The sequence below is a fragment of the Rhea pennata genome, chromosome 1 (assembly GCF_028389875.1).
Source record: "Rhea pennata isolate bPtePen1 chromosome 1, bPtePen1.pri, whole genome shotgun sequence".
Lineage (NCBI taxonomy): Eukaryota > Metazoa > Chordata > Aves > Rheiformes > Rheidae > Rhea > Rhea pennata.
In genome coordinates this window covers 140,041,862-140,330,219 of record NC_084663.1, presented here as the reverse complement: position 1 = coordinate 140,330,219, position 288,358 = coordinate 140,041,862, and the positions used below count along the sequence as shown (strand labels likewise).

General features: G+C 35.9%; 2 protein-coding genes across 10 annotated transcripts; one reads left to right on the top strand and one right to left on the bottom strand.

The window, feature by feature from the left end:
• Positions 1–85,288: 85,288 nt before the first annotated feature.
• On the bottom strand, positions 85,289–161,147 carry PUDP (pseudouridine 5'-phosphatase). The gene is made up of 4 exons (XM_062601408.1): positions 160,996–161,147; positions 133,698–133,916; positions 117,303–117,532; positions 85,289–87,095 (listed from the first exon to the last, which is right to left on the bottom strand). Exons 1-4 carry the CDS (start codon positions 161,081–161,083, stop codon positions 86,919–86,921), a joined length of 714 nt encoding a protein of 237 aa, XP_062457392.1. The 5' UTR covers positions 161,084–161,147; the 3' UTR covers positions 85,289–86,918.
• On the top strand, positions 160,904–269,132 carry STS (steroid sulfatase). 9 transcript variants are annotated; one of them, XM_062601368.1, is made up of 14 exons: positions 160,904–161,026; positions 161,828–161,919; positions 165,331–165,489; positions 171,296–171,391; positions 172,086–172,173; positions 184,179–184,331; positions 186,263–186,384; positions 189,074–189,196; positions 194,399–194,822; positions 203,607–203,743; positions 226,733–226,870; positions 238,003–238,162; positions 241,386–241,507; positions 266,195–269,132. In XM_062601368.1, the coding sequence occupies exons 6-14, from the start codon at positions 184,186–184,188 to the stop codon at positions 266,575–266,577; spliced, it is 1,755 nt and encodes a 584-aa protein (XP_062457352.1). In that variant the 5' UTR covers positions 160,904–161,026; positions 161,828–161,919; positions 165,331–165,489; positions 171,296–171,391; positions 172,086–172,173; positions 184,179–184,185; the 3' UTR covers positions 266,578–269,132. The 9 variants fall into 9 exon arrangements, with proteins under 9 accessions (XP_062457352.1, XP_062457345.1, XP_062457358.1 ...); XM_062601361.1 differs by lacking the exon at positions 172,086–172,173; XM_062601374.1 differs by lacking the exons at positions 161,828–161,919; positions 172,086–172,173.
• The last annotated feature ends 19,226 nt before the right edge of the window (positions 269,133–288,358 follow it).

Here is a 288,358-nt window from a genome sequence, read left to right as displayed (position 1 = left end):
ATCATAACAATTAATTCAAACACAACAGTTGACAAATGCCAGCTCATTCACCGCAATAAACCAACATCGTTTAATGGTTGCTATTGCAACTGCTACTGCTAGAAATATTCTCAGTGATTTTACAATATGTCCATCATGTTTCTGTTTCCCTGAAAGGAATCAGCATTAAAAGAAAACTTTGATATTGAATGCCATTAAGTTTATTTTTAGATAACGGTTCTATGGTTTGTAACTTCATTGTTTATACAGGTATATTTAGGAGGCCATACTAAAACCAGATCACTAACACAACAGAATACAAACAGGTTTTGGTAAGGAAGAGAAATTAAGCACAACTTCTGAAGCTAATTTTGTAACTAGAAGCAGAGTACCAGGAAAAAAAAAAAAAAAAAAAAAAAAAAAGGTTACTTGCTTAAGGTTAGTTTAATTGATAGTACTTCTGAAAGATAGTGATAGCCAGCCCAGTTTAAACAGAGAACCTGTACTCTTTATCTTGATTTCAATGAAAGCGATAAGATTGTACAGGCCTGATGCAAACTGATCTGATAGACTAATGTTTTTTCTTTATCTTTTCAAAAATTTTTAAACATTACACACTTGGTACTCTCTTAATATTCACAGTGTAAAGTGCCTAGCACAAAAACTGTCAAAACATAAAGCATTCAACAGAAACAAACGGCTAAACTAGTTGTACCCATGTAAAAATAAAAGACTATATACAGCCATTCACAAACAGTGTAATTATCAGGGTAATTTTCTTTATCCGTCATACATGATAGGTCATGATTCATGGTCTCAATAATACCATTTTTTCCTGTGCTGTTAGATATGCAAGTATGTGTATTTTGGAAAAATATATATATACACATATATTTTTTGAAATGTTGAAATAAGTATACCCTTCTGGCTATATTTCATGTGCTGACATTGCTGTGGAATTTTGACGTCTTTCTCTGTACCTGCACATGTCAGATCCACTACCATCCTCAGTCCCATTTGTAACGATCTCTAATATCCTCATGCTCTTTCATGTCATAACCATACCACTTCACGTTCTTGAAAATACCCTCTTGAGGAGAAACAAAAATTATATACAGTTGCTTGTGTTGCTCTTATTTGCCCTCATAACACAGGCCAGAATGTCAGTTCCTTCTTTCTGCTAGACCATTCCAAAATTCCCAGTCATAGAGAATATACTATGACCTTTGTTAAATTGTTCCTTTTATTATCTTCTCTGTTAAGGTGAGAAGAAAGGATTCTATTCTGAAACTGCCTAGCTTTAGGCAGTTTCTTCACATACCTGATTTTTTTGTTCCTACCTAACAGATCAACAGCTCCTGCCCTTACCTCCATTTATTTTTCTGTCCAAAGATATCAAAATTCTAAACTGCTGAATATAGCATTTTATCTCTTCTGAACATAGGCAACCTTTGCCTACAGCAAATGCTGTTCTCACTCTGATTGACTTAATTCAGTTCAAGGGTTGCAAGATGCTTTAGGCTCACTTCACAAGTCTTTGGTCACCAGAATAGGCAGCATGTAATCATGTATTTAGAATTCAAGTCTCAAGCACGTGTCACTTCCTATTGCTTCTTTAATCGATGTATTACCATTAATTAAGATGTCTACATGATATCTCATGGGTAACATTTCACAACAAAACATGGGTATTGTATTTCTTATGCAAAGTATATAACTTGTGCTTGATAGATTGTTTTACTAATTAATTGTAGAGAATACTTGAACTTTGTAGTCAAGCCCAAATCCTGTGTCTATAAATTCAGACTATCATGCCGTAACGTACCCTGAAGAAGTAGCTTATTCTGAGTAAAATGGTTTACTCTGATCAGAATATATCGTTTTACAAAAACGGCCAAAATCTCTCCTTACAGAAAGGAACCTATCCAAGAAAAAGAAATACACTTTTTCTCTTCTTAAGCATAAATAAGAGTAGTCACTAGATACAAATTTATGGGCCTAGATTTAAAGCTGTTAATATACAATGCTATTGAATAGGTAATGTTGCATGATTTGTGGTTGAAATTTGCGAAACAAGTCACTGTTCTAAAGAAAAATAGGAAAAAAAAGCAGTAATGGCAGATGAATATCACACTGCTGGTATAAAAGATGGAAATCTAGAGTATACCAGCCTTTTTATTTCAAGAACACTTAAACTGGCATTAAAGATTTTAAAAAATATACATCAAGAACAAAAATGCTATTCATCTTAGAATGCTATTAATGTCAAATGCACAATATCATGGAGAAAGTCTTGTCAAACATACTTGGCATTCTTATTTGAGGAGAGTGTAAATTTGATTGACAATGGGATTTATCATCCAAGACTTGTTATCTTTCATAGGTGTGACACATTTTGTTTCAGAGTAAGTAAGCTATGCTGTTAAAGAGGTCAACCTAAAGTATCAGAAAGATGTTTAAAAATAGTTTTATAATCTTGAAAGAGTGTATAAATTCCACATTTAGTCAATTCAGTTCCACTTTTGCTAATCTATTTACATTTCGTTTGCTTTTTTTAATCTTTATAGTTGGTGGATAAAAACTTCAACAATCCTGCTCTTAGACCTATCCTTAAACCATCACTCTATGTTCTTCAATACTGTTTTTCTCAAAGCTGTTACTACCTTAAATTCTTCATAGATTTATAAAACTTAAATAACTGTATAAATAGATACCAGTATGAAATTTCCATTGAATTTTATCTGTGCAAAACTGAAAATATGCCTAATAAAGGTTTCTTTATCATACAGATCCTTTATTGGGTGCTATTTCACTACTAGGTGCCTGCACTACAGATGCCTTCATACAATATAGTGATGTACTTGGAATAGAAACTTCGATTATGCATAACACGGCAAACATTTTGAGAAAAACGGGAAAAAATATTTTAGGAATATTTATTTGTTATTTTGGAAAATGCAGGCATTTTTCAGTCTCATGTGTGATCATTATTGCACATCTCCAGTCTATTATAGGAAAAAAAAAACAAACATAAAATATAAAGACCAACAACTTCATCAGTATGGGAACTAAAACTCCTGTGTTAAATCCAAGGACAGATGAGCTATAGTGGTTTAGAATAACTAATTTGGTCTAGTGTTTTAGCTACCTTATTTCTCTGAAGTACACCAAACAAGAACAGCGTAATCTACTCATTTTGTACTCTTGATATGTACTAGATACTTGGAAGAGGTGACGGGTGGTTGTAGTGGGTGATTCCATGCTGAGGGGGATGGAGGCAACTATCTGCCAACCGGACCTGACCCCTCCTCTAGAGAGGTTTGCTGCCTACTGGGGGCGAGGATACGAGATATGTCTGAAAGGCTACCAAGGCTTGTCCGCTCATCAGCCTACACTTTGCTGCTCTTTCACGTGGCTGCTAACTATACAGAGAACAAACTAGAGACAATCAGGGAAGACTTCAAGGCCTTGGGCATGGTGGTCAAGGGTCTGGGAGCCCAGGTGGTCTTCTCATCAGTCCTGCTGATTAGGGAGAGGCATGGGAGGAGGAATAGGAAGATTTTCCAAATCAACAACTGGCTACGCCGTTGGTGTAAGCAACAGGGTTTTAGATTCTATGACCATGGAACATGGTTTGCCAATCAACAACTGGTGGGGAGAGATGGGATTCACCTCACCAAGCAGGGCACATCTGCCTTTGCAAACAGGTTGGCCAGCCTAGTAAAGAGGGCTTTAAACTAGGTAGGAGGGGAAATGGGGGTGTCATACAGACAGGGTAGACAACAAAACACAAGTTGGGTTGGAGGGCCTCCAATGGGTGCATGCAGCTGGGGATATGCGTTTGTGGGGATGTGCGTTTGGGACAAGGCTATGGGCGACCCCCGTACACCCTTCCTGGGATACCTGAAGGTATGACCACTTCTTTGAAATGCCTGTACACCAATGCACACAGCATGGGGAACAAACAGGAGGAGCTGGAGATCTCTGTGCGATTGCAGGGCCATGATCTCATTGCAGTCACGGAGACATGGTGGGATAGCTCACATGACTGAACACTGCCAGGGATGGCTATGTGCTTTTTAGGAAAGACAGGCCAGGAAGACAAGTCAGGGTGGAGGTGCTCTTTACCTGAGAGAGCAACTGGAATGCATCGAGCTCTGCCTAGGGGGTAGAAGGAGGAGGCAGTTAAGAGCTTATGGGTATCAAAGGGTAGGCTAGCATGGGGGACACTGTTGTGGGTGTCTACTATAGGACACCTGACCAGGAAGAGAAAGTTGATGAGACCTTCTACAGACAGCTGGAGGTAGCCTCATGATCACAGGCCCTGGTTCTCATGGGGGACTTCAACCACTCTGACATCTGCCGGAGAGACTACGCAGCAAGGCAAGAAGCTCCTGCAATGCATTAATGATAACTTCTTGTCACAAATGGTGGAGGAGCCTACGAGGAAGGGTGTCCTGCCGGACCTTGTCCTTACCAACAGAGAGGGACTGGTTAGAGATGTAAAGATTGGGGGCAGCCTTGGCTGCAGTGACCACAAGATGGTGGAGTTCAGGATCCTGCAGGAAAGAAGTAAGGCAACAAGCAAGATTGCAACCCTGGACTTCAGAAGAGCAGACTTTGGGCTCTTCTGAGACCTAATTGGTGGAATCTCATGGATAAGGCCCTAGAAGGAAGGAGGGTCTGTGAGAGCTAGCTAATATTCAAACATCACTTCCTCCAAGTTCAAGAGCGATGCATCTCTATGAGTAAGAAGTGCAGCAAAAGGGGCAGGAGACCTGTATGGGTGAGCAAGGAGCTGTTGACCAAATTCAGACGGAAGAAGAAAATACACAGAATTTGGAAGAGGGGACAGGTGACTTGGGAGAATTATAGGAATGAAGTCAGAGTATGTAGAGATGCGGCGAGGAAGGCTAAGGCCCAGCTGGAACTGAGTCTTTCAAGGGATCTTAAGGACAACAGGAAGGGCTTCTTCAAATACATCAGCAGCAAGAGGAGGACTAGGGAAAATGTGGGCCTGCTACTGAATAGAGCGGGGGCCCTGGTGACAAGGGATACAGAGAAGGCAGAATTACTGAAGGCCTTCTTTGCTTCACTCTTCAAAGCTATGGACAGCCCCCAGGAATCCAGAAGCCTGGATGTGAGGGAGAAAGTCTGGAGAAGGGAAGACTTTCCTTTGGTTGAGGAGGATAGGATTAGAGACCTTCTGGGCAGGCTAGACAAACCCATGGGCCCGGATGGGATGCACCCACGGGTACTGAGGGAGCTGGCGAATGGTTGTTGCCAGGCTGCTCTCCATCATCTTTGAAAAGTCCTGGAGAACTGGAGAGGTGCCTGAGGACTGGAAGAAAGCCAGTGTCACTCTAGTCTTCAAGAAGGGCAAGAAGGAGGACCCAGGCAACTCTAGGCCAGTCAGCCTCACCTCTATCCCTGGTAAGGTGATGGAACAGCTCCTTCTGTATGTCATCTCCAGACATATGGAGGAAAAGAAGGTGATCAGGAGTAGCCAGCCTGGGTTCAGCAAGGGGAAATTCTGCTTAACCAATCTGAGAGCCTTCTGTGATGGAGTGACTGGCTGGGTAGACGAGGGGAGAGCAGTGGACGTTGTGTACCTTGACTTCAGCAAGGCTTTTGACACTGTCTCCCATAACATCCTCCTAGAAAAGCTAAGGAAGTGTGGGTTAGACAAGTGGACAGTGAGATGGATTGAGAACTGGCTGAAAGGCAGAGCTCAGAGGGTTGTCATCAGCAGCGTGGAGTCCGGTTGGAGGCCTGTGGGTAGATACGTCCCCCAGGCCTCAGTGCTGGGTCCCATCCTGTTCAACTTCTTCATCAATGACCTGGATGAGGGGACAGAGTGCCTCCTCAGCAAGTTTGCTGATGATCCCAAGCTGGGAGGAGTGGCTGACACACCTGAGGGCTGTGCTGCCACTCAGAGAGACCTGGACAGGCTGGAGAGCTGGGCAGAGAGGAACCTCCTGAGGTTCAACAAAGGCAAGTGCAGAGTCCTGCACCGAGGAAAAAATAACCCTAGGCACCAGAACAAGCTGGGGGCTGACCTTGTGGAAAGCATCTCTGCAGAGAAGGACCTGGGAGTGCTGGTGGATGACAAGTTGACCATGAGTCACCAATGTGCCCTGTGGCACACAAGAAGGCCAATGGTATCCTGGGGTGCATTAGGAAGAGTGTTGCCAGCAGGTCGAGGGAGGTGATCCTGCCCCTCTACTCAGCCCTGGGGAGGCCTCATCTTGAGTCCTGTATCCAGTTCTGGGCTCCCCAGGACAAGAGAAACATGGAGCTACTGGAGAGGGTCCAGCGCACGGCTACAAAGATAATCACTGGAGCACCTGCCTGGTGAGGAACAGCTGCGAGAGCTGGGCCTGTTCAGCCTGGGGAAGAGAAGACTGAGGGGGGATCTGATCAATGTGTATAAATACCTGAAGGGAGGGTGTCAAGGGGCTGAGGACAAACTCTTTTCATTTGTCCCATGTGATAGGACAAGAGGCAATGGGCAGAAACTGAACCACAGGAAGTTCCTCCTGACCGTGAGGGGGAATTTCTTCCCTGTGAGAGTGACGGAGCACTGGGCCAGGTTGCCCAGAGAGGTTGTGGAGTCTCCTTCTCTGGAGATCTTCCAGGCCCGCCTGGATGCAACCCTGTCTACCATGCTCTAGGTGACCCTGCTGAGCAGGGAGGTTGGACTAGATGATCTCCAGAGGTCCCTTCCAACCTTACTGATTCTATGATTCTATGAAATATTAGCAGTGAAACTAAGATTTGCAGTAGAAACTAGTCACATGTCATACATCAAAAGCTGAGGACAGTATGGTCAGAATGAGAAGATAAGATCCTTGTAGTAAATACTACCACTAAAACAATCTGAAATGATCTATAGGTCCTCAAACATCTGTAAGGTCCCCTTACATCACTAAACATCTCTAGGTCCCCTAAGATTCTTGGTAACAACCTCTGCTGACATTACTGAAACATGGTTGTGAGTGTTAGCCATCATATTAACAGAAGGGCTGGGTGACGGAAGACCTTTTGCAGAAGAACTGTAGCTTGTATAATACGTCTAAACTGTCAAAATTCCTTTAAAAAATAAGTGTTCACGTATTTTTGTATGCCTACTCAATGACGATAAAAAGACCTACTGAAAGACAGGCATGTGTCCATTATCTGAAAGAGATTAACTGGAAATGTATCTACAACAAAATATTAGATACAAAGTACTATTCAGTCTTAGAGCTGAGTAGAAGATGAACTGGTACAATATCTAAATTTTCTTTCCAAGCCCTGTTTATCTAACAATAAATTGATACAAATCATAATCCCTTATAAAAATCTTTGAATTAAAAAAGATTCCTGTATTTCTCTTTGGGATTAAAGATCACAGTAATGTGACTTGCATGCACCTCTAATTGCAGGTTTAAATGTCTAAAAAGGATACTTTTGCATTATTTTAAGTTTTTACTGCAACCTTTCACCCTAATTATGTAAAGCTCCTAGTTTCTTGCCTTTCTATTAAGGAAAAAAAATGTATTTGAGTATTAGCGCTTGATATATTCCAACTCGTAATGCACTGTAGCATGCTGTACTGCACAAACTGTGATAAGACTGACCTTTTGCATTAATGCGTAATGGTTTCTAATGGGATAATATCCAAAGGGTTCCATTTGCTGCAATCTAAAGACAGAATCACTGTGCAAATCTGATGTTGCACAGCTTCAGAAATACAGCAGCTTGAAAAAACCTGCTGCTCATTCTTAGCAACCAGTTCAAAAAGTATGTATTTTTTTAACATTGTGTACAAAAAAGGCTCTTTAGATTCAAAGTTGTTAAAATATATAAAAATGGAATGAATATATTACGTAGGGCAGGTGACACAATAGAAGTGAATAAGCTTCAATTACCTCTTTCTAAATGAAGCTGATATGTGGAGTTAACAGCTTTTGACTTTGAGATTTAATATAGCTGCTACCCAGTACAATAACTAGGACTTCTCCTCCAGCACAATCTTTTAGTGGTTGTCTAACAATAAAAATTCTGAATACTGCTTGGGTGTTAAAACTGAGTGGCCACTGAGGTTCAGCATTGCAACTTTTAGATGCTCCCCAGTAGTGGAATCTCAAACTTCAAATTAGGTAACCATGTTATAAACCAAACTAAAATTCACAGTGAGAGAGCTGGGAAACTTCACTTCGTCTACATGGACTCATGCAGGTATATCACACTACTTCGGCCAATGTTGTCCTGCCTCATTACCGATAAGGCGGCCTCATCTCAGAAGTGATTAACAGGATGAGATGGGGGTCTCTGTTACTGGAGCTAACTATGATCTGCTCCTCAATACATTTGAAGCTACAGCATGATATAGCCTCAAATACAACTGTTTAAACAGTCAGTTCACATATCAGGGCAGAGGTAAAACACAGGTCTGTCCATACCAGTTCATCCACAAATTACATAAGCATCAGATCCAGAAAAATCAGTGCATTCTGTGAAGCCCATTGAACTGGCTGGATGACTTCAAGAGAAAATACCAAGACCTTAGGCCTCACCCTTATGAAGAAATAAAGAACATAATTCCAAATTTAGCACAAACATTTCTGCTAAACTAGTGTTAGTTTGATAACTATATAGCTTAGTCTTCAATTAGTTTGATGGAATTTGTAATCATCCTGCCTAAGTGATTAATTACGTCGTAGTTCATTCCTGTTTATTTTAATTCATAACATTTGTAAAAAACACATTTAAGTAATCTTTTCTGTCAGTAATGAATTGGGGCCAGGCTCAGGGAGAGCACCCAAGAGAATCAGCAGTTCCACCTCAGAGTCTCTAGGCATTGCTTCTTATTCAGCCCTCTGGTTCTCATATTCATCAGCCTGTATCACTGTCAGCCATTAAAATTTGCATTTCCAGTATTAGCTAATGGAGGAAATGGAAGCAAAACAAAAAGTACAAAAGACTGTAGACCTCAAAAGGCACTCGCCCTGTGGTATGGATATAATCTTGTATTAATGACTGTTAGCTTCTTAATATGCTAGATAATATGAACTTCTTGAATTGATGCATGGGTCCTACACTTAATACTAACAGGCGTTCTCAGGGTGGCATCTACAACACACCATCCATGCAACTGGCAAAAGAAGGAATTTACACAACGATTAATATATTCTAAGCAAGCATTTATAAAATATGACAATATCTTTTATTTTATTTTGATACTTTAGGGAACATTAAAAAGCTCCTGTTTTTCAGCAAGAATTTCCTTACTTTTATATATATATATATATACACACACACACACACATATACATATTAGGCTATTGGGAAAATTTGGATTTTGAAAAGCTCAAAGCAAACTGAAGTTCAAATCGCTATAATTTTAAGTCTCGGGTGTTTTGAGAGGGAAGGTATTAATAATCCTTTTCTAATTGTACAAAGAACTTGTTATGATTGCCTATAGAAGCTATCCAGCGTTCCATAGGATCTTCTCTTTTTTTGAAACACATCCGTTGTCAAGCAATGGCAAATGAATGGCAATATTAATATTCTTGACATGCTCCAATAGTGTGATGATGAATGCCATAAAGGAGCCTATAAATAAAAAAAGAATGAAGCAATAACATAAATGGAGGTCATGGGTGTTCTTTCCCCCTCCTTCACCGTTATTAGGAAAGCACTTAAGCATGTCCTTAGCTTTACATATGTGAATACTCTCATCAAAGTTAATAGTACTATTCACATGTTTAAAATTAAACATTTGCATAAGTGCTTTGCAGACTTAAAGGCTTTAAGTGAATTGTTTTAACAAAACTGAATCCATCTTGGTTTTAAGAACAGGAACATGACATGAAAATAAGTTTCCAGGCCCTATGTCATTAACCACCCTAATCTGTCATCTAGAAAAGCACTGATGAGAGGTGGAACAATCAGTCAGAGGTCACATTGGAAGTCTGTTGCTATAACCACAGGACGGCTTTTTTTCTTATCCTCTTGAGAAACCAACTGACTATAGAAAGTTTCCTTATCAAGAAAGAGTCACAAGAAGCAGGAACTGCAGATTTGCAGACTTTTTTATTTTAGCATGGTTAAGAGTAGTTTTCACTTTTCATAGTGCAAGATCTGAAATGCCTCAGTTCAAGAAGTAGCCACAGAGGAAGCCAGATTTGGGCCTGTTTGGTGCCTTGCTGACAACTTCCCTTAGTCCCCCTTAGAATCAACATTATATTAAGAATTTCTATTTTCTTGGCAGAATTTACTATCCTGATGCTATTATTTATTGAAGCAAGAGGGACAGATACCTGCTAGAGGATTATACATGAATATACATGTATTGCTTATCTGAGTGACTGATCATCTGAGTTAAGCATGGGGTCTATGGAAATTAGAGCTTAATGAGCAGAGATCAAGAGAACCACCACTTTCCTCCTTTGTGTACCTTTTCTGATATCAATTTTTCCGTAAGTTGCTTTAGTTCTTGAAGAGCTGATTGAAAAATAACTTCTTTTGTTTCTGGTGGTATTTCAGAAACTTGTTTTCTGACCTAACACATCAAGAATGGTTTAAGTTTTGATGGAATCTAAATGCTTCTATATGACACACATCCTCTGTACAATCCTTTGAGTAAGGTATTATTCTTCAAATGGAAGTATCACATTTGAGCTCTATACCAAGCATATTTACCAAGCAGAGGTGAAAATAAGTTAATATTAAATTGTGAAATATTAGTATTAAATTAAATATTAAGACACAAAATTAGTCATATTTACAAGCATTACTTTCACTATTGCCATACACTGACTGTTTGAAAGGACTTAATGACTTCATGTGTTCCTCAGCCAGGAATGCCAGACCATTATCTGCCTGTGCTTATCCTATTGAACCACTCTAGGTAAAACAGCTTTTCAAAAAACAGCCAGATGTTCTTTGCAGATCTGATTAACCACTGGGTTAATAATTGTAGTAATATGAAGGTGCTGATCATCAGATCTTTAGTGGGTGATGACTTACATAGTTCTTATGTATGCAGTTGCTGTTTATAGCGTGACTCAGTTTAATACACAAGAAAATTACATAGATATTATTTATCTTCTAAAATATTCTGAATATAGGTATTTTTAAAAAATGAACCTGGTTAGATTTACTTAATAAATTTATAGCAAGCAAAAATATGCATCTGGAAATAAATAATTAGGACCAATTCTAGTTTCTGTTTTCCCAATCAGAAGACTGCATGACACTGGAAGAAAGAGAGATCGCTTGAGTTGTATATTCTATTTCACTTCTAAGTCATTTTCTTGGGGGGCTGCCATATTACAAATCAGACTGCAGCTCTCTAATTTTTCGTTTTCGTCTTATCCTAGCCACCTTTAAGTAGAAAACTCTTCTGCCTCTCATTATATAGAGATACTTTAGCCAGTATGGCTTGCTATTTCATGTCTCACATCCCACCCCATGTTCTATATAGAACATACTACAGTTTTAGATTTTATCATAAGACTCCTATCTCACGGGCTCCAAGAAAAAGGCAATATTCACACATTGTAAGAACAGCTGGCAGCTGACTAGTATTTTAAGTTGATGATGAATTTCCCCTGTCCCGAGTATCTCTGTGAATTAGTTAAATTTCCAACTACAGTGATGGCTAATAAAAATATTAAAATGGAGCAGGTTCCCTAGGAGTCAGTTAAGTCATCAAAGCCCACTGAGGTAACTGATTTGAACTAGTTTTGAGGCTTATACTATATTTAGTCTGAAGGTATAAGCTTTGCAGGCTACAGTGAATATTTACTATATTATATAGATATAGCTAACTCAAAGAAAAGGTACCATGAGAAAATGGTCTTACTTCTTAAGGAAATGTTATGTGTTGTTAATTAGCACTTTGCAATCACAGTCCTTTACAGGAGTTTAAATTTCTTGTTGTGCCTTTCTACCTAGGGAGGAGGAAGAAAGGAACAGACAGTATGATTCTTATTTCCTTTCTACTACTATGAGTACTTTGGAGATTAATAACTAGGAAGAACTACTGAATCATCAACATTTCTGAACAGTTTTAAAAAAATGGGATTGGGGATGTTTTACTAAACCCCAAACTGCCTGTAGTTTACCATACTATAACACTGCCAAACTACTACTGATGCACAATAGAAAAGAAGAATTAGCAGAGTAATATCACTTTTCTAATTCTTCTGCTTTAACTAACTGGTATTCCACTATCCTTATTTTAATTCAGTTTATGGTTTTAAACAAGGCAATGGTTGTAGGAGGAAAAAAAAAAGGAAACAGGAATGGAAAGAGAGCAATATATCCAAGCAACCAACATCATGGCACCTAAAGGAAACATAGTGAGAACCTATGAACTAAGCAATGAACTAAGTAGTTCAATGTAGTAGCAATGAACTAAGACAGAGGCACTACAACATGGTCTGTTGCTATAGAATAATATTAGTCTTCAGTTATTCTTCTCTCACATATATGATCAATCAGGCAAATTACACAAGTTTAAAAAACTTAACATCTTAAATTAAGCTCTAAAAAACAGGTAACATTAAAATGGAGTCTACAAAAAAGAGCCATGGCTGCCACACATAATAGTCCTATCACTTATCTCTGCTATCCTTATCTCCACCCAACAAGGTGAACAAAAACGTCATGAAGTCTATTCATAAATGCTAGAATTTAACAAATTATGTGTGAGGAAAAATGTAACGTGTGGGAAACTCTAGTATTGGAAAGAAAAGAAAAAAAAACTAATTGTGTACATATATGCATATAGTTTTTCCAAAGTATTCTTTCCATTTTTTTATTTTCATATTTTTCTTTATTTGATTAACAAAATGTTTTGCTTTGCTTTTTCTTTTTTTTTTCCTGGCTGTTCTCACAATGTTCCTTGGATATATCCTAAATTGAAAGAAAATATATACTCTATTGAATATATGGTTTCACTGTCTTGTCAAGCTGTAATTTTTAAATCTCATTTAAAATTGTCGTTCAATCATTCACGGTATTTTATACATGTGAGGAGTAGGTCAAGAGAGAACAAAAATCAAATTGACAATATTTTCACTGAAATGCACTTACTCACAGTTATGTGACTAGGTTCACTAGAAATAAAAGAAAATCATCCTAGTAGGTCCTAAAAATGTCCTTGAGGATACCCTTTACTGAGGTTTTAATAAAGCTATCAAAAAATAAAAAAGGAGGAAAGTTAGATTTAAAATGTTTTTCCTTCTAGTTTGAATTTCAACCTGTCCGACAGCTTGGAAATAAAGAGAAGAAAGCATGTCTCTTGATTTTCATCAGTACATCAGTCTTAATCTGGTTACTAGTTCTCTTTTTTTAATTTCTATTTTTAAGGCGTTGACATTGATGTTCTCCAGATGGTTTTAATGAAGAATTCAGCACACCAAGGTTTCATCTTTTTCTTCGCAGGAATTCATACTGCCTGAAATGAAAGTGAAAATACATTTTCCTATAAATCCTCCCATCTCCAAACCTGATGTATAGATGAACGATATCCATATTCAGGGTTCTTTGATCATATAACTAACCCAAACGGAAAAGGGAAAACACAGATGCGACTGACTGACTTTAAGAGGGGCTCTGTCATAAAGTATTTTTCATAATCATTCTAAGGAGGTATAGCCTGACTAAAACCATCATATATTGGACACAACTGAAAATATAACACGCACTTGTTTGCCATCCAAGTGGACCAGCAATTAAAGTGGGTTCTCTGAAGAGAGATTTAGTCAGTATTTCCATTAATGAGTTTGATGATGGGGAGTTGGATATAATTACAAAGTGTGTATGCCACTGTAACTGGTTAATAAATCACAAGTTCTGTTTGAGGGCACAATTGTGATTCTATTTCAGAAAATGACAAATCTCTTAGAAAAGAAACAAAATGTAGTTATATCATCCAATAATGGAGTCTCAAAGGAAACACTCTATCTGGTTTTGGGCATCACATTTCAAGATTTTGGGTAACCTGGGCAGCTTGCATAGTAGTAGACAACAAAAATACTTGACAGAAGTTGAAGGAATGGACCTTTAAAGTTTAAATATAAGATTAAAGGATGGAGACATGATAACAGTTTCCCAGTATCTAAGTAATTTGCATGAAGATAACAGTGAAACATTTTTTTTCCATTTCTGTAGGGGGTTGGACCAGAAGAAATCTATCTAGTTTTTTTTTTTTCAGTTAAAAAAAAAAAAAATCAGAGTGCGCACTAGAAAAAGAATAAGACTTTTTAGACATTTGTTGTTAATGGGAGAGGTTATAACCTTCATAAAAGGTTATAAAAAAAGGAGGATAAATATCTGCCAGAAAAGTCTAAATGTACTTGGTACTACTTCAGTGCACAAACACACCTAAATTATATGTAATAGTCTCTTCTTGCTCTGATTTTCCTGACCTTACAACCCAATAATTATTTAAATTATCAGAAAAATGTTCATTAAGGGAAAGGGATACTAAACAGTATCCACACACACACACGAAAAGGTTAGTAACATGATCAGGGATACTAACGATGCCGATTTTTAACGTCATATGGCCTTTTTCCTCATCTCTAACCGATGGCCTTTTGAACGGTTAGGATTCATGATGTTTCAAAAGAAAACGGTGCCATTTCGAGATGAAGGCTAGGAGTTTTCCTCCATTCCAAAATTATTATTACAGTGGTTTCTTTTTCCTGTTCTGACAGGTTTGGAAAAACTTTTTTTTTTTTTTTTTTTTTTTTCTCCCCCGTGGAGGAGGCGGGTGTGGGGAAGAGAGAAAAAACAAGCCGGTACACGCTGAGGTAAGGGAGCCCGCTGTGAACACTGAGCACCTCGCCACAGCTCGCTGCTGTTCGCCGGCCGCGCCCGACCTCCCGACGCGCCTCAGGCCGTTTCCCGCCGCGCCTTCTCCTCCTCCGCGGCGCCGCTGCGAACTGTGGCGTCCCGCCAGCCCGGCCGCAGCGGCCAGCACCAGGCCGGGGCCCGGCGCTGCTCCGGGGAAGGCGGCCGGGTGCGGGCGGGCGGGAGAGGCGAGATGGTGGCGCGGAGAGCGGCTGGGCGGCCACAGGCCTCCGCGCCCTCCCCCTCCTCCACCCCCCCCCCCCCCTTCGCGCCGCAGGGGCTCTCGCTGCTGTTCGTGGATTTAACCCGAATTCCAATATCTTATTTTCTTTGTTTTGTGTTCCTTTTGGGGGCCACTTGTTATAAGGGGAGCTTACAGGTTGTGCGAAACTCGACTTTTCCAAGTCTTCTTCTGAGGTGGTATTTGCAGGTAGACACGGGGCTGAGGATGGGGGGAGGCCGAGCGCAGAGCAGAGCGTGAGGGGCAGGCAGCCCTTGGTGATCCCCATGGCTCCTCTGGGTGAGTCCCCACGATGTGCGCACCCCTCACGCTTCGTATATGTATCCGCGGCGGATATATTTTTAGAGGACTGAAAAAATACCATGCCCGCATTATTTGCTCCCGAGTTCTAACAGAGGCAGAGCAAATGAAAATATTCAGAAAGAGATTGTTTTTGCAAAATTCCCAGATCAGCTGAGCAGACAAAATATTTCTTGGACTTCTGTAACAAGGGACTAGCACAAATTTAGAATTCATTTCCATAATTTGTGTTACCGGATGTATTTCTGTTTCATTCCGCTAAATTTTGCCAAGAAGCTGATCCCACACATACAATTTATCTTTTGTTTCACAATTTGAATTGCCCTATTTATTTTCCTTTTCAGAATCTCTCTCTCTAAAGAAAAAAAAATAATAATATATCAAGTAGCATGTTGACTTCAAAATGACAAGTAGCTCAGAGCTGAAGAAAAGTGGTGACAAGCATTGAGAACATGAAGCTAACAGGCTGAAGTTAAAATATTTTACCTTATTAGCAAAATCTCAAAGGATATGAGTTGGTCTCAAAATCAATATGAAATTCACATATTTCACCACTTCTGTAATTTTTATACAGCTATCTTATAAAATTCAGCTTCATTTAGAGGCAGTTGATAGTAAGCATGGACGAAATGCAGTAGATTGAAAATTATCTGTATTGAAACAAAAAATTCCCTTCATACCACCCCAAATCTATTTTTCAGTCACCTTTAATTAAAGATTCAGGGGAATACCACTCATTAACGTAAAGCAATAAATCCAAACTCAAATAATATTTTAGGATACAATTCCTCAAATGCTTTTGATATCTTTAGTGTACCTGTTATAATGCAATGAATCAAACATACTAGAGAAATATTAAGAGTATTAAGAAGTTATTAAAACATCTATGGTAGTTTTCCAGGTAAAGCAACCTTTGTTTTGTGAGATTAGTATTTAAAATGACAAATCTTCTCATATGCAGTAATTAAACTGATAGCTTTGCATTTATAAGTGTTTAAGGATTAAAACTAGTTATTGAAGTAAACCTTGTTTTCCACCTTCCATTAATTAATTAATTAATTTGTTCTCTTTTACTTGGCTGTTCAAGATTTTAGATTATTTAAGTGTAAGGTCCCTGTGAGGTTCTGGGTCTGAGTATCTTAGTACTTGTATTCAGTCAGAGAAATCTTTTCAGTCACGTGCAGTAGTTTAGTATCAAGCCTTTAATGCATACTTGGCCTCTTTGCTGTTAAGCAATGTTTCTCTGTCAGATGAATTTGCTTGCCATTTTTTCCTTTCTTCTCACAATGGCAACCAAAGAAAAAGGCATTTTTTTGTCAAAAGTTCAATAGGAAATTAGCTAATAATAAAAAGGAAGCTTTTTCTACTGAGATCATACAAACTGAATTTTAAAAGTGGAAATAAAGATACAGTAACATCTAAAGAGCAGCTAAAGTGTTGGGAGGCTGCAAAAAGGTCATGACATTTGTGCAAATATGTAAGAAAGTAACTAGAATGAGTTGACATTAAAATACTTCCCTAAAATATTCTGCAAATGCTAAAGTGCTTTTTCTTTTGTAGCCCTGATGGAGAACTCATGTCCATCTTCCCACCTCACTCCTCTTTGGAGCAAGGACATTAGAAAGTACTCAGTCATTACCCTTACCTTATTCCAAATCTCCTGCTGATGGAAATAGACCTCAAACGTCCTTACTTTATTTCATTTCCCTTTAAATTACTAAAGAGTTCTCACTTTTGTCAAAGAAGTGGACTTCAAAATTGTATCTGCTGAGTTGATACTAACTAAAGAGTAAACATCCTTTTAGTGATTATCACTTGCCTAGAACTCGCTTACGTTTGATCTTGGTCTCACAAGATAAACACATCTTCTGCTAGTAGTTATTTATGAAACTGAGGTTGTCATACCTGATTCGTTGACTATTGCAGGATAATAGAATTTCAATTAAAAGTTTTTCACATGCAGACATAGCTCAGCTTCATAGCTGTTTGGATCTAAACTCAAATGTTATGGCTTAGGACACAGGCAACTGATCAAAAATTCACATCCAGTTGGTCTGCCTCCTGGTTTCTCCATTGTTGTTTGAATGATGTTCTTTATTTCTTTCTGGAAGCTATGTTATATTTTTAGACTTTAATCATATTTTGACAATTATTACACATATACCTCCTGAATCACTCTCTTAATATTTTTTTCTTTTTTGGAGGGGGAGGAAGGGAGTATTTAATAAATTGAATTTCCTATTTTGACATCTCTAATATTTTGTAGTTCTTACAGAAAACTATTTTTAGCTATTTGTTTTTATTTTAATGATTAATCCTTATCACTCCTGCTTTTTCTTTTAGATTATTTTTAGAAATTTATAAAGAGAAGTTTGTGCTACTCTTCATGATGTATATTTGCTCTCAATATGTAGATACTAATTAACTGCTTAGAATGGGTTAAAACTCCTGACAACCCTTGGCTATGTCTATACCTGTAAACTAAATATGAGCAGGTCACAGTTCCAAATACTGTCACATAGACATCCATATTATTAATTTTTTAGCACTCTTCTTGGTTCAGTTTTGGTCTGGACTATCTAACACTCTCTTGGGTAGTGCTTGGGCGTGGACAGTGCTTGGGGTTGGAGGATAACATGGGAAAGGAATCATATCCAGAAAGTTTGGATATAGTCTCCTTGTTCTGGGGAGTAGAAGCGTGTAGCTGTGCCATGGCAGTTGGCCTAAGGCATAGCCCGTTTCATTGACTTGTATAGATGTTGCCCATAAATCCCTGTGGTATCAGAAATAGGTAGATTTACCAGAGTCAGTGGGGAAGGTTGTTTCTGATGCAAGACAAAAAGATGTCAGACTGACAGGTATAGTAGTAGATATAGGTATATACAAATGTGTATATTTGTGTGGGTGTGCATGTGCAAAAATAGCTGTACAAGCTTCCCACCCCTTCATTTTCTCATTACTATTAAAGTTACCTGTAGTTCTTTTGCCACCAATATATTATCACTAAAATCATCTTGCATTAGTAGATAAAAGTTCATAAAGAATTTGTGTTCCTTGTTTTGGGGGCTACAAGTGACCTATGTATATACAAATATATAAATATATATATATTTATGCATATATATGTCAAGAGAAGTTGTCAAACCAATTGAATCAGATCAACATGTAGTAGAACATGACTCCATCATACTGGAGCTGTTTGTATAGTCCAGGACCAAGGGAAGAAAATAGAAAGATTGGAAGAATTGTCCTTTGGGGCTACAAATGCTTCATCTAGATTACAGACTCCTGTTTCATCAGCCATAGGAAGCCTATCCTGTGACTTTCCACCTTGAGACACAGCTCTTTGCCCTGTGGAACATGGAAGTTCATTTGTGTCATCTCCTGAAACCTGGTAATCCTTCCCTCACAGTGAAAATTTGCCACTGTCTTGCATCCAGTGACAATTCCATACAAGATGCTGGTACATGATCTGTTCCTGATTATGTGGGAGTTCTCATTCTTACAAATTTTTCAGTATTAACAAAATACATGCTAATACTCTGTTTGAGGTTTTAAATTAGCAAAAGGAGAAAAATGCTTTTATATCTAGATAGAGGTAACTATCTCAGTGTGTCCCATTTTGAATTTCAGCAGCAACCATTTACATATATATATATATATCAATGCTTTGCAATAACCTATGTTGATCCTAACAGTGATCTTTCCAAAAACTGGAAAAAAACCTGATCTCTCCAAAAAGTGGACATGTACCTTCATATTGTGGTGTCAGGATGAATTTATATAGATTATTGAGAACCGAAGAAAGTCACGTGTTTTTTCAGATAACAAGTGTAATTTTGTCACATTTTCACTCACTAAGGAAAATATGTGGGATGAGCCTTAGTTCATATGCCACAATCATCCTCCACTCTCAGAAAATATTTGTTTTTTTAATTTGTTTTTAAAATACTGCAGTGGCTAAATAATAATGTTCTCCTGCTGTTATATTTTAATCAGCATTCTCAGCTGTTGTATTTGGAGGTAGATAGATGTTTTTATGATAATTCATAAATTTCAGTGGGGGAAATTTAAGGATATAAAATGAGCATAGATCGCAGCAAATATGATTTAAGAAAAACACTTTCTTGTATGCTAGGCAACATTAAGGGGAGTTAAAATAAAAACTATCATGCATACAGGTTATAAATAGCATGTAACTGCATGTTAGATTAAAAAAAATAAAATAGCATGTAACTGCATGTTAGATTAAAGAAAAATAAACAAGCACATCACATTCAAGTTTTCTATGATTTCGCCTTGAATTATTTTTCCAAACTGTTATCAATGCAATAGTAAATTATTGGATTAACTGAGAAACTGGGATAAACTCAGGTCAGCTACTCAGACCTGGCTTTAGTGGTCAAATGATTTAATGCTATCTTCTGCCTCCAACCTGCTTATTTCCTAATTTTCCATAAGTTGTTTTTCTGCCTTTCCCTTTGTTCCCTCACTTACCCACTTCTGGAAGAAGTGGTGGGGCATATCTTTTAGAATCACAGAATCATGGAATAAAGTAGGTTGGAAGGGACTTAGTCCAGTTTCCTGCTCAGAGCAAAGCTGGTTTCAGTGTTAGATCAGTTTGCTCACAGCCATGACCCCTCAAGTTTTGAAAACCTCAAAGGGTGGAGATTCCACAGGCAATCCTGCCAACCCACTCCTGTCCTCAGCACTTCTCACAGTGAAGATTTTTTTTCCCCCTTATGTCCAGCTGGAATTTCTCTTCTTGTGAATTGTGACTGTTGCTTCTTCTGCTTTAACTGTGCATCTACTAGAAGAATTTGGTTCTGTCTTCTTTATAATATCCTTTTAGATAATGGAAGACTGTAGTAAGATCCCTCCTTAGTCATCTTTTCTGTATGTTAAACAGCACTAGAGCCCTTAGTTCTCCTTATACATCATATGCTAGAGCTCCCTAACTGTACTACTGCTTAGACGCCTGGACTCATACCAGATTCTCAATCTCTTGCTCATATTGGAGGTCCAAAACAGGACACAGCATTGCACGAGTAATCTCACCATGAGATTTATCAAAATTTAATGGTCATTCAAGGATAGTCTGGCAGATAAAGAGTCTGTCCTAATTCTGTTTACAATCAGTAAAAATCATATATAAATTATAGGATCATAGGATAATTCAGTTTGAAGTGACCTAAGGAGATTATTTAGTCCCACTTTCTGCTCAAAGCAGGATCAGCTATCAGGTCAGACCACATTACTTAGGTAACTTAAATAAGAATTGTGTTGGACTTCTTTTTTAAATTCTATTCCCCTCCTTCTCCAGAAACCTTTTAAATGAATTTGAAGAAAGTAGTTAATTTTCCATTTATTGATAGTAGTATTAGAACTTTTTAAAGATAAATGAATCTGAATATTTTAACCTGATACTGCTCCTGTTTTAACCTAAAATAAAGTAGCATTTGTAACACAAAATTGAATTCCAACTACAAGGAACATTTCTCCGTAATGCTGCATTTTCTAAAAACAGATTAATTTATTTCTCATTAATTTCTGTCTTTGCTGAAGAGTGCCAGTATTAATATACTGAAAATGTTTTTGTGAGTACTTATTTTAAGGTTCACTTTTCTATCAGCCATTTGCTGTTTATAAATTGCTTAAGATATATTTTAATTGTCCTGTCTTTTTCTTAGGAGTATTTTCACCTAAAAAAAAAAAAAGAAAAGAAAAAAATAAAAAAGAAAGAAATGTGCTAACTAAAGATATTTCAGAGAGGAAAAGAGATCTGGAGGACGTGAAGTTCTCCACCTACTATGGTACTTGGTGCTCATAGTTAAAAGAAGTGAAGGACAGCGAATGTACAGTGCAAGGCTAACTTTGAGTATCTCCTGACTTACATGAAAATATTGCCAGAATCCTCCCACAGGCATGTGGCTCCATCCTCTAAAGGCAGTGTATGTTGCTGTCAAGGACAAGCAGACACACTGTATTTCTTGCAAATATGTATTTGTAATGTGAAAAAAGTACTTTAGTCAAGAAACTCTGATTCACAGAAGACCTTTTGATATTACATATAATATTAATGAGGATAGAGTTTTAATTTGTTTTACTGTTCTTTTAACTATGTAAAGAGTGAAATATAATTTTATATATACTTTTGGTATTCTTGCACGTCTATTTATATTGACCACACAATAGTAATGAATTATACAAACAGTAATTTTATAGCAGATAAGAGTATTACTTTTTTAGTATCTTTCAGCAAGTATAGTGGACATTTTCTTGCATCATGCCATGATTAATACTGTCATAGAAATGAATTACTATTAAGCAAACTTATCAGTTCTTTTAAAATGAATTTATTCAAAGCAGAAAAAGATTTTCCAAAGATGAAGATGCACTGCAGAATAGTTGTTTCTCAGATTCTGTCTCAGAGAGGCATCCAGACTTATCAGTATAGTACTTGCATCCAATAATTTTGCAGAACTACAGAGTCAAATTAGTTAAAGTGGAATTTACCAGAGCAAAAGAATACTTTGAAACAAATACTTAATGAAATCTGAACTCTGTTCTGCTCTATAGGTGACAAAAAATAACATGACTTTCTGACTCAAAAACTTTGGTTTATCAGTAAATAATAAATGATTGCCTGTTTTAGAGAAATCGTGTTGTCCTGTCAAAGTTTTCTACAAAAAGCTTAGTCCGAATGCAAGTAGATTTAGGTAGACCTAATGGAGCCACTGAGTCAAACCAGGACGCTGAGATTTTCAGCCTCAGTCACCAGCACTGTCTTTCCAGCTCTCTGGCTGGAAGAGATTCAAGAACGCTGTGTGGAATCCAGAAGCAAGTATAAAATTTGTTTTGGAGTAAACCCTTGAAAGTAAAAATTAAGAAAATACTTATCTTTATAGTCTTCTACTGGCCTTAGCAAAAAAAAAAAAAAAAAAAAAAAAAAAAAAAAAACTTATTGGCTGACTATAAATGCAAGCATTTTAACACAAGACATCATGTACGAATTGTCTGAGCTCTCTGTGAGTAATAGGAACCTATTCAACAGTATCATGACTCTCTATATATCACAGATGCAGAATATTCTTGAAATGTAAGAAGATTCAGGAACAGCAAAATAATGAAACAGATAATAGGTACAAAAGTACTTGATGATCTCAGTAGTTACAACGATTATTTAAAATCAGTAACATTCTTCAGTGTAATAATACTCAATTTGACATGGAATAATATTAATTTGAATAATAATTGTCATAGGAAGGAAAAATATCATAATAGTATTGAATTTACCTTTAAGTAAACTGAGGCAAAAGAAGGCTAAGTAATTTGCCCCAGATCACACTGCAAGTTACAGACTGAATGAAGAATCACAAATCTAAGCTATGACTTCAGCTGTATTATAGTCGATTGGCGTAACATAAAAGGAATGTTTTTAAGGTTGACAAGGGAAATAGGTCATTTTCTCTTTTCTCTGGAGAAAACATACACATACAAACACTCCTATGTCCTTTCTCACCCTTAAGTTCTGATACAAAACCTACAAAAAGCACCAGAACCCTGTGCTCAGTGGGCAGCCACAAATTACCTCCAAGAAGACAAAGTCAGTTGAGGAAGAAACCAAATCAAGCAATGACCACTCTTTTCCAACTTCTTTTTTCCTTTGTGCTCTCCCAGTCCTCTTACAGTGCCATCACTCTGTCTGTAATATACAAAGTGATACTGTGCGGTTAACTCTGGATGATATGGAAGCCTAAGCAAGATTAAATTCCATATATGAACTCCTTACACCATCTCCAGAGAAGGCTAGAGCCTAATCAGTACCATTTGTTTGCCTTAATAATCAGTGAAGCAATCTGTTGTCTTCTTGCCATAAAGAAGGACAGAATCTGTCTTGATTTATGATCATGCAAGATAGAATTTAACCAGTAATAACTCTATCATCAACCCTGTTTAAAGCAGAATTTTTCTAGCACTGTCATATTAACCATTGTCCTTGGTGTTATTTACTATTTCATATTTAAAAATCCTACATCAAATCATTCTTCTGGCAAATTCACAATTTTCCCCATCAGGTCACTTTCAGTCAACCTCAACTATCCACCAGCAAAGTTCACCATGAGAGGATCATCTGCCTATCAATCCACCTGCAAGAATAGACTTGCCAATCTCTAATCAGCTCTTTACTCAAGGAAAATAATTGATTCAATTATCTTTCACTGATAGTACTCTTCAAAGTACAAACTTTCTCCTGTTATATTCCATATTTCTCTACTCACTACAGCTAAAACACATCCAAAAGGAAAACAGAATGCTCTTAAGATTCATGGTCAGTAAAAAAGAACTTAAGGTGCATTTTGATACAGACACAAGCAAATATTGATTTACCTTATAGATTATCCCTGTATTGCCACTGGAAGCTGCACGGGACTATTGACATTTGTAGAACTTGTGGCTCAAGCCAATTATATCCACATTATAGACGTTAATTACCTAATCCTCACTCATGCCATTTTTGTACACCCTGTATATCAGCAGACATGAACTTTTGTTCATCAGCTATCTTGCAGTTCCTTCTGCATCAGAAATTTCTACTTCACAAGTATTTACATGCTTAACCACCACATGAATATTTACATGATTAACCACCATTTTACATACTTCTTCAGGTCTTCTTTATAAAGCACACTCCTGCCTCAGAAACCACAATGAAATTACTCTGATTGTTGCTATTGCTGGCACCAGGTAATGGCCTGAAACAAGACTTGTTAATGCCTTTTCTCCATAATAGGTTTAGACAGCAATAGAGCAATAGGAATTATGGGGAAGATTTGGGCATAGGACAAACCATTGCCTAGAGAAGGTAACAGTGGGGTGAAGAGGCACACAGATCCGTTTTAGAAACAGCTCAGTCATTGCATCATCAGGACTAGCCTTGTTATATAAATGTCATGCTAATGATATTTCCTGCTGTGCTTCCATTCTGTGAGTGTTATGTTGGTTGGTCAGCACAGATGTACACCTGTGGCACAATGAAACATTAGCCACACTAAGTTCAAGAGTCTCTTACAAAAGATGGGAAAGATGTAATTTCTTTGGGATACATGCAGCCTCACTAATCAGAATGGGTTTCCCCCCACTCATATCCTTAGCCTAGAACTACTGCTTCTTATAACATATCATAAGTGCTGATGACACTGTTTGCGGAGGAGGTATAAATGTCATGAACAATCTGTCTTAATCATTCTTACATCGTAGAGGCTGTGTCTCACAAACTGGTCAATATCTCATAAAGCATTTCTCCTACCAAGAGCTGAAACATCTTTATCTATCCCTCTACAAATGTCAGAATGATTATGTACAGCAATGTGTCTGTGTGGGCCAAGAGAGAAGCAAACGTGGTCTTGAAGGATGTCCTGAGGAATTGATTCTGAAACCTTAGCCTTCTGAAAGCTTGTTTTTCTGGGACCTCAGGCTGGGTAAAAGGCTCTTTTTTTTTTTTTTTTTTTTTTCATTCTTTGAATTCTAGGAATCCCATTCACTGAGGATTTATCTGGAACTTGTTCTGGAGCTTAGTTAAAGTTGCCTAAGATCTGAGATGTCTCAGTTGTAGATTCCCTGCCATACACTTTTTGTAGGTCATCACAGTACAACGTGGCAGAAAATGAATCTTCTTGAACTGCAAATAAAATTCTATATGGCTTCCCTGTCAGTTTAGACATAAGATCCTAGAAGATCCTAGGAGATAGCTTTCATTTATGGCCGCAGAATTTCATCCCAGTAATGCTGTGCTCTCAGCTACAGGCTCATTCAAAGTAGAAATGAGGAGCTTGGTTTTCTCTGTGATAGAAATTGTCATCCTCCTTATATAAGACAGGCTAGGGAGAGACCTTCCCCAGAAAGGAAAAGATTGCCCTGCAGCCCATCATGTATGGAATTCTGCAGAAAGAAGCCCAAGTCAAGGCAAGCATGGACAATTTGGCGAGACTTCAGGGTATAGGAAGCCAGGAGAGGAGCACTGTGAATTGGCTTTAAGTAGTATAGTTCTGGTCATCATACATAGGGTCTGCTGTGACAAGATTTGAATGCAATCCCTAGTTTCCCTGCCAGCTGGCTCACTAAAGAGTTGAAGCTGAATGTCAGTTGACATAATCAGAGTACGGATGACTGCAGTTTGGGACCTGAAGAAAAAATGGAGGCCACAGTGGTATAAATGTATAGCTGCTGCTCATCCAGCTATAGAGTAGGTTAAAACCACCATAAATTTGTAATTGTGTATATTTTTGCAGTCAAATAATTTTGACTATGAATTTCTTCTTCCTCCTTCACATACTGAAAGACGGAAAGGTCTGAAGAATATTCAAAAATGCAAACTCTCAAAACAACTGCACAAACTGAAAGACAGGCTTCACTGGTTAGAAAATGAAAATAATTTGCATATGACTAGAGCTTTCAAGATAAATTGCAGAGATGTTCTTTGTGGCAGACAAAGATAAAAGAAAATTATTGAAATAAAATTAATAATTCTAACCCATTCACAAAAATTCATGAATTGGAGACACTGGGTGTAAATACCACAGAAGAAATCTCTTGTACTTTAAAGGAAGAAGTTCAACAGGATTTTGGAAACTCGCCAGGAAATTATTCTATCACAGTCAAAAAATACATTCAAAAGGTAGCATCAGAAAAACATTTTCCTGCCATTCCTCTCTCCACAAGTTCTGAGAGCAACTTTCATCACATTGTATCCCTAGGAGTACCAATTCACTCTCAACATACCACTTATCCTCAAAAGATTAGAAATCTTTTTTTAAGTTTCACCAATCTTACAGCTAGCAAATGGGTCACTCTTATCTAGAAAATCTTATTTATGAATTAAGATACTATTTTTTAAAAAAGCTAGACTGAATGATTTCATGAAAACTACAATACTGTGACAGACATTCTTATCTTGGCTGGAATATGGGATGGGTAGCTCAGTAGTGCTTATAAATATTTTGACTGACTATTCTTCACTGCTGCTGATGCAGTGAAATGTTGCAAATTTGAATAGGATTTCTGAATGAATTTGAAAAAATAAAATACAGGGGAAAATACACACACAAACTCTATTAATATAGTTTATTAATTATAGAATCGTAGAATCAGTAAGGTTGGAAGGGACCTCTGCAGATCGTCTAGTCCAACTCCCCTGCCCAGCAGGGTCACCTAGAGCAGATTAGACAGGATTGTGTCCTTGAAGATCTCCAGAGAAGGAGACTCCACAACCTCTCTGGGCAACCTGGCCCAGTGCTCTGTCACTCTCACAGGGAAGAAATTCCCCCTCATGTTTAGGAGAAACTTCCTGTGCTTCAGTTTCTGCCCATTGCCTCATGTCCTGTCACACGGGACAACTGAAAAGAGTTTGCCCCAGTTCCCTTGACACCCTTGATACCCTTCTTGTACTTATATACATTGATAAGATACCCCCTTGATGTTGATGGCTCAGTTTGAATTGTTACTAGTTGGAGAGTTTCCCCGATTAAGTTGACATATTCTAGAGGAATGTCCATTCAGATGCTAAAGGAACAAATGGAAAAGATTTGCAATGGGATGCTCTTCCAAGGCAACTCTGTAAACTCTGTGAGCTGTAAGCCAAATAATAATTTAACACTACCTGGTAAGAGTGGCTCTTAGCACCTAACTCCAAATATATTATTTGTCAGATGAAGTGTTTGTAACCTAACCTCTCTCCTCTGCATTATTTTTTGATACTGATGCCTAATCCTCCACCTCTAATAAAAGATCCATCTCCAAACAAAGCACAAGTGATGACTAAGCCTAGTATTACTGCCAGTGACAGTGGATCATCTCCAAAATTGGATCCAGAAACAGAAAAGGACAGTAGGGGTCTTTAAAACTCAAAGAAATAGGATTGTGTTGGAGCAGGAGGGAGTGACTGAAGAAGTGACTGTACTCTCTGACATCATTACCAGCTCTTGCAGGGAAGCACTGTGACACTACTGACACAGGAGCTATTTTTTTTTTTTTCCCGCCACACCTTTTAGCTTACCACCTCTTTGTTGAGCAGGATATACTGATCTTATTTGGGATATCTAAGTGATGATTGTAACAAGAAAATATATATATTACTAATAGATGAAAATAAATTAGTTCCTAATTTAGCAAGTTAGGGAGTAAAAATGAAGTATCTGGGTTAATATTGATCTCATATTCTCAGATACGAAATCCAACACTGTTTTTAATGAAAATGAAATGCTTATGATGTTCATTGACAATAACTTCACTGTAATACACTTTTTATTTTGTCTTCCAGTACTTTGGCCACTAGACTGTTAAAATTGCACCAAAGTTGAGAGTAAACTTTTGTAAAACACACAGGGAAGCTGTTTCTGTTCCACGATGATGGGATTCCCTTAATCTTCTTGAGAAGGATCTGATGCTGGCTGTATTTGCAAGTGATGCACTGTATTAGACAGACTTTCTGACCAAATATGACAATTACTGCATGTTTCATTCCAGCAGGGTTACTGGGGCTACTGGATAAGAAGCAATTCACTGAAATGAAGTAATGACCCCTTATAAAATAATTTAACGTTGTTAAAAATAGTGACATCTTTCACTAACGGATTAAAAATTACTATTTCTAGATTTCCTTTTTTTGTTCCTATTGTTGGAAAATAGCACCTTTAGATGTTCTTATTTTGATTTGCTAGAAGACTGTTTACTACCAGCTGATGTTTCAGTAACTATGCTACATTTGTCAAACCCAACCTAGATCTCTTTTTCATTAGCTATTCCAGAACATTGTCATATGTCTTGCAATGGATTCATGAAAATCTGATCTGTGACACTGAGAATTAATGTGAAGCAAGTGAGTATAAGCTCACTTCAAATACATTACCTGTATTGAACAATAAGAGAAAATAAGTAATTTACAGGTGGTTAGCATGTCAATTTATAGTAAATGAAGAGCCAAACAGAGAAGTAACACTGTTAAACTCAAATTTTTGTGAATACTTTCAAATTTTATCTGCAAAGGGATTGATGATGAACAATACACAACTTTTTAGCATAGGCTTAAGCAGACTTTTTGAGTTCACTGTCTTTATGCAGTTGCATTGATATGTGTACTGTACATGTCAAGATACTGTTAGAGGAATACTGTGAGAAAAACCTTTCAAATAGTTAACAAGACTCAAGGACAAGGGAGAGAGAAAAACAGTGCTGCAAAGGATAACCAGCTCCGGCTAAATAACCTTGATGAAACCACAGCGCTTTGAAGAATGTGAGGGGTAGGTAAGACAAAAACAGCAGAATAACCCAGAAGTGACCTTAGGTTCATTAAGGCTTATTAACATATTCAACGACACACTAAATGAATAATGAGATGGAAATGACATGATAATGATGTTACCGCCTCTTCTTCGCTTCCTATGCTAATTAACAAGAATGTGAAAGCGCAAGCGCAGAGCAATTACCTGAGGTAATGAAACTGTAACCAGTAGAAAGATTTGTATAAAGTACTCCCTGAAAAGTGTGTATAAATCAAGAATGAGAGGGGGAGGAGGTGTGCTAGCTTTGTGGATTTACCACCTAGCACCCATCTCTGCGCAGAAATGAAATAAACAAATATCTCGACCCTGTGTGTCTATTGGTTGCTTGCACACCAGGTAACAGAACCCAGATTTTGGACAACAATATGACACTCTACTGTCTAGTTCAAAAGATATTCATGTTTTTCTTGTTGTAGCTCTAAAGCCCAAGAATATGCTTTGCTATTAAAATCCTTTCAGTCTCACTGACTGCTGTGAGCTAGAAAACAACATACTTTGTCCTTAGAGAAGACCCTGACTATAATGTTATATATTGCACAGTGCGGAAAACATTGTTGGCAATAAATGCTCATAATAAAGGCATTTGAATTCTAAATGGGTAAAAGACTGACTCCAATGGGAAAAGGAGAATGTACAATTTCCAAAATGTGCTAGTTGTGATGTGTGTTAAGCTTTCTGGCTATGTAGGTTGAGTGGATTGCAGATCTCATGCAGACTTGTTCCAAAAGGCAGTGATGAATGAGAGTTTCGGAGCATGCTTGAGGGAGAAAGAATGAAGCATTTCCAAAAATATTCCAGATGACTGAGGATCTGCATGACTAGTCCTGCTGAAAGTCATAGTAATCAGCTGAAATCCCCACAAACCTCTTACTTCTAGAGACATAGATACGTGTGAATATATACATATTCACTTCTCATCCTGGGTGTTATTGACCATTGTTGTTCTCACTGTGAAGTGGGTTTCTCTTAGTGTTGTCCATATTAATGTTTTGAGACACAGTTATAGTCCAGAGCCAAGAGCAAAGAGTACAGAGTTAGAGATGAAAAGATCCTGGGGAAAAGCTCCTGAAGGAAAAAAAAAAAAAAAAAAAAAAAAAGCTACAAAAATCTGGAGGGCAGATTGCATGGTCTGACCCAATTTACATGTACCTTTCTGAAGAACCTTCAAGCTCTAGGTAGAACAATGCTTGATGCCACATCTTTCCTCCTAGAGTTACGCTCAGAAGAAATTTTAAAGAAATATTTAAAAAATAAAGCAACTGAACAACAACAACTCTGAAAAGCTTTTGCTTTGAAAAGTGGAAAGAAACCTTTGAAAATCACTAAGGAGTTATTATTGTTATCATTATTATTATTGATTTTTTATGAAAGGTACTCAGGCCTAGTAAAAATGGAAATTAGAGGCGAATTTCAGCTACTTAAGAATCCAGAAGCTAGATGTCTGAGTCTGAGCTAGCAACTCTTTAATTTCCTTAATCAGAAGCAATGATTAGACAAGTAGAATTATTTGTCCCTTCTTAAATTAAAATGAATGTCATCCTGAGTGGCAAGTTATTTTTTGTTATTGTTGATAAAGAGAGGCTGAGGGAACAACTGAGACTTACGTAAACTTAGAGAACCCAAACTAAGATAGATGAATCTCACCTCACAGCTGTAAATTTATGTAAAGAACAAGACCTCAGTTACAGCAGTAGTGGTTGACAAAAAAACCAAAGGCTATGAAAACATGAGTTAAGAGGCAAAACTCAAGGCATAAACCTGGAAAAGGATACACAGTAAGAAGAGCATATAAACAAGAATTCAATGCACTTGGAAAAAGGGACAGTTGAAATATGACAGATTTAGTCTGGATTTGTTCTGAGTTAAATTTGTTGCTTTTGAGATAAGGCTTTTAATTGTTACTGTGTGTGTTTGTTTTCATTTGAGACGATATGATTTGTTGTGTGTTAACCTAATTCATTTGTCCATTTGCAAAACTAGAGAAGTTCTTTTCTGAGTGTATAAATTGCCCTAGTTTTCTTAACATCAACAGATTCCCACACAGTTCTGCTGAGGATCTATCTACAATATTAAAATAGGAGGAATGAACATAAGGAAGCAAAAAAAGGCAAAATTCAAATGCAAGATTAAGGGTAAAAAAAAACATTCAGTCATACCTCATAAGAAAGAGATGTTATGGATTTATTGTAAAGAAATTATTGTAGAAAATTAAAAGAAGATGGAATTGAGGAGAAGGGTCTATTTACAAGAAAATTCAAATTTTGTTTTTGTTTGGTACACAACTTTTCATGGAAGGCCTACTTTTCAAAAGTGAATCAGAATCGAATAATTCTTACCAACTCTGAAGAATCTTCATATGCTACAGAAATGCCTATGAAGGTGCACAATGGAAAAGTGGTGGAAACTTTGAGTAGCCAGCAAAGAAGTCTACCTTTGTTATCAGAGCAGAGGCAAGAGCCTATAGCGGACACACGTTTGGGAGTGTTTGTGTGACTGTTTGAAAGGAAAGCACAATCTAACACTGGATATGCCCTACTAAATCACTTATTAACTCTCCCAAGAAGCAACAACTTTAATGTTTCACATGAGCAGATACCTCTTCAGACTCATGCAGGGAAACAGGCTCTCCTGCATCTCCTCATCTATCACAATCTGTGTCTATCAGATGATAGATTGCTCTCACCGAAAGGGCCTCTGCTGTTGATTGAATGTGTGATGTGCATGTTTCAGCAGTTCATAGTATTTAAAGGTGAAGTTTTGTAAATATTTTGTGCTTTTTCCCTTCACTTTCTTTGGAAATAATGAATATATTCTTGAAGTGATGTTTTTTGCCTTCGTTTTGAATTTTGAAAGACATTGTGCCACTTTCTTTAGCCATTTACATTATAATATCAAACTGAAGTTGCTGTCATAGTGCACAGAGAACAGAAATCTAGTGAAGAGTAGGAAGCTATCTTTCAAAAGTCAAAAGGTTCCATGATTTATACCAATATAAGATGTGCCCTTATGGAAACAAACTTTGCTTTTCAGGTGTCTTTTTCTAATAAGATGAGGCTAAAAAGCATAAAGGTGAAAGGGAGTTAAAAATGAATTCTTTATGCAAATGTCACATTTTACTTTCAAATTCCTAAGTACAATTATCCATCATGTTCCAGAAAAACTGTGATAACTAAAAAAGCAGGTAATGGATAAGTACTATAGCACACCAATTATAGCGAATGCTAAAAATTACTTCTTTACAAACTCATTCTCATCTCCTTCTGTTCTTTTGATTTATGAGTCACATGACTTTTTAAGCTCTAGATTTTATCCCCTTTTTGAGATATCCCCACTAAGCCGCTTATATTTAAGGGAGAATGGGAAATAGAATTGGCTTCCTTTCTGTACAACGCAGATTTTATCTTCCCCAAAGACTTTTTTATGGTAGTTCTTTTCAGAAGATATTGCTTTTGTTCTGTGGATACCTGCAGTGTTTGCCCAAATTACACTTGACGTTATACAAGAGGATTCTCATTAAAGATATAGACAATAGCTTTTGTTTGCTTTCTCCTCTAAAGACGATGTCAACAACACTACAAATCAAAACATTCTAGCAAAATTGTGATGACTGTGTGAAAGGAAGAGGAGACAAGGGGATGAAGAAAAATTTCTATTTGAAAGAATGGTAGCTCTTTAAACTTGCTAGAATAAACAAATATCTTAACCTATTTTAGTACAGAGCTTACAGAACTGTATCACACTATCACTGTGTACCAAGATCCAAAACTGAGGTCAAAAGCATGTGCTACCATCAAGTTTAAAAAAGCTGACCATACAAAACAAGACTCTGCATACCTTTGCAAATATTTCTTTCCACAGTATTTATTAATGCATATTACAAAGTTCTAGAGAATTTTTTTTTTTTTTTAGATATGTAACAAAAATGTAGAATTAGCTCTTAAAGACATAGGTATTTGATCTGATTCCGATTAAAAAATGAGAAAAATATTCCCAGGCAATTAATTGGATTTGGATTATGTCCTATATATTTTACCAAGCTGTTTTCTCATATAACCCAACAGATAATAGGAAGAGTGTTTTCATTCAGATTTCCAATTTAGCTTCTAGCATTAATAAGAATAACCTTGCATGTCTGTACTTTATGACTACCTATAACACTTCCCAAAGCTATAGTATTAAAACAAGATTGCAGAAAAGAGGTCAGGCTTCAGATTAGGGCCTTCTGGGTCTATCATCAATATGTTACAAATGTAGGCAGGTACTTGTCATTCCTATGACATGTCCTAACTGCTACATCAGCACTTATTACTGAAGCAGCCATTACAACTTTTCTAATATAGTCATGAAACCAATAGATCAATTATGTGAGGATTCACCAAGAGGTAAAACATTTCAAATGAAAACAGAATAGAAAAATATCACTGTTTTCTGTGACATTATCTATTTATTTTCTTTATGATCACCAGCAATGGCTGATATATGGAAACTCTGTGAAAAAAAAACCCAAACCTTATAGTTTCACAAAAATTATTTTAATTGAGCAGACAATTCTGTAATGTTCTTTCCGTTCCTTAATGGAGTTATAAGCATAAAACTCAAAACATTTCCATTAAGAAGAGTGCAAGCAGTAAATTTCAGTGATTCTAGTTCATCTGAGACCTGAAACAGCTACAGTTTGCACTGATCAAAAACTAAGATGAATACTTACTAGCAAAATTGAATTCTTCAAAAAAAAAAAAAAAAAAAGAAAAAAGAAAAAGAAAAATGACAAAACAAAAATTACACCTCTTACTAAACCCTGATGAACTGAAGGGATTAAATCATAATTAAGCAGTGATGGTGAACTCTGTAACGTTCTACTGGCAACTTTCTAATTATCCACAAGAGAGGGTATTAACTTGGTCAGAGCCAAATCATGCAAGTTGCCTGATGGCACTACGATATTTGACCTTTCTATCTCAATATTCTTTGCCCAGTTCTTGGAATGAATCTGGAGTTTTCTGTTCTTTCATTTTGCAACTTTTTATTTTCTAGAAATATCATTTGGGTACACGCAGCAACAGATTTAGAAAAACTCATATAATAGTTGCTATATACTGTGAAGGGAAGATTTCAAAGCCAGAAAAAACAAACACAAAAAAGTCCAGGACAGAAAAGTTGTAGTGAGAGAGAAAAAAACCTATGTAGTCATTTGGTGTAACATTGTGCATACACAGTGCAGTATTTGCTCTATTTTTAGTGCTGAAAAAATTTATCCGAATTGCAAAAGCTCCTCCTCCATATAGCGTAAGATCTTAATATATATTGGAAAAACTCAGTGCAAAGAAACTAATTTTCTTATGTCTAAAATATTTTGAGTACTGTATAGTTGCAACATGAGACAGGTTATATTTGTATTATGACTGTTTTCTGCTTTTTATGAATTATTTTGATTAGTAACAAATTTTTGCTTAATATTTAAACAGCTTGGGAAAAACAACAAAAAATGCATGCAACTTTTTAACATTAACAGAAATGTTTTTGTTTTACATTATCTAAAAAATTGATTTGCAATCTGTACATTCAGTATTTTGTATCCTTTTGCTTTTTCTCCATCTTATTACTGAAAATATGCAAGTAGTGAGAAAGAAAAAGAGGAAGTAAAAATTAAAACCAATAAAACAAAAATGAATACATGATTCTTTAACACTTCTATTTCTTACTGAGATAAGATTTCAGAATTAAGACCAAGTCCTTCAATTATTTGTTTAATTTAATGTCTTCTACCCAGTCTGTCAATTATCTAGCCTTATATCTAACCTATATCTATATCTAGCCTTATATAACTTTTCAAAGATATAAATACAGCAGGTCCTTTGGTCAAGAAGCTCACAATCAGGCATATATTAAATGTACAGTGGCAGTTCTGGCTACCCAAGAATCCAGTAACCAGGGAGACCTAAGCATTAGACTGCATTAGACTGATGGGAGAAGGCAGAATAATCCTTGGCATTTGACTGAGTTAGAGATTCTGTTAAAATGTTGCCACTGGGAGCCAGACCAACCACATTAAGCCAAGGCTTCAAAACCTACGCCTGGATCAATCTGATGTGCACAAGGAGAGTATCTGTGAAACCCTAGGGGCTCTGCTCAGTCCAGCGGTTTCCTTGGAAGAGCCATCAGGGCTCAATTAAGCTGAAATCTGACATAGGCACAGGGGATATAATGAAAACATAGGTGAATTAATTTCAGGTTTTTTTTCCATTTTGCTTTTGCTCCTAACAGTTTTGTTTCAGAAGGCTTTCAGGTAACATCATCTTGTATATACAATATTTAAACAGTATGAAGGAAAGGAAAAAATGAAGAAGTAGCTCATGACCTTTTCACAGCACTTAAAGCTGCTGCAAATGAAAAAAAAGATGAACTAGTTCCAGATAGAAAGAAAAATGCTTTCTACTGTTCCCTCACACAAAAGCGCTATTTTTTTTTACAATGAAACAGCTGAGAACTAACCTTTTTTTTTTTTCCTCCTCAGACAAATAGCAGAAGCCTTCTAGTAAAAGGGCACTGTGGGGAGAATGGATCACCTCTGTTAATCATTATTTGAATAGGGTCATTGAGTTAAACTGTTACCTTGCCTTGCTAATGGTTGATAAGTCAGTTCTGTGATACTCAGAAGAGAAATCAAAAATGAGATAATTCACTTCTGACTCCACCCCCTTATCTAAATTCTTGAAAAGAAAGCTGAGTTTTAAAGGTAACATTACTTGTTTGTTCTTTTGTGGGATACAGTAGAAAAGGAGAGAGAGAGACAAGAAAGCATACAAAAATCTAGATAAAGGGGAGTTGTCATTATCAAATTGTGATAGAAATGGCCTGCTGTGTTTGAGCCTAGGATTAATCTCTCCAACAATTCTTAATCCATGTTAAACCATCAGCATGTTTGCAATATAAATTATGCTCTGATATTATTAGGAAGCCTCAGCATTACTGCTATTTAAGCCAAAGACTTTTACTATTTTCCACTTAGACTCTCTGCTGAAGTGATAGATCTGTTTATAACAGTGGACTTTATGAGAGTTTTTCAAGTTATTTGCATGTCATCAACTCTGTTTTTTCCTTCCATTTTTGTAAGTCAAGTTAGTCCTAGACATACTAATTTACAAAGCTGAGATCTGAGAACTGGGCCTGCTAGTCTTAAATGATCTGAACTCCTTTTCCAGTCAAACAATAGTGCTCAACTTCAGGTCCCAGTGCCTTTTTCTACCAGCAGCTCAAGCACATTTATACAAACAAACATTTTAAAATAATATGGAAAGATACAGTACTGAACCTTTGTACTGTGGGCCTTATGCAACAGAGCATGGTACAGAAACTCCTTAAGCAAAATGCTTATTAACTCAGTTCATCTACCGAAGGCTACCTGGAGAATAATCATCTGGATCCTTCCAGCAAAACAGTTTTACTGCCTCTCTGTTCCTAGGCTAGAGCTATCTGCCTTACAGTGCTGATGAGGAACACTCCCCTTCCACTTTCCCTTCTTACTGGTAAAATCTGCTTCTTAAGTAGGACAAACATTAATATGCTTCTCTGAAAATTGATAACGCTTCCCAATTAGCACTTATCAGTACAGATGGAAGTGCAGGGTGAGGGAAAGGTTGTACATCTTGGAGACCACATTTTCATTTTGAAGATAACAGTGATAAATACTTAGCAAAAAATTGGTTCTGAGTAAAAGCCTACTGGTTTTATTTTCTGTTATACAAATGATTTCATAGAAATGAGTGGGAATCTGTATTGGTGAATGGATGTACCGTATCCATCAAATTGAAAGATCAGGATTTCCCATATAAGCAAAAAACAAAAGAAAAAAAAAGTCAAGAGCAAATGAGAGTTGATGGGGAGCAACATTTTTTGTTTAGTCTTTTCTGGTTTTAACACCATGAATCATTTATTCTTTGAAACAGAGGAGTCTGAATTTATGGCTTCATAAACACAATGAATACTACAAAATATTTGAAATACTTTAATAACTTTAGCTTTCACGATGAGTAGAATCTTCTGCATTAACCTTTCCCCATCAGCTGCTTGAAAAGCTCTCTAAACTAGGCCAGGGCAAGAAGTATAGAGCTTGGCAGTGTTCGAATCTCTGGTGAACTATTTCAGGGAGTGCTAATTACAATGCAATAGTGAGAGCAGGAGCTGCTCCTTGCTGCTGAAGCACAAGTCAGCATTTGTAAATGGTTCGTGCTGACAGCTGCCTGCTATCTGCACTCCAAAGATCTCTCATTTAATGTGCTAAAGCCTGTTTGAGTGCAAATCCTTTTCCCATTCCCCACATTAACTGTTAAATGCGAGTAGGCTTCTTTGTTTTGTCCGCACAGCTAGCTGAAGACATGGTTCTTATACTTCTCATCATAGTTGCATGCATACTTACCTAATTCATCAGTGTGCAAGAGAAACCCCAAAACAAAAGCTTCTGCAGATATCAAGAAATACACTATCCCTACAGCTTCACTAACCATATCATTAGACTGGTCCAGATTTCTGTTTCCTTTCCTTGAATTTCCCCTGATTTTATGCCTCTCATATATATACTTGATTCATATTAAAAGACAAATTAAAATCCTTTCTTTTATACACGGTTTGCTCCAAAGAAAGTATCCTTCGGGGTTTTTTTTAAGCTAGCTGAAAAGATAACAGTTAGTTAAAAGGGCAACTAATTACTGATGATTTTGCAGTTAATGGGGAAAATAAGAAAAGCGTCATCTTAGAGGAGCTGCAAGAGGAAAAAAGTTTCTAATCTTTAAGCAGTAGCACTCAATAGCTTAGTGGTGTTTGGTATTCAGTAAATGGAGAGGTAACTCATAACTGTTAACTGATGAATTATTAAATATATATTGAAATGTTAGATTAAATTTGAGATGTTTGGGAAAACTTTTAACCAGAGGCAAGTCAAATCACTAGAAAGTAAATTGAATGATCTCGAGGAGCCGGTAGGGGAGTGTCCAGAATTACTTTTATGGTCATTATTCAGATTTCTTTAATCTCTTTGTTCTTGTTTTTGTTTTGAATACCTTATTTTTTTCTGACAAAATCTCACGTATTAAATAACAGATCATCCTGTCATTGTAAAATATTGTGAAAACGAAGGAGGAATGCAAAATTTATTCCATTGCTGCTTTCGTTAACTACCAGGCAGAAATGAACAGTTTCGGTCATCGTCTTGAAAATCATTGGTCACCACAGATGCAGAGACAAGCTTTGTGTGTTTCTTTTATGTGTGTCCCAAGTCACCAGGCAAACATATGGAGTTTTTTATAAAGAGGAACAACTGCAGAGTTTTGATTGTCATGGTTATTAGGTTCTCCATACAACTTTCTCCTGGGAAATGGCAGAAGAGGCCCCTAGATGTGTTTGTCATACTTCAGTATAGGTTTACAGCATGTAGCATAACATAATGTTGAAGAAGCCAAAAAAAAAAATTAAATAATGGGGAAGGAGAGCTAGTGTACTAGATGACAGAAAGAAAAAGGAGTTTAAAAGTATATATGCCTTAAAAGTGAGAAGAAAAAAAAAAGAATAAAATTGAGATTTGAGGAGTTCCTGTTTTTGACCTAACTCTATTCCATCAAATCCTGTGCTGGGAACAGAATTAGACCAGTAGTGAGTACTTAGACTATAGGGTGATGAGTGGCATGGAGAAAAGAGTAAGCAGACAACAAAGATCTTCTAGTCAAAGATCCAGGGGCATTAATTTAAACTGTTGGATTGCAGGTTCTAAACATAAAAAATGTATTATTTCTTCACACAAATAATATTTAAGATGCATTTTTCTACAGGATGTTGTGGAAGCAAAATGTTTATTACTCAAATGTTTAGGTCAACTCAAGGCAGAAAATCCATCAGAACTACTAAACACAAAGACAGTACTTCTCCCTTTGAACACTCTCATCTCTGTTGCAAATTGCTGGAGTCTGGGAGAATATTTTGACAAGATATTATCATTTGATTGCCCTGATCTTATATTGCTATTTATTACATTGTTCTTTGAGAATTTACTTTTTTAGTCACTGTTGGTGACCTTCAGCCTGATTTATGCAACTGTTCATCATAAGCTTCTGAAAACCTTCTCCAAGAAATTTGACTACCTTAATTGCCTTTCTCAGATGATAAAATATCCCATTAAAAGCAATTAGACATTTAGGAAGGAATGCATCTTAGAAACTTCTATTGTGTTGTTTCAGTGTGTTTTGCTACATCATGGTAATTAGAAATACTTCCAGTCATATTTTTAGTGATAGTGAACTTGGTATGAGACTCAAAGACAGACTGAATTCTCAAAGTCAGATACATGAAGGAACAGTCGCTTCATATGCACATAATATAGCAGGTTGCTCAAAGAATTAGGAAGAAAAGAAAAAAAAACAAAACAAAACAACAAAAAATAACATGACCTTATCCTATTCACTTCAGGATAATGTGTTCTGAATTGCAGTAGATTTCTGTGGCCTGAAAGATCAGGCTTTCCATTTAAGCTTTAAGGGTGTTATCATTTACAAAGTAACTCTGTTTCAGACATATAATAATAATGTAATTAAAATGGTTAGTGCCCTTGTAATACACATCAGACAATTTGCATGTTTTCACTTTTTGATCAAAATCCTTATCTGATGTAAACTGGCAAAGAGAATAGAACTTCACTGTGAAAATGAATATTATTACCAGAAAAATCATTGGACTTGCAACAAGAAGAATGGCTTAGATGTGCTCTTGCTAAGAGACATAAAAGAAGCCTGGGGCACAGATGTATTACATAAAGTGATACATATTTTGAGAAGCTACACCATGATGGTGTAACTATGGGTAAACAACTATTCACTGTACAATTTTAGATTTCACTGAAATTTTTCAATTATTACGAAGTCAAAGAGAAAGTATAAAAGTTCAGCTGGTTTAGATCTTCTGATGATTTTTTTTTATTTAAAATATTTCATCAAAATAATATCAGTTTTGAAAACCTTCTGATGGAGCACAGGTGAATTGCTTCAAAGGTGTTCCTGTGCTGCAGACAGCCCTGCTGCTGCCTGGCTGGGTAACCTGAGATCTCCCCTGTGGGGAGCTGGGGCAGAAAGTCTGTGGAGATGCTTCACCAGGGAACTGTCCCCAGGTGGGCTCAGGAGCTGCATCTGACCCTGCAGGCATGCCCAGCCTTGTAGTTTGCTGACCCTGCTCCTGACCCACTTTGACCTTGGACCAGCCTGCTCACCATAGACCTATCCAACAATCGCTGAACTGTGGTTTTCATGGCCCTTGTTGCTAGGGCCACTGCCCTGGCTGCCTTGCTGTCACCTTCAGCTCCCCACTCACTTTTTCCTGCTGAGCAGTAGCCCCTGATGCTCTCTGACAGAGGTCCCCAGAGGAAACCCTCACAGAGCTGCAACTGGTAATTGTACTAATGAGAGCCATTTGAAGCAGGCCATAACAGAAACAGGAAATAAATTAACAACTGAGTAGTGTGGGTAATATGCATTCATAGAATCATAGAATGGTAGGGTTGGAAGGGACCTCTGGAGGTCATCTAGTACAACCCTTAGCATAGCCCATATGGGGATTGAACCCACTACCTTGGCATTGGCAGCACCACACTCTAACCAACTGAGCTAAACCTGCCCCCCATTCCTGTAATCAAGCTCATTCCCTGGCCCTCTTTTGTACAGTAAGCCTTCATGCTGTGTGACTCTGCCTTGCTTCACGGCAGAGAGCCTTCTGAGGGCTCCATTGGGAGCTCCACAGCACGGTCAGGACTGGCAGCTGGAAACTCCTGGCTGTGCTGACTCTAGCCACAGCAATTTCCGTCTCCACAGCAGATAACCTAGAAATGCTGGACTTGTATCTTGAACACACACAAGAGAGGTGTCACCTCAGATCTTGTCTCCAGTCCATTGGAGCTGAGACCTGGCCTGAATAAGGCAGCTCCTTTCTGGACCAGATTTTCTGAGAAAAACAGAGTACAGGAATAAAGGAGTGACCAGTGTAGATTAAATCTCACCTTGACATGAGGCTAGGATGCAGCTAGTCCTGGCTATTTCTGGCATTTTCAAGGTATCAGTTCCTGGATGTACAGCAAGAAACCTAGAAGCCATGAGAACCTAGATCTGAATTAGGGCTATCAGGGCTTCTAATTTTTATCACTAAATTGGAGACTTGTGTGCATAGATTTCCAGGGGTTTAAGGTTTTCCAAGTGATTTTGGATCCCAGAACTATTCATCTCCAAGCACTCCTTCATTTTGCTAGTGCTGACACTGAGATAGGAGTCTAGAAGGTTGTGAATGAAGTGAAATCTAGTTTGAGAGCTTCCCTGGTACACAGTAAATGCTTCCTTGTAATACAGAAGAAGGCTTGTACACAGAAAAATGCTGGACGCATGCCACTCATGAGGTTATGCTATCATCATACATAATTGCTAGATGGGTAAAATTGAGTTTGACTGTTCAGGGCTGTAGATGATCTTGGAATAAATGCATAATACAACATGCCAATTTGTTTCTTAAATAAAAAGTGATGAATTCTTTGAAAAAATATTTGGAAAACTTTATTCCTGCATTTCTAGATGAAGCTATAGAGATTTTTAAGTGAACTATTTCTTTCTTTTTGGCTAATGAGCATTTTTTATTCAGATGAGAATAATTGTGGTTTGAAAATCAAATTAAAAAAGCATGTGATGAAGATGGATAGGAAGAGTTTAGCAGTTCACAGGGTCTCAAATTAAAATATACTTTAAAGTTGAAATCGAAAATCTGTTTTTGTTTCCCTAATAATAGAGTAAGAGAAAACAATCCATAACACACCTTTGAGGACTTTTGCATTATTTAATGTTTAGTTTACAGAATTTGTAGAAATGTTTAGTATTTTATTTCTGTTTTTGAGTATGGTTGCTTTTGCATCCTAAAATTCCTAATTGTCACATTATAACCTTTCCTAATTAGTCTGTAAGTAAGACTACAGTAAATTATTAATAATAGTAATTTAATTTAAAATGACATTTTCAAACAGTCAGCAAAAGGCACCCCATCATTCAAAGAAACATTTTAAAAGCTTATATAATTCCAGCTGTAGTAAAGAAGGAATTGGCTAATGAGCTAATACTAGCAACCTTCACGGTGAATAGTCTTGAATGTCCTGAATATATGCTGAAATAATATGCTGAGCAAAGATATCTGCAGTTTAACCAGGTAACTGAACTCACTGAATGTTTCTGGGTTTGATACTAGCATGATTATGGGTGGAATCTCATGATAATGAAGGCTTACTTAATCTTGATTTTTTTATCAGTCAAAAAGAATACTGAAGATCAAAAGGTAAGGAACAGAATTCACTTACAAGTTCAATTATCGATGAAGTTTATGCAAGAATTTTGGTGATGCTGATGACAACTTTTAGTGGAGTTGATTGGTGGGCATCAGAGTTATCAGGAGTTTGACCGATAGTGTTTTTAAGAGCTTTCCAGGATGCTTCAGTCAGAACACTCCATGATCCTTGTTATATGGAGGTCTATATATGTTTCATTTTATTTACAATACACATGAAAGCAAAGCTTTACAAGGCATTAGGCCCATTACCCCTCTGAACTCAGAATATAGCATCTCTATTTCCATTTTTAGGCAACAAAGTGAAAAATAGTGGTGGAAATAACAGGAAATTTTTACCTCCCAGACACCTTAGAACTGTTAAAAGCCATACGATGATGGATAATATTTAGTTTGTGAAAAGCACTTGAAATTTAACAAGAGGAAAATGAAAGTATCAGGTTACATCTTTTTGTAGAATGAACCTACTGTGCTTAGCACTATTTTCATTCAATATTTTATTCCCCTGCACTTCATTAGCTAGCTGTAGATGTTGTATGCTGAGATAAACCTCTAGAAAATGTATGGAGGGGAATAGATGATTCTCAACTCTGGAGGCCAAAGCAGGCTTCATTATTTCACTGTATATCTTTGATTTCTTTTCCTGTGAATCATGCATGACAGCAAAGGATATCTGTTTAAAAAACAACTGACCAGATGGCATAAAGACTTTTGCCCTATCCATGAACATTTTTGCACACATGGCTAATATCACAGCACTAGTGGAAAGGCCAGGAAGTGGGGGGAAGGAAGGTTAACACAAAATTTTTTATTTATAGCTGAAGCAACATTTCTTTATCATTTAAGAAAAGACCTTTATAGCTGGAAACTTCAGGGCCTTCTGTGTCCTACCAAAGAATTATGAAAAACTCTTTGGAGGTTATAGATATTTATGGCTAGCATCACATCAGCATCACTTCAGTAGCTTAACTGAAACAGGGAAAATATTTGGTTACTGCCATATTTAATTGATGAAGTAGAAGAGATGGACCATGATATTGGCAATTAGTATGAGGTTAATTAACCAAATATGTTTTTCTGTTATTTCTTTGCCTTTAAGTAGCATATTTGTCTCCTGTCTTTCAAAAATTACTATTTAGATTAACAAGGCAACTTTTTTTGATGGCCCGAGGCAATAAATATAACTTAGTACAGAAAGTGGTAGTCTCCTTGTCAGTTAAAGAGGGAGGTTTGCAGATACAAGACATTAAATTTTTCTTCTGGAGTGCCTAGTTTTTGTTTTCTTGTTTTACATTTTCACAGGAAGAGGAATAAAATTCCCTTTGTTAGGAATTACAGAAGAATTCACAAGGAAAGAAATGGAGGAAATAATGTGAAAAAAAAAAAATTTTTGCTTCTATTCCTGTCTTTTCAGAACCCCTACTAAAAATAACGAATTGTCCAGAAAATTGCCCAGATTTGTGATCCTCAAACTAAGATTTCCCTTTGTCAACACAAAGAAAAGGGATGGTAAATATATAGAAAGGAGGAGGTTAGAGAGAGGAAGTGTATTTGAATGTTTCCATATGTATGTATGTGCAAATATCCCTGTCTTCCCCAGTAATAAGTGAAATCATAGCTCTTTCAGATTAAATTGGAAAAAAGTAAGAAATCTCAGAGGTATTAATTTCCTTTCAATTTCATTAAAATAGAGAAAGGGTAAAAGATCTGGCAGCACTGATGGAAAGGCTCCAAGAAAAGCATAATAATTTCCAGGTACAAGAGAATCTTTTTGCTTTGGGCAACACCTCAAATACAAATCCACATGAAATCAGGTGTCTTAGTTCTGCTGCTTACAGACCATTTTAATGAATGAAACCTTTTTTTTTTTTTTTTTTTTTTTTTTTTTTACATAGTACTAAGCCAGAAATGATTTGACAAGTATGATCTACATATAAATAAGGAACAATAGATTGTAAGATTATATAATGAATGAACTATTATTCCCTCATCAAATAAAGATACTTCAGTGCAATTTGTCGTCCGGTTGCAAAAGATCCATGTGTCCACCTTGGCAAAGACAAGAGCTTAGTTTCTCTTCTGTTAGCCAAAAGGATCACCAATGGAATGAAAGACCCTATCAGTATTTGAGAAGGGAAGCAGAAGACTGCGACACTATACTTGGTGTGCCATGGAAAACTTCCAAGATGGGAGGACTGAAAGTATATAGATGCTTTTGAAGTGCAACATTTCATATCTATCTGGTCTAAATTTAGGTCTGGTTAACTGTGGATTGTATGTGTCAGTTGGTTAAAATCCCTAAAGCAGAGAGAGGATGTTATAGAGGTGATTTACTTCACAAAAAGGTCTGTATAGACACCATAAATGCTGACACCCTGAACACTGACAGCCTTAAGTAATTAGTGGCAGAGAGCAGCAAAAACATAATACTTGCAACTGAACAAATCTAGATAGACTTGCAATTTTCCATATGATGGTGCAAGTATGAATTTATATGTTAATTATACCAACAAACCACTTAGGAAATTGGACAATATGTCAGGCAATCTAAAGCAAGTAGCTTGAGAAAGAGGCGAACCTGGGTTTATCGTCTACAGGCTTCCAAGTGCTCACAGCCATGTCTCACACATTGCTGTCTACTCAGCCAGACAGAAAAAAAGGCAACTCAAGTGACAATTCTGGTACCAAATCAAGTTCACAGCTAGTGATCCTTGGGTCAGTGTCCTCTCTGGTGCATGAGGCAAACTTGCAAGAAGAGAAATGAGACAGGAAATAAAGAGAAGCAAAACAACACTCAAAAGCAAAAAAGTCACTGTGTACATAATGTGAAGACTACTGAAATATACAGTTACATATATTGGTCTGGTTCCCCCTAAATGAGGTAGTCATAATATACTAAAACATGCCACCTCAAATTAAGGTTTAACTTTGAAGGGGCTAATTTCTCAGAAAGTGATGGGCATATACAATAGGATTTATCTTTACCATGTGATATATAAACTTTTCTAGTGTCCTCAAAACTGACACATTCAAAGTAGTTTGTCTCTTGGTTAAAGGTTTCAGATAGAGAGCATGTAAAAATGCAGTACAAGGAACTTCCGTACTGCTGTTCATACTGGTAATTAAACATAGTTTCAAGATCCATGGACAGTTTTCTAACCTTATTGATTTCTGATTGATTTCTCCCCTTCAGTGAAAATGTAAACAATTTCACAACTTTTACATGTGGACTGCATCACATTTATGAATTTGCTTTTCTCAATCACCCTTCATGGAATCCTTTGAAAGAGTCTGTACAAACTAGATTTAAAACTACCAAAAATTAAGCCAATGTTCACTGAAGGCAACAGTAATGTACTCAATAAACATATCTTTTTACAGATTTTGCTATTATCCTAGAATGTGAGCTTTCATATAAAAATAAATTCTCACACCCTCTTGTTGTTGAAATAGCCTTCAGTCCCTAAATCAATAGATTACTGTCTTGTTCACTCTGCAGTCAAGACAGACCAAACAACGTAACACCTGGACGGGTGTGAATGTCTGTCATCCAAACGGGATTTTAACTTCAAAGTCAGTCTTTGGCTCTTTAAATGCATAGGGCTTTGTTTCAAACATGGAGACAGCTTGTGACTAAGTCACAGTTTAGTTTCCAGCAGCAGCAAACCTAGTTGCTTCCCACTGTACTTGTAGGGGACCCCAGGTTACATGTAGCCTTTGCTGTCTGGCCACCTCGATAAGCAGCGGCCCCAAGGAGCAGCTTTCTACATAGCTGCTGCTGCACCTTCAGTATGGATAGCCTGCCAGTGGGAAGAGCAGGGTGTTCCCACCTCTTTGCTCTTCAAACCTATAGAAGGTTTTACAGTCTTGCCCCGAGGTACGCAAGGCATTTTAACAAATACGGCCATTCTGCAAACCTGCACTTTTTCACATGATATCTAACACATACGTGGGATATTCTGCAATCTCACTTGGGGGAACAAATGGCAGAATGTTTTTTGTTGCTTAACATAGGTAAGTAAATGAAAATCAGACCAAACTGAACTGCATGCAGACAAGTTTTGTCCATTGTTATGTGAAGTCCTTAAGTCCCAGACATAATTACAAACATTTTTATAATGTTAAGAACTCACTGATATCTCATGGAAAATATTGACAAACATTTAATACTGGAAACAATCTGCCCCTCATGAATTGTAATGGCAGGCAATCTCTACTCTACCCTCATGAAAATACTGATCAAAATAATTTTGCTTATGTTTCACACTTAGGAAAAAAATCATTTGTATGGATTTTCTTGTAAAAGAAGAGAGGTTGTATTGACAGACACATGAGTGTATCTAATTATTGAAAGATCTTGAAAGCAGATTAGGCACTTAAAATTTTGAATGTAAAAAACATTTGAGAGAAAACTACATGTAGTACTAAAACCATAAGGAAACTTTCTGAAAACATTACAAAAGGAAATAAAGGTGAGGTTATCTTTTGGATCCCAAGTGATTCAGGTTAAATATCTCAAGTATGATTCAACACCCCAAAATTTAGCATACGACAGTATATTAGTTCTTAGACCTCACTTATTCCTTTTCCATTGCTCATGTCTTGTGCACCTAAGTTCTTTGAATACCTCCCATTTAATCTGAAAATATCCTGAACTAATCCAGGCAAACTCAGATGAGCACTCATGCTCTGAGGAGACAGGCATGTCTCCTTTTTACAGTGCTCATATGGATCAGTTTTGCTGAAGTCTCTGAGAGATGTCTGAGAGGTTAGAGGCAGTGATACTTACACACAGGATACGAGCAGTCTGAGCACTAGATTTTGCTCTGCCTGAGGAGGACTGAACATGTATTTCCAAAGGACCACTAGGCTATGGATTATTCTTGGCAAAGATGACAACAGTGACTTTTTGGTCAAGATAGGCATTGCTATGCCTGCCTATCATTTCACTGCATTGTGAAATGTTATTTGACTTTTTCACCCCTTATACAACAAAAGCTGTATATGAGGAATGTAAGACCCCATAAAGTAGGACTGAAACACTTTAAAAATATATCTAACTTAAGTAAACACACATATTTAACATATCATATTTTTGAGTGGCTTCCAAAAACTACTTCTTAAACATCACTGGAAGCCTTACAAAGTCCTCAAAAAGATAACATCTATTAACCTAATTCACTAGTTTGGTCAAGTATGATTAGCAACTATTTCATGCAAGTCTCCATATCAGACAGTACATACAGAACAATGTATGAAAACAGCCTGGTACTCAAAGAGTATCAGCTTAAACCTACATCAAGATATGAATACTCCTAAATGTTATGCCTGTGATTTGATCACTCTGGTTAAAATAGTGCTCTTCTAATTAGCAATCTGAATATCTTGAGGATTTTATATATAAAAATTCATATAAAATGATGTGTTCCATAATACTAATAGAATTAATCTTCACAGAAGATGATACTTTCAACTAAATGAAGGTATTTTTGTTTCAAAAATTTCATAGCAGGTGTGTGGTTTTCTGAAAATCTGACTTTGTTACAAAAAAAATCTGGCACCTCCTTCCCAAATATATAATATACTTTTCAACTAAAATTTTCACTTATTCAGTTAAAAAAAAAACAACAAGAAAGAAGTGAGTTGTTTCTATGTTACAATGAAACTTTCCTCCCCCTTTCTGTTTTATTGCTCACAAGATTGCTGTTTTATTTCTCCATTTGCCAAAAAGGCAGATGTTTTCCTGTCTCTGATTAAAAGGAGCATAAAATCATAGCTTTAAAAATCTATGAGTTCTAATTGTATTCTGCAACTGTTTCTAGTTAACTCACTGGCTAAAGAGGTGAGGTGTATATAAAAAAGAGATACGACCTTCTTGTCATTGTTTTTTTTAATTAGAGGTCAGAAATCTTTGGAATAGAAACAAATCAGAACCTGATGCACAGGACTTACACTCAAGATGTACAAAGCATAAAAGTCTTAGCCATTGGATCTTATGGTGTCAAAAATGTACATGAATTTAGAAAAATTAATTCATAGAAGAAAAGGCTATTAGAGGCTATTAGAAACCAGGATGCTGTTTCTGGTTCTATCAGCAGATAACACAATTCTATTAGCACATAACTCCTTTTCTCTAAGTACAAGAACAAATAAAAGCTTAAGACAGAACAGAATGGAAGAGTACTTTCCCTTTCTCTCCCTTGACAAGCAATCTACTCTGCTCCAGAGTAGATTAACTATGGTGCTGATTTGTTTATTCCTCTGACACTTGTAACTCCAAAAGTGACCCATCTTTGTTACTCCATAACTCTGGGACACACTGTGTTGCTATTTGAATAATTAATACAACTTATCTCTGTAGAAAATGATTCAATACATAACTCTGTTCTCAAGAACTGGAAGAAGGAAGAGCATTATAGAAGAAATAGAAATATAGGGACTGGTAGAGAAAGAGATTAAAAATGACAGGCACATGTAAGAAAAAAATCACCCTTCTGTCTTTTCCTGTGCCTGATGGTGCATTTCAGATTGCAGTGTAGGTGAAGACCTACAGCAGTTGACCTTGAACACCTAAAGAAAAGTCATATCAGTTTTCCCTTCAACCGTGTGTCAGATAGGGTCAGTTCTTAGGGCTAGAGAAAGTGATGAAGTTTTTTTAGCTACACATGTAGCGAGTTATTTGGGAAGAAATAGTGGGTTTTTTGTTTTGTTTTGTTTTGGTTTTTTAGAGTGTCTGGAAGACTGTATAAAGGGGCCCTACTCTATTGCTGTAGCCCCTTCAGTAATAATGCAGGTAACTAATAGCAATCTATTATATCATTTATACTGTATAAAATTTAACTTTTCTTTCAGGAGCCAGATGCACTGTTCAGTAATTACTCAGCAAAAGGGTTTTACACTTTTAAACGTCAATGCCTAAGTTCTGGCTGATCAGCATTGTATGACTTCAACATCTGTGCACTCCAACTGGCTTTAAATGCATCATGTAAAAGCCTTTTCAAAAAGGTTGGGTTTTTTAACTGTGTTTATTTGATTGGACTTGTTGAGGCAATTTAGCAGCAACATTATGCTGCTATTTTTAGTCCCACTTTAGATTAAAACTAACCTCTTTGCTCATTCAAGCAAAACTACATCACTAGATTGATTATAAATTGGATTGCTGACAGTAACCACTGTTTTACTGGCAATGCTGAATAACTAGGAAGGCACAAAGGGTAAGATTTACAAAGTGGACTTGGACATGTAGTTGTCTTGTTAGGTGCCACTGGCAATTACAAAATCCAACTTATCTGTCACCTGCAATCCTAAATTTCTGTTCACACAGTGAATAACACTAAACAAATTTCATGCTTAGCTTACAGCTAAGTTTGAAAGTGATTTACAAAACCATCCTTATTTCACTTACAGACTTAACCTAATTCAGTAGGTACACTCAGAGTTTCTGACTCTGCATAAATAATGACAAGAAAATACTTCTTGATAAGTAATTAGGATTTGAATCTGAAATCTGGAAGATCAGATGAAATTCCTTTCAACCATCTGGAGTAGTAATTCATATTTTGATTTCTTACTTGCAGAGAATTCCCCTTCCTTGTAGCTGGGGCAGCAGAGGCAGCAGGTCCTTATTTCTTCCTATTATTCCATTTTGCTTTATGCATGCTAAAATACCTGCTTTATCAGAAAATTACAATGACTTTGTAGACATATGATTAGGACAATCACTAGGCTCCAGTTCCTTGCTAACATCCTTCTTACTGCAGATAAGTTTAATAAGAAAGACTCACCCACATTGTAATATACCTCAAAGAGATGTCTAGAGTCAAATCAAGCATAAAAACATGTTTTGCACAGCTGAAGTAAGGGTTAAATTAACAGATTATGGGAAACAACATTTTTATTTAGGAGAAAGATCTGGCTTGGCAGTCTAGCTTCAGGGGCAGGAATATCATTATGCTATCAGAAAGACTTCTGTCTAAAAGTTATTTGACTCTGTCTCTGATATTTCTTAATTGTTAGCTTAGATGATTTCCTAGTAAGCACACTGGTTTACTTGAGCCTCATATTAGGTGTCTACTTCCTCCAATGCTCATGAAGCATATATACCTATACACTTAGGGACCTTTTACGTACATCCTTATAAATATACATCAAGGCCCCAATGGCACTGATAGGCCTTACTGTCCCTGCCCACCTCCTTGGTTGGGGGGCCTGGGCCCAGCCCTGGCCCCATCTTAGCCCAGCCTGGGGCCGCCAGTTCCTGCCCCAGTCATGAACTGAAAGAAAAAAAAAACTTGGTATCCCAAGAGGATTGTTTGCATACATATTTATAAAAGGCAGGAAGGTCTAGGCTGTTTTCAGAATATATAGGAACTTATCCATTGTATTTTCTCATTTCTTAGATACATGAGTGTTTTAAAGCTATCACTGACATCCTCAAATTGCCTCTTGCCCACACTTTTCTGACTGAAAGGAGCATTTAGGGGGAAAATCTTCACATGTGAACATTAGTCTTCAGCTGTTTTGGGGATGTGTAGTCAACTAGCAGTAGCTGGGGCACAGGAGTCCTTCATGCTGTGTTCACCTGAAGAATAACTGTGGGCTTCTTCATCTTTGGATAGCTGTTGCTGAAGCCTGCCTGCCAACTCTGAAAATATTTTGTTTTATATTATCCCAGGAGTTGATAGTCAATCATATACTTCAAACATTTTTATTTTTATATAAGAACCATTAAAATGGTTCTTTTGGCATAATAACTTAGATTGACCATTCTGGTTTTCTAAGCATGTATTTCATGAAAGGAGCATTCTTCTACAGTAAAGGCAGTAGAACTGGCTGTTAAATAAGCAGTCATTTCCACTGTAAAGTATTTGGTTGTCCCCTGAATAAATGACTTAAATCAACATATTCACTGAGTAAGACAACAAAGTCCCTTACAAACTCTGTAGTAATATTACTCAAGTCCCTAGAAGTAACAAAACCCACCAAATTAGAGAAAATATCCCCCATGGGCTAAAATTTCAGAAGTACTCAGATACATGCCCATCAGCGTAAGTATCAAGCTTCCACTATGATACCTAAAATCCATGCCTCTTACTTCTACCCGAAGTTTCACGTTTCTGCTGCTGGACATATGGAGAACTAGTGCTCCTTTCAAGTCAATAAAGCTGCTCAGAGCCCTGCTCCAACCTGAGGCTGAATCAGTAGCATTCAATACCCTTAAGGATAGAATCTGTCTGGACATCTGTTTACCTTATCCCAGAAAAGTTATATTGTTTAAAACTGTCTAAATATTTTGCAGGGAACCTTCGACTGTAATTGTAAAACACAAGGGCAGAGGAAGGCTTCTTTCTAAGCTGACCTAGACATGTGAGACTGTTCTTTCCCCTGCCATTGAACCCTGACTTGCCTAAGGCAGTTCGCTCTTGAGTTGCATTCTGAAAAAGCATTGCTAAAGCATACACCTCATGGCAGCAAGACACCTAGGAACTGAGCATTACAAAACCAAAATGCTTTTAAGAACTTGGACCTATGAGATTATTTCTTTAGATTTCTTGTCTTCTTTAGATATGCATTTCAGTGTCTCCCAATGGATTTCTGAGCTCCAGCTGGAGCACACAGAATTTCCATACTCAGTGACTTTTTGGACATACCTTTGATCCAATATGCACCACAAGGTTTTTCATAAATACTTTCTATGCTCTCCATTGGTCATAAATTGCACTCTGACTGATAAATGGAATAGCTACTTATTCAAAACATTTTAAAAGTGTCTACTTGTTTTGCAATTTGAGCAGGCCTGTAGATCTATCTTTTGTTTCAGAGCTACTTTCCTCCTCAAATATAAAACTTGATAAGTATTTTATGATGCTAAAGTATATTGTAGGTTAATATGCCACTTCAATAAAGAGAAGTCCTTTTTTCACATCACTGACTATTTCTTTGAAAGTCTTCTGGCATTTTACAGGCAATAAAGAGAGCAATGAAGCTTCTTTTCTGACAGATCTGCAGTTTTAGAGGCTTTGTTTGTTTAAAACAAAGGTTTGTCCTTTGAAAAAGAAATTATAATCATACTCCTCTTCTACTCTGTTCTGGCTGTTGAATCTAATATATACAGAGAAGAATTTAGACCCTTGGCAGAATCTTGCAAGCTACTAAAATTTTTCTTTATCATTAAACCTTGCTTTTTAATAGATCTCTCCTTGATGTAACTCAGGAACTGCTGGCCAATTCCTAAATCCATCATAAGAAGCATCACTGTAGAAAACAGGACAAGTTTTAGAAAATGCTATACACTATTACGGGGCAAGTTTCCAAATGAGATCTGAACCAGAAAACCAGAACCAGGAAAAAAAAATGCTGCTTTCCAAGTAGATGTTAAAATAGTCTTAACTTTTCTTTCAGATGTCCTCCAAGACTCCTGGATATTTAAAACTCCTTTAGAAACAAAGGTTTGTTCAACAGGGAACTGATTACATTAAAGCATATAAAGCTCTTGATTTGCTAACAATCTGATGATCATACCTCATCTGATTACCCATGGTTGTTTCTACGTTCTGACACCCATCTTCAGTGTATAATATGGTCAGAGAATTCCCTCCTTTAAAAATTATTTGGAAAACTGACCACCACAAATTGGAAAATACTTTGCCTCAAAACTGAAAAAAAAAAAGATTTACTTAAAAAGACAGAGTATATCAAAAGAGGGAGTGGAAGAGTGACAAATTTGACCAGGCACAGTTCAGTTTTGATGCTGTGTTAAACAGAGCTCTCAGCTATTAAATTCTGGCAACCAAAGTATCTACATTTAAGTCAATTGTGATCTTTAGTATTAGCAATTATAAAATTGCTAATTGTATAAGGTTGACAAGGTTGAAGTTCAGAAGTAGATCATCACTATTTACATAGAGCCAGCAGAAAATGGCACCAATAAATTTTATACTTCAGTTGACCTAGCATGATGGCTTTCTCTGTGTCAGAATGAAATGAGCTATGTGCACTGCTTGGGTTTTAAGGTATCTGAACGTAAGCTTTTTTCTCCTGCTGTTGTTTTGTCCTAAGAAAGGAGTTTTATTGTGTGTGCGAGTACGAATTTAGTCAGCCAGAAAGAACAAGCCAGTGACTTTGAAACAGCAGCAGCCTCTCTTGAAAAGCCAGGACCTGGGAACATATAGGTTTCTAAAGACACAGAGTCATCCGTAAGCACTGCAGAGAATTCTTTAATGGTTGTTCACTGCAGTTATATACTTGATATGATTACTCAAAAGAATGGGTTGGTGAATGGAAGAATAGACTCACTCACTAGAATGATAACATCAAAAAATCATAAGAAGTTCCAAGGCAGCTAGAGAGTTATTTGGCATGCTTTCTAGTACCATTCACTCATGTTGGTTATTAAAGAAATTAAAACAGAGAGCAAAATTCATAAAATAGATTGTGAGTTAAAAAAATCACAGAGTGATTGTGGAATCAATGTAAACAATTTCAACACAAGAATGCCCCAAACCTTTCAAACTCAGGCTCTTTTGTGCCCAGAGCACTCAGTGAGATTTTCCTCTCCCAATAACTTGGAATGTTATCAGAGCTGCACTAATTATGTGCATGCTTTCACTTGCATGTGATTATACTCTTACAAGCAAAATAGCAAAAACAGCACTTTGCTGTGTTAAGATAATAATGTGTTGCACTCCAGTTCAGTTTTTCTTCTTCCATTTTTTTTTTAATGGGGAAAACTATAGGAATCTTTGTTAATGTGAATAGGCAGCTGAGAGACTTAAAATGAGCGTGTACCCTACAGATATGTGTTAAAGATCAAGCTCATGCATTTTTTACCCTGGAGGAGATGTTAAGTTTGTGGGTCACTGATTCAGGGAGACTGAGCTAGAAGCTGGTGACCTCAACACTGACTCTTGCAATAGCTGGAGAGATAGGTTAAAGGCAAGCTGGTTAACCTTTATAATACTAACTACTATATACAAGTTGCTTTAAAAAAACTCTGTTTCCTGTTGTTCGGGAAACTCAGTGTTTCCTGAAGCACTGAGTGCTTCTCCCATCCTAGGGCCTTCTCCCTCCCTGAAAAGCTGGTATTTTGGTCTCTAGCAATGGCTCAGACCTATTTCTTTTTTCCCTGCCTGAAGTCTGGTTGAAAGGGCTAACAAGAGGGAACAACTGCCACAGCAGCCAAGAATATTAATTGACTTCTTAAGTCTTCAGCAAGCAGTGGAACCTTCATGTCCCAGACACCTTCCCACACCTATCCAATCATCCTAGGGTTTTGTTCACAAATGTTTCCAGGGATTCTTCAGATTCCAGTGAGAATAAAGTTCTTATTGTCTCCTTTTAAGTTAAGTTGCCTTTCCACTTAGGAAATTGGCATTTCTGTCCCTTTCCATTAACTTCTTCAGGTTTCTGAAAAGTTGCTGGTGGAAATATAAACATAAGTTCTCATCCCATTCCCTTATGGTCTCATGTGATATGTAAGAAATATGGTTGGTCTTGTGAGATATTCCTTCCTTAAAAATTCTACTTTTGGGACAGGCAGCCAAGAAAGAAAATTCAAAGCTATCTATAGTGCTGTACGTTCCTGGAGCTTCTAAATCAAAATATGTAATGATCTGGACAGTGCTTTTTAAATAAACTAAAAATTGGCTACTTACTCATTATGATCTTTGTTTTTTCAAAGGGGAAAAATGTCAGGAAAATGAAGCAAAATCTTGTTATCATTTTCTGATCTTGTTATCGTACCTTTTGGGGTGGTAATTTACCACTTCTGTAGTAAAAAATAGTGGAGGCAGCATTTCAGATCTTATTCTCAAAGGTATTGAAAATCTCTTTGAAGAATCAATACGACTGAGAATCAGAAGCTCTTAAGAACAGTGATCAGCAACTTGTTGGCAGGGTTTATACTGGGAAAGATGAAACTTGGCTATTTATGAAGAATTGAAGGAGTAGTTCTGGACAACTGTAAGATGAAAGGGAAAAAATGAAATATTTGAACAGTTTGTTAGGGTGGTTCCAAAACACAAAGTTCATTCATGTAGGAGTTAAATGATGCTGGTAAACAGAAATATTCCTAGAAAATCTAATTAGGCAATCTAGTCTCATTTACCCAACTTGCCTAAATCAAAACATGCCTTCTGACCAAGTTTTCTCACTGTATCACTGACTTCTTTTAATATTAGGCTGTAAATAATTTTATATGAAGTAAAACAATTTCAACATAAGATATGGCAAATGACGCAATATCTCTAATAGCCCTGCTGGTATTTGCTGTAGGGAAGGAGGAGGCTTCAGAGATTGTGTCAGAAATGTAAGATTTGTACCAGATTTCCCATATCCCATTCTAATAGTGTAACCACTTGGTTGAAGGTGGAAAAGGAGATCAGCTGGTATTTTGAAATATTGTGGAAGTATACAGCATGAAAACTTAACCATGGGGTTCTAATCTTTTTCCTTTGCTATGAATGCCTGAATAAGAAATGTGTAGCAAAACACTGATTTTAAAATGAGATGATAATTAAGAAACAGTTTGGAGTGAACTTTAATTGACCTTTTTTTTCCTTTCATTCTCTTCGGGATGTTTTGAAAATTTTTTACCACAAGAGTAATTTGTATCACCAATAGTCTCCATTCTGGTTTTCCAGAGGGAAAGTTTGCAGAATTTTCCTTTAGAAAATTAACATATTTTAAAACTGATATTTTTATATTGCTTTTATATAAGCACTGATACACCGTGAATTTGTTCCACTGTAGACAAACTCAGAGCATTGGGCTTTGCATTTGGACTAGAAAATGATGAACCTTATGGTCTTTCTCAGTTCTTTCAAGCAGTGAATTCTGTTATCTCATTCTAAGCTCCAAAAATGTGATGTCTCACTGCCTTTATCATGGTGACAGGTAGTTACATTCTGAAGGTCGTAGTAATCCAGGCCCTGCTCAATCAGTGGCTGGAAAATAATAAGTGAAGCATTAAATGTGACTCAGTGTGCTGTAAGGAGCTAGTGCAGATAGCAGAACAGTGGGTATCGGTATTTACTATATTCAGGCATCAGTAAGCTTCATCATGATAATTAATTCATGAGGTAAGGAAGGTATATATGATTAAGGTCATTTCATCACCAAACAGTGAGAAGTCTTTTAGCCCTGATGTTCTTGCATAGGTTGCTATTTTTACGTCCAGGTTCAGAAAGGAGTCTAGAAACTATAGGCTGTTCTGATGATTTGTGTAACATGCCTTCAAATGAAGAGGAGAATATGATGGAAAACTCCCAGGGGTTTTCTTCTGCCTGCAGGCATAACCTCTGTCTTACATAGATTCAGTTTCAATTAACTCCTCATCAGCTATGTGCTGATCTCAGTCAGACACCAGACCAGTCAGCAACACTGATAACTTGTGACAAATAAGCAAGACTTGTATACAATCTGCAAAATGTTCCTGAGTCCATCATATCTTAGCCTTTCTTGGATGTTTATTAGCTAACTGTAGCATCCTGATTCATCATTACTCTGCATTTTTCCAGAGTTTTTTATACTCCCACACAGTGGCTGTAAAAAGCTACCTTTTCTGATATCTTTTTTTTTTTTTTTTTTTTTTTTTTTTGTAGTGGCAATGAATGGATCTCTAGACATTTTGTTTATATGTGTTTATAGCCTATGTTGGCTTTTTTCTTACCTCTCTTTATATTTGCCAAGTAACATCTAAATCAATTTATCCTCAAGATACGTAAATCAGTTATTACCTGTATAGTCAGCAACTACATCTATAGTTATTATTGTAAAAAGGCTTGACTCATATGAGTAATTTAAACATTACTCCTCCCCAAAAATGTTTATCCAGAACAAGCTACATCTTAGAATGTATTTGAAAACTGCATGCAAGCTGACCTGACAAAAGGAACTTCTTTAAATGTTACTTTTGATCATGAACTGCTATTAAAATAGACTTTATTTACTACCACTTGTAAGCCAGCTTCTGCTTTACTTTCATAGGGTTGTTTGGTATGTCAGAATTTGTGATAAAAAAATACTGCCTCCTTACAAGCTGTCTGACAAAAAAAATTCAGTATCTTATTCAAAAGGAACATGATAAATCTAAACAAAGTAAGGCCAACATGCTAATCAGGTGGCACCAGATTGTTCCAGCTACTTAATGAAGTAGGAATCTAGAGAGAGATTCGTAGTAGAGGAAAGAATCTGAAATCGTTTCAGAAGTCCTTGAATATTCCTAGCATATTGTCCATTCATAAGTAAGTGTTGCATAATTTCTCATAATCTAGGAGAAATCATTACAGAATCCCTAAGTAAATGTAGGCTTATTTTTCTTTTACTGCGTAACACCTGGGAAAATCATAAGGAAACTAAGTGGTGACCAGTTTCTGCTTATGTACAGAATATGATGCAGGGAAGCTGCTGAGATAGTTGCAGAGACTTATCATACAAGAACAACAGTTCTGAGGAAAATCAGAATGGGCAATAAGAATGACATCTCTCCACCCATATTTTGATTAGTAGTTTAAGATAACTCTTTCCTTCAATTAGTACATCTTTCTTGCTATACACATTACAGAAGTTAGTATCAACCTAGCAATGTAATATTGCTAGCAATCTCTGTATAAGAAAATCATTAAGTGTAGCATTCTGCAAGGGGTATTTTGCACCAGTAGGTTTTACAGACAAATGTAAAAGAGTGAGGGCTGAGTTCTTTAGCTTGTGGCTAGCATAGCACTGAGGATATAGCCTGATGAAATGTGGTTTAGGAAGTACATAAAGCAAGCCCTGAATGTTTTGGCTTCTTTTGGGAAATCCATACAGATGAGGCAACACCCCTGATGCCTGGAGAAAGCTCCAAGCCTAAAAAGGAGGATTCCCCATTGACAGTCCCAGGCAAGGATTAAATGGTCAATTTCTAAGCACTGCGCCTCAATTTAATTCACTTTTGTGACAAGTCAAGGGGAAGAAGAAATAAAAGCTACAGATCGTACCTTTTCATCGTCGTTGTTGTTGTTTCCATTATAGTACTCTCCTAAGCAAAGGGCAAAATATTTAGGTGAAATTAACTAAAAACAAACACAGTATCTACTAAAATGGTAGATATCATTAGCCAACGGGCACAGAAGAATCTAGCAACTGCACGACTATGGCTATACTTTCTTTGCTAGGTGTGGTAATGTTTAGTATTTCTATTAATAAGCAGAATAGTGGAATAAAATGATAAGAAATCTTAAAAATAACATCAACCGGGAAGAGAAATCAGGCCATTTGGAAGACAGAGTAAAAATTCAAAATGATCCTTGCAATTTGCCATGATTATCATTTGCAGTTGGATAAATGGCAGATGCAAAGTCTTGATATTAATGATGATACGAAAAAGGACAAAATTTGCTGGGTAGCCAAGCAAATGAAAAGAGAATAAGGTTGCATTAAGAAGTAGCTCATGAGCACAAGAGGCAATAGAAAGGCCTCTGCTGAGTACTATACACAGATTTCACAATAGCACTTAAGAAAATTTCAGACTAGTTAGAAAAAATCAAAATGAGACCATCAGAATAGCTAAAAATTTCAGAAAACTTGAATGTGAAGACAGAATAAAGGAATTTGCCTCTGATTAGTTTAGAAAAGATGGAGATTGAATATAATAATCTTCGAATGTATAAAAAGTTGCTATTAATGAGTGTGATCATTGTTCTTTATGTCCCCAGAGTGAGGCACATTAAGTATTCAGCTTAACTTACTGCAAGGAAAATTTAGGATAGATCAGAAAATATACTTCTAACTGTAAGGATAGTTAAATTTGGAACAGATTTTTTAGAACCACCATAATTCCAAACTTTAAAATAAGTCATACAACTTCTGTTAAGGTCTGGATGTAATTGAATTGTCTCAAAACACAGAAATAAATGTGTGTGTGTGTTTTTTTTTTTCCAACTTTCTATTTCTATGCCTCTCTTATTTAAGTAGGTTTGTACATAACAGATAAAATTTACTTTTCTGTTTAAGGTTGTTTTTCTCATGAATCTATAATGATTTTTATGTTCAAAACACATCTGGTTTTCAAGCAATCTGGGAGCTAATAAGCTTACAGAAAATTCTTCATATCTTGCTTAACTGTTCTTGACACAGAAGTAATCATAATTCATGAATACGTTAAACCAGGTTGCTGCTAGATTAGCTACTGTTAATCACTAATACATAGAAAAATTCTAAATAAAAATAGTAAAATAGGCTAGTCAGATGATAAAGAGAAATAAATTGCAGAAGACAGCAATTACCTGTTACAACAATTATCAATCAGAGCTACAGGTAAAGCTAAAAAGGATGAATGGATAAAGTAGGATTTTACATTCTTAGAAGAATTAAAGTAAGTCAATGTAAAGATAATGTAGGATTAAGTGCAAAAAAAGATAGAAAACTATTTTAAAAAACCTATAACAACTACAGAGTGAAAGATGTCAGCCTTTGAGAAACTACTTGAGAAGGAGTTATGATGTAGCCAGAAAATCACATAGCCAGGACATATGCAAGAAGGAACTAAATAAGTTTTAGAACTGCATGCAATTCTTACTTGAATGATGAGTCATGCCAAAACTAGCAGGGACACAGGAAGAAGATGCAGAGAGGGAAGAAAATATTCTTGAGTCTTGAGTTCAGCAGAAGACAAATGACTTAGAAAGAAGCCCTGAGATAAATCATAAGAGCAGCACTGCACAGAAAAATAACATATGATATCCATCTGCAAATATTGAAAATTGTTTATTAATATGTTTCTTACATTGAGCTAAGCAGTAGGTGAGCAATAAAAGCCATTTGCTTCAGCTTGATCACATAGTAAGATAGCTTAGATCATCTTTTTAGTTCATATGAAGTCATTCACATTGTCCCAGAAAATTTTGCTGATACTTGTTTTTTAATTTTCTGCCTATCAAAAAAGAGCATAATTTGATTAGTTACTTTGCTAATACTTATCAAATACTTTCTATAACAATCTGAATGTTGCTTTACAGATTCCAAAATTTTAAATGCAAGGATAATGAAAAAGTTTGCATTCTACTATTCTGATTTCTGTACCATTGAATTTATTCCAGAAGTATAGTGCAACTAGTAGTTTATTTATTGCATAAAATTAGATTGCTGAATAAAAAGATAGGTGGAATGACCATCAAAAGCTAAGAGATGAAAAGATACTATCATAAACTCAAGAGAAAAAAAAAATTAGAAAATCTGAGTAGTAGATGTCTGTCCCAAGAATTATGCAGTAGTGAGGTTAGAATCATCTAGTATTTTGACCTCGGTTATTTCAGATAGTAATGTTTATTCAGATTACAAGAAAGGAGGACTCATCAACATAACCAAAAAAAGAGGCAATATTCAGATGACATCACTAAGTATGAGACATGGAATTTATCATTATAATAATTGCAAGTTAAAAACATCACAAGTAAACACACATTCTCTCAAATCTGAGAGGATCAACAGAAAATCACAAATCTAGAGAAGAATGTTAATGTGTTCCAGTGGTATATGAACTACAATATTTTCTACAATCTATTCGAACCACGGAAAATCATATGAAGTATTCACTTATACAATGGATAAAATTGAAGACAGTGGCACTTCTCCCCTCTCCTCTTACAAAAGACTATTAGGAGACATTGCTGAAAACAACCATATTTGGAGAACTGAAATGCTGGAAATAGGCAAGCCCAAGTATTTCGAGTTCAACAGAACTCTGAATTCCAGAGAGTGTAGACAGACAGGTGTTATTATAGCTATGATAATTTATAAGACCACTTTAAACATTTAACCTTATCACATTGGCAAGTAGAATTATAAGGAAATAGATTGTCCATGCCATAATCCACCTATGAATAAATAATTTCTTTTAAAATCACAGTTTTGACTCATTGGATAAAAATGTTTTAAATCTATTTTGAATTTGCTTCCCATGTGCATACTGCTCACTATTCATATTTTGGAATAAAAACACCCTAAAACAATTAAAACTGAAATGATATGCTTCTGTCTCTGATTTACTTAACTATATTTTGTTGAAATATAATTTGTGTGACATTTTCTCCTCTGATGAGGAACTTGTTTAAGTTCACAGACACAACTTTTCTTTTATTGTATCAAAAATATTATATTTACTATATTTAATAAACTATAGAGAGAGTTTAAATTTTCAGGTGGGCAGAAAGAACTAATTAGTACAAACTCAATAAAGAAACAAGATCCTCTGAGACAATTGCTGCAAACTGCAGACAAGAAGGAAATTAAGAAAAAAAACCTGTCAGTTAATTTTGGTTATCCAAACTGAGAAAACTGCAGTATGTTGCTAATAAGAAAAGTGCTTGGCACTTTCTGGAACATCCTTTAAAATGTCTTCAGTTTACTATCAAAAAATACTAATCACTTTTGAGTTTTCAAATAAAAACTTACATTTCTCCCTATCACATTTAAACGTGTTTTGTAAGAGGTCTTTACAGGAGATCATATACAGCAACACAGTTACAAGTTCATTAGTTTAGCTTGATTTCAGAAGAGCCTCATCAAATTACACCAGCTCAGATCCGAACAATAATTTAAATATACTTAAAATGAATAACCCAAAATCTTGCATTTTTTACATTCTACTTTCAAATCTATCTTTTTAAAAAAAAAAAAAAAAAAAAAAAATCTGCCTAGTACTAAGACTAGATCAGCACTGTTACTCCCCTGACAAGCTATACCAGTATAAACTGGAAATGTTTAATAGCAAATCAAAACCATTGTTGCTTTTTCATACAGGTATTCTGTCAATATGTATTGCAGTCTTTCCGTGTCCTCAATCTTGTCATTTCATTGCTTAATATCACTGAAATTCAATATGTAAATGAAAGGTTTTAGCCAGAGGAGAGAAGATGAAATCAGCCAAAGATGGGCTTAGAGCTTCAGGGAAAGAACCAGATAAAAAATGCACTTCATGCATCTATAGGGCCTTGCATGTTCAAAGTGCTGTATGAACATTCATTAGCGAAAAATGTCTCCTTTCATCCTTCCATGCTAATTACTGATAGAAGTAGCAAAATGTTAGCAGTGTTAATGTGCACATGCCCTGCACAATGTAGTACTCTACCATGTATTAATTAGCATGAGAGAAAGAAAGGAAACTTTTAGTGGATATATTCCAGGAAAGCAGTAGCAGCAGGAGAGGAAAAACTGTTCCAAAGTCTTTGAAGGTAACAAGATATAAAAGGCAAAGAAAATAAATAAATCTGAAGAAAATAACTAACTATGATGGGTTCTTTTTATTGTCACAGTAAAAAAGGAAGTATTTTGTTTAATAATGAATCTCCATCCATTCTCAGTCAACTTGCTGCTTGTAGTCAGAGAAAAGAGTAACTATCTGCTGACTGAACTTCAATTAAATATTATTAGTAAGTCATTTTCCAGTATATCCCTGTTTGTTCCCCATAGTGAGCTTGTAAATCGTACAAGTTGAGCTCTGTGCAGGGTGAGGACTGTGATCTCTGAAACATTTTGGGGGATTTTTCTCTTCTCCTCAGCAGTCCCTAACTGGAATGCTAATGTGGTATTCCACTGGTTGGTTTATGTTAGAATAAAATCTGTGATAACTTTTCGTTTTCATTTAAATCATTTTTTTTCACACTAATTTTCTTTTTTTCAGTGAGAAATGCAAAACTTTTTAATACTTTTAAGAATAACATCAGTTCATTCTCATGGGGAAAATCTTATTTTCTCTATTATTTTCTTATTTCCATTGGTCACTTGAGAGTAAGAAAAATGGAACTATCTTCTGGGAGGGGAAGGGAATAAGTATGATTTTTGTCTTATAGATACCACTTTAAAAATTATATAATTGTTTCAAATTCTACTAGAAAATTTGTATTTCAATGCTTCTGTAAAAAATAAAACTATGACTGTTCAAAGAAAATAATGTAATTACTGCCAAATATTTTGCTTAAAAACAAACATTTTCATTAAAAAAATCCATTTCTGTTCATCAGCCTTATGTCCTTCAAAGACACATACAAAAGACACAGCTAAATTTTTCAATAAATTCGTACTCAGGCCAGTAGGGGGTGGCTTTTCCCCCATCACCTGCTTTGAGGTTTGAAATCCGCATGGTATGGTATACTATTATCACAAGTGGCTTCTGATTTTTTTACTCACATGAAGAAATAAAGAATATCCTAGCAAAAGTCAGACTTGATTAAGATAAGAATGCAGCCATATGAAAAAATTTTATTCCCACGTGTGATTTAAAAACATAGATGAGAACTTAATAAAATGATCTGATAATTTGATGTTTGGTCGACTACAGGCGCAAGGGTATGCCTAACATTACAAACTGACTGTTTACATTCAGTGAACTGATATACCATAGACATTAGTAATACACATTTCTTCTTACTGATTTGTCAGAATGCTTCCTCCCTGACAAATAAACCAAATAAACTCTTTTTTCCCCTTTTTTCTTTTTCTTCTTCTTCTTCTTCTTCTTCTTCTTCTTTTTTTTTTTTTTTTTTTTTTTTTTTTTTTTTTCCCCAGAAGAACAATTCCACTTCAGCCTTCCTCATGTCTTTGCTAGAAAAAGGGTTATTTGCTGCAAAATGGTCTGGTGTATTTTTTCCGTAACTACTTCATGCTCATTCTCTTATGGGCTATCCCAACATCGCAGATATATGATATATATTTGCTACCTCAAGAGGTGACAAGCACATTTAGTTCTCTCTAAAGCACCACGCATCTATGATATTATATAGACAACTGATAAAAAAGAAAGTAGCACTAATAAACAGTGCTGACTCCTAATCAATATTTCAATGGGTTTCAAGTGGCTGCATTTATGATGAAGGACTCTGTTCTGTAATGAATCTCCAGGGCATGGAGATAGCTATGGTCGTTTCACTGTTTGTTTTCCTTGCCAATTATCTGTCTTTCCTGAGGGAACTAAAAATTCATTACCATTATGTAAAAATATCAGATTAAATAGCAAATAATATCATGAATTTATAATTTAAGCTCTCCATCACATAAGTCCATACATATTTTGCCTTCACTAATTGGAAAAACTTCCATTAAGCGTAATTCTAGTATTGCAGGTGGCAAATACTGAATTATATTTGAATGCAGAACAAAATATCTCAATCAAAAAAACTCAGTTATGTGTCTTTGCAAGTCATTTTTTTCCATATAAGTACTTGAAATTATGATTCAGAATCTTTCTGCATTTTACTCTGAGAGATTAAAAAATAATTATAACCTTCTAAAATCTCCAGTTTGTAATCTCATATTTTCTGCTTGCTAAATGCACTGGCATACTGCACTGAGCTCTCCTACTGTAACAGAGTCGTGTTTTGCATACTAGTGAAATTATTTATTTACAACATTTCAGTCATTTTGTCAACAGTGAACGTAATTAAGAGTTGGGAAGTCAGCAAAAGAAACAAATAAATAGAAATATTTACAGATAAAATCTTCTGGCTTTATATTATATATCACATACTCACTTGCATCTTATCTATGCTGCTAGTATGACCAAGCCCCAAATCATTTTCTTGCCTGGAAGAGGACATTAAAATGTGTCAGTCATAAATTTGGGAAACACTAAGGATTTCTTTCTTGTTCATGATATATTCAAATAAGAAGACTACACAGTGCAATTCATCTAAAACAACAAATCTGTTCTTTTTTGAAACAAAACCTGTAGTAGATTTTTTTGTTTTCTTTTTTACTACAAGAACATTATTGCAAAATAATACTGATGGAATAGTAAAATAGGCAGATATCTTTTCTTCTTTGGCATTTTCGGAGAGGTTTATTTAAAAATACATATATACTGTGAGAATACGGATGCTATTTTAAAAAGAAAATTCAAAAGGCACATTTAGGACCTTATGCTACTATCAGTCTTACTGCCCTAAGTATTAAACATAAGATACTTTTAGCTTTTGAAGGTGATTTTAGTTTTATCATTTCCACACTGAACTTCTTGGACTATAGCACTTACTTATTATATACCGAGGAGTCTCCAAAATACCATGGTTTTAACAAAATATATGAAGCATGGATAAACTAATACACCAGATGCCACCTAAAACAGACATCATCCCTAGGAAATTGTGTGACAAGATATGTATTGTAAACTCATATTATAAAAATCTACAAAAATTACAACACAAAGCCATTGAGGTCTTATGTGCATCATTGGGATCCAAGCATTTGGAACAAAGACAGTGAAAAAAGCCACAGACTCAAACATCATTGTTGTGTTTTTTATTGCTGGAGACCTTAGCTAGCTGTAACTTTGCTAGCTATAGTTCTGTGCTGTGCCTGGTGCCAGAGTTTCTTCGCTCTGTTTATCAAGCTGGCTACACATGCAGTGTTAACTGTAGCATTGCCATTCTGTTTTCAGTCAGAGTTTGGTTGTTCCCTTCCAAAAAGCAAAAGTGTGAAAGTGGCAGCACACTGATTATCTCTCAAAAACTCTCCATCTAAACTTCCACAAGAAATGTAACAGAGGAAGGGGACTTTTCAGCTAATAGCCAGGCCTGTGAATGCACCATCAAACCTGACAACCTGACATCAAACCTGGTTCAGTTTAGCTCTCATCATCACCTTTTAATCTGGGTCAAATGTGATGAGGTGACTAGGAAGCAGTGGCAATGGGAAGCAGCCATGCAGTGGAGAGGTGGGACCTCAAAACAGCAGTGAGGCTGGTGTGTTAGAAACAAAACCCTCCGTATCTTTATATAATGCAGCTGTGTAGAGGACTAATGCATTGCTCAGAATCCACTCATTTCACTACAGGCAGGAGCAGTAGCTTATTTAATTTGCAGAAAACATGAAAAAAATATGTTAGAAGGTTATCAGGCCCATTTCCTGGCCTGGAGGTAAGAGAAAGGATTCAGCAGGTCTTATCAAAAGCTGATGCTGGCAATACTGAGGTGTAGTCAGCCCAACATGTCAATATCTGTTTTGATAGGAAGAACTGAGACATCAAGGCCCAATCAACCCCAAAAAAAAAAAAAAAAAAAAAAAAAAAGTTCCTGATTTTCCTATGAGCTGCTCGTTCTCCAGAGTGTTTACTGCTTGACCCTATTTTTATGGCATGACCTGGATTTTGCATTCATATCCCAAATCCTTGGTGCATTCTGAATTGTGTCACAGCACTGTACAACCAGCTCAAGTTAGCTTGACTGCACGAATTACATGCCAAAAAGGCACAATACCACAACATGAATACCACAACATTCCCAAAATTGCTTGAGACAATTAGAGGCAAGTATAGAAATGTGCTTATTTCTTTTTCAGCAATTGCTCAAGGAGCTTGTGCATTACATTTAGTTGTGCAATGACTAAATTTTGCAACTATTACTAACCATTTCTATTCTGTTCTCAGCAGTTCTATACCATGCTTGAAAATTTCTTTTGAAGTCTGCCAAAGGCTCTCAGAATACTTCACAATGTTGACTTCTTCCCACTCTATAATCACATGAACCATCCCACTGTCAATTTGCAATTACATAACATTACTATGGCAACCACAGCAACTGCTTACATGGAAAATTAATATTAAGAGAGTAACATATTTTTAGCCATCTTTTAATATATTTTCACAGCTGGAAACCTCAGGGGAATGGCATTACTATGAGGTAGCGCAGCTCCTGGTGGAGTATCAAGGAGTGCTCCTTGAAGTGCTGTTTTAAGTGGCCACTTGGAGCCTGATTAACATTTTGACTTAATCTTGTTCTCCTAATATCAAAGCCCAGTCAGATTTGTGTTTCAATGCACTAGTTCCAAAACAATATATCTAAATGAAATATTCCTTGGCCATCTTCCAACAAGCTGCTAACTGCTAGGTAGCCTCAAAACATCGAAGTCAGCAAAAGGCCATTCTCAATGGAGAACACACACACACACTCTAATAAAGCATAACCTATGCTCTGTGAGTACGTCATCTCTACTCATCTTCATTCATCTATCTGCCTTCCTTTATCAGATCATTTGCAAATGTTCTAAATCACTGCAGAAGGACTAGACATAGCTGAAGAATCCCAGTAATGTTAACTGAAAAAACACACTATTTTTTTTTCAGTGATTTCAAGACTTTAGGCCTTACAAAATGTGCTGTCAGAGCAAAACATTAGATTGTCTTGGTGCAGATTGAGTTGTGTTATGCCATGTTACACCAACTGACATTTGGTACATTATCTTTTGTAAACCTTAGTTGCAAAGTTTTCGGTGAAATTTAGCCCTACTTTTAATTAGGCAAATATATGGTCCATATGACAAAAATGTTGTCTGCCTGCTTTTTTTCTTTCTTATCTATCGGGTTGGTAGGTCAAAAACTGAAGCATCCACTCTATCATTTCAGAAAAGTTCTGAATTTACTACAGTCCCTAGAGGATTTGGGGTCTTCTAAACTAATTAAGGATTTTATGAGACATAAATACTATATCATGTCTCTGACAAATGACTTTTTTTCACTATAAATAGTTCCTCTGGCCAGTCTAAGCACTGAAGAATTCTGTGGATGAAAAACAGATGTTCCCTGAAGGAGTTACACCAGAGAGAGAAACGAAATCTTCTCCATAGGTGGTCATACAAATGTAAAATGTACATTCATTTAAATATAATGCATCTGATTGTGATGGTTTATTTGTTTGGAGTATTATTTAGATTTTAATGAATATTACAGCATTTTATATTTCAATAACTTTCTGTTAATTGTGCAGAATTCTATGTTGTGCAGAACATGTAAGGAAACAGTTAAGAGCATAAGTAAATAAAAGAAAGTAGAGTTCCATTGGCATGAACAGAATTGCCATGGTTTATATAAACTGAGAATCTAGAATCTACCACAAAACTGAGACCTGGCTTACGGTTGTGGTGAGCACTTCTTTTTGTAAATTATGGAAGATAAAAATGAAGCATTTTTGGGAGCAATATTGTAAGAGACAGCTTATGCATAGATGACATTAATAGCATAAGACTTTAAGCTCTAGATTATTGCTTTTCTTTGTTTCTGTGCCACTGTGTTTTTTTTATATTTAACTGATATCTCAGATGAGTATCTGTTCTTTCCTCTCCATTATTTATGTAAGACATTTTCTCCTTTTTCTCTTTTCCACATTTTATTTGTTTGCCTTGATATTTTTAGGGTCTGTGCATTTATTCTGGGAACAGCTTTTGTTTGTCAGGATGAGTCATGCCCACCCTCTTTTCCTCATACATACAAACACACAAGCAGACACTGAAATATCCCTCATTTCTTCAGAGTAGGAAGCCATTCTCTTGATAGCAGGTAATTTGTTTCGTCTAATAGACCTCTTATCACAGGTATACAACAAGCAAGAACTACTTTTGTCTCCCTTACGGGTGGATTTTTTTTTAATCCCTTTGGAGATTGCATTGCTATATTCACATTTCTTCTATGACCTGTGGGCCAATGCAAAAGCAGTAAAGCAGTGGAATCTTTACTGTTTAGTAAAAATAAATAAGTACATCTTTTACTGTTTAGTAAATACAATATTACATAATTTTTCCTCATTACCCAGACTGACTGAGGTTAATATTTATTAACGTATGGTTCATGACCATACATTGCTTTATAGACAGTGTGTCATATGTGGGGAGTTTATCTAAGTATTTCAGTAATACCATAGAAGTTTTTAGTACTATTGAGCAATTTGTGGATGCAAGTAATATTCTTTTCAATTTTATCTCTTTGTATAAGAATTTGAACTGAAATGTATGCCTGAGTGCTAGCAGATACCATAACTGTAACCCCTCATGTACTTTACGACAATGATGCTTTTGCTTGACACATACACATGCATAGGATTCAAACAAGTAAGTGGACAGAAAAGTGGCAATGCCTAAAAACAATGTATTGCCTATGAATCTTATTTTACAAGTACATGCAACTGTCTCAGTATTTTCGCTTTTCTTATACATACACTTCAGGTTAAAACTGTAGCTATTGACTAGAAATGGAAAGTAAGTTTCTTAATTAAATCAGCTAGCCACAGTAAGCATAACTTACTATATTTTTCTATTTCAGTCCTGGTCACAATATGTAAGATAACCTTTTTGTTCCACTTTCAACTCCCATGCTTCACTCAATTTTTCTTCTTAAATTGGATTAGAATCTCCTGAGTGGAAGCAATTACCTTGATTCCTTAAATTCTCTGTCAAAGAAAGGAGGTCTCTGAAACAGAGTAAAAAGAACCATTTTCAGGTATCTGTCCTTTGTAGTGAAATCTGCCAATCATTTTCCACAGAGGACATGAAAGAAAAGAGGAGGAGAAGATGAAGAGGGAAACAAAAAACATGTTAGAGAAAGTACATACATTTTTATCTGTATTTTACTTTTTAACTTCCTAGTCACAAGACGAAAACTATAATTATTTTAAATTGGTGGAATTTGCAATCTTTTAGTCCGTGCAGTTTGTCTGCAGTGCTTTTTGAGAGAGAGACTCCAAAGGACATATCTTCAGCTAGTGCAAATTATTGCAGCCCCACTGTGGATCTATGGAGTTTGAAATCCACTGTATTTTTAAACCTTCAGAGTCACAGGTATATGCTGAAATCACAGGCATACACTGAAATGTAACCTCCAGCCTTCCTATAGTCTCCAGACTTGTCAATTGATTCTAACTGAACTTGAAAGACTAAGCTTGCATAAATTACATGTGGAAGGATCAAGAGAGAGAAATGTAGAAGGAAAAGCAAATGTATAATGCATATGCATCAGTTCAATGCACAAAAGTGATCTGATGAATACTTTATAAGTGTACTTTATAAGAGTATCCTGACTGCTTTAGTGCATATTGTTTAAATTCAAAGTTTGTATATCCTCTATGGCATATTCAGATTGCATCAACACTTCTGAATGATTTCTCTCATTCCAGCCCTCAAATGTTTTTCTTGTATACTTTTTGTGAAGTAAAACAGCCCAGATGCTAAAGTATACAAAAAGAAGTTTGTTTCTATGATCTTGCAAAGCGTGTTGGCTCATTTCCTTCAATTCTTCTTCTCATTGTTTAAAAGCCTAATATATACAAAAATTTTTTTTAGCTTAGTTACAATTTTACTTTTAATCACTTAATGAAAAGAGAAAGTTGCAGATCACATGCACAGCTGAGGTAGGTTAAGAGAGACCAGCTTAGTTACGAGAATTATATCCGTGGATCTACTACAATTAACAGCTCTGTTGCCTCCTTGAATCGATGTTCCTTGAAAAGTAAACAGAAGTATAGAGCTGAGTTATATATTCTGAGCCATTCTTACGAGTCTATGGAATTGGGCATATGTTTGCCCAATTTCTGATTTTAGCTCTAGGCATATGGTGAAGGGAAAAAGAATCATAAAAATGAAGAGACTATCATTAAAGATATGTAGTATATATGCAAAAACATGTATCGTGATATGTATCATTAATGAAACAAATCTACCAACAGAAGTTACCTTTTTTTTTTTTTTCTGTTAAAAAATATGTTTCTTTCCCAAATCTTTTTCAAATCTAATACACTCTTAAAAATTATTTTGGATTTATATTTTTCTTTCTTCTCTCAGCTTGGATATATTGAAAAACTAATTTCATTTAAGTTTCTAGTCAAATTATTTTAACAAGTTTTCATCCCTTAGCATTGTTAAGTTTTTGCAGAAAATTTTGTGAGGATATTTTTATCTTAAGAAAACCCCAAACCCCAGTTTATTTTTTTAAAGCTGTTAAAATAAATTTTACAGCATTTTTTTTCCTTTTCCCTAGCAATATCTAAGTTTGCAATGAAATTTGGTTTTACAGTCTCTTCTTTAAGGAGGCATTGAACAATGCAATGCTTAATGGGCAGAGTACTGCAAAGAATTATGTAAAATCAACCTCATATAATTACAATAAGGTATATTTGATTGTAAATCTGTATTGCATCTGTATCATCAGGAAGCACCTGGATAATTGTCCAGAACAAAATAATTAGAATGAGGCTGCTAACATTCATGAATCATTTGAAGAGTATAAAATTATGATAGCTGTACCAGCTGCTGTATTTTATAAACATAATATTGCTCTTCTATGGCCATTTCTTGCTTTTTCAAAAAGTATAGGAATATGTGATTGTTTAGGAAATGTGACATGAGGATCTCATACGATTATTTGTATTACAGAAACTCTGTCTAACTGCTGGAGATTTAACTAAAGATTTAATTAAATTAGAAGTATCAGGATCTACATCCTTCAGCAAAGGTGAACTTACTTAGTGGCAGTGTAACGATGGTGCTTTAAAACTACAAGCAAAATAATGCTTGTAGGGAAAAAGAGTAACAAACAAGAAACAAATGTAAAGAAATTTGCTACCAAATTAGCACACTCTATTTAGAAAGAGATTTGATGATACACTTTGGACATTTTTGTGTAGTAGGGAGAAAGAAATAAATCCAGAGCACCAAGTCTGGCAAAACTCATACCCAGTAAAGGTGTTGTGGTGTTGTGTGGATACTTGTGTGTGTGTAGGGTAGCTTTGATGAGTGGCAGCCTCAAGCTTCAGATCTCTCCTCTGTATTTCTCAGCTTAGGGACTTGCCAGTAATGAAGACCCTGTAATTATTTTGGATCTATGAAAATTCAAAGTAAGTATATGTTCAAGCATTTAAAAAGATTGTTCTTGTAGCTCTTAGAGCATGCACTACAGAAGATTATATTTCCATCTTATACTATTAAGGTGAGAAACAATGCTTTCTATTCTATGAACAGCAAAATCTCTCGGTAGACTCTTTGAGAGTTCTTAGCCTTTTGGAGGAGAATGACTGTTTCTGTAGAATAACCCTGCTACAGTATTAGCAGAACATACAGATTAGAATACACAACGAAGGTACATATTCAAGGATGCATAATGCATAATGGAATAAAAGAGAAATGTCACTGCAGCACAAAGGAGTTAGTAGAGGTGATTCTCATAAAATCTGTCAAATCTGGGGGTGGGGAAGAAGGCTTCTTTAATATCAAAAGGTCAATTCGGTCTAGCAGTCTACGGCTACTCTGCTAGGCAACCTCTTTTGTCCTCTATATTTCTTCCATTCTTTCAAGTCAATGTCTTTAGCACTCAAAACCAGGTAGAAAGTAATTTTTATTTTGTAATGTTAATGGAATGCATTTTCATTTTTTTCTAACAAAAAAAGTAAAAATAGATATATTATTAACATCTGGATATATGGATATAGCGTTTTTCATATCATAATACGAACTTGTTAAAATGATGATATATTAATTTGATTAATTTGAATATGACATGGTGAGCTTGAGAAAGTTTAGAAATGGCAGTCCATTCATCACACTTCTATAATAGTCACATACAAGCTAGACAAAATATTTTCCCCTACTTATAAACTGTAGTATGAGTACAGAATGGATTTTTTTAAACTATACATAATTTAATAAAGAAAAAGAGGGTGTCTTTTTAAAAATAAAAAAGAAAAATATCTCTTGAATCTTTGGGCTTTTTTCCCCCTTCTAAATCACACTTTATTATTATTATTCTATTAAAAGCAACTGCGAAAGGATTAACATTTTAATGGAGCTTTTACATCAGTGCTTCTGTAAGATCACTATGAGGATGACCCTTTGATTTACCTTACAATTTCCTTCTTCAAACTGAAAAAAGTATAGTTTGGTTTTATTGAAGAAATCAAAGTTGATGGCTATATTGCTACCACTACTCTCAGCATTCTTGTGAGCAGAGGCATTTCTGAAATTCCTATTAGGTCAAAAAAAGAAGGAAAAAACCATTAGCAAATCTTTCTGGAGGCGTCTCCTGAGATACTGCATTCTACATGTTATACTTTTCTACCTTAAGAGTTTTAAAGCTGAATCTCATTTGTAAAATGGAGATCTTTTATTTTAAATAGAAAAGTTCACAATACAGTCAAATGTCTGCAACATTCATAAAGAACCATGGCTGTGTAGCTAGCTATACACATTCTTTTTTTTTTAATTTCTGAATTGCTCTTGAGATTAATTGGAATATCTGATACTAAATACGCATGAAAGAATATGTCTATCTGTTTTTTGTTCACGTAGCAGATTGCCATGAGTAAAAAGGATGTTTCAACTCAATGTTTCAATGGGTTGAAAGACTAGGTACAATTTTCATCAAGGAATAAGTAGCTCTTAAAATCCATTTTCACAGTTTATAAGGCAGAGTAAAATTTTTGTGATCTTCAGATCTGACCTTCTGCTTCACAGAGAATGAAAAATTTCCTTGAACTAGTTCTTGCATGAATTACAACATATATTTTAGGGAAAATAAATCTATTTATTTCTAATTTCAACATTTCAGAAAATAGTAGATCCAATACATCCAATATACTATTCCAAACATGCCTCATTTATAATCTTTATTTGTCTAGCTTCTAGATTTTTTTCTTAAAAAAAACCTGCCTAACTGAAGAGCCTCTCAAAGGTTCCTTTCTCATTTTTGCATTTTCTGACTATGGTAAGGTATTGATTTTAACCATCTGCTTACTAAAGTGAGAAAGTTCTTTTAAACTTTTACTGAAAGACATATTTTCCAGTACCTTTATGAGCTCCTTCATTTGTCAGCTATGCTCCTTGGACTGCAGGCATCAGTTGCAGTTGCACCAGTACCAAATCCAGACACTATTCTGTACTCTCTGCTCTTGCTTGGTATTTCTCTGTGCGTACAAGGCTGGTATAATCTTCCTTTTCACAGTGGCTCTGCCTCTTGCACAAGGCAGAAGTGCATAGGGGTACACCTGGCAGTACGGGTGCCTTTCTGGAGGGCAGGAGAGGGCTTGGCAACCCTGAGCGCTGCATTATCTGTGCCAAGGATGCCTTTCTATGGAAGTGAGGGCATATGCCCAACATTGCACTGGCAACTCGCTGCTGACCCAGCCAACGTGTTCCCAGGCCTTTTCAGAGCCCTGGCTTACCAGACGAGCAGTCTCCATCCTGTGGGAATGAACTGCATCCATAAATACTTTGTAGAGAGACCTAAATAGTAACTTGTGGAGATTTTTCTCAACTATCTATTATTATTCTGCTTTCCTTCCTTCTGCAATTTATATATTATTTGAAGATTATATCAGTAATTATTTTTCCTAAGTCATTCATAAACACGTTAAATAGCTTACAGCCAAAAAATGATCCCCGTGAATCAACCTCCATAGCCACATAACAATGAGTCCTTCTTATAATTACACTGAGCGATGATTTAGGTAACTTTTAATTGACTTTATGTATGCCATATTCCAGGTTATTTATCAAGATGATGTGCAGTACCAGGACAGTACAGAAATCCAAGAATATTACAACAACAATACCATTATAAGTCAAATCTGTCACATTAAGAAAACACCCCAGTTACGTTGACAAGACCTCTTTTCCAAAAAAAGTGTTGATTTGCATTACTCTTTAATCCTTATTAAATGAGTCCCATATTAAATGTTTCGCTATTTTTCCTTAGACTGATTTCCAAGATGATAGGCTTATAATTAAATGGATTATTCTATTTATTCTTTTTTAAATATTGGCACAACATTCATTTTTCTTCCAGGTGTTTCTTAAATGTCTTTCATGTTGTAAGACTTTTGAAAATCAATCCTGACAGTTTATAGAACTCCTCTGACACTTCCCATGTAACTCTTTGATGCAAACTACACTGACTTACTGATAGTATATACAAGTGAGTGGGAAAAGGAGCTGATTCTTCACATCCTGCAGAATAACTTTTGTAATGGAAATTTTGTTATCATCAACTATGATGGGACTATATGTTGTTCGTTTTTTGTTTTGTTGTTTTTTCCCCAGAAGAGAATAGAAATATCGGAGGACCATTTTTACTTTGTCCAATGATAATTATTGTGAATTCATTATTATTAATTTTGTTCAATGTTTGAGGCTCTCCCATAAGAGAATTGGCCACATTTTTTTTTGTTGTTGTTTGGCTAACCTGAAAAATATCCACAGTGTGCAAAGACAGCTCAACTGTTTTGATTACAGTTACTCTGTCTTTATGTAGGCAAAGTAATACTTTTTATTATTCTGAGATGCTAACTTCTTACTGTGTTGATCACAGCAAGTACAGATAATGATACAGGGTGATTAAACTCTATATTTGAATGGATGCCTTTGCAAAATGAATGGGCAGCTAGGGATTTATGCATATTCCAGATTTAAGAATCTTTTCTTTGCTAGCTGCTAATCTTCATCAGCAGCTAGGGATTTATGCATATTCCAGATTTAAGAATCTTTTCTTTGCTAGCTGCTAATCTTCATCAGAATTTTGTAATATTTACAGCTATAATTGAAAGATGACACTATTTTGAATTTAGGTGAAGTCCAGCATTTGTGTAAATCTAACATTTTCCTTTCAAAAGTCATTAAGTTATGAAGCTACAGTTACAATATACCTGAGAATATTGAGTATATATATGTATTATAATAAACTAATTAAAAACTGTTTACAAAAATAGTGTATAATATTCAAGCAAACTTCCTCTCAAAAAACCCACAATTTTCCCAATATTTCAAACACTTGTTTGCATTCTTGTTTATAAGCATTTAACTTTTATGAATGCAGAATTATATATTTCTTAATTTTGTGGTTAGTTTTATCTGCAAAGCTCATATTTGTTGATTATAATCAGTTATGCAGTCAGACAACTAAAGGAGATGTATAACTCAAGAGTTTATATGCACATCCAAAAAATTGCAAGTACAAGAAGAAGAAAGAGATCATGATAAGCAAATTATTACCGAAGAGTTCACAGTTGTGCTTTAGACTTACTGTTTGAGATGGGAAGAGATAAATCTGTAATGGCAACAACTTTTACTTCTATTATTTTGTATACTAAAACATTTTTGCTCTTCTAGGTCATGGAGCTCTATGCCCTGCCAGTGGCTACTGATACCACAGAGGATTCAGAGAGGCCTGAATTGCCATCTGGTCATGATGCTGAATGTTTGATCACAGATTGTATGAACATTTTGCTCATAGTTGATGATACTTTTTTCCTGTTTTTCCTTTAAGAGAATATGGTGATGACAGGTTTTTTTGTATCATGTAGAAGTTCCTCTATGATGTGATAGTCCAGTTATTCACATTGGCTGCATATGGTATGTGTGGTCCATGCAATGGCTTGCTTTGTATTTCCAGCAGTCCAAGTGTACTAGTTTTAATCTCCAAAATCAAAAGTGATTTGGGTTCAGATCCTAGGAATAACTGTGTCACCATGCTGTACTGTAAACAGAAAAAATTGATGATGAGATGCACTAAAAAACAAAGAACTATATGGTATTTCCCAGAAAGACACTGTGATGCAGTGATGGATTTTACGCTTTGATTAATGAAGCTCAGGTTCTTTTCATTTTAACTAATAGAATGCATTTTTTCCCTTTTCATATTTGAAATGACTTATGTCCTTCATGACTATTTTAAAATCAGAACTTGATACCAAAGACAAGATTTCTGTCTAATGCATACTTGCAAACAACTGTGGTTACTTTGAGTACTTTAAATTTTGAATAGGTTGTCCAAAGTTCTATCAGATATTACTTTGGACATTTCACACACCAAATGAACACAACAGATAAAGACAATAAATTTTTACTTTTTGTATTGGTACAAACTTCAAATATAAAAATAATTTAATTTGGCAAGGGCTAATCAAAGTTTTCTAAAAATTATGAAGGCATGTAGGATATTTAATTAGATGGACATCCACATAGCTGAAGACAGTACTTATCTTATACCTCTTATTTAATCCTAACAGAACTGAAAAATTCTGTACCAAGAATGATACTTCAGTTGTGGAACCTGCAAGGGAAGATCACAAAATCACAAAATGGTTGAGGTTGGAAGGGGCCTCTGGAGATCATCTAGTCCAACCTGCCTGCTCAAGCAGGGTCACCCAGAGCACATTGCACAGGATTGTGTCAAGGCAGATTTTGAGTGTCTCCAGAGAAGGAGACTCCATAGCCTCTCTGGGCAACCTGGTCCAGTGCTGTCACATGATGATATTTAAACACTTGTGTAAGAGTCATGTATATATTGACATTTTCTTTGCTGCTAATGAAGAACTCATATGGATCATAGTGTTCAATCAAGTCAAAAACACTGATCTACTGTTAGGAATTTAAAGCTTATATTTTAAACACTGCATTTAGCTTTTAGCACTTTAAAAACATATATGTATATGGCAAGGGGAGGGTAAGAAGAAGGTAAAGGGATAGAGAGAGGAATGGGCTAGAAAGGAAAATGCCTGCATATACTTTTTTGATATATAACCCACTTAATAGAGGATTTTATGACCTGCAATTACTTGTACTTCTCATGAGAGATATTTTTCTTTCATTCTAGCCATCACAGTCAAACAAGATATGTGGCACCCTTTTAGTCTTATTACTACCATTGAATCAGGTAGGAAGATGGTATCACGATTTGTCATAATTCATCATAGTCTTAAGTACTCTTTTTGCATTTTCTGTAAGATTGCATGAATAATGATACATTACATGTTAATTTACATCAATTAAATGCTGATGAAATTTACACCTGCCTTCACGGCATGAGGTGGACTGGACATTTAGCTTTGGAAAAAATTCAATGCAAGCAACATCAGAAGTCCTTCTAGTATGACCTAATGTGGCTGGAGCATGGAGAAGCTTCTTAGTCTCTACTGATCATTTACTCCTAGCCAGACCTTAGAAAGAATTTATCTCAGCCAATACATTGACATTTCTCTGAAGCTACTACTTTGTTCTGCAACTACTTAGCTTTTACCAAAAAAAAAAGAAAAAAAAAGAAAAAAAAAGCTATTGCTATTACTGTGAAAAAGAAATTTGTCATAAAAACCAACATGGCCAATATTGGGGTAGTAACCACAGATGGGTTAATGGAAGGATGGAAGGAAGGTTATAAGCAGAAAAGATTTGTAACCTAATGAACTAAGAATGCAAAGAATTTTATAAAAGGTCATAGATAGTCCAGAACAAATATCTCTCTCTGGTAGTCTTAATAATATTTTACTTTTTCATTTTTGTGTCCTACAAGTACCAGGCAAAATTAGAGTTACAGAAAACACAAAGCAACACATTTTTTGTAGCTCCAGGATCTCAGTGATTAGCAGGTGAGGTTACAAAACCACTGCCACCTCCCTTTGTGGAAGACCTCTATAGCAGCTAGCATCACTGTTGCCCTTGGAATCGATTGTATAAACAGGCATAATTCTTCCCTCACCTCTCCAGTTCTCTGGAACAGGTACAGTCTTAGCACATTTTGAAAATTAAAGTGATCACTAAGTTCTCCTTAGCTAAAGACCTTGTAATATAGTGCTAAAACATGCTTAAGAAACATGGCAGTTACTCATCCACATGAGCTTTAGTGGACAGGACACATGCTAGGGTCCTGGATACAACTTTATTCATGCAGTTATGTTTAGCAGTGGATACAGCTAGATACTTCAATGAATAGAAGTAAAATATAGCTGCAATGACAGGGAACCATATATGGGTTTCCTTGTCACTTGAATGCATCAGAAGGGATATCTTACCTCCATGTCAGAAAGCTCAACACTGGGGATGAATTCAGCTCAAGCCTATTGCTTTGAACATCTTGGGAAAAGTAGTCATTATAGTCTCCCCACTGATAAACACAATTTCTAGGAGCAAGAAGTCAGAGCCAATATCCCAAGTGACACAATATCTACTCAGTCTTTAGAGAGACTAAAATGAGGTCTACAATCCGCTTTCTTTCAGACATAGATCATAATAGATGAAGGTAGTAAGCAAAAAGCAACTTCATGAGACTGACATATTGACAGAATACATTATTAAAAACCTGCAATGTTTCATTATTTTAATTAACAGAATAGTACTGAATTCAGAGGGAACGAGACAGGATACTGAGCTTTTTAAACCTGTGCAGTTAAGGTGATGGAAGTGGGTGCTGTTTGTCTCAGAGCCACTAGTTTTGGCTGTTCAGTTTTCTCCAGCAAGATTTCATACAAGTGCAAACTTCAAGACAGGTAAAACACTCTCTTCTGAGTTTGTAGGAGGAGTATTTCACATCAAATACAGCAATGGTTTTAAGAAGTGCACAGAGACAACTTTTAAGAAGGGCTTGTAAGCTGTTCTTAATACTGTTAACTCTTCACTAGAAAATCAGAACTGAAAGGACTTATGCTACATACAGTTTTGCAAATCATCTCCCTTCAACCACACCCACAAAAGAGTATCAATAACTAGATAAGATAGCCATAGATTGTTCAGTATCTTATAGATAAATAAATGCAGTTCCTGTCACAAATTTCAAAGTTATCATATAGGTCCTATAATTTTGTAAAATAACTATTAGCAAAAGTTACATAGGCCAAGATGAAATTATATGATTAACAAATTTCCTTTAAGTTAAATATGATTCAGAGATAGGAAAAAAAAAACCCACAATATTTTCCTGCCTCATATTGCATTGAAAAAATAAAGTTACTTTCCCAATGTGTTCGCCATGAAGAAAGTAAATGTCATGGGTTTTACAATGTTTAGGATGCAGCCATCAATAAGAACAATGTTGAGGGCCATAATCGATAACTTTACAAACCTGCAGTCATAGGCCACCATGAAATCCATTTTGATTTAATCAGCTTTCCTATTTTTCAAATAAAATACAGCACTTCTGGATTATATCCAAGCAGTAAAGATACAGCAATAAAATGGTTCAATACAGCTTGCACAGTCTTCACAATTTTTAAATCAAGATAGCATTCTAGTAAAGATTAACATTTAGTTTTCTTTTTCCCCCATCTTGTGTATCCCTCTTGTCCTTTTTTTTTTTCTTTCATTTTTTTTTATTTTTGGTACTGCAGTGAAAACTGCTCTTGCTAATTTTGAAATTCATGACTATATAGCCAGTCTGCAGTAGGTTAAATGTGAAATATTCCTACCTGCTAAAACTACTTAACTACTTTTTGCTGAATTTACATTCTGCTACAGCAGAAAAACAATTCACAAGGTACAACAAAGTTCTAAATTGACTCTCTTTAGCATTTTCTGAAAAGGAGAAACATTTTTTTTTTCATTTTTTTCCCCTATTATAGCAGTTACCCTCTCTTTCTTGAACTTAACAACTATGGTCCAATGTTTGAGGTGCTGAATGTCTTAACTGGGTAATTTAAGAGCATGAGAAGCTGCAATTGGGGCAACCACCTAGAATTGGAATCAGGCTTTTGTATGTTTTGCTAGGTACATCAAACAGATGCTTGTTTGTATTTCTGGCAATGTATAAAGAGAGTTCTCTGCAAGTGAAGCCTAACTATATTTGACATATTTTTGTTTACCTTTAAAGTCTGCATGCAATAGATAAAGCTGTGAGAATAGAGATAAAATTTGTGTATCTGAAATACTTGGGAAATTTGTTCTGCCAAAGCCATACTTTGGCCCATAGCTAGAATAACTCTTCCTTTCCTTCGCTTGATCTCTTGCACCTCCTCCTGGAGAGTCAAAGGAGGCTCAGCATGACAGATCCATGCCTCTTCCTCCTGCCTGTCCACATTCCTGCCCTGCTTTGGAAAAAGTCATTAGGATTATAACAATTCTGTGAAACTACCATATTACATTGTTTGAATTCTTACATTAAATCTTTGTATGAGGATCCTATGGTGAGTATATTTTTAAGACAAGCAACTGTAGGACTACATGATTCCCTACTAAACACTTTGTAATAGAAGGATCATAGTTCACAGAAGGATAAATTGCACTATGAACTACTAGTTTGAACTTCCTAAATCTTTAAATTTATACTATTTGAGTGTAATTTACCAATTTTATCTACCTGCAGTCATTCATTGTTTTAGATTGGATAATGCTACTGTTTAAACACCATTGCTTACTCTCTAGGTACATAAGCTGGTGAAAACAATTAAATGACTTACAAGATGTCGAAATAATACAGTGAAAACTGCTGTGTATGAATCTACAAGGATCCAATTAAATTTGTATTCTTCAATGTCCAAAGTTCTCTAAACACAGGAGAGTTGCTGGCTATATAGCAACACTTCTGTCTGAGAAATGAAGAGTAAGAGACAATGCCACAATATGCTTTTCAAAGCAGCTATGATAATATGATGGAAGATAGTTAAAAGTGCTTTTCTAATATCCTCTTCTATGAGAAAACTTCTCTAGTTGCCATAGGGATGTTGTTAAATTCAAAGAAATGAAGATTTCACTCCATCAATAGGCAGTTTGACCTAAAAATGATGAAGAAAGCTGCCATGCAGCATTGTCTTTCAGATGCCTTCAAGCTGATGACATATTCTTCCATTTTGTACTTGCACAACCAATTCAAAATTTCAAAGTCAAAACTGAAATGATTTCTCACAGTCTACCTGCATCAGAAATGACACATCTACTGTTATATTCTATATTTATTTGTGCTTTGATGCTTTTCAAAGCTGATTTATACATCTTTACTTCTAGATTTCAACTGTTTCATCTGCTCTTGAGTTTGGTTCGAAGGAACATACTTCAGAAAGTTGCTTCTTATCTCTATAAATCACAAGGTCTCCTATCACAATGCCTTTGAATATATATTTTTGCTAAAGGACAAATGGAAGGCTTGACTATTCTATGTTCTTTTCCTTTACTTCATTGAAGTCTTTGGTTCTGCATGATTTAAATCATAGATTACTTTTTTCCCTGTGAGAAGTCCCTAGCTCCTTCCTTCTGCAATTTTATTCTTCTCCATTAAACAATGCTTTATCTGCCTTTTTTTTTTTTTTTTTTTTTTGAATTTAAAGAACCCCATTTATTCACAATGATCTCCTCTTTTAATATTTGGGGATATTCTGCAGATATTCTGGGGAAAGGACAGTGAAGAGAGGCGGGAGAGTTGAAATGTTTTCTCCAGGCTGAGGTACTCTGCGTGGTTTAACCACATGAGAGAGAACCAATTGCTAACACTTTAGATATGATGGCTTAAAATCTGAAAGTTAAAGAACTGATGAACAGACGAGACTAACAGCCTTTTATCAGAATATGTTAATAATTATTGTTAATAACCCTCCCCTTTAAAAGCAATTTTTATGTTGCGCTGAACTATCTGGTATGGACACAGACACTAACATACTTGATGAGCACCTGCTGTTTGTGTAGGCTCCTCAGCCCTTGGAAGTTCTTGTAACAGCTTCACTGCGATTCTTCTCTCCACTGCTGTTCTCCAAAAGGATCTCTCCCTTCACTTTAGTAAAGAAAGATTAAACCTACAATTTATGAAAGATCTGCCAAAGGGAAAGTTAACATAATGTGAGGATGACAGTCATATTTTCCTTGGAAACGAGGAATGTTCTGAGAGAGCTCCTTTTCCTCCACTCCAGTATTTCTATTTATTGCTACTAATTTGGCACAAACCTGTTGTATCCTCTCAAAGTCAAAATATAAGAAGTTCACTGAAATTTCAAAGTGATAAATTAGGAAAAAAAATAAAATTAATTATTTAATTATAATTAATATAATTTGTTTTCATATAGCTTATGGAAATTTGGAATATACTGCCCAGGGTACACTCTTGGTGTCCAAATTTATCAAAATTAAAAAAAAAAAAAAAGAACTTCTATATAGATAACCAATATCTGGAGCTCATAATAAAGCAATACATCTTAAGACAATCTCTGATTTGAGATAAATCTTAACATAGTGGAAATTAGTTCATGTCTTTTTAATAAGAAGTTTCATTTTGCATAATAAGAAGTTGCATTTTTTTCTGATTTATCTAGCTTAGTTTCTGCCGAAGACAATTTTTTGAATATTTGGCATGTAAGCTTGACGCTGGGCAGAAGTTTCTATGGTTTAACTACAGCATTTTTTAGAAAAACATCTAATCTAAGTGAGAAAGAACATCTAAAGCATTTTCTGTGCAAATGAATGACTTCACGGAAGTCAGATTATGTTTTGAAATTATTCTTGTTCCAATGCTATGTATTTTCTTCTAAACACAATCAATGAAGCTCCAGTTTAAACCTGTCTTGCAACCTAGAATGACAGTCCTGAAAATTTTACCATGATGAATCCCAGTAGAGTTTCAGAAAATGGAAAACCTAATTCACTTGTGAGGCAGGAGAAAGTTTAAGTTCAGGTAGAACACTTCACTTATCACTGACCTGCTTTTTTAATTACGTGTCTGGATTTGGCTCCATCTTGTTGCACATATCCTATTTTCTGTACTTCAGTGACACAAACTTGGCCACAAAGTTTTGCCTTTTGTCTGTGGAGGCTGGAATTATTTAAGTTTACAAGGGTTACAACTGTTTTGTTTAAACCAAACAGATGTGTAATGTTCAATTAGCACAATATAGGAGATACCTGACAATGGTAAAGAAACACAGAGCATCACTAAGATCAAATAGTGATCTGTGTGATGGCTACCATTTACTTCTCATACTTCAACTCTTGTTTGTTTGATTGATAAAGAAGCAGAATTGTTCTAAACCCATAATCTGAGAATATGGCTTTCTGGCCATAGCATTAAATTCTATATTCTAGAGAACTTTTTCAGAACATGACTGAAGCACATGCTTTATTTTAGATCAAATAAAATTAAATGTATCCTTAAAATTAAGCATGTGCTTATATATGCTTAACAAAAAAAGACTTAATCATGTGCTCAAGTACTCTTCTGGATTGAAGCCTGCTTGCTGAGTTAGAGAATATAGATTTTTTTAGATTACTTTTTGGATTACAGTCCTCTTCACAGAAATGCAGATGGAGCATTCAAATGTCCTGATTGCTCAGATGTCCTGACGATCTGTAGCCAGGATCTGGTAATGGATTTTTTTAGTCCAGTCAAAACAGGACTTCATCTGCAGGGTAGCAGATGGAAGGGAAAGGATCCAAGTTTTTGATCTTTTTTTGTCCAAACAGATGTTGTTGAGATGACTGAGCTACAGAGCCACGAATTCGACCCCAAAAAAGGGATAAAGAAATATATACTAACATATGCTGGTATTTGGTATATAATTAATCAGGCAGACTACAGTGACCTAAGGCTGCCATGAATATCCACCTCTCATTCGGGTGGAGATGACAAGATTTTTCAGATTATTATAACTGAGCAATTTTATTTTGCTTAATTTTTTGACTTCTCATTCAGTCAAGAGAAGAGTTACTTACTTTAGTAAGAGACAGTTGAGACATGACCAGGAAGTAGGCAACAATAAGCAGTAAAATAGTGGAATGGAATTTTACTAAAAGGAAGTGAAGAATACATCATATGGTTCTGTTTGATAGATTTCAGTTTGGGGCAGTAATCTCACTGAAAATTGTTAGTTGGGATATTAAATGCAGGAAAGCATACACAGGACAGGATTGACTGTGGAGTTAAATGAAAGTTTTCTGACTCTTAGCAAAATTCTTAGCAAAAGATGAGATTATTAAATTGAATGGAAGGGTACACTGATCATATGACTGTCATGATAAAAGATCTCTGATATTGTCAGTGATATTTGATATTTATTAGTGTCTCCTCGTATTTAAAAAGCAAATGCAAGACTTTCATGGTGACTCCTTGGAAGTACACTGTAAATGAGACATGTACTTCATTTTTATTTTCTTGTAAAATTCCCAAATTAAATTAAATATATGCAGAACTTTGAAAAAGTTACCAATTACAACTTATTAGAGCTTGTTCACCTAGTAAACTCCTGGAATTCAGTAATTACAAATGAAGGGGATCCGAACAGGCACCTGTTTTACACTTGAAAGCTTAAATTTATTGCTCTACAGTAATACTTTGTATTATGTAACATAAGGAAGGAATTACATAGTGACATATCTTAACTTGAAAAAAGAGAAATGGAATTTATAGTAGATGGGATGGTTTTTTACCAGTGAGTAATACTGCGACTACAACCTCCATGGGCTTAAGGAAATTATATAAGACACAAAATAAATTTACCCTTTTGAAAAAAATGCGGCCAGATTTTCTGATGAAAAGCATTAAACTGCAAACTATTTCACTGTACATGTTAAAAATCTTCTGATACCATATAGATCATATTTGGCTGACAGGAAGGAATAAAATTTTCTTCATTTTTGAGACAGAAATAGACCACAGTAACAGGAAACAGTAAGTCTACTTGTGAATGAAAAAGATGAAAAAGTAATTGTTTCTATTTTTTACTGTTGGAGGAAAAAAATACTACAAAGTAACTCATCCAGAATATTGAGGTATTGAAGATTCATTTATTTTTGTTCTTGATCAAAACAACCTTCCATCCAAAACAGTAAACACCAGAAATGCCTGAGAAAGATTTTATCCAGAAAATAAAGAATTAATGGAGTTATGTGATATGTTACAGGAGCTCAATCTTAAAAAGTATGGGTACCAGCCACTTGACCCTTCTCATACATAATTTATCTTTTGTGAGAATGACCACAGATAAACACACAATATTAAAAACATACAATGAGTTTAAAGAAGTCTTTTTATAATAAATAGAAAATCCCTTATTTGACATAATATCATACTCATTATGGAGGTAAATATTTTAATGCAATTTTGGTGTAACTTGTAGCCACTCACTTAGAAATTTAGTTTTTAAATGCCATTAATTTCATAAAACTGTCATGAACTCTGCACAGTATAGCTTTTATAGAGCTAAGGATTGAGGTGAAATAGTCAAGGATATCCAAGTGACAAAAAAAAAAAAAAAAAAAATTTCCACCATACAGTACATATACATATATATATATATATACATATATATGTGGATTCCACCGAAACTTATCAACACGTCTAGTATTTCCGAAAAAGACCCTCATCCTTGTCCTGATGAGCTGCCAGAAACAGACAGAAGTGAGAAGGAAATGACACAAGATAAAATTTTTGTGAAAATTATGGTAACTGGGCAAAATAAATTTAAGGCACTTAAATAAACTACTTTTGCTAAAAACAGACAGCAAAACCATCTACAGGGAACTCTGCACAAAAAAAGGCTTGAGAAAGTGTTAAGAATGGAATATTAGGGATGATCCAGAAAAGGAACTTGAATGTCAGGAAGTTAAAGCTTTACCAGAAGCTTCATCAGAATGAAAACAGGGAGACAAGATGGATTCATTTCACAGGAATAAAAGGCAACATGGCAAAATGGAAAAAAAGAATATAAAGAGAGCAAAGAATGCAAAACACTTTGGTTAAAGTGCAGGATCGCATAATTTTGTATAGTTCCTTGCAGGCATTCACCATGTCAGAAAAGATAACGACAGAATTACAGAATAATGTAGGTTTTAAGGGGTCTCTGGAAGTCATCTCATTCAACTCCCAACAAGAAAATGAAACAAGAAAACACAGGAAGTACAACAACAACAAATTGCAAAAAAAGTGTCTAAGGGCAAGAGGGCAAGTATAGTAAAAGGAAAAGGATAAACATGTTGATAGCAATAACTGGATCAAAAACTATGTAATGGGACAACAGCCAACTCAGAACAGATTTCTGGTTAAGAGCTAAACAAGTCATTCAAGTAGAAACAGAACAGGAAGTTTCAAGTGCAGTTTTAATAAGTTGTTTAAATAGTTTCATAGCATTCCCAGAAAACATTATGACATGCATAGAACAAAGTTGGATTCACTTCACAAGTCAAAATGTTGCTTTAATTTAGCATTCATCATGGAGGACAAATGATAAATGTTCCAATCAACTTTAACAGTCGTGCGGAAGACTCAGTGTTAATAGGATTTCTGTTATCTAGTTTTGAGGACTGGCAGGATAGGTGCAAAACAATAATAAAATCTTAACAAGATTTCATTCCATTTTCCTAATTTCCAGTCATTGCATGTTCATAGACTTTAGGTATTAATCATACGCTGGTAAACCAAACAGTTCTGGTTTGAAGTCCTCCATGGAGTTCAGCAAGAGAGTTGCTTCCTTTTTAAGATCTGGATTTAAATTTTCATCCGGAATCATAACCACTTGCATTCCTGCTGCCAGTGCTCCTTTGACTCCAAGTGGTGAATCTTCAAACACAAGACACTGGGAAACAAGGAGGTGAGGGAAATGAAGAGAAAGAAGAATACTGTTACTAGAAACTTTTTATTGTTTGTTTTACTAAAGAGAGAATGACCCTGCATACAACTTAGCAGGAGAGCTAAATCAATTCCTTAGAAATCCCTAATTAGAACAAGCATAAACTTCTCATTTGGAACATCTGCATGGTAATTAACCTTAAATTCATTTCACTTCAAAAAAGCTTCTACACATATACTTAAATACAAGCAACTGATTATCCAGATGCTCCTAAGTGATTTGTTTTATCTGGATGGGTTTAAGCACAAGCTTAAAACAAACTTAAGCATGTGCTTAAATACTTTGATAGGAAGGCAGTTTAACCTTTCCAGGTCAATTTTACAATGTGTAAAATGAATACATGAAATACTTGTAAAAAGAATAGATGTATACATTTATAACAAATACACAAAGGCTGGAAAACCTTTGACAAAAATAATCAAAGCTATACTTAGGTATCCTTTAAGGCTACAAATTCCACATATTTATGGGAAAAAACTATTTATGGATGCTTTAGGGAAACAATCATGAGCTCAGTCAACTACTTAATAAATTTCAGCCGACGCAATAGGAAACATTTATTATACCAAAGGTAACCTATACCAAAGGTATGGTTACAATCCTACCTTTAGTACATGTTTGGTTGGCATAATTCCTGGTGAGCTTAGAAAATGTGAAAGCTACTTTTAACACATGTCTTGCAGTTACATTTGATCCACACTGCTTCTTTATCCTGCCCACCACTGGAATATTCTATAGTGTATCCAAGTATTCAGATTTTAAAAATATAAACAGATATGAACAACTAAAATGTTGAGGAAGTTTGCCTGTTTATCATCTCTCACCTTTTACGTACGTATCTGCATAACATTTGGGTTTGTGCAATTGGGCTGTGTACCATTTTAGAGAACTTAACTTTTCTGTTTTTTTCTAGCTAAGGTATATTTCAGTAAAATACAAACATTTTTGAAGTATTAAGTAGATTAATTTTATTGCACTGTAGAATAACATCCTAAGAATGCTTCCAAGGCTATTACGCATTTCCAGGGGAATACACTTCAGCAAACTGCAAAGTACAGGTAGGTTTGCCAATGGTATTTGAAATTAAGTTAACGCTTTCAAAACTGATGATGAACTCTTTCAAAAATGACGATGATTATTATTAAATGTTGGTAGCTAAAGCAAAAAAATCAAAAAATGAAATGACTTATTTAGTACCTTGGTACTTTTACAAAGATGTGACTGATGTAAGTGTTCTCTGTAAGGAGAAAGATAAAGAAATATAATGGGATTTCTAATTTACATATTTCAGATTGTGTTACAGTGCTAGAGTGAACTTTTTTTTAAAAAAAAATGGTCAGTAATGTTGAAGATAAAATTTTGCTTTTCATCATAAAGAGTAAGAAAGACATCATCAAACAGGCATGGTAAGAAAATATAAGAGTTTTGAAGCAGCACAAGTGAGGATCAAAGTAAATAAATGAAATAAGCCAAACAACTGAAGACAGCCACACACTGAAAACACAAGTTCCTAGAATTTTTACAAACATACACAAATTTCAACTGGACTTTCAGTATCTTATACTGAAATATAATCAGCAATAATCAAGCAGATCATCTAGTCTGATCCTTTATATAATATGAGATGAATCTTCTGGAATTCATTCTTATATAAAATAAAGCATCTCTTCTTGACATTACACAGTCTGAAGTTTAACTTTTTGGTCATGGATAATCCAGAGCAACCTTTGGCACTGCCAAACATTGAAAAATTCTGATTCACACTAAGTGGTTTCAAACTCCTCTGCAGTTTAGACTGCAGTTATTATAATTTTACTAGCTATACTACTAAGACTAATATTAAAATTATTAACACAAGTGATTTTGATAATTCAAAACTGGTTTGGGGATGGTTTGTACAATTTTCCCCACACACTTCAGACAGTGCACCTTGGCTCTGCTTTATCACATACCTTTCTCTCATGCATTAGGCCCTTTGCTACAGTCATTACCGAGGTGTCAAATCCCTTCCTACACACACAAGATGAGTTTTCTTGTCCTTTTCTTCATAACACAATAGACATGACAAATAATAGCCATGAGGGTAACAGCAATGTATTGCTAAACTTTGTTTAACTTTTAACTAAATGCAGATGTGAAACAGTGGGAGAATATACAGCAGAACACTGCATATTTTAGGTTTCCTAACACACAACTCTCTCAGCAGGAAAGATCAATGGTGCACAAAGTTTATCTGTTTTGGCTGTAGTCTAAAAGAACCATGTTGCAACCTGTCAAAACTTTATTTCACTCAAAGAAAACATTTTTGTAAGACACATTTAACGGCTGTACTATGTACATATATTTATATTGCAGACTGTAAAACAGAAAGAAAGAATGTATCCTTTCTTCCTGTTTTGTTTTCTTTTTAAAATGTCCATCAAGATCTCAACCTGGAGTCAGACAAGGGGAAGTAAGAAGTGCTTTCTAGCTTGCATTTACTAAAGTAAACCTTAATTAGTGATTTTTAGAGAGCAATGGAAGAAACTAATCTCTCTTGTGCTAATTTCCTTTATTCAGTCACTAAATTCCATTCCCCACCCAACTCCAGTTTGAACACTGACTTTTTCAATCTGTTGGTTATTATCCCCACTACTAACTACAAGTACGTATCCGGCTGATCCTGCAAAGCTTGGAACAACTGCTACCTGAATTGAAGCACGATCCTGCCTATTGGTTTTGCTCTTAACAACATATTGCTTTCTGATCTAAATCCCTAATCTTTAAGCTCTCTGTGCATTTCCAAACAGTAAATGAAACCCTGACACGCTCTGCCTTTTAAACAGTAAGCTTAAATGTTGCACAAACAGCATTATCACGGCTTTTCAAAAACTTTTTCTAATCCAGCCTGTACAAAGAAACGTACTTCACCGTTCTGCCTTGCAAGACCTGACTGACTTCCGTGATGTCACCAGGCTTGCAGCAGGAGAGAAGCCGATGATTATGGAAGGCAATATGCATAATGAAAAGCTTAACTAATTCCCTGGAACTAGAAGCAATTAAAACTCTTAATTACCAAAGAAGCCAGGCAAATGACCCATAATTATAATTGCTTTAATGTTACAGGAAATAAATGTACTAGGTCTTCCTTCAGTCTTTCTCGCTACTGACACTTATTGTCAACAGAACAGCAACATTTTTAATGGATGACGAAAGGTTTACAAAGGTCATATACAAAACAGATTTATTAACTTGGCTGCACAGAGATGTTAGAAACTGTCCACTGCCCTGTCCCACCCACGTACTAAATTTAGAGATATGAAAGCAGCCAAGTACTTCCCTGTTTTGCATAAATACTGCAACATCAGCATCACTCCAATTGAGAGAGACAGATGAGATTTATACAGACTTTAGCACTGATATTTTGGCATCCCTTCTAAAACTTGTGGCACCAATCAATACTGCTACTATCAGATCTCTCAAAAAGTATGGTAGGAAAATTTTTACTAGATGGACTAGATGCTTAAAATAAAGTAATAAAGTGCACTAATTTACATATCACTCCACCTCTATAAAAAACTCCAGTCATTTCACGTAAGAGAAGAAATAATATAGTTTTGATATTAAGACTTTGAAAAATCTGTGTAGATAATATGAATGGGCCAGAGGTGAGGAACAGGGAATCTCTGTCAAACAAATATCCTTGATCACGTATGACATTATCACATCAATCCTAAAATATGAGAAGAATGAAACTCCTGTATTCCCCATGCTGCACACATTGGTTTACAGTACATTTCAGAACTTTGCCTTTGAATCAAGGTCTTGCTGGTAAGAGTATCGAATATCTCATTTTACTTCGATAAAAAAGTGAGGAGAACAGGAACTGCATACTTGTTAACTCCAACCTTTTCTTCCATAAATATATTCCTCTAGTTTATTATTGTTACTTTTTATTTACTGCATGCTCCATGGAAAATAGCTAGTATGGAAATTGATGGGAAAACATGCAGCGTCAGTATTTATTTTTCCTATTATCAGTTACTCTTATTTTGCCTTCTGGTCTATTCAAACTGATACCAGTGTGGTAAGTCTTCACACTGGGAAAGATATAGCTCAAAGATCCATACCATTGAGGCTTAGACTAAATTAACATTAGCCTGTCTTCTGAGAGCATGATAAGGTGATAAAATACAGTAGAGGACTACTACATCTTCTGTCCTTAAATGACACAGAAACAAAAGGTTTGGAAACAGACAACAGGGGCACAGACAACAGAGAGACACAGAAACAAAGGAATGAAACACTACATTTCATGCTTCTTATAGACTGCATGTTATACTTCTGTAACTTCACTGTTTATCATCATAGATTATTCTTCTTCATTATCAAATCATGGCAAAAAGATGACAAATGCTAATTGTAAATTTACAGTCTGGAAACATTTGGTAACATTATACAGGAAACAGTTTCTTCCATAACCTCCTCCATAATATATGGAGAAATTTCCCAGTTTCCCTTTACTTTGATTCAAAAGTTATTTGACTGGAGAAAAGTTTAGCTAACATTATGGACACCAGTAATTGTTTTTGTTTCTTTTTTGGAGATCTCTGTAAAATCCTACTATTGTAAAATCTCAGAAGATTATTCACCTTACGACTTTATCAGTGTGCTTTCCATTGGTTTTACAGGATTTACCGGAGACTTTCTAAATGCAAATATTGTAGCTTTCAAGTACCTTTGTGTATCCACACCTCTGAGCCCAAAATATGTAGGTACACTGTGATGTTACATGCATTTATATATACATGCACAATGCAGCCTTCTGCAAAAAAGAATTTAATGCTTAATTCACATCCCATCATATCACCCCCCCAAAAAAACAAAAAACAACAACAACAACAACAAAAACCCCACACAACTATCAACTTCAATGGACCATGTTAGACCATGAACGAGTCTCAGGAAGAAATCCACCATGTACAGCAAGCTTATGATTTTGAAATCTTCATGATTTTGGTTACCAAACTGCTTTCAGAACTAGGTTGTCATCTATAAAAGGCTGTTTAACTATTTAGGCCTTTCATTTTTAAAGGTAACTCATTGACTTTTCAATGCCAAACATGTATTTTTACTTTCTCTAGATCATAGCCTGTGGTCACATTTCAAAACTAGCTAGCATCTAAAAAAGAAATTATTAGTATAGAAGAGTATTATTATCTAAAAGATACCGTAATTACTCCTTTTGTTTTTGTTCAATAATTTTTAATTCTTTTCCTTACTGATTCAACTTTTCATAACATTTGAAAGAGCTCTGCTACTGATGAACTGTTTGTTACTAGTGTGAGTGATCCAGGGATTTTTGTGAACCACAGCATAATGCAGAACACAGGTAGGCCCATCTCTGTCCCTTACTGAATGGTAGGATGCTGAAAAGTCTATTTAGAGTTTATGTCAGGTGGTAGAAATTTGCAAAAAGAGAGAGAGAACATCACCAGCAACTTCACTAATATGTTATAGCATAGCTGCTACACTATTGTTTAGGTTATTTTCTGTTTTCTTTTTTCCCCACTCTGATATACAAAACATTGAGGAACAAGAGAAAAATGGTTTTCTGTGTGACCCATTTACCAGAAGGTTTATTTAAATATTATTGAATACATTCATTTTAAGTAACTATAGTATTTGCAGTTTTGGCTTCCCACTGTGTTAATTGTCTGAAAAATTAACAAAAAACAACAATGAAATAATTTAATTAATGATTCTCTCCAATTTTTGGACTTTTGCTCTTTCCAGAAATAGCTGCAAAAAGTTTCAGCAGCAATAATTAATTAAACTACCTTTTATTTTAAGGACATATGTCAATTTAACTAGCCATGGATAGCAAAATCATATTAAATACATTGTTTAAGGAAGTTATGCAGCTTACAGCCCCCAGGTTAGTTCTATTAAGGAAAATGAGCAATAAGCTAAGATGTTTTTAAATGTTATACAAACGAATAAACAAGCTGGGAACTTATTTACAATCAAATGAATTAAGCATACCACTATCCAGAATACTACCAGTTACCATTCTTTATGGCTCAAAAATTCGTATGTAGAACTATTTGGAAAATGTATGCAGTTTTTTTTTTTTAATTCAACTTTTTATTAACTTACTACTAGGAATGACAGGGTAGGTCAGTAAAAGAATCAAGTTACCGAAAGAGGTACAAGTTTAAAATAAAAATAAAAAGTAGGATTCCAAAGGGGGAGGGGAGAAGCAGTGTATTATATCTGCCCTTCAGGGGGTTGGTAAAGCACTATGCATTTCTTGCATAAATGTCAGTTTATTTTAAGCCCACATCAGCAGCTACTCTCTCACAAACCAGTTCATAGAACAGCATCTTAAGGTGGGCCAGAAGGAGTAAAACAGCTTGGAAGGGGAAGAACATGGAGAAATTTCAAGTTTCTTGCCTCTATTCAAGACTCAATCAAGTGAAAGAAAGTGCTTCTGTGACTGACAGCTGGACCGAGACACTGTGACTCTGTGAAGCCCACAGAAGGTCACATTTACATGCGGGGTTATTCTGATCATTCCGGATGGCTGGAACATTCTTTTTATAGAGGATTGTGTGTTTAGAGGACAACACACTAAGAACTTTGTAAGGCATCTTGTGTTACAGGCCCCAAGAAATTCCCAGGCATTTCTGAAACAGTGTCCAATTATCTCAACAGCAGAAATCTAACTCAATCAACTGTAGCTTGGAATAGCAATAGAAGAGTATTGTTCATTTACAGAGGACACAAGGCAAATACTCAAGATGCTCTGTATTGAGGGCTACTGATATTGTATAACACACTTTTTTAATGTGTCAGTCATCTCTAGAAGTTGCCTAATAAAGGAATTCTGAGCAATGAAATAGTTAATCTGTATTGCCTTCCCTTCCACGTAAAAGTTCACATTATAAATGTACTATAAAACCACTGATTTCTCACAACACGTAACACACTACACACTCATGCAACTGCATCTTCAATGTCAAGCTCAGAATTGCAGAATAATTTTACTGCAAGCGATTACTGGACATCATCTAGTCCTACCCCCTACGCAAAGCAGTTTCAGATAGTGCAGGCTGCCCAGGGATTGACCAGCTGAGTTTTTGGTACCTCCAAGGATGGCCGTTCCACACCCTTGCTCAGCAGCCTGTTCCTGTATTTCACCACTCTCATGGTAAAAACAGCTTTCCTAATACTCAACTAGAATTTCCTGTGTTCCAGCTCAGATCTACTCCTTACTGTCCCTATCACTTTGCACCTTTGAGATGAGTCTGATCTCATCTCCTTTATAAATTCTAATGATAACTGCAGCCTGAGAAAACTGAGTAAGAGCTCCCCACAGCCATCTCTTTTTAAGGCTGAACCAACTCAGTTCTCCCAGTCTCTCCTTTTATCTCATGTGCTGCAAGCTCCTAATCTTCCTGGCAGCCTTCCACTTGTGACAGTTATACGCATCATGACTCATCAACAAACAGATCAGAGATATCAACCAGGCAAGATCAAAGGAGGAGTCATTTTGATGAATTCAAACTTTAAGTCTCACACTGAAGCTGAGAGTAGCTATCAAAAGTATTTTCTGAATAAACAACTATCTTCTTCTTCCAGGGAACATCTACAAGCTCACAGTCGCAGCACGAACAGCTGGCAATGACCAGGCACCCTGACCATGTTGTGTAACTGGACATTACCACCTGCCTATAATAACCTAGCAGGAGCTGCTGAACTTCTGGCAGCTTATCCACGTGGAGCTATCTAAAAGCACTACATCTCATGCACACTCAGATGACTTCTCCAGAAAGAAGACACTCAGCTCAGAATGGGAAAATTACTCCTAAGAAGGAGCAGATAAAGCATTACTTTGCACCTGTACATATTTAGATACTTATGCAGATACATATTCAGGTATCTTTTTAACGCACATTTGAGACTTCTATTTATTTTTGTATTATTCCTATTGCAGAAGTTCAGAATAAATAGCTGTGTTGGTTCTGTCTTAGCTAATATACGGCAGCATAATATTCTGTCCTGACAGCTTTCAGTTTTATTACTGAAAAGTTTACTTATTTACCTTTTCTTTTTGTCTTTAAAAACAATTGCTCTGCTATAGGAGATATTACATCCTTATTCTGCTTTACAGAGTACTTCCATTTCATTTCTCAATTCTTCCAGTTTAAAACCAGTGAGAAATTGTTAAAGCCTTAGAAATTGTTAGCCTCTAGCTTTGTAGATAAAAATAATTCAACATTGTGAAAAAATATAGGTAATCATATAGGTATAGTAAACAATAGTTTTTATCAAAGTACTTTTTTTCCTATTTAAGGATAGGTTTTTTTTTAATGCATGTGAAACCAAAGTGTACTATTTTTAAGTGGTAATATTCTATGGATGTAAACATGAAGACAATATACAAATCAGAAAAGGAAAAAAAATCAAAAAGTATGTCAGAATAGGAGCACAAATAAAACTACTTCCAAAGAGAAAAAAACAGTTGAGATTTGAAAGAGTAACATACCTGTTGGATGTGTGTTTTCGTAAAGATTCTCCTATGCAATTTTTTCAAGCTACATACTTTTTTTGGCAATAATTGCCTTTTGTTTTATGATCTCTCCTTAAATAGTGTTCCACTCCAAAAGATGAGTTTGCACAGTGATATGTAAGCTGACTTAAACATGTCTGTAATATTTATTGTATCACCTTTGACAGAAATTTTAAAAATGATCTGTGAGTACCATGCATGCTTCAAAGACATTTCCTAATTTCTTCAACAAAGAAATAAAGGCTGAAAAAAAGTATCCATCTTTAGACAGGTTCTCCCCAAGTGTCGAGAAAATCATGGAAAAAGGACTTATTTTTTCTTTCCAGTACAGCAGTCTGACTGAGTCGTACACTAGTGAGACTGGTCTACAGTGAATCGGGGAGATGTAACAGAATGTAGAGATAGTTTCAACTATCAACTATCTGTAGAGAGCAGATGTAGAGAAGTTTCAACTCTTCAAGCTCATGAAGAAAAACAGTTTTCTTTCAAACTTCAAATAATTTAAAGGATCTTTCAAAGAATATTTAAGTCCAACAGAATAAAGTTCCAAGAATGAAGCCAGAAACCATGCAAGTGCAGCTCTGTCCATAAAATAAACAAAACACTAACAAAATTTTAATTAAAGTTATCTATGTATTTCAACTACAGGAAATAAATAATTTTACTTAAAATAAAACTAACAATTGCCTGTCCAGAACACAGATTTCAGAAGAGGCAGGAGGACAACAAGGTACAAAAACTAAGTCGGAAAAAATACGAACTCTTAACTTGTTCAATTTGAGAAAACATCTTAACCTTAAAAATCTAGTGGAAATTGGTATTTTTTTTAAAGAAGAATCTAAGACAATTTTTAATAGCATTGCTTAAAAGAGTAATATATTAGTACCAGTTTCACAACAAACAACAGAATGAAACCAAGGAAATTCAAAGCATGTAATTCCCTACTTCAGTACTAATCAAACCCCAAACCAACTCCTAAAATCCTAAAATTGCAGTTTTATTTTGGAGACTATCACCTCTCTCCTAAAAATGAATTAGAAAAATGAGATATGTAAAAGTTAAGGAAGAGGAATAAACTTAAGAAGATAATCACCACTCAGATAATGTATCAGAATCAGAAATAAACACACATTTTTAAAAAAGAAAAAGAGTTAACACAATAAAGAGATATAAACCTGTAAAGTTTCAGAATTTGAAACACAAGCCTATGAAGGTTCAACTCTGGGTCATTTGGGGGACATTTGCTAAAACAGATTCACTTCAATACTTTATTATTCACAGTTCTATTTCTGCTAAAGTACTAACTTCCAAAAGAGTAATAATAATAATTGTAGAGTGTCACCTCTATGCAAAGGATAACATAATTTTCAATTTAATATATTTACATCATATGCAATTAGATTAAACCCCACGTACATAATTAAAAGAAAGATCAGCAAAGGTCCTTAGATAATTTTCTCCTCAGTAGATATTCTCAAAAGATTCCTTACTACTTCTTAGGAGGTAGTTTCAAAAGTAGCTGAGCCAACCTAATGCTTTTTTTTGCCAACAAAAGGTAGAGATGCTCCTTCCTTCCTTTTCTTTAATCCATGTCAACAGATCCGTGTTTCCATCTTTTTCCTTGTGACAGATGTTGTGCTTGTGTGCCTTTTGTGTTTTTTCTCCTTGACTTTGCTGGTGAGGATGAAGGATGTGAGGAGGAATGGAAGGATACCCTGAGTCAACAGTTGGCTGCCCAGCTGGTGTTGGCAATGGCGTTTTGGTTTCTGTGTCCACAGACCCTGTTTGAAGATCGACAACTGACAGGGAGAGATGAGATCCACCTCACTGAGTGGGGCACAAGTATCTGCCAATAAGTAGCTTCCAGTAAGAAGGGCTTAGGAAGATGGAGGAAGGGCACAGTTACAGGGACCATGCATTCAACAAAACAAGGCTTAAATGGCCATACATTAAGTACTTGCGTGCAGGCAAGGAAGTGCCTAAAAGACAACACTATGGGGAAATCTCTTGCAACTCTTCTGAGAAATCAGCATACTTCGATATTTCTCTGAAGTGCCCATACATAAATGGCGAATAAACTGGAGGAACTGGAGAACTGTTTGCAGTTGCAGGCCTATGACCTCGTTGAGGTTACAGCAAGAGACATGACAGGACTGCTGTGATGGATGGCCACAGGCTTTTAGAAAGTGCAGGTCAGGAAGGTGAGGAGGGGGAGTCGCCCTTTATGTGAGAGAGGAGCTGGAATACACAGAGCTCTGCCAAAGGGCAGACAATGGTCTGACTGAGAGCTTATGGGTAAGGATTAAGGGGTAGAGTAACATGGGTGACACTGTTGTGGCCGTTTGCTGCAGGCCACCTGAGAAGGAAGAAGTAGACAGTACCTTCCATAGACAGGTGTAAGTAGCGTCACGTTCTCAGGCCCTACTCCTTACAGGGAACTCCAAATATGTTAATATTTGCTGTAGCAACAACACAGAGGGGAACAAGCAAATCAGGAGGTTCCCGGAGAGCACTGATGACAATTTCCTGATATAGGTGATGAAGGGTCAATGAGAAGACGTGCCCTGCTGGACCTTGTACTTACAAACAAGGAAGGGCTGGTGGGAAATGTGAAGGAGACAACCTTCGCTGCAGTACAGTCTGTGACCGTTGAAACAGTTACTGTAAAGCTGCTGCTACACTATTGTGCTGTTATGTTATGGTACACAGATGCTCATACATAATACAGATCCACACACAAAGCAAGCATGTTGCATAAATCTCCTACAGATTTCCTACAAGGCATCTTGTTTATACCTATTCTTCACCATTCTCCTACAGCTATTAAGATAATAAAAATTAGCTTATGTATGTACAGGTAGTAAGGAAAAGAAAAAGGAAAGCACCTTCAGATTATTCAAGGATACTGCACTTAGAATAAATGTTTTTTAAGAGGGAAAAATAAACTATAACAGGTATCATGAATATGTTTCTCAAGAGTATAGGATCAATTTGCTGAACTTTTCTGTTCAAAAAGTGTGCAATCACACTCAGTGGTGTGGAGACAGATGGCACTGTAATGGAACTTCCTACATTTAAAGGTTAGCGTGACAAATGCACAAAAATAAAGGCAAAATATATTGCTAGGTTGCCATTAGAGAACCTACAATGAGGGGGTAAGTAACTCCATTAGGAAGTGGCTCAATCACCCCAACGCTCATATAAGCACACTGCATTTCTTCACAGTTAAATCAATAGCAAATTCACCTCCCTACAAATTCTTGTGGGTCACTACAATTCCAAATATATGAATAAAACTACTGAAGCCACCTGCAACTTACATCAAGCTGCAGTTGACTTTTAAGTATGCACCTGAGGAAGGGTTTACATGATTACAACATCCATTTGTTTGGGGGAAAAAGCTAAGTATTCTCTCCGAAGTCGTGCCAACTCCCCTTTTTCCCTTTTTAAAGTCAAATTATATCCATTTATACCATGACCACATTGGTATACTGCAAACAGTGATTTTACACCACTTTAACCATCACGACACATGAACTGAAAGGAACCACCTCTATTATAGCAACATGATCAGTTCTGAAACACACAATGCCACAGGTATTGCCAAGAACCTGGATAAATTGACAGGAAGCTGAATGGTATGAGCAGCATTTTGCTGATAACTTGGAAGCTTCAGCTCCCAGACAGAATATTAGGATTCCCAAGGGAAACCAGACTGCAGCAGGTATGTCAAGGTGACAAAGTATCACTGCCACACAATCCAGTCTAAGAAATGTTCTGGCGGCTACTAGGGAAGGAAAAAAACAAAAAAAAAAAAAAAAAAAGGAAGAAGAAAAAGAAAAAAAGACAGGTTGTCAGGTAGAAAAGTAAAAGAAAATCTCAAACACATTATGACTCAGTATACATGATACATCAAGTGATTTCCTTGCAATTGCTTCTGATTAGAAGTAGCAGTGTTTTCTATCATATTTTAAAACTTTGCCAATTTATTTCAATTATTCTGATAAGATGCACGTAAGGGTAATTACTTATTCAAGACAAATACAATACCTAGAGTGAGGACTGAAACTTCTGTTACATGCATTAACATTATCTTGGATATATATGTTTCTGGTCTGCTGTTCTTGAAGGTGTTGCTAAACATATCCTCTTTTGTATTCTTCAACAGTTTGTAAGCTCTTATTCTAGCAAAGAAAACAATGTGAGAAATGGCACTAAAACTTCAATTTTCCCTGATGACTCTGCACCTGCAGCTAAAACACTTCAATTTTATCGAAGAATGGTCTCCTCAATGACAAGTAAAAGAGTTTATGGAATATAAAGAGATAATGTATTAAAACCAGAAAGAAACAATTATTCTTTCTAGAATTACATTTCTGATAATCTCAGCTAGGTAAAGTTTTAACTCTGTTACCAGAAGAATTAAAGAGAATATTTTAGAATCAAGTGACATTTCTACCATTCTGAGTTCCTTCAGATTTCCAGGATCTTATACATAGATGGAAAGCAAAAACTTGGCTTATGACACTAACTGCTTTTCTTAATCAGATGTTCTTGTTGTGTTAAGCAGTAGCAGTTTCTCTTTCCAAATGTACTTTTCTTCATGTACTACAGACGAAGGCTTTCTCATTACAATGTTATTCCTTACTTTCCTCAATCTCTAAAAGTGTTCTCCTTGCTTTGGGTGCCTTCCTAAGTACCCTCTTGTAGATGCAGAGTTTTTTTTTCTAATTAATTAAAAGCCTTTCCTCCAAATCTTTTATAGTTATGAAACCTAACATTACTAACAGTAAACCCAAAGATGATTTACGGAACGTAACAGTCAAAATTGTTCCTACAGAGAGAGATATACACATTTTCATATATACAAATATAAATGTACACACACATGATGAAAAGCTCATCTCCACACATGTGAAGGGACAGAGAGAGACAACAGCAGAAGGGGAAACAAAAATAATACCTGGCCCCAGCTACCCCTAGGCCTACCACAGGAGAGATACCAGCCCATAAAGGCTCAACAGCAGAGATCCCTGTCCTGGCCCCTCCAAGGGCATCACAGGAGCCCCCAGTCCCTGGGGCCAGCAGAGAGTCCCTCCAGTCTGTGCCACGGGAGAGGCTCCCTGGGCGCCATACTGAAATGTCTAAATCCTGCTACTAGTGGGATCCACATTGCATTTATGTATGTGTTTCGCCCTAATGGACCTTCACCCTCACTAACCAGAACAGGATGAGGCCACAGGGGCTCTTTGTTTTTGCATGGTGCTGTGCTTTCTGTTTGCACAGCTCTGTGTGACTGGCCATGTGTATCTACCTATATTACAAATGTAGGTGCGTTTGTGCGACTACTGGTTACATGCTCAGCCTTACTACTAGTTGGACCTAGGGCCACAAAGCTGTAGCAGCCTCACCCCTACTGGGCTATTGGGTTCAAGAGTTGACTAAAAATATACATTTGTATATAAAAGGTATATACATTTTATGCTATATACTGAATGTATATATAAAATGGCAATAGAAAAAGTAATTCAGGAAGGCCTGAGGAGAAAAAGGCTCCCATGGTACTTTATAAGGACTGAAATGAAACTCCGAGATGATGGGGATTTGGCAAGAACTAAAAAATGCTGTTCTTCAGTATAAAAGTACCACCAAGACAGCATCCAGCATTGTTGGGAGGGCATTAGTAAACAAAAGCAATTATCTAACATTCTCAGTATTTGTAAGTCTTCATTGTCACTAAATGTTCAATGTAATTCAAACATTTGCAGTGGCACTTTGCCTGATTGATTTATAATTGAAAAATGCAGTGGGTGAGCTCCCTGTCAAATTTCCTAACAGATTCAACAAAACAACTAGTAATTCCTATTCCATATTTCTGTGCAATAGCGCTGATTCATGCTAACATATCTCTAAAACGACTGACTTTACACATCAGACCAAGTATAGTGGTATTTGTATCAGTTGCCTGTTTCTTTCCCTAAATGCTTCCACTTAAGAGCAGGTTTAGCTCAGCCCGTTTGAGCGTGGTACTGCTAATGCAAAGGTCAGAGGTTCAATCCCTGTATGGGCTATGCTGAGGGTTGGACTAGATGATCTCCAGAGGTCCCTTCCAATCTTATCATTCTATGATCCTGGAAACTGTTGGTGAATCTGAAGAAGGCATTCAGGAAAAATTAGGCACTTCTGCTTTTACTTTTGTTGTTCCAAGTGTTCTTCTGTAGTCTATTAAAATCAGTTTCTGAACAATTAACTGAGGAACTGGAGGAATTACTGTGGACACAAATAATTTTCCAGACTTTTTAACTGATGATTGTATCAGTAGTCAAGCTCTAAATACTTTTACAATGTTGCTTCCTGAGCCCTTTATCATAATGAAATCATAGTCAACTTTGTTGTTCCAGTTGGAATGTAAGACAGATCTTTTTTTGTACTCATGCATTAAAGTGACAAAACACACACAAACACGTGATCAGCACAGGTGAAAGTCTGAAAGTGGCAGATTTAAGCTCTCAAAACCTCATAAGCTAATTGATACTAGCAAAAGCATATGAGCTAAACAGAAGGTTTGGCACTTTACTGTCTGCACCATGAACAAGTGCACTGTTGAAGAATCACAGTATTTTTAGCTTTTTGCCAATTAAGGTGATTTTTGTTTGTATCGTCCACAGGGGAGGGGGAAAAAAAGTAAATTCTGCAAAAGATCCATAAATAAAGGCATTTACAAACAAAATGAGAGAGACACACTCAACTGGAATAGTACTGAGCTCTTTAAAGAAATGCAAAAGGCTGGGTTATTATGTTTTGTTTTGTAAGGCAGCACGAGCTTTTCATATCTCTAGTCATTCAGACAATCGATTGAGATTTATTAACCTGTCAAACAAAAGCAATGTTACAACACATACAATTGCAGTTCATTCTAAAACATTTATTGCTCTGTAAACAGAAAACCCAGAACCTCCTTAAACAGTCTGTCCCTTTTTTCTCCTTGAAACAGAAAGAAAAGTGTGTTAGACACAAGGAAGTGCTAAGTGACGCAGTAACAGAAAGGAAGACGTATTCATGAATTTACATACATTTTTTAAGATATGAGAAGCATAAAGTTAAAACAGATTATCATAGTGATTACCTACATTAAGAAAAAAAAAATCTTCGATGTCTATAACTTACGTTAAATCAAATAGGAACACAGAAGCTTATGAGAAATGGTTTAGATTAAAGGTGGTCACAAAACCAAGGAGAGGATGACCTCTGCCCCAGTAGGAGATGTAAAACACCTCCCACATTTGGACAATATTGATAGAAGTGATATGAGAGGCAGTAAATGGGTATATAGTTCTTTGTTTACTTTGTGTATTCAAGCCATGTAAATCCTTAACCATAAGCTAAAGCTAAAACAAGTGTAAGGTCTCTGTATATTCTATAAATCTTTGGACACAGAACAAAACTCCTCCTTCAAGGAAATCTAAGCAATTAGGGAACACTAGATGGTTCATAATTTAAGTATATAACACATCTGTTGAGAAAAAACTTGATTTTGAATTTTTGTTACTATTAGTATTCTAACACTTCTCAGATATGCAAGGAATACTTTTGAAAAGATCAACATGCATTAGAATTATGAAAGAAGAAAACATAGGAAGGACGAACTTCAAGTGTAGTGGAGAGCCATCGAGTTGGGGGCTGGAGCATGTTCAGCCCAGAAGATGAAAACTTCAGGAGAACCTAACAGCAGGTGCCCAATATCTCTGAAGAGGTTACTGAGAAGATGGAGCCATGCTCTTACATGCACAGTAGGAACATGTGAAGATGGTCATAAACTGAAATGAGAGGTTCTGATTAGATTGAAGAAAAAAGAAACCACAACAGTCATGGTTGGATGGCACTGGAACTGGTTGCCCAGAAGTCATGCAGTCTCTACCCTTGGAGGTTTTTAAAATCTGAGCAGACACATCCCTGAGCAACCTGATTTGAATTCAATATTGACCTGCTATCAGGGGTTGGACTAGATACTTTGCAAGGTCCCTTCTCTTCTATGGAAGAGTAAAATATAATGTATTCAGTATCTTTAAGCATCCCTCTGCTTCACTTTCCAAATCCTCAAAATATTAAAATAATTCCTTGAATAATATCAGTATACTGAATAATGGTCTTTCATATGTACCGTATGTTCAATCAATTAATACCTAAAAGAAAGCCTGACTGTAGGCAAAAGGGAAATGTTTTCTTTCTTGTACACTCCATTTCCTGGAATTTCTGCAATACAAGGGAAAAATCAATAAATATTTGAAGAACTAGAAGATTTTTCTAGCACAGCGCTACTACAAATGATGATGATTCTATGACAACATAATGAATATTAATTTTAGACATCTTTTGATTTCTTAGTCTGTGCCTAAGACTGTAAGTACATTCTATCTCCTGAGTCAAGGGAGAGGGAGATTAACAGCAAGGGGATGTTCCCAGAAGTCAAACAGGACAAACATTTGTTTCAAATATTCAAATATTTTACATCAAACCCTATGACCTGCAAGGAAACTAGCCTGGCAAACTTAAATGGCTCTGACAAATGCTTAGAAGGAAGGTATTTATTAAGAGATTGAAATAGAAAGACTAAGATACCCATAAAGCTTGAACTAGTCATCTAGTTTCTCTTCAGGGATAGAAACATGATTCTAGGGAATGAGTCTCTCAACACTGTGGCAGATCTTTCTTAAGATCTATCTAATTCTATTTAAGTTTATGTATCACATCCTGCTTGATTCCTAACAGGTAGGACTAGGAATCCAAGTAGTTTCTTTCACAAGTCTTTTGATTGGGGACTTGCACACCATACACTAAATATAGAAATCAACAAGAAAAAGAAGAAAGGTGAGGCTCAATTCAAACATCTTATTTTTCTTTCTTTGACATGCTGCTGCTGTTCAGACTGATCCTAAAGCAATACAGCACAGCATGTCACAAGTATTATTATGTCTTCGTGCTGCAGAGTAACTGAAATCCTTTTATTAAAATACAGCATTCTGTGGTGGATTTCTCCATCCTTGCAGTGACATTGAGCCCAAAGCTCTTATTAGTAATCACTTTACACAAAGACAGATCACATACTCAACTTAGACAGGGAAGCTAAGGACTCAATTCACAGATTTTTTAAAATGATGTGAAAGCTGGTGAGACTAACTAGTTCCTTCAAAGAATGGTCTCATTTCCAAACTTCTGTCGGAAACTACGTTGAATGACTTTTTAAAATAGCTCATTTACTGAATATTTAACTTACATATTCAGCCTTCATTAATGTTGTATTATTAAAACAAAATCAGCCTCAACAACATCAGAGAAACAAAAGGATAGATATTATACATAATATTAACCATATTAAGAAAATTTAAGGCTAGCACCACAGTCATAAAGAACAGCTGTAAAACAACATAAAAATTAGACTTACAACAAAGTATCAGTAAAATAGTCTTTCATCAGCTTATTTAAAGTAAACCATCACCTTTCAAGCATACTTCTCTTCACTTGATTGTAAGATAAGACAAAAAATCAAGTGAGATTGTCAAGGAGAGAGAAAAAGGACAGTAATAGCTTGTTCAAATGCCTTAGAATTACTATTTAATGCAAGAGAGAATAGAGGATGAAACTCCAACATCAGTGCTCCTGAAGAAAACCCCTTTCCTTTGAGAGAGACATGCCAAAGCATACATTTGCAGCTGACTCTTCTTTCCAATATCTTCATGAGATTTTAAATTTAGACATGTAACATCCTAAATGTTTGAAGAGTTTTTTTGCTGTGATGTGAGCCCTGTCACATCATCCACCAATCCTCTTGAGATAGAATGCTTAGCCTCAAAAAAAGTCATGCTTTTACTATTTTAGTATATATGTCATTAACTTAATCTACTGTTTCCTCTTCATCTTCACTCCCTAAAAAATGGCTGGGAAAGCATTAAGAACAAATGGGCTACAGCACACTATTAACTCTTCATAATTTATAATGAAGTTACATAGATTAATGCAGTCACAAATTTTTCATTTTCACAAATTTTTCGTTTTCACCTTCAAGGCCCTATATTATCTTACAATCACTGTACGGCTTGCTTTTATTTCCTTTTACTCCTGAGGCATCTTCTATCCTTTCACTTAATTGTGTTCTTTATCTCCTTCTCCCACTTTCAGCTGTGTGTGTCATGCTGACCCCTGGTGCCTCATACAATCTTTATGTGCACACTTTTCACCCTTCTTTAGCAATATCTTTGAAAATAAAAACTCTTTCAGGAATCACTGGTACATTCTCTTCTTCCTCTTCTTCTTGTTGCTGAGCTTTTAACAGAAATTTGTCTTGCTTAAACTACTTTTGTTTCTTGCTGGACCAGGGTAGCAGAGAATACAGCCGAAAGCTAATGCAGAGTTGGCTGATTCAGTTCTTAATTCTATCAAAAATGACCTCTTTAACCCTGCGGAAATTTGAGGGATGATACTTGCCTGTCTTCTAAAATACAAACTTGGAAATTTGTTTACTAAAAAAAACGCCTGAAGTTCATTTAATGAACACCAATCAGCAGGGAAAAAAAAAAGGTGATTAGCTTCCACAAGCTATATCTGTACTTTTTTATAATCTTATACAATTAAGCATACCATATTGTTCTGCCAACTGACCAAATTAGATCCCATGACTCTCGTTCAGTTTATGTAACCATATTTGTTTTCTTTTTTCTTCACATGCTAATGTGCACTTAAATATCAACATGATATACACAATGCATAGCAACAGGAAAAAGAGTTAGCAATCAGGCAGGGTGCACACAAAAATTGGGAAACTCTGAGACTCCCAGGTCTAGTAATGGTCATAGTACGATAAGAGTCACAGACTCCAAGCTTCCCAATTCAAACACCTTCCCTTTCAAATACCTGCTCCACCTGCTCACACTCTCCATATAAATCATGAGATTACCATTGTAGCAGTTATTAGTTTAATTAGAAAAGGTAACTATTTTCTTAGGAAAATATTTAAAAAACCCAAGTGCAAACACTTTTTTTTGCTGAAGATAACCCCCCTTCTTTCACTGAAAATTTTATGCCTGAACAATTAAAAGCTGCAACTAAAAGCAGAGTCTTCAAAAGACATATCGTAGCTAATCTTAAAACCTAAAATACATGCTCATTCTTTCTAGAATAAAAGGTTTTGTTGGCATTCTCTTGGGATAACCACATCATTCCAAGTAGAGAGCAATAAGATAAATTACATACTATTACATTTTTTGCCCATGGCACTTTTTTGAATCGGTAATATTTTGAATCTGTAATAGCTTTTAAGTTCAGGACAATAGGCTGCAATGTCTAATGCTTCCACTCATTAGTCTGGAGCTGCAGGATGCAATAATGCTTTCTGCAAACAGCAACTAAATGGATCACTATGACCAGATACCTGTTTACAAGGAAGAGGACAACTTCCTAATGGAGGAAGGCATTTTCTGTAGCGGAAGACATTTTCTGAAATGGATGAAATCTCATCAGCTAGTCTTAGCTAGTCAGCAAGGCCCTGAGGTTTTGAAGTTTTATGAAGTGAAAGTGTTACTAAAAATTAAAATAAACATTTCTCATTAAAATACAACTGTTTTAGAAAGTAGTTGTAAAAGCATTTTAAAAAGATTCCAGTGTTACAGGAAATTATTAACTTGTAAGCCTTATATCTATACTTGGTAAGATCTGATGATGACACAAAGTTACTCAGGTTAGCTATCTAAGAAATGCCTATAAGAAATGTAAAGAAGCAGGATAGTTTATGGTTCAGTAAAGTGGCAAATGAAAGACAATGGTTAATAAATGTAAGTAATATACATTAGCTGGAAAAAATGAATTACTTGTACATCTTGCAACATTCGGTTTAAGTAGTAGACAACATAGCTCAGTGAAAATCAGCACTTACTGAACAAAGACAATAACAAATATACAAGATGCTACAAGACAGGAAAATAAATAATATGGTTCATATGGTATATATTCATAGAAATATATAATATGGTCTCATCTGGAATACTCTATGCCACAAACAGTATTTTGTCTTAAAATTCTTTTGTTAGGAAGGGTCTGACAAAACACAATCAGAATGATTACAGAGAAAGAAATCCAAAACCCCAAAGCAATTGCTTTATACTGTGAGAGTCTGAAAAGACTGGAAAATGTTTACTTATGGAGAGAGAAATAAAAAGAGATGTGATAAGAAGAACTGAGAATATTGTGTGGCAGATTGCTTACTTCTTGTCTTTCTGACTTGGAAAATAAAAATGTTCAAATGCAAGGAATTTAAAAGGTGAGAAATTCAGAACATATGCATTATCCCAGGAAATCATCAGTATCAAGAATAAAAAATCAAATATTATAAAATGAATACTAAAAGTCTTTTTTTTTTTTTTTTTTGGAGGGGGTGTCAAAAATAGTCTTCTGGATAACAGAATGAGTGAATTTAAGTGGATAAATTAACCCCCTCTATCTAATAGTGAATTCTTAAGCATCTGCTATTAGCCCTTGTCAGAGATCGTAGTGAATAATATGGACATCAAATCTGAGCATGAGTAGTTTTTATATTCTGTACTATTTTAACTGAAAAGAGAGAAAAGATATCTTTGATAGAATAGGAGGGTAGCATTTCTGCCATTATTGGGAAGTGTTTGCTACTTCAAATCAGAATCATTTCAGCCTTACTGAGCCTTAACTTGAACCATTTCCTTCTTGGTTTTGAATCATGCTATTATTCTAAGATAAAGAGATGTTGGAATGGAAAAGTTAAGCATGCTTTTTTAGCAGATAAAGCTATAATTTCTTCAACTTTTCTATGTGCTACAAGCTGTTTTGTCTTTATAACACCAGCCTATCACAATAATAACAACAATGATAAAAGAAAATTCCCAAGCACATTGCTTTAAGAAGTACGTTTTGTAATCATCTTATAAGTGCACTTATTGTGCGATACAGCAATCAACCTAAACACAATATCCTGCTCTGTTTAGACTATAAATATTTTTTCAGTGCTAATTGATGGCCCTATATGTAGCTTTTCTGCAGCCATGCCAAAACCCAGACTTTTATAAATTCTTTACTGCATAATGGAATAAACAGAATCCTGCCTCGAATGTTCTCTCTCTGAAAACTACCTACAGCTGGATCTCCGCAAACAGGAGGAGAGGAACTTGGAGAATAAAGAGAAATAAACAAATGCCCCTGGTCCCCCTTCACCCCTCGGGAAGCCCAGCTGTAGTGCAGCAGAACACCACACTTCGCCTTTCAAAGGTTTCCCTATGATAAGAAGTTACAAAGAAGCAACAACAAAAAAACGCTGCTAAAAACGCAATTCCTTGTTTCGTCTTCTCTCTTTGTTCTGAAAGTGTGAAGCATTGTTGCAGCAAGCTCAGGAGTGATTACAAAAGTACCTCAAGATACAGAGAGGATCACTGCACTAGATCTTTTCGAAAGAGGATTTATTCATGCTTGCTATAATCCAAAAGATAAAAAAAAAAAAAAAAAATTGTGAAAATTCTTGTTAATTAAAACCTAATTATTCAATGATTGCTCTGTTTGGCATCTCCAAAAAAAGGCTCAAGGTCTTGAAAAAAAAGAAAAGATAACTCAGTAAGCAAATTATCACAAAAGAAAGATTCCCCCCCTCTTTTTTGCTACTAACCATGCTACTAACCATAATTAACATGTGATAATACTCATAATGAGTTCCCTAAAACAAGTCGTAACACATCTCCAGTGACCTGCTAATCTGTATATAATGTTTTTAGAATTTGGAGGTGCACCAGTCTCTTTGTGCTTACACATTCACCTCATGTAAAAGCAAAGAAGGCTGCAGAACATAATTTATTATTCTGCATCACATTCCATCAGGTCCCTTAGCAGCTACTTGATACTTTATCAAGATAAATGCAAGGAAGAAAAAAAAATCCTTCCCCCCATAGGATACCCCAAAGATTAATAACCAATTATAATCTTTCTTTCTGCTTTCAATCAGGTATGTTAAGCGAAAGCAAGCCTTGACCAGGTTATTTTTTTTATAGAGTTTGAATGACTTTTTTCATCTTCATAAGACAAATACGTCCATAAACAAACATGCAGTGCAGTAACAAGGGCAATGTCTGGCACACTTAAGAGCTAAATTACTTTCAAGCCATGCAACATCTCATTTTTCTTCCACAAATATATAATAAACACTACTGGCATGGTGTGTCTGTCTATGAGCACGTATGCCTCCGGAGAGCGAGGAGGAAGAAAATAAACCCCTGTGAACTGAGAGCATGATAACTGAAACTTGGTAACTGTTGCTTTCTGTTAATTGCCTTGTATGTATAAAATAAAGGCTTGTTACATATTTAGGGGAAAGGAGTATGTTTATAGCATATCTTCAGAAGTTCTCCATTGCTGGGTGTGAGCAAGTGTCTAGCATTCCTTCCCCTATATCCACGTCCACTACACTTACAGAACTGGGACGGGAGCTTCACTATAACAGACTTCACCATCCAGCCTGGGAGATGCAAGTAAGGGCCAAGCTGACTATTTCGAAGCTGAGGCTGGTACAGGATGCAGTCACAAGGTTGTTCAGCAGTGTATCACATAAAAAGTGCCTTCCACGAGGCTGCTGTGATCTTTACACCCCAAGCTGTAAGCTTCTGGTAGTATTTCAAGGAGGTGGCTTTTACATACAAGACACCACATCGTTCAATATCTACTTATATTAAATTGATACATGATACATAATTTGTAGATAAAACATTTTTTAACATTGAAAACTGGCCATAAGGTTGTTTGTTTGCTTGTTTATTGGCTTTTTTCATTAAGAGGCATCATGCTTTGAATTAATTCCCACCATGGTAACAATAGCACAGTTAAAAAAAAAAAAAAAAAAAAAAAAAACAAAAAACAGTGTGGGAGGATTAAAAATAAGTAAAAAAGAGAGAGATGATTCCATCGGATCATGCTTCTGATTACAGAAGAAGTAAGAAGATATACATGTGCCTAGAGCTTTTGATAAACACAATAAGGAGCAAGTTTTACTGGAGGATTTTCTGTTATCATTTTAAAGAAAGACCAACTGAATCATGAGGAAGAAGTAATTACATATGCATTATTCCTACTAATCAAACTTTTTCAGCCAACACACAGTAACTTCTCTTGTAAACCACTCACTGATATTCCCTGATATCATGTAAATAAAAGATTTTAAAGCTATGCTATTTACTATGTCAGGTTGTCCCATATTAGAAGGAATTCAAGTGCTAGGCTAGCAAAACCTACTAAATAATCAAATTACAATTTGCTCAGATGCCTTCTAGAAATAAGTCTTCAACCACACTGCAGAGCAAGAAAAGTACAAGAAAAAGAAAGTTCTAGTCAAGAACCTTCCTGAGAAAACAATAACTAGGACACTCCTCTGGGAGACCTAAGAACTGGAAGTTTGACCTCAGGTTGGAGAGAGATCAAAAAGCTGATTTACCAATTTTTTTTGAGCAAGTATTCTATACAGTAGACAAGCACAACATTCTCCTCTGGTCTGCTTTAGAAACAAAACAAAAATCCCAGATTGCTGCTGTGTTCTTTATGGGGTCTATTTTTCTTGGTATTTCAAGAATGCTCTGGGACTACTTCTCAAATTATTCTTTACAAAAGATTATCTGGAAGAGATGTTTAGTTCCTGAGAAACAGACATAAACTGTTCAGATTGGACAACACTGGACACTCAAGAAAGTAAAAGATTAGTTTCTCAGAAAACTTCAAAGTCAGAAAAAGAGGTTTCTATTGAATTTGGCATCTCATCTTGGTTAGAAGGCAGACAAGTGCAAATATCCTAACTTCAAGTCAATATTCTGTATTTATCACTTCAATCACTACAAAGTGAGTCTGCATGGAATGACTGAACTACACACAAATACTGTGACATACTTCATGTACTTCTCACACCCTAACAGCAAAATATGTCATATGTAAAATAAACTCATCAGGGGAGCAGACTTGGCTCTGATCACAAACCTGAGCATGCCACATGGACAGGAGCAGTACAACCTCTCACGCAGAGATCTGCAGCACTACGTTAGCTTCTCAGTAGATCTGCCATCTCACAAGGAGTGCCCTCACCACCACACAGCACGCTGCTGCCAAGGGAGAGCCTTCTCTACTCTATTTGAAAGTGGGACACTGTGAAGCACATAGGATGCAAGAACAAGAGGAATACTGATGTAGCGCAACTTTGCAGACAAGTGATTCTAAACAGACACACAAACATTGTGCAAGTGGTGATTAAACAATCACCAGTAACGTGAACAAACAAGCAAACAAAAAATCCCTAAACAACAACAAAACCCCACCACTGAACTATTCCTAACATCAGGGACCAGAACCCAGCTGCCCCACGCCCTCACTGAATGTACTAAGGACCTCTATGCAGGAGTCAGCACCAGCAACGCACGTGACACAGTAAGTTCTTCACTGGCTATAACCCATTAATTGCCTAACTTGAAAGCATTAATAAACTGCAATTACATCAGCACAGACAGGAAAGTCAAGAGTTTTTTTCAAAAAAGAATGCCCAGACCACTGCAATCTACCACAAAACACACTGGCAGCAAGGAGGAGTTATAGAATAATATTGCTCTCTCTTCACTCAGTAAGCAGGTGGTAGCACATTCTGTGTTTGCTTATGTACAAAACACAATCTATCTAAGGAAAGAGATCTATCCTTTACATACAAACTCTGCTTTGTGTGTGCCACTGATTGCAGCCTAGTATTTTAAAAATCAGGTCTAATATGACCATTATGATCGAGGCTACATCACTGGAAAGGTGAATATCCAATGATATTCTAAAACAACTGGTTAAAAGGATGAGTTCAAGGAGATAAAATAGCACAGCACAGGTACATCAAAATTGTTTATACTACGAGCATCTGTTTAGAAGAGTTTTTCAGCTAGGGAAAAATCAGTAATGCATGCCTATTTAAAGAACAGCCTACAGCCAAGGTTGAAAATACTGCTATCGATACAGCTCTGAACTGTAAGCTGAAAAATGTCTATGTATTTTTCCATTTAGTGTTTTTATTATTTCTATAATAAAAAGTCTAATTTGTGGACTGTAAACATTCAGAGAAGACTGGAAATCAAGTTATTTACAAAATGGAAAGAGACAGACTTAGGATGACTGAAACACATGATTTCAACATCAGGCATTCCAGTTCACAGCTCAATGCACCACTTAAAAAACGTGCTCCACACCTTTGTAATTTCTATACCTTACTTAAAGTGCTCCTAACAAATTCAACTTCCAGGTATACACAAGGAATAACAGAAACATCTCTAAAAATAATTGCTTATCTGAACACTGTAATAAGTACATATGACACATATACTAAAACTGGTAAAGTTGTGGGGGGGGAGGAGAGGAGAGAAGGAAAAAAAACAAAAAAATGCATGGGAAGAATTAGAAATAAAAATCAGGTTTTGACAACCAGTTTTACACCAGCTCACAATAATGATGTTCACATTAAGTGCCAAATCAGCCTCCTTCACCTTATCTTTACGTTTTAGGATAAAAACTAGTATTACTCCCTGGTAACAATGTCCTAAATTTCTATTACTCTTTTGCAACATCTCTTGTAGCAAAATGTCTCCAAAAACTTATCTTTGAAATTCCCTTTTTTAATGACACAAAAAGTCCACTGAGACTCATAAATCCTAATGTCATTTATTCAGTTTATTTATTAAAATTTTTAATGAACTCTCGCTAGACTTGATATAGAGATTATTCATAACTATGGGATCCATTAATTAACTAGAAATGGAAGAAATTGCAAAGAAAGAGTTTTAAATTACAGCAGTAATTTAAAATCACTTGAAATTTTTAAATGGTTATAATAGATTATCTTATTTAATAGTAGAGGCTACATAGATCATAATAGTTATAATAGACTGATTCTTCATAAGAGAATTATGAACATTCGTATCACTGCAACGTTATTTTCTTTTAAACAATGGATATAAATGACATTTGTTTGTTTTTAAAGTCCACACTACTCAGGTACTTCATTTTATAGAAAAGTTATAGGTAAAAAATCCTAAAACACTAGAACAATAGGCCTTTACCCCCCAGATCTTCACACAGGTAAATAATTAATTCATCTGTATACATACCGATATGAGTATATGGGAAATATGTATTTAAATATTTGCATGTAAATGGCTGAAATCATCTAGGATAAAACTGTATTTGAAATGCATGTAGCAACATAATGTTTTGCCACTTTGAAACAAAATCGCCTCAAGACTGCATTGAAAAGTTACAGTTCATATGCACACACTATATACATGTATATACACAAACTGACACAGAGAAATCTTATGTACTCTTAAAACATGCTCATTAAAAACAAAGATTAATATTCTAAAATAATATTTATAAATCCCCCAAATACGTTTTAAAATCATTTAAGCCCTTTAATTCAGAATCCAATGGAGAAATACCATGTGGTAAAAGCACTTTTGTTCCCTTATTTTTCTACAGATCAGATTTGTTAAACATACAGCTGAGTTTATCAAATTTCACAGACCCGTCATCAATTAAATTCTGATTCTGCCTTTGTAACACATTTTAAAGGATCTATTTCACAGTAGGGAATTCCCTTTGTAAAAATTTGAAATGCAGTAAAATGCTAAGTAACTAGAAATACACAAAACAACTTACTTTCCAAATTATGATTATATAAAGGTAGGAAAATAACAAAGTATATGCAAAAAGTAATACCCTTTTATATTTTTTTTCTCAATTATCTGAATAAAATACATAAAAAGAACACAATGTTTTGAACATTATGGCAGGAAATCTCTACAATATTCAAGTACAAATTGTTTCTCCAGCTGGTTTTGACAAGAGTTGCATTTGTGTATATGACAGCAGAGTTTGGCACATACTTCCCTCCAAAATCTTTAACATTATTTAAGACCAAATTGCTAGTACTTAAACTGCTGATCACATTTTGATTGCTTGACTGATTGAATTACTCAAATGATGGTGCATACGTTCATACGAAACTTCATAGATTGTAAGACAGTAAGATCTATGCTGAATTTACAGGGTGTACCTTGTTTTATATTTCTGCACTATGATGAGTTTCACCTTTATGCTTACTAAATTCTTAGTTTACCACATACTGTAAATAGAAAGGTCAACATTTAAGAAATTCCCCAGTGGATAATTATGACATCTGCCAATGATTATAGTAGACATCAAATCCATTTTTATATGATTTTAGAAGTGTCTCCCTGTAGAAGTATGCCTCTACAGCAAGGGTTGGAAGCTGATATGCCACTGCTGCCAAGTTCTGGATTTGGCCTTTTATAGCTACATAGTATTTTGGTTTGGAGCAGTAGTGAAGTTTTGAAGCAAACCTCCTGACAGTCCTCAGTCAGTACATAATGGTTCGTTTCACAGCGCGGCCCTGTTGTGCACTTGACTGCTTTTGCAGGAAGTAAAACTGGAAGTCCTCTCCAGGTGCACATCAATCAATCTCCAACCCTAAAAGGGACACACAGGTCCAAAGAACCTCATATAGCTTTCTGCCACTTGTGTTCAGTCCAGGCATCAGACTAGACTTAATGGAAACGAAAACATCCAAATCACATCCTTCATAGATACATGAGCCTGAATACCAAATACTTTGACATAATAATCCGATCCTGTTGAGCCCAATTATCTGCTTGTGCAGACATTGCCTGTAAATCCTGATATACTGCTGCAGCCTTACATGATACTAATTTTATCATGAACTCCAAATCTGTTCTGTAGCTCTGTTAGTTTACCACTTGGGACTAAACACTGTGCATACCATCACTAAATTGCAGTTTAGTCAGGAATGTTTTACATTGTTTTGATTCTGTTGGTCTTGGAATTTTGTCCTTGTTTTAAATCCCCATGCTCTGACATTTGTGACTTCTGTAGATGCGACTATCTTAAAATCTTAAAAAACAAAAAAAAAGAAAAAGAAAAAGAAAAAAAAAAAAGAAAAAAGAAAAAAGAAAAAGAAAAAGAAAGAAAAAGAAAGATCTGATATGAACATCTAAAAAAAAATCTAAAAGACAACTCAGTTGAACTATTTGAACTAACTGAGAGGAATCTTGGTTGAGGTAACTCTACCTCATGCAATGAAGCAGCATGGGTTTGAACATTTAGCCATGGCTTTAATTCTTTTTTTTTTTTAATCTTTCCTTGAAGAAGAACAGAAGAAAAGTACTGTGAAAACAGAATTTTTGTTTATCTAACACACCTTTCAAGCTTAAAATCACTGAATGTAATGCAGATATTACTGCATTCAAATATTTTCATTGTAAACACAGTTATAGCTACCTACAGCTGAATAAATAAAAATATTTACAACACAGTGTCAGGTTTCTTTTTTTTTAATTATTCTAATCCTTTTAAATAATGATCACCTTCTGACTTTTCTGAAACAGAGTCAAATAAACTACAATCTTTGGGAAAGCTGTCCTCTAGATATTGCTATTAGGTCCCTCACATCAAATAATAACATTTAATTTGTCACCAATACAACTGACATTCCGTCTCCTTACTCTCTGTTAGATATGATAACAGGTATGACCCAGTTTCATATCAATTAGCAATGCCTTCTGCTCTCTTTTCTGAATTAAAAAACGTCTTACAGACATGCATCTATTAAAATGAGAAGTATGCATTAAAGACTTTGGTCATCCTTTTTCCACCAAAACCACATCATACAACACTGCATATCCTGGTTTTATATTCTTTGGACATATAGTTATGCAAAACAATAATTATATAAGACAGCAACATTAAACTCCGGTTTCTAGGTGGAGCAAAAACAACTAAATAGCTTAACAAAACTTGCTCTCTGTTTTCTACTCCCCCTCACTTCCCCAAAAAATTCTTTTCCCAATATTTGCTCTAAATTGAGAATGAACATAATCAAATTTCACAATTAGTGGACTCCAAACTGAAATTTACAGCTTTGTTACTTGGATTCCTCTTAGAATATATCATACAAAGCCTACTTGCAAAAGTAAGATTTCTCAAACTAATAGGTTTTAAATCAGAAAACAAGAATTATTATCTCAGAGATTTAGAATGCAGGAGGAAAAAGATTGTTTAGAAAAAAACATATGCGCTCTTTATAAAAATGGTAGCTTTAATGTTTAGACACTTAAGAGGTAAATCAGCCACAAATGAATGAAAAGTAAACTGATCTATGCTTAAATATTTTTTTCTAAACTTTGAGTAGGCAAGTTCAGATTTATGCATGGAATGGAAATTATTAAACTTTCCTATTCCTGGAGAACGTTAGGTAGTAAGTAAGCGCAATCTGCATTACAAACATCATGCATAGTGAAGGAAAATGATACTTTCCAATGATCTCTTGCTTCAACAATATAAACATTTTTGAAAATAGATAAATGATTTTTTAAATATTGACCTCACCTCTAAATCTAAATACTTATCATGTAAAAAAAAAAAAAAAAAAAAAAAAAAAAATGTAACCTGGACAGTGCATTGGTAACTTTGCAGCTAATTTGTTCCCTCCTTACCTTCTCTGGAGGTGCAGGAGGGTCAAATCTCTTTGCACAAACTAGAAATGCATCAGGCTGTGGCTTGCCATGCTTCACCTCAGGGTCATCTCCCAACACAATATGATGAAAAAGACCAAAGAAGTCTTTGTGTCTGGTTGTTTTCATCTGAAATGTCACTTCAGCTGAGCTAGTGGCAACAGCAATGGGTATCCTGTGTTTGTGTAAATGACGGATTAGCTTATCAACCCCTGTAAAACAGAAATATTTTATATATATATATACACACACACACACACATATATATGCACTTATCTATATACATATATACACACACACATACATATACATATATATCACTATTTATCTCCATTTACATACATTTAGTAGTATCTTAACAATACCATCTTACTGAACATAGTAACACATTTCAAACAGTGTGGAAGAAAATTCTTGCTATAGCTGAAATGCTCCCATTACACATGTACACACACCAAAAATGTTCCTCAAGGTACATACTTATCCTAGAATCAAATAATGCTTATCTCAAAATACGACAAAATGAGTTCATCACTTCTGTCTACTCACCAAAAGCTCATTAAGCAATGTCTCTAATATCATACATATTATCCTTTGAAACTCTCCATAAGTGAGAGAAACAAATAGAGGGGAATGTTTCCTTTTATAAACACATAGATGAAGCTATGCTTCTGCTAGAAAAAAAATCAAGATCAAAGAAATATGCTCTTCTCATGGACAGGTATGGGCTTTAATCTCTGTTGCTGGTATCAAACTGGCTTAAAGCAGTCCCTAAAACAGCTCAGTTTCTCTCTTGTAAAATTACCACAGTAAGTAACACTGAGAAGAGAAGGGGAGCTGTCAATCACAGTCATTAACATCAGAGCTTTATCTACTGATGCTATGAACTCAGAGTAATGAATATCTCAAACCTAATGGTTAGAAACCTTCAACCTGATCCAATCTTCTATGAAAGGTTAATGCAGGGAAGCATGGAAACACAGTACCCTGTGTAAGAAGGAAATACATTTCATTATCCTGTCCGAGTTTGAGTTCCCTATGCAAAGGATTAGATACTTTTTCACTGCAGCACTCTGAATATAGGATACTTCTCTCAGACCAAACAGCTACCAGGGGCCAATGGAGAGTGTATATCTGCTCCTCACCAATTCACAGGAGACCCCCCTCTTCTATATCTGTAAAATCGTTTCAGCTCTGTCTTCTAGCATGAACACAGACTGTGCTGGACACAAGATATTAGTGCAGGTTAATAACCCTCTCATCAACTTTAGTCTGTTTTCCAAACTTGTTCAGGAACTGCTCTCAGTGGGCAACAACCAACTAACACTGCATACATTTTGCTTCTTTTCAATGCTTCTCAAGTAAATAGACAACAGCGAAGATGATTCTTTCTTTAACAGGCTGATTTCACAAAACAAAAAAGGTCAACTTGAAATGATTGACAGAAATGGCTTTAAGGTATCAAAAACTTAGTACTGCATGAGTAAATACAGCAAATTTTGTTAAAAGGCTCAAAGGGGGCAGAATTTCTTCTCTCTTCCTCTCAGTGTAATACATTCCATAATAACATACAAAATTAGACACAGACAACAACACTATTTTATAAGTTTAAGTCACAAGTTTTAAAAAGATGCTAGAGTTAAATTTCTTGTTCCATCTTGTCTTGTTCCTTTTCTTTACCTTGCATTCACATACTCACGGTGGCATGACTTCTCCCACAGAATCCCCATGTGATGATTTAAGGTGTATGTAGATTCCACGAGAAAGGAAAGGAACAGACTAAGTAAGCTTTGCCAGAGACCTGTGCTGTTGTGATTATATTGCTTCCACTAGTAGTAACAGGTTTTAAAATAATATTTTGAAGTAATCACGTATACCTTATTTTCTAGGTTATTAAATTCAGTTTTCCAAAATGCAGTAAGTAGAACACTTATACTGTACTAAACACCACAGCAACTGAAAAAAATCAAGACCCAAATTGGACATACATAATGAAAAAGCACATAGCTTTAATCTCCTGAATCTCACTGCCTGCTGTACAATAGGTGTAATACTCAAATACTCCAGAGATGAATTGAAAGAAAAAGTTATTCCATTTCTGAAAAACACTCAAATATCAGAGTGATCACCATCTCAGAACAGCACATTAGAAAATTAAGATGTTATTCCAGAATATACACAAGGGGACAATTAAAATTATATCATGACCCTATTTTTGTATTTATTTCCTTTGGGCATGCAGTTTTCTAGAAACATAAATTAGAAGAAACAAAATCCATTGCATGACATCCTATGGACTCTCGCAAGGCCACCAGTAGTTCCAGAATTTTTAAATATGTCATGTAAAATGAAGCAACTATAGCTAATGTATCACTATAGCTAGTGTATCAAAGCTGATAATAGCAGCTAGATGATTTCTTCCATTTCAACTAATACTCAAGTATGAGAAGACACAAACTGCTAGGAAGTTTCACAGATATATGCTGGCAGCAAAAGAAACAGATTCTTAGAGACAGAAAGTCCCAAAAAGTAGTGTGTAACCTACACAAATTCTTTTCTCTGTTCCCTGTAAGAGTGATGCCTTCTGAACCAAAATCTTTAACCAAATTCTTATCGCAGTTCCAGCTCTGCTGTTCTAGCTCTAGTCTCATTCTTTCTGGCCATGTAGTGTGACTCCCTGTTCTTTGCTCTCCTGTACCAACTCTTGTGCCCTCACACAGCCACTCCTACTCTACTGCTTCATTCCCAGTGCCTTGTCATTTTAGTTGCTTATCACAGATTTAAGTATCTTGCAGAAATTCTCAGTGCCTCTACTCCTTCTCTGGGTTTTGAAGAGTTTGGCTACTACTCCTAAAATTGTCTATGCTGAACACTTAAGCTACTTTTTAAAGCATGTTAGAAAACTGATCAAAGCTGTCTAACTGCAGTAGCATGGAGTTCCTTGAAGAACCTTGCTTTTCATAAAAAATGACAGTGATTTTAGCTTTTAGTAACTGAAGCAGCACAAGTGTGTGTCGAGACACTATCGCATCATGTAGTAAAGATATAATGCAAGGTTGTACACTCTTCATTCAAGTTACTATCCCAGTTTGTCCACAATGTGTTCAATTCTTTGTTCTTATCTTCCAACCGCTTGAATTCTTATTCTACTTCCCACGCATGGTAATATTAAAGTAATCTTAGTCCTCATATCTGGAATACCTATGTCCGGTCTCCTGTTCCTTAAAAAAAAAAAAAAAAAAAGAAAAGAAAAAGAAAAGTCCACCTAATTCTTTGACACCCTAATTTCTCTGATTTGTATTTTCCACATGACCCAGTTTTTTTGCTCCACTGATTCCAAACAACAGTCCTGGGCAAATCAGACTTCTTGCTCCAATCTAATCATTTCTGCTTTCTGCCCCAGAGAACGAAAAGGCAAAGTGGAAGAAAGACAAGTTACTTGCATCAGTTACAGGTTGTACCAGGAAAGAACATCCCAGAACACAAATGTAAAGATCAAGTTATTATAAGCCACAACAAATAAAACGGTCATACAAGGACAAGTTTTATCAAGCAGGTAATTATGGAATACGTGACTGAACAATACAGATATTTTAGTAACATACTTGTATATACATAGAGCACAAAAATACAGTTCAATGTTTATTCTGAAACATGCTTGGAGGGAAATGTCTGACTGTCATAAAAGATGCATTCTAATGAGATTTTTGTTTTTTTAACTTGTAATGGACAACTTCATATGAAGCTGGCAATAGGAAGGCTCTGTTAGCTAATCTCCTGGGAATGCTATAAAACATTTCTAGCCATTTGTTCTTCTCTTCTGTATATGAGAAATACAATCAACCCCCTTATATTTTAGTTTACAAGTGAAAAAAAATATTAACTAAAACTTGGAAACAGTCAAGCAAGCAAACATATTTAATATGGCTTTAAGATATATATAACACTGATAATTGCAAGGCCCACTGCTTTAGGCACTCCTAGAGCTGCAAAGAAGTGCTTTGTATGCTGCTGGCCAGTAGGGAATCAATCGCTTTCTAGTCCATACAAAACTACTTTTAATTTGATTCCAGCTTCTCTCCTACTCCAGCCTTTGCAGTATTTTTATTACAGTTTCTTTTTTTCCTCCTTTTATTAAAATAATCCTTTCTGAAAATTATTTTAATCCTCCACAAGCAGTGATGGCCAAAAAGAACTTAAGAGGACTCTAGCACAGAACGTAAGAATTATGACATTTTTAGCAGGAAATGCCTGAGGAAGGCAGAAGAGACAAAAGAAAAGAGTGCTCACAAAAACAACGGAGAAACATCTGACTCTCTGTGAAATTTTCAGATAAACTTCCCACCTCCAAGGTTAACCTGAATAGTGGGTATGGCAGGAGAGAGAACATTAAAAAGAAGGAAAAAAAGCACAATGGGTAGAGGAAGAGAATAGTAACATGCTGTCAATATGAACAAGTTCCTGCCAGGAGAGAAAGTGTGGTTGGCGAAAGAAACACTTCATATACAGGCAACAGGAGCCACTTGCCAAATTGCCAGAAATGGTATATACTCTGCTGACCAGTTTTTCTTCTTTAGCAGTTACATATCTCTTTGATATTTTGTTTTCTTTCAAGAATTAATCTGAATTAGTAATTTCATAATGACCAACTAGGAAATGTTTAAAACATGGGCAGGCTGAAGATACAGATTTAAGGGTAATCATTTATAAAGGATGCGATCAAAAAGTGAGAAATTTTCCAAAGAAAAGAATTTATAGAACATGTTTATATCTAGCTTCAGTCAATAGTCAACTAGGCAAAGGCAACCTTTCAGACATTGTTTCTTACTACAATTAATAAAATATATGAGAAGGAGAAAACATGCCTTGCACATTTTTGCTATCGCTTGTGTTGTCATCTCAAAATTGACACTGTTAGAATAACAGTTGTTTTGCTGTGACTTCAGGTGCAAACATACAAAACTGAAGTTTTGGCTCTGGAAACTTGTTCTCATCCCACATGCTGAATTCAGGGATTTTTTTTATTTCTTTGTGCATCATCATTATTTCCCAATAGACAAATTCCTATGATGACTTATAATACAAAAAGTCTGACATATTTTGTTTATTGCATCTTAACACAGCATTCAGAGCTGTCTCACCTGTTTTGACAGTCTCTATAAATATCAACCTCATCTGCAATATGTTTTTTTTCCAAGTGGAGTCACATGCCCAACTGGAACTGGAATTATTACTGCTAATAATGTGTAGAGTAGTAAACAGGTGTATCTAACTATACATATAACTAACCCATCCACCTGGAAACATGAGCAATCTGTAGATGTACCTCTGCACAGATTTCTGCTCTACTCTCTAAAACCTCAGTTGAAAGCTGAATTTCCATTATTTTTGAACAGAGTCTTTAAAATGTAAATACATGCACTCCTGTCTTGTTAGATTTCCAGCTGGACAGCAACGAAACATACAAACCTTCTCCTTTAACATTAATGCATCAACCATTTAAAAGCTATCTTATGTCCTCTTAAATGTTTGTACTAATAAGCAAGTCCATTTTCATCCCCAAAAATGCTAACCTCTTCTATCACTGAAATGTGATTCAAAATACAGGTTAACCTTTTATTCTAGATACAGATTTTTTTGATTCTGAAAACATTTGAAGTAAGGCCTTATTAAACTGATGCAAATGAAGAGCTGTTAACATAAAGTAGTGGTCTACATGTCTTTTTTAATAATCATATAGAATCACAGAATGGTTGAGGTTGGAAGGGACCTCTAGAGATCATCCAGTCCAACCTTCCTGCTCAAGTAGGGTCACCTAGAGCATGTTAGACAGGGCTGCATCCACACGGGCCTTGAAGATCTCCAGAGAAGGAGACTCCACAACCTCTCTGGGCAACTTGGCCCAGTGCTCCGTCACTCTCACAGTACAGAAGTTCTTCCTCACATTCAAGCAGAACTCCCTGTAGTTCAGTTTCTGGCTGTTGCCTCTTGTCCTTTTGCATGGGACAATTGAAGAGTCCAACCCCATCCCCATCCTCTTGACACCCTCCCTTCAGGTACTTGTACACACTGATCAGATCCCCCACTCAGTCTTCTCTTCCCCAGGCTGAAGAGGCCCAGCTCTCGCAGCCGTTCCTCAGAGGGCAGATGCTCCAGCCCTCTGATCATCCTCGTAGTCCTACGCTGGACTCTCTCCAGTAGCTCCATGTCTCTCTTGTACTGGGGAGCCCAGAACTGGACACAGTACTCAAGATGAGGTCTCCCCAGGGCTGAGTCCAGGGGCAGGATCACCTCCCTCAACCTGCTGGTAACACTCTGCCTAATGCACCCCAGGATACCACTGGCCTTCCTGGACACAGGAGCACATTGCTGGCTCATGCTCAACTTGTTGTCCACGAGCACTCCCAGGTCCTTCTCTGCAGAGCTGCTTTCCAGCAGGTCAGCCCCCACTTTGTACTAGTACATGGGGTTATTTTCCCCTAGGTGCAGGACCCTGTATTTGCCCTTGTTGAACCTCATGAGGTTTTCTCTCTGCCCAACTCTCCAGCCTGTCCAAGTCTCTCTGAAAAATGCATTCTTTCAAATAAAATGCATTCCTTCAAAGGAATTTAATGTAAATAATCTGAACCATTTAGCACAAGTAGCATGTCATGCGTGGGCAGATACACAAAAAAAATAAATAAAAAAAAAAAGTCTAAAGATTACACAGGTAAGACGACTTTCCCTGTCTCCTATGTCTTTGCTATGACACGGTTAGTTTTCCCCAAAACTGTGCTCTCTTCAAGTAGCTTATTTTCTTCAGTCTCACTGTATCAGAGCTTCAGTTCATTTGTCACAGGCTATGTTTACTGTAAGTTTTTATTGCAGGTAGCCAGCTATGGAAAAGCACTGTTGTGGAAAGGTTATTTCTTCATGGTTCTCTCTTATATTCCCCTGACACATGTCATGATTTCAGTGTGTGAATACTTCTGTGTGTTTGCATTCTCTGTTCGGCTTCCCTAGCTATAAGAGAGCTAGAATACAGCTGTTCCTAATACCTCCAGAGAGCAGATTTACATTTTTCAGAAAATCTCCTTTAATAAAAATGTTTAATTTTTAAAATAATTATTTGCATATGTGAAAACACAGCAAGGTAGGGTAGAAAAAGTAAATATACAGTGGGTAAATCAGCTGTGTGGGGAAAAAATGAAACTGCACATGAAAGAATAGCATGGCTTAAGATGCTCAAGACAGTAGCAGCTGAACAATGTTTTCATTCAAGTTTTTTTTCGTTATTTCTTTGTAAAAGCTATAGAACAAAATCCATTTCTGTTTGAATGAATTACCACCACACTAACTCTATACTTTGCCACTCTATCCAATTACTAACACAAGTGTTTTACTAATTCTGTATACAGTCTTTTGTTAGGAAGACAGCAACTTTCTTGGTATCTTCCTTGTACTTTTGGGGAGAAAAAGTCAGTAGTAGGGGTAGTGGGGAAGTGTTTTAAAGGAGACCTAGGAGAAGCTTCTACTGAACTGCCTGTCATTGTTATATCTGCCACGGCTACGTAAACTTCAGTCAAATGAAGACTTTGATTACAATAAAAACAGTCAACTGAAAACTCCATAGCCATGAAGATATGCAGTGAAAATTTCTGTGAACTCATTAACTTCCACCTTATTTGTACTTACTGTGTATAGGATTCAAGCCCACCCCTCACAGAGTGATATAGCTGGTAGGCTTGTTTAGACCACCCTCCATTTCTCCTACTGAAAGCTAGCCCACATGCAGATTTTTTTGTTCTTTTTGCCATCAAGCAGTCATCAATTAAAAACAAAAAAGAAAAGAAAAATAAAAGGAGTAAGATTCTCTTTTCTTCCAGCATGAAGATACATTCCTCACACGGTACACATACAATAGCAATACATCATCATTTCTTCAGGCAATCATTAAAAAAAAAAAAAAAAAAACACAGGAAAATTAGGAGAAAATAACCAACATTGCCACATTTCATTTCCAAATGCATTCTTCCCTAATTAAGAGAGAGAAAAAAAAAAGTTTATTTCCTCCATCTCTTTCAATGTTAAGTTTTTAAACTTAAGGGACAGAAGGTTAGCGCACTCTACATGTAATAGTTACACACAACTGGCTAATAGAAAGAAAATTAAGGGGAAAAATTAAACTGTAAGACGAATTTAGTTAAGCAAGATGAAAAAAGGATTAATTTTAAACATCAGCATCTTTAAAACACAATTAATCACAAATGCCAATGAAATTAACAACTTGGAATAGAAAAAAAAATGATTAAACCAACAGAAAAGTTATTTCTCCCAAGACCACAGAGGCATTTTCAAGGAAGAGATCAGCACTTTTATTCTGAAAGTTTCAGAAAAAAACATAAATTAAAAGGGGGGGGGGGTGAAGCAGTTTTCCTACATTATTCTACCAATGTTGTCTTCATTCTCTTTGGATTCAGCTGAAACCAAGGTGACTGTAATAAACTGAATCAACTGACCAACTAAGGGTAAGATTTGTGCTGCCCAGCAATATATCCTTGTGCTAACTCTGACTTTTTCCTTTTCTTTGTCAATACAAACACATACAGCAAAAGTTCAGGAAACCAAAAGAATGCTAGGCTAAAACAGTTGTATAGGGATAGTCCCTTTCTAATTATTTATGTGCTATTATGAGTGTTTTCCATAGGATTTTAAGTTATCACATTTTATAATCAAATAGCATTACTCATTATGAAGTCAAATTTAATAAAACACTCAGAACTCTTGAAAGCTTATTCACTTTGATAGAAAATTATGTGAATTTTGATTTTCCTTTTTAGACTTCATACTTCAGAATGCAGAACAATGTGTGTATTTTTGCTATACTTTATTTGTTTTACTTTCCAATTTTCTTATCTTCCTTTTTCCTGTGTTTGTCCATCACTGAACAGAATACAGCATTTTTAACTTTTATTACTTCTGGAATTTCAGATTAAGATCTACGTCTTGAGGAAATACACAAAGAGTATCAAAATTGTTCTACTTTTTTCTAATACTAGTCACCAGCCAAACTTTTGTCTTGTAAAGACTGATTTGATTTTTCTCTAAGTGAGGCTTCTATGAACACATCATAGGAGACTGTAACAAAGTTTTTCAAGATAGAAAAGAAAGTGATCTTCATTATAAATTGGGCAAACATATGAGATGAGGAAGTGGATCTTTATGTCACTTTGAAATCATTGTTTCCGTTTTCTCTGTTCACTGATTTATTGAATAATTTCTGCTTTTCACACTCTGCTTGCAGTCTATTCATTTGAATAGGCACTGAATAGGCACCTATACAGGCAGGGCAGACAATCACACACTAACTTGGCCAGTGTCTTAACCTAAAAATTCACTTTTGGATGGACTTATTAGCATGGACAAAATTCTGAAGTGTTATTATTTAAGGAAAATAGCTCGTTTGCATACTGCCAGCTTGGAGTGCAGCCACAATATCATGTATCCCATAGTCTTTTCTAAAGGTCTGTTTTGTTCCTAAAAATATTAGCCTAAACCATGCAGGGGGGAAAAAAAATTAATAAATAATTAGAATTCCCCAATGCCTTGTCCTAAGCAAAAGCATAAGCTGTGGGACAACAATAAGTACAAAAGCAGAAAAACAGAACCACAAGAAGTTAGCATCATAACACAACTAAAAAGCTAATCTTTATTCAAGTTTATTCAAGTTCTTCAAAATCACATTATAGAAGCTCTTTTCTGGATTGGAAGGCCTCAATTTAACAAATAGAGGCATTTTGAATGGCAAATCATCTCATGAATATCACAGCATACTATACCTCTCATTTATCTCTTTATTCCTTGCTTGGGTGCAATACACATTTCACCTTACATCTAAATACTAATTGAAAGCATTTTAAGCAATATGCAAACTCAAGAAGAGAAACAGAAAATTAGTGACCAGTAGAGAGGAGTGTGTGAATGTGCACATATGTGTGTGTGGTTTTTTGTTTTTGTTCTTTTTTTTGAGGGGAGGGGTTAAATTTGTTATTTCAAAGCTAAAATGTTTTGCTAGAATAGAAGGACACTTAGTGGATGTCTCGTCCTCTTTCCTACCCTCAAACAAAACCGAAACAACCCACAGTAGTTTCAGTTCTGGGCCAAGCATTCCTTTATGGTTTCCAATTGATTCAGCTAAGATCTGCTATGTAATTTAAGAATTGTTTTGGCCAGCTGGAATCTAGAACCATCATATATAGTATCTTACGTTCCTCCAAATGATTTTGGTCACTACTGAAAAAAAAAAAAATAACGTTAGACAGATTTCTAACAAAGAAATGATATAACATAGGATTCCTTTAGCTCAGGATAGTAAATACTGGGGAGGGGGAGGCAGAAAAAACTATAAATACAGTGTATTCTTTGCACTAATTACATGTATTCATCAAGTAGTCAATGAAATCAGGTTACATACTAGGAAGTTTTCATAGATTCTGCCACTTTATTTTTAGATTCAGATAAAAATCAAAGCCAAAGTATCAGAAAAAGCTAGAGGTTACATGTGTGAAAAATGAAAAAAGCTTCGGATTTACTTAAAATGAGTACTTTTTGTCTTCCTCTTATTTCCTTTCATAAGGCAAATACATGTGAACTCCTAAAAAGCCCAAAAGGCCAAGGGGTATTTTGCTGGTCAGAAGCAGAGCTTTAAGCCCAGAAGTTAAACCAACTAAACTGAATAAAAATATTGGAGAAATGAAGATTACTACTTCTTTCAAATCTTCTCTTTCATCTGTTCCACATTATGATACAGATAGTAACATAACTGCTATTTACAACTGCTGGTTATCCTTTGACATAGTTTTGAGGAGTACAAAATATTTTAGAAGTTAATTATTTATGACTTTTTTTCTTTCCCCCAAAGCAACTGTTGATTATTCATTTATTCAGTTAGCTTCCTTGGCTATTCTTATTTTCTGTTCGTATTTCATAATCACAGTATATACCTGTCTCCAGTTAACCTCCTTACTTCAATAAGCTATTCAAGCCACTCTCCTTCAGCCATTTGGGTATCAGTCACATCCATTTTACAGTGAACTGTAATCATAAGCCAAAGGAACTATCTTTTCCCCAAATATTTTGATAAGAAATGTGCTTCTTTTTACTTTCAAACTGTAATAAAGAACTTTCAAACTGAATAAAGAACAATTGAAATTTTGGGGGATGAAATACTGAAACAGAAAAACATCTCATACAGTTCTTTTTAAATGAAGGAAAAATTCTTTGTCTCATTAGCAATCAAATATTTTCCTGTGTATATTGTATACACTGTTGTATCTACATATACTTGGGTTTTCTTCCTTTTTTTTTTCTTTTCTTTTTCAAACCCAAACTACTTACTCTCCTTCAAAAACCTTCATTTTCTTTTTCCTTTTTGTGTCATGCTTGACTAGTTAATTTACTATCTCTTTTACCCTGTTTCCCTTTTCCCTCACTGGCATGTGCATCTGTTTTACTTCTCTTTTCCATGCTCTGCTTCTGGAGTTTGTTTACACAGTGTAGCCTGTGCTAATACAACTATGCTTGCAAAGCCTTGTAGCTGAGATGCAGCACATACTGCAAAGGAAACAGCACAGCTACAGACTTTTCTATAGAACACTGTCTCAATCAACAGACTTCTGCCTTGTGCACCTGAATTTTTATTGGAAGAATTATGTTGACCACTGTATGGTTTCTTCATAGGGCTTGCCAGCAAATTATGAACCCAAACACTCCTCACACCCTTTCGAAGACTTTCAGCATTCCCTCTAGGAACTTCATACACATCTATCACAGCGTTGCTCCTCATTCACCAGTTCTCTCCATCCATACAGTTACCCTTCTATGTATGCTAATAGCATGAGAGTAAGCAGAAGACATCTGACCTCTAGGGTACCAAAACCATGGCTCTTCAGAGACCTGTGTTCAAGTCCACTTCATTTTACTATAACATGTCACTCAGAACAAGCAGCCTGAGTCTTCTGTGTGTATTTGAAAGAAAAGACTTACTGCTGAGAAAAAGACTAAAGGACACCAAAATACTCCGTGTACTGTTTAAATTAACTGTGTACATGTATTATGCATATCTTGTATGATTTATGTCCAGATGTGAACAAATGGAAATTGTAGGGATAAATATAACCTCTCTATGAAGAGATTGCTCTTCTCTTTCAAAATCATTTATCGTCCCTACATTGAATCTGATGTCAGACCAAACTTAAAGCTCTTTAAGATTTCATCACTCTCTTTGATCAAAGAAAATCTAACATTAGCATTCGGAGCTCTGTCAAGTTGACTGGATTTCTAGCTGATTCCATTACAATCCTTTATGACCATAAAAGCAATTCTACAATAAAAACCTTGTCAGTCTTTGAACACAGAAAAGTATCCAGCAAAGAAAAACAACATCTCATAACATAAGAAGAAACTGGCTCTTCACCTAAGTCACAAACCAATTTAAAAAATATTTTTGATGTAGTCTGGCATGCTACATAGCTGCAAGCCCAGCAGCACAGAGCTATTCATTATCTGCAAATGCTCTCAATCCTCAAATAAAGTCAGCATTGCTGCTGTGATGGTGATAGAGTACCAGAGATGGGGCCATCTACCAGTTGGTGTAATTGCTATGAGTCTTATGAGACCTTAGAAACGTAACTCTCATATCCACCTGTTTCTTTTTTGTTCTGAGATATTGTTTAAAGATGTTAAAGATGTTGTCCTTTCACCGAGCTACAAAAGTGGAGGAGGAAACTAATATCTTACTCCCCAACTTGGAAGATAACTGGCTACAAGCAAAGAATCTGTTTTTCTCAGTTTCTTGCTCTAAATCTAGAGTATCAAAGACCTTTCTGGTGGCACAGAGCCTCCTTGATTATTAAATCAAAATTCCACCTTTGTCTGGACATCCTGACATATCTGACCATGGCAAAAATAGAAGTATAATTCAGAACCTCTGCAATGCTGATTTTCTGGTAAAAGCATTTCTGGGTTGCTATCTTTTATCTATTACAGAGGCCAAATGATTAAAGTCAGCCAAATGTAGACTGGAACATTCCAAGACTGATCTCTAGAGGTTATAGACTCACAAAGCCTAGAATGGATTCACTAGAGTTTCCTTCCACTAAAACAACAATAGCAAGGAATAGAAAAGATACCATGGTAGGAAGTCTGTTTAACTGTTAGGGGAACAAACACGAATGAAGGAAACAGCAGTTCAGAGTGCAAACTAGACTGGTGTTTGACAGGAACAGATCAAGAAAACAAGATATAATGCTTTATAGCAAGTTTCCACTAGAATTTCAACTGTTTCTTTTTCCTCTTTTTTTTTAATTTTTATTGCTTTCAGTTGGTACTAAAATTAAGCTATAATATTACCTCCTTCTGTCTGCAAAAAAAACATTAGTAGTACTTGAGCTTGAATACTTGCACATCACATTCCACACTGGCTGAATAGGGGCTACAATAATGCTATTTCAGCTATCCCAAAGACCTCCCAGGAGTGAAAACTTCTCGAAGGTGTACAGACTCTGGATGACATGATCCTTAAGCATCTGTGCTTTGTGGTGATGTGAGTGAAAAAAAACAAACATTGCTATGAAAGAATGGCATCAATTTCATAACCCAGGCATGATTATAGGAGTTGTTGACAGCTTTTTAATCCAGCAAATTTTTTTTCTGGATGTGTGTACATTCTGGATTTATGTTAAGCACAAGCACACCTATACATGTGTATATATGCAGTTATGTTCCACCTTATTTTTTCTTCCTCTACAGTCCTCATTCACTGACAATCCACTTCACTGCAACGTAACAATGTTTGGAGAAAGAGAAAGCCTGCTACATTATCCTTGCAGATGACAAAGTCTGTACTCTGAGAGCAATGTTTAGATAAGCAGCACAAGTGGCAGCCCTGTCACTTTGTCAGCATTGTCTTAGGGAACTCCTTACTATACTGTATGAAATCTAGTCTACCCTACGATTCATTCAGAAACAAAACTGGAAAACTCTCAAGTCCTTGCTGGAAATTCCAAATGAGAAATAGATATATACTCTTCATAGATGAAATCTGTATTTTGACCACAGCTTGAGGTACTGAAATGTAGTGCCAGTCACTTCAGCCATACTGAAACCTTCAAACTTGTGTCTTCAAACCCTAACATCTCAAAAGACTGTTGTATGTTAGATGATAGGGCTCCAATACAGACTCTCAGATGAAGAATTGCTTTGGCAATCGTACGTTCATCTTCCATCCCATCCTTAACCAGCACTGACCTAACAGTCAATTACTTGACTTGCAAATTAATGCAGTTATCGTTGCTGTAACTGGCATGAACGTGTAACAGTTCACTCTGTCCTCCTTGCAAAGAAACAAGTGCTGCTCTGCTTCAGCAGCATTTTAAACTTCATTGGCTGTCATTCAGCATTTCTCTACACCAATCCAATTCTGAATCTTATTTTTTGGAAAACTGTAAAAATTGCTTGAATGTAGAACCTCACCTGCCTATTATCTGCCAAAAGACAGTCAGTGAGGCTCAGCATGTGAGAATCATCTTATGTCATTAATAAATGCAATTAACTTTCACTTTGCTGTATTTACCCATAACAAATCTGAAACATCAGTCTAGTCGGAGAACATTCTAAGCCGCAAACGTCACCACTTTTTGACATCCTTTGCAGCCCCATGTCTTGCACAACACCTGCATGAAGTCCATTCTTAATTAAAAAACAAGAGGCTGTAGAATAAATCTACAAAGATTACATTAATTAACACCTGCAGAAGATACGAGAGGCAGGGGAAAGTTGCCAAATTTTAAAAAAAAATCTAGTTATCAGATTTAAGCTTAGGTCAATCATTAAAGAAACTAAACAATAAATAACTAGCGCCATTTCAGATTGCTAGCTGATATCGAGCTGGTTTTCTCAAAATACATGACAAATCAAATTGTATCTTGTATTTTGCTATCAAGTAAAGGACAGATCCCATTACTTCAGTGACAAAGGCTGCCTTTGCTCCCCATAATGGCCAATAAGCATAAAGTGTTTAAAATCAAGTAAACTCTGCATTAGAATATAGCACAAAGAAAATTATTGTACATATTTAAATTGAAAAGATAATCAGTAGAACAATTCTGGCTATGATAAATGTGCTTATATGCTTGTCCCTGCAAAACTTTTGCTTGCTTTTGCTTTAGCAAGCCTGGAATTCACTTTTTGAAGGCAGCAAAAGTGAAAAACTATTTTATTTGGTTATCCTGTTCTATCACCTCTCTAATTTCTGTTCGAGCCAGCTCATCCAGCTTTCAACAGACACAGGATATCTGCATAATGGCAGCTACTACCTGTGCTATTCCATTACAATGACTCTTCTCTGTGCCTCATAATGCTTCCCCAGTCTGTCCATCTGGCATTTGCTAAGTCCAGACTAAGTTGTTTTGTTTGTCTTACAGAAGAAATACCTGCAAAGTTAGTCCCAGAAGTCTGAAATGAAAAATGAAAACCAATTCCCCTCATCTTTCTTGTTTTCCTACAGAGTTTAACTAGGCTTACAGCTTTATGTAGACTTGCCACTAGCAATGATGCAACTTTGAAAAATCTAGCTTATAAAAGAAGAAACGGATCTAGATATAAGTTGGCTACACAAGATTTTCAAGTTAAGCTTCCTACACAAATTATACCCTTTCATTTTGTTTCTTCTTATTTGTTCCTAACGTATATTTTTAGCTCTCATCCTCTTAATGCATTATGAAACTAGATACAAACACCCATCTAAAAAAATTAAAACATTATCATTAATGCATTGTAGAGATTGCTAGAACAAACATTTTCAGTGGGTAATTAAGCTCACCTGCTTAAGGATAACCTGAACAACCCTCCCTCTCTGTTAACAAACATCTAGCTTTCAGTGTTCAATTTAAGTGAGATCAGTCTCACCTGAAAAAACACATGCCCATATACATTTGCCTGTACATGTACAGGTGTGCTTGTGCTTAACAAAGTCAGACTACACACACAGTCAGACAAAATTAACTTGCTAAGTTCCACAGCTGCCAACAACCATTTTAAAGAATGTCTGGACTACAAAATTGAGAGAATTCATGCATACTTATCCAGTATTTGTTCCTTTTTTCTTAAAAGGATGCATTAAAAAGCAGCTGTTCTCCAAGTGTATAAGAAAAGCTTTCTATATCCCAGCGTCTCTTTAACAGGTAAATAACAGATAGATTTCAGTAAAATTTGCTAAACCAAGAATGATGAAACTGAATCTGTAAGAGAAATGCATGTGAACGGTAGTTTAAAAACTTCTATCCTGATCAGCATTTAGGTAATTCCATAAGCAGTTTACAGATACTGACGAAAACATACCTGGCATCAGTTCAGCAGTATGGAATATTCTCTCCTGCTTCATTTTACTTTCATGTAATAATTCTTCTTTGGTTATTGGAAGATCTAGAACATCTCGAATAATCTGTGCCCCTTCTAGGGCTTTTTTACCCATGACTAAGGATTTCACATCCCAGGTATAACTCTTCCCAAAACGCCCGCAGATTTCTTGGAACACTACCGTATAAAGACGTTCAGTATCTGCCAAAAAAATAATAATAAAGAAAGATCAGTAATGTGCAGTCAGCTGAACAGTCAGTCTTACAAAACAGACCATATAAATGGCCAAAAGATTATCTGCTAGGAGCCAAAGGTTATATCAAAGTAGACAAAACTGCTTCGCCATATTTGCAGAGGGGAAGCAAAACTTCCTCAGATTACCTCAGAGTTGCCTCGTTTTTTGAGCTGTCATTTCTTTGTTAAGAGCAGGCTACTGAGGGTCACAACAAAGAACTATCTGGATGTATTCTCTTATCTGTTTTGCATTGCCAGTTTACCATACAGGTAAGCAAGCAACGTCTTAATTAAAATACTCTATTTATTCATTGACTGAGAAAGCAAAGCAGGGAAGGAAATCTGGTACTCTGGAGATGTCATTATATATTCCATGTAAACTGCAAAAAAATAGATGTTAAATATTTAAGAACATCTTTGAACAGAAGCTTCACAGTGCCTTCAAAAGCCAATACAGTCATTATTACAGTGCTGCTGGCACCTCTGCATTTACATGTGATTATTCAAGCAGAATGTACCCACTTGTAGTTCTAGGGGGAGTCCAGGCAAGAGTAAACTCCAGCCTGAATTTTGCCAGTGAAACTCTCAATTTCTATGAGAAAAGTGGCTTTGTTTATTAAACTAATTTAATTTTTTTTTTAAATATATAGGCTAACAATACTCCCTACCTTCCTACCACACAAATCTTTAAATAAGGAGGTTAGTAATTTTTGGTTTGATACCAAAAGGGGGTGCAGGGGAGAAGTCTCTTCGTCTTTGACCTGTTATAGTGTGGCGTCATTTTAGCAGAGATCCTGAACAGTAGCGTGCTCTTTTAAGTACGATCTCCTTTAAAAGGCTAACTACTGTTGCTAACAATCCTAAAGGAGGCATTTCTTTGCCTTCTGTATCTTTAAAGGTAAAAGCAATATCATCACTTTAGCAACAAAGGGCAAAAATGAGGAAAAAAGGTTGTCATTTTTAATGGGATCTGTTCAGAGAGATTATGGACTTACAGCACATTCCTCTGTCTTGGAAAAATTATTTTATTAGAGGGAAAATAAAAATTGAAATTATTCATGAGCATACTGTCTCATTTTCTGAATTGGCAAGAACTATGCAGCAGAGAGTTTAAACTGTAAGCTTCAACACAGATACTATGAAGACAAAAGACTGAAGAAAGAATAGTAGAGCCCACGATTACACTTGAAGATCCTCCCTATACTCTGACAAGCGGTCGCTGCTTAACCACAGTAATCTGCCTATCCTCAGATCAGCAGATGGTTCCGATTTGAAATCAAATGCGAAACATATGGGCTGTTTCCCATCATCTCACCTAGCACCATGTGAACACACAACGGTACAGAAGACACACACTGCTGCCTGCCAGAATGCGCCTGTCCGTGTCCCGCTTCAGTAACTACAAGGGAAGTTGAGCCAAAGGATCCGCTAAAGATCCAACTTACTTGTCTGCACTGTTTAACAGGCCAGCAAATGGGTCACAACAATCTCGCAGCTTAAAAATGAAAGAAAAAAACAATAGAAGCTGTACTACTGCTTGCAGATGCCTCTCAAACAGATACACTTAAGAAAAAAAGTTAAGAGTAATCCTGGCGACCTGTAAAGCACAGGAAATATATCACAACATTGTTCTGAATCAGCAGAAACGCAAGAGATTTGGCTTTGAAAAATGCCAAGCTGCCAAAAAGAAGGTAAAAGAAAAAAAAGAAAGAAAAAAAAAAGGCCTGTTCACTTGACACTGCCAGGTGGTACTCTCAGCAAGCTGAGAAGGTGAGCTGACAGTACACTGCTTAAAATTTCACAGTTCTCGCCTTTGTTGTTTCTGATGCATTGATTTTTCTTTTAGATCTCACATTTACCAGGTGAAGGACACAAGCCTCTTTCCTAGTTGAAAAATTGAAGTTGAAAATTAATCCTCATCCTATTCAGTAATGAATACCCAACTACACAGAAATAAAACCAAACAAGGAATCAAAAAGCATAATTGTAGAACGAGTTCTAAAATAATCATATGTTAGTCTTTTCAAAAGTGAATGATTCAACTATGTTGCTAAAATCACTCAATTAAATAGCTTCCTGCATTTTAAATATCACATACTAGACTTGTGTACTGCCTTTTCTTTTTCTTCTTTTATGTTAGCAATTTCCAAACTGCTAACATAAAAATAATCTGCTATGCAATGTTACCGTTTACAAATTAAACGGCATTCATGAACAATTCTAACTTAAATCTATTCAAATAATCAATTTTATTACCACATTCGTATTATGTCAGAACTTAGATCTCAGAGTGCTGAGCAAATAGAAAAAAAAATGCATAAAAAAGTCAGGTTAAAATGAGGTAAATGCTTAACAAAACAAGATCTCAAAATCCCTTCCTTCCTTCCTTCTACTCATTAATTATGTGCTAAAAAAAAGAGAAACTCTTTACAAAAACAAAGACTTTTGTTTCAAAGAGATCACTTCTTCCACTCTGCCTTAAGTTGTAACATTTAGACTCAAGGACACCAACTTAGTTGCAGTGAAAAGCATCATCATCCCAAATTCCATGACCTGCTGCAAAATTTTGGGTATTTAATTCTTGAGAAATAAAGAGATTATCGTTCTCAGGATTTGATGATAAAGGATTTGCCAAGCCCTACTACTCCATTACTAAGAGTGTGTAGCCCTTACTGTGCCTAAAGCTATATAGTTTGGAAAAATTATTCATAGTTATGGACACTTGCTCAAGTAGGTATGTCTACTATAGCACATCAATAAAAACAGAAATCAGGCAAAGGGAGGGAGGGGAGATCAGACATACATACATATACACACAGACCATAATTTCCAGTCACCATCTAAGCTCAGTACTGAAAAAGCCATGCTTCACGCATATATGTATAACAGATAAGGATCTATATTCCTTTTGGCTGAAAATTAAGTAAAATCTATACATCCTTCTTATAGCAGTAACTACTAAATACCAATACAACTTCAAGACTTCTTATTTCTATTGAAATGGGGTAATTAAAAAAAGTGCTGAGGAAGTGAGAGCTGGGATAGCTGTTTTCCACCTTGATACCATGACATAATCCACACCATGACTGATTAAACAGTGCTAAATATAACAAGCAATCATATTTTCAAACTAATCTGCAATACAAAGAAAAACTAAACCTAACATTCAGAGAAAAATATTTTATGACATTTATGTTTTATAAATAAGAGGAGTTAGAGGCTCAATTCAAATGCCTGAGCATGGGCACCTGATGATATCTTAGACATCCTAATATGTCCAAGAAACTACACATAGCTGATAGTCCAGAAAGGAACTGTGTGAGACCCACACCTTACTGAAAAGCAGCTGGAGGCTGGATGCCCTGCAGCATCTTGGATGGTAACAAATACATACATTTAAGTAAATGAATCTGGCCCCAGCACCCACTAGAAATGTATGCAGAAAACACAGAAAGATGCATGTGGCAGTGGCCTGTTCTAACAGTGGGAAGGAAAGGAGAAGACTTCTTAATCCCTGCTACTTGCAGTAAATATTCTCTTGTGCCTTTCAAAATATTCTCATCTTTGCAGCTCTCATTCTTTGACATTTCTTTTACAAGGACATCATCAGCATGACGTACTGTCCGTCCACTCACTGCATTTCACTGGGAATGAGTGATACTAATTCCCCATCACATATCATCTCACAGTCATTTTTATAGCAATCCTCCCTCTATGTAAAAAGCACAGGCAGCTCCACTGGTGCTGTTTACACTGTATAAAAGCCAGTCACAATAAATACAGACAAAGTGACAAGAATGACAGAGGCGTTGGATTGCTCAAGTTGTGATCCAGCACAAAAATATGCTGAAGCATGTTCAGAAAAACCTAAAGGTAACTTGGCATCACACCACAGTATAAATGTTTATGATCTGCTCAAATCACAGCAGAGTCAGAATTAGAAGTGCAATTCTATCTAGGTCAGGACTACAGCAACTCAAATCTCAGCTTTATCAACCACTTGCACATCAAGAGATTGGCTGAAGACAAAAAACTATGACCTCAAGAATGAATTTGGAAGTTGATTTTTTAGTTATTTATATGCTTTTTGAATTTATTACAATGCATTTATTATAATTCTAAAATAATTTCCAGCTTATCAAGGACATGAAGCTAGTAGGCATGGAAGCTCATCTTAGCTATTGGTTCTGAATTCTTTGAGCTATCTATCCCATCTTTACTCCAAGCTTCCCTAAAGAAACATATCCATGATTTATTCCTCTGCTAAAAGATCTAAATATAATTTCAATCATGTGTATTCATATTCTCTCATTAGATAATATCGTATCTCATTAGATTTTGTCACTGTCAATACTGAATCAAACACAGATTACTATTTTTTTTTTTTATTATCAGTCTCTGACAATATTCCTTTAACCTCCTTGAGATATGCAACAGTGTAAGGCATACAAATTACTGAAATGCTCATCTGGGGCACCAAGAGATAAATATGATTATAAATCAGAATATAATTATGTAAGTGGACAATTTTGTTTTGCTTTTGTCATTCAACTGGTGACATTAAGCACTCTCCACAGGCTGTATGGGCTCTTCATTTGTTAGATCACATGAAGAGTTGAAAGGTCCATACACACTGAGGATATGAACAAAGAGTAGTACCCTCCTCACACTTCCAAAGGGTATATAAGCTATCACAAGGCTTAGGAAATGCCACTGACAAGATAAAACTCACAATAACTAGCCACAAAACTCACAGGAACCTGCTGGTGCTCATGGTATGCGCAGAGGAGAGGAAAGGAAAAAAAAAAAAAAAGAAAGAAAGAAATTAAAAAATAAGCTGAGAACACAGTGGCCTTAGGACAGTAAAGTCTGAAAGGAACAAAGAACATCTTCCTGACCCAGGAAATGGTTCAGGATATTACTATCCAGAAAAAGTGTATCAATTGCAGCTTCAATGCAAACAGCTAAGTAAACAAGGGAATTATGGCAGTCTAAAAAAATCAAAAGAGTTGTAAAAAAATAGCCACTGAAGGAGCAATAGGCTACTCAATTGAATAAACCATGGCACATAACTCATTCTCCACTCTCTATCTTTATGATTTTCTTCAGTGAGAATTTGGCATTCTTATCCTATAAAACAATAAAGCCCAGAGTAAAAGCATTCTGGCATTTGAATATTATCCTTCTTTAACTATATTACCCTTCCAATTACAAATATATAGACAATACATATCATTGATAAATACAACCATTTCATAACATTAGGGTCAGATCTGAATCTTCATCTACTTATACCAGTTATAAACAAATAGCTTTTTCCTTTGACTTCTCTCCATATTCCTATAAAACAAACAGGCTTTAGGGATCACCCTAATAGTATGTTTCACTTCCAGGGGCTTTTTTTTAAATAAATCATCTTTACTAGACCACTATATTGTATCCTGCAGCAAGAGGCCTTAATCTTGCAGTTCCCTCCCAATGCTCTCCTATTCACCCTTTTAGTACTGTAAAAGCTAGTTTAAAATTGCATGGCTATATTAACCTATGATGGCTAACAGAAGAACAAACCCAGTAGTTTAAGAGCTGACCTCAAAATCACTTAAAGCAGGAGGAATGAGGAAACAGTGTGCGGACGAGGAAGGAAGGCAACATAAGTCACTTTTTGCAGAACAGCCTAACAGTTACAGCAGTGGTCCAGAAAATTATACTTGGCTTCTAAATTCCCTTAGGGTCTACGCCTAGGGTCTAACATCTCAAGATATTTTTATGTTATATGTTTTCTTCTTTTTGTTTTTTATTTTAAACGGAATGGGCAGTCCTTAACACTGGGATGAGTGCTGGATGGTGAATCCAAACCAGCCTGGAAACTGTTGGTTTAAGGGCTCATTCCTGACATATGGGCTCTAACCCCTTAGTAAAGGGGGCCTAAGATGAGGAAAAAGGATGTTATTCTTTGCTAGATTATTCCCCACATTCCTTCTAAATTAACTTGCTTGTGAAGAAAAATTAATTCTAAATTTGATCATCTTACAGAGACACCTATTTCACTAACAATGACAGAATCACAGAATCAGTAAGGTTGGAAGGGACCTCTGGAGATCACCTAGTCCAACCTCCCCGCTCAGCAGGGTCACCTAGAGCAGGTTAGATAGGGTTGCGTCCAGGCAGGCCTTGAAGATCTCCAGAGAAGGAGACTCCACAACCTCTCTGGGCAACCTGGCCCAGTGCTTCTCACAGGGAAGAAATTCCCCCTCACGGTCAGGCGGAACTTCCTGTGCTTCAGTTTCTGCCCATTGCCTCTTGTTCTGTCACACGGGACAACTGAAAAAGAGTTTGTCCCCATCCCCCTGACACCCTCCCTTCAGGTACTTGTACACATTGATCAGATCCCCCCTCAGTCTTCTCTTCCCCAGGCTGAAGAGGCCCAGCTCTCGCAGCCGTTCCTCACAGGGCAGGTGCTCCAGCCCTCTGATCATCTTTGTAGCCCTACGCTGGCCTCTCTCCAGTAGCTCCATGTCTCTCTCGTCCTGGGGAGCCCAGAAAATATCTGGATATGCTGCTTATTCATGCTCAAACAAACTGTTTGGCCATGTTTCAATCTCAATGTGCTGTTTACTGCTGTCCCCAGCCAGGTATGCTAAACCTATAAGCAGACTGACATGAAAGCAATCAACTGAAACTCAACTGTAATATTCATATTTTGTCTCTAAGATCGACCTACTTTCATAACTTGAACCAACTAAGTCCGTGTTACTCTCACCTGAAAGTTAAAGGAAGTAAAAACTGCATTAAAATAATTAGCAAGCAATAAATAATTACTGCTTCAGAATCACAAACTAGCTTTAACAGTAAGTTATTTGGTAAATCACTTCATGTGATTGATAAAGCATAACTTTTGAAAAGTAAAGTAAAAATAATGACTAAAAAGTAAAATTACTGCTTCCCATTTAACTGGGAAATGATTTACAAGTTATTATATTTTTTGATTAGCACTTAGAATAATTCATTAATAGGATCCATTATTCATTTTAGTAGGGAGTAGGCAGAAGTCTGTTTTGAAGCTTTAATTTTTGCACATCTACTTCTTTTTCCATCTGTTATACTAGAATGCTAATATAAGTGCACTCCAAGATACATGAATATGCTATGCAGCAATTACTTCAGTACGTACAGAGAAACACTGCCACTGGCTAATTCATCCAAAGCACTGTTGGTCTGCTTGCTCTTCTCCTATACGAGACATACTACCATGTATTTAAGTTATTGCTAAGAGGCTTTAAAGGAAAATAAGTTTAGTGCCCCAAAATAATAGCTGCACAGAACTGTTCCCAAAGGATTATCACATATTTGCCCCTTCAGGCTTACATTACTAGGGGAATTCTTCTGTGGCAGCTACACTGGAAGCCAATTTCTCATTTTATATGCAAAGAAGCATTTTACTGCAATGGGGGGGGGGGGTTGAAGAAGCCTCTTAACAAATTCAAATGCCTCTTGGTTTATGCTGATAAAGCAAACATACCTTAATGTTGTCTTATTCAATATACACCTTGACCTTCTTTTTAATGCCACAGGGAGGGTGAAAGAAAGCTTTCAAGAATAAAGCCATGCCAACACTGTTCTAATGCGGAGTCATAAATAAATACTTGGCCACTAACACAGAACTGCATGTGCAAAAGTATGGGAAAGTCTACATTTCAATTCTGTGGCACCAGGGAACCTACACTTCCAAAAAGCAGAGAATATGCATGATTTTAAACATTCTAAAACTATCCCGATTAAAATTATGTGCATGCCTCAATTAGTATAAAAATAACAAATGCTAGTAACTGCATCACAGTAACAGACTGCTTTGCTTTGTTAGGCATTCACATAGGTTTTGAAAACAACCATTAAAAACAGACCAAGGCAAACAGTAGCTGATGTGGTGCTCAGACATTTGTGCTTGCTGGGGTCAAGCTGATGGCTAGCAGAGGTGTAGCTTCTTAAAATGAGTATTACAAGGCCCACGTCTGGCAACAGATACAATGTCCCTAGCATAAGAGTTACTGTAACACTGCAACAGTATTATTTGGGGACTATTATCATCCAGAGGAGCAGTTCCTAGCTCTTAGAAGAACAGCTTTTAGTATATTTACAAGAAACAGTCTTTCATGAAGGACTTCTCTCTTCTTCTTGATACGCTGCTGACAATACATGGCTATACAGTTCAATGACCTGAGAAATGCAACACAGAGTTTAAAAAGTTGTTTTGAAATGAGTTACCCCAATGCACACAGATAAAATCATAGCATAAGGTTAATGAAAGCAGAAAGATCACTATGTTATCAAAGTCAGCAGAGGAATAACCAAATATATCTTCTTAATTAACACGTACTTGCTCCAGGAAAAGCTGTAAAAAACCATAACTTTCCATGAGAAAATGCTGGTCTGTTTTACCCATAGTCTAAAGCAGGCAATAAATGGGGAGAGAGGAGGGGAAAAAAATAAAGTCTTTGAAGGGAGATAAAAGGAGGAGAGAAGGGAAGGCAGACAATCTTCCTCCTTCCTCCAAAAAAGCCCAAAATTAGATCAAAAAAAAGTTCTCAGGGAGAGGGAGAGGGAGATTTTTGTTTGTTTGTTTGTTTCTTAAGACTTAGGAGAGGTGGGAACTTATTTGACTTTCAGCACTGTATGTTTCTAAATCATTTCCTGGAACACTGTCCAAAAAGCTCAGTCAGTTTTCTAAACAGAGGATATATATTTCAAAAGACAGAATGACTTTTAATAGAAAGCAGAAATACTATTTTTGCAACGTGGCCTCAGACGATGTTCTAAACTTAATTGCAGCAATTTGTCAAATATTTACTACAACAAAGTATAAAAAAGTACAGATTAATAGAGCTAATCTCTCCCTTCTCTATCAGGAGTGCTTAAGAAATCTGAAGCCAATCTGCTGACGCAGTAATTTCTCTGTGGTAGAAGAGAAAAACAAATGTAGTCAGTGTGAGCTTGATTTCCCCCCCCAAAAAAAGAAAATTTCTTGTTGGCTGACTGCCTACATCCAGAAGAAAAGTTCAGAAATACTGCAAGACCCAATAATAGTATTTCTTTAGTAACTGTATGCTTAAAGTCCTAACTACAGCCAAAAACTAAAACACAGAGCTAGACCTCCGAGGTTCACACGGGGCATGTGTGATAGAGCATATTGAAAATTATGTCTTATGAGCTGTAATTACCCTCTATGTGAAAACAGTGTATGAAATCTCAAAATCACTAGATAGATATCAAATTTAAGGTACTTCCAATACCTTATGCGGAATATAGACTTTGAACCTGGCATGCCCTAAAGCTCTCTGAAGTCATGCGAACATGACCCTCTCCTCCCATGTGGAGCTGAGGTTCAGAGCATGCAGTATTTCCCAAACGTCAGGGGAAAAAACCTCATGCTGTGACAACAAGGACCATCCCCCACTCCGCCATCTCCACACACTGCAAGTCAGAACTGACCCCCAGGTCAGAGACAGCTGCAGCCCAGAGCGCTCACAGCTAAATAATGGACCGTCACCTATCACACCTGAACTGCAGAGGCTGTGCGCAGGTATCCCTATACCTGCTCCGGCAGAAAGTAACTCTTCCTACTTTCAGAAAGTGAAGCCCTTCTGTAACTGCTACTCAACAGCAGTCAGATTTTTATCAGTAGCAGATCTTTGTACTAATATTCCCAAACAGACTGCCACATACAGAGTTCAGTATGCAATAACAGTTGTTTAATAGGATTCCTTTTATTGCCTTCATGAATATTTACGTATTAATTTTCACGACAGCCCATGCCCTGCTGCTAAACAACTGTACAGTTTTCTTACCAATACACATTTGAAATTTTGCAAGAAATATTCAGACTCTCTCTCTCTATATAAGGAAGTATACCCTGTAATACTAACATAGTATTATACTTACAATACTAAAAGTAGAGCCTCTATTAACTGAAAAATCCTACCAGTGTATTTTGAGCAAGGTTTCTGTTGTGAAAGTCTATGCATGAGGTTATGGGACCTGTCCAAGAATCCTACCTCCCATCATACAAAAATCTCTACTTACTACAGCAGATGACCGACCGATCAGGAAGCTGAACAGAAATATGAGGCATCAACTACAGTTCCTATAAGACATGGAAGAGCCATTTCAAAATTGAACATTTGATCCAAAACACTTGTGAGTGGGATTCAAACCATATCAGTTTGAAACCCCTTGAGGGATCTCTATCTGGAGGCCTGAAAAAGCATCAACTTCTCTCCACTGTCCACAGGAAAGACTTTTACTTTAGGAAGACTGCTAAAAATACCACCTAAAAATTGGGCACACATCAGATACCTAAAAGTATCTGGTTATGGATCCAGTCTCAGTCAAACAAATACTTTAACTTTTAATTCTTAGAAAAGAATGACATATCCTGTCAGGCAGACAGGAAATTAAGAACAGGTCTTCCCCTGAATCCCATGTCTGAATCAAATACAGCATTATCTTAGCATGTTATGCCAGTTTTACACTAGTGTAAGGTTTTCAACCACCAAAATGTATTTAATCTAAAATACTATTACTTGTTTAAAACATAGGAAAGAAAACAGTACCAGAGATGTTTTATAAGACAATATAAAACTTTTCCACATTACAATCCTGAATGAATACAGCAGTTATAAGAGGGTTTTAGACAGAGAATCTCAATTTTGACTTGGAAAAAAAAATACATGTTGGTGAACCTAGATCACATGAGGACTAGCAGGAGAAATACAAAGCTGGAAGATGACTCTGGTGTTTTCACCTATCTCAAAGGGGAGAGGCTGACTTATTTTGCTAAAGAATGGTTCTGGACATAACTGAAATGTTACGACTGCTTCGAATGACATCTTAGAGGTACACGAAACACTGCTGTGTATCCTATTAAATGAAATAAAAAATACTTGTTCAGAGACTCAAAGAGTGCAAGAAGTTTTATTCCATCATTTTTTTCTTCTATGCGATTAATGTCCTAAAAAACAAAAGCAGATACTGTGAACTGAACAAGGTGTCACTCCCTTTTCACTCAATCTTCCTTCCTTCCTTCGTTCTGCAAGTAGAGGCCAAAGTTTATGTCTTGAGACACAAGCAGCTTCACTCTCCTGCAGTTCAAATTTATTAAGTCTGACATAGGATCAACTTTGCTGTAGTGCACTTAGTTCTACTGCAACAACACTTGCAGAAGACAGAATGGTAAAACATGTTCAATAAGGACATGAAAGCAGCATTTTTGCTTTATTTCCAAAGAAATTTTCCTTCCCTCCAAGCAAAACTAGAGCAAAAAAAAAAATAAAAAAATAAAAAAATAAACCCCAAAAAAACAAACAGACAAAGAAACCCAGCTTAACCTATAATAGCTAATGGTCTTTCTCTCACTAGGAAGAATTAGGAATAGATCCACTGAAATCAATGAAGTGACAACAGTGCAAGAAAGACAATCAAGCTCGTTGTTTCTAAACATAAATAAGATATGCATTACCAATTCCACAGCAAATAAAGCTTAGCAACCTTAGTTTTAAAAACAAGCAAACAACAACAACAACAAAAACCCAAATCCACTGCTATTATTCTGCTTGTAAATGGCAAAATTACTTTTGAAGGCAAGTTTCAGGCAGCTTCACGGTTGGAGATAGGTGAGAAACTTCAGGAAACGAGGAAGAATATTAGTCTGATGAATACCTGCCAAGAGGTGGCAGAATAACAACTAAAAGCTATTAAAACAAGAATAACCTTTGAAACTTTATGCCATTCTTTTCTAAAGAACTGCCGCTTTTATTTTTATATTCCAATTACTACAAGAAACCTCAGATGGTCTAAAATATATAAATAAGTAAATAAAAAAATGTAATTAATGTTTTCTAGACCTTTTGTATTAGGCTTCTCTATCCACACAGGCAGCAGTTTCCAAACAGCATGGTTTTACACTAAGTCCAGTTGCATTATATTTTCCTATTACAGTACGGAACAGTAGTTCTGACAAAGATCTGATGTCTGCTATTCCAGGCTTGAATCCTGCAGACTTGCAATATATGATCAAATATAAGTGAGTTCCAAGGCCAGGATAGAGATTTCCTATTAATTAAATATTCAGTCTCAAATATCTTTGTGTCTGCTCACCATATCAAGCACAAGAAATAAGTTTCCTTTTTATTTGGAGATAAGAATGCACATTTGCAGTTACTGTGAAGTAGCTAGAATGTTTGAAATCCTAATTAGTTCTAGACATTTACATTTTTATTCACAGATTTCCTCCAAAATTATTAGTTGTTTCTTTGTGTGTTAAGTGTCCATCTTTTTGTTTGTTTGCTTTCTTCACATATTTTCTGAACACGTAATAAAAACAATCTTTGCATGATTTAAAATCAAGCTTATGATCAGCAAAATAAAATGTTACTATTTCACGTGTTGAATAAATGGAACTAAGCTGACATTCAAACAAAAAGATGAAGTCCTAAAGCTACACCTTTTGACTCATCATGTTTTGAAACCGTTAAGGTACATTACATGTCCTAGACATACATCTGTTTTAGACAAGGTCACTCACATGCTTTATAATATAAAGAAAAAAAAAAGAATTAGAAAGTAAACAATCTGCAATAATAATAAAACAGCAGATCACGAGGAGCCTTTCTGTTCTGAAAAGAGACAAATGCCCCATAGGCTATCTCCTTCTGATGGCCCCTGGGTAAGAGTTTTCAAAGAGACAGAAAATTCTGCACAAAAATGCAAATCTATCACTCCATCAACAAGTCGAAATGGCTCTCTTTTTTGGTTACTTGTCTGAAGAGCAGATCTAATTATTAATATAGTTTGCAGTATTTCATACAACTGGATTCTGTAATCAAAGAAAATATAGCTGAACACTGTAAAACACAAGCTACAGAGTCCACCCTATAAAATTTAAAGGACAATTTTAGTCACTGACCTTGTCATAAGCTAAAAGATTGGACATTTTTTTCTTTTATTAGATTGACACTTTTCACCCTGGTACTACTACAGGTCTGTCAGTCTGTCATCACCTTTTGTTGTAAACTCATTGTATTTTTTAGAGCTTTAGAACTTAGCTGGTCAAAAATAAATAGAATGAAATGAAGCGATAAGAAAAGTTTTTTCCTTCAGAAAAGGGATTTCTTGTAAGAGCACTCTTTTTATTATTATTATTATTCCTAATCAGAAGTCTAGCACATCTCTTGAGAATTTAATTCTCTCCTACTGACCATCAGAAGAGCTGAAGTAAGTCCTCAGTTGGGAATGGGCAGCAGCGACATTATCCCTACTGAAGCTATTAAAACTCACCACCATCAGCTTGTGAAACAGCTTCCCTAGCTGTCTGAAAGGCTTCATTATAGGCAATTCAGGTGAGTAAGATATTTTTTTTCAAATTAGGTACCATTAAGTACAGTTATCCCAAACCTGTAATAATTCTCTGGAAAATATTTTGTTGAATATTTGATTTATGCTTCTGAGCCTGTATTTTCAATTAAAAAAAAAAAAAAAAAAAAACTTTCATAACTTCAAAGAAAGGAGTACGTGCTGTCATTTAAACAGAAAATTAGCATTTTGTAACATCTCTGTCAACTCCTTTATTTCCAGTCAATGAAAAAAGCAATCTCTATGAGCTATACCTTACTACACTTTTGATATGGTAAAACATCTATATATTGGGCATCTTGAAACCACGCTAACAGCAATCTTTTTGAATCATGTATTTCCATGCTACGTTAACCTCTCAAAAAGAAAGGCAAGAAAGAACAAGGTTTCAGGGGAAAATTACGATAAGCACTGTCAAAATCTGCAGTCAAGTTGAGAAGACTCAGATAGGATGAGGATTTCAAGAATTTAGAGACAACATAAGGAAAATATAATTCCTCATATATACAACTAGAATATAAAGCTCGTAATTTCAGCAGGCAAAATGCTATGAGAATGGTAATGCTATGCTATGTGAAAGGTAAACTAAATCTACTGAAGAATACACAAGGGAAAAATAGTTTTCCTTTCTTTTCTTTATATACTGTTTGACCGAAACATTTGTCTATTTGTAATATTGGTTTTAGTCCTCCAAAAGCTGCAATAGTGACAGAAGGAAAAAAAAAATGTGAATCCATTCTGTATTAGAACTAGCATATTAGAAAAAGGTATGAAGAGGGGAATCACTTCCACGGTTTTGCAGGAAATCTTAGGATATGACTTTTCTTGTTTCCCTCACCAGGTAGAAACTTTTTCTAAGAATATACAGCCACCTTGCAGTTAATCAGGGTAATGAGAAGGGAAGAGAGGAAAAAAAAAACACTAACATACTATTTAATTATTTTATAAAATAACCTGGGGTTGAAGTGAAGATTTCTGTAGAGTGTAGATTTAACAGTGTAAGGCAGATGTGGCATGTACCAAGTACACAGATTCTGCAACGTGTAATCTTGAAGCCAAGAGCTATAACTAGTGAAAAACAAAACCTAGTTAATTCTTAAATCATATAATCCAGTTATATTGTTAACTTTCAATTATGGATAGACTTCTTCACAGAAGTCTGGATGTACTATTAAGGCATTTTTCTTTGGCAATTTCAAATTACTGAAAAGCCACTCCTTGGCTTACTACTTACTATAAACAGAAGTGTCCTCTCTTTTATATACATACACGCACATGAAAAGACACTCTCTGTACCTCTAAGCTTTATATGAGAATTGTATGTTTTTATAGATAATTCTGACAATTTTTTGTGAAAATTTCTATTGAAATTTCAAAACTAAATAATATTTGAAAAAGTTCAAGTCCATGAAACAAGTTTTCTTTGGATAGCTATACAAAAACGTAGCTAATATAGAAAGCCCAAATTCTGAAAAACAATGATGAACACTTCACAGACTTTTCTTCATTTGTGAAGTAAATTTGTGGCAAAAGTAATATCATCATATTTTATCCAATCAATGCTAATTGTGCAATTCAGAGAATAATCTGGAAAAACCTTTTAAAGAAAATAAACATAAAGAAGAAAAATACCAATCCCATGGCATTTCCTAAGATGCCATCAAAACACAAAAGTTTTCTCAGAGCCCAACTGCCATGTGAAAAAGGCTAAACTTTACAAAATATACTTGAAACTATATATGTAGTTAAACCATGGGATAAAGTTCTATATGTAGTTAAACTATGGGATATAGTTACTCGCATAGATCCAACGTACATATTTTTAGAAACTGACAGGTTACTTCTAAACTCTGCTAGACTACTCTAAACCCAGAAGCACTCTGGCCATATCTGACTTGTCCCAACAGATACATAATCCAGCTCCTTCCTCCATCATCCTGCTATCCACAGGAAAAACACCTCTCTGTGCAGCAATGGTTGTGCTATAGCAGCTTCTGGAAAGCCTTCCCATCAGGACAGCTCAGGGACCAGAGTTGGGTGGACCATCATGGATTATAGCTGCCCTGAAAATTTGTAGTGGTATAATGAAAGATTTTTAGGAGATGTAGCTTCTTCTAAAGATGCAGCTACTAAGCAGCTAAAATCCACACTGGAAGTCCCTTAAAATTTTGAATACAATTAGCAGGTGGTATTTATGTCTTATAAATGTCTTTACTTCTAAGAAAAAAATCACTTTTAAAGAAAAAAAATGTTAGAATTGGTACTGGTCACTTTTAAGGAAAAAAAATACTAGAATTGGTACTTGTATAACATGGTGTATAAAGAGAATTCAAAAAAATGAAATTTTAAAATATTGTACAATTTACAATTAACTGTCACACAATATATTTAGCACTCTAGAATACACGAAAATAAATGTAGCATAACAGTAACACTTCTCCTTGCTCTTTATATTTTCTTATATGTCTTCACTCATGGAAAATGAAGTAGCTTGAATTAAAAATGGGGGAAGAATAAATATCATAAAAAATGATATATGACAATAATAACAATGGAAGTTATTAGGCAGTAATGTCTGGACATATTACGGTACCTCAGTGGGACAAATATTTTTATTTTCCTGAGATATGTTTCCCATAAAATATTGTTTTTAATTTTTAAATACTAGCAGTTTATTGTACTGTGGTACACTCTCTGCTGCTCTGTATCCCCTGAACCACAAAGCAATGAACTTTCTGTTAGTCCAGTAATAATACAATGCTACAGAGAAGGAATCTTTCCTAGCACAAAACGATGCACCACTTCATGTGGCGTAATTCTTTGTTACAACTGCCTTGTAGCAGAAAGATGACATTATCCAAGGTTATAGCACCATACGGGCATAGAGAGATCTACTCTCTCACCCTGAGGAGACAGGTCAAGGGAGCTTTCTCTATGTAAATTATAAAAACTGTTTTATTCATCTGTTTAAAAAAAAAGATACACATATAAAACAAACTATTTACTGAAATTAAATTGTATCTCAGTACACTCATGCTTCATGTTGACACTCATAATTTCTCTCACTTCAGCCTTTCTGATTAACTATGATCCAAATTTTTTCATTAAACACACATTATCTTTAGCTCCCGTCTTCTCTTAATATCAGCACATAATTTTGCTCTTCCTTAGAAGCGTTCCTGAATCAACAGTACCAGTTTCAAACTCAGAAAACATCGCAATCGGATTTCGAAGGGGCTTCCTCTGATGATCTGTCAGTAGTCCAACAAGGGTGAGTCTGAATACACACTATGCTGCATTTTATGTTACACCTAAATGGAATGACTAACACAGAGCTCATTTTCTTTGTCAGTAACTAAGAGTTGGGCCCAAGACAACACACTATTGTCAGTATGCAGAACAATAAATTCACATTGTTAATGTTGTTTTTTCCTTCTTAAGAAAAAAGAAAATGGGAATATGGCAGGTGGAAATAGTGTATTATAAGGGAAAATTCTATGCATTTTTTTCTTTATGTGAGATTCTGTTCCATTTACAGCACCTTATTATTTATATTCAAAGCAAAGTAGAATCATAGAATCAGCGAGGTTGGAAGGGACCTCTGGAGATCATCTAGTCCAACCCCCCTGCTCAGCAGGGTCACCTAGAGCATGTTAGACAGGGTTGCATCCAGGCGGGCCTTTCCTGTGGTAATTTTAACTTTACACACAAAACAACATATGTAGCCGACACGCATAAAACCTTATCACCTAAAGACAGGTCTCAACACCTCCATTTAAGAACATAAGAAGTTTAAATTTTGTAAATTGGCAAAATGCTTATGCTTCTTTAAAAACATTAAACAGAATCTTTAGATTCTTGGCACCTTCAAAACATACCTCTCAACTTGCTAAAGACTCTCTAAATAACTGGATTCACGTAACAGGCAGAAAATGAATTTATGAGCATTGGAAATTTGAAATTACTTCAGATTCATTTGTTTAGCAACTTTTTTTTCCTCTTTTTTCCCCCCTCTTTTTTAAAAAATGCTTTGAGTCTGGTGCAACTAATAAATACATAAGCAAGCACCAAAGTGCATGGCATTTGTGTGTAATTTACGTTAAGACCAAATCATGCATCTTTCAGCTTGGGAGGATTCTGTTAATTCCTCAGGGAGAAGTGATCATTGCTAATGCTGCCCATGGCATTTTGGAATGTGGTAACCATTACAGAAATGAAGAAAATTATTCAACAGATGTTGGAATGAAATTCCAATTCTGGATTATTCTATCCACAAACAATAGGATGGACAACTTGCAAGTCAGAGGAATAATAAAAGTCAGATTCTAGATCACTAGAAGTTGTTGATTCTTTGTCAAAATTCTCCTTATCATTAAATTAAAACGTTAACTTTCAGGCATATGACAAATCTTATTTGCTCTACTTATGATTAGTTAATTCTCAGTGAGGACCTGTTTTACTTACCTCTAAGATTTGCTCTGGAAGAATATTAGAAATATTTAATCTAATAAAAAAAATAACCTCTTTGTTTTACACCAAGATGCAAATACAGAACATGGGGGCAAGATTACTTTTGTTTCACCCCATTTTCCCCAAAATTCAGTAGAAATGGAGAATGGTAAGAAAATAAGTTTCCACTACCGAGGAAACAGAAAATGGGTTTATAAGATTGCCAGTTTATAGTCTAAGAAAATTAATTCCTGTACTCAGACCACAATTGAGGACAATCTAGGGAGGACTGATATTTACCTGAACTGGTGCAATTTGCTCCTGTGCAGAAGAAACAGGAGACTGTTTTAGCCTCCTGTTCACACTGTAAAATAAAACATAGCATGCACATAAGCGAACTTCAGCATAGAGCTCGTCAGTTTCCATTTAACAGGAGTCTCCTAGACAACTAGTGCAATGAAATGAAAGTTAAATTCCTGAGTTTTAACCCTGTAACAACTGGCAGGTAAAACTGGAAAGAAAACATGCAAAAACACTTGTAAATCTCACAACACTACAACAAATAAGTTAATTCCTTCTATATTATAGACCAGAGATTCCCTGTACAACTAGTAACACGAGTTACTTAGAAGTGGCACACTAGAATCCAGCTGGAAGACAACGGCTGCAAATGCAACAAACTTCTGATCCCAGTTGCCCAAACTACTCCTCTCCCTCCTGCAAAGGGCTAGAACAAGCTAGCACTCCTGGACGTGAACAATACAGCATGATTTCTCACTTACAGTGGCCGTATCTTGTAAAAATAAATTTGGAAATTTCTGCTTTAGAAACCACTTCTTTAGATCTGCTTGAACAGACTGAATTATCTTATGTAGAGACATCAGCAGGGGAAAAGACTGTCACTACTAGAAAAATTTAAAATAAAAATAAATACATTTTCTATATTAGCGTCATGTTCTTTGTATGTTAACTTAGCTTTAGTTCAGCTTTAAGTACAATGCTAAGAAATATCTTATGTTTGAAGTAGTTTTCCTAAGTTAGTTTCTCAGGAAAGATTAATATTATACATTCTCAATCCCTATAGAATATAGCATCATACTACAGTATAATATTAAAGATTTTCAGCCTCCTACAAAATTTAGACCCAGATCAACACAGGTGCCCATCTACATTCTGGCATCCTAGAAGTTCAATGCAGAGACCTATAGGAGCATTCTGCTACTCATTTCTAAAGTGCATAAAACTGCGTTTCTTTCCTGTGAAATCAGGGCCTGTCACAGACTGGTGCCAGGCTCCTCTCCAGTACAAGTCACATAATAGTTCAGGCCTGCAGTTGAGTCTCCAAGCTTAGATATAGCAAAAGAGGTTTCAGCTCTAGAGGGTCAAAAATGCCCATACAGTATAGCTTGTATCCATGCAACATTCCTGAGGAGGAGAAAAAGAATTGTGTGTAAAATATCAAGCAGAAGGCATGTATAAAATTCTTTCCTCTCTCAAACAAGGCATGTCCACATAGCACTGAAATAGACATTTATATGAAATACATATTTATAGACTGACTTTTTTATCTTGAACTGAAGTATCTATTGAATCACTTCTGTTTACTTCATATGTTTGTTCACCTTCCACAAGTTCACTAACTTAAATGGTTAGTGAACCTGTCCACTGACAAGCCTTGAGCTGAAAGCTTTGTCAACAAAGCATTTGCACCTGCATTTTCCTCCCAGGACAGTACCCAAAGTCCAGGACACCATCTCCCACTTGTTAAACACTGACTAGGAATTTAAGATTCAGAAGATTAAAAAGAGAAGCCTCCTAATCAGAACATATTGATTGCTTGCACAGACCTGCAGACACATACCCCTCTTCATCATTCACCATTCTCCCACTTTTTGTGTATTTATTTTGTGTCTTTGTTTAATATGCATATATATATATAGCCAAAATATATCCGCAGAGCTCTGCTAAGAACAAATCATTAATGACTGCTCTTAACATTTTAAGTCCATAGTGAACTTTTATCCTCTAGTTTATTAATCAAAATATTGTGAAGTGTCATGCAATATACCATATAGAAGGACACTGTATGAATCACCTTTTACATGACAGTTTAAATGTTTGTCAGCAAAATTTGTCATCTCATTTGGGGAAAAAAAGATCAAAAAGGTTAGACAAGATCTAGTTTCTGTAATACCATGTTCATTTGGCATTAATTATATGAACTCCCTTTAATTTTTGATTAATCAAGTCCTTTATCAGCCATTTTATTACCTGAGATTAATGTCAGGTTGACTATTCTGCAGTTACCTGGGTTTCTGGATGTATGTACATACATACATGTACATTTATTTATTTAGAAGTAAATAAATGCTTCATCAATATTTTGAAGTTTTCTGAAGCATGCCCAGTGTGGCTCTGTTACCAAATATCAGCGGTTCAGTGATTTTGTATTTCTATTTCTTTTAAAGCTCCTGGATCCATAATAGTTGGTCCTAAGCATTTTACAATGTCTAACTATTATAGACATTGTTTACTATTTTTCTAAATTATTACTCTAATGTTTTCTCACAACTCAGTAATAGAGCTACCTCATTTGATTTCCCCAAATTGAGGAAGCAGTATAGCCTTTTTTTTTTTTTTTCAAATTGTCCTGGTAAATATATGATTCCTATTGAATTTCAATGTAATTATTACAGTATTTTAGGAACAAAAATAGTAAAATCCCTTACTATGGTAACATAGATTTTTCCTCGTGGCTTTTTCCTGTGAATACTAGCTTCTACATGAGGTATAACTATGTATTTATTTTTGTCATTCCAAACACAAGTCATCCAACCACAAAGTTTCACCAATGATAGCTACATCATATTTATGTTTAAATGACAATTTTGATTCTTTTTATTTACTACTCAGGCTTATAGCATTGATGTATTAACAACTAAAGATCTGGTGTCTTGCTTACTTCCCCACCCCTAACCATTCTGCATTTGTTCATGGTATTTTTCAATCTCCCCTGTGTTGATAGTTCAACATACGTCCAACTCTTCCACCAGTTCGTCTTTCAAAGTGCAATTCATTTTGTACTGAAGCAGAAGACCTATAAATTCCTTAGCTACACTCTCCATAAAGAAGGTGGACCAATGTTCCATGAGAAGAAAACCCTTTAAAACTACTCAGCTAGGCAGTGGTTTATTTCCATAAACCTCCAGAGTCATTCTATGCTCATATAACAGATTTAAAAACTAACCAACCAACCAACCCTCCTGCAGTTTATCCTACTTCTGCACTAAATTCTGAGAAGCTATTTGTCAACTTGAGATACCTCACAATGAAGTGTTATCAATAGCATGTACACTATGATCAGCAGGCTTCTGCTTATTAATTTTGTAAGTTCACACAAGGAACCTTTTCCCTTGACAAACATTCTTCCTATTTTTCTCATTAATTAATTCCTAGCAAGAATAAACTGCCTTTTTTTGGCTTAATTGAAGATGCTAAGAGTTTTTAAAGACTGTTCACATGCATATCCTGATTCTCCATTCCAAACTGCCAGCTGGGTTTTCAGAAGTATCTGCTGTGGTTTCCCTAAAATCTAGGTCACCTTAGTTTTTCATTTTACCACAGTTCCATGTGGTGTTCTTGCTTACTTTTAGTAGGGCAGAATAATGTCTTGCCCTCTTAGATCTGCCAGTTACAAAATGCTACACATGTTCTGACAGTCAAATTCCTTTGTAGCCAAAATGGGGCAATTTTTATCAAATACAGTTGCCTAAAAACTTTAATTCCTCCCTTACGTCACACAGCATCTATATTCATCTTTCTACGGGATTTTTTTTTTTTTTTTTTTTTAAGGTTGCACAAGACTGTCATGCACCAAACAGAAAGTCTCTCTGGCATCAGAGAAGAAAAAGGAATAACAAAGCAAACAAAAAACAAAGCAATATAAGTACTTCACTGCTGACAAGCATGAGATTCAAGGTAAAACCACACCTGGTTAGGAAATTGCTCACATTCCCTTTTGAAATGCTATTTATCACTCACTAACTTACTAAGTAACTGACTGACAGCTGAAATATCCTATCTACTAAAAGGGAATAATTAACTACTCGGACTTTAAAGAGAATGGTTAATCTAAGACCCATCAGTCATAGTCACCGATGTTTCTAAGAACAATGTACATCATTGCTGCACAATTCATATACAGTGTTACTAATCAAAAACTCACTGACCAAAAATTTCATTCAAGGTCCCCTTCTCTTTCCAAACAGAAGTTCTGGAGAGAGTCTTCCCAAAGACTGTTTTACTGAACTGGTTTCATGCCATGTCTATAGTTCCATCAGTTCCAACATTCCAGCTATAAAATCCATTTTGCCTATCAGCATCACCATAGGATCTAATTCAGCCATTATTCAATAACCTCTAATCAGAGTAACATTTACAGTTTAGGAACTATATAGAACTATATTAGCCCAATTCTCTTCCCATGTATACCAGCAGGAATTCATGGAAATTCATTAACTTGCACTGATTAAAATTGGCAATAAAGAGAATCAGACTCAGTCTAGCTGAGAACTGATTCTTCTAAACCGGGATCTTTAGAGGTACTGTATGATAATGAACACTTCACATCGAAAAGCTATCTTCTACAATTACAAAACACTCGTCACAGCTCAAATGACAACATATGCACTATGTTAAGAAGATGGATGCTAGAGGGCATGTTACTCTAGTTGAGTTTGTACAAAACATACAATAATTTTCCCTGTCTTCAGAGCTGTTTTTGTACATTTTTACATACAAAGATGCCGGGATCAGATATGAAACATTACACCCTGAACAGAACAACTATCAACAGTATTTATGTATTTAAGATCTCTAGCTTTTTATCTATTTTTATTATTTTAACCAGCTATCTCTGTACAGTATGTGCAGGGTAAACACATACACAGGTAATTTTAATCATGCTATAAACTAGCAGTTAGAAAAGTGTATTCCTGTAGACAAAGACTAAAGCACTATAAGAATAACCTACTATATAAGTTCTGAGCATTTACTGTTAGGATTCAAAACTCCTTTGCTCTAAGAGAGCATGTGGCAATTTTATACTGTAAAAATGATGGGTTTATTTATTTATTTATTTATTCAGTAGCGCATCAAAAATTAAAGTTTAGTTACTCCTGTCTCTCTGGGGTAACACTGCACAGTGAAGTGTATACCACTTTTAAACTACCTAACTAAATCTTGCTGCATATGTATAATGCAACAGGATGTAACTGCAATATACTAGCACACAAAGACAGTTTATTCCATTGTAGTTCACACACTGCTAGAGTTTCCAACAAAATAACCTATCTATTAATTTTACTTGTTAAATGACAAACTGTCCACAGGTGCCATGTATATATTTTATTTACTAAAGGAGGGCACTATTTTCCAGTGTGCTGATTTCCCAGCAACTAGAAAGATGGACAAAAAATTAAGATTTCATTCAACAGCTCAAGGGTAAAAAGAAGGTAATATAAAAGTAGAAAACTGCAGAAGGGGAACCACATTCCTTTTAAGTGCTGAACAAAAAGGTGTTAGATAATGCTTCAAATAATGATACAGATGGACTCCAAAAGAAAGAGATGAAGCAGATCCACCGGCAGTTCAGGGGCAAGAGCCTCCCCAGTAAGTTTAAGATGATTGTATCAACGTGGGTTTCAAGGGCAACTTAATCAGACTCAATTATGTTAAAGAGATGGGGGAAGAAATACAGTTACAAAAGATCAGACTCAGCAACACTTTCTTAAGGCCTAGCCACACCTAGGTGAAGTTGATGGATGCTGCTTCCACAGAATAACACCTAGACCATTTCCGAAGTCAAGAATCTGGTAAGTGCCTCAGCTCTCTTTTAAGGACGTTACACTCACCATTATAAAACACTCACAAATGTCTTCAAACCTTCCTATGTTATACTTTTTATCAGGAGCAAATACATGAGCTAGTTCAAGGCACATTACATAAAATCAATTTAAAGTTCGATATTTTCCATCATTTACAGATCAATTAATATTCCTTCAAAAAAATGGCAAAGTGAAAACTTCCAAAATTAGTCACACATATTTTTGCACACTGCTTAGGAGTGAAAACAATCACAATGCCTAAATGTTCTGATTCTGAAAAACATACACAGTTATGGATTACTTTAAAAAATTAAAAAAGTGCAATTTTAAACATCCACTACTGAAAATTTATTTTTTCTCTTTCAAAATAAGTAATTTTATGCAGATGCATATGGCTTATAGAAACATGTATATATTTTATCATCCTCCATAAGCACTCTGTGATACATTAAAAAATAAGAAAATTAAGAATCTGAATAATAAATTAAGAATTTGAATCTATAATGTAGGTTTATAGGTTTACATCAATGTAAGTATTTGTCTCATTTGGAACATTCACAATAGATGGTTAGGACAGAATATATCTGATGGGTGTCCCTTATTTTCCTGCCTCCCCAAAATTACTGCAAATTTCATACAGCATTTAGGAATCTAGGGGAATTCCAAACAGTCCCAACTTCCTTTTTTCCTCCTCAGACTCTCTCATCATAAAGCAGATTAATCAAAAATGATGTTAAAGTTGTGATAAAACTCAAAGCTTTTAGAGGCTGAAATGTAGTACAAGTCCTCTAAAAGGAGGTATACCTTATTAAAGTCATAAGGCAGTATCCCTTTATGACTCTGTCTTGGAAGACACTTAACAGTATTTTGAATTCAATTATATATAATTAGGGCTTTCACCATAACTGTAAAATTACTGAAATATAACACCTTTAATAGAACTTTTTAAATAGAACAAATCATATCCATGAGTAACTAGGGTAATGGAAGAAGAATACAACAAATATCAGTCTGGAAGTATCAGTCTGAAGGATGCCTCATATTTAAGGATAAAAATAAATTACACCTGCAAGCATAAACTGTTCACCCAAGTGCATTATATATATATATATATATATATATATACATATATATATATATATATATATTTTTTTTTTTTTTCCTGACTGATTTCCTGGCAACTGGAAAGATGGACAAAAACTAAGATTTCATTCAACAGCTTAAGGGCAAAAAAAAGTTAGCATAAAAGTATAAAATTGCAGAGCAGAAACTACATTGCTTTTAAGTGCAGAATAAAAAGGTGTTAGATAATGCTTCAAATAATAACATAGATGGACTCCAAGAGAAAGGGATGAAGCACTTCATCCTTTGCAGTGTGTGTGTATATATATATGTGTGTGTATATATATATATATATATATACACACACGCGCATACACATAAAATGCCATAATTTGACTAATATTTTATTTAAACAAATTAGAAAGTGTTACAGCATTTATCTGTAGCAGTATTTTAAAGTAGATAAATTCAATACCAGCAATGAGTAGGTTTATACTTGAGTATTATAAATGAGTATTGCAATCTTGGCAAGCTTAGGTCCAAGAACTATGGACCTTTACAACTACTTTCAAAGCATAACGTACAGTTCATAATCTAGGGCACTTTTATGTTCTTTCACTGTATGAGCCCCAAGAGTTTGGAGAATTAAACATGATTCAAAATACACTTTTTCCTGGTTGGAATGGAAAGAAAATTTTAAATAAAATCTCTTTAGTTCCTAGAATACTGTCCAAAGTCAAAGCTTGTAAAAACTTATGCATAGTAAGTTCACATAATGTAGGTACAGAAATCACATGTATTCCTACTATCAAGGCCTAAATACTCACAGTGCTCAGCCAGACTCTTCTGCTAAGGTGAGTATTCTGTGTGAAGAAAGTTTTCAATTATGTTTAAAATACCAGTAGTAGCTAAAAAAGCTTTCCTGGAAACAGCAAACCAAATGTTCTAAATAAAAATGAAATAAAAATAATTGGTTCTGTATAACCCAGCTTAACCCCAGGCTATTTGAGACTCCAATACTAAAACTGAAAATAAAATCAAAAGGAAACAACTCATCTTACTGTTTCACATAGTATACTGAGAGCACAGCTGAAGAAAACAGGAAGAAGTTAGAGGCCTCAAATACTTGAAACTACTCCTGATAACACAAGTACATTCATTCTTGCTTTAAAACATAGTATCCTAACTTCTTTCACTCTGTTCCTGAAGTGGAGGAAGGAAAAGTGCACATTTCTTGGAAGCAGAATAATTCCATCACTCCTTTACACACATGGAGGAGAGAAAAACAGACACTTCTTGGAAACAAAATCATTCCTTACACTTCACCAGCAGTCCTCCCTGAAAGTCAACAACTTGAGTTTTGCAGAAGGAAAGTACACACACTAAGTTCACACCTGCTAAGAATTTACCCAAATCAAAAGCTGCTTCCTATACTATGATACAAGTAGACTACCTCAAAAACCAAGTCACATACAAAAATACTCCGTTATAGTACAGGCAGCAGAAGTCTCCAGCCCAGCAAATGAGTAACTGGGGGTTTAAAGGTTCTTCCAGTCACATTGACTACTCAGATATCAAGACACAATATACACATGGCACACAGCTGATAGAGTTCTGCATACCCCGTCAAGACTTAAGTCTAATAACACAGAAATTGGGAGATGACTGTATCAGGAGACTGAAGGCATCGCCTTAAAATATTTCACACCGTCAGACTGTTCCATGTATCCAGTGCAGCTAGTGCAACCCCCCGACACTGGTCTTTTCTCAGTTGTCTTCCTGAGGTCTCCACAGAGCCAGGGCCTCCTCACGGCCCCTGGACCTCTCACCTCCTGCAAACTTACTCTCGACAGCTACATGTTTGGCCTAAATTTTACACGCGCTCAACCCCTGCTCCTCACTCCCGCTAAGGGCAAGCGCCTCTTCCAACCTCACCCCCGGATCTGATAGCTCAGGCGAAAGGGAGGGAGGAAAGAAACCTTCCCCGGTTGTTTTGTGCCCTCTACTCAGGCTTAAGTAACGCCGGCCCGGGGGCGCCGGCTGGCTGCCAGCGGGGCTCCCGGCCGGCAGGGCCGCGTCGCCTCGCGTCGCTGCCCCGGCGCGGGAGGCGGAGGAGGGCGGCGCGGAGGCGGCGTCGCCCCCCGCCGCCTCCAGCCCGGCCCGCCGCTGCCCTCCCGCTACAGCGCCAGGGAAGCGGCGGGCGGCGCGGCGGCGGCGGAGGGGAGAAGGAGGCGAAGGCTACACACCCAGCAGCAGGCCGTCCATGTCAAAGATGAGGTGAGTGGCCGGCCGCAGCGCGGCCGGGGTGGGGGAGGAGGAGGAAGAAGCGGACATGGCGAGGCCGCCGATGCCCAGAGCCGCGCTGGCGGTGGCGGCGCACGCGCGCTCCACCACGGCGGCCCGAGCCCGGAGGGAGCGGAGGAGGAGAGGGCCGGGCCCGGCCGGGCCGCGGGGGCGGGGTGCGCGGAGCGCTTCCCCGCGACGGTTGCTGACAGAAAAGCCGTTAGGCGGGGCAGGGAGGCGTGGACGAGCGCTACTACCTTTATTTTTATTTCTTAAAAACTTCATTTTTTTTCTTCTCTCCCTCAGTTTGTTCGCATGAGTGTTCTCTTGTGAAAGTTTTTTTTTTTTCTTCTTTTAATCCCTTTGCTGTTGTTAATAGGAGGGAGTGTGGAGTTGCTCCCGGTTTAGCACTTCAGGCACCATTTTCTTCAAATGCTTTGCGTGCATTCGAGTTACAGAGGTTACAGAGATTAACAAGTATAAAGTTGCTGGTGGCACAGTTGCCCGAAAGCCATAAACAAAGGGACTCAAACCCATGAGAAACCTCTTAAGAGGAAAGTGTAAAGTAATCCTCTTATGGGTTGTTGAATGTGTGAATCCTTTTTTGTTGTTGTTGTTTGTTTGTTTGTTTGTTCTTCCTTCCTCAAAGTCTGTTGAAGTTCCAGAAACAAACCATGGTGTTCCCAAGGTGAAGGAACTTCCCACCTACTCATTTTGATTCAGCAGTCATGAGGGACTGAGGTAGCGGTTGTCCTCATCAGTCTTCTATTTTTTGCTCATCTTTTTTTCATGCAGGTAGCTTACCTTTGGCCGTTGAAACCATCAGTTACAGCCTGAAGCATCAGTTGCAGATGCAGACATGGAAACAGCTATATCAGGCTCTCAAGGTGACATGGTGACTTGAGGATTTATACTGCTCTGCAGTATATATCTGTCCAAAACCAATAGTTAGTTGTGGCTTCTCATAACTAAAGTCTTTTCTCTTTTTCTTTGTAGTTAGGTTTCTTCAGCAATTCATTTTCTATCACACTGCCTTCATTTGAATTGGCAACATTTCAACATTTTTAGCAAGTTACTGGTGTTTTTTCAAGGCCTAACAGTGGATGTTATACAGTTTATATGAGAATTTTAATTTTACGGATCTTCCCTTCCAAAAAACTTATCCCCCTTCCCCCCCCAAAAAAAGGTAAATTTGTGAGAAATTTTCTGGAAGGAGAATCCTCGTGTGTCCTCTAGTCTTCAAAATAAGAAAACTGATAAAACATTTGAGGTCTTTTTTAATAATAAAACTTTTATTTCAACCAAGATTTTTTTAGATTTTTTTTTTTTTAATTTATAATAATGACTGTGTTTGATAGTGCTGCTTAGGCCCTGTCTGTCCAGAGGAAGACTATTCATAATGCCTTAAATGTCTTTTAATAACATGTCATGGATAATTGTCTATTAGTCGTCATGTAGACTTAAGAAAATGGGTCTTACACTTCTAGATCAAATTTTTTCTTTGTGACTATCTGATGTTACAATATAGGTGTTAAGAATGCCCACAGCAATTTTGCTTCTATAATAAGTACTGTGCAACAAGACAGTGTTCAAACCTGGCTTCAGTTAACTGGAAGCAGAGCTAGCATCAAAAAAAATAAAAAATCCTAAATACAGTATATTCAAAAAAAGTACAAATCTTTTGTGAAGAAAAAGTCATTTTAGTCATTTCAATATTGGGAATAGTAGTACTTAGAATATGTTTCTTCTGTAAAAGTGTAAGTTATGGCAAAGGTATCTTAGTAGGTTGAAAGGCAGTAGCACATGAAGTGGATGCATTCATTTTCTAATTACAAGATAGTCTAAAAAATCTGGCTTTAGTTATATTTGTTAGCACAGTAACATCTGTAGTTCACAAGAAAAAGCTATATCAGTTGGACAGATACCCTGAGTCACTGGCCTAGTTAGAGAAAAGCATAAAGCTCTTTCTCCTCCTTTCCCTGCCCCCCAAAAAAGAGAGGTGACATCATACCATTTTTTGAATGTGAACAACCGGTGCGTGTTATAAAATGTTAGGCACATGCAAAGCTTTGAGTGTTTAAAAGGAATAAATCCGAAAGACAGACTATTTAAAAAAAGAAAAAAAGAAAGCCCACAAAATGGAACTATATTACATGAGATGAACCCTTTTAGTGATCTGTTGCAAATTATATTGTGCATATATGAACACAGGTTAGCTGACATGCTGATGACCTCAATTTATTTTACTCTGGCTCATCAGTCATAATCAGTGTAATGTTAGCTTAGTTGATTCTTCAAAGCTACATTTGAACACAAGAAAATCTTTCCAATATAGACAAACTGTTGACCTTTTTCTGTGTGCCTAAGTCTACTTACTAAAAGAATGAAATAGAGTGAAAGTCAGAAATTGTAATGCACGTTGGACCGTAGTTTCAGGTGCACAAATAAATGACATTGCTGATCTAAGTTTCATTAGAGCTCACTTAAATATTTGTCTCAAACATCTGAGCAGTACTATTTGTTTTTTCTTTTTTAAGAAAGAATGAAAACAAGGTGTGGGGATGATATAATTGCTTTTCATGTTTGCTACTTTAATTTTGTTTATTTTCAACTTTTTTCAAGCTGTTAGGACCCTATTTTAGTAACTTCTGAGTCATTGAAAACACTGTGCAGTGGAGGTACAATGACCAGTAAAATCAATATTAAGCTGTGCCTATTAACCTGGTGTCTGCTTATTGAGAAAGGTGAACTTGAGTTACTGAGATGTAATCATAAAGGAAGGCTTGAATCCTGCAAAGTCTGAAGGGTGCAATTAACTTCATGTACTTGTTTTAATGAATCAAACTATCTCTCAGGGAACATACCAAAGCAGACAAAAAAATCTTTTCTGAGTTTTACATTGTATGGTGTTAAGTGGTATTTTTTCATGCTAGATAAACACTAACTGTTCAAACCCCAAATATCTATTTTATTTGACTTTCTAACAGTATGTTAAAGTAATTTTAATTTCTGTTGCTCTTGCATGTGACATCAGTTGAAAATGTTCAGGTTCATTAAATTAGGTATGCAACACAACATTTTTAGGTTATCATTTTCCTTCTCTTGAAGCTAAAAACTTTTCCACATCACTGAAATTTAAGCTACTAAGTTCTTTCTCTGGAGAGTAAAAGTCTGAGAGTGTGCACAAGTGTTTTTCTAAGTAATATGCCTGACTCAAAAGTTTCAATTTCCTATTTCAGTACTTAACACTGTTTTTGGAACATAACTTCACTTAAAATATTCTTTGCGGCATTGATAGGAACATCATGCATTGTGTGTTTCATGCTGAAATGACTGATTATATTCTTCTTGTTCTGCAGGCACCTTGGCAAAGAGGATAAACAGATTATAGCCCATTTTCATTTGAATATATATATATATATATATATATATATATATATATAAACACCTGAATAAATCAAGTAATTTAGAAGCTTTCACAATGATGTACATGAAACAGCTTTTTAAACCTACTATTAGTAACAAATTACTTGGAGTGATTTATAGTTAAATGTAATTTAATTCAGGTATCAGCTGTGATTCACTACAATTACAATACTTGAGCCTGATAAGCCCTTAGAAAACGAAACATCTCCCAGTGCTGGATGTCACCAAACGAGAGCTTTTCACCCTGTGAATTAAGTTAATTTTACTGTTTCAGTTCATGCTTCTACTGTTGAAAAAAGGGATAATGAGAATATGGCTTAAGACATTGAAATAACACCATAACTCTGCTAATCTATGTTCTGTTTAATTGGTTACTTAGTAAGTCAAGGAGGAGTATATCCTCCTACCTTCATGAATAACATGAGACTTCTATGTAGTCAAGCATGCAAGGCATCTGTTTTCTAGATTTTGGTACTTGCCACCAGGTACAAGTGAGTTAGTTGCAAAGGATGGAAACATGATGTATTATGCTGCAGGAGAACACATTAAAAGCATATACATTGGTCACCAATAAATTTAGATAGCACACTATAATGAAGTTCTTAAGCAGTGATGAGGGGTGAAATTCAAGAAGAGCCAGCCAAGCATACAAGAGAGACCAAGATATCTAAGATGCTTTTAGGTGGAAATGGGTAAATTTATTGAGGGCATTATACAACAGAATGAACAGTTTCTGAAGTTGGGAAATTAAGGCTTAATGTCATTCTTCAGGGTCATTTTTTGTTGCCATTAAAGTCAGCAAAAATAATTTTCTCTCCTCTATATTATATGATTTGTGAATTAACTTTTTAACATTATTTTTGGCCTTCCAGTAAAATATTGGCTGCACACAGGCAATGGGAAGAAACATGCAACTGATTAGCAGTGTTGTTGCCATTGAAATCCTGAAATGCTTAATGAGTTGGTCCTGCTTAGCTGTAGTCAACTGTAAAATATCAGAAGGATTAGAGCAGAAGGAGAGGCATCCCCAGGTGAGATTTGAAATATTGTCTCTTGTTTTGCTTTTCCTTTATGATATGGACTTCTTCTGTAGGATCATTTGCAAGTGTTATTTTTTATTTAGATGACTTTACATTATTGTAGGAGCCTAACACACTGGTTATGCTTTCAATTTTATTTTTAGTCTTCATGTGATTTTTTTGCTGTTGTTTTTCACTGTAGCTTGGTTGATATAGATCACAGGTAGCACTGGAATCATATCACTGGAATCCACATGGAATGTGTATTCTGTTGACCTTTCTGAGCTAGACGTATATCACTTTGTTGCCTGCAGTAGGGGTGGAGCTGAATGCAGTGACCCTTCAGTGGTCCCTGTCAGTCTTGTGTTCCTAAGCTCAACCCCTTCAAAGGCTGTAGTAATTATATCTCCAGAATGAGAAGAGAAAGACTTGTGATTCTCTAGGCCACAACCCTCTAGGCCCATCATCTGTGCTGCTCTAGATTCAGCTTTTATATGCATGTTCACGTTCAGCATGCCACAAACAGGAGAGTTGAGTATTCAGATCTCAGTGTTTGCAGTCCATGCACTTTGTGTGTATGATATTAAGATCTTGTTTCTATCCTTGAATAGGGGAGTAGAAATAACTGAGATAGTTGATACTAAGTCTGGTATGTCTACATGACTAGAGAGAAACATAGCATCATCCTGGGTAGTGCAGGGGAGCTGTTGGAGGCAGTGTGTTGTATAGTACCACAGCACGGATACTTTTTCTGCATCTGTTCTCACAATCTGAATAGTTGGACCTGTCTAGCCATAGAAACCATAATTCTGCATAGGAACATAAGAATTAGCAGCTCAGATCTAGGAGCAGAAACAGTGGGAAAGAGAGAAGTGGCAATGCCAAGCAGAGTTAGCTAGCTTTTTGAACCTGTATGCAGCAGTAGGGAACTCAACATTTTTCATTAGCTGCTGAAGTTAGTGTACCTCCTAACTGAGGCTTAATTCCCTGTTGGAAATTTCTCTCTTCCCTCCTGAAGCTACTGTTGTCTCTTCCTCCGTACACGTTCACACACACAAATACACACTGGTAGTATACTGTGAAACTGGTGTTGCTGACAGCCAACATCAAATGTATTTTGTGAGTGCCAACACGTAGGACACAGATGTATATGACTAATATTGGGGTGAGGAAACAATCCATTATGTTGTTTACCAACTTTAAATTAATCATATGCTTACATGCCTTGAGGAAATGTGTGAAAAAAATAATGTAAACTTATTTCTGATTTCATATTTTCAGCTGAAACAATTGCTATTTAGCAGGAGATCAATCAAAGATAATTGCTTTCATTAAAGTGTTTTTAAAACAGGAAATGCATTTGTAGATACTGATATCGTCAAATATTAGAGATACTTAGAAGGAAATATTGTTGTCCCAGTGCTGTCAAGGCAGTGAGATAGACGCTGGGTAGCTGCACCTTTGAAGTGTATTCCAGACATTTCCTATGTCATTTCTATTTTTGTTCATTAATGAGTGATTTGTACTTCCTATGTATTATGTGTCATGACTGCTGCTTAGTCAGATTTTTCCCTATTTTGTACCAAGCCAAATGCTTTGGCTGGCTTCTCTCCCTTTTATACCTTTGACCCTATTCTCTCCAAAGAGTTTATTATGACAGCAAAAAAAAAAAAAAAAAAAAAAAAAAAAAGTACCAGAAGAATCTTTGAGACAAAGAAAAAAGGAGTGTAGGAACTGTGGCTCATAGGAGGAATAAATGCTTGTAGCAGTTTAATGATGAAGAAATGGAGCAGATGTTGGAGCCTTTCTCTGTGTTATGTGAAGGCTGTTCTGAGGTCAATCAAATTACCAGCTGACTGTTCTGTGAATATTACTGCATATGTAGATTACTGAAAAATATCTCTGGACTTTTAATAGCAGCAGTGTATTTTAGCAAAGGGGAGAGAAAAGGCTAGCAGCTTACTATTTGTTAAAACAGCAGATGAACACATTATGGACCAGAAATGGTATCAAGCCATTGATACCATTACAGTCAGTGGGAAAATGAATTTTAAAGCCTGGTTTTATTTTACTGCAGACCTAGTTCAGAATTCATGCAGATTTATTTTATCAGTATGTTCTTAACTTGAACCATGTATTTCTTTTTGTTTCTGTTAGTGTCTACTGTTTCCTTTCAAAAGCTGAAAACTGTTTTCATGTCACATGTCCAACTTAAAATTTTCTTTGTGGATCACTTCAATCTATATCAGTATTAATTAAGAGTAGTTAATGTTGAGCTCTGTTGAAAGAGATAAGTGGCAACATATCTAGCCTTTGAAGAGCTTAATACCTCTTAATACAGTTTGAAAAGTCTTTTGTGCTTTTTTTTTTTTTTTTTTTTTTTTTTTAGTATGAAAAACTTAGGTTTTCTTACAAGGCTAATGAGACAGCTATATACGAGAAACTGTTACAAAACTAATTGATTTATCATTATTTCAAAAAATGTTTTGTGCATTATTTAGACCAGTGGCTGCTACAAGCTATAGGGAATGAGTTTTAACAACTAGGTTTGAAAACTTGACTCTCTAATCTGTTTTTTTTTAGTTTTTAAGTAACATTTTTCTTTTTTTGGCTTACAGCTGTGCCATCATCTGACAAATCTGGAAAAGTTAGACTAATGCAACTTTCCAAAAACTATTAACAAAATTTCTAATATTTAGGTGGCTCTATATCTTAATTAAGTAGCGTGTGCCATCTTGTCCTGCTGTCATGAAATGAGGTAAGGTTATACTGTGTTCTACAGTTGTAGAACTCCCAAGAAAGCCCAAGTACTCCAGAAAGCGTACAGCTTCAGTCTGGTGGCACTCCACATCACTGCAGCTCTCCCAACATCATCTGGGGTGGTGACTGCACTAAAGCTTTTTAAAAGCTTAGAAATATGATAGTAGGCCACTTGCAATTGTCAAATGTTTCAATTCAGCTGGGAGTTTGTTGCTTCTTGAAAGACCTGACAAATGTTGGGGATCTGCATGGTCATCTGCTTTTCCAACTACGTCCTATCTAAGAACTATGCTATGTTATCTCGTGGATCCAGTGAACTATATTTTTCCTGTCCCATCAAGCCCTTATTTTCTTTAAAAATCTTGTTCTGTGTGTGACTTCAGGTAACCTGGATGAGCATTATTTGACAGTCAGAAACTATGGCTAGTAGTGGCTACAAAATCTGGATCTGTCTTCTTGTATAAGCATAGCCAATATGATCTTCCAGTTAAACTTCTGTAATTAACTAAAGTTAAGCACAACCATTACATAAAATGCCAGAACTGCTATAACGTTATTGAGCTTCATACATAAGTCATTGCAGCTTTTTAGAATTGCATATCAGAAAGTCCTGTGCAATCCAAAAGTTTCACAAATTTGTTCCATATAATGATTCACTTACAGTCTCTCAGAGGAAATACATAGTGACAGAATTCCTACAGCAAAACCTGCAGCAGTGCTATTGGACTAAGATGGAAAATGCATGGATCCATTAACAACCAATATCCAATTTGTATGTACAAGAACCTAGGAACAGCAGAACTCTCTTTTCATTCTAAGTATCTGTGACTTTCTCAACTATCTTCTGAAATTAGCTATCTATGTTGCTTGGATTTCAGCATGAATGACATTAAAATAGTGCAAATACATGAGAAGTTAACAAATATCCTCTTAATTTTTAGCTCTGTTATTGATGTATTTCATTTGTAATTCTGTGAAATACAAGCTAGTATTAATAAATTTATGTGGAAAAATCATAAGCATTTAGATGTGGTGCATCAACATTGATGCTGTCTGGCATAACAGTGTTCTTCATCATATATTTTCATGAAGATTTATGTACTACCCCAGGTAGGTGAACATGTACTTTTTAAACCTAAATAGTTAAGCATCAGCAGAGATGGTTTGTGATGAATTGAGGCAAAAGGTCTACCTCACTGCAGCCACTGTACTAGACAAGACTGTGGTCATGGTTCTTTTTTATCTTTTTCGCAAATACTGTTTCAAAAATAATTTCCTCTACCAATTCAAAGAATTGAACTCTTATAAACAAGGTTGTTCAAGTATGAACTAGTAGATACTCCCAGCTAGTGACCTGAAGACCAAAGCATCTTAAAAAAGTGGTGGTAACAAATACAAAAATCAAACTAGAAGGCTCTGCATTCATATCTGTATGAAAAAAAATAGTCATAACAGATACTATAATTCAGTAAGTAACAGATGTGTTCAGTATCATTAGAGACTATATTACTGGGATAATCGCAGACTAAATGTCTTCCTTTTAGCACCTAAATTTTCAGTCCTACTGATTCTTTGAAGCCATTCAGTAATTGTTCCTTTAGCACTCCTTAGTAATTTTTAATCAAACACGGAGAATAAACCCAAGCAAGAAAAAAATCTTCCATTCAATCTTTATTCAGTGCTCAGATTTGTATGGGAAGAGCAGGAGAATGTTTGTGTTTTCTCTGAGTAGTTCACCTTTTATATATATATATATATATACTGTGTTGGTTAGAATGAACAGGGTCTTTCTATGTTGCATTTTTGGTTTTCCGTATCAAATGGCTTTAATTGTCATGTTAATTAGGCCATACAAGTCTGCATTTCATTTTATGACCAGGTCTATGTTCTTGTGCTCTGTTGTTAATTAAATTCATCTATATTTAGGCAAACATATACTTGTTTTATTATTACTTCTAATTTATATCACCACAAGTTCTTAAATTATTGTTTAATAATTTTAATAAAATGTATTGCAAATAATATGCTCTAATTTAAAAAATAAATATTATTTTTATGTCTCTGAAGAGTTTCAGTATATATAGATAAGAAAATCCGTAAAGTATCAAGTTTTTGTGTTTCCTCAATGGATATTGCACCTCTTGTACTGCTTCCTAAGTCTACATGAAATGATTTTTTTCAGTACTTTCTAAAAATATGATTTACCACAGAGATACAAATTGGCTGTTTATTTATTTGGGGAAGTTGACAAGATTTTTTTTTAAGTTTGATCTGATTTGCTCTCTTTAATGCTTTTAACTACAAGACAGTAGCTACAGAGTTTTATGAAGGTGTGACTTGGACTCTGTTAACTTTCATTATCACCAATTGTCTACGCATCTTTGGACATGCATCTTCTTCAGTTTCCTTGTTAAAAATAAGTGCATGGGCCAGGGAGATGGGAGGTGGGGAGTGGGAAGGGGGGAAGGATAATAATTACATACAGTAGCTAGCACTTGGCAAAGTTAAGTGAATGATTTTTCATCTTGGAGTCCTTGGACTTCCGGGAAGGTCTGTGTATAGTTTCGAAAAGAATACATAGCAAGAAAAACAGGATTATGTGTGGTGTACAATAGTAATAATATTATAGATCAATTAGATTAATAGAGACTATTTCTAAATCAGTTTGCATATCCATGTACAAGTGTGAAAATGACTGATCTGAAATTATGCTTATAAAAGTTCTCTTTAACACAGTTTTTCTGAAGTTACTATATAGGTATTCTGCAGGAATGCTTAAAAGTGTATAGAAGGTGGAAATGTATTTGATATTCTTGCACCATCCTTGTTTTCCAAGAATATCATACAAAGGCTTTATCATTTGAAAAGCCTCACATATGATCTTGAGCAACAAATTAGAACTAGTTTCTTGATTAATCATGTATATTCATTTTGAAAACATATCTGTATTATTTCCTCATGTGAAGTAAGTTACTTTTTCAAGAGCAGGAGTTGTATATCAAGAAGAAATCTTTTTCAGCGTTGTCCTTCTTTCTTCCTCTCTACATTTCTCTTTCAGTTCATGTGACTGGACTTTCTCCCCATGTACTGATAAGTGCAGAGCCGTCTTCTTTGTAAGCTAGAAGCAGAAACTGAAACAATTTCGTGTTGCAAGGTAAAATGCCCTCCTGCCCCTATGGCTGTCTGTATATAGGTTTATTCTAAATATCGAGGTCGTGTATAGTTGGAGTTTGTGTTCTTTCACAGCTCAAAGTAAATTCTTCATAACAGGAAATTAACAATTATGAGAAGTCACAAAATACTCAGTGTTGTCTTTTCCTCATTAACTTAATGCAGTGTGTATTATATAAACAAGAAAAAAGGAATACTAAAAAATATTGTCTCCTCTTGACTATAGGATATTATCAAACATAGAGGCGAAATTTTTTAACAAGTGTTGCAGTGGATTAGAACATTCCCTACCTAATTGGGTTAAAAGGCCTTGTGAAAACAGAACAAACAAGAAGGCAGTGAATTCATGGTTAGAACATTTTCCTGCTCTACAGCAGTGTCTTTTTGCTCACCACTTAAGCTCTGTATGTTTAGAAAGGGATGTTAAAAGCATATGTTATTTTCATTACAAACTCTGCTTCAAGAATCAAATGCAAATGAACAGTTAAATAATTTTTTGAGAGGTGGGGGGGGATAAGTTCTGAAATAATCTTGTAGTTTTGAAGTGAGTCAGGGTTATGTGCATTGCAATAAAATCCCTTTAATTCAAAGAAGGAAACAAGCAAAACAAATATTTAAGTTGTATTAAATAATCTCTGTTTTTGCAATCTCATACACATCTATCCTACTGACTGGAGGCAAAACACAGTTACTGAGGGAACAGTATGCATTAGAGGAACCACAGAGACAGAGAGGATAACAAGGAATAATAGAGAAACAGAGAAGGTAAGGAAAACTGGATCACTTTTGAGTAGGCTGTATCTGCTAGCTTTATACTGAAAGTCTGCATTTCAGCATTTTTCTGAGACAAGAAGAAGGAAAGGAAATGGAAGAGGTGAAACCTGTTTAACCAAAGCAGGTATTGAACAGAATCTGACCGTACATACTGCTATGGATGTTTGTAATGACTCAATAATAATATAGTTTCCATACTTCCTGTTTTCTCACAAGCATATTTTCTACCTTTTGCCCTTAGGGTGTTCTCTGGACAGATTTTAGTAAACGCAGACCTGTATCTAGGTTTTAAATTCCTGTCAGACGAACAGCTAAGGTAGTTTTAGGCAGGGAAAGCCACAGTAGCCAATAGGAAGGCCTGTGCACTACTCACCAGTGGAAGAGCATGTGTTGAGGTGAGGGAAGTCATGGGGGAGGCAAGCAGAGAGCAAGAGCAGCACCAGTAGTTGTGATAGTGGAGTAGCAGTGATAATAGCAGTGCATGGGCAAGCAGAGTTGAAGAAGACGAGCACTACATCCGAGAGGAATAATTTCAGTCTGTGAGTTTGGATGGATGGCACAGTATGTGGGAATCTTGAATGGGAAGGGATTTGGAGTATGGTTTGGAAAGATTAAGCTTGCAGAAGTTAAGAGTTTGTGAGGTGTTTTCTTGATTGATTGTATAAGAGGAAATTTGAGGATGAAGAAAAGTGGAAGGAAGTTTGTTTAAGGTGCGAAAGGGATAGGAGGAAGTCAGGCCATTTGAGATGAGTTGCAAAGAAGTGCTTAACAAGAATTGGTGGCTATGGCACTCAAGGCTCTGAAAATGCAAGTTTGAACCGCCTCAGATTCAGAACACTAGGGATTTTTTATTTTCCACTTCCTGGATGAATATTTTAAATTCAAAGGCAGCAGTATAAAAATAAATGTTCTTTTTCCTATTGTGTTAAAGAATCAGTTAATCAGCCATATTTGGAAGTGCACAGACAGACTTGAATTCCTCTGACATTTTCTTAAACTAGCTAGGTTGGGGGTTATATGGTGTCATATGCAAACATACTTTCTGTAGAAATCAACAATCTTATGAAACTTAATTAGTTAGAAGTTAAAGTCAATAAACTAGTGAGCTACTTTGTTCTCTTTTTTGATAATGTTTATATTCTGCATCGACTGACAGCAGTGGAAACTGTGAAGAAGAAATTTAGAAGCTTATGACGTAGGTTAGCCATTTACAAAAGTTATTCTTACCTATATAGGAAGCATCACATCTCCAGATAATGCAAGTTACTATATAACGAACAACTGGATGTGTGAAGCTTAACAACAGTAGAGTATTAGTCCTGAAGAAAACATGTAGATGCAGAGTCATACACTCCTTGCTAATGAATAGAATCCGTCTTTTAAAACCACAATTATTTATTGTATCTAAAGACACAGGAAAAAGGGTAATATCCTTTCTGGAAAGCTTATTTAAAGACATTCTGAGAATGATTTAAAAAGCAGGTTATTCATTTCAAACATACTTGCAGCATGCTCCAGTCGAGGTCAAAAGAATTGTACTTGGAGACCCTGGAGCTATTGTTGAGAAAGTGCTCAAATGTTTGAAAAAAAAGATAGTTGATAGTGATGTACCACAAGAAAATGGAAAATACAATACTTCTTACATTTTTAATACTATTAAAATGTCGTACAAGATAAGATAACAATGAAGTGAAATGAGTGTAGTCTACAGCTAATGATACATTTCATTCATTTGTGGCGTCGAGACTCTGTTAACTCATATGTGCAAAGACATGATCTCCTGTTTTAACAGCAAGAACTTAAAAAGTTTTCTGTTGTCCCTATGAAAGAGAGACAAAGTATGAGAGAAGGAAGGGGGGGGTTGGGGGGTGGAAGGGACAGGCGTGGTCTACTTAGAGGCAGTGGAAGGAATTTCTTAATCCTTTGTGGCTTAGATGATTGCTGGCTTTCCTGTATTGCTCTAACACAACATACATAATCTACAATGTTTCTTTTTCTCTCTTCTTCTATTTTTTTCCCCTTCTGTCAGGCCCTTAAGGGCCTCCTTAGCTTCTTGTTGTACTGTATGCAGATACTTTCAGAATTATTTACTGATACAGATATCATTCTTTTTAAGACTTTAATTCTACTTGTTGCTTAATCCTATTATGTTTAAATTGCATCCTTTAAATATTCTGCTAAGCTAAGTATATTCACAATTAATTCTTTTTTCTTGATGGAGGAGCAAGTCAGCTGTTCTTTTTTATGCTTATTGAAAATAATAAATGATTAAGGCTTTGGCATTGGGATAAAAATTTGGCTAATATGCAAGTATATGCTAATATCTTTGCCCCTTGGCTTGCACATTTCTCATGAGAAGTTTCTGATCTATCAGACAATCAGACAATTGCAATCAGACAATTTTATAGCCACCACAAAGCTCAAAATCCTTATCTTCCTAATTGCATAAATATTCTTTCCAGGGTAAATATCTTTTTGGTTTTTAAGCCTAATTCGTGATCGTTGCCTTTTTGTTTCCAAATCTATTTTCCAGTAATTGTATTTGATTTTAAAACTGTTTTGTGCTTTTAGTGGTTGCAATGACTAATGCAGGTGGAATCCATCTGTGTTAGAGCTAGTTAGAAAAAGGCTTCCTATCTTACTAATTTTTTAAAAAAATCTTCCTGAAGGTATTTTTCTACTATATTAATTGAGGCAGGGTGAAAAATGTGAATGGCTAATTCTATTCTCTTTGTTCTAGTTTCTCATTAGGTCAGTGAAAAACACTTAAGAGCTACAGAAATACTGTTTTGCCTAGAACTCTTTCAGTTATCTTTAACCCCTTTCAATGTAGTGAGAATATCTCATTGCTCAAAAGAGCAATAAAAAAAAAAGTGGTTTGGTTTCACTTTGTAAATTCTCAATGGGCCATTTTTCCAGGTGTAAAAATAAAAGAGAAAAATGTCTTTTTGAGATTGGGGATATTTTTAAAAACTTACATTTTTTGTTTTAAATTAGGTTATTTTTTTCTGTCTAAAATTTACCCTGTTAAAAAAATCCATTTTTTCTTGAGACATGTTCGTAACTATTGCAAAACAAGAACACAATATTTACTGAATATTCTGGCTAATGGAAACCAGTAGAAGTAGTTTAATACTGAATTCGTCCAGCACTTCTCATTTGAACTTAAAGAGCCAGAGTGGTGCTATGGTGTGTTTACCAGCAGGTTGGTAAACTGAGATAGCTGAAAATGCAGACACAAATGGTATTGTGTTGCAATAAGGATAAAGGTGGAAGAGGGGGAGGGTGTTTCCTGTTTTTCTGTTTTTTTTTTCCCCCTAATAATCTTTCTGGGAAAGAGTGCAAACATTCAAAGTAGATAGTATTCCCGACAGCCATTTCCTCTTGATTAGTTTACTTACCTTTTTAACACAACAGTGCTTAGTCCTAACAGTGGGACAGACTGAACAGCTCTTTGTTGGGAGACTGGAGGGCTACTTGCAGCAATCAGCTGATCTGAGTACATCGTGTGATAGACATACCCTTGCTCTCTTTTTTCCTACCACTTACGTGAGAGGACAAGCATGTGCATCACTGTCATATAAACAGAATGAGTGCATTCCCCATCATGTGATGAGAGTTGAGGGCATGTATGATCTGTGGGCATGTGAATAGGTGCATTCCAGTGAAATGAGCCAAATGCCCGCTTTCCACAGTGCACATGCACATTAACAGTCTTGCTGTCATATGTCAGGAGCTCCAATGTTTTTCTTTTGTACAAGGATTGCATGAGATAATACGATCAAGGTGACTGGCAGATCACAAAATGTTTTAAGTTTTCCAGTAAGTATCTCTGTTTGAGACAGAATGTATACCTGATTGCTATATAACCTGGAAATTCATCATACATATATGCATTCCTTGGAGAAAAGTTTAAGTTTAAACTGATGAAGAATTGTCCCTAGTTCTCAGAGTTCAGTGGGATTATTCAGAGAGTAAGAAATTGTTACACCAGTAAGGTTAGTAGAGCAATTCTTACTTTTTGTGAAGTTATAGTGGTTGGTGGCCATGAAAAGTTACTTGGTGACATTTTGTGCTGAACACATGCAAACAGATTCCCACCGACAAGGTGGCTTCTTTTCATATGCCCCTAGTTTAACCTAGGTGTTTAGGCTTTCTAGTTTCTGGAAAAAGATTGTTTCTAGTTTCTGGAAAAAGATCACTTGCAACACTTAATTATAGCAGTCTTGAGAAGACATGACTCATCCCCTTGAGGTACCTGTCTCTGTTAATTATAGAGGAAGCCTAGATAATTAGCTCAGACTAAATTCTTTAAGATGAATAAATTCAGATGGGTTGGATTGTACCATTAGTGCCAGATGTATATGGCTATCTAGGCATTTACTTCTATATGTGTAAAATTATATCGGCTGTATGCATTCTTAGCTCTATTTTGGTATCTGGTACAGTGAGCTCTATTAGGAGCCCTTGAGTGCTGTCATAATGCAACTGTAAATAACAATAGAGCTGTATTAAGAATAATAATTCCACACTTTGAGAACAAACTAATGCAAATACAATTTCTTTTCTCTTTAAATGGAATGTCTTTTTGGAAATAATATAAAATACTGATAATTATATTTATTCACCAATGTGCTCCTTGCTATTCTTATATAGCAAAGCAATATTAGCTAGCTGTTTCCATGCAGGAAACAACTTTGACTAGAAAAATAGTTGTTGATAGAGGAAATGCAATGATATTATGTTGCAAGATCCAAAGCTTTGGTCTTAATAGACTCTAGAGGATGCTAGTGAGTAACTCAGGGTAGGAATGTGGATTTTTTTTCACTAGGTTTCATGTCCCTCCTCTAACAAATATTTGAAGGCTACCATTCTGGTGGGAAAAGGCCTAGAAACTGTTTTCAAATTGTATGAAATTGAAGTTTAGTGTAAAGTGGTTGGCCATTTGTCTTACTGTCCCTTCAAAGACCACAGCTTATATACCAACCTTCAGTCCTGTCCACTGTCCCTAGGAAGGCTGTGTATTGGTGGAATTTACTACCTTTGTCCACTGTATTGCCTGTAATTAGACATTTTTTGTCCTTTTTAAACATTATGTCATGTATTACTCTAGATATGAATGAGAATCTGGGAGGTACCAATTTGACTCTCTTCAGGAGGAAATAAATACACTTTAATCAGTCAGAGATGAAGCTTAGGGTATATATGTTGGTCCAATTCAAATGGATGTAACCTAACTCTTCTGTTAATTGCATGTGTGAAACTCGCCATCCTGTAGAACTGTACAGTCTTTGTCTACTTGCTTAGTATAAAAGCAGAGGTACAGAAGTAATTTTTATCATGCAAGTTCTTCTTTGTCATGTCCATTTGACACCCTTGAAAAAGGCAGTATCAAAAGCAGACATCTCACAAATTTGGCTCTGGTATGTAACAAAAATAGGAGTGAACAGCTTTTAAAACTATTATTGCAGATGAAAATTGTAGGAAGGTACATAAGCAGTACCTAAAGTACATAAGCAGGTGTCATGTTAGGTTGGTTAATACAGCATTATAAAGTTCTTATTCTAATAGGTTCACATATTAAAACAGGTATTTAATAACAGTGTTTGTCAACAGCATCTGCACATTTTGTCAGTCAGCATCTTGTAATATTTACTGAAGTTGATACAGATTTCAGAAAGGAAGCTTTCTCATCTCATGTTTATGCTTGATGAACATCTAATAGTGATTTATTATGTATTTCTGCTAAACACTAAATGTGTGCTCAGAGGCACTGACCTAAAATTCCTTTAAAGTGTTAGAGAGTGCAAGACAGAGAAGAGATGCATCCTTCACATGTGCTCAGACAATTTAGTAATGTACCGTTACTGAATTTGAAATATATCTTTTAAATTCTTTAAAGCACTTCTCTGGTTTTAAGGAAGTGACCTGACACAATCAGCAGTTACTCATGTTTAGTTTTTGGGGTTTTTTTGTTTGTTTGTTTGTTTTTCTGTTTTTTTTTTTTCCTTCTTTAAGGAATTCTCTTTCTCAGGAAGGTGGATAACTGGCAAAATATAGCATGTTATCTTCTGTTTCTTTATTATACTGCTGACCATAGCCCACACTGAAAATGAAATTACTCATAAATATTTGACTAACAGATGGAATGTTGTGAAACTGTAATAATGGAAAAAAGTATATCCACTAATACATGTATGTAGCTACACATTTTTATTTAATGAATAAAATAGTACTGGTAAAACACAGAAGATAATCTTCTTTCATTCATGTTAGAATTTATTACAGGAAAAAATATTATTTATTAATATTGCCGTGAATTCTGGAGTTTAGTTGAGATTAAAGTAGTAAACTCTTGAGAGACCATTTTAAAAACATACCTAAATCAAACTTAGATCTGGTGAAAGCTTTGTTGTTTTGTCTAGGTATGAATCAGTCCTAGTTAGTAATCATGATTAAACAAGAAATATGTTTTTTGTTACTGTGTTATTCCCAGCTCACACTAAGTGAAATTTATGCATTACAATGAAACAACTTTTAATGACTTAAATACAGATTTTTATTTATGTACATAATTACCTAAAACTGCATGTTGAAATCTAATAGAACTTTTCAGAAAAGCATTCCTGTATTTGTATATGTAAACAGATATGCCTAACCCTCTTTTCCCACACTGTGACAGGGTTGAATGCAAATAATTTCCAACCTAGAAAACAAATAGTCACCTTAGTCTGGCACAGTGCCTAACCTGTAGATAAGATGTTAAGATGCTTGTGTCACTTACAGTTTTTTAGGGAAAGGGGAAACATGTAAAAACCATGTCAAATGTGCCTGGATGTGAGAAGTGTTCCTTGGAAAGAGCTGAAAGTCCTGGCTGCAGAGGTCTGGAGAGGATTTTTAGGTGTCTTACAGTGACGGAGGAGAAATAACTTTTTTTTTTTCTTTTCTTTTTTTTTTTTTTTTTTAAATCAACATTATGAAATAGTGAGTTTACATTATCAAAAAAAAAGAGGCAATGATGTTACTGAAACTGAATTACTACTGGTCAGTTAGGATGTCATAACTGACTTATTGTATGGACTTAGCCCATTGCAAATGCAAAGTAATGTTTGTATGAATGAATTAACAGTAGCAACAGATATGACTGACTGTAAGAGAAGAATTACTTGAAACTTTTGAATGACCAAAATACCAAATTGAATACTGTTTTGAATATCAAAAAATTATTACTTAATAGTAGAAATTACTTCACCATTTGTTACAATTTAAAAACTTAAATTTATGGTTCTCCTGAAGCCAAGAAATTTTCTCTTTGCTGAGTCTTACTGGAGGAAGAGGAGGGCCATCTTTCACATTATTGACAATATAAATTTTAATGACTCTTAGGGAAATTAAGTTGGAGTTCTGACATTCATTTAAGCAGGTAAAGTCATTTTTTACATAAAGCTTAAGGATAGCACAACATTTTTAAGGAGAGGAATATCTTCAAATTTGCTTATTTCATCAAAAATATAATTTCCAGGGTAAAGGATTCTGCAGACATATATTAAAAGAATAGTTACAGATAAATTGCTTAATCAAACTGAATAAATCAGTTGGGATGGTTCAATTGGGAAGATAGAGTCAGGATAAGATGTAGCTAATTGATGAAAAAAGTAGCCATAATTCTAATTCACGTGAGGAAAAAGGAAAAAAATCTTCAGTTTCTTTCTGATTTGCCAACAGTTTTTGTGCAGAAAACTAAAACACAAAATGAGAAGTGTTTGGTAAATTCGTGTGAAATAAAGACAAATAATGGATAATTTCTATTATTTGCTTATATCTGTTTTAACCTTACACATTTATTCTACACTAAATTTGTTTTAACATGAATGAACAAACTATATTAGAATACCAATATTGTAATTTGAAGAAAAGCAGAAAAAGCAGGATGTGTGCATGTATACACCCATATGCATGTGCAGATGTGTATGCGGGCACGTTGATTTGTGTATGTTTGTATGTATGTTCATATGTATTAATTGCATTTTTGTAGATTGCAATAGCATGATTCTATGAATGGAAGTGAAATAGTTATATGGCTCCTATTGTATTAGGAAATTAAGCACTATCTGAAATCTCTTCAAGCCAGCAACCACCTGGGGAGGAAAGGATGTATTATTAGTCTTATTTTACCATAAAGGAAGTGAAGCAAGGATTCAAAATAGCACTTACATGTCTAACATGTAATTAAGGGAAAATGTTGACACCTGAGTCTAGAATGTAATCCTTTAAAGCTGAAGCCTGTGTAGGATGTTGTGGAGGTCCAAAAAATGCAAATTGGTTCAGCGTGGTCTAAAACAAATTCATGCAGGAAAAAAGGTCCATGGCTAGCTGTTGAATAATGTGCTGTGTATATATCTTCAGCCCTTAAGTACTCATTGCCAAAAGCTGGAAGGATACATAAGTGGAAGAATGTATTTGGCAAGCTTCTTAATGTTCTTTCCATAAGCATTTGGTTTGGCCTCTGTTGGAGACCAGATACAGGGCTAAGTAAACACTTCATCTGATTCAGTGTAATCATTTTCATGTTAAGTCTGTATGCCTAACTATTCCCCGTTAAATACTCTGGTGTGACACAGAGGTACCACAGCATTTCTTCCTTCCCCTTCCCTTCCCCTTCCCTTCCCCTTCCCTTCCCCTTCCCTTCCCCTTCCCTTCCCCTTCCCTTCCCCTTCCCTTCCCCTTCCCTTCCCCTTCCCTTCCCCTTCCCTTCCCCTTCCCTTCCCCTTCCCTTTCCCTCTTTCTTTTTTTTTTTTTTACATACTTCCATTTATACCGCTGTATTTCTTTGCTGTTGTCTGTTCCACTCAGTTTTTTCCATCCCATTTGTCTTTGTTTTCCAAACATGTCCCTTCAAGATGCATGACAGTTTGCTGTGCAGAGAGCAGGCTGGGATTTTGTTGGGAGTTTGTTTTCTTCCTTTCACTTTATGAACCTCATATCAGATGAAGACGAACAGCCCAAAGCCTGAGAGCGCTTACAATATGCGTTTAGACTGGTCCCAGCAGTACTGTGTCACAGACATCTTTCAGTAACACATTTTGGTTGATTTGCAAACTGAGAACTGGAGCTGTTAGGAGGCTAACCTTTCCAGAGATAAATAGATAATAAGACATTTTCAGTGACTTTGCAAATGACAATGATTTAATTGCTCTTAGGAACAGGTCTCTTAGCTTAGCTTTGTAGATGATGTTAAAATATTATATGAGGAGGTTTGATAACATAAACAGTGGAAGATTTTAAACTTTGTCCATGATAATTAATTTCTTACATATTTCAATGAATAGAATGCTGTCTTTCATCCTGATGATGCTTGTCTCTACAAAGATTTGAGAACTCTTTAAGATGAACAATATTCAGTTAACTGCTAAAATATTTCACACATTTATTATATTTCTTTCATTCTGGAAAACAAAATACTCTACTGAGGTTTCCAAGAGTACCTTTGCTCTGTTAAAGGCCAGTGAATTTGCTATCTTCGTTAGAGGCTGAAGACCCCTCACATATTCAAAAAGACTTCTCTCCATAGCTCTATACATACCAAATGCTCTATTTTTACTCTTTAAATTGTTGTTTGTAAAATCTACCAAAACCAGCTAACTCAGTGCCTGTAAAATGATTGTTTTATTAGTAGCAGAAGTGTATATTTTTAGATTTTATTCAGAGGTAACCATAGACAATGCAAAGCCTATGAGACAGAAAGTACCCAACGATTCCATTAAATAAATGTGCAGATCTTGTGAGTGTCCATGTAATTCAATATATATCACCAATATATATTTTCACCCTCCCTATTATCGTGACCATTAACACCCATGCAGCAGAGTAGGAACATAAGATGCTGCAGCAAGTTGTTCCTGTCCTGTAAGAGTCAATGTGTTAGTTGCTGTCCTGAAACATGTGGGAGGCCATTCAAGGGAAGAAAAGTAAATTTACTGCACAGATTAAAAATCTGCAGTGTGGCAATTGCTGCATAGCACTATTAATGTGATAATTTGATGAAGAATTGATTAGATGCATCCAGCCAAGCAGAACTGCATTAAAACTTTTAGTATTAACATTGGTGTATATATTTTTCATGTCTGAAACAAAGTACATTGCTTTTCATGAAATGAACCACATAACATTTTATTGAAAATCATAAGACTGGAACCTTTAGATGCTCTCAATAGAGGTCTATGTTGGAACCTCCACCAAGGAGAGGAAAGTTCAGTAGGTTATAAAGTGTACATTCAATGCTAAAAAATAACTAATATACTTACTAACATTTTACCCTGTATGTGAGCCAGCACTAAAAGAGGACACACTTGCATGTGTGCTTTCTGATAGAATGGCAATAATGGAAGTTGGGAATCTCAAATCGCGGTCTGTATTGCTTGATCCCCGCTATCTGTGTCTCTTCTCACTTGTATCAGTCCTGAGCCTTCTCCACCCAGGCTTTTCTTTCCAAACAATTCCCTTCATCTTCCTTAATCGTAACTCCTCTGCTCTTTCCTCCCTGCTGCTCCGAGTTCGCTCACTTCCTCAATTTCTTTGCCTGTCCTAGCATTGCATTATCCCTTTCAGCTTCTTAAACCCTCTATCAATCTTCATTTCTACCCCTCATTTCTCATTCCAGATGGTTCCGAGTTTCCTTCTTTGCTCTTTATTCTAGACTGTACAAGTTCTTCCAGTTCAGCTATTTAATATTTTCTAAAGCTGCTTTTATTCACCACATCTTACTGATCTATGAATTTGTCTTCCTTGATGTCTGGTCTCTTTGTATGAACTCTTCTAGTTGTCTACTTCATCTTGTCTCTAGTTATTTTTATCTACCATAACTCACTGATTTCATTTTTGACCTGCTATCCCCAATCTCTTCTGAAATTCTTGTTTCCAGTTCCTTTTCCTACTCTTTCACTTACAAATTTCTACCTCAGTCTTACTTTCCTCTTCTTTCCTTCTTGTCCCAGCATAAGCCAGTGTCTAGATCTGACTCTTGCTTCATCTGCATTTGAAAAAGACTGCCTGCATCCAGAAAAGATACGTTGCCAAGGGCAGAAGGGAGAGTGTCTCTTTTGTTTTATAATGTATATACCTGGCACTGTCCATCACAGCCTAAGGGAGTAAAGTTCACCTGAAACATTTATCAATGAAGATTAAAATTGAGATTTGAAAATCCCTGTTTTGGAAAAATAATATTCATACTATTCACATCAGCAAAGAAACTCTGCCTTTATCATAAAAGATTATATTAGTATGTACTATTGTTTGTAATACATTATTCTAATTGCTTTAAATTCAGTATAGCATTATCACTCTTGACTGACCATTGTGATCTGGCATCAGATATTTTTACATAACTTTGCTGTAGGGCCTGATTTTTAAAAGATTTATGATTTTTTTTTCTTTTTTAATAAAAACATTCATTTCAGTAATCTTATCCCCTTTCTCCTAATGTTTATTCTTAGGAAGAAACTCCATACAGATTTTTTTTTTCTCCTATTGAAGATAATTTCAGTCATTTACTTCAGTGGCAGAATTAAATGAACATTGGAAATCGTGGTCCTAAATGATTTCAGTTTCTGTGTTCCTCAAAATAAATTCAAGCCTAAAAGAAAAAAAAAATATTTGGTCTCATGATTTATTGATAGTGCATCTGTTTCTACAAAAGTATTGTCACTGAGGTTGCTGCTGTTCTGTTTGTTTTTATTTCAAGGCTTCATCTCTGAGTGGAAGGGATGGAAAGGGACATCAGATACACATTAAATGCATTTTGAGTTAAAAAAAAAATGAGAGTGATAATAAGGTTAAAAAAGTCTCTTGAAAAAAAGCCAAAAAAATTACAATCTAATTTTCTCCTTCTCTTCTATGATGGAATCCAAGTCAATAATGGAAGTAAATTAGAGAAACAGTTGAATAATAAAAAAGTGTTGTCTTTGTCTATAATATTTCCACTTGCTCTTGCACACCAGGAAGAAGATGAGGCTTCTTTTATTTCTATTAATTTGCCAGTGTGCCATAAAGAATGTCAGTAGTCACAGTGCTTCGAATCCCAATATCATTTTGCTAGTGGCTGATGATCTTGGTATTGGAGACCTGGGATGTTACGGAAACAGAACCTTACGGTATGATGATATGTTTGGGGGAATCATGTCTTTTTATTTAATTTTTCTATAGATTTGTAAAGTTAGTAAAGCAGAAATGTTTTGCAGAATAGAATGTTAAATCTTTGCTTTTTAAAATAATAATAATAAGAAGAAAAGGCTTAGTTTTTGTAGCTTATCCCACTAAAGCATTGCACTTTAAACAGATAACTGAGCAACCAAAATAATTTTAAAATCCAATAAAATGTAATGAATAATTTTCTTTAAAAATTAATTTGGCACAGATATGAATTAAACATTTTTAAGAGGTCTTGTGATTTGAGAAGAACTTGTTACTAACCATTTGGAAAAACAGTTCTCATTTTTTCCTTCTTTTGTCTTTGTACTGTAGTGATTTAAATTCATTAAAACCAATGTTAATATACCTGTTCCCCAGGGGGATCATTACTGCTAAATTAGGTGTGATGCTTGTGAGTTGATCTACTCTGTTGTGTTTCAGTGGTGCAAAATAACACTGAGATCAGGTTAAACAGTCCATTCAGACTAAAGGCACTGTCCTGTTGAATGTTAAGTGCCTTGTTCCTGTTGAAGTTAGTTGGAAGTGAAAGCTCCTCCTAACTCACAAAAACAACTTATTTTACAGCCTCTAGTTTTAACCAATAAAAAAAGTATGTAGCACAGATGTTTGTGTCACCCCTTCTACCTCTACAAAGGATCAGAAATACTGAAAGAACTCTAGGATTAAATTTTAGAGTATGAAGAAACTACATCACACTGCTTGTTGTCTATAGGTGATATAGCAAAAAAGCTTATTGGAAAATTAATGTTTCTGACTGTATTCAAATAGAATACAGTCAGAATGGGAGGATGTAATGTGCCTTGAGGTCATGATCATTAATCTTCCAGGTCAGAGACTTACTAAAGCATGCTGCAGACTTACTAAAGCATGCTGCAGTTCCTGGCTAGTCTGCATGTCTAGATGATTTTTTGTTATTTATTTATTTATTTTTCTGTAGAACCAAAGGCACAGAATTTAATCCTGCAGAAATCAATTTTCATATGCATGAGGACAAGGTTCACATGCAGATATGAAAACTTGGAAGTGCTTCTGGGTCGAATATTACAGATGTAGTCTGTAAACATCATTAATGCAGAGATTAATGAAGAGTCATAATTATTTGAATCTCTCCTAATAAATTATAATATCCATCTTCCTCTCCCTTCCCCCTCAAAAAGATCCCATAATATCGTATAATATTGAGATGCTATTATACCTTTTTGAAAAAAAAAATCAGTGGATTTTTTTTTTTTTCTGGGCAGGCACTTTACATTTTTCCATGCGACCCCTCTTTCTTCATCTGATGTAATTTTACTGATGAGCCAATGACTGTGACACTGCACAGGTTATATCTGTCTTCCCTATCAGAGATTTCCACCTCTCTGTCTAGGGCAACCGATGATACTTTCACTCTCTCTCTGGGACAATCAGATTCCAAATGATCTCATTATTGTCTCTATTCTTTGAAATTTTACAGGAGAAAAGGAAGAAGTACAACCAAGTAAGCAGGGAGTAAGGAAGCAGCAACTTTCACCAGTCTTCTCCCCTCCCCATTGTTGAAGCAGAAGGGCTATATAAGTAGTGGAGTTAAGGTTTGGGGTGAATGAATGCATTAAAAAAAGTTGAAATACAACAGGAACAGGTGTCACAGAGCAGTATCATGACAAGTGGATGAAAGTGGGGGAAAAAATAATACTATAAAACCATTTTGGTATTAACACCTAATAAATGCAAACGTATTTGCAATAATTTTATTTAAACTTTCAACACGACCATGATTTTAATAATTTGTGTACACTGATCTTAACTTGATATTTTTAATATTTTTTGCCTCAGATATTTAATCTCACCATGCCCATTTCTAAATAATTTTATTTCAATTATGTTTTTCTAGAACTCCTAATATTGACAGGCTAGCTGAGGAAGGTGTGACACTTACTCAGCATATAGCAGCATCCCCACTGTGTACTCCAAGCAGGGCAGCTTTCCTGACAGGACGGTATCCTATCAGATCAGGTAAAATTCCATATTGCTATTAATATGTGTATCTTATTTAATTTACAGTAAGCTGTGTGCATTTTCCTGTCCTTTTTGATGTCTTTATCATCATCAGATTGGGTTTTTAGGTCAGTACCTAATCAAGCTTAGTACATTCAGTCAACATTTGAAATCTTCCATACTTGGGAAATTCTTATGTTTCAGAATTCATACAAAAATATATTTTTTTAAGAAAAGGAATTATTTAAAATACTGGGGAAAGCACCTGATTTAGGTTATTTAAAGTGGAAGTAACAACAAGTTTTCATAGACTTGTTCCACTATCTAAATGATGGAGGCCTTTTTGCTTCCCTGTTTGCCTTCAGGCTGCTCCCAGAGTGGTGAGGGCAGCCTGAGTGCTGAACATCACAGAGGATTCCATGGGGCCTCAAATTGAGCCAAATACCTTAGCTATTCCTGTAGAAACATGAAAATAATGTTTGAGAGCAACATCTAGACACAGGAACACTGAAAGCCCATTGTTCCTTCAAAGGAAAGTCAGCAGTGATTTACTTACCAAACGTCTAGGAAGACATAAGACAAAACTCAGTTTAAACCCTCTTGCTGAGATATTTCTGTTTCATCAAAACCCTTCTGTTTAAACAAATTAATATTTTTTTTTTTCTGATGGAAATTCATTAGGATATTCCAGAAACTCTCCAACCTGGGAGAAGAAAGCAAAAATCCTCCCTTCTTCCTAAGTATTTTTGCTTCATATCTTCCCATTCACAATACTAAGAATCCTACAATTACATGTAACTTTAATAACTTTTATTACTTCTAAGGAGCCTAATGCAAAGCCCATTTAAGACAATAAAGACTCATCTGTTTACTTTAATGGGCTGGGACTAAGCCCTTCACTGCTTAACCATGCAACTTTAACATTCGCTTAACATAATTTTTAGCAAGGATCATTATAGATTAATCAGATCACTTGTTCATTAGTGATAAAACATCCTGTCCTTGCTTCTGGGAATGAAAGCAAAGCAAGACTCTGGAGCCTACTTGATATGTTCATGTTCATTCAAATCAAGTAACAAGCTGCTGCAGAAGTGCCAGCTAATATAGCTCACTAAATTTTCCATTACATTCTGCTGAAAAGAAAAAAGTCTATATGTGTTATAGCTATACTACTATTAATATTTGCTGCAGGTATAACCACAGGTCACTTTCCATTATGATCCTTGTTCTTATTTCTGAAAAAATGATGTTTGAACTGTTTTTTTTTTTTTTTTCTTGGCTGATCTGCTCTCAGTCATACCTAATCATTTCCATGTATCTACAAAAACTGGACTTTGTCTTAATTAGGAATTACCAAATATGGACTACTTCCAAACATCAGTGAGGAGCTAATACAGGATTATTATGAAAGATACTAGAATCAGAGTGAGGAAAAAGAAAAAAAAAGAAAGAAAGAAAGAAAGAAATGTAAAAATCCTACTTAATAGAGAAGAAGAAAAATATTCCAAAATGCAGGAACTTGGTAAAACACCCCAGAGAAGGTACTGATGAAAAAAAAATGATTCTGTACATTACTTTGATGCCAGTAACTTAGTGAAATTACACTGATTTCAGTTATGAGAGTTTGAAGTACACCTTCAAATAAAGTACAGATATATATGACTAAAACTACCTAAACTGTTGATCAATAAAACTGAGTATGTTGAATAAAGGTGAAAAACTGAAGCAACATTTGGGTAGGTGGAGCTGTCTTTAATAAACTAGTCTAGCAAGTCTTTTTCTCTTCTAAAGGATACCTAAAGGAAGATTCTGGTTGCCTACATTAGGCATGTAATTTTGGCAGTGCAATTATCCAGTTGCATAATTCAGACTTCCTGAAGATACACCTGCACAGATTTGTGTAGCTACTTCTTTGTTCTGTCTATATTCTGAGCCAATTCTCATCTGGAATCCCAATAATCTAATTTTCATAAACCTGAACTTCCAAGTTCTTCGTACTGGGTAGAGGTATGCATAAGCTCAAGTGTATAGAAATTACTGTGTCTTTTTTAGATATTTTCTTATTAGCTTATATGTGATGCTGCTTTAATGCACCCAGACTGGGACTTAAGAATGTCTGATCATGCCATTTGAGCATGGGGCCTCTCCTACAAAATCTGAGTATCCTAGCCAGTAGATTACTGAATCAGATTTTTTCCTGCTCTTTTTTGATGATGATATTTTATGTGCCTGGTTGTAAAATTTTCGTGTTTCAATTATCTTCTCTCAAATAGTCTTATAGACTTGAAAAAAAACATATATAAGGAAAGTCGACATACTGAGAATAGAACTTGAGAGCGCTCACTCTTAGTCTCCAGCTCCATTCCTTCCCTTTACAGAATAAAAATGAATTATGCGAGCTCAACTTCTTTCAGATGTTATACCTCAGAATGTCCACAGAAGGGGCTGCATCCATTTACGTGATAGCTGGCTGCACAATTATAAGTAGAGAATTTTCTTTTTTTCTACTTATCAATTTCTGGTGATAGTACAGAAATGACCTTGCTTAACTAAATGGATGACTGGGTCTGCCACTTACATTTCATAATAACTAGTGGCAATATGTTACTTAGGTGATACTACTTAAAGGAGAAAGTGCATGTAGAAGGAATGTATGAAAACCATTTCACTGTATTATCCAAGTTTCATTCGCTTTTGTTGTATTTAGGAATGGCTGCCTACTCACGAGTTGGTGTCTTCTTATTTGCTGCCTCTTCTGGAGGGCTTCCTTTTGAAGAAATAACTTTTGCAAAACTCCTGAAGCAGAGAGGTTATTCAACAGCTCTAATAGGTAAAATTATTCAAATACACAATGTTCTTTTTCATTCATTTCAATCAAAAGTGCATTAACTTTCCATGTAAAGTGTTAAATGTCTGCATTAAGCCTTTTCCTCACAGCATAATGAGTTTATTATTTTTCTAATACAAAGCTGAGCACATTCCCATGCATATGTGAAACAATAATCATTTAAGTATGTCTAATTCACTAGTACAATTGTAATCTCATTGTGCAAAGTACTGAACCAATGTGTAACAAATTGAAAATCAGTCCATTTCATGAAAATTCTTCAATGTAAGTTTAAAATAGGAATCTGATTGCAACAGAGAGAAAGTGAGGGATTAGGGTGCAAATCAGGGCAGCAATAGGATTCATTTCACCTGTCTTGAGATATCTTCATAATGTAGATAATTTTACTTGAGCTAACCATGTGGATTCTTAGTCATTAGAGGGAAATGGTCATTTCTAGGAAGTTTGTCTTATATTATGGCAGATGTTTAATATAAATATGTATGTTTCTCTCTTGTTATAAAGATTAAGTAATATACATTGCCTTTCTATACTGAAATTGTCAGGAAATAGATCTTTAGAAAGCATCATACAGGTACGTTACTTTGTTCCTTTAAAAGCTGGATGCACCAACTTGATTGGTAAATGTGACAAAAGCTTACAACTTGGGGCATAGTTTTTTATTTAAAAATCAATCTGTTTAGCAAGGCCAGCAATTCATATCATCATTTAAAAAAAAATCCATACCATGTAGCTACCTCTGTGCATCATGATGTTCCTAACTAAGCAAGTCTCCTTAGCTATACTCCAATCTTTAAAAGTATAAAATACTGTCATGTCCTGACAGATTCAAAACAGAAAAACAGAAGATCTTAATAGAAATATATTTAGTGCAGATGTATCTGAACCTTAGAACAACAAAGCCATAATTTGTCATGTTCAACAAGGAATTACTCCCTATTGCTCCATATTGAATTAAAGGCTGCAGCAGATTCATTCTTCTGTTTGTAACAAGCACTGTAATACAACTCATTTTCTGGGGGCTGACCTAGTTAATGTTCTTTTTTTAACTATTTTCGCGGCAGCATGACAGCTTGCCACTTAGATCTCCAGAAGTTATCTCCATGATGCTTAATGAACAGTTCTTCCAAATGGCCTGAATGATAGCTATGAAACCATAAAATGTAATATTACCATATCCTTAGAGTATAATGAAGCCTTCCAAAAAATCAAGAAGAGTATTAAAATTAAGTATAAAGCATATGTAAATGACAAAAAGAAAAATTATGTAGATTTGAAGAGGAGAAAGGCAGGCTTTGATTCCCAGCCTGCCCATTTTCTGCTTCTGCTGGTATTCTTATCACATCATCTTGGTCTAGATCAGGGAGTCATTGCCTGGTTCAGTCTAACTCAGCAATTCCCAAACAATTAATTGTCAAATCCTGCACCTGTGATGGACTGGCATAAGGATAATTTGAAGCCTTTCTGTTCCTCAAGCCTGTATTTTTTTACCAAGTTTTTTCTCCTTAACTCTCTAAGGACTTCTTTTTTTTCTTTTTTAAATTAAGTTTCCTTTCATTTTCCCTTTTTTATTCCTCCTCTGAATATGTACTTTCTTTTGCTTGCTGTGTCCCTAAATATATTTTAGTTATAAACTATTTTATGCCTACATTTTTCTTACCTCATTGTCTTTCTCTTGTGACACAAATAAGTGACATACAATAGATCTAGCAGGAAGAGACCTAATTGGAAAATCTGCAAGAAAATCAAGTTTTCTTAGAAATGTAGATGCATTGAACCTGAAATACTTCACCAGTTTAGGATCCTGGAGGGTGGCAAGAAATATCAATGTTTGAGGGAAACAGCTATGTCAGACTCTTAATCCAAAAGAACTTGTGAAAGTAGGTCCGTATTGTTTCAACTACTGCTAAAAATGCATGGTCACAGTTGAGGAAAGGTCAGTTTTTCCTCACTACTACTATCCAGCATGTTGTTTAGCATCTAGAAAAGCTTAAGGTCCACCTATGTGGCCTATCTCTGAAGTCAAAAGTATTAATAAATTGGGAATTCTGTCTCATCTCCAGAATGAGAAATGTAGTATTCAGAGACGTGGTGGCCATAGTGGAAAATGAAAGGTTGGCTGAGTCTATAATGTAGTATTAAAAGAACAGTGAAAATTAACAGCTTAAATTTCACTCAAAATCTTCGTAGGATCTGCTGTAAATTGTATGATGCTTATCTGAAGAGTCCGTAATATGTAGCTCAACTTAGTAAAGAGGTGAGAGCATTTTGCACTGCTCCTAGATTTAGAAATGTAAAAGCACATTACAATAATCTATTGAAAAGCTAATTCAAAACAGAAATTGCTGTCTCAAAGAATGGTATAGAAGTCAAAGAAACTAATAAAATATATATTATGGGCCCAGTCATCACTTGTCTTCTCAGAGCAGTTCAGGACCTATCGAAACTCTCTACCTCATCGTCCCTTTAAAATGACGGTTGTGTCTTTCAGTCAGTTACCTACATAACTTGTACCAACACTTCTGTTGCTTTTCCCGACTAATTTGCACTATCTCTGCTTTGTTTGGATTAAGTTGCTTCCAAACAAATCTTTTTTGAGGTCCAAGATCATTTTAGCATTGAAGAACTTATGCTTGCTAAGAGCCTTTTGATATAAATAGGTCCTATATTTTGCCCTGGCCTTAATTTCTTGTTGCAAGATTCTTCTATCCTGACTTGTGTTTAGTTTTATGTTAAGTTTAATTGTTTAAATATTTTAGTTTTATGTTAGTTTAATATTTAGTTTTGTAGAGATCTAGTTTAAACAAACTTCTTTATAACTAATAAATGACCTTGTAGTATATTTATATTGGGCTGATTGGTTGGTTCTTTTTTTTCATAAATTTTAACTGCTGCTTTGAAAAATAAAAGTAAAAATTCAAAAATTAAAACTTTAAGATTATTTACATTCATGATTATAAGCCTCTACCTTTATTTCAAATATCTGTCTTTATGAGAATAGCTTAATGCTCACTTTGCTACACATCTGGCTTTAAAGTTATTTCATAAAGATAGTCATCAAAATTTAAAAAAAAACACAGATTTTTCCAAATTCTGTCTCTTTTATAACTGGGAGTGAAATTCAGTGTCAGTCTTAGCCTGCTATGGCACCATTTTAACATCTAAAAATTCAGCAGTGTTCTGCATTGCTATTTTTATAATCAGTCAAAATACTATTCGCTGGACTATTTCAAAAGTAATGACTTGAGCCATTCTTTCTACAGAAAACAGAATACTCTTTGAGGTAAGGTGGCCATCTTTACAATAGATGATAAAACTTTTGAAGGAATGAGGGAGAAACCAGGCCTCCATTTCACTGCCACATAAACATACCAGAAAATGCTTTTATGCCTGCTTCTGTGATATGCTGAAGATGTTTCTAGACACACTAACCTAAGACTATCAAGTGATGTGCCAGGAGAACTAGACTCTCATCATGTTTATGGTTTGGAAGATTAAACATTGCATGAGACTCACACCTTCTGTGTCTTTTCCCCCCATCTTTACTGATGATCTAAAGACTTAGATGAATGTCTTTCCATTACATATCTCAGTTCTGCTGTCTATGAAAGAGAAATACAGACATCGAACATACATTCATTAGATACTATTGCTTGAAATCAGAGCTGACTCTCATCTTCACCTTCTTTGTTACTGTGGTACTCATATTTATCATTTCCAAAGGCAGAAGTGCAGGATGTATATTCTGCTCTAGCCCAGGAGGCCTGCATCTGGACTTCTTAAAGTTGTGTAAAAGCTGTGATGATTAGGGAAAGAGGAAAATTTTGTATATACTTTATTCCATTATATATATTTTCTACCATATATATTTTGGAAGCTTATAGAACAAAATAATTCAAATTTCTTTGGGATGTGTTATGGGGGTGAGGACTTACTGGGTTTTGGAGGTCTTTTTGATTGTTTATTTCTTTTAAGATCACAACCTCTGTCATCATATTTAGTTACTGAGGTCATATTTATGTCATATTTAATTATTTGATTTAGAAAGAATAGATAAAATTCGGCCTGGCAATATAAGTTGTCATCGGTTTTATCAAGGGTGACATTGGAATTTTTCTCAAATATTTGACACACTGCCTTTCTGAGACCAAATAGTTTTGGTCCAAATATGATTTATGTCAATAGGCTTAACTACAGTCTGTTACATTGTCAAAATGAATTTGTAGTTTTTGTTCATTGTGTATTTGAACTAAAACAGTAGCTAGTAAACAGTTAGGTCTGTTGCGCTAAGCAGTGCACAAACATACAGTAAAGGGTTGTACCTGAGTTGCAGAGTGAATTACTTAAATACATACTGCAGTCAGCATGAACATGGTTTATGCCACTATAACGCAAATCAGACTCACTATTTATCTTATGCCTGTCAGTGTCCAACACATTTCAGAAACAGAATTATTTCCCAGTGTGACAAAATGATATGAGAAGCAATATTTGATAACTTATCTGTTAGAGTTTTTTTTTCTTTTTGTATACAAATATAATTATTTATTTATTTGTATTTATATACCTGTCTTACCTCCTCCCCCTACCCACCCAACACAAGAATAAGCAATAAATAATGCTGATAGTATTAATTGACAATTTTGGAGACCTTACAACAATTTAAGTAATAAATGCTTTGGTAATTTTAAAATTCTTGTTTTACTTCTTTTGGTTACAGTTTTCTTTTTTAAAGCCAGTCAGATGTGAATGATTTGCCTGATAAATTTCAGAAATATGGATAATTCCATATTGGCTCTTCCTAAGAAAGTGGTAGCTGTACAAAACTGTATTTTATTATGACCTTAACTACGCATGCAGATGGGCTTCATTTTCAATTCATTTCAAAGTTAACTATCTATTAGAGCTCTGTTGCTCTTCAGTGACCTGCTAGCCCACTCAGAATTTAATGGTGTCCATCAGGAGCTATGCCAAGCTATTTCTAACTGAAAAGAAGAGCAGACTTGAAAAAAAGTCTTTGGTGAAGGCATAAAGAAAGAGTGGAGAATAAAATAGGAATGCATTCAATAAATGTTGGGGATAGGAAGTATCAGTCATATAGCGAGAGTTTCATGTTTGGAAGGATACATGTTCTACGTCTAGTGGTTTAACTGCAAAAATATTCTCTGTCCTATCTCTTTATAGGAAAGTGGCATCTTGGGATGAACTGTGAAAGCAGTAATGACTTCTGTCACCACCCCCTCAGTCATGGATTTGATTACTTCTATGGGCTTTCTGTGACCAATCTTCGAGACTGCAAACCTGGGCAAGGCAGTGTATTTTTGAAAGGAACTGAAAAATCCATTGTTACCTCAATCCAAATAATTGGAATCACTCTAGTCTCTTTGGCAGCAGTGCATTTTGCTGGCTTCTTCAAAGTACCTTTCCAAGCATTGGGCTGTTGCTTGTTAATAACTGCTGTTTTACTTGTGGTTTTGCTTTTTTTCTTTTATAATTTTCGATACCTGAACTGCTTCTTAATGAGGAACCATCAGATTATCCAGCAGCCACTGTCCTATGAGAACCTTACTCAGAGACTGACAAAAGAAGCTGTACAGTTTATACAAAGGTAGGTTGTTAGCTGTGTTAGGAGTTATGCTGGCATTTCATGATGACAATGCTTCTTAAAAAGTATAAAATGCAGACTGGTGTGCAAAAGGAATATGTCATTATACATTATCATGATTTCTTTCGTTAAAGGATGACTGAAGATGCTAGTTAATCTGATTAGTGAAAGTGACCATTTTACAGTAGAAAGTAGGTATACAGCAGGGGAAAATTATCACTTCCTCTTAATCTCTGTGGTATTTTCTATGGGGTACATAATTATTTTCTCTTTAAAAATTACCAACTAGCTATGTTTATGTGTTTCAGAATGTCTCCTTAAAAATATATATTAAACTTCTAACATTTTTTTGGACTTCTATTCTTGGGAATTTCATGTAACTTAGAAAATCTCCTCTAGTGTGACTTAATTGTATAAAAGTTAGCACAATGTGAGTCATAATTTGAGTTTTCTGGAGCAAGAAATTCTTCATCACTGTTTTGATGCATCCACTAAATTGCATTCATAAGGCCAATTTATTAAAGTTACTGAGGTTTTGGATGATCCCATTTTTATGTCGCATTCATTTTGAAAAGATCTGATTTATAGAAGTTTGGAAATCAATTTTTTTTGCAAGAGGCATTTTTTTAATATGGATCATATGGAGTGACCCGAACATTGGCTGTATAAAACCATCCCAAATCATTCATGATTTTTGCAAAGTTAACTACTTTCATCTAATTAACCTTATGCCCAGTCTTGTCTCAACTGTTTGTGTGTGTGTGTGCGTGTCATCAAAGCATAAAAGTATACATGTGAATTTTTAAAATATAAATCAAAATATTTGAAATAAAGTATTTCATCCACATAACTTCTTGAAAAATAAGCCAGTGAATATTTCTATTAACTTTTGAAACAGATTGCACCATTTCTAAAAAAAAGTTAATCAAAGATAAAATCATGTTTTAAGACATAAAAAGTCCCTTAATTACTGTTCTGAAAAGTAGGTACCAGACAGTAACATGTGAATGTATTCGCATAATATCATTACTGAATGAAAGCTTACAGAAAAGAATTTGAGGAAATTTCACTAGAGTAGTCATGAAGACTTTTAACTAGAAAAACTGCTCATCTAAAGTACTAATCTTTCATTGCAAATTTTCTATTGTTTCAATTATTATAAATATTTGACATAGCCATCTGTACTCATGATACCAAAACAAAATGTTTTTGAATCAAAATTTTTTAAGTGAGTAAGTCCTCCCAACAATCAACAAGTATTTACAAGTAAACTCATACATCTTTATTTCCCCGTAGCAATGCTGATAGGCAAAGGTGCTTTCTAAACTACATTCTAATTATTTTAACAGAAAATGTTTTGTTTACTACAACCATATGCGAACACACACACCTCCCTCTGGAAACTGCTGGACAGAGGTTATTTGCTTAGTGATCGAGCACTTGGTGATTTGCAAAAGATTCTTCAAAGAGCACGTCAGCGATATACTGGTAGATTCTTCCATGATTTACCAGCATATTATGTGCCTACAGTGGTTAATAATGTTCTGGGCCTACAGTGGTTAATAATGGGTATATCTGAATGTTTCATTGATTTCAGTGTAATGGCAATAAATTGATAGGTGCAAGACAGATGAGTTCAAGATTGGGAATGGATGCTGGAAAACTAGTAACTTTCTTAACTTTACTAATATTCATAATGTGCACAACATTATCGTGTAGCTTAGTGTTTAGAGCTGGCAAAACAGCATATGATCTAACTCAGCATAACTCTGTTGACTCAACTAGAGGTAAGTGGATTTAGATCAGCTGGGCACATGCCCCCAATTCTCAGTGTAGTTTCCAGACAAAAATTATGTTAAATTGAAGCAAAGGTTAATAGCACATATTGGTAATTTACAATAAACTACATTACAGAAATGCTACAATTATATTGAGAATTATAACCCACACAGTTCAGAGTCAATGCTAAATTAAAAAAGAAATCCAAGCATATTAAGGTATTGAGAAACAAGTAGGTCATGCAAGCAATCTTAATTGTTCCCTATAGTGAATTCGTATGCAAAGTATTTGGCTATAAAACTTGCTCCTGGGGAAAAGAGTAAATAGGTTAATATACACTGAGCTGACCTGTCCCATATAATAGTATGAACAAAAAAAATCAATACTTGTTTTCTCACACTGGTTCTGACATTAAACAGTTCATACCTGTCAATTCCAGTGCACCAGTAGACCATTGCCTTTAGTCTACTGTCTTTGGCTATTTGTAGGGGAATGGCAGTATACAGGCAATCAGGCTGCAGCAGCAGGCATCCAGCCCTCTTAAGCAAATAGCCACCATGTTTTTGGAGGCCACAGTTGCTTGATCCAAAGTACCTGTGTGGTTCCACTTCCTTCACGGAGCAGGCTCACTCCACCTTTGTGTTTGGCCACATGTTCAACTCAACACTGGATTTCTCACAGAGGCTTCTTTTGTTTGAATAACGTGGTAAGCAGCAAGCTCAGTACTGTACCGCAGTGATCAGTACAAGGTAAAGCACAAGTATACCAGTGCAAAGAATTTTGAATTCAGAGAATTCAGACAGTTACTCCTCTAAACCAATTGCTAATACATTCTGCCATCCAGCTAAAAACATCAGTTTTCTTGCCTATTGTAATTGATTAATTATCTTTACAATAAATATATGGTAATTCTCTGATCTTCAACAGCTCTGGTACATCCTGTATATGCTATGTTTCCTGATCTAGATGTATCTATCATACAACAAATCTTCTATAGACCTTTGTAAATTCTTTGGACTGTAGTCAACAGACTTCCTGTGAATTAGTTTTTTGTTTAGTTACTTCTCAGTCAAGTTGCTAGATGTATGACTTCGTAGTGTTGGGTCTGGTATTTTTCAAGCCTTTTTAGAATTTCTTTATAGCAGATAGCTGTTATACTTACTCTTCTTGATCTATTTTTGGGGAGATAATACTGTATTTGTTCTTCCTTGTACTATGTGTGTGTTACTATTTTAATTTGCTTATAGGCAGACTGAAAGACAGGAAATACAATATGTAATGCTCAGAAACTACACTGGAGAAGAACAGGTAAATTACAAGGGTCAGATCCAATGTGTAAAAACAAATACTAATTTACTTGCTCACACTCATTGTATGTGGACAGGTCAACTCAGTGTATGTTAATTCTAATTACTTTTTCCCAAGAGCAAGTCTGTATACATATTGTAAAACTTTCAGAATACTCTGTAGACATTACAGTATATTTGAAAGTCAAATGGAGACTAATTATTTTATGTTAAGTTCAGTGTAGTTACCACTTATGTCTCTTCAGCGTATCCTTTAGTAAATGACCTGCTGCACAAGCAATTCAAATTTTGAAAATGCCAAAGACCTATTTTTAACTTCTTAGAAATCAGCAAGAGGAAAGTACCACTCTGTACTACAGAATATCTCCCTAACAAACAAAGACAACTGGTTGCCATTAATAATTATATTAAAAAAAAAAAAAAGCCTAATGAAATCTGACTTCTGTGAAACAGTATTTGCATATAAACCTATGCTTATAATTGAAAGTTATGGTGAAAGTGATATTTGAACAATTTTCTAGCAGATTTACTGATTTCAGTGATAGATTATCTATCCATAATACTCAATTTTGTGGTGATAGTTAATAAATTTGTGATTTTTTTTTAATTTTATTTCATTCTTTAAAACAGTGATACTATATATATATATATATATATATATAGTTATTTTTAACAGACCTGGATTTACAGTTTTGCTGTATATAAGTAGGTGTTAAGATCGGGTAGTTGGCATGCTGCAGGGGGTCTCATTTGGAACCAAAGAATTAATAGGAGTTAGAGCTCTGAAATCAGATAATTTAATGACTTCTACAATAATATTCCCTATAGTTTATAGCAAAATACAGATTATAGAGAAGAGTTCATATATCTTTGTATATATACAATGTGTATGTGCAGATATGTTTTTAAAAGTTAGTAACTTTTAAGCTAAAACAAATTTACTGGATCTTCATCCCTTTTTCTCAGAGCTGTGCTTGTTACTTTTAAATAGAAGACTTAGAAGGAAGAAGCTATGGATTTTATATGCTTTAGGTCCATCTGAGGATGAATAATCACAGAATCACAGAATCGGTAAGGTTGGAAGGGACCTCTGGAGATCATCTAGTCCAACCTCCCTGCTCAAGCAGGGTCACCTAGAGCATGTTAGACAGGGTTGCATCCAGGCAGGCCTTGAAGATCTCCAGAGAAGGAGACTCCACAACCTCTCTGGGCAAACTGTGCCACTGCTCTGTCACTCTCACAGTACAGAAGGACTTCCTCACAGTCAGGCGGAACTTCCTGTGGTTCAATTTTTGCCACTGCCTCTTGTCCTGTCACATGGGACAACTGAGAAGAGTTTGTTCCTGTCCCCTTGACACCTTCCCTTCAGGTCCTTATACACATTCATAAGATCCCCCCTCCGTCTTCTCTTCCCCAGGCTGAAGAGGCCCAGCTCTTGCAGCCGTTCCTCATAGGGTAGGTGCTCCAGCCCTCTGATCATCTTTATAGCCCTACGCTGGACTCTCTCCAGTAGCTCCATGTCTCTCTCGTCCTGGGGAGCCCAGAACTGGACACAGTACTCAAGATGAGGCCTCCCCAGGGCTGAGGAGAGGGGCAGGATCACCTCCCGCGACCTGTTGGCAACAGTCTTCCCAATGCACCCCCAGGAGACCATTGGCCTACCTGGCCACGAGGGCGCATTGGTGGCTCATGGTCAACTTGTCATCCACCAGCACTCCCAGGTCCTTCTCTGCAGTGCTGCTCTCCTGAAGGTCAGCCCCCAGTTTGTGCTGGTGCCTAGGGTTATTCCTCCCTAGGTGCAGGACTCTTCACTTGCCCTTGTTGAACTGCAGGATGTTCCTCTCTGCCCAACTCTCCAGCCTGTCCAGGTCTCTCTGAATGGCAGTACAGCCCTCTGGTGTGTCAGCCAGAAAGCCAATTTAAGAATGGTTAAGGATTTAACTAGGTCTGTAATAATTTGTTAAGTGGAAGACTGCATTGTGAATGGAACACTTTTTAAAACAGTAGATCTGCATACTGAATTCCAAGTGTATGTGTGAGAGAGGGATTTAGTAATGAATATTAATTGTGTAGGTGAGAAACTTCATTTTTAGCATGCTTACAAGAATGTACTTTTTGAAGGAGAGAAACAAAGTTATATACAAAGGACTTAAAAATATATATGGATTGTGTACCTCATGCATTTAGAGGATCAGATAAGCAAGAAAATATAGATATCAATGATATCTTGGCAATTTACATGGAAGAATCTTTTCAGATATACTGAGGTGATGGAGGCAAATCCCCCATTGAGTATCTTCTACGAGCAATCACATTTTTCATGTTTTTATCTTTTCTCCCTTTCTCGTTCATCTTTCTACAGCTTTTCCGGTTTTGATAAGTTATTCTCAAGTGATTGAGAGTTCTTTTTTTCTGATGAGAATTCTGAAAGTATGAAGAAATGCCTGTTTTAAGGTGTGTCTTTGAAAAGAGTAAGACAAAAGTATTCATTCATTCATGGATAATAACAATGTTGTTAGCTCCGTCAGCAAACAGAACAGAGTAAAATCCAAACTGAAGGATGAAGTCCTTCTTCAATAAAACTAAGCTAAGTTTTACCTTTTTCTTCTGCAAGAACAAAATCTAATGAAGTGCTTTCAACCAGTCTAGTCGCAAAGAACACTCTCAAATTGGGGATCTAATCTAGAAATACAGGAGGGAGACAATAAGCACATCCACTGTGGATATTGAATAATAATAATAATATAGACTTGAATAAGAAGAATGTTTTTAGCAAAACTTTAGTAGAAGCTACACGAAAGGAAAACTTAGGCTTGCATCTACCTGTATTGACACACTTGCATGTTTACACTGAAAATACCTCACCAGATTGTATATTTCAATGTTTTTGTTTTTTTCCATTATCAGCATTTTAACTGATATACTGTGAACATGTGAAAATGACACATTCTCATTCAGTAAGTCTTATCAAGTCTTATCTACATGCATCTGTATGCACACAAATGCAAACAAAAAACGCCAGGCAGTTTTCAATGCAGCAAGTATTTAGAACAAAATACTGGAAAAAGTTATGAATCTGTGTGTGAAAGGGACCTTATACTTGTTGTACCTTAGTCTTTAAAGCTGTGTTTTACAGCTCAAGCCTACATTAAGTCCTTGAATACTGTAAAGACTCCTCACCCTAAATAAAAAGAACCCAGTGCTGTGCAATGTAGAGGCATCACCAACAATGAGAAGAGGAAAGGATACTTTAAGAAGTTATCAAGATCAGTTAAGCAAGCATTAAAGAATGCCTTATGTTAGATGGTGTAATCACTCTGACCGTGTGATTCATGTTAGGATAAAAATTCAATGCTACGTTTGAGCAAGTGAATCTCAGATCTTTTGGAAATGAAGTTCCAAGTGTCTGAACTGTGTAAAAGATGGTGGCAATATATTTTCAAAGGAGCTGTTTACTGAAGTGCTTCTGTTAATAAAAGGAGAGTTAAGCTGTTATTGTCAGATTTCTCTCCCACCTACTAGCTGATATTGTCATTACATTTTCAAGGTCACAGTAAAAGTAGTCAGTTATGATTTTCCTCAAAGAGTTTTGGCAGGAGATAAATAGCTGCTTCAGATCTTTTTATAGGATATTAATAGGTGAGACACTTCTCCACCTGACAGTAAACTGTCAATCAGAACCTATCAATCTGAGTTCCAAAGAAGAGAATGATTTAGTGCCCTTCCATATCAATTATTGATTAGATAGCTCTTCATGAAAGTTAAATCTTTGTGTCATTAAAACAACAACAACAAAAAAGAATTATTATCTCTTGAAAATAACATTTATAATGGACACTTTTGAAACTCACCTTTAAGAATACTTGTATACATTTAGAAGTATGCTATATCTCTGTGGCATTAGAAGAAGACAGTTTGCATGAAAGAATAAATTGTGCCTGCATTATTGTAGCTGTCTACTAAATTTATGTGATGTTTTACCCCAGAATTTGTACATTACTGTCAATTCAATTAGCTGTTTTTATGGAAGAAGTCAAAGATGATCTTATACTGGAAAGATCTAAAGCTGTAAAAATTGCAAGTTGAAAAAAAGTCAGCTGCCTTGCAGAAATGTTGTTTAATGAAAGGTCAGTGAGGTCAGTGTTATATCAATACCCATATTAAATATGAAACTTATGAAATGATTGTACATTTTTTGGCTTGAAATTCTGACATACTTTCATTTTCTTTGACTCAGAAGTCTACTGCATTATTTGTTGCTACAGTAATGAAATGTTCTCAACATATATGACTTGTATTCTATCAACTTGCAGCAAGTACAGTCTTGCAATAAGTGAATCTTTTATGAATAAGTTTTACTTTTCTGTATTTTTTTAGAAAATGGAGTTTATGATATTTAGTGTTTCTCAGTACTAAGATAATACAGTGTATATGCAGCAATGCATGAAGAAAATTCAAATAATTTTGTTTTAATTTTCACATGAGAAGTATTCTACTTGTACTGTGAATATTAGAGTAATTTTCTGAAAAAGAAATATTTTATGAAGAAAAATTCTCAGTCAGAAACTGAGACAATTATCAATAGTCTGAATAAAATTCTCCTATTTTGTGTTTAAGCATGTCTGCCTATGCCAGTAAACTGGAAAGCTTTAACCATGCAACTTCCACAAAAGACATTCAACTAAGGACACAGGAAGAAATCATAAATACACTAAATTAAACCTTCTTATCTTTACTTTAGAATAAAATATTGATATCATATGAATCCCTCTTATTCAAAGACTTTTAGTTTTCAGGTTCTTGATTACTAAAGGTTAGGGGTTTTTTTCATTCTAAAAGAGCAGTTTGCATGTGCATTTCTGTGTTGTTCTCTGCCTTTGATGGATAAATCAACTGTATGAGGAAATATAGTATCTCTTTTGACTTGGACGTGAATTATAGGTATTACCCACTGCAAATTTCGTGAGGGACAATATGGCAAACAGAATAAAAAATACTCTGTAATTTCCTGTGTGTTTTAAGGTGAGATACAGACAGGTTTTCTGATTAGTACTTTTCTGATTCAACTGAAATCTACAATTTGTGTAATGTACTACAAATGCTTTTACAGCGTATAGCATAAATTTGGCTAGCACTCAACACTTTAAAATTCTATAAATAATGTATAAGAAAAAATTCTAGTCTGAGCTTTACTCTCACAGCCTGCTGGAACTGATCATAAATACCATGCTGACAGATCACATGAACAACAAAATTTACAGAGAATCTATTTATTGTGTTCTGATTTTCTTTTTCCTCAGTTCAGGAAGCAGACTGAAGACAATGGAGCATGTTCATTACTGTGAGAGGAAACAAAGCTCTGTATTAGCATGTATTTTGAGATTATTATGTGTGCTTTGATACAGCATATTTATATGCTTTATGTACTGATCACTTGCATACACATACAGCATTGAATGACAAGATTTGGTCATGAACCTTATTCTAGATTAAAAACAGAGAAAAAGTGCTAGTGTACTGGGTTTGACATTGTCAAAGATATTATAGCTTATTTGGTCCTGGTACCTTATATTCCTTTTTCTTTTTAGGGGGGCCCTGCTGTAGAAAGATCTCTTTGTAGAAATTCTGTTATAAAATATGCTAAGTATTTATTCTGGACTTCTGGATTTATTTTTTTTTTATTTTTTATTTTTTTTTCCAGGAACACAGATGCACCATTTCTTCTTGTCTTGTCTTATCTTCATGTCCATACTGCTCTGCATGCATCAAAAAATTTCACAGGAAAAAGCAAGCATGGCTTATATGGAGATGCAGTGGAGGAAATGGACTGGAGTGTAGGTATGTTGCGTGTGCTTCTGTCACTGATGGAGGGAATTCATGGTACACTCTCACTCATGTCCACTAAATGTAGAATTCTTCAATCTAGGTATCTACAGTGTATCTGAGCTACTTGCCTTTTATACTTAGAGGAAAGAGACACATGGTTAGAGGCATGATTACTGTGACCTCTTGTAGTATTTGCTTTAGGATCAAATTGATTTTGTTCTAGAAATGCCTACTCTTTTTTGACTGTAAAACTAGTTTGTGTGGGCTCAGCAGAGATGTAGACATCTTGACTGTGGACATTAAAACTAAAGAAAGTTGAATTCAATCCCATGAGCTTCTAAGTGTCAGCTAGACTTGAAGATACTGTGACTCTATAGGTTATCTTCATTAATGGGTATACTAACTCAAAAAGTGACCACATGGTACTGTTATCAAAATAATTTAAAATGAAGTGACTGTAGTCAAAATAATTTTATGATTATTTTAGTGAATTCTCTAAATCAGTGAAAACAGTCAGGTAAGATCCACTTCTGTCCATGAAAAATAATCAAATAATTTGCTCTGCAGAGCCTTCCGTTCTCTTTCAGACTTGAGAGCAGCCAGTCATTAGAACTTTAAATAGGCTTCCTTTATCTCTAGACATATTGGAATGACTCTCTGATTCCAGAGGTATCACCTCTGGAAACAATTCAAAGTTCATGTTTGAAATAATCATAATAGAACATAGCAGTATTAAGAGCTAAAGAGAAACTTGCTTACCTGCTTCCCATATACCCCAAGCAAATTCTGTTTTTGGAACAACTCACTACCAAATGGCTTTCTACAAGAAAACGGTTCTTGTTTATTAGATTACTATAAGTGGATACACAACTTTGATTCATACATATCTTTAAGCTATGCAAGCTTATACATTTAAAATTATATATATTTAGTTTCATGTTATGTATCAAAAGATTTTAGCTATAGAAGCTGGGAGAAGAATGGGTAACACAATGCATTTCATGGCTTGTAATATATTTAGGGCAGTATTTGCAAAAATTAATAAATGTTGAATAACTTTGTGGGAAATTCTGAGATGCTGCTTAAGAGGAAGATCTGACGGTTTGGGAGATAATTGTATTAAATAAAAAAACTGTTCCATATATCAGATTTCCTAAAGAGACAGTGGCTTCCATTCAAGCTGTATAACACCCTGAATCACTCCTGTCGGTGGCCGTCAGCATGTAGTCAATCAAGTGCTGGCATTAGGGTCATGTATACATGCATTCTATCACTTCCATTTACATCCACTATTTAGTAAGCTACTGAGCATTAGCTGATTTTTACTCTCTTTTTTTTTTTTTTTTTTCTTTTTTTTTTCTTCTACAGTAGTAAGCTTACTCCAGCCTAATTGTTTTATCATGCTGTCATTAGGTTTTGCTGCCTTCTTCAGGAGAGGGTTTAAACAGCAAGTGGAGATCTTGTTAATGATGCAGGAGTGGTAACATATTGAAAGCCACTACTTTCTCCCTGGATGACCACAGGCTCTTAGGAGATATGTAGAACATACCAAATTGTAAGCCAGCAACATATTATTAAAAATAATATGTTATGTTAAAAATAATATGTTGGAGATAAATCAGAGCTCCAAATCTAGTAGTAATAGCATAGGAATTTCAAATTTTGTGTAATGCAGATTAAGTAAATACAATCTCAGAGAGAAAATGCATGAATTTCCTCATGTGTTGTCCTTTACAATTGGGTTCAGGAGCATCAGGAGCAGCAGAGCTAATTAATTAGAAAAAAAAATCCTCGTTCGCTAGAAATTAGTGTACAAGCATCGAATTTGCTTCAGCTGAGGGTCTGGTTATTTAGTTTGGCTTGTGTCTTGTGAGACTCTTGTGTTGACAAGTTGCATATTTGCTCCAGGAAGCAGTAAAAGTGTTTAGATCTTCTGCTACTTTCTCCTCTGTTACTAGAATGATGAAAAAGAGTTACAGCTAACATTCCCAAAGGAGACTGGGGGAATACTCTAGCTTTTCTTTTTTTCAGTTGAAGGGAATGCCTCCATTAACCTCCATGGAAAATTCCAGTCTTAATTTATTCAAGTATGTCAGATAAAGTAGATTTATTCACCATATTGCTGATGTCAGTTACCAACATTTTCTTGGAATACTTCTGTTGTTGGCATTAGGAAAGTCAAATAAAATTGTCTGGAAGAGCTGAAAAAGTGAAAACTATATGATTTCCCCAAAGGGAAGTTTTATCACTTGTTAAACTGAAATGAGTATTTGTGCATAGATTTAATGTAGCTTACAAAGATAATATGAACAGAATAGCCCAGTTATAACCATAGGCCGCAAAATACTCTAATTAAAGACAACCCAGGCATAGGAAGAAAAAATGAACATATGGAAAACTACATTATAGCACAACATAAAAAATGTTGGACAACTTCTGGGAAAAGAAACACCAACTTCAGCTTAATTCAAAAAGAAACTTACAGTGGATGATCTGCTGAGTGGGAAATATTGTGGAAATTCCCTGTGGATGAGTACTGTGAAAAACAAAGGGAGGAGAGAAAATCAGAGCCAAAGTTATGACTGTCCAATAGTAATGATGAAAAAGTTGTATCAAGATTGGAACCATGAATGCAATGAAAAAATATCCCTGATTTGAGAGATCAGCTTGAATCAGAAAGAAGGCTTTAGCTTCCATTTGCAAGACAAAAAGCAACACCCTTTCTAAAAGTAAGACAGAGAAGTGTATTCAGACTGAGAATCTTAAATAAAAAAAAAATCTCCATTTTCATTTATTTTTTTTTTTAGTCACATAATTTGGACAATAATTCAATTAAAAGACAATCTCCATGCTAGCAGGAGAACAAACCTAAAGACAGATGAATGAAATACTCTTTTAAATATTTCATGTTTATGACTGGTTAAACCAGTATTGAAGAGTATGATTACAGCCCATGTCAAAATACAAAGTCTCTGCATAAGCTTTGGGACTATGTATTTCTTCTGCTTTTGCATATTGATGTATATTTAACAGAATTCAATCCTTAAAGCATTTACTGTAACAATGTCACTGCATGTGACGAGCTTCAGAGGGTTATTCTCTGGCTAATAACATTAATTTTGTTTCAGTGTAGGCTAAGTACCTTATTATTACTATTAATTATAACTCATATGAGAGCAGATGAAATAATCTTACAGTCTAAAAATGGAAAAAGAAATGAATATATCGAATATTGTCCTTTTCTTTCTTCCTTCCATTCTTCTTTCCTTTCTTCCTTCCTTCTGCCCTTCCTTCCATCCTTTATAAATCCTCCCATCCTTTTAGATGTTATCTATACTGTAAATTACATTACACTAATTTAACCCAAACCATATCTCTGCAAGGAGTTTTGGAGCCCCCTGTAGTCTTGCATGCAAGCTGTCTCAAGATACACTGTTTCAACAATAATTTCACAACCTCTTCTTCTGCCCTTGTTAAGAGTAGCAAGACTATGAACAAGTTTTCAATCTTTTATTGAGCAATCACAAATGGATGGCTCAAGCATATAAATTGTAGCCTGGCACAAGCTATGTGCAATGATCTAAATGTTTGTCTTTTTCTTGTGAAGAGTATGTTTAACTTTTTGCAGAAATTTATAAAATAGAATTATATTAAATTTCTCTTTTTTGTCCCCCCTGATTATACATTGTTTTATGGCATTGAATATAATCCAAGTTGCTGTTTAACAAACACTTCAGTAGTGCATTTAATGCCTCCTCTACTGACAGAGCAATTTTTTTACTGAAACATGTAACCTAGAAAGACTTGATATGCAGATCTGGAGAGGAAGAGACTGTGCCATTGTTTTGCTTGATAGTTTTTTGTGTGTGTGTGTGTGTGTGATTTTTTTCATCACAATTAGAAAATAGAGATGACAACTATGGGAGTCATAAAGGACTCACTTTCTAGCATACTGATCATCAGTATTTAGAACTCCTGATTTTTCTTCTAGTTTGCCAGGCGGCTTAATTTATTTTTTTTTCAGATGGCTGTTAAAGTCAGTCCAAACATTCATAATTTTCAGATCAGATCTTTTTAAATTTCTGAGCTTGATTCTCAGTAAAGCTCCATTGAAATAATAGACTTAAAAGCATTTATTGAGCTAGCCCAAATGAGTCTGAAGGCAAAAGCAACAGTGCAAAATTTGGTAACCTTGGCTTCTGCCTTGACTAAGCAGTGCAGAAGTCTTTAAGACCTAGATCGGTGTGCTGAATCACAGTCTGTTATCATGAATGATGTGCCTAATTTTTTAGCTAGCAGTATTTCTCTAGCTAAAATCATGGATATCTGAATAGACAGAATGTTCATTACCTGAGGAACGGTTAAGACTTGTCAAAACATTTGTGATGTTCTGCAGCACCGAGACAAAGTGTATGGGACAAAATAAGACCTGTAATGAACACAGCAAGGCAGAAGTAACGTGTTCATTGAGAAAGGCTAGCTAAGCCATATCTAGTAGAGCTAACAGAAAATCAGACCACTTTTCACACTGTATTTTTTTTGATTCAGTTCTTACCACCATAAGAATTATGTCTATGAAAAGGTGTGGCTTCATGCAGAGTTTTCAAAGAGGAAGGAAGAACAGAAGCTCCACCAGGTCGAATCCAGATCTTTGTCTACACATCTATTTACTTGTTCAGTAATTAGATTTCATAGTGTTGTAACAGAGATTCTGTCAATAAATATGTTCTGATATGAGTTTAGTCTTGCAGTGCCTAAATGTGACACGGTAAAAATGAAATGCTGATATGCCTTTTGTCTGATGAATGTGCATATTTAAATAGATCATATATGTTATGTGTATATTGATCATTTCCTCTACCACAGACTACTATTGTCACTCCGGCTCTGGAGTGATATATATTAAAAGTCTAAGTGGAAGCCCTTCCAATTTATTATAAACTGTTTTCATCTTCTCCTACGGCTTTTTTCTCGAATCCTGCTGTTGTAGTAAGAGATGGTAAGAACATTTTCAGATACAAACTGACAGCTACTTGTAGAAAATTGTATGATAGTATTTTGGAGGCATAAAACTGAAACTTGCCCACAAAACATTTAATAAAGTTCTTCCTCTGATGAAGATGTCATAAAGCCTAAAACATTCACCAAAAGAAAAGGAGGGTCTAAATTTTACAACCAAAGAATTTTCGAAGTGCTGAAATGTAGTACATTCCCTCAACTTTATAGTTTTTGTATGCCTTCATAATAGCATATATGTTGTATCTTTAGTTCCTTAGTAGAAATGTTTTCTTTCTCATTTTAAAATAATTATTTTAAACTTTTATGCCTATGAACTCTTAAGCTTGACTCATTATATTTAATTACAAAATAATAATTATTTTTTTTAATTATTTCCAGTTATTTTGCCCTGTAATTGCACTCCTAGAACATTTTTAAATGCACTTTCTTATATTGAGCAATAACTTTTATCCTGGGAAATAGTATGGTATTGGTAAGTTTCAGCTAAAATCTGTGATGTTCCTTCTTTAGTCATAATTGTTATTGGCTGTTACTGTGAATTCTCATAGCTATATTTTAGTTACAGTTTTTGTGTGCATTCAGCCTCTGTTCAGAATCCTACTCTATTAGTATCAATCTAGAAATAATTCTAGAACAAGTAAACTGGATGTATATGCAAAGATCTGGAATTGACTTAGTGGAGCTTTTGTCCTTCCCTTCCTGAAATCCAGAATAAATCATCTGAGAGTTCTGAATTGTACTAAAAAACACACAAGGAAAACATTAATACTGTGAAAAAAAGAATTCCTGTTAGCTTTAGGAAAATAATGAATGAGGTGTCCTTAATTTTTCTTTCCAGAAGATATTCCTTTTCTAGAGATCCATCACAGATAGAAACTGCAGGCCAAGTTTATCATTGCTTTTCACCTAATATAGTCATTTATAACAATATGAAGTGGATTAAAAAGATGATCAAAGCAGAATGATACCATAGGATGAGGTGGTGGATAATCAGCCTCAGAATGTCATATCCAGGTAACTGTTGGAGGTGTGACATAAACTTAGCTGAGCCTGATAACTTAGAAATTTAACTAAAAATCTAGGGAGCAATGCCTGTACAAAAGGTGTATGTGTATTCCTTTGCCTTGCCTTTCTGAATTTATGCTGATATATGCCACAAGTCTGACAGGTTTATTTTTAAGTTGTTTTGATTATCATGTAAGATGTTCAGCCAGCATCCTTGAGGTATAAGATACCAGCAAGTATAGGTACGTTAGGACTAGAATAGCATTTCCTGCTTTGTTGTGCCAGCCTGATCTTACCTTACCTGATTAAGAGACTATTTCCTCAGCTAAGACAATAGTTAAGCTTTTGAAGCACATTCAGTCTTTAGGCCAGATCTGGGAAAACTGTCAATAAGGGTGCAGATTAAAGACGTCTATAGTTCTGCCTTTTATGATGTGGATGCTTTCCAGTTAGGATCTGGGCTAAAACCCAAACTCATTTCATATGTCACTAAGCAGTAATGACTTTCAGTTGCTACTGAACAGGGCTGAATTTAAGAGGTGACTAAATGATGAAAGACTCCCATTTCCACTATGATAAGCCTCCTGAGCTACCTAATCCTCCTTAAATGCAGTTTTCTTTTTCTATATTATGTCTCTATACACAGCAAAGCTCCTTCTTAGAACATTATTTACAAGATTACAAAGCACATCTTTAAGGAGGCATTCCTACAGCATTTTTTTAATTAGTGAAGGTTAAATAAAGTCTTGGTAATGTGCACTCCATAGTGGAAAAGTCCACTGTAATGCAGCCCATGGTAGTAGTTCTGCGTTGTTCAAAGTTTACTGCCAGCTACTGCATCTTTCATTACATCTGATATTGAAGGAGTTAAATTATCAACACAGAACATTTTAGTACATCATGCATTTTGCTTTACAAATATTTAGTTCATATAACTTTCTAAATTACAAAGTTATGAAAATTGGGCCTAATACAAAACCAGGTAGGTAGTATTGTAATCAAAATACTCTAACTAATGAGAATACTAACATTGCTCTCGAGACAAGCTAATTTTCATTAGTGGGAAAAGGCTCAAAACTTGTCTTAGATCACCTGAGGATAAAACAGTTCTAGCAGTTTTGTGGCTACCTCTCCAGCCATGGAGTTCTATAATGAAATATGCTACCAACCTTTTGCCTAAGTTCCCTCCTGTAGTTATTTAATTGAATATATAAAAGATATATTTAGATTTTGTGGGTTGCTTTGAGGTGGTTGGAGAAAGTCATTATCTATGAAGTTAAGAACACAGTAAAGGTGTAAGCCAGAACAGACCTGTAGGAATACAGTGATTTCTATGTATATTTGGATAAAGGTTGCATATAAAAAGGCAGAGCTGAAAAGAAAGGAGAAATGAGGAGAATAGATAGGGCTGACTTTATTCAAAATGTAGATAATCTCCAAAATATAGACTGAGAAAACAGCCTAACTGAAGCTACTGAGAAATGCATTGATAGAGTGCCTCTACTTAACAGCCTTTTTAACAAGGATACTCTGAAGCTACTAAGAGGAATTACATTTGCCCTGTACCAAAGAAAAGGTATAGGAATATAGTAAGTCACTCATCCAAAGCTTGGGACAAGGATGACAGAGAAACACATGATTTACAGCTCTCTTTGCCCACTTTGGTGAATGTGTCCCTGTTGTGAACCTAAAACCTTCAGTATTGACTTACGAACATGTTTTTACCATCCTTTTTCTTCAACACTTGGATGCAGAAAGCAGTATCTGTCTAGGTATTTATAGAGCATGTAATCATTGTTGTAATAAAGAATGCAATTGAGCTAGCAGGTGAAGGATGATGCTGGTATAACTTTTATCTCTATGAAAGAAGTCTAAATGTGAAACAGAGAAGCAGAGAAACAAAAGATGACCAGACTTTTTAATCTGGACAGTTAAGCCACCCCCTCTTGTACATTCAGGTAGTTTTGAAGTGGATTACCCTATGCCTTAACATAACTGATACATTCCATGAATAACTGTACATGCATACAGACACAAAAAATGTGCAAATTAACATATTAGACTATAAAGTCAAGCACTCAAAGGTAGGAAAAATCTATCCCTTATGTCTCTTACGATATAACCTTTACTCATATGGCTACATGCCATTTCTTTCTCCAGTGAAACCCTGTCCCCTCATTACAGAGTGCTTCTTAATAAGCAGCTATTCAACAGTAGGTGTATTCTTCACTCTTAAGTATGAATTTTCATGTTTTATTTAACACACACTCTTCAAGTTCTGTTTTGAAGACAGATTATGTTTTACATCTCTGATGTTTTCTGTGGCATTACATCACTACAGTATATAACAGATTCACAAATAAACATTTTCACAATGCCTTTGTAAGATGAAGCTTTCAGGTTTTCAGGTGAAGGTTTTCCCTCTACAGATAAAAAACTGAGGCACAGAGCTGATGTTCAGATTTACCTACTGTGATACAGTTTTGTGTCCAGTCACACACTAATCCAGCTCCGGATCTATAGCAAAGCGTTGGGACTTCCATTCAGCTGGCATACAAATTTCCTTTCTGTGCTAACCAGTGCATAGAAGTGGGGAAGAGGAGAAGTAAAGCTGTTTTGTCTTCCAGGACTTGATACACATTGGGGCTGGGATATGGCTAGAATTGTACAGCTGGACTCAGAAACTCAGTATTACTTCTGATCTTGGGAATTAAGTAGTATTTTTTTTAAGATAATGAAATATCTTCACCAACGTATGAGTTAAAATTATATGAACAGTTTCTTTGGTAATTCAGGAAATGCATTCCAGTCCTTTACCCTTTATTTGTAGCTAGCTGCATCTCATTTAACTTAGAAAATAAAAAAATCCTGAGCATGTGCATTTCAGTCTCAGTGGTAATTCTGAGAAGCCTAGGGGAACTTTTAAAATCACCACTCTTGTTTTTTAGATAGAGAGATACAGCTTCTCCATACTTCCTTTGAAATGTATGTTAATTATTTTAAGACTATGCTGTTAAAAATGTGGGATACTAATTCTCAGTGAAAAAAAAAAGCACACAATAAAACTTGTAACAGTACTGATTCCGTGTTGTAGATTCTAGTTCATCAGCAAGCTGGATCATGCTAGTGAAGTGCCATGCAAAAAATTCAAACTGCTGAAGCACAAAGTTATACTAATAAGCTCTTATTGATGAGATTGACAGAAATTATTTTTTGTTATTGTTCCCCCCCATGATAGTCTATCTGAGTGCTAAAACAACTACATTTCTTAAGGGCAGATTGGTAATACTACCAAAGATCATTATTCTAGAAGAAATCAGTTACAGAGTTTGCATTACAGAAAGCTTTTTATCACACCAGATAAGTAATGAAGTTTTTAAGGTTAGGGAAAATATTAGAGAAATAATGCCCTGATTAGTCGAGGGCAGGCTGGTAGAGTTACAACTTCGGTGTTCTCCAGCTTTTTTCCTCAGTGCTTGATTGTAAAATAGGGCAATTATGTATCCTTTCAGGGTGTTGTTTAAGAAAAAAAAAAACGATACTGAATATTTCTATTATGTTTTCTTACCTGTTATTTGTTAATATTACTTTTATTTTTTTTCCTTCGTATTTCATTTAATGTACTCAGGGCATTTTGAATGCTTTTCTTTTCTTTTCCCTTTCTTTTGGTTTCATTGGTTCATGCTGTATATGGAAGTTACTTCTTTCAAATGAGTCCCTTATGCTGTATATGGAAATTACTCCTTTCAAATGAGTCCCTCTCCCTCCCCACCTCTCCCCACCACTGTTTCTTCATAATGTATTCTCCTGGAGAGCACAATGTACTAACCCAGAGAACACCCAGCAGATTTTAGGTTACAGTGTTAAGCTTAATATCCAAAGGAACACCTGACCCCAAAGAAGTTAATTGCTTACTTACGATGATAAAAGTGAAACTCTAAGGTAATCAAAACCCAATCTTAGACCAGCATGGAGTTATATACTACAGCTTCAGCTGATCTAGTAGCTTGTTTTTACAAAAAGGGAGAAGATGATAGGACTTCCCATGCCTCCTTTCCACTAGGCCGCTTGCAGGGGAAGGATGGTAGGTCTAGAGGAAAGGAAAGAGGAGAAGCATCTTTTGCTTTCAGAAAGTCCTTTTTTAGAAAACTACTAAATGGGCTTATGTATAACTTCATACTTAGTCTGCCTAAAATTAGGTGTGATTAACTTGGCCCTTAGGTGCCTCTGTCTATGTGACTTTAAAACTATCATTTCTGTATTACCAAGGATAAAAGCTTTAGGCTCTTAGATTATACTTTAGTGGCAGAGGCATGTTAGAATTTGATTTTATTTCCACTTCTGAAGCAGACTGGAATTTAAAAACAAAGGACAAACAAGGAATAATACAAAACGTAATTGTGTTTTAATCCTAAAGAAAAGAATGGCCTGCCCCAAAAAGTAGTGTGAGTTTTTTGTTTCTGCAAACCCCAAAGATAACTTAATCCTGGATGCTTTAAATAAAAGAGTGAATCAGAATGTCTCAGCATTTCTAGAAAAGACATGAAAGATATTAAAGCACATGAAAAATATTAATTTGGGCTGTATGAAACAGTGTACTGGCAGGTATAAAAGTGCTTCCAATCCACAGTGAAATAAATTTTGCCATCACAAAACTGTAGACATTAAGCAAGTAATCAACCAGTATTTTTTTCCTTAATTACAATGTAATGTGAATAGATACAATTTATCTGAGTCTGTAAGATCATCAGGCGATAAAAAGGCTTTCGGAATTATTTAATAATGTATAATGAATCAGAAAATACGAAAGAGCTATTGTTGTCATATTTTATGTGACGTTTGTAAAATTCTGTGATTTCTTAGCTTTGAAGCTTTTAAATTTGAAGTTAGAAATTCCTTGTCAGCTAAGCAAGTCTATAATTTAATTTCTTACTGACAATTACATCAATAAGAAACTTTTAATGAGTGTATTCAAAAGTTTGCTTTGGCAGATTAGATAGTAAATAGCATTTTCTTTAGAACAGAAAGAAGGGATAGAAAAATAAAATAAAATACAGTACCTTGACAATACCAAAAGCTTTAATAACTGATTTTTGAAAACAGATCTATTCTATTTATAAAGTTCAGTATATGCATAACATAGTTCTTTGAGCTACTTGAGTGGCAGATGGAAAATGGATTTTAACAAAGTGTCTGCAGTAGGTCTGTTAGTCTTTCTGAAGATGAGATTTCCTTCCCTTTTGGTAGATCCTTTTCTTTCTGTAGCTGTCAAAAGCAATGTTGGCCCATCTGATAGTATACATATAGAAATATGGTTATGATACAGTGGTCCAAAACTAGAATCTTAACACCTGATTCCTCCTTCCCATATTGATGCCAAGAAACTCAATGGTTAGGACAGCTATAATATTGCTCTGTACCTGTGATACTAATTTTGTCTTCCTTTAAAGAATTTTTTGCCTTCCTGATATGAGAGGTGCACTTTTGTCTTAGGGTAGAATCTAGCCTTCATTTTTTTTCAGCTCCTCAGATACCATGAGCAGACAATTTATTCTTCTTCTTTGCAAATCCTCTTTTCTAGTTCTTCCCAATGGATTGTCACAGTAGATCACACTATATTTTTTCCACTCCACTGGGCTGCTTTCCATTACCTGATGTCTCCTGCTATTGATAATAGCTTATCAACAAAGAAAGAGGAACAAAAGTGTAATACAATGGAGATAAAAAGGGAAATATCAGTTTGACATACTTTAATATTATACCTCCTTTATGAAGGCATCTCTTTTTAGATGAACTAAAAGAACTTTTTGTATTTAAATTAACCTTTTCTTTTATGTATAAATATTGCTGAATTCCTTGCAACTCAAGTATTAGTTATTCTTCCTAAAGGCATCCTGCTGAATCTGTGGAGGATAAGATTAGATTAAAAAGAATACTTCATGATCTTTGTGTAGCAATATAGAAGTGTTTCTGGTTGGCAGATACCCAGGGCCCTCTAATTATTAATAAACAAACAAACAAACAAATAAATAAGATTTTATTAAGGGACTTGGTAGAAAAAGAAGAAAGTGGTCATTCAAATGAGCAGGAAGATTATCCTGATACATATCCATTCCTTTTAACCATGCTGGGCTAGGTCTTCTGTTTGCATAGAATAATATAACTGCATTGAAGTCAATGGAACCAGACTGATTTGAAGTTAGTAGAACTGCAGTATGGAAAGACCATGGCTCAAAACAAGCATCACAACCTTCCAAACAAATTATATTTTCTTGGAATTTGTTTTAATAAAGCAAAGTGAAGACCTAATAGTTGAGGACAAGAAATATGTTTTGTTTCAAAGTTTAACTGCACTGCCAGAAAGGTAGCAAACAAACAATGCATCTTTCTGATGTGTGCAAGACAGTGGAAAGTATGTGGCTAGCAGCTGTTAGCAAAAAAGAAAAGGAAAGCAGAGATGGCAGGCAGGGAGCAATGACATACAAATGTCAAATGTCCATTATTAGGAGATTAGAGAGAAGACCAAGACCAAAGGTAAGGATAATGTCTGTGCAGCTGGAAGTGGGATGTAATATCCCTTCTGTCTCTTGACTGAGGCTCCAACCACATAAAAAACCGTGATTTAGGACAGCCTGGTTTTAAGGACAGTGTTCTGCTATGATGGCCTTTGTATCAATATTATTTTAATAAGGCAGAAAATTGGCAGATGTATTTTTAAAAAAATCCTAAAGTATTTATATGGGATATTATCCTACATGTTCTTGCCAGTTTAGAGCTGAGGTAGCCGTAGTACATCAACCAGTTGTTGCAGTAACCCCAGGTGTTGCTCATAAATAGTAGATGGCTCATTTAAACAGTTAAAGAGAGCTTTGGGGTCTGTCACATTTCTCTCTCAGAATATATCCTGACTGTCTAATGTGACATTTAATTTCTTCTCTTGTTCAGTATTATCTTTAGGAATATATAGTAACAAAGTAGAAAAGAAGGCAATTGTTTTAAACAGGAGACACCAGTATAATAAATATAGTATACCAAGAAATAAGAATGCAAATGCTCTATTCAGCTGTTTTCGTATTTAACTGTTGTATCTTGATATGGCCATAATGAGTTGCCAAGTACGCTTTTCATACTTTTCCAATGTCTCTGAGAGCAGAAAACTACTTGCTGCACTTACTTCTCTCTGTATGTGGTACTGGAACACCATTCTCTTTTAAGAATATTCACGTAAAGTGTAGAGATTTCGATCCTTTCATGTTCATGGACATTTACCTGTATACAACTTCCATAGATTTGATATTCAGAAGTTTAAGGTTCAGAAAGAAGAAAGAAGAAAGAAGCAGTCCTTTAAAAAAAGATTAATGGTGTAGCGTGGCAAGGGAAGGCGGGTAATCCTCTGCGTGCTTCTCTATCCATAGGACTAGTGCCATTCCTACAAGCAAGAAACATGCTAAGTGAAGCTTTCCAGTGGTTGCTTCCCACATATGCACTGGGGAGCTTACCTTCACAAGGATCCCCTCTATTCCCCAAATACTACTTATTTACAGTTAGATTAATTTTTCCCTTGTATCCACATTATTATTTGAGCTGATCTTTGATGTTCCTATGTAAATAATCCTTCCTCATACCGAATTTACCTTAAAGTTCACCCTAAAAAACACACCTCACAGAGATCCTTGTAAGCAGAGCAGAGCCCTCTTAGGAATCTGTCTTCACACAAGACAGCCTCGTAACTTAGAGTGTTCCAACTTCCCCTTACAGGCCAAATGACACATAGTATTCACGTTGTTGAACCTTTGCAAACTGAGATTAATAACTATATTAGTAATTTCACAGACGCTACATCTTAGATTTTCTCATAAGTAAGAATTAGGTAGAGAAAAGATAAAGAAATGGGCTTGATGACCTCTGGGCACTTATTCTGCTATGTCTGGGAGCAGCAAAAACATCATGGCCTAAGGTGACACCTCAAGTACTTCCAAACAAATTTAAGACGAGACTGTGTATTTCTCTTTCCCATGCTTCAAACTAGAAAAAAGCAGAATTTTTATTGTCTTATAAGCATCTGCTGTGCTACTGAATACTGCTCTGAAGCTTCAAAATAAATTATTTCAGGATAGGCTGAGAATTTTTTTCAAGAGCATTTAGATGATTTAAGGTATCAAAGTCCCGTTCCATAAGCTAGCAAGCATGCTTCTGAATCATCTATGATCAGCTACTAGCTGATCGCCAGAGATCCCTTCCAACCTTAATCATTCTATGATTCTATGAACTCGAATGACCTAAAAATTGTTTTTCTTCCATTTTGAAAGTCCTTCTTTGGAGCTTAAATCAGCTTAGATACTGTCACAATGAGCACACATACATACACATGTGCGTGCACGCGCACACACACATACACAAAGAAAAGAGAGAATAAATTGAAAAAAAATCAAAAGAGAGGTTTGTGACCTTAAATTTATTTCCTTCTCTTGTTTTCTAAATCAGAATGTCATCTAGAGAAGACAGAATGGAGTTTACCTTCGTTGATGGGAAACTTCCTTGAGGACAGTTTTTGCACTTAGACTTTCTCTCTTATTGGTATTAATAACATCTGTATAGAGATTTTTTTCACAACTGACCTAGTTTGGAGATGGTAATTGCATTGTAGGCTTCAAGTGTCTAGCAGTATTAGCAGACACAAAAGTTTCCAAATGGCAGTTATGATGTAAGTAAAGTGGCAAATGTTCATGATGGTAGTCAAATCATGAGAAAAACAAAAGGAGTCTTCTGTTTTGGGGTCAGTTAATGCAACATAAACTACATTCATGTAAGATTCGATTCACACAGTTAAGATCAGAAAGCTGAGAAATGAAAGGAATTAAGATTTCATGAGGAATATTAATTCTATCTTGATAAAAATCCTCTTTATTTAATGATACGTGATTTATAGCAAAAGTCCAAGCCCTGCTCCTAAATTCAGCAAAGATGAACTCTTGAAAGACAATGAACATATAGGTTCTAAATGTCAACTCATTTTTTGCCAGTTCCAGGATCACTTTCATTTAATAAAAGGTATAAAAATAAAACAAACATTGACAATACTTGGAAATTCCCAAAAAACCACAGATTAAAATACGAGGTTACATTTCTTACATTGTTTTAAGTGCTTTATCCTTTAATCTGACATAATCTTGTTATTATGCATTTAGATCCAAGAACATATATATGTTCAGTTTAAAATTGACTGCAAAACAGGCCCTCTGACACTAATAAATGTTTAAAGCTTTTAAGATTTAGAGAAGATTTTCTTTTATTACTCCCCAATTACTGTATCAATCAGTGTATATTGAAATGATCAAAATCTGAAGCCTCCACCTGAATGATAGTCTAGTTCAAAAGTGAATAACCTCCTTTGCTTGTCATTACAGTTTACCTAGGTCCTGCCCAAAGGAAGCATTTCCAAATTTTGGATGGAAAACATGGGAAACCTCAGAGTGGGGAAGTAGACTGTCTTCTGCATTATGCATCTTACTTGTATGTGTGAAATGGCAACATTTTTTCAGATGTGTGCAGAATGGAGATATAAATTTACCCCAAAAGTTATCACAGCTGTCATGAAAAATGCAAATGCAATAGACCCTTCTGAAATTGCATGACCATATCTCATATTTTAGCATTTTAAGCAGGCTAAAAATTAGGATTTACATTAGAAATACATAGCCTTATGTTGAACAGATGTAAGGTCTAAAAGTGATTTTAAAGCAGCACATTTAGTATCTAATTTAAATACTAATAAGCGATAGTTATACTTTGACTTTTAATGATCCTAATATCTTTATCTTTGCAGTGGTGTACTAGTCATGTAATTATGGAAACCTTGCTATTCTGCATTGTCTATATTGCAGCTACATTTAGAGCTCCTCACAACCTTCGTAACCACATCTTAACTCTGTACTTTATAATCTACTAGAGGATGAAAAGGTACTATTTATCTATGTGTAAGATACCATTCCAAATTGCAGATTTACAAAATAATTTAAATTCTTCATGATTTTGGAAATAAGATATGTGATACTCATTTCTAGATAAAACTTATGCATATAAGTAAGATGCATAATGCAAAAGACAGCCTACTTCTCCACTCTGAGGTTTCCTATATTTTCCATCCAAAATTTGGAAATGCTTCCTTTGGGCAGGACCTAGGCAAATTGTATGTAAGTCAAAATTCGGTTGCTATATTCATAGCTACTCAGCAGTGCATGTCTAATCTGCTGTGTGCTACACTGAAAGTTTATCCTGAGAGTCTGAAAGACAGGTTATACTTATAAGACTGTAAAAACAGCACAAGCCAATTACAAGTTTAAGATTACACGGCAATCCAAATCCAAGCACAAAGCAAATTCATACTAATAGCTTAACCGACTACACACTAAAGTTAGCTTTGGTTCTTGTAGAAGACTGCCCTTCTCCAAGCCCTTAGGCTGTTTTGATGTGTCTAACCATAAGTCTAGTGTAATCCAAGAAGAGAAAATAACTTGATATTCTGCAGACTATCTAGACCTCCCAGCTATTGATTTGAATGGTAATTTATCCTACATTATAGGTATTTAAACCTAAGGCAACTGCTGTTAGCTTCCCTCATCAAGCAAAAGATCAAGAACTGTGGGGGCCAAATTCATTCATCTTCAATTATGTCAGCTACATATAAAAATGCATATTTTGTTTCATCAGCTATAAAAGGTGTCTTTAGCAACTATTTCAGAGGAGAACTTGTCCATTGTAGGTAAATCCCACTCATTATATATCCACAATATACTGTCCTTGTGCACATGCAGAACACATTTGTCTTAGCACCATAGTTTCAATGTGTGATACATCAATCCTACCACTTTTTGAACTGCCAACACTGGCAGGGCTGGACTGTCTTTCAAGGTGGAAAGCTAATATGGAGAGCAGATCAAGACTACCACCCTTTGTATCCTTCTTCTTTTCCATTTTCCACTTTCTACTTTCCTGTCCTAGAAAAGCTGCAAGGTACCCCAAGGAATTGGCTAAGAAAGAAAGAAGCAGAAATTAGTTTTTAAAATGAGTGGATAGATAAGAAACTGTCACTAAGATAAGCAGTTAGCACATAGTTACCATATTAATTCTGTAGATTTTTTAGCCAGTGTCCCATACCACAAGAAAGCGTCAAATAAATTAGTGTTGTACAAAAATACTGCTATATGTATTTGAATGATTAATATGTCTGTAATGCATACATTATGATATATCACTCATGTGGGAGTCATATCATAATTTATGTATTACTTAATTCCTTAGTCATTCAGAGATACCATGAGGTACATTCTCAGGTAGTATAAGGCAGTGTTACTGAAGTGTTTTTGTAGCAACCACATTTATGTATTCTTACTCCTGCTGCTATAGTTTCCAAATATTGTGCAGATCATCTAAATCTCATCTACTTGAGAAGAGAGAAAGGACATGCACTTGAGAGGATTGCCACTGAAATAAACCTATAAAGGTTTGATATGTCTAACCATAAGTCTAGTGTAATCCAAGAAGAGAAAATAACGATATTCTGCAGACTATCTACATCTCCCAGCTATTGATTTGAATAGTAATTTATCCTACATTATAGGTATTTAAACCTGAGGCAACTGCTGTTACCTTTCCTCATGATGCAAAAGATCCGATTCCCTATAGCTGAGTCTCTAAAAGTAACATGTATTCCAGGATCTGGAGCCACAGAAGAAACATTTTGGCCAACTTCAGCAGAAAATTCTATTGAGGAAGTATCGCAGAACCTTTTGTTGCCAACCCCTTTGCTGCAGCTAATCCTCCTGTGCCTGACTCCATGGTTGACTTTTTGTCACTCTGCTACCTGGCTTGACTCATATGCACACAATCCTCTTCCAACGTGAAGAGAAGCCAGTGCCTACCGGCTTTGTGACTTTGATCTTTTGTAGTCTGATTCCAAGATTAGCAAGTAGTGGAGCACGATAGAAGGGGACCAGCTGGTGCTGAGGGCTCAGTGTCCAGCTTTCAGCATATCAGCAGAGATATGACATTTATTACTTCTGACCAGCTTTGCTCTGACCCCAGGGACTGCTGCATATCAGCAGTTGGAGTGATTTAGGTGCAGTCCTTGAGTCCATCCTTCAGTTAAGTTCACAGAATCCAGGAGTGCTTTGCTCTGCAAACAGTGATATATTAAGTGGTGATGATCCGATTTATTTCGAGTGTGCACTCCTGATTGTAATTAATACTCTAATGCAGATATGCTTTTTCAGAACCAGATGCTACTTGTTTGGCAGAATATATCTTGTTGACACTGAAGATGTCACTAACCTATAGTGTTAGGAACTCAGGACATTTAAAAATTCAACTTTGTACTTTTGAGAAGACTTTGTTACATAGGCTGTTTCCATAGCATAAGTTTAAAAATAATAGTAGCATAGTAGAACTGATATAAGACTCTCCACTGAGTATATGCTCCACTTTCTTTTTGCAGGAATTATTATATGTTGTATAATTCATCATGCATTGAGTTTCTGCTCTAGTCAAAATTATATTAATTATTACTGTCACCTTTGAACTTCATGTGCTTATGCTGCCTATATACAGATTCACCTGTCTCCTTAGATGTCTGTGTACTTTTGACTGGTTAAATAATGTGCCATCACATCAATCTATTGCTTCTTCGAAGAATTTCCACTTGCCAGTGGTTGTATTCTAGCTCTGAATGTTAAACAAGTTACATGCAGAGTTGATGTACTGTTCGCCATATGTGCAGCAACTTCTTGTCTTACTGTCAGTGGTTTATTTTCCATCTTTACCTCAAGTGTTATGCTCAATGACTAGGTCTGAAAGTGATAATTACTTCCCCACTGATGAGACAAACTGATTTACATATTTATCAAGGGGAAACTGGATGGCTCTGAGCATACCACAGAAGCATTTGCATATTTATAACTTGAAATGTACAAAAGCTGAAATTAAGATATGGATGCCTTGGTCTTAGTTACTAAGCTTGTTTTTATACAAAGCTTTTAGTCAGTGGATTTTTGTAATCAGATCAGTCCATTAAAGAGTGAATGGTTCTGAAAAATCAACATAGAGAGTTTAAATTGATTGTTAGCTTGTGGATGATGGTTTGCAGAAATTACAACATTAAGTTTAAGGTGAAAGTCTTAGCCTTTGTGCCCTGAGGTTATGATGAATGATGGAATTACCTTAATTTAACTTCTGTAGGAGAAGGAAAGTCCCAAGGGTTTTACTAGGTAGTGGCTATGTAGTTGAATCGCTTCAATATCTTTTCTGTGAGGAATATTGGCTTCCAGGTGCATATGCATATAGATATAATTTCTAGAAGTTTACGCACATATTCATATGCATTCACTTGCCGATGTCAGAACTAGCCTCCCTCCACTGATGACAAGTTAATTGTCATTCTGGTTAGTAATACTAACCAAAAGCAGACATTAGTATCAGCAGGCAATTCTGAAATGGAGAGATTAACCAAAAATGTTGTCTGTCTCCTCTACGCAGCTAGAGATGTGATGGCTCATCTTCCCAAATTACTCTTTGTCTCTTAATTGTCTCAAGATTCCTATAATCGTCCTGGTACAGTGGTGTCATATGAAAGGCTGGTAGAATAGGATAAGAATGTTATATTTTCCAGAACTCCCTTTATCATCAACTGTTGTGTCCCGAGACATTCTGTTAGAACTGATTCTTACCCATCCTTCAGTATCGTCTTGTTTCTTTGAATCAGGCAAACCGCTGTATACCTGTTCTAAGTGAGAATGGACTATTCTGTCTTAATACCTGGATTATACAGCTATTTTCTAGATTCTAGAGCTTTTTTCTCATGTTTTCAGCAAGACTATAAATTATTTCAAGTGAATACATTTAACACTTCTCTCTTATATTGATTTCAAGTGTCAGTAAACTAATTTATTAAGCAAAAGCATTATTTCATATACATGCTTGCTTAAATCTTTGAACAGATTTCCAAGTTGCTGACAAATTTGTAAACACTTCATTAGTTTTCCATGTTTTCTCAAAAGAATTTTCATTGTTTATAATCCTTAAATCCTAACCTGGATGAACATAGTGTGAGTTTTATGTAGTTCAAACCTTCAGAGTTCAAAGCTTCAGAAATTGTGTTCAGCATTAGAGAGGCTTGTTTAGCTAGCATTTATATTGTGTTTGACAAGCTGAACAATGTCGCGGTGCTCTCTGTTTCCTCCCAAAGAGTGCAGTCAATTGCTCCTCAGTTTCACATGGCTACAGCTCTAGAGAAATTGGCATGTCACTTTAAGAAAGCAAGAAGTCTTTATAATTTAACATACCTTAAAGGAAGAGTGGACAGCAGAATGTAGAGAGCTGTATATTTTGAAGGAAGCTTTATGTAAATTTTAAAATGTTTTATTAGTTAAAACGATCAACATCTTACTGTTCTTATTAAGCTATTTTGTAATTTTAAAAATTACAAATGGAAGAAAAGTGTCCAGTGATCTCATTCCCTTGTCTTCTGCAAAGTTAGCCGCCTAAATTTGGGCTAGGTTGGGTATACACTCCTAGAATGGCAATATCTAGAAATTTAATCTTAAATTCTAATTTCTCAATAGTTTCAGAAGTTATACGACCCCTTCAGTGTTCAATCGACTTTCCTGATTAGAATTGTATCTTTCAAAATCTGTTTTGCTTAAATCAGAAAAAAACATGTGAACAGTATCATCCACAGAGATCATTACAGCTATTAACTTTCAAGCGAGTCTTTTCAGTCAAGAGTCCTTCCATTTTGTTATTAATTTCAGACATTGGGAATAACAAACCATTATTGCTTTAACAGGGCTATAGTTTTCCTAATGTTTTGGCTTATTCCTCCTACAGTTTGATAAGCTGCATAAGCCCCTTGCTTCCACAAAATCTTTAATTCTTTATTGCTTCCTGCAGCTAGAAATGGTTTTAAAGGGAAGGCTAAGCCAGCTGAAGCTCCACTCTTATAATTCAAGAGCACATAACATATGATATACTTCCAGTCATATTTTATGGGTGAAGTAATACAGTTTTACCATCTTTTCTTACTGAGACCTCATTTTTCTGTTCAATATGCTGATAAAAATGTACAAAAGCTCATGCAACTGCATATGCTCAGCAGTTTGGGTGGGATTCATCTTACCTTCCCTGATATCTAATATAAAGGTATTTATTTTTGAGCTAGTTGCCTAGTATAGGCTGAAGGGGAATTCTGGAGGTCATGTGGTCCAATAATGTCCTAACTGGTCTATATGCTCCACTTTTTTCTCAATATTGCCCCCTTCTCAAGAGATACCATAACAACTTAGTAAGCACAATGTCCAAACAATTTCAGAAGCCAATGATGAATTGCCTCTTTCTTTCCTGGCACTCAGTCCACCTGCTACAGCAAGCAAATGACTTGCCAGATGAATATGCATGGGCTGTTACCCAAATTTCCCTCTAACTCACCAGCTTTAAAATGTCAGCCTTTGAAACAGATTTTCCTCGGCTCTGTTGGGAAATTTCAATTCCCACAAGGTTTCGAAATTTACATAAACAGATTCTCCTACTCTTAAATTTCTTCTTTACTCCTAGTTTATAAACAAGAAATATCATTTATTTAACTGCTGACATTCCTGTATTGAAGGCCCAGTCATTCGAGCTGATAAGAAATGAAGGCAGTCATCCTTTTTTTAGAAAGGCAATTTTAGAATGCTATAACTTTAATAGACAAGTGATTAGAAACAGGGTGAGATAACTACTCCTTATCCAGAATAGGAGCATAGAAACCAAAATGATGATCTGAAAATAGTTGAAGAAGGCTACTTCCTTATGAAGCAAGCTCTGTATTTCTAAGTTCTTATCTCATCCTGTTTGACACAGTAATTATGCATCAGCTGATGAATTAATTCTTAGTGGACAGACGAGCAAATCAAAATTAACATTCAAATTGGACCATTCTTGGATGTTCAAGTAAAAAGGATAAAGAAAAAATGGTTGTGAAGACAGAATTATCTTTATATACTCTGGGATATCTGAAGGACAAGGTTAAAGCTCTTTTAGAGGGTGATGTGAAGCATATTCTTATACTTTGGTCAGTTTCCAGGACCAATAATTTTACATTCCTAATCAGTATAAAATTCGCTGGAGCAAGTTACAAAGAGTGGCTTCACTCTCATTCATACAGAAGCCCACTTAAAAGAATTTGGACACTCTAAATAGGTTTAAAAGTAATTTATGTGCACTGCCAGGCTCCTCTACAGTGCAAAATAGTGTAAGGAGCCTTTTGTGTAAATGAAATGTAAGCCCATGGTGCCTTGTAGTCTCACAGCATATTCATATGGATTCTTGTTTTAAATATGTGCACATGTGTGTATTTATTACTTTGTACATTTTGAGCTTAGTCAATGTCTGTTAGTATATGATCAGAAATTAGTGACTGATTACTAGGTTAGACTGTGAAACCACGAGGCTTCCAGAGGCACTCCATTCATTAATTCACTTTTCTTTTGGAGTGCCTTGTTCTAACATTCACGCTGAGATATTTGCCATGCCACCTCTATAGGTTGCTAGGCAGCAAAGCTTTATCCCTCAGCTTCACCCCCATATCTGTTCTGCATGCTGTGACTCTTTCAGATATCCTCAACAGTTTGAATCTCCTTGCTGTGGGGTTTCCTTGATTGAGAACAACTGCTTCCAAAGGTCACTGACTCTCTATGGATCAGCCTTTTTCTCCGATGTACACAAATCTTCTCATTTTATACTTCCAGAAACACTGCAGCAATGAAATCATAGTCTTGATTGCAACAGACTTTGTGCAGTTGTCCTCTACTGTATGTTGCATGGTACCACTTGGCTATGTATAATAATATTTTTATGTAAACTAAAAAGTCATAAGGACAAAAGATATTTGTACACACCACAGATATAACCAAAAAAACTTTTTTATATATATATTTTTCTTTTTAGGACAGATTCTGGATGCTTTGGAGAAAAGCAATCTGAACAATAAAACTCTTGTATACTTTACATCTGACCAAGGGGCTCATATTGAAGAAATCTCTAGTACTGGAGAAGTCCATGGAGGGTATAATGGCATTTATAAAGGTGAAATTCTCTGTTGATTTTTAAAATATGTGCCAGAAACTACTTGGTTTTGCTCCAAATTCTTAATATACTTTGTGGCTAAAAAGTTCTGAACTCTTTTTTCTTAGTTGTAAGCTTCTCATGACTGTCATTCTAAATTTAAACAAAAGCAAAGACTTTCTTGTCAGTATACTGACTCAATCAAAGTAAATGTTCAACCAGAGCTCTACTGGAATTAAATGCTAACAAGTATGCTGCTAAACTGGCCAGAGTTCCAGCCTTGGAAAGATGTTAGTTCATAGTACTTTACTATCATGACTGGATAATAGAATAAAAATGAAAAAGTTTATGAGTTTGGGAGTTATCAGAAATCACCAAAGGGCGTGACTGGGATTGTACAAAGAGGGTGTATAAAGAGAGAAGATGGCAGAAGCAGTGTGTATTTTTTTACAGAAGTCCAGTGTGTTTTTTACAGAAGATGTAAAAAAGTTTCAGTTAAGTTAAACAAGAAAAATGAAGAGTTGGATTGAGTCTGGGATGGGCAAGCACCACAACAGCCAAAGGAGGAAAAAGTTTCAAACAGAAGAGTCTTAGCTAAAGGAGACAATTTTGAAAATGATATGTAAAATAACTACTAAAATGAGGACTGATTTGAAAATGGGGAGACTTTAGCTAAAAGGAGACTGTTTCCTTCAGTGCAGGTCATAAGACAATTAATACTCCAAATTCTGATTATTCTGTGGAGATTTCCCCAGTCCAAGAGAGACATGGAGCTACTGGAGAGAGTCCAGCGTAGGGCTACAAAGATGATCAGAGGGCTGGAGCACCTGCCCCATGAGGAACAGCTGCGAGAGCTGGGCCTCTTTAGCCTGGGGAAGAGAAGACTGAGGGGGGATCTGATCAATGTGTACAAGTTCCTGAAGGGAGGGTGTCAAGGGAACTGGGACAAACTCTTTTCAGTTGTCTCGTGTGACAGGACAAGAGGAAATGGGCAGAAACTGAAGCACAGGAAGTTCCGCCTGGACGTGAGGGGGAATTTCTTCCCTGTGAGAGTGACAGAGCACTGGGCCAGGTTGCCCAGAGAGGTTGTGGAGTCTCCTTCTCTGGAGATATTCAAGGCCCACCTGGATGCAATCCTGTCTAATATGCTCTAGGTGACCCTGCTTGAGCAGGGGGTGGTGGACTAGATGGTCTCCAGAGGTCCCTTCCAACCTTACTGATTCTATTCTATGTCAAGCCTGTTTAAAGTCTACCTTATTTTAATATACTTTTTCTCTGAGCTATTGTGTGGTAACACTGAAAGATATTGCTTTGTTGCAACAGGATGATCTTGTGAAAAAAATTCTAGCTTAGTAAATAACCCCTTTCTAATTTTTTCCACATCCATACTCATATTCCTGGCATTATGATCCTTTAAGTCAGCAGGGCTGTGGTATAATATGTAATATTGGATACCTTTGAGAACATGGTGACAACATGGAGATGAACATAATTATTGTCAAAAACGTATTTTTGAGAACAGAAGAAGAGATATTAAGGAGATGAGAAAACAAAGGCTGTGGAAATTGAGGAATTCTGTTTGATAGCATAGCTACAATATTCAGTCATAAATTGCTCATAATAAAAGACAGATAGACAACATGGTTAAATCCAAACTAAAGCATTCACTGGGACAAACTATAGAAAACAGTGATTTTCAGTGTGGAAAAGTGCCCAGTGTGGACATACAGGATCTGGAAAATGAACACCAAAATGTTTTCAATAACCTTCAATCTTATTGAAACAGGAAGGGAATGCCTGGTTTTGTTATTTTTAGTAATGCAGTGAATATTCTTGTGCTTTTACCAAAGTTAATGTTCCTTTCATTCTATCATAAGGAAGTGATTGTGTAATATTTTTTCCTCATATTTCAGGGAACAAAACCTAAGAAATCCAACAATTTTTGTAAAGTCATTTACCAAACTTCCAACTTTTAATTGTTTAGAAAAATAAGGAAATTGTCTTTAGGTATCATTGCAAAATCAAAACAAAACACCTGCCTGCTGCAGAATCACAGAATAGTTGAGTTCAGAAGGCACTTTTGGAGATCATGCTCTAGGTGACCCTGCTGAGCAGGGAGGTTGGATTGGATGATCTCCAGAGGTCCCTTCCAACCTTACTGATTCTATGCTGCTATGATTCTATGATTCACTGTATACCACTGAGGAGAGTTTGACTCTTGTCTTTTTATCCCAACCAAACAAGTATTTATAGCTATTTGTAAGATCTTCCCTAAGCCCTCTCTTCTCCAGCGTGAATACAGCCCAACAATGGACTCAGCGTTCCAGATATGACCTCATCAGGGCTAAGTAGAGGAGAAGGACCACCTCCCTCAACCAGCTGGCATTGCTCTTCTTGGTGGCCTTCTGGTGGCCTTCTTTGCTACAAGGGCATATCATTGGCTCATCCACCAGGACCATACGTCCTCTTCTTCCGAGGAATTTTCCAGTGTGTTGCCCCTGCAACCTGTCCTGGTGCATGGGGTTATTCCTCCCTAGGTGTAGGACTCTGTATGTCACTTTGTTGAACTTCATAAGGTTCCATTCTGCCCATCTCTCCAACCTGTTGAGATCCCTCTGAGTGGCAGCACGGCCCTCGGGTGTATCAGTCACTCCTCGCAGTTTTGTATCATCTGTAAAACTGCAAAAGGGAGGAAAGGTAGAGACATATATAGCAAGGAATGACAATATAATGAGGTTTTCAAGTGAACAGACTCCATAGCTTTCATCAGTCTGTAGGTATCTTTCTGAGAAATGACCCTTAGATTTGAGGGGAGCTATAAGGGAAATGCTACACAAGCAAAACAGGAAATGCCAAAGCTGTGAGATTGCAAATTGTCAGATGGATCCCCTTGGGCTACAGAGCCAGCACCTGTCCTGAACATTAGTATTTAGGCCTTGCATAGTGTTTTATGTAATTAAGAAACCATATGGTAAATGTTAACATTTTCGTAGCTGTAGGCTCAGCCTGAGGTATTTTAAAAGCTCTAAAAAGTATTTACATTGCAGGATGTCAGACATGAGACACAGGATAAATGATGAAGAGGAGAAAAGAAAACACACACATTAGGGAATATACTTTCCTGGGGAGCTTTGATTGAATGGAGTCTTTTCTATCAACCTTTGCAAGATTTCGTATTTATACTTAAGAAGAATAATTTGAAATAGGTCACAGCTGAAATAATGAAAATCTGATTGATAGGGTTAGCTATGGAGAAAAAAAAACTTCAAAAAATGAATTATGGCATGGTTTACAGTTGTCACTTAAGCTATACTGGCAAATACTGTAATATTCTTTGAGAAGGAAAAGAATCAATGTATAAGAAACAAAATAATTATTACATTAATAATAATTATTGTATTAAGAGACATTCTTATTGAAATAAAAAAAATATCAAAGACCTATACAATCATTTGAATATACTTTTACAATTTAAAAATACAATAAATTCCATTTTATCTTCTTCTCTCTCCATCTCCAAATTGGTCCTCAATTTGATAGGTGTGCTATGCATCATTTCAAAACAGCAGAAGTGGAAGTGATCAATTAATAACATAGTTAGCAATTTTCACTTTAATACATAATGATTTATATATAGTAACATCAATTACAGTGAGATATATTAAACCTGATACATATCTGACTGATCTAAAGAAAACTAGGCCTGTGAAACTAAAGTCTCAGGCACTGATATAATAATTTGCCTAAAAAAGCAGTAGGACAGTCTTTACGCCGCTTGTGCTCATGTATGCATGCAGTGGGAATTTGTTTCCTCTGATGAGTAGTTTTCAAAACTGGGAGACATGTATATCTGTCTCTCCTTGCCTCTGCTAGATGGTCTCAATTACTTACCTTTGTGTGTACGAGCTCTGTGTGAATGCAAATATGAGTCAAGCCACTTAACCCTCTTGTCAGAGCTGGAGCAGTATACTCTGCAATAATTGCCTCTGTCCTAAATCAAAAGCTCTCAACAGATCTCCATAATTCAAACTCACTAATTTGTCTTGATATCCAGCCAAATCAGCACGAATAATAAAACTAAAGAGGAGTTTGGAGAATTAGGCTAGCACTGCAAAATTGAATGCAAAAAAGGGACATTTCTGTTTGTGGTTTCTACTACTCTTGATTCTGACTGTGAACAGTCACAATACATTTGTGGATGAATATCACTTGAAATTAAAAACTAGAGTTTTTAACATAGTGTTTAACTACTTGCTATCAGTACTGTGTCTGGCTTACCTCTTCAGTATCCTTTTTTAGGAGATGTTATATAGTGATATAGAAGGGTAAGGATTGCCTTGCTCACTTTTTTTTTCGGTGTCCCTTTTCTGACAGTTGTCAGGATCAGAAGCCTCAGTGAATAAAGAAGATCCCTAAGAAGATCTCATCCTAATCCTAAATAATATGACCTTGGTTGAATCCTGGCAGTTTAGAGTCTACAAAAAGTTTTAGCCTTAGCTGTTATAACTTGTCTTCTTAAATACCAGAGCTCACTAAGTCTTTCTAAGTTCTTAGCATAGCCTGAAGTCTTTGGCAACTAATTCCATAATATAGATGAAAATTTTCTTTCATTTAATATTTTAACATGGGGCTCTTGTACATTTCATTAACCGTCTCCTCCAAGTTCAGTGATCTTTCCTCACTGTGTTAGGAAAGTAGGAATAACTTATTATAACTTCCCCAGCTATCTTTTGTTTTTTATTCTTTTTTGTGCCTCCATCCCCCCTAATGCCTCATTCAGAAAAGAATTGTCTGTTCGGTCTGTCTTTGCCCCTGATTTCTTGTTCTTGTTATTTTTCTCCTGAACTATTTCTAACTGTGCAAAATATCCTTTTAAAATGGTTTGACAAATACTGCCTTTCAGTGTTTGCTATGAAGTACCCTATCCATTTATACAATTGCATTTTAATATTATCCATTTCATTCTAAATACTGCCTATAATCTTTGTATCTTATTAATTACAGATGTGCATTAAGCATAAGTCTTCATCTAGCTTCTTTTTCTTAAGTGCACAGTTAATTACATAGTATGATAGCATAGACTCTAGTCCAGTTATTTTTAGTTCTAATGTGCACTACCTTGCAGGCATTTATACAGAATTTGAACTTACGTCTTGTTGCCCATTCATCCAGCCTGGTATGAAGTCCATTACCTTTTTTTCACAGTCTGTTCAACCTATGTAACTGTGTCTTCTCCACAGATTTCAATTTCACAACTCTGTCCTCTTCCAAAATCGAAGTAAATGTATTAAAATAACAAGGGACTTAGTACAGAGTAGCATCAAGGTAACTTGCTGTTAACGTTTTGCCAGGTGACATACACAGGCTGTTTATTTTATCTGTTTCCTGCCTGTTAGTCAGATTTTGATTCATGACAACCTTTTGTATCCTACTCCATGATTAATGTTCCAGAAACTTGCTGAAGGTCCTTGTCAAAGACCTATCAAATGTTTAAATCTAGATATAGCATCAAAACCAAAAACACAATAGCTATTTTCAGTAAAAAATTCTTTCAAACGATTCAAGTACCTCTTTCTTGAGTTCTTAAAGGACTCTTCAGTGCATACATGGTAATTTCATTTTTCCTGGTTACTTAGTGGTTTTAAGTGACCAGTTTCTCTCAGAAAACTGCTTCTGACAATCACTGCCTGGGGTTACATCAACCTCATTATCTCTCCTCTCCCCTCCTCCCCCCCCCCCCCCCCCCAAAAAAAAAAAAAAAAGTCCTGGGCTATTAATTCATTTGGAAGTTTCCAGTTCATGAGATATATTTTTTTAAAATCTTCTCTGTTTCTATCCACATTTTCCAATTCGGCAGTTTATATTCTTTATCAGATCTCTCAGTGATTTGTATATTGACGTAAGTGACATATAACTTGCAACCTATTTATTAATAACATATAATTTATTATAACATATAAATTATACTCCTATTTATTCTCTTAAAATAAACATTTTCAGATTAAAATATGAAAGGAATATGTTTAACTGAAGGCTCTTCCTAAAAGAACTGTGTCCTTTTTCTATTAAGAGATATGAATCATTGAGACATTGTTTTCGTATTTGATATCCACAGTACCTGCACTGGCTTCTTTTTTGGTCTTTTTCTCTAGCTTTCTCATTAGTATGGCACCAGCAATTTAATTATTTCCGTTTGCGCTAATCACTTTAGCCATCCTTTAGGAGTAGAAATAGGCTTGGTTTCTCTGAACTACTTTATATATCTACTCTGGAAAAATGAATAGAATATCAGATGTGCCTATTTCTCTCTATTGAATAAAAAGGCAGCTTAAGATAGTCTAAAGGATGTCTAAATAAATTTTGATGAATCTCAGTCATTGTATTCTTCTTTGGAATCCCTGAGATATTAGATGGGATAATCTAGTTCTATTGTGGTCATTTTTATTTATTTCCTTCATGACTTGTTTCTTGAATTAGCTTCAGTATGTTATAAAATAAAAGTCTCTCCTTTTGAATACTTCATAACAGCAAATGCTGAATGCATTGACAACTTTTCTCTTAACCTTGCCTCGTTATGCCATTTTACAACTTTATACGTAGATAGTGGAAGTCCTACCTCCTTATCACTTGTTGACATTATCTCACTGTTACTTAGAAGTTTTCTACTGAGTGCCCTTGTATCTCTTGCTATTCTTATTGCCAGCTCCTTTTAGGTATATAGCTAGATATATATTAATCGTGCCTTGAACTGCCAATTTAGGAACACAGTCCATCTTTGTATTTATGAAGCATTTAGCACAATGGATACAGATCTCGCCTGAGGCACTTGGCTCCTATTATGCTACTAAATTGGGTCATGAGTTTTAAAGCTAATGGATATGAGGTGAAGCACTGATAATGGCAAACCATTTAAAGAACACTCATTTTCTTAAGTGCTTTATGCCTTAGAAATAAATATATTCATAATTACTTTATTTGTTAATATCCATGAAAAATAATAAATCAATGTTTATTAAGGACGTGGGCCCTGATTTTCTAAATCAGATCTATTATAGATCTATGAGAACTAAACAAGGACTGAAAGAGTCAATTATCTAGTATTTTATTGAAATATATTATTTTTATACAATTTAATGTACTGCAGAGATACATTTGTTCATCAGTGTTTTTCAAAGTCATTAGTAATTCTTAACCTATCTTACTTATCTGTAAATAACAGCAAGATCAAACTGACCATTGTTTTTGCCTATGCTAATACATAGCATATGTATGATATGAGAGATAATACCACTCAATAGAAAGAAAAATTGTATGAGATGTCTGCATGAGCTATGTTTATTAGATTCACCTGTCTGAGATTAGTTCAGGTTGAAAATTTTAAAAAGTACATGAAAAGGATTGAAAATCAATAAAGGTAAGTAGACTTGCCATTAAAAATGAATAGTTTTAAAGATAGTTTTATAAGGCATACAATAGTAACTGGTTTTGATTCTTAATATTTATAGCTTAAAGTCCACAACAAATGAACAGACTACTTAATTTCTATTTATTAGTGTTTCATTCAAGAGACTAAACAGATGGTGGAGTCCTTGTTTTTATAGGAATAAGAAGGAAGGAAACGATAGTATCGTTATAATCCAAGTGAGATAAGAAAGTTCTTTTAAATAATCTTCATCATTCATCATTCAAAATATTAATAGGGATATGCCACTGAGTTCTCCTTTCATTCATTCTTCTTTTGTACAAGCTCTATCCCCAGAGTTAGGTAATAGCAGTCAATTTAAACCAGAAGGAGGAAAAAAATATATTCTTTTAACAGAAATTTGAAGTGGGGTGAAAATGGAACTCTGAGATCGTGTTGTGGATGACTGCAGAGTTATGTCTGTACTTTGCCTGCTCCTGCAGGTTTTTCAGAAAAGGTGAACATAGACTATTGTTAAATATAAGACTGAAAGGTGCAACTACTCAGAAAGCATATATGGCTAGAAATGAAAACACATCCTGAGGTGTTTTATTCTGTTTTAAAAACATTTTTAGATAATTTTAAGAGAACAAAAATAATAAGCAGCTATACTGCCTAGGGGCTGCAGGCATACAGACTCCCAGGTTGCTACCTTTTCTCCATTTCAGTGTTGTCAAGTCCAAGCAGAACACAAAACTAATGAGCAAGATCTTAAAATATCATAACATTTTATTTTTAAATAATAACCTTCTGCAGAATTTTTATTTGCCTTTAGTATTTTACCCATTTACATTTTTGTTTCATGTTTCAAGCGTTTTGCTGAAACTATGGTTTATTTTTCAAGAAAAAAAGAAGGAAGAGAGCTTGAACAATGGTTAATAGCTAGATTTTTAAAGAGTGTGTGTATCAAAGGATTCCTAATCATATCATGGGATTAAGCAGCTCTAGTGATGCCAGTAGACCATAGATGCCATACATCTCTAAGAGAGATGAAAATCATGTAGGCACAGATAATAGAAGACAGTCTTCCACACTGACGTGTAATTCCTGCCCTGGTTCCCTGATATTTCTAACTTTGACAGATATCAAACAATTATGCCCCAATTAGTCTTTCAAAGGAAAATATCAGTCACTTTGTAGACATAAGCAAGGCGATAGCCCTGCTGCAGAGTCCATTTTGCTTTTCATATCTGACAGTAGGGAGGCAGATTTTGTTGAGTGCTCCCTCTATTCCTGGGTAACGTGGAATTTTTCTACCAGTATACTGTCATGATTTGGGAAAAATGCCTTAAAAACCTAGGAGCTGTGAAACAGATTCAGTGTCTAGGTCTAAAGAACGGGCACATGTGAGGGAACGGGATTCACCACTTACCTTGAAATGACAAAACTACTTCAGACTACACAGGACAGACACCAATGCAACAGTAAAGAGAGAATTTGTTTCAACAATCAAATCTAGACAACAGTATTACTAGGTAGAGACAGATGTACTAGAATAACGAACTGCACACTTAAAGCTGCCTACACTTTAGATCAACTCTTTAAGTTTTCTATCTATCTGTTATCCAGCCAACAAGCTGTGGGAAATTTACACTGAATTGGGATCCAGCTCATTAATTAATCCTCTCCTTGGTTTAATTTTTTACAACAAAAGTATCTTGGTTTGAGGATATCTCTACTTTTATATCCTTATACTTTTTGCAGAGTTTTATTCAGACTTAAATATTCCCCCTCAGCAGGATTTTCTGTGGTCCATAACTTGGTTTGGATATTAACTCAACATTTCCCTGATGAGTAATGCATAATCCCTACCTAACTTTTTAAATGCTAATGACTGTTGTACATGGATAGGTAGAGTCATCTTTTCTACAGAAGATGCACAGAGTCTCTTGACATCCGCCCTGGTCTTTAACTAACAGTATTAACAGCCAATTAGTGTACTGTTGGGTGAACACTTTTGTCCACTAGGTGATGCGGATTTTAAACCTCACAGAATAACAGCTTTATAAAATTAAATTTACATTTTATTTAGATATTTATATTGAAAACCACATTTTTACAACTATAAGAAGAAAAAATAATCCATGCAGCCCAATACTTACTTTGAGAATGGGCATGATAATATCCAAATGCTTCATGTTGAGAATAGAATTGCATTTGATGCTATGACAGGAATCGGTTGTTAAGATTTCTCTAAAAGGCTGATAGTCTTGTTAAAATCAGAGCTTGGCCCTGCTTTCCAAGAGCATCTTAAGCAAGGATTGTTGCTTGGCATGACGTTCTATATTAGACACCCTTAATTTTCTAATGTTAGACAATGTAATTATATACCCCTGACTATTCCATATTATGAATTCTGATAAAACTCGTGAAAAAAATAAGTAAAGAATCATGATCTAAAGGTTTTTCTGCCACAAGATTGCACATATATAATGAGTAAAGATCTATGCAAAAGATATTTGTCTCTACTGAAGTTGCCCCTTAACCTTAAGAACTATTACTGACCAGTGAAAAAACTGTAGGAAACAGGAGGAAAAAAAAGATGGATTCTCAATCCTCCAACTCTGAAAGAGTGTAGAAAGGCTGGGGCTTGACACTGAAGAGATTAAAATCTATGTGGTGCTTTGAGGATCTAAGAACAAAGGAGACAGAACTCTTGAAGTCCTTTGTTGTAATATTTTGTTCTTTTATGTTTTTTTATACTGAAGGAGATGATATAGAAAAATAAGGCTCATAATATTTTTGTTTGAACCAGGAATTGCTGTTGGATTCAGTTTGTAGTTGGAGTTCAACACACACATTTCTTTTCTTTCAAACATCATTATTACGTGAAATGGTCTCAATGTAGTTATAAGTACCTGGCCCAAAGCTATCCCCAAACGTGCCTTTCACTGGGATTTTTTTCCCAAGTGATATATTAAGTTTTAAAACAGTGCTGGAGTGCTGCATATAGTCACATTACTGTAAAGACATTAATTATAGTATTTATGATAGTTTTTCATACAGAGTTGTGTCAATCACATATTAAGTAATGGTAGAGATGTTGTCAATATAATAAGCATTTTTCTCCGAAGGTATCTGGAGGACTGGGCAGTGATGAATATTGTAGAAGCAAAAGGAATTGGTTGCAATTTAATTTTGAATGCAATGAGCTGATAATGCATTTGATACAACTGTGTTGGTTTAGAAATAGAAAAGATCTTCCTAAGCTCCAGCATCATTCTAGCAGATTTATTTCTAATACATTTAATTAGAGTTCAGTAACAAAGTTTCTTCTTTCCATTCTTAAGTCCTTAAGTGTTATTTTTAATAAAGTATCATATATCATATCTTTTCTGAGTTCATACCTCAGACCTCTGGACATACCTCAATTTATTTTTGATTCCTGATTTTAGTTAGATATGCACATATCTATGTCATACATTATCTAGATCAAATTTGCTTATGAAGATTTCTACAAGATGTCTTTTTATCTCCTACAACAGTTATTTAATTTTGTTTGCAAACTAAATATACTCTGTTAGCTCTGTTTAATGTCTGTTAGTAGACGCGCTATGAGAATGATACTGATTATACATGGAAAGTCTAGTTGTGTAAACTTAGTTAATTAAAAAATGCATTTAATGAGAGGGAGGATTTATTTCTAATAAGAAAGTGTTATTTTTTATCAAAATGCGCTTTCATTTTTCAGGTGGGAAATCAACAAACTGGGAAGGAGGTATTCGTGTGCCAGGACTTCTCCTTTGGCCTGGAGTGATACAGGCTGGTACCTATATTGGTGAGCCAACAAGTAACATGGATATATTTCCTACTGTCATCAAGCTTGCGGGAGCACAGTTACCCTATGACAGGTAAGGTCTGTAATTGTCTGTGTTCTATAGAAAGTTTCGATCATTTTCTACATTCTAGTTATGTCTCTTAAGATAGGTGTGGACACAGAAAGAAAAACTAGATTTTAAATATCATTATATCTGATTACAGTAGTATGCTGTCTCTTTTCATATGGGCATTCTGATACATTTTGCAGAAACATTGTACATAAATAGGGCTGAACCTGCAGGACAGCCTTTTTGAGGTAGTTCATAGCAGTGAATTTGGTGGGTTTATTTTGTTCACATTAAGTGAAAAATTAAAGTCTTTTCTCCCTGCATCTCTTCATCAATCCTTACTCCAAATTCTTTTCCATCCCTTGGTCTGATACCAAAATAGTCAGTCAAAGGGAATAGTGCAGCTAAAAGACAGTTCATAAACCTGGGCAACAGGAGTCTGCCATTGGCAAGACAAATGGCAGTTAAGATATACACCTCTCTTCTGTATTCTCAGTTTCTTTCCTATTAAATAAATGCAAAAATGCTCGAAACCTACTATTTCCTAAAGAGCAGCTGCTCAACAGTTTAACACAGTACCGAGCACTACTACTCATTCGTATTGTCTATCAAGGATTACTAATACTTGCTTTTTCGTTATCTTTTAATGTTGACAAAAGCTACTCCTCCTCTCTGCTAATGGTTCATTTTCTTTTCTTTTTGACATTTTGTATAAAGATCAGTTCTGTGCTCTAGCTCAGAGCATGGCAACACAAACAGTTGTGTCATCACAAGGATCGGTATGGCAAGGATGCGGGGGAGAGGCAAGCAGCAGGCAAAAGGAGGATGAGAGTATACCATCAAGAGGAACACAATGCCAAATCATGGCCTAAAATTATTTACTGAAATTAAAATTAGCATATCAAAAAAGATACTACTCTACATGAGTAAATATTGTGGAAACAGGACCACCAAGTGTGAATTATTGTAAACTTTATGAGTTAAATGTAAGCATATGTAGTCAAACTTTTACATGGTAACAAAACACATAAACACGTTAACTAGACTTTTCTGCTAGGATTCACTCCCTCTACCAAGTAAGTGAAATTAGGTCCTTACAGAGTTTTACAGTCTAATTAGAATATTCATGAGTCTTTAAAATTAATAAAGTGCTTTATTGACATTTGCATGGCACCTATTTTGGCTTGTTCAGGAGCTTCACAGTCTCAGCAGCAAGTTGTCTAAGTCTCACCTAAACTCTGTTGCAATCCAAGTCCAATATCTGGAGAAACCTGCTGCCGTGCCTAAGCGTTGAACGTATCTACTACAGGCAAATGGTGTTTGAGCACAAAGCATCCAGGACCCCTGAAAAAATAGTGGGAAACCAAAACACTGTACTGCTGATGATTCATTGAGTGTTTAAAGGAAATGGCAGGGCAAGACAGGTGTAGGACGTGAAAAATGAGTCTGGTTTGTCCTGGGATATCCCCTACAAGTAGTAATTCTGTCAGACCTAAGCAATTCAGATAGTTCTTAATGTGGGCAAATCTTGTGCACTTTATTTTCGTATTCCTTAAGTGAAGGCTAATGTTTTATTTTGAGCTCAGTGAAAATCCCAATATACTCATGTAACCTTCACCTACAAGTTGTTCCACTCTGATTCTTCTCTTTAGACTAGGTGCCATAATCACTGCTTCAGCATAGATCAGAATGGGTTGTCATGGGCTAGCCTGAAGCATCTTTTATCTATCAGCTGATTTGTGCCATACCACGCCATTGAATTCTTCCTGAGAAATAAGAGAAATAATTAAAGTTAGGACTCAGTAAGTGGTAAGGGCAGTGAAGGAGGCAAGGAGGAGGTACTCCTTGTTAAAGAAGAAAAATAGGTCATCAGAAAAAAAAAAAAAAAAAAAAACTCAGATGTCCCCCTGTAATTAGCAAATGTAGGAAGACAGAAATACTGAAGAGGTGTTACTGGAGACAGTCTTTTCCCCATGAAGAGGCTGAAGAAGAGAATGTATGCGACAAGCAACTGCCCTGCTCTCAGTGTGATAGTGACTAAGGTTATAGAGGTGAGACAAAAGTGCATTATTCAGTGCATGCAATTTGAAAGTGGGAAAATTCCTAATTTAATCAGCCCTACAGACAAGGATCAATCCTGAAAATATAACCAGAAATCAGAATTATTGGACAACAGTGCTCTAGATGTATCAGCATGTTTTCCTGTGCATCTTTTGAGAAAAAGTGCTACTCAAAGTAATAGTATTGTATCCACTCACTGGATGCACGTATATTCATATGTGGTCTATGACTTAAAAAAATAAATACAGTACCTGTCTTGCAATGCTTTTAAACATTAGTTACAGTAATGTGAAAAGATTTTCACGTGGTAATGTAGATTAGCTTAGATATCTAAGAGCTTAAACATTTCAACAATGTTTATATAAGATGTTGCTCAAAATGCTTAAAAAATAATAACCTGTGACTCCATAAACCAGAAAAAATAATTTTCTCTAAAATATCTTGTAAAATTTATAATTCACACCATGTCAAAATTGTAGATTGCAATTTTCCCTCCTGTCAGTTGATTCCAGCTATTCAATGACTTAATTAATGGAGACCTTTATGGCATCTATTGTGGTGTACCTTGCTTATTTTATAACTCAATTTTGATGTAAATTGGCTGATTCCTTCAGGGCATGATCATAATTGCACAGCAGCAGTTAGAGAATTTCGCTCACACACACACACATATATATGTGTGTATATGTATATAATTGATAAATATGTACTTCAAACATAGTTAATTTCAGCTTTGAAATAACTAATTCTGTGTTTAATTTTGGAATCCATAGTTTACTCAGTAGGGTTCTTACCCTTACTTCTGGAGACATTAACACAGCACAGTAGAGGTTTCTCTTGTTCTGGTGTTAGACTAGACTACCCCCAAAGAGCTTGAGCAGGTGTGTGTCTCTGGTCACTTTCACAGAAAAAACAGATAAAAAAAGAGATGAGGAAGCATCCCTTAAATCCCTTAGATTTCCATTCCTGATGACAAAATGTAAAATTAATGTTTCTTTAAGTAATGTAGGAATCAAAGGGGAAGAGTGCCTGAAAGTTTTCTCCAAATTGACCAACTGGAGGTGGGCTTTCAGATCATCAGAGGAAGATTTACTTTTTTAAAGAAGTGAAATTGCACGGTTATAATATCTTCTCATTATGGGACGTTTGGGTTATTCTTCTGACTCTGAAATGTTTTCTTACACAGAATTATTGATGGACATGATCTGATGCCTTTGCTTCAAGGAACAATTATCCGATCCAAGCATGAATTTCTCTTCCATTACTGTAATGCACATTTAAATGCAGTGCGCTGGCATCCAGGAAACAGTAAGTAAACTTGCCTGTTTGCATTTTAAATATTTTATATAATTTTTATTGCAACTTGAATCAGGAAAAAGCCTTCGACTATAGTAACAAGTAAATTGTTTAAAATATCTAACCATTTTCCCCTTCTTTTTCACTTTTCTTTTTCCTAGAACATAGCTATTCACAGAGCCATTTAATAGTGCATTGATGTTGCCTATCAATACAGTACTGAGATCTCCAGTATCTGAAACTATTTGTAAAAAACCTGACTGGCACATAGTCTCTATTGCAGAATGAAATATTTAAGATTAACCATTACATATTCCTAAAATATACAGATAATAGGATGTTTTGCTGAATAACAGCATAGGTATTATGCAAACCTAGCAGTTTTTATTATTGAGATAGCAGAATGCAGTAGTGCCACTGAGTCAAAGTCTTGATTTTCCAATATATTTGTACAGCCTTATATGAGACCCGTTCATGTTTTTTTTATGAACTTTGCACTTTGCAGGCTAAGGATGAAAACATTGCCCACTAATTTACTTCTGTTTAACCAACAGCTTGCATTTTCTGGTAGCAGCTCCCAGATTAACAAAAACATATTCACACTTTCTATAAAAATGTCTGTGCTGAAGGAAGTAAAACACACATTTGTCTCAATTCAGGTGACACACCATGTGACAAATTATGAAACAGCTTCAAAAACTTGATCCAAGGCATGCTTTTGGTGTAGCACTTTTGATTTTAAGTTCTTTGGGAAAAGACTTGACAGTTAGATTTGCAAACTTAGTTTAAGTTGGAAGCTTGCTCTTCCGGATCATACAGGTGCTCAGTGTCTACCTGTCTTGTAATTGAAATCAGGTAAAGAGAAGGCAAGATATTGCATTTGACATTTATTTACCACAACTTTTCCTATATATCTTGCATTTCATAAATAATCATAATGAAGAGCCTAGCAGTCTGAAGTTGTCGTTATTTAGTACGATTTTATGTCCAAGGTTGGATGAAATTATTGGGCCTCATGGTGAGCAGAGAAGCAAGCAAATCAAGCAAAGAGGATGCTTTTCTCACTACTACACCTTCTGCAAGATGAAGAACCCCTTGTCTGAGCAATGGATCAACTCTGTTGTTCACTGAATGGCAGGTTAATGGGAAATGCAGGGTAACAATAAGGGAGAAGTGTTTTCTATTTACTCGAGGTACAGCAGTTTTGATTGTTGTTCTCCCTTTGTTCTCCCTCCAAAACAAGCAAGACAGAAGGCCCAGTCAGAATCTGGCAATATCTCCATAACACTGGGAGATTTTTTATGTAGAAGTGTATTTTATATTCTACCTTGTGAGCTTACTATGTAGTGGAGAGAATGCAAGTAATGGCTAAATATTAATCTCTTCTCTCTTGCATATCACTCCCCTAGTAGCATTCAATGTCTGCTTCTGCCTTTTTTTGTCCAACTTCAGATCTTCAAAAATGTCTTTTCTATGTAGTCAATGTAATCATATTTGTAAAGATATGTGCTGAAGTCGCTGAAAAGTTTGCTCCTCTTTATCTCTCTCTTTTGTGATATTGCTGTGTAGAGATAAATATGCTTGCATTACAGCTGTATGTACTTGATATTATCAGTAGTGCTATGGATACTCATGTGAAAAAATAGGTTTTTTTCCCCCTCTTCTGATTTCTCAGCAGCTCTAAGTGAAGCAACTGCTAAGTTCAAACTGCATTGTATTACTGGTTAGTATATTATTGTCCTCTAGCCTCCCCCTCTCTGCTCTTTTTTTACAGTTGATCTCAGAGTCCATTCAGAGTCTCAACTTCTGCTACTATTAAATGATATTTTAGTGTATGAAACATCCACAAGTAAAATAGAAGTGTAACACAATGCACTTTTTTTCCTAAAAAAGCAGTTAATTCAATCATTTAACTCAAAACATAGCAGGGATTTCACCTAGCCACAAAGAACTAGATTAGAAGTATCCTATGGCAGAAGTTAATTCCCCGCAGTTACACAGGAATACATCCCAAGAAAGTGAATGAGGCCATGACCACTAATGACAGACTAGAAAGCTGGAAAACTGTACAGCTTTCACTTAACCTCAGCATGCTGTTATTATCAGTTGCAAGGCAGTAAGTGTGCAGGGTTTTAGTAGAGACTGAGCACAGTTCCTACCTCTATGTGCATCCCTGTCTTACGTACCGTGTGGCCTAAATAAATACCACCTTCCTCCACAAGCACACGCACATTTCCCAGGATTCAGAAACAGCTGTGGCGTCTCTCATTTTCTTTTGCCTCTTGGCAATGATGGTAGTCAAGCAAGTAGCCCTCAATTTACAGAGGACATCCAGCACCAGACAGTTAATTGCCCCTCTACTCAGTCCTGGTGAGGCCTCATCTTGAGTTCTGTGTCCAGTTGTGGGCTCCCCAGGACAAGAGAGACATGGAGCTACTGGAGACAGTCCAGCGTAGGGCTACAAAGATGATCAGAGGGCTGGAGCACCTGTCCTATGAGGAACGGCTGCGAGAGCTGGGCCTCTTCAGCCTGGGGAAGAGAAGACTGAGGGGGGATCTGATCAATGTGTACAAGTACCTGAAGGGAGGATGTCAAGGGGACAAGGACAAACTCTTTTCAGTTGTCCCGTGTGACAGGACAAGAGGCAATGGGCAGAAACTGAACCACAGGAAGTTCCGCCTGAACGTGAGGGGGAATTTCTTCCCTGTGAGAGTGACGGAGCACTGGGCCAGGTTGCCCAGAGAGGTTGTGGAGTCTCCTTCTCTGGAGATCTTCAAGGCCCGCCTGGATGCAACCCTGTCTAACATGCTCTAGGTGACCCTGCTGAGCAGGCGGGTTGGACCAGATGATCTCCAGAGGTCCCTTCCAACCTTACTGATTCTGTGATTCTGTGATTGTAATACTCTTAAGGATATAACACTCTTAAAGGGATACTCGTTATGTAAGAAAAATCAGCAAGAAGAAAACACCTCAGGGATCTTTGTCTCTTTTGTGTGTGCTGTGCTTGATCTTTTAGACCAGGAGAGACCTGTGCTGTTCCTGATCTGTGTTTAGAAGACATTTCCCCAGATGATAGTTAACTAGATGACTACAGCTACTTTGTAAAAACATGGAAACTACTGACTATGTCTGCGCATACGGGCCAGATGCTGACCAGCTCTGCCTTGATCTGAGGCTTAGCAAAGCTTAAGTAAGACTGATCAGCACCTTCTGCACTACTCTGGTGACAGAGACTGTGTTATTTTGGCCCATATTAGAAGGATGCAGTAGTCCAACTGCTATAAGACTGCCTTCTAGACTGCTGATCTCTTCTTCCCCAGACATATACTTTCTATTAATTTTAAAGATGCACTTTTTGAATCACAAAGCAGAAACAGATAAAAGAGAGAGTTTATAGCTAAGGAAAAAGTAATTTATTCATTAAATGGAGTACAATCCATTCTATATAAAAGGTAAAAGTTTTCAAATATAAATGTTATTATTTCTTATTACGTTTCTTTTCTGGTAAGTCTTAGCTTATATGCCTGTTTGAGCTTATGTGTTTTACTTCAAGTAAACTTGTGTATTTTACTTACCAAGATACTCAAGATGTTAGATCAGCTTTAATTCTAAGGAAAAATACATAAACCAGAGGAGTGAGAGGCAAGGAAAAGTTCTCTTAATAACTTTCTCTTTACCATTGCCACCATTCTTCTATCTGAAAAGCCTTTCTTTTGTTTGGTTTAATTTTGAGGACACTTAGGTCGTATAAAATGATACAGATAAATGTAGTGTATATGGCATTTATAATATCTACACATCTTTCCCTAGCTTGCATGCTTTTAAAGTCTGACTTAAGAAGGAGCATTTCTCACATCACCCAGGAAAAGTCAGAAATTTAAAATGAAGTTATTAACTTTGTTTTTGTCTATGTTTCACAGAAATTACAAAACAAAAATGATTAGAGTCTTCTACAAGTAACAAAATGCACTGGTCACAAATGTAAAGATTAGGTTTATCAGTAATCAACAGAAGGGTTTTAAAGCCTTCAGAGGATAAATGCTCAACATTTTTTTGAAAATCTGATAAAATACATAACATCTAAATAACATCATCCACAATCATCTGTCATTTTAGACATTTTTTTTCCTAAAATTAGGTGTTTCAGCTGGGAGAATACCAGATGAAGGTTTTACTCTCAGTTTTGAACATTATGTTGCCTCCTTTAAAAGCAATAGTAGCCTCAGTCCAGAAGTGGATTTTCAGTGCTGTTCAGTTTGAGGAAAGCATAATTCAGTTTAAAAGATGTTGGTCAAATGGTAAAAATGTGTCAGACCATTCTCTTTGAAAGGCAAGTTTCTAAACAGCTCTGCTTTTAAGTAGGTACATTTGTAAGCATAGCTTTCTGGTTTTCAGAAAAGAAAATTTCTGCTGTCCTTCACTTTAAAAATATATGATGATATAATAATATGATACATTTCAATTAGTGTTTTCTCTGAGGTTTTGTATCTTGACCTCTACTGTAATTATTGAAAAGCTTCACATAAAATTCACTGAACAAGAATTCTTTCTATATTATTATAGAGTTAATAACTATTGCAGTGTCCTCTGGCATCCAATTTCCTACAGTATTTCATGAAAAATATTTTGTTTTTTAGAAAAGAGTGAGGGGATATTCCCCCCCATGTATTTAACTTTTTATGCAGTATCAACTGTTACAAGTTAAACAATGAAAGACAAGAGACGGATATTTTGTGTTTTACAGTTTTCAAACAGGTTATGTAGGATTAATTTACAGAACGATTTTTTTTTAAAGAGCTTCATCCAGGTTCAGTAGGACCTGGATCTATTAGAGTCATAGAGAGGACAAAGCAGGAGAAATGTATTCAGAAATACCGTTTTAAAACAACACCTTGTTTGGACTGATGTAGCCTTTTTTTTTTTTTTTTTTTTGTAAGATAGAAGTAAAATAAGACTCATTTCTGAAGAAAATGAGGTTAAGAAGAGGAATAACTTGTACCTTTCCATGCATTTCAAAAGGACTATGAAATAGTCCTTTTTTTCCATACCTTAACCTGTTAATTATTTAACAGAGCTTGCATTGTTTTCAGTGTCATTGTTTAGCTTCATGTTTAATAATAACACTGAGTCTTAACAGTTAAAAAATGTAACCTAAATTCATATGCTTAAGGAATGCCAACTTATGAACACAATGTTGTCTGGAAAGAGTGTACAGGAAATTAAGTCCAGGCAGATACTGAAAACTGGGAAACATCTGTGAAGCTCTATAAAATCAACCTGAAACCCTTCTTTCTACTATAAAGGTGTCAGTGCAAAACTAGGTGAGGCTAGCAGTTGTCAACAGTAAATGTAAATATGTTAATTTGCATGTGACATTTTTTGGAGTGCAAGTAGTGGCGGTATACATATATGTGAAAATCCATCCCTTTTTTATGCAGTCCTTTTAGAATATTAAAGAAATGTGATCAGTGAGACATCCACAAACAGATTAAGAGTTCTGTTTTCTCTAAATTATAAAGTTTTAGAAATCTCTAAATATTTTATATTTTAGAGAAATCTCTAAATATTTGTTCTATCTTCTTTAAAATAAGGAAGACAGACATTTCAATTTATACATTCACTGATGCCTCATAGACAGGTTTCCCACCCTATTTCTTATTACTTTCCTCATAAGAGGAGGATGATTTGCTCATTGTTTTCTTTACCATAAGGTGAATAAATGCTGTGGTAGCTTCCTAGGTAAAGTGTCATCTATGGTTGTCCCAGCAGACTCACTTACAAAACTCATACCCATGCTTAGCTTTTTCCCATTCTTTTACTTGTTTCCCCGAGGAATTTTTCTGTTTATGCTTTATTTGCCTTTTCTGGAGTGAAGAAAGGATTTACAGGAAGCTATTACAGATTAGTAAGGATTCACATTGATCCTGAGAATGCCAGCAGATATAGTTACTTACTTTCATTGCTTAACAATACAAAGGAAGATAAAATTAATAGAAATTTGATCCAGGAAGGGACCATCTCCTTTTGCACAGCATACTTCAATAGGACAGATAATAATACTGTGTGACTATAACTGTTGTCAGGGAACCGTTTTGGTTTTTTACAATCTTTTTCTGATCAAATCTTATCATACCAACCTCTTATCTTTTCTCAGAAAAGAACAGATGTGAGAAGACGAGAAAGAAAGAAAAAGCATTTGAAAGAATAGGATTTTCCTAGTTCTACTTTAAAAATTAACTTTCTATTTAAAAGGAATAGACTTCTTCAGCTATAGTAAATTAGATGTAGGAACACTTTCGTCATCAAATTTCCTAATCACTTGTTCAGAGAGCCATTCCCCCAGTGAAAGACTATGGTAAATGTCCTGTGACTTTGACATTATGCACACAGCCTTCCTCTCAGCAATCATATCATAGTGCTTTTTCGTATAAAAATGGCAACTGTAACATACTGGTCTTTTGAATACAAGATATCCTGACCTAAATTAGTAATGTTCTCATTGAACAGAGAAAGGTTGACAGATTTTAATGAGCACAAAAAGGCAGAGGCATTTAAAAGAGGTAATTCAGTATTATTTAAACTTCAGCATGAATGGCTTGCTGTCAGATACTGTATCATGCACTTGCGACAATAAATAAAGAGAGGAAAAAAGGAAAAATCTTATAGCTTTTATTCTGTATACTTCTCAGCTAAAGCTCTAATAGAAAAAAGGTCTGAGTTAGAACAACTGCCTGTGTATTAAAATTAATGAACTATTTAGAAAGTTATCAGTAGTCAAAAGAAACATAAATAAAAACAACTACATAAAAGAGTAGATAAAAATATGTGACAACTTTCAGAAATGAGCTTCAGCTTACCAAGAAACATAAAAAAGTGGGTCTTTAACAATTTCTGGAGCATTGCACTTCCAAAAATATCTTTAGTTCCGTGTTGGTTTTGAGCCTGCAGCATTCTGCATGTTACATTCAGAACATAGCACTGATTCATCCTACTTTCAAAATTGGATTCAAATGACATATGTTGTCTTAGGCAATGTTCTTCAAGGGAAGTAGTTAATGCATACACAACCCACACAGAGTATTCTGTGTGTCACAGGCTCTGACATCCTCATATTTCTGGCAAACCAGCAAAATATTTATTTCTTAGAGAAATTCCCTGGAAACCTGACTGTCAAGAGCAGGATAATTTCTCAGTGTGTCGTAAGAGACTGTGTCATGAAGAAGAGAAGAAACAACTACAGATGAAAATATTTGATGCTCAGAAGGTGGGTGCACATGAACAGTGGTATACTGGAGACCAGTGTGTGTGTCTGTGGATGACACGTACTGTTATGAATTCTGCACGGTGTAGGTGTTCTCTGACTATAAATCCTGATTAATATTTTGGAAAGCCAACACATCCACAAACCTTTTATCACCAAGGTGATGACCTTAGCCTGAGAAAAACTCATGTGAACTTCCTGTTGACTTCAGAACTTTGTATTTGGTCTCAAAATGTGAGAGGACACAGAAAGCTTTTTTTTTTTTTTTTCCATTATCTTTTGTTAAAATATCCAAAATTTCCCAAAGCTGAAAGGAGGTAAAACAAAACCCAGCTTTTTTTATTAGTTCCTCATTTTATATAAAAGCTATTTCAAACAGAAAAAGACTATATTCCAATAATAAATTGTTTGTAATAGATATTTCAATGAGCTGTTAGTAAAAATGCAGTCCACAAAGAAGTAAAGATCAAGCCCCTACAAACAGATTGTGACATTTTCTAAATTTATTAATTGCTCAAAGTTTTACCCAATGATTTATTGGAAATAACTCTTAGAGGTAGTTTAGTGATAAGATATTCTGAAGAATAATAAATATAATGCATTTATGCATTTATTTTTATTGACTCAGTGGTCTCCTAGATGTGGGACTCAAATACAAACATGAGAGACTTGCTCATTAACTCTTCAACTTTTTTCAGCATTCACTTAAAGATCACTGTTATATTACTTTCTGTATTATCATATATCATGAAAATGTATTCACAAAACAAAATAAAATAACACTGTCACTAGTGCTTATAGGCAAGACCCCTGATATTTGATTGTTTACACCTTCTCCAGAAGTCCCTGCTCTAGGAGTCACATGATTCATTAAGAATATCATTTAAAAGCAAATCTCATTTTATAAAGCAAAATAGATTTCTAGCACTGCTAGTAGGAGGGGGAAGTTAAAAATCATAGTGCAGTTAAAACATTAAAGCTCAACAGGACTATATAGAAGAGCATGAAGGTTTTTTGATACTTAGAATTAGCACTAATGCAATGAAGAATGGCCAAATCTTTTATTATTAGGAGGTAATAGCCCTCCATATACTGTAAGATAATTCTGTCCTTATTTTGTCTGTGCAATATTTTTTCATTTACAACTTATCTGTCTATTGTACATTAATTTTTAAACAATATGAAATGAAGCAAGCTTCTCAATCTCGCTTCAGTAGAGTTTTCAAGATTAACTTTATTTTGTTATCTAGACTCTCTTCAGTGCCGTAACACAATGTGCAGGCAGAGTTTCGCTACGTAGCTCCGAGCTGTTCATATGGCTGTGTGCTATGTGCAGAGATAAGCTCAGTCCTAAAAGTTTTATAGCTGTCTTAATACAGATTAATTTCCTCAGTAATAAACCCAATCAGCCAGCAAAACTTTATAAGTTAGTCTGTGTACTATCTGTGCTATTTCTTCTTCCAAACAAAATGTAATTCTCTACTTAACCTTTCTTTATACAATTGTCATTTTGGAAGTTTGAGGTGATTTCCATATTTTTTTCCTGACCAGACAAAATCCCAAACCAAAAATCCCAAACTCTGCAAATAAATAAGCAATAGTAATTAATAATAGTAGTAATAAGTAATAATAAGAAATAGTAATAAATAATAAGTAATAATAGTAATAATAAGCAGTAGTAATTAATCATTTGCTGAAGCTAATAAAACAATAATTTTATTATTGCATAATACATATCTGCAAGATTGAAATGCAGTTGGAATAGTAAAGAATACATGGTCACATGACAGTTTTGAGTCTAGCTCTACAAAGGTATGAGATAAAAATGCTAGACAAGAAACTGTAATAAAGAAATCTAACTAAGTGTAGAATTTCATATTTCAAAAAAAAGTTACCTCTATGCTGTGTGGAGTTTATTTTTAATACTTTTTCCCCCAATTTTAACATGCTGTGAAAAACATTAAAATAAGGATGTATTAGTTCCTTATGACCACAGTGTCTTAGAATTCCAAATTCTTTAATCCAACAAGGATCTTGGTTCACTTTTCTTGTACAGTTGGTCCTTTCTTTACATCTTTTCTGCAACTGGCAATTGCAAAAAAAATGTACAAAAATGTGAGTTGTGTGTTCTTATGCTTCAGTTCATACAGCTCTACCCTAACAGAGTTACTAGGTAATTTTAGAAGTTCTGGTGATCTCAAGAATAACAAATAGCTCCAAATAGAAGAACTATACAGTAACAGTACAAATGTTGGCTTAGAAAACCATATTGGTGTTCACAGTGATGCTATAATGATCAGTAAGAGGTGCTCAGAAATGTTTTAACTGGATTATGGAACTTGTTGCTTATTATACATTGTCTGTAACTCCTGCGAATGATCAGAGGTCTCCCTCGCTTTTTTCCCCTTATCATGTGCCAAAATATTTCAAGTCTCCATTTAGCAAGTGTTTGTGCTAGTTTTGTGCCAGTACTTTTAAACAGAGTTATGATATATTGCTTTTTGGCAAAAAATGAATTAAAAAAAATGAAAAATAATAAAAAAAAAATAAAGCTAAATTCTGAGAAGTATATTTAAGTGTTTAGCCAGTTTCAAGCAATTTACTGTTTGTGGATGAAATAAACTCAAAATATATCCTTACCCCTATTGTTTATTGTATTTCATATTTCAGTTGTTATGTATCAAGAGATGATATCTGAGAATGTGTTATGACTCAGGCAGGGAGAGGAGAATATTTAGAAGGACAATAAACACCAATATTGTTTGGTCATCCATGGATCTACATGATAGTGTAACATGCCTGTACAGAGGCCTCTTGTTTCTCCTTTCATATATTTTGGCCTATTCTTGGTAAGACGGTTGTGAAAGCATTTGGGGAACTGTTAAGAGAAGGTAAAAACAACCTTGTAGACACCACCTGAGTTCAAATATTTTAGTCACTAGACCCTAACCTGAGATTGTAGTAAACATCTGTCAGTGTGCAATGCACTATAATATGAAATAGAACGTGTTACTGCAAACCACTACTGAATGGTTAAACAAATCTGTTAATTGACCTGAAAATGTAAAGGACTCTGTTTGCCTTTCCATTGCAACAGATGAGGCATGTGTTTATGGTTACTTGCCTTGTGGAAAATAGCATAGAAAAGGTGTGTAGGAGGAGCCAGGTCAGTGAGTACAATAGGATGATAGCTTTCAGAAAACTATTTTCTAGTGTTTCCTGTTACCATTGCTGTTGTCATAGGTCTTTAGAGAGTATTTTAGCAAAGAAACTCACTACAATTGAGAGATGTGGACAGAGTTCGCTAAACTATGATTTAAAAATTGAATGTAAACTTCAAAAACAAAAAAACAACTACCACTATACAGATGTTTGTGTTTCACAATATCTTTGGAGTGCTGTCATCACTCATAACTACAGTGGGGAAGGAGGGCCTGTATAAAATTTATGTCATGTAATGCCAAAAGCACTTTCAATAGTTTGGAGGAAGTACAATTCAGAACTGTGGATAACTTCAGACTACAAGGTGTTATTTATTCTATTTACATATATTACTTCCTAAAATGTTGGATTAAGGCCCTTATCCTAAACATAATCTACATGGGCCTATTCTTAGACCAGCAAAATGACCCACGATTTCATGCTCAAGGAGGAAACTGTTTTTGTTTAACTCAACTTTGTAGCTGTCTTGTATAATTGAGTCTGATCTTCTTAGTGCCAAAATGAACAATAACTCCTGAATTAGGTTTGAGATACAAGCTTATTCATAATATTTGGGGTTATCAAAAAACATTAAATGATTCATTCTGGACTCCTCTATCTCATGCACCATTACATTTTGCAAGATAATCCCATTAAAGGACTTTAGTCTTTAGGAAATTAATCTATGTGTCAAAAATGGTTAATAGAATATCAAAGTCATCAATTCTCCAGATTCTAACAATGACAAGAAAAGTTGAAGTGTGCTCTCTATGATCCTATAAGGAAAATTATCCCTGACACTGTAAAGGAAAGATATTTCTGCTAGCTGCAAGCTTGGCAAACACATCTTTGAATATATGAGCAAGGCACACTGACTAAGAAGATTATTCCTGCCCCCTCTTTCACAGTAGCATCTACAAACTTAAAAGTCTTCCTACAACTGTGCTTCAGGAATTGGTGGATAAAGTTACCAGAATTAATTTTGTCCCTCACATCCTGTGGAAAAAAAAAATCCTTACTGACCCATGAAAGTGATTAGCTAAAAGTCTTAAATTAGAATCTGGATTATAGTCATTTTTAAAGGGGAAAAAAATCAACCAAAGCACTGAAATCTTAGCATTTTTTTTTTCTATTTTACATATAATTAGCATTTTTTCCTATTTGTAAAATAAAAAGTGTAAGGAGAGGTAGAGGGTGAAGGACAATGGCTAGGGAAGCAAGAATTCTGGAATTCACTAGCTCCTTTGCTGCTTGTTTCTGGTTTTGGATCAACTCTCCTCAGTGTTGGTTACATCTCAGCTAAGCCCTCTGGCTGTTATGTCAGACTATGTTGCCAAATCTCTCTAGCCTAGTTCTGTTTGTGCCAGCTCCAAGAGAAAGGCTTTGTCCAAATATTGTATCAAGGCTTATGCACCGTGTAGCTCAGTAACACCTGCACTTCCCTGGACATAGCTGTATATAACCATATATCCCAGTAGGAGTAAAGACCACAAGATTTTACAGATAGGAGCTCAGAGAACCAAGGAATTTACCTGAAGAGTTAGACGTCAATGAATATTTTAAGGATCTTGCTATAGGAAAGTGACAGATAAGTTTCTGAATCATTTTCAGTTATTGCCATGTTTCTCTGATTCACTCTAGTCCTCAGTGCATATCCGTGACAAAACAAGGATTGGCAATTTATTGAGGACAGGATGTAATTTCCTAAAGGCTGATATATTTGCCTGTTTGACTTTCAAGTGTATGCAGGCATATAATAAAAACATTATTTTCCCCAGAATTACCTGCCCAGAAAACACTTTTACAGAACTACATTTAATCAATAACTTCACCTCAGTAACCAAATTATGTGTCTGGATTATTCAGTCCTTAATATTCTTTGATGCTTAGCTATTATTTAATAACCTAAGAAGACTTGTATATAACTCCATATGAAAGATTCAGGGTCAAATAAGTTTGCAGTATTTTCAACTGAAAGTACTTGAAGTTGTAGGGCACCTTCAGGCAATCTAAATTTTGATTGATATCCTCAGCAGATAGAAATTGATAGAGTTTAGGCCATCCGGATATGACCTTTCATCTCTGGACTGTAACAACAAAAATAGATAGAAGATGTTACTAAGCAGACATGAGTTCAATCTTCAGAGAGCTAGGATTTGAATGCTGAATCTTCTTTTAAAAAGAAGAGTCCAGAGTGAAGGACACTTGTCTTAGACTTGGTAAAACTAGATTCAAGTTTCTTCTTCCTCCAGATTCTGAGACATTAGATAAGTCACTCAGAATATATCTGTCAGTGTCAATATAGTGAAGAAAATAGTTTTAAGCAAGCAACAACACAGATCTACTTAAACATAAATTTGCTCAACTTTTTGACTATTTTTTCTAAGATATTTGAAATCATAGGAGATATGACAGGACTTGAACACATTTAGAACCTTGCGTAAACTATTAGTTGAGTACACAGGTAGCTTCAGTCACTATTTTGCTAAGTATGAGATTATTATCTGAATGCCTAAGCTAAGATATAACCACCTTACTGAAAGCAAATAGAACATAAAAGGTGAAATCACCGTGATAATAAGTTCTGGGGAATTTTAACATTCCTTTCAGTGAACCACAGCTCTACAGATGGTATAGAAATGGAATTTAGAATAAAGAATGCAACAGATGTATGAGGGAAAGAGGCAATCCAGATGACCTCTGAGATAAGTACCTCTGCTAAAATCTTTATTTAAACTGCAGCAGAAATTCATGAAGATGACAATATGTATTTGAAAAAGTTGCTAGATAAAAAATTAAGTGAAAGGAGTATGCCAATAAAATGTGTCTTTGTCTTCTGCAATAAAGGAAATGAATGATAGTAGCACAAAAGTTACAATAGAAGACATCATCCATCAAGATAGCTCTAAAAATACAATGTAGGGAACAATCATGCAGTGGCAGGGGGATGAACTAAATGACAAAAAGGAAGTTAATTTGAAGTATCTGAAATGGGTTTTTTGTTCTTATTTGCTACAGCTAGTACAGAGTAAAATGCATATATTTATATGAGAAAGAAATGGACATTGCATAAGGAAGGTCATTTCAGATATACTCAGCACAGACTGAACTTTAGCTCATGACTAAACTAAACACTTTGGGATATTTCACAAGCAGCAGCACCTTGTAAACAGATATTTGTTCTTAGAAAGTTGTTAAAGGTGGACTAGAGGACACTGGCATGGCAGGAAGTTTAACTGTCTGATTTGGTGCTGTCTTACTCTAAAAGTAACTATCTGAAAGACCACAAGAATAATACTTTTTACTGGAACTGCTCTAATGCTAATGCATGCAAGCTCTCCTAGTATCTTTGATTTCTGCTGGGTTATTTTTGCAGTATAAAGAGACCTTTAAGGAGAAAAAGGTCTGACTTTAAATTTGAGTGATAAAGGGCACTAGACAGTAATTACATAGAGAGCTGAAAAGAAAAAAAAAATGAACCATGTCATTTTAAAAATATCATTAGTTCTGATGCTTGAAACAAAGCATGTTTCCAGGAAGTCTTTGAAGATCAATTATTTACAGGTAATAGTAGTATGGATTGCAGTGGTATGTAGCTGGTTACCTCCTGTCAGGGAGCAATAGGAGTGAGGCTGTGCCTCGAGGTAGGACCAGCCAGTGGCCTCAGCACCAGCAGTGCCCTTGCTGACCAGGGCACAGTCCTGAAGCACCCAAGATGGGTGAGCAGAGGTTGGTGCTGGTGACAGGGTTCATCTGTGGTCCCCGACAAGGTGAGGTGATGATTCAGGCCCAAACTCCATCTAAGCAGTCCAGTCAGGAGCAGTAGGGGATGGGACCAGAGATAGAGCTGGAAGCAAGGCTAGATCCTATGTCCATCCAGTGACAGGGCTGAGAGCTGGTACTGCTATGGTGTCGTTGGACAGGGACTGACAGGCTCAGGCTGGGCTGAAATGGGAACATGGGCCTTGGGGGATGCCCAGGAGGAGGCTGGGCAGGGACAATGAGGGCAGTCAGTGCACTCATGGCCAGGACACCTCAGTTTTCTTGCAAATTCTGAAGATGGCGATGATGACGTGTAGCTGTCTACGATGTAAACAGCTACATCTGAGCTAATCACCATGGTCAACAGAGAAAGGTGCAGAATTCTTCTATCACCTTGCCAACTTTCCACAATGTATTGAACGTGAATATTTAGCTAAGTATCAGGAAGGATGCTATGAGAGTCTTGTTCCTTTTGAAGTTCGAATTTTCTGACTGGGAATTTTAAGATTATGTAATTTGCTTAGTGTCTTTTTTTAAAAAAATCAGAAGAGATTCAGTTAAGTGTATATAAGAAATTATAAATTAGACCATGTAATGAAATAAAAAGAATGCTTTGTTTTTGCAGTATAGAATGACTTTTTTTCATACGTCAGTGTCATAAAAAAAAAAAAAACTGACAGGAATGGCCAGAAAAGAAAAAGGTGCATTAGATCCACAATCTGGTTTCAGTTACGGTGGCTTAAAGATACTTAAAACATAATTAAGAAAGAGCCACTTGCTTCATACACTCAGCTTTCCTTTTAACACAAAACTGAAATAGGACATTTACTATAGCCATTAGCTATCAGCTCCCTGAGAATCTTTTTATTCTTTCTTTTTTACAAATAAATGCTGCTCGTGATTGGAGGAACTTTTACTCTGACGTTGGGGTCCTTTGCCACATATACTTTATAAACCTCCTAAAACCTCATTCTTTGTCTTAGTACCAACATGCAGTGGCAGTGTAATCTGACAGAGACAACATGTAGAAACGTAACGTGTAACAAGACATAGCAAGATTCCATAGATACATGGACATATACTTTACTGGTACTTACATATTTACATGTGATAGTCCACTGCAAAATTTTTGCTTGAGATTTCCTGAATAGTAGAAGGCAAGTGCTCCTGACCGCTTTTCTGATTTTGAAAGTCACCATTCATGATAAAGCTTAAAGTGTCAGTGAGATGGGGATTTATATCCCTTCTTCACAGCTTCGTCTACACAATCAAATGAAGAAAGGACTTAAATAACAATAAGTTTCTAGTTCAAAATGTGTGGGGCCAAGGAAGAAAATTCATTTTTCATTCAATTGTAATTCATGAGTCTTCAGCTCACTTATGTCACATTTTTGATGGACAAAGTCCAGCCCCTGTCTCCCTTCTGAGCTATGCCTTTTCCCATCTGTTTGTTCCTTTCTCTTTCTTTTCCTCTTTCTGTGCTTCTAGTCTCACTAAAAGTGAACCTCTTTTTAATTCTCTTAAATAGACCAAATCCTTGTGCGAGTCTTTCTTTTCTGCAAGACTGTAATAGTCACTTTGACCCTCCTGCGGATTTTCCTGTCATGTGTTTTTTCTCTTAGTTCCACAAGTCCATTCATTTCCAGTGTCCTTTCTAAGAGACTTTTTTTCTCTTCCAGTAGTTTTCTTCAGATTTTTTTTTCTGTTGTTCCTGGTTTTCTTTTTTGATGACTTCAAGAAGACATGTCTTTTGCACTGTATGGAACATCTGAGTCACTCATTTTTTATTGCTGAAGTCCATTAGGGTCTTTTCATTTTATTCTTGATTATTGAAGATATTTTGTTTTCTGTGCTTCCTACTTGCTTTCTAAGTATGCTCTTCACTCCTTGTTTGTCCTCTTGTGTGTGTGGTTTTTTTTTTTTCTTTCTGTTCGATGTTGTCCATTTCCTTCCTTCATGAAGGCACTACAAACAAGAAAGACCTCCAGAAATACCAAAGTCACTCCTAAATCCCTACTTTGTGTTGGACTCACTAAACACAACAGCTGGAAGAAGCAGAACAGGCATCAAGTGTCATGTACCTAAGCTGTCTCATTATGTATTTTAATTTACTGTTGAGCCTCACACTAGAGCAGCTGCAGCTGAGTTTGGTTGACATAGCTTCCTATTTTGTAAGTGTGAAATAACATAACTGAGAAAGGAAGGACATTTCTAGCTTGAACAGACACCGTAAAAGTGTTTATAGAAAATTGACCTAATCAACTGATACATATTTCTGCTAACAATATTTTAGGTAAGAAAGTGTTTCCTCTTACTAGCGTGACAAACACTCTTACAGTATTTTCCTGGCTTTGCTCTGTGACAGTGGAGACAGCGTTATTGTTAGGCTATCAGTTAGAGCTATTTATACCCTGTGACTTAGACCGCTCCATTCTGTACTAGTATTCACCTACCTACTCTGGGACAGAAAGCTTTTTTTTTAAACAATATTTACCCTTCTCTTAATCATAGTAAGAATGTAAATCCAACTTCCTAGTTACTTAAGTTGAAATAGAGATCCTTCCTATTGGCTTTCCTATTGGAAATGGTATGCTTTTTGCAACAGGTCTTCGTACAGATAGCTTTTGGTTTTGGGGAATCAAGAATCCTGACCTAGCTGTGCCACTGGAAATTCAGCATCTCAGTGTCTATGTCATCAAGTAAAAGAGATATTGCTCAATTTTCATAAGTATGCATTATTTCTATTTTTGAATAATAGAAGTAAAGTAACCAACTGAGCTAAACTTGCTCCCAAAGTAAAAGTAAAGTAAAAGATTTATGAAGGTAAAAAATAATTTGTCTTTCCAACAATTTTAGTTCTGGCTGGGCCAATGTAAATCAGAAATATTTTTCAACCTTTTGTTGCCTTTTCTGAGAAATTTTTAAGAAGCTTCTGAGATTTTTAAAGGACTTTAAAGTTTCTTTCACAGTAACACAGGTTAAAATTTCAAAACTTGACCTGAGAATTATCTAAGCTCTCAGGGGCCAGGAGGCAATAACAGACTCCTCAAATATTTTTTGTTGTATTTAACAATTTTTATGACGTCTGACTAGTACCTTTTCTAATTCCTTGGCATTGACCATAAAGAGTGTTGAGGAAATAAAATATATGAATCAAAATATTTCAACTGGTGTTCTAAGTATGGATACATGGGACTGCCATGATGAGAGCATATTTTTAAAGTAGAGACTAAAGCAGTAGTAAAGATAAAAAGGAGTTACTTTTTTTTTCTTTTTTTTTTTCTTCACACTCACCTTTTTTCCTCACCTTTTGATTACAAACTAAGGAGCAGGAGTGGGCACTGTGTGGAAGTTACAAGCGAAAGCCCACAGTACACCACTCCAGTTAGCATTCCTCATGCGAAAAACAATCTAAAAATTACAAACTTTGCTTATGTGAATTACTTCATGCATGACCAAATGAGGGTTCACTAGAGAGAAGAATTTTTTATTAATTGAATGGTAGACCTGAAGAAACCTTTCATTGAAATCATGATGAGCTTTTTTCATTTAAGTCCTAAATAAGGAAGGTTAAAATTTATTCACCCGGTTTAGAGCTCCAGGAGACCTTTCTCTTTAGCAGGAAGGTAGATTATAGCAGATAGGAGTGAAGCCTGTTTTCCACTCTGCCCACCCTGGCCTTTCGTTAGCTGGAAAGTGGGAGAGAGTCAAGGCTATTTACTTTTTCCATCCCTTACTGTGATCTGGAGAATAGCTGAAGTTTTCTCTACAGAATTGTTGAAGTCTATGTCTAACTTGCATACCACCTAAGGACAAAAAAAGATTCCCCTTGCTTTTCTTAAACTAATCTTCCCTTCAAGCTCAAGCATTTATATTATCTGGAGAAATGTAAAATAAACTTTTTTATTTTTGCATAGAAGTACACACTGGCAGGTTGCTGGACTTCTGTGAAATACTTAAAACTTGAAAAAGCCCATGAGATAAGAGATAATAGACTTCTAGAAATCTTCCTAGGAATAAATTTCTGTGAGATTCCCCTTGCTTGTCATCTGTAAGAGAACATCCTGTGATATGTCCTTTCTGTGTTTAGGTTTAATTCGGGATTTTAGGGGTGGAAGGAAGGAGCAGGGTCCGCTGCACTATTTGTATATACACTCATAAATCATATTATTCTGGATCACAGACACTTTAAGTAGGCTACTGTTTTCCATTTCAAGTGTATCAGTTTCAAATGATAGGCATATAACACTTGAACGTTTTTTGCCCCCCCATGACTCAATTTCCAACTGAAACTTTGGCCACCCCTCACATATCAGCCCTTATAGTCCTAGACGGTTTAATATCTGCAAAATTTTGTCCTCATTTTCCAATATTTTTTTCCTAATAAAAAGAAGAGGATTGAATTGTCATATATTTTTGCCTATGACATGCATTATCTATCTATGAGACCAAAATTAATGCCATGTATTTCAGATGCTAAATTACACATACTGATAATCTGTACAGTAAAAACAAAATTCAGCCATTCAGAAATAATGATTTTTTAATATTTAGGATAGATACTGAAATTTTTGCACCATATTATTTAGAAACATTGCTTTTCTCTAATTCCAGTTTTTGCGTCTAATAAAAAAACTCCTATGCTGTGTTGTCATTCATGCTTAACTGATGAAATTTTCAAAATAAAAGATCTTTCCAGAAACATTTGTGAGTATCCTAGTAACTTTGGTGAAGTAAAAATATTCAGGTATTTGAGACTCCCTGTAGAGAAGCTTAATTCATCTTTGTTCTGAACTTTTTAAAATAAACCAAATGAATGCTCAGTTTTCTTGTGCAGTGCCTGCAGTTCCAGGCTAGTGAGCTTAGGAAATTGTTGCTTTTCACTTTTACTTTGCGTGACTGTTTCTTTTTCTTTCTTTTCTTTTATTTTTTTTTTTAAGTGTACTTCTTGTCAGGTAAAGGTCAAACTCACTTTCAGTTTTCAGATTAACAATTTGGTATACTTCTTTAGCACATTGTGTGTCTTAAAGTACTTTTTAACATCCAAATTTTGAAAAATGAATGGAGAGAGCCATTTACTAGCAAATTCCTGGGGATAGTTTTCTAGTTTTATTTCTGGTTAGTTCAAACTTGTCTGAAAATTTTTGCAGCCTTTGCATTTTGGTCTACTATGCTTGCCTCAGTATCAGGAAAACTGCTGTCTGAGCCTTGCAGATCTGTCCATTTCACTCAGGATGATTGCATCCACTTTATGTAGGAAAGGAATGATTGTCCTCAATTTCTTTTGTATTAATAAAATGCATTTCTTTTTCTGAAGGACGGATAGGAGAGAATAAAAAAATTCTGAATATATTTCTCTCTGATTTTTTATTGTATTTGGTGAAGTGCCTATGCTTTGTCACATTTTGAAGTGTGTTGCTCTCTCACTTAGCTGTATCTCATACTCTCTCCATTAGCTGTATCTCACACTGACTGCAGTGGAAAACCGGTACATGCAAATCAATATTATTTCTCTTGCAAACAACAAAATAGAGCTTTTCAATTTTCAATGACCTTCCAATATAACTTTGAAAATGATCAGTAATTTTGTTTGTGCCAATATTATCTTCTGCCTCCAGTGTGATATGAACTGCTGCGCAGATGAACTGAAAATTATGTGGGATGTTCAACAAGTGAGGGAGCTCTTAAACTAAATCTTTAGCGGGGGTCTGCATATGTCCAAATTACCATGGATGGAAAAATTTTCTAGGATAACATATTATTCCATGTTTCTGTTAATATAGTCCAACATTTGGACTTCCACATATGAGGCATAACATTGCATCAGTACCTCTTCCTTTAGCAGCATTGTTTGTACTGCTGTCGGCATACCCACTGATTTCATGTAGGAAAAGGATTCAAGTAGGTCAAAATTACTGGAAATTCATCCCATTTGGGAGTTTCTTCAACAATTGAAGAAAGCTGTGCAAATGATCAGTCAATTCCTTTTGAAGATGATGAAGACTTCAGGAAGATCATTCTTTTTCAGCTGCTTCTGTTTAGTGGATTAACTTCACTTTTGAACAGAATTAAGTTGAACCTTCTCATACCACAAAACTTCAAATCACATGCACTAACTCATACAAGAGATCAGTCAAGAGATTTCTGTCTTGACTCCAGCAGCCTGAGCATGGTTTTAGTGTCTTGTATTTTTCCTCCAGCAGTTGCTCAATATGATAATTAAATATTCAGCCCTCTGCAATCCTGTTTGTTTTAGCAAGCATTTAACATTGCAGATTCAAATCCATAAGGTTTGAACATCACTGTTATTACTATTTTTAGTCATGGTTTTACCTCAAATACTTCATGTTCTGCACAGTGCTTTATACAAGACAACCCATTCTCATAAACTAACATTATGTGTTTGAATATCACTCAGTTATTTTCCACCTACATTGGGACATCATGGGCTGTGCTTAAATTGATTTAACAACAAAACATTGTAAGATACCAAGATACTTAAAAGAAGTTTCTGAAAAATACATATTTTCACAAAAAGAACAATAAAGTTAAAAATTTTTGCGTGCAAATATTAGATTTTTATTAACTGAGGCATGCATGTACTCTTGAAAACACATATATTCTTTATTGTTACTATATAATATTCTCAGTGTGCTAGATATAGTTCTATGAGAATTTAGCAACCAAAACCCTTTTCAAATTGTTTAAAATTATTGAAGAGCTGAATATGTAGCTATAAATATTTGCAATACCTACATTATATAAGATCAGTAGAGAATCTGTTAATTCTAAATGACTCTAAAAATATATGAAATGAGAAGAAAGGAATCAGTGTAACAATAACAGTTATCAGAAGAAAATCACCTAAAAGTGAGTTGCAGCTTTCATGTGCTACCGTGTAAAAATGGTTAAGAGCCGATATAAGTGAGAACTTGAGAACTCACAATGGCCACATAGCACACTCAAAATAAAGGAATTAGCTTTGTGCGATTTACGTTAGTGTGCTAAGCCAAAGAGTTGTGCTTAAAGGCATGTAAGCCAAAGAAAGTCTAACAAATGCCCTAATTTATGATGAAGAACCAGTTTGTTTAACTTCTATGGAAAGAAGAAACATAATAATATGAACAAAGGAGATGATAATAGCAGCAAACTGGGAAAGCTGCTCTCATAGATAAAATACAATAAAAATAAGGTCTAGGCAATAGCACAGCAATAGAGTCCATTGACTTCAAGAACTGCTTATCAGAAAACAGGATTTAGCTGTCAATGATTAAAAATAGAGCTGTTATAACAGAAATGACATCCATATCCAGAATGTCACTGCATCTTGAAAAGATTAATATATTTTACTGTGAGACTCTTATTTGATCCCATGGCTGCTAGCTGTCTGGTGGAGTTACGGTTGTCCCTATGGGTATGAGAGGATGAATAGATGGCTGGTGGGTGAAGGATAAACCAGAAGAGGAGTCTGGCATGGAGATCAGACTCTTAGTGATTGCATTCATGTATTTATTTTAACTAAGTAAGTATTTTAATTTGAGAATGTTTACATGCACAAGTTTTATACCTTTTTTTTCTAAAAGTGGGAGGAAAGTGATATTCTGGCAGAGGAGTACGTGAAACTGTTGGACAATTCATAGAGCTGGAGCTTTGCAGGAAAATGGATGCTAATTAAAGCATCTGGGAAGCATCTGGGAAGGGGTGCTGCATGCAGCATTAGGGCTTGTCTGCTGTGTTTTAAAAGGGACCTGATGTACTTTGTTGTGGGGGAGCTCTGGCAGTTTGCCTAACGCCTTCACTGAGAAAGAGGCATATAGTTATCATTCTATAAAAAGAGAGCTCACTATTGAGATGGTTTGCAGAATACAGGTATTGTTAATTACTGAGAGATTAGTTTGGTCCTTTTGGTTAACCCTCCGACAAAATGAGATTTTATACTAGTTGAAAGACACTGGGGAAAAACTGTCTTTTTAATATCCAGCCTTATACAATTCATCAGCTTTACAGATTAGAAGTGTGACAGCTCTTTATGTCTCCTGGTGTATTACACTGGCCATTCTACAGCTACAAACACTGACAGATATGCTTCATTTTTTATAAGGATTAGGAAATCAGTGGTTAAACTCTGTCTGCTCTTCCTCCAGCATCACATGAAGTTCCAGATTCTCAGTGGAACATCACTATAGTGCAACAGATGATCATTGCACAGTAACAGACTTTGCTCTCCCAGAGCTGTGTTTTGCACAGCATAGCAGTGACATTATTTAGCAGCTTAACTGACAAATTACCATCAGCTCTTTAAAAAAAATAGCTGTATAATTCAGATACAATACAAGATCACACATGTTCTGTCCCCCTCCCAACACGTGCATTTGCAATATGCCATGGGGATAGAGGCAAATCTGAACAATTTTTGATTCTGTGGGAAAAAAATAATCATAGTACAATTTGATTATTTTTTTCTTTCTTTTTCCCACGTCTTTATACTTACCTGTATGAACTGCTGATAATGACTTGCATTATCTCAGAATTCCCTATTTAAATTGCTATATGTAAGCCCTTGAACTGGCTCTGTACTACAGTGACCAACAACAAAGAAGTTGGCTGAAAAGTTCTTTTTTATGTCATTCAGCACAAATGCATGCTCAAAGAAAGATCTATGGTAAGATAGCATGACCACAAAGTTCTCAGATGCACAGTCTTACTGGAATTTCTTTCAGCTGACATTTTAATAGCTGTTTATCTTTTTTTCTGTCCTTCTTATATCACAACGTTGTAATGCTCTGAATCAAATTTTCAGGTGAGGTAAATACAGTGGGTCCATGAAGACATACAGTGCACTGATTAATAAAGCCCTTTGGCTTTTTATGTGCCTCATTGTCCATCTTGCCAATTAAACACTTTTAAAAAGCCTGAAGAAATATTTAGTATAGAATCATATACTTTCTCAGAATATAAGATCTAAATCTCAGGAAATGGGGCGTATGACCTGCTCTAAGCAATGTTCTGTGCATGAGGTCAGAGAGATTTAAGGGGAATGTTGGTGTTTGTTTATTTTTAATCATGAGAAAACAGCAAAGTACTTAAGTCTTGAACCAATCTTTCAAATGTTACTGGAAAAGTAGATGAAGGAACACATCCTTTCCTCGCCTTCCCCTTCCCTTTTCCCATCCCCCAGCATGAGCGCGCTGTACCCGCTGTCACAGCGAGAGCCCTTTGGTGCCTCTCAGAGTGCTGTGTCCTGTTGTCTGTGTGAGACTCTCAGCCCTTAAAACTCCTTCCCCTTTGCTGACTTCCAAGCAACGATCAGAGGATTCTTCCAGTCTAATCTGTGTAACAACCTTCACCCCTCCGACCCGGATTTAAATGCAGACTAAGTGAACTGGAAGTCTCCAGGTTCTATCACTGAATAGGTTCCTAAAGGTAAAATCTCTTATACAGGCAAAAATGCTGTAAGATAGAAGAAGCTGTAAAGAGTCTTGAGGTCACATACTGTCTTTTAAATTCATACTATAGACTAGAACTGCAGCCTATGACTCTTTTTTTCTACTGAAACATGTCTTTCTTTAAACTTGTTTTTATCTTTAAAAGTCAAGTATGAGGTGGTTACAGCATGTGATGTACCAGTTATCTGTGCCTTTTTTGTCCACGTTTTTGTGGTGATTTCCATTCTACTGAACTTTGCAAGTCTACCTCTTGAAGAAACCAACTCATATTTGCTTAGGAATTAATTCATATTTTCAAATAGTAAAAATACTGAATGAGGTTACACAAGTGCACAGTTCAATTTATGCACAAAACAAATTAAGCTAAGTGACATATTCAGAAATGAAGACATGCCTGATCCTCATATTAAAAAGCAGAGTTTCACCTCAAGATTTTACCACCCTAACACTTATTTATTTTTGGAAAAGCATCTAGAGGCTTGAGACAGGAGTTAGGATCAGTTCATGTTATCACATTTAATAAAATGAGAGTCTCTGCCTCAGGGTGTTTGCAGCTTAAGTCTATGACAGAAGGTATTGGGTTAATACGGAAAAGAGATGAGTAGAGAATAAGATAAACATGAAATTACTTTGATTTGCAAAATGAGCAAAAGTCATAGCCCAACAATCTCTAGCTAAGAGGTAAAGGTCCATTTTAATACATCTTAAGGAAGGCCATGCAATAGCTTAGTAATATTCATGCAGCTCTTAGCACTGTTTATGTAAAAGCAGAAAGTTCTTTTAAGTCTTCTGTGACCTAATTAATCAGAATCTTCCAAAGGAATGAAGTGGTCAGAATATATACACATAGCATGATAACTGCCATGTTTTGCCTTATTTTGTTTTGCTGTTCCAGTATGTTGTAGTGCCTGTACACAGTGAGGTTGAACCAAAAGATTGATTTCCTGTGGTATAAATTTGATTTTTATAAGATTAAGTGACCTTAACTTTATCTCTTATCATCAGCTGTGTTATGTCTGTAAATTGCAGGTGAATCTATTTGGAAAGTCTTCTTCTTCACTCCAAACTTTAATCCGGAAGACTCCAATGGTTGCTATGATTCTCATGTTTGTTTTTGTTATGGAAGTTTCATCACACGCCATGATCCCCCACTACTCTTCGATCTCTCCAGAGACCCTGAAGAGAAAGTACCGCTGACTCCAGAAACGGAGAGTCGTTTTTATGAAATCCTCCATGTCATATTGCAAGCAGTAGATAACCACACCAAATCATTGCACGCTGTCCCGGACCAGTTATCATGGGACAACCTTCTTTGGAAGCCGTGGCTCCAGCCGTGTTGCTCATCACTCTTTCAGTCTTGTTACTGTGACTATGAGTCAGAAGAAAATCTGCCAGAGGTGCATTTTGGATAAACGAGCTGCAGCTCTGTTTACAGAAACTGGAACAAAAATAGATATCTCAAGTCAAACCACTGCAGTACTAACCTTTATAATGAAATTACAGGGTTTTATTATGTATTATTATGTTTATGTGACTAGTTTGATAACTGTACGCAGAAAAGGAATAGATTTGTACCAGTATCTCTATCACCATGCAGCATCGATCTAAAATAATAAATAGATTGCAATCTAACACTACATGTGCCATGCAAACATAAAGAGTTGTACAGTAGGGGGTCTTGCACTCACATTGAAAATGGTATTCCCTAACAAATGCCCTTTTGCATGACACAATCTTTATTTCAGAAAGAGAGAAATCACTTCCAGTGTGTCAGTGGTGTGCTTCAGTGTGCACCAGAAGTCTCCAGATGTAGATGCTAGCCAAATTCATACAGCTCCTGCTTCCAGTCACTAATATAGACACACTTTTAGACTCTTATTTGCCAAATGAAAGATTTAGTCCAAGTGTGAACTATGAATTCCAAATTCACACTATACTATAACAGTATATTTCAGTATCTACATACCATACTTATTCTTCCACGGATGAGTGCAAGCTGCATCTTGAATACATAAAATCAAGAATCTTACTTTAAATATTTTTTGCCATCTTTTAAGCTATCCAGATAGGATCTACTATTTTCTGAGAATAAATTTGATCTTGAGTGCTTAAATTTTCCCAAAGCCAAACATAACTGTCTCTGAGTTCTTAGCAAGGCCTTGGGAAATCTACAGTACTTCAGGGCTAATTTCTGTATCCATTTTTATCTGCATCTTATTCAGTCACATTTTCTTTCCACTCTACAGCCAGGCAAACTATTTTCTTTGGCAGATTGTACAAGAAGGAGAACACATCAGCAAAATACTAAAATGATTTGATGCCTGAGTAATAGAAGATGACTTGTTCCTTGACAGAAAAAAATGGTTAATTCTAGCATTATAATGTATTAAAATCAGTTAGTTAGTATTAGCACATCCCTAATGTAAAAATGATCTTGGTTGATAATAATGCAATAGCTTCAGTCAGCCGGCATTAAGATTTTGACTCAGTTCTTGGGAGCCGTTAAAGGCTGTCCTGTAAAAATGTACTGTGATATATGATATATTCCTCTCTGAAAAATCTATGCTTGATTTGATTTTTTCTGCTGCAATTTCATTCAAAATTTCATTCTTAACTGTCTCCAAATGTCTGTCCTGGGAAGTGATGCACTCTTTCCTTGAAGTCCTATTTCTGATGTTCTACCTCATGTTTATGATTATGCATCTTTACTTAAGTATGTGCTCTGCAAGCTGTCTGCAGATGGCAAAATCGTGTGTCTGCTGAAAAAATTATACAGTTTGGATATTTCCCTGATCACCTCTCAGGACTAGCTGGAAAGCTGTCAGATGGCCATTCATTCAGCATAATTCCCTCTTTGCTTTATTTAATTACTGAATATACAACATAAGTTTAGAAATGGAGATGCCTGCAGTTTCATCACAGGTACTCTTCTGCGTTGCTCTGTGGCTGCCTCTCTACTTCAAGGCAGGATCCACACAGCCTAATTTTGTCTTTGCCGCTATTCAGACCAAGCAGCCACTGGAGCATAGTGCTGGTCCTTCTGTGCCAGCAGCCCTGCTGCCTGTAGGCACCAGGAGACCGATGTGAGCTGCACCCCAGAGGCAGCCCGAGCTGTGGTCGGGGTGCAGGTTGCCTGGGCACTGAGCTGGAGGTGGGGCTGCTTTCTCCAGATCTCACAGTTCAGGTGCAGCTTGCATAAACTTTTCAAGCAAAGAGTCCTGCTGAATCACATAGGCAAAAATACATTTGTTAATTATACAGCAGGAATTCAAATGAGGTGTTTTATGCCGTTGGATTGTTTTTTCCTCCCACAGTTGCTTGGCTGGGACTTTGACAGAGATCTCAGTGGATATTCTTAAGAACATCCCCATCTACTTCTTTTCCTTAGGAAGCTGCTACGTTACTATTATTTCTTTTCTTTCTGCAGCTGCAATAATTGTTTGTTCTGTTAGGCACAGCAGCTAGTCTGTGCCGCTTGACTAAGATATCAAAAATGGTATTTTTTCTACTCTTCTGATTTCTTCCTGGCTGACTATAGCTTATTTTTTTTAAGCCCTCCTTTGATTTTGACATCATCTCTCTATTTTCTTTTCTAAAATTGTTCTCACCCCTCAAATACTTTTTAACCTATATCTTCAGACCTACCATTTGCCTGGCATATTAATCACTATGGCTATTTTGCTGCTAATCAGTCAAAGAATAAAAATTGTTCTTTGTGAAAATACATGCTTTTTAGAACTCCTTACTCTCCTAACTTCCTACTTATTCCTACTTGAGATCTAACAAGAATCAAGAGTGCATTATGGAATCAAAGATATTAAAACACACCCAGGACACCATTAATAATATGTTCTTTCTTTTTTTTTTTCTTTTTTTCTTTTTCTTTTTCTTTTTTTTTTTTGTGGCACAAATTCATATTTATTAAAATATAATTTAATGCAGTAATTAATATTTTGAAGTAATCAATAAATCTTAACTCCATTTTTACAATTATTCCTTCAATAAAGATTCACTGAAGAATGAAATGTTTTTCTTTATTGTCTATGCACACGCTATTTCATGTAATGCCTAGAGAAATGATCCTTTACAAATACATTGCAAATGTACAGTACCTTTCAGTACTATACCTTCTGTTTTGGAGATAACATGTCAGACCATAGTAATTAAAGCACTCTTGTTTATCTGCAAAATAAAACAAGAAGCACCATATACCATTTTTATAATAGTATTGCTTGGTTTAACAGGGGAAAAGTTTTGTTTTTCACTACAGGTTATTGATGGAATATATATAAATCACAGTTTATTAACCATAAAAAGTAAAGAAAAAGTGCTGCTGTTGTACTCGGAGACTGTGACCTTCAGCCTATTGTTTAAGTAGCATCTGTATTGTAACATGGTGCCTGATTGTAGAATGCATCAGCTTAAACTGGGAGTTAAGCTTCAGAGGAAAGTGTATTCCTCTACAGGATTATTTAGCAGTATCTGGGTTTGGATTCACATCCTAATTTGTCACAGATTCCCTGTGTAACCCTGAACAAGTCATTTAATTCTCTATTTGTCAGTTCCTCATCTGTGCCCAAAGAAGGATAACAGTATTTTTCTAACTAACTATTGGGAATATTGAAAAAACAAAGAATGCTAAAAGTGATGAGCTGGTTAAGGTGAACTTCCTAGTAGACAGGTCACCCTCTGTACAAAATGTACAATGTAGGAGCTGGAAAACTAGACTATAAAAAGGTATCCTTAACTTCACATCTGCAGATAGGTTCTGTGCTTACCAGTTAGCATGTGTGGGATCAGGACCTGGAAGAGAGAGACCAGATGGCTAAAAGAAATACACTAGGGATTCAGAGAAAGATATTAATAACATTTTTCTAATTATATTTATTCTCAAAGCTTGCTTCTTTTAGCAGACATAGGTGACCACATGGAGTAATTTGAATATTTCCCCCTTTGGGACTGGAAGTCATATATTCCTGGCTTTTAAAAATGGAGATGTCTTGACTGGCCTCAGAATTAATGTGTCAAAAAAGCAAAGCAAAACAAAACAAAACAAACCCCGCACACCTCAAACAGGAAACACAGGCTTTTAGAGGTAGATGTCAGCACACTGAAATCCAACTGGAAGTGTTCAGAGAACTAAGTGAATTATGGTCCATATCCTTCACAACTCAGTGGGAATTTTTATTTGCCAGCAAGAGGTTCACCTCACTTTGTAGTAACGTGAGATCTAGTGGTTCAGATATGTAGGCAATGTATAAAATTTCACACAAGATATTAACTGATATAAGGACAAATATAAAAAGAAAGAAAAAGAAAGCCAGCCCAATTACAAGAATCCTACATTCTAATTTCATGTGTGCTAGCATATCTTATGCTACCATTTTTTTTTTTCCAGTGATCAAATGAATACTAAGTCTTTGGCATCTAATACATTTGTTAATAAAGCTGTTGCCATTAGGGACATATTGTAAACGCACATTTTTTACATACATTAAGATATTAATCCTGCAAATAAGATTGATATTTTCATCTTCTCTGTCATTTCTCTTTCCTCTGGCATGATCCTTTTGCCATTTGAAACACGCTCCAAGGAGCTCACTCTCCCCAGCTAGATGAATGGACAACGAAGTGGATGGAAAAATGGCTGAAAGGCAGAGCTCAGAGGGTTGTGATCAGTGGCGCAGAGTCTAGTCGGAGGCCTGTTGCTAGCTGGAGAATGTTGACCCCTGGGGTCAATGCTGCCTCCAGTCGTATTCAACTTACTCATCAATGACCTGGATGAAGGGACAGAGCACACCTCCAGCAAGTTTGCTGATCGTTCAAAACTAGGGGGGATAACTGATGCCCTGGAGGGCTGTGCTGCCTTCCAGGAACTCAACAGGTAGGAGAGCTGGTCAGAGAGGAACCTCATGAAGTTCAACAAGCCAAGTGCAGAGTCCTGCACCTAGGGAGGAATAAACCCATGCATAGTAGAGCCTGAGGGCTGGCCTGCTGGAAAGCATCTCTGCAGAGAAGGACCTGGGAGTGCTGGTGGATGACAAGTTGACCATGAGCTAGCAGTGTGCCCTTGTAGCCAAAAAGGCGAATGGTATCCTGAGGTGCATTAGGAAGAGCATTGCCAGTACGTAGGGGGAAGTGATCCTGCCCCTCTACTCAGCCTTGGAGAAGCCACATCTATAGTGTTGTGTCCTATTCTGGGCTCCCCAATACAAGAGAGACATGGAGGGAGTCCATGTAGGGCTATGAAGATGATCAGTTCTGGAGCATGTCTCTTACGAGGAAAGGCTGTGAGAGCTGGAACTGTTTAGCCTAGAGAAGAGAAAACTGACAGAGGGTCTTATTAATGTGTATAAATATCTGATAAGAGGGTGTAGAGACTCTTTTCAGGGGTGCCCAGCAACAAGACAAGAGGCAATGAGCACAAACAGAAAGTTCCATCTGAATATAAGGTTTTTTGCAATAAGGGTTGCTGAGCACTGGAACAGTCCACACAACCAAAGATGTTGTGGAGTCTCCTTTCTTGGAGATATTCGAAAGGCATCTGGACACAATCCTGGGCAACATGCTATAGGTAACCCTGCTTGAGCATGTTGTTTGGACTAGATGATCTCCAGAGGTCCCTTCTAACCTAAACAATTCTGTTTATTCTGTGATTCTGTGAGTCCTGGACACTTCTGAGAGATCATATGTCTTTTTAAAAACATTTTACTATTCTTTCTAGTTTTTGTTCTTAATTTATATTAAAAACAACAAGAATCTGCCTAAAACTTAACATATACAGCAGTCAAGGGGTGCTACAAATTGTGTTTAAGACTACTCAGGACAGCTTGAATCTGCTAGTTCAGTACTGAAAACAGTGAGCTTGCATCAGCAAAAGCTTCAGTAGCTCAAGGATTCTTATGCATATAGGAAGGTGCTGAATTCCAGGCTCCCACTGAAGTTTTCACTATCCTAGCCAGGAAGATAAAAATTAGCTTAATTACGCTATGGTCAAAATTTTCAGTTTTGAAGACCTTGGATGATCTGTATCATAGGTGTTGCAATGATTACACAGCATCTTCTAAATAGTTTAAAAAAATGGAGTCATACTCCATTAATACTAATCATGCTAGATTAGTGTATGTTAATATTAATCTCATCTGCAAAGGAATGGTGCCTCGTGTGTTTTCTTTGAAAAGGGAAACTGTGTTGAAAGAAAAGATTCAGCATATATAGCATATATAACTCTCCAATGCTATTATTAAATAATAAAACCTTTTTATGTAATATATTATCACATCTGATTCATGTAAAAAATATTGTGAAGTAGTTGAAATTATAAGATAGAACACTTTATTATGACACTTTTTTAAACCAAATTCGATATGAAGTCGCTTTGGGTAACAATATTTATTACAATATATTAGGATCAAAGCATCTCAAAAGCCTTACGGACTCAAACTGGGCTGCAGGAGAATAATTTTGGTTTGATGTGATCTTCATTGTTTGTTAACAAAACCCTCCTCCCCAAATCCCACCTTTAAAAATGGATTGCCTGGAGAAAGAGAGATAAAAAGGTTACTAGACGTTTGTGTTATATGTAAGAACTTCTTTCATATTATTTTCTTGTCTTTCTCTTCTGTGTAATTCTCCTCCCCTCAAAAAAGACAAAATAATCAGGTTTAGGAAAGTATGCCAATTGGTCTGTAACTGGCAATCCTACGGTATCTTATGTAATACATTTTGAAGCAATTGATTGCCACTGTCTGCATACCTGCTTAACCTGCAGGGTATTGTTATAATACCAGTTTTAGATCCTAACATTTCACTGATACATATGAAAAACACAGTTATCCAGTGACATCTCATCACTCAGTAGGCTTTTTTTTAAAAAATGTATTATTCTGCAAAAGAATCGGCTTGGTGCTCCAGCCTTCTCTCCCATGAAACTTGTAAAAATAAAGGGAAATCCTCTTTGATACTAAGATTTATGCTGCTGAATGACAGCCCTCTTTGATTATCTTTCAACAAAATTCAGTTGTGAGAGGCCATCCCTAGCAGCTAGATGGCATTCTGCCCTTTCTGAAAATTAATGACAATGACAGAAGTGTTTTGCTGGAGCTCAGGCATCTGCATTCATTAATGTGCACTGTATGAAAGCTGCAGATACTTATTTTGCCCATCAGCTTTTAAGCACTCAGTGTCAGACTATGTAAAGTCTTCATAGTTTTTTAAAATTTTCGCACAGCTGTGATTCTCCTCTTTGCTATCCAGACCCATGTTGGGGAATGTACTTTCTTTTAAAAAGCTTGGCTTGGGAGATTTATAGAAGATTGTTATATGGACGCAAACCCTTTTTGGGGTGAAAGGAGGTTGTTACATGATCAGATCAAGGTGACTGTCCATTAAGATGTGAACTCTGGCCTTAATCTGTAAGAGTGAGGTAGAAAGGCAACTGTGCAGTAGGGGCCTCCTGAGGCATCTGATCAGTGCCCTAGTTCCTATTATGTCTTGAAGGCAATGCAAAGTGGAGCAGAATTTTTACTATTCACTGAAATCTTGCTATCAGTAAATCGCTTCTGTTAGTGTGGGGAGAGTTGTAAGGCAACAGCCCTCTAACATACACTGTGGCTTAAATGGTCCCTGCCCTTTTTACCTAATTGATTCTTAGAGTAAGTACTAAAACTTTTCCTGAAAGGGGCCTTTGTAGTTATGTTATTATGTTACTTTGACAAAGCAGAAGGGATAAATAATCATGAAAGAGATATAATAATGATATTTTGCAGAGGACCCAGAGTATGCTTATGAACCGGTGCCTTGGGTATGCTTTTCAGCTCCTAACACAAGTTGCGGGCCCCAGTCACAATTTTATTCCATGCTGCTATGCCTTGCTATGCTAGGGGAAAAAGCACAGAGTCCGTGCACCAGAGGGGAGCTGTAACACATCCTGATGTGGTGCCCAATCTGAAAAACATGAAGATTGTAGAGCTCATCACAGAATGCATCTGTAAGCCGGTTTAGAAGAGGCAGGAGGCTGAGGGATGAAGTCAAGTTTTGTGAAAATGTACGGGTTTGGAGGTCGGGAATGGGAAAAAAATCACTCTCCATCTGTTGAAACCATGCTGCTGAGTGGCAGACAATTTATATTCCAGAGAGCAAGGAAGAGGTGAGATTCCCTAGCGGTAAGGGCATTTACCTGGGTTGTGATGATAGCTTTGTTACAAAACTTCAGGACTGATTAAGTATTTTTAATCAAAGTACACTGGTTGCCTCTGGAGCAGAGCGAGACATAACCCTCTGACTACAAAGTAATTTTCTGTCTCTGTTACTCACTCCTTGACCCAATGAATCTATGTTTCTTTACTGCAGAACAGCAGAGCTTGCAGGGGCAGGGCAAAGAGCGCTTTTGTGCTTCTCCTTGCCCACCCTCTTCTCACACCCTACCAGTTGCTTCCAGGTGTTGTGTTTTAATTGCCTGTCACATTCAGAAAAATGTCAAGGAGGAGATGCACAGAGGAATCATTGTCCTGATCCCAAGATTTGAAAGAAAATGGTATTTGTGCAGGAAGAACCTCATTCTAGTAGTGTGTCAGGAATATTCTAAAAATAGGATCAGAGTCCTCAGATGTTGTTGGCACAACCTGGTCCCTAGCTCCAGAAGAATTTAGAAAGGGGTCAATGATTGTAGAGTTACGGTTCCAGGGCTGAGATTTATCTTAAGTTTAGACGTGTGAAGTAGACAGCTAGAGCTGAGCTAGCCTCCATTTCTACCTAGGAGAGAGAAAATCAAGATGTGTCTAGTCTATCTTGTATGTCTATTAAAGACGAGATGAATCATGCCTAAGAATGATTTTTTTTTATATATATACATATATAGACAGAGAAAGGAGGCATAGGATAACCAGCATAACTAGAGTAAGCCTCAAGAAATCTGCATTTAGGCAGCTGAATCCCACTTCTGTCTCCTGGTATCTTTAAAATCAAAAAGTAATGAAATTTAAATTTATGAAATTTAAATTCTTCTAACAGTATCTGAATGTAGGTCTTCACAATCAGAATTTTGCAACAAAATGCCTAAATTTCACTCAAATCTCCTTTTAAGAGCCTAAATGTTTTTGTTTGAGTGTTTGCTTTTGGCTATGACCTTTATTTTTTTTTTGTCTCCACCATGCTGTGCAAATCAGTGAGGAAAGATCCTATCAAATGTATTTAAAAGAAGTATCATCATTATACAGGTCAAGTAATTTGTTTTTAAGGTCATATTAATCATTTTGTATGCCAACATTTTAATTATTGCACCAGGATGAGTTATTTCAATTAGAATAGAGTTTTACCAACAGTAAATTAAGCTTTTCCCAATTTACATTTTCTGTTAACATCAATTATAGTTGGGTTGAATGAACTGGACTAGAAGAACCCTGCTCAACAGAAAAGAGTTATATCATTTAATATATCGCTGTTGATCTCTGCTATACTATATGCTTACCTAGCAAGTTAAAAATCCTATATTGTTATATACGTATCCCACATTTTCCATCTTATTGTAGTTTGCTGAATTATTTCTTAGTCAAGCAGATAAGTAAACTGCACTGAATTATACATGAAAAAATTACTTTGGGGTTCTATCTGTGAAGCATTTATTACGGATTGTTTCTTAAGTTTAAAATGTTTATCCTGCATCATACTGAGCATAAAACTAGATACAACATCTTACTGGATTATATATTTTTAATGTTTGATATTATCATATGTCTGAGTATGTATCTAGAGAAAAGATGAGCAGCAAGATCCTAGTTCAGCAAGGCACTTAAACACAGGACTGCAATTTAACTATTTTAGTCATTCCACTGTGTTAATGAACTTTACTGGATGAAACCCTTCCCCAACAAAAGATACATAGACTGATTCATGTATAACAATTTACACTTGTTAATATCTTTAATTTACTCTAAAGCAAAAACCTAATAACTAACACGTTTTAAATATCAGACGTTTCTCTTTCTAACCTTTCCTAGGCCATACTTGCAGTCTGTGTCCATCAGATATCTGTAATCGTGCCTCCAGCTTTTATCTTTGTTAGAAATACAATGCAAACTAATATTTTTTCTGAGTTCAACAGCCAATTACTTCTGTTACTAGGATACTATTTACCATAAAGATCATGATGTAGAATGTACTGCAGAAAGAGGAAAATACAACAAAACAGTGAAAAGCTTTCAGAAAGGATAAATCCAAGTGCATGGTCAACCACTGTCCAACTATAAAATGGATCTTTTTACATGGGTCACAAAAAGAAACACTGAATCTGTTAAATTATTCATCAGAGGAAAACAAACATTTAAATGAGAGATGAAAGAGTCATTTTTCATGTAGAGCTAGAAAGCAGCTAAGCTCACGTTAACCTACCTTCACATCGACTTATTATTCCGTAGAAATAAAACACTGTTGTCAGGACAAGAAATAAGCTAAAAGATAGAAAACTGGATGCAGGCATTAAGTATATGAATTAGATAAGCAGCCAGAGAGATATACAAAAATCACACCAGCTCTACCGACCTTCATAAACAGAACAGAGGGGAAAACATGAAATTAAAAGATTAACCAAAATGAGAAAACACTAACATAATTATTAATATAGGTGGTGTTTTAAAGAGAAATACTTCTCATTGCAGTAGGTAGGAAAAGGCAAATACCTGGTAAATCATGTTTAGTCTTAATCTTCACTGGGAACCAGTCAGTTTCATTTAGACACTTACTAGTGCTTTCATTAGTCCAGTGGAGGCACCTCTTTTTAGTATTTTCAAATGACTACTTTTTATATATGTATTTGATGAAGAAATGGAAATGCTTTCCTTTAAAAACTGCCAGAGGAAAGTCATTTTTACTTTAATTGTAAGCACCAAAGTTAAACACATTACGCTTAGCACATAGTTGTACTGAAACGGAAGAGCTCCAGGCTAATTTCAGAGAAAGAAGCAATGCAGAAGTACTTGTTTTGGAGTCACTAAAGATCTGGGACAGAAGATAACCTCTGGGATCAGTAAGGTCTTTTATGGTCTTTTCTCATTCTCTGATTAAAAGGAAATAAACATTTAAATGTAATTTCATCCAACTATTCCGGTCAATCTTAAAACAAACTAAATAATTAGACAGAAAAAAATAATGTTGGGCAGACAAAACACCTTGATTTAAGAAATATAATGACTGGCTATAGAGGTGAAGAATTTTTTCTCCGTTTAATCTAATTTTAAATATTTTATTTTGGGGTAAGTGCATTATTTTTGTTTGCTCCTGTCTTTATCTGAATGACAGATATTAACAGTAATAGAATCAGATTTACAAGACTAAATGCTCTAATTCAGAAATGTAAATGTAATATATAACTGACTTTCTGATTTAAAGAACAGCTGTGCTTATGACATGTAATTTTTTAATCATAGAATCATAGAATCAGTAAGGTTGGAAGGGACCTCTGGAGATCATCTAGTCCAACATCCCCACTCAGCAGGGTCACCTAGAGCAGGTTAGACAGGGTTACATCCAGGCAGGCCTTGAAGATCTCCAGAGAAGGAGACTCCACAACCTCTCTGGGCAACCTGCTCCAGTGCTCCGTCACTCTCACAGGGAAGAAATTCCCCCTCACGGTCAGGTGGAACTTCCTGTGCTTCAATTTCTGCCCATTGCCTCTTGTCCTGTCACAGGGGACAACTGAAAAGAGTTTGTCCCTCTCCCCCTGACATCCTCCCTTCAGGTACTTATACACATTGATCAGATCCTCCCTCAGTCTTCTCTTCCCCAGGCTGAAGAGGCCCAGCTCTCGCAGCCGTTCCTCATGGGGCAGGTGCTCCAGTCCTCTGATCATCTTTGTAGCCCTACGCTGGACTGTCTCCAGTAGCTCCATGTCTCTCTTGGACTGGGGAGCCCAGAACTGGACACAGTGCTCACGATGAGGCCTCCCCAGGGCTGAGTAGAGGGGCAGGATCACCTCCCTTGACCTGCTGGCAACAGTCTTCCCAATGCACCCCCAGGAGACCATTGGCCTTCCTGGTCACAAGGGCACATTGCAGGCTCCTGGTCAACTTGTCATCCACCAGCACTCCCAGGTCCTTCTATGCAGAGCTGCTCTCCAGCAGGTCAGCCCCCAGCTTGTACTGGTGCCTAGGGTTATTTCTCCCTAGGTGCAGGACTCTGCACTTGCCCTTGTTGAACCTCAGGAGGTTCCTCTCTGCCCAACTCTCCAGCTTGTCCAGGTCTCTCTGAATGGCAGCACAGCCCTCAGGTGTGTCAGCCACTCCTCCCAGCTTGGGATCATCAGCAAACTTGCTGAGGAGGCACTCTGTCCCCTCATGCAGGTCATTGATGAAAAAGTTGAACAGGATATATGCTTTTCTTAGTCACTAATTCTGTTTTCTCTTTTCTCTCAAAATTTTCTCATAAGTTTTTAAAACTCATATAAGTTTTTAAAATGTAGCTTCCTAAGAGAATAATGAATAACATTACTTAGGAGCATAAATTAACCCTTGCTCGGTGCTGTGCTGCCAAACTGCAAGTGATAGCTGAGTTATCTCAGTAAAGGCTACATTAACTACACTGAAGTCTGAAGTAGACATTTCCCAAAGCTGAAGTAAACTGACATTAGTAAAACATCTGCCTCGGACCTATAACACACTTTCCCCGCGTTTTTTTTTTTAACAAAAGTACTACAAGCATATACTTCCCCACACATTTTTGTGAATTATTGATGCTACCTTTGCTACAGAAGGCATATAATGTAGCAAGGGACAGCGATATATCCAGAAGATGATGAAGATCTTATTTGATGGAAGACTAGATAACTGTCTAACTGGGCTGTGATCCAGACTGTTTCCTTCTGCAGTTCACAATTCCTAATTCACAAAAGACCACAATATGAAATTTAACAAGGAATCCTCCATAAAATGAGAACAAAAATATGCAGTTCTAAAGATGGTAGTGGATGAATCTTTCTGAAACATAAAATAGTGAAAGAGTTCAATGTTGAAGCAGCACACTCTCCACTCTTATGCATTATTAATTATCTTAACAAAAATAGCATGCACATGTCAACATTCATTAGCAATTTAAAAGCATAATAATATATTTAAGGCCTGTCACATCATGAAGCCTACCTAAGGTAACTGATTGTTTAGAAAAGGTAATTTACAATTTTTAGTGGACTGTCTACAAGTTCCACTAATCACCTCAGATGAAAATCATGTCTAATAATCACAGTCTCTGAATATGATTATTTTATCTGTGTTTCAATATTCATTTATGTTTACTTTTGCCTAATTGAAATTAATTGGAATAAAAATGTGACAAACAGTTAAGAAGTCAGTAACCTAATTTCAATAGAAAGATTCGATTCAGTTGCACAGAAATGCCTGTCTATATTTTTCTTCTTCTATTTTTGCCTTGTAGTCTCTTTTTACAGTATATGACAATCATCATCTGCCCATAAACCCTGGTGGTGAAAGCCTGGAATACAACAAAGGCAGAGTTTTTAAATTTTCATATTACAATAAGAGAAGTGATTAACATAATATTTTTAAATGTAAATTATTTATTTAAAATGTAAATTATTTATAGCTGATCAATTCATAGTCACATACCACTGGCCATTGGTGTATATTGAGTTGTGTGGAGATACTGTCATTACAGTGGTAGAAGAAGTCATAATGATTACAATAAGTGCTTCTTCAGTTCAGTACATGACTTTCAGAATTTCTAAATATTTTTCCGTACGGCTGCTAATTTAGGAAGAAAAGCGCTTGTGCTGTCTCCAAAAACCCCAGTAACTGATTTTTATTTGGGACTTAATGCAAGATCTAATTCCACCTTTTCCTACAATAGGTCCTTCTTGTGAAAGTCATTAATATATGTGTTTTACACAAGCTGTGAGACATGTACAGGCCAATGGAAAGGAAGCAGGCACAAAGATTACATTTTTACTCAGTTCTTTCTTCCTCCTGCTATAAAGTAAGGTGTGTTCTAAAAGTTACTGCAGCAGCTGGTCCCAGCACAATAATCACTGCAGTGTCTAGTGTTTTTGAGTATATTTGCTCAGTTCTACAAACCTGCTTAAATTCAGAAATTATTTGAATTGTTTTTTTTTCCCCAGAATCCTTAAATTCTACTAAGGTCCAACAGTAATCCAGAGGCATATTCCAAGTTTCTTCCATGTTCAGATTCTTATCCAACCATGAACAATGGAGGTGATTGATGTATCTTGATGTGAAGAGCTTTTTTGTCATTGTCACTTTGATTGGCTAGAAATGATTCCTAAGTGCAGTCTATGAAATGACTCTCAGCCTTCAAAGAAAACTGTAGGAAGAGGTGAGAACTGCATGACAGAAAAGTCTTTTCCATGTAAAAAATACCCATCAAATTTCTGTCTTCCTTATGCCATTGTGATTTTGCTCATTTTCATCATCAATGAAAAGCAGTATTTTTCAAAGAAGAGATGAATACTATTACTAACTTTAAGAAACAAGTAACAGTTTCAGAGTGAAAAGTAGGGAAGTGAGGAAATGGGGTGCAGGAGTAAGGTTTAATCTCTACTTCAGAAGATGCAGAAGATACACCAATGTAATTAAAAGAATCTGCAGACGAGCTCCCTGAGTCAGTTGAATCCCCTAATAAACACCCTTAAATCAGTGCCACATAAGCTTTTCCTTTTCCTTTTCCTTTTCCTTTTCCTTTTCCTTTTCCTTTTCCTTTTCCTTTTCCTTTTCCTTTTCCTTTTCCTTTTTCTTTTTCTTTTTTTCTTTTTCTCCTTCTTTTTCTTTCTCTTTTTCTTTCTCTTTTTCTTCTTCTTTTTTCTTTTTTCTTTTTCTTTTTCTTTTTCTTTTTCTTTTTCTTTTTCTTTTTCTTTTTCTTTTTCTTTTTCTTTTACTTTTACTTTTTCTTTTTTTCTCTTTCTCTTTCTCTTTCTTTTTTCTCTTTCTCTTTCTCTTTCTCTTTCTTTCTCTTTGTCTTTCTTTCTTTTTTCCTTTTTTTCATTTCCCCCTTTCCTTTCCTTTTCTTTTTTCCTTTTCCTTTTCCCTTTCCTTTTCCTTTTCTCCTTTCCCTTTTCTCCTTTTCCTTTTTCCTTTTCCTTTTTCTTTTTTATTTTCCCTTTTCCTTTTTCCCTTTCCTTTTCCTTTTCCTGTTCTTTGTTCTTTTTCCGTAGGCTTTAATCAGGTCAAGTACCACTAAGTTTACATCTCTGTAGTGTTCCTGATATTGATTTAGAATCTGTCACTACACTGATACTGCTCTATAGATATCTCCCAGACATAACAAAGGGAAAACAAGGAACTAAAATTGAGGATTTAAAGGAGCTGTGTGCAGAGGGAGACTGGATGGCCATGAGTAGGCAGGTAGTTGACTGAGCAGAAGAGCAAGAACCTGAACCTGGGAGGGAAGAATGACTTAGAGGTATGATTAAAACAGCAGAACAAAATAGCAAATATGGCAGAAAAACATACCACAGTATCAACAAAGACACTTTTCCCCCCAAACTTGGAGTCTCAGCCCTAAAAACTAATATGGATATTTCCATCAGTCCTTTGAATGCCACCTTTTATAAATAAGCTAGGGTTACACAGCTTCCCTGGCTACACAAGCTTTTTTATCATTGAAAGGTATATAATGAAAATATACAGAACTCTTTCCTTACCATGCTTACAGCTAAGCAATATCCCTCAATCAAGGCAAGACTGACATTAAAAAAAAAAAAAAAAAAACTCAAAACACAACACACGCAGAAACTCACACACAGACACACACACACAGGACCATCCAGAAATATGTATCGGAAATTCTGTGTGCAAATACTCAACCATGATAACTGTACTCAATGTGAGCCATCAAACAGTAACAGTTCTAGAAGAAAGGCTCTTTAGCTTTCTGTACAACATAGGTTATTTAATGAGAAATAATCTTAGAAATAATTGTCATTTTTTTAAACATATATTGGTAGAATCACTTTTAAAGCAGGTACTAAAGCCACTGTGTGACGTCTCCCCTTCAACTACATTATCTACTCTCATCTCTCTCTCGGTGTCCTTGTTTCACCAAGGAAAAATAACACTGACAGTTTAAAAGCCTCAGTTTAATTTTCATAGATATATCTGGAGATCCATGCCAGAATTGAGTTAATTTAAAATGTTGCATGACAACCTGATCCTTTGAACTCAATGTGTACTTGATCTTGCACCTCTATGTTGCCATGACTCCCAGATAAAATAATTTAAATATTTTACCCTAAAGGCAAACCAACAATAAATGTATTCCAAAGAGGTCTCGCTGGTTGTACCTTCAGTTCTGGAACACTGATGCACAAACTCTTTTCATGCATAAGCATGCACATCATTAAGTTTTCTTTGTGAACCTTGAAGATATCCTTTGGAAAAGAAGAGAAGAGGAGGAAATGAGGAGGAGAGGAGAGAGGAGAGGAGAGGAGAGAGGAGAGAGGAGAGAGGAGAGAGGAGAGAGGAGAGGAGAGGAGAGCAGCGGAGAGGAGAGGAGAGGAGAGGAGAGGAGAGGGAAAAAGGAGAGGGAAAAGGAGAGGGAGAAGAAAAGAAAGGGAAAGGAAAGAAAAAGACCTTGAATCTCTGAAATTCCATTAAAATGATTGTTATGATCGCTATCCTATTAACCTTTATAAACTCATTTTCCATAGCTGCTGTTGAATTGCTTCCTACAAAGTGCTGGAACAGGTGACATTGACAATATGCTTTTCATTTTATCCACAATATCTGTGGATAAAAATGATTTTAATAAGTTTTCATTAATAATTATCTTCTCTTAACAAAATACTGGACCAATCTTTCTGTCAGATGCAAGAATGATAAAGTGCACACTATTGTCACACAGAATGAGGTGCTCTTTGAAATATCATAAACAAAATACAACAAAGCATAAAATACATTTGATATGTTAGGAATCTAAGAACATAAACTGATTCTCAATGTAAATAGCTTTTCTTTACAGAAAAAAGAATTTAAAATAGAAAATATTTTTCTATGAAAGGCTGGAGCTGCAGGAGGTGATTGAAAGCTTTACAATAACAGGTGGTAATTGTAAGGTCACGGTTGCTAGTTATAGAGTAAATATTTTAAAATCTTTTTCAAATGTTTACCACAACAAGTTTAGATTCAAACTATGGGCTATGTGGTGGTCGTGGCAAATATTTCCCAGCAGTCACAGTATTTTCAAAGAACTATATGTAGTGAAGCAGATTATTCATTTTCACGTGGACAAGATGTGAACATGGCATGAGGTTGGCTAAGTATATTTTGTTTTTATTATAAAGCCTTTGATAGAATAATTCTAGAATAAAACTGGGTCAAATAAATTTGGTTGGATTTTTTAATCTTAAATGAAATATTTTGGCAAAATTAATCTTCCTTCCTAAGATATTTTTTCCCCTTTTCTTTCTCTTCCCCCTCCTCCCTCTTTCTTGTTGAGAGAATTATTTTTAAAATTATACTAATTTGGACCTTTTTTTTTCATATCCTTCTCTTTTTGAGACAAACATGAACATATTTTAATGAACGTTATATTTTTTACCAAAAAAGCTTCTTCCATTAATGGAAAATATAAAACCAATTTTACTGGTAAATCACCTAGTGTTGCTGTTCCCCCATTTTCTGTGAGGCATTGCTGTTGTGAATGCCCTGAAAGCATTATTTCAGGTTAAAAAGAAAGACGCACTTCTGGTGCCTAGAAGCAGAGATGTAAATCCATATATCAATTCATAAGCAGGAAGGAATCATTTTTCAGTGATACAAAGTACTTACAGCTATCTGTGACTTAACTCTCAGAGCTGCATACCATATGTTCTGCTACCAGATGTAACGTTTACTGTAGTGCAGCATGGGCACATTGTTTAAAAAGGCATTTCTCAGCCAGTTTAGATTTCTCCTCTCCAAGGAACAAAAAGTTTTGCATCAGCGAAAAGATGAGGGATTTTTTTGTAATATTTGTTACTGCTCAGTGAGTATTCCCCGGCCTCTACACCTCACTTTTAGAAACAGACTATGGAGCTTGCCCTTCTGTAAAGGTTTTTGAAGCATGCATTATTTCAGTGTTTAAGATGCATTTTTGTTTCAGTCAATGTTCAGCAGGGTATTTTGCTGCTGCTGGAGCACAGATAGGTCCCGTTCAGCACAGTGCTAGATAACAGATTCTTGAACAAGATTACAGAAGCAGAGCAAAACTGTATAGCTAAGAAATTAGTCACTCTCACATGTAATACTTTTACCACATCTATCATCTATCTCTTTGAATTTATGGGCATGTAAAGGCCTCTCACAAAAAACGTATAAGATACCAATCAACTATATTCTTCATTCTGGAGAAGTTCATCAAATATAATACCAACTCATAATGATGAGAAAGAAAGGACTGTGGGAGAGTTTTCCTTGGTCTTCTGGCTTTTTTTTTTTTTTTTTTTTTCCTTCCTATTTAGGGTTGCATGTTTTTTTGAAAACTGAAACAACAAAGATGAAGTTCCTAATTGAACAGTAACTGTTACAGAATCACAGAATGGGTAAGGTTGGAAGGGACCTCTGGAGATCGTCTAGTCCAACATCCCCACTCAGCAGGGTCACCTAGAGCAGGTTAGACAGGGTTGCATCCAGGCAGGCCTTGAAGATCTCTAGAGAAGGAGACTCCACAACCTCTCTGGGCAACCTGCTCCAGTGCTCCGTCACTCTCACAGGGAAGAAATTCCCCCTCACGGTCAGATGGAACTTCCTGTGCTTCAATTTCTGCCCATTGCCTCTTGTCCTGTCACATGGGACAACTGAAAAGAGTTTGTCCCTCTCCCCCTGACATCCTCCCTTCAGGTACTTATACACATTGATCAGATCCTCCCTCAGTCTTCTCTTCCCCAGGCTGAAGAGGCCCAGCTCTCGCAGCTGTTCCTCATAGGACAGGTGCTCCAGCCCTCTGATCATCTTTGTAGCCCTACGCTGGCCTCTCTCCAGTAGCTCCATGTCTCTCTTGGACTGGGGAGCCCAGAACTGGACACAGTGCTCACGATGAGGCCTCCCCAGGGCTGAGTAGAGGGGCAGGATCACCTCCCTTGACCTGCTGGCAACAGTCTTCCCAATGCACCCCCAGGAGACCATTGGCCTTCCTGGTCACAAGGGCACATTGCAGGCTCCTGGTCAACTTGTCATCCACCAGCACTCCCAGGTCCTTCTCTGCAGAGCTGCTCTCCAGAAGGTCAGCCCCCAGCTTGTACTGGTGCCTAGGGTTATTTCTCCCTAGGTGCAGGACTCTGCACTTGCCCTTGTTGAACCTCAGGAGGTTCCTCTCCGCCCAGCTCTCCAGCCTGTCCAGGTCTCTCTGAGTGGCAGCACAGCCCTCAGGTGTGTCAGCCACTCCTCCCAGCTTCTGATCATCAGCAAACTTGCTGAGGAGGCACTCTGTCCCCTCATCCAGGTCACTGATGAAGAAGTTGAATAGGATGGGACCCAGTACTGAGCCCTGGGGGACTCCACTAGGCACAGGCCTCCAATTAGACTGTGTGCCACTGATGACAACCCTCTGAGCTCTGCCTTTCAGCTAGTTCTCTATCCACCTCAATGTTCTGCATTACTGTGATGTAACTGATCTAGTAAAGAACTTCTGAAAAACTTTTTTTTTTTTTTTTTTTTTTTTTTTTTTAGTTAGTGTGAGTTACTTGCCACTATCTCATTGTCATTTCCATTTTTCACACATTTTTCACATTTTACCTTATAAATGCAGCAGTACTAACTCTGGAACTGCCTCGATGCTAGGGTCCTCCCAAAAGAAGAGACACTTTACCATCCCAGTCATAAAGTTTGAAAAACAAATAAACAAGGTGAAGTGGTGAGTTTAGCTTTTTTCACTTATTTATTTATTTAAAGTCTCCTACTAGCCCCTTCCTATCCATGACAATTGCATTTGACAGCTTTTTCATGTAACAGGTCATAAGTAACAAGAGATGAGGCCATTTCTCCAGCCTGAAAGTCACCGTTGTGACTTCCAGCCTTTTCATCCATTACCTGCTGCCTCCTGCCGTTCCTCTTCCTCCTCTTCTGTTTTCTGGAGAAAATGGGTCAATTTTGGTCAGTCTCTGGAGAGAATGGGTCAGTTTTCTACCCATCGCTTTCTGTCCAGCCCCAGCTTTGGTCCCTGGAAGGCTTCTGTGCATCTTTTCCTCCCATCCTAGCACTTGAGTTGGCACTTCCAGAGGGTCCCCATCTTCATCTTCTTTCCAGCATTTGGCTTCATGCTTCCTATTCCTCTGAAGGCCTCATGTGACAGAGCAGAGAAATGAAGGGATGCAGGAGAGGGAGCAGAAGGCTCTGAAGCTAAGGGTTTTTTTTTTTTCTGTTTGGCTGTACCTACTTCATGAAAAGGTGTCAGCTGATGCCTCTGATCCTCTCCTGCACCCGTGCCTACTTGTCACCTCCTCAGGGGAGGGGGAAGACTTTGCACCAGGTCTCTTGCTGGCTATACAGATTGAGCGGAGATCAAAATATTTCTTACTAGCACAGTCTAAAAGTACTGGAGGTTGAAGTTTTACCCATCACAACAAGAAGGCCTGCAGAAGGAAGCAAAATGACATTATTCTTTGTGACCAGACCCCAAGAACTGGTGACTCTGAAATATAGGGTTTTACTATGCAGATGTGGGATATATTCCAGAAAGTATTTTGGTTGTTTTTTGAAACTTTGACCCTATATTTGAAAGGGGATTCATCAGGTTAACTGAAGTATGAAAGAAATCTGAGTATGAAGGTAGGGAAAGTAGGAAGTGCCTTAAATATAACAAAAAGGAAATGACAGAAAAGTATTTCCTCAGGAACAAAGGAAAAATGCTTCCTGAAATGAAAGACTAAAATGCTAGCTGTCATTTCTTTCCAAAGCAACAGAATGATTTCAGACTTTAAGAGAGGTAACTTCAGCCTGTGATAGTTTAGGAACCTTGTATAGCAGCTAGTAGTTGTATTTAACTTCCCCTTCCTCAAAAGGACAGTGTGAAATAAAATCTGTGAGAATGAAAACTTAGAAATTTTTTGTTAGTTCAGTGGAACACACCCAGCCCATTAAACTAGGATGACTGTGTTGTGAGGAATAGCACACATGCTGATAATTGCACTGGTGGTAAGCTTACTATGGAAGGAAAGAGGAACTTGATTTTCTTATAAAGATGTCAGAGAAAGAAAAATCAGCTTTCCAGCTGTGTGAGGAGAGACCATTACCAATCAAACACAAATTTTAATGAAATTTGATCTCAGTGGGAATGAGGTACTTGTATGACAAACTGAGGAAGTAGCAAGCAAAGAGAAATTAATATACATATAATATTAACATATTTTGTTTTAAATAAATGGAGGTGTGGAGCTTTACTCTTCAGTTGCCTAGTTTGTCATTGCAGTTGCACAGACAAATTAAACAACTGAGTGCACAACAGTTACTAGTAATCTGTATGCACAAGGTGCTAATTTGCATATAAAAGAGCAAAATGAAATGTTGTTTAAAAAACCCACACTCTTGAAGAGCAGGCTAGAAACGGATGGCAGACTGCAGATGGGAGAGTATGCTGAAACAGAATGCTTGGATATTGTTAGTCTTTCCAATACTTTTGTCCTATTTAAACATGTTTGCAGAAGAGTAGGAGATGCCTGCAATTTAGCAGCTCAGATTTTCAGAGAATACAAAAGCTCCTGAAATATGAGATAAGTCTAAGTGAGCTACAGTTAGATTATACTCAGAGAATAATTAACTTTATTTACCCACATACAATCATAGATTCACAGTGAAGAAGAAATTCCCACTCACGTTCAGGCGGAACTTCCTGTGCTTCAATTTCTGCCCATTGCCTCTTGTCCTGTCACAGGGGACAACTGAAAAGAGTTTGTCCCCATCCCCTTGACATCCTCCCTTCAGGTACTTATACACATTGATCAGATCCCCCCTCGGTCTTCTCTTCCCCAGGCTGAAGAGGCCCAGCTCTCACAGCTGCTCCTCATACGGGAGGTGCTCCAGCCCTCTGATCATCCTCAGAGACCTATGCTGGACTGTCTCCAGTAGCTCCATGTCTCTCTTGTCCCGGGGAGCCCAGAACTGGACACAGTACTCAAGATGAGGCCTCCCCAGGGCTGAGTAGAGGGGCAGGATCACCTCCCTTGACCTGCTGGCAACAGTCTTCCTAATGCACCCCCAGGAG

Excerpts from the sequence above, each read along its gene's own strand:
- STS (XM_062601353.1), top strand. Across the intron at positions 186,385-189,073 it reads ACGGTATCCTATCAGATCAG|GAATGGCTGCCTACTCACGA; the intron begins GTAAAATTCCAT and ends TGTTGTATTTAG. Across the intron at positions 189,197-194,398 it reads TTATTCAACAGCTCTAATAG|GAAAGTGGCATCTTGGGATG; the intron begins GTAAAATTATTC and ends ATCTCTTTATAG.
- PUDP (XM_062601408.1), bottom strand. The coding sequence starts at position 161,083 with ATGTCCGCTTCTTCCTCCTCCTCCCCCACCCCGGCCGCGCTGCGGCCG. Across the intron at positions 133,917-160,995 it reads CATGGACGGCCTGCTGCTGG|ATACTGAACGTCTTTATACG; the intron begins GTGTGTAGCCTT and ends TTTTTTTGGCAG. Across the intron at positions 117,533-133,697 it reads TACTGCTGAACTGATGCCAG|GGGTTGATAAGCTAATCCGT; the intron begins GTATGTTTTCGT and ends TCTGTTTTACAG.